This window comes from Anthonomus grandis, chromosome 22 (genome assembly GCF_022605725.1).
Source record: "Anthonomus grandis grandis chromosome 22, icAntGran1.3, whole genome shotgun sequence".
Taxonomy (NCBI): Eukaryota; Metazoa; Arthropoda; class Insecta; order Coleoptera; family Curculionidae; genus Anthonomus; species Anthonomus grandis.
In genome coordinates, this window is record NC_065567.1 from 37,387,434 (window position 1) to 37,675,791 (window position 288,358).

Below are 288,358 nucleotides of genomic sequence, written 5' to 3' on the forward strand. Positions count from 1 at the left end.
AGTGAAAACAGGTATAAGATATACTATTTCAAGTGAATAAATAGCCCCTTAACATGGTATTATACAGGGTGTTAGTTAAGTACGTGGCCAGACTTCAAGAAGTGATTCTTTGAGTGATTTTAAGATGAAAAGTTTACTAGAATATCCGGGAATGCTTCCTTTTCAAGATACAGAGTGTCAAAAGTTATTTTTGAAATATTCGTTTTTTTTAAACTTAATAATTTTTTAACCATTTTTTTTAAAACTTGGCGTGTTATTTATAGGAGAAAGGGGCTTAGTTAAAATTCACTAAATTCAATTTTAAAAAAAGTCGAGTGGCGTCCCAGAAAACACTTAAAAATATTTCTTAAAGAAACATGTGCGCTACTGACTTAAAATACGACTTGTGTTAAAAGATGCGGTAAATTCAAATATTGCAAGTACTACTTGATCTCACAGATCTACCAGTTATCAACATCAAATTTTGATTCAGCAGAAATGAACCTACAATAACAAGAACAAAAAATATACCAAGTTATATAGATAGCAATTATGAAAACAGATATATGACATGAAAACCGTGAAATCTATGAAATTTGTTTTGAGCTGGAAAACAACCAATGATAAACAAAAAAAACATCATATATCCGAACATTTTACGAGCAATGATGAAAGATAGGGATAAACTACTGGCAAAATTTCAAAAATATAAAAATTTAACAATTATAACCAATTAAGTTTAATGACTACAGTTGCAACTTGTAATGAAAAAAATGCATATTTTAATTTACGCTACAAGCGCTACTTAAATAATAAAAAAAAAACTAAAATTTCACAATCTTAACAATGTAAAGCCAAAAATTGGTCCGAATAAAAATATTTAACGATTTTATGAGAATTAAAAAAACCCTCATTACAGAACACTTTTAGATTTTTAGAAGTATCAGAGAACAAGGATTTGAGGATTATAGGTAATATTAAATCAACGGCTACGGGTTTGAATGAAATTAACATTGATTCAATTAGACTCTGTCTGGCTTTCTTATTATTTTATATTACGCACGAAATAAATTATTGTTTAACGCAGTCCAGATAATACTTCGATAACAGCGTTATTTAATATTAATAGAAAATAAATTACAACTTCATTTATAAGACGAAGTGGACATAACTAGTACTGTCGTCAGGGTGGACACGGATGTCAAATAATCAAGCACCTCTTACAAATATTGTTATATTAACAAAATAGAGGGAAATATAATCAAAGGACACCAGTCATCTAGTGTGCTAACTCGAATAATTATAATATTTTAACTGTACTTGCAAAATATCAAAATGCTAAACTACATAGTTCATAATAAATTCCAAACACCATTTTTTATAACATGCGTTAGCGTTCTTGAGCGGCATGGTATGTTTTTATGAATTACGGCAGGCATATTATGGTGACGTCCATAATACTAACATAACCCCACGCTAGCTGTCGTTATTTCCAACTGTTCTATTTTCTAATCAGGGGTCATAGGATCTACAAAAGAAACCAAAAATATTTCAATAGAATTGTCACACGTTGTGAACTTTAGGCCTCTCCCAAAAACCTCCAACCCAGAAATATTAAGCGATCTTTGCCCGATAACCATACTTCCAACTCTATCAAAAATTTTAGAGAAAGTTGTGGCAATCGAATTAGAATTATGTATAAAAGCTACAGAGTCAGGGTTCAGAGCAGGTTATAACTAGTGTACAGCACTGGTTTGTATAAGTGATGATATTTTGTCAGCTGTAGATTTAAATAAACTTAGTTTGTTGGTAATGCTTAAATACAGTACCGCCTTTGATGCTAAATACTTACAACAGCTAAATATATACAACTGAAGACGATTATCATGCTTTTTCATTATTCTTTATTATAATGAAGGAGCATGATAATCTCCGCCTTATTTATCCAATAAAATTAGATACCGTACATTCATAATATCAAAACCCGTAATAGGAAAACCCTAACACCTCCTCAACATAACACAGAAATATATACTTAAACGTTCTTATTGATACCAAATAAATAAAATTATAAACATCCTTCAAGATGAAATTAAGAACTTTAGTTCCCTAAATTCATTTAAATTGTGCATGTATAAAAAATATTACAAAGTTATTAGCTAAAATAAAGTGAGTGGCTTTCTGGTTCAAGTGAATTTTCTCTTACTTTATTACAAAATTCCATATGTTTCGTACACTAGTTTACGTTATCTGCATTTGCAATGAACTTTCTAATTCGAGATGTGAACAATAGCGTCGACTTCTGCATTAGCTTGTAGCTTTCCATTAAGGTTGAGCAGTTTTATGTTTTCGATCAGGCTCTTTGGTATTACTCCTGTTGATACAATGATTGGAACTGTCCGCACTTCTTTCATTTCCCATCGACTTCGTATCTGGAGTTCTAGATTCCTGTACTTAATATTCTTTTAATTATATTTCGCTCCTAGATTGTTGTTATTATCAATAAGGGTTGTCTTCCTAGAAATTTTATCAATTAGTTGGTCAACGTTGGTCTAAGTACAGGCGATCCCAATATAATTTGTGTTGCTCATTTTCAAGAACTGGTTCCGGCTTATAGTTATAATATGGTACCTTGGCTGCTGATAAGAGGTTTAGTTTTTCTGTGAGCTCTTGATGCAGTATCTTTGCAACTAAATCATGCCGTTCTTTATATTCCGTTGGTGCAAAAGTCTGACATCCACCGGTGACATGCTCAATGGTCTCCGTTCTCTCATATCCATACCTACATCTGTCACTTTGTACCGTCAGGTCCCCTACTACAAACTTTAAATAATTTATTGATGGTATTACTTGATCTTGGATAGCCACCACAAAACCCTTCAGTTTTGTGAAAAAGCCCGAAGTCAACTAGTAGTTCAACGCCGCTATGTCGACATACTCTTGTTGAACCTCGTGAACATGCCTTCCAGGTAGTGGTTTTCCTATCCAAGCTTGCATTTTTTCTTGCTCGGTGCTATGGTGTATGGGCAGCTCAAGCTCCTGTAGTTTAAGAGGTGTTGAATCGTCTCTTCACATACGGCACGAGGAATGTCTGATGTTTCAGCCTTTCTTAAGGAAAAAGAACGCAAGTTAATTAGTAACTTGCTGAGTCAGCTACTTATCTATGTCGGCTATTCCTCTTCCTCCTACATGTCGAGGTAGCGTAGTTCTACGACACTGCGCAAATGATGCTTATTGGTTTTCGTTAGGAGTGTTCTATAGCCTTTCTTTGCAAATTTTCGATGTCCGACCTTTATATTAATTTCATTAAGGTCAAAGAGGTCATTCCTATATCATTCAAGCATCTGATCTAGTTGATTTCATGTTGGCGCAAGAATTTTTAAGCTATCCAAATAAAGTAGATTAGTTTACTCTTGTTAGTTCTCTATTATTCGTTTTTAAGCCAAATCCGTAACAAGTTAAATTGAGTTGGCTTTGATACTATTCTGGTCACAATGTCTGTAAATATGTTCTGTAGGCATGTTATTGGCCGATATTTAGCCAGATCTCGAGTGTTTTGGCAGTCCTTGGATAAGACGTAAGTAGTGCCTTCTGTTGTAAAAATTGGGCAAATTCTGAGGACTCATGAGCACGTCGTTTAAAAGGTCGATGTGATTTTGGACGTGATCTGTGCCTGAAGCTTTCCAATTATGTAGCTTTTTTATGACGTTGGAAACTGAAAATTATAAAAATGCCATTTGATTATATGTTTGACACTTTGCTCATTCTTCATCCACCCATTCCATCGAGGTTGCGTTCACTAGGTGTTGTTAATTGATTGCCCAAAATATAGATAGCTTCTGTTTAAGGGTGTCTAGACCTTGTTCCGGAGTATAATTTTTTGGGTCCTGCTGTATATGTTGTTGGGTCTGACGCATTATTTCCTCTACTCTTTCTTGTATTTTTCTGGTTCTGATACCTCCCCTTCCTTTAGCCGGCCGATGTCTTTCTTAATATTTTCAATCATTTTTAGTAGTCTCCTTTCCCATGGCGGTGTCGGTCTTTCATTACGTGTTATACTTTGCTGGATATTTTATTATTTTTAGTCCTAAGGTTGTAATTACAGCGGGAAGAGTTAACTCTAGGGAGAGCTGGTCTTGTTGAGGGGCTTGTTCCTTTATACTCTGCGATTGCCCTTCTAAGTTCTAAGTTTAGCATACCCTTCATCAATATGATCATTGTCTTAGAACATTGAAAGGCCTTTCAATGTTCTAAGATCATTGTTCTGGTCTTCATTTTGGATTTCTTGATTGATTATCACTTCTGGTAAGGGTGCTTGGTCTGGTGGGTCTAGGTTTTCTTCCGCTTCTTTTATCTCGTGATCGGCATTGTCCTGCAATTTGTCCCTTACCGCGTAAAAGTTATTATTATTATTATTATTATTATTATTATTATTATTAATAATATTATTATTATATACAACTGAAGTATTTTTACACTATATATGCCTGCCTAATCAATTGGTTAATTATTAAAAAAGTTATGATACGAACAACAATAATATTTCTAACATTGTTTAAAAAAACAATTTGCCTATGGGGTGTAGCCAAAAACATATTTAAAAATAATAAAGGCCTAAACTAATAAAATACCCTAGAAAATTAATCAGAGCGCAAGTTTACTCTCATGTTCCCGCCTCATTATTAGTCTCCCATAAATAATATAAACAACACCGTCCAACGAGGGACGTCGGCTTATCAGTTTAATTATTCATGATAAATTTATATGAGTTTTAGTAAACAATGGCTGAGTGCAACGAATGGTGGAAACATTTATGTGAAAAATTATAATCACCTAATGTCAAACCAATTTAGTGGCAACTTAATTCTTAACTTTTAAAGGTCACTGAAATGCGTATTTTAATGCAGCTCATTCGTTTCTCCTAGTGTGCTCACTCTCATCTTATCAACGATTTTTCGTATTTTGATACCAAACCATAAATGACATAATGTGTTAGGATATCCTGAAATTTGGAAATGTCTGTATTCACAATCATGAGACATTTTTATGTATAACTTGACTATTGATCATTCTTTTCTGGTAACCAATGTATCTCCAATAACGAAATAAACAGCAATATAGTTTTTAAACTACGGAATAATATCAACATTACACGATTATTTAACAGAGGGAGATAGATGTTTTTTTACTAATTACGAACTAATCTGAAGTTTTATTGTTGTGGCGAAAATGTTTGAATCAATTGTGAATGTTGAATTGATGGCGACTGTTTATAACACAAATTCAAAAAGTCGGCATGGTTTTTATATAGATCGATCTTGCCAAACACATTCGATAGTCTTTTCAAGCTTTGTCGCCAATGCGCTAGTTAATAATGTATATGTTGATGCGAGTTATTTCGATTCAAAAAAGCTTTTAACAAGTAATTTAATTTAACCTAACGAAAAAGTGTGAAAATAGGTAAATATCAATCAAAGGAAAGAGAGGTTATTTCGCATTTGGCTCCACTCAGCACGCTTAGAACTAGCAGATGATTAGTTTAAAGGGAGATTGAATGAAGATCATGCAAGGAACTGCAAGTAGATATTTTCAGATTGCATAATTGGTGTACCGAGAAAAAAATGAATCTAAATTTTACAAAATGCAAAATGCTCACGAAGGACCAAATAGATTAAATATACATATAAATTCCACAATAGTGAAATCATAAGTGATCTTGTGTATTTGGTTTTGAATTTAGAGTTAGACAGCATATGGATCATATAATTAGACAATTTTAGGTTCATTGTCACAATATAAAGATATTCCGAAAAATTATATTTCTCCTTGGTTAGAAGTTATTTGGAGTATTGCTGCTTCGACTGGGCACCTTATTAGAAGATTTATATAGGAGCAGTAGAACGAGTTCAATATAAATTATAAAGTGAAATATAGAGTAGTTTAGTCTCAATGTTCGCCACAATAAGTTAGCTTGAAGCTTGGCCACTTCTTTTAAGCTACCACGTGCGCACTTTCTGAGCTAGCAAACTTTCGGGAGCATATCAATAACAGTAGACCAAGTTAAGTTCACGATGGAGTTGGAAACTGAGTCAGAACTGGCCTTTGAGATGTTCTTGTAAAAAATAACTGTGTCCTGGTTTGTAATATACTGATATTAGTTTCGAAGACTAAACTGACTGACTACCAAGAACTGCGTATACCAAATTCTCTGTGAATGCGGAGAGTCATACATAAGCGAGACAAAGCGACCACTGGCAGTCAGGACAAAAGAATATCGAAAGTGGACCCAAATAGGAGACGTTTCCACATAAGGAATAACAGAACACGCTTAGTCCAATGCCCACAACATACATACAATCAAGGAATCGGGAATTCTCAGGTGGCCCATTGTTGATATTCTCTTGATAACATCTGGAGACTACTGTCGGGACACTGCAAGATCTAATGCGCTTCACTTATGGCCGGATATAACATACCTCTAGTAAAGTCCTGTGCAAAGATATATTAGAATGGTCACCCCTCAAAACACCAGCATTCCACCTGCCAAACAATGTCATCCACCTTCTATTTACATTGTTTGACAAGTAAAATGCTGGTGTTTTGACGGGTGACCATTCTAATATATCGTTGCACTGGACTTTATATAAGCCTGTAGAATAGTTGTTGTTGATAGTTTATACTTGATTTTGTTGGAGTTTGGATTTGTTTGGATTTTGTTTTGTTGGAGATACTTCCCAGCCGAAACGTCGTACTAAATTTAAAATCAAGACAATGGATTTTTGCCGAGTTTTAGGCCGTTTTATTGTCATAATTTTTCCATATCGAGGCTGCAAAATTCCTTAACTGAGTTGTTGTTATACAAGAGTTAATAAAAAGTTGAATTATACTTTAAACTTTTAAACATATATTATACATAACCTGTGGAAAAAATTCTCAACCGAATAATGATTCTTTTTGATGCAATTTCGAGCTCAATTAATTGTTAACAACTTGATTCTTGATTTATTTCGATATCTGTATTCTTAGAAAAAAAGCACTGGTTTAAAAGAAACAATGCAATAACAATTTATTAGAAATAATTTATTTATAAAAATATGTTGCCTGTTATGACAAAAGAAATATGTAGAAGTTTCCATGGCACCGTGGAAACTCAAAAAGATTATTGTCAACGAGTTTATGATTTAATTTCGTTGTACATTTTTAAGTTTTTTGAAGCGTTTTTTGAGTTATTTTTGAAAGTGTGTTTCGGAGCTGTTGCGTAAGCGATATGTTTAAAATTGATGAGCCCAGAAGAAGTTGCTCTACGAGATGGTCGTCCATCCACGCAGTACGGTATCCGATGCGATATGAAGGTTCATACAAATTGGTTCTTTTTCAAGTAAACCTGGACAGGGAAGACGAAGAGTCACAAACGCAGTTGAGGATCGATTTCTACGTCTTTAAGTTCTTCGAGAGTGAACAGCCTCCACGCCAGCTTTGGTAAGAAGACTGGCACATGTTCACGGTACCTTAGTTTCATCTGATACCGTACGAAAAAGGTTAGCGGAACAGAATTTAACATCTCGTGCACCTGCTACAGGTCCTTTATTAGATGCGGGTCATCAAAGGTTGCGTCTTGAGTTTGCTCATGCAGATTGAGACACGGACGAATGGTGAAATGTTCTTTTTACATACGAGTCTTGTTTTACGAGATATTCAGCTGACGGACGTCAAAAATTATGGAGAAGGCCCGGAGAAAGACAGTTTCAATGTTGTTTCTCTCCTAGAGTGCAAATAGGCGGCGGAGGGGTGATGGTGTGGGGTGGTATTTCATTGATGGCCTTGATTGTTACAAGTGGGTATTAACAACGATAGATACATTAGGAAGTACTTAGAAGAACATGTGCTATCTTATAAGCCATTTATAGAAGAACATTTTATCTTGATCCACGACAATGCTCGACAGCACATAGCACAAATACCAAGGCTATATTTAATCGATGGTACCGGTCATGTATTCGATGGACCCCTAATAAGTCCAGACCTCAGCTCTATTGAGCACTTGTGGAATATACTGGGAAGAAGAGTTAGACAGAACTACGGCGAGTTTCAAACTTGGCATTAGAAGAAGCACTGACAAATGAGTGGCAACAAATACCTCAAGATGCGATTGCATGTTTATTTGAATCCGATAATTTGAGCCCGAAAGAATGAGAGTTGTTATTCAAGCTCGTAAGGAAAAAACCCGATTTTGGAAAAAAATATTATATTAAAATTGGTTATTATATTGCATACTTTCCTTTAAGCCAGTGGTTTTTCTCTAAGAATACAGATATTGAAATTAATCGAAAAACAACTTGGTAAAAAAAGATGGGGTTTGAAAATGCAGGAAAAAGAATCATTATTCAGTTGCTTTTTTCCACAGGTTTTTAAAATTTTACAGTAAAATTCGACCTTTCATTAACCTGTGTATATTAATAAATCCGTTAGAAATTTTTATAGCTTCAATATAAAAAAATGATGACAATAAAACGGCCTAAAATTCAGCAAAAAATTATTGAAATCTATGCAATGCCCAAAAAGATATTAAGAATTGCATTTGAACCAAATTTTCGTTATCGGATTAATTTTGCGGGCCAGTGTATACCTTTTCCTAGAATAAGAAATAATAAAACGGCTCTTAAATTTAAAAAATAACTATGAAAAAAAACTTTAAATTGACAGTTTAAAATTTGAAAGTGTATAAGATTTTAAACATTTCCCTCAGAGATACGTTCATATAGATACAACTTCCAAATAAAAACAGCTTAAAATGGAACTTCTTTATTGTTTGAATAACTGTCGCATCGCTGAAAATAATAACATATTATGGTTCTTTTTAATGAAAATAAAACAGTGATTAGTTAATTTCTTTTTCTCCAAAAAGGTTCATTATATCGATAATGAACAAGACGTACGAGAGAGTGGCTTTTCTTTAGTTTAAGGTTCAAGCTATCCATATTTATTATTTCAGAGTCTTTATCATACAGGGGTTGAAACTTTAAGCCTTATAATGTACAACCTAGTTCGCCCCTGGTAAAATTAACAAGGTAAATGTGTTTTAAGGACTCCATTTTAAGAAGTCCTCATTAGTGTTGATCACGTAAGATGTTTATTAATAATGATTAATAAAAATGATGATTTCTATTAATTTTATTATACCAAGAATTTCAAAAGTTATTCAAGAAAAACCGATTCCCATCGTATATTTAATTCTTTTGGTAGCTAAAAATGTTGGTCCAATTAAACAATTCGTTAACTCAAAAGTCATCAGATAATATTTTGCACGTTTGTCAAAAAATTATTTATTCAGTAATAATACTTGGAGGATATAAAAATAAAACACAATTATATGTTTTTATGGAAACAGATAATTAATACAAAGACAAATAATATATTATTTAATTTTTAGTTAATACAAATTAAATATTTAAGCGCATTAGATGTCTAGGTTAGATGTCGCAATCTAGGTTAATAAAATACAATGTTAACTCTTAAAATATAATAAAACTTAAAACTTCATAGAAATGTTTACATGGTAACAACAAATAGCAATATTACACTGTATCTTTTGTTTAACTAACAAAATACAAACCCATAAAGCAAAACTAAAAATATCCCGCTGCATACAGTACTAAGTAACTAGCAAGTAACTAATTTTAAACTTTGCCATTCAAATAATTATCTTAATATAAATAATCTACTAAACTAAATATTAATTATAAAATGTTGATTTTACACGTAATATTACAATTTTATAATAATATAAATATAACGGACATAAAAGTCTGCATAAAAGGAATATATGTTCTAAAAATTCCGCCGAGCGGAACATAGGAAAACCCATGTAAATTTTAAGGGGGTCAATTATTGGATTCCCTGTACATTTTATAGAAAAAATGTAAGATAACTTTTTGAAGAGACCAATCTGGTAAACCCTTGTGCAAAGTTTCAAAAAATTTTAATAAGCGAATCTTGAATTATTCAATTAAATGTAATTGCAAAATTACCAAATTTTCGGTTCAGGTAAAACCAAACGGGCACCAGTAAAATGAATATTGTCACTGACGTGAGGAAAAGTGTCAATAAATTAGTGACAGTCGATATTTCAAAACAAGTATGAATTATTCAATCGACGAAACAATAGCCATAATTAAGTGGCGTTATGCGGGAAACAGTTTTAGAGCAGTATCTGAAATGTTTTCAGTTTATTTCCCCACCAAGTCCATTGCGTCCATTTCAGCTATTAAACGTATTGTCAATAAGTTCGAGTCCAAAGGTACCGTAATAAATAATTGTAAATATTCAACTCAGGATATCGAAAATAGAGCCGAAGAAAGAGAGAACAGAGATATTCTACTGAGTGTGGAGGAAAACAAGATAGTTAGTACGAGGGTTCTTGGGCAAGAGGTAAATAAACATCATACAACGGTATTGCACACTTTAAAAAAACACAACAATATTTTTCGTAAAAATTCGAAGAATGGCATTTTGTTTTAAAATGATGGAAAGAGCAAATAATGATGGGAATTTTTTAAGAAATATTTGTTTTACCAATGAATGTACATTTACCCTCAACAATCAACCAAATGTTCAGAATTGCCGATATTGAAGCCAAGAAAATGAACATCGCTTTGTTCATACTCGGATACAGTATCCCCAAAAAACAAATGTATTCGTGGGAATTATCGGACACATATCATTGGACCCTTTTTTATGGACTATAACCCAACAGCTGAAACCTATTTGGACTTATTTCAAAATCAAACTGGACCCGCCTTAGAAGAAGTTGTTCAGGAAGATCAAATGATCTGGTACCAAATGGATGGTTGCCGGCCCATAATGCCCGTATGGTTAGCGAGTGCTTGGAAAATGCTTTTAACGGCAATATTATTGGTCCACGGTACCGGATACTTTGGCCAGCCAGATCACCGGATCTTTCACCGAATGACTTCTTTTTGTGGGGTCAATTAAAAAGTGTCATTTATAAAAGTGTAAATTTTGAGAATCTAAACCAGTTACAAAACGCTATTTCGTTAGAATGTAATAAAACTTCCCAATATCAACTTAGTAACGTTAGAAATGAATTTTATGATCGGTTATGATATTGTTTAGCTGTTAATGGGGGGTTGTTTGAACATTTGATTAATTGATGTTTTTATGTAATTCTCTATTATTTTTAAAAAAGTTATTGTATTTTATTTTATTTTATTTTATTTTTCCACACTTAGTAAAATATTAAGAGTTCTGTTCTCTCTTTTTTCGGATCTATTTTCGATCTTCTGAGTTAAACATTTACAATTATTTATTGCAATGTCTTTGGACTCGAATTTACTAACAATAGGTTTAATGGTTGAAATGGACCAGATAGGCTTGATGGGAAAATAAATTGAAAATATTTCAGATAGTGCTATTGGTTTAATTAAATTCTAAGTATGATTAATAATCGATAATAATAATTGTAATTGGTTTAACTTTATCGTTATATTAAATAAAAGTTTAGATAAAAAGTAATGTTAATGTGTCTTACTTTGATTGTATGGTTGTGAGATTGATAAAACGAAAAAAAACAAAACATTTCTTGTATTCGGCTATACGTCAGATTTCACAAAGCTTTATAACAAATTGTTTGCTTTGCACGAGGGTTTGCCAGATTGGTCTCTTCAAAAAGTTATCTTACATTTTTTCTGTAAAATCTACAGGGAAGCCAATAATTGACCCCCTTAAAATTTACATGGGATTTCCTATGTTCCGCTCGGCGACGCACCACCCCGTATAGGAATCCTATAGAGAAAATGTTTTTTTATTTATGTTACGTGTCCAAAATTCTTAAAGTTTTGTAGAATTTTCCTGACAGTAATTGGTGATATTTTTTCATATCTACGGGGTAAAATCCATGGTATTTCTTGATGAAACCAAGATTTTTACGGATTTTGGGAAATATGCTTTTGAAGAAATAACCTTTAATAGATACTTTATAAGAATCCTGCCAATTTTTAGTTGAGTTATGTTCGGTGAAAAATATATATGGCACAAAAAATTCTTAGTGGTCGGCTTAGATCAAAGAAAATGATCTTTGATAGTATACTGATGTTGGAGTAAATCGAGTATATTCTCACGGTAACCATGAGACTATAATGAAGAAAGAAGGAAAAGATACATGATCAGGATTATTATCAAAAGTTTTATTATCTTCAACTTTTGAGAGAAAATGTGATCCAAATGAAATGTGATATAGCTTTATCCCATTATATTACATTAAACATTAAACGCAGTATATAATAAGAAACGTTTTTTTTGCAAATAAGGAGGGTTAAAAAAAGTAAAGATGGTAAATTGCCGACACGTGTTTTGCTCATTGACCTTCAGGTAAAATATTAGAACAGATTTAAAATAATCATCTTGTATTCATTATTTAACCTTCAGTGAGGTAACAATAAAATAATAATGTTCACAAAGAAAACTTATAAACCGGGTGTACAGTCTTAATTGTCATTATTTTGCAGAGAAAGGTACAACATGTCTAGAAGGTTCTTATATTTAAATTCCAACGTTGCTAATAATAGTATTTACATGAAAGAGAATGTTGCGCGGTTGTGGGATTCAGTAAAAATCATTTTTAAGCGTTTTAAATGGGTACGAATCATGCCTCAAGGTTATTTTCTAAACAAAAGTGTAAACTAAACATTCACTTGCTACCTTGATATTGTAATACACATTATAAGCAAGACAAAAACGACATGGGATAATCGCGAATATTTAACAAGTTTCGGAACAAATCTGTTTTTATTTTATTAATTTCGGAGAATTCTGTTTCAAACTGGTTAAAACTAACATTTATTTAAATTAACATTTATTTAAATTAATTATTTTAATTATTATAAAACTAACGTTTATTTATATCTGTTTTATGAATTAACATCAAAATAAAGTATTACTTCTTTATTTTTCGTAACACATACATCGATATTTAACTTTTATTACATTTCGTCCCGTTGCGTTGGGGAGAAAAACAAATCGCAAACCATCTTACTTTTACGTGTCATTTGTCTTGACAGCTGTGCGAGTTATTGTCAAACTTAAAATACTTATGAAAATTTCGGTCTTTACCAAAGACCGAATGATTTACTAAACATTGAGTTTTCACCACATAGGACTTATAATAACTTTCGTTTCCCAAGTGATTTATATTCGACTGGCGCTTAACGATTGTTCAATAAGCTTGTTTAAAATAACATAGATATCTCAAAAAATTTGATATCTGACTAGTATTATGACTTCTCACTAGTCCGTACATCCACTCTCGTCTTTGACCTTTGGTTGTCTTATGCAGGGTATCACGAAAAATGTGGCAAACCTCTCGGATTTAGGTAGAAAATAAAAAAAAAATGAAACTTTCCTATAAAGACGCCGCTGGATCAATTTTTCTTGAATAACTTTTGATATACTTGGTATAATTTAATAAAAATGTTACGTGATCAACACTACTAAGGATCTCTGAAAACGGAGATTTATTTTAATTAAAAAGAACCATATGTTCCTTTTTTCAGCGATGCGACAGTTATTTAAACAACAGGGAAGTTCCATTTTAAATTGTTTAATCTGAAAAAGTATAGGTTTTTAAAAATGCTGTAGTTGAATACACCAAGGTGTTTTCAATTTTATTTTCTAATTTATTTGCTGCATGAATCCGAGAGATTTTCCACATTTTCCGGGACAGCCTGTATTTTATAACAGTAGAAACAATAAGCCATCTAAAAAGTTGTCACATAATGTTTCTGTCTTTAAATTCATTTTTTGTCTGGTGAGACAGGTAGAGAGCCCATGTATGTGTACCTTAGCCTGTCTCATGCTAGGTGCGTCCGTCCATCTCCACTTGTCCAGTATACTGTTCATAGATGCAACAGCTACATATTTGGCTACATCGATTATAGGTTTTTACGGTTATTATAGGTTTAGACGTTTCGCAGATCTTAGTCTAGCAAAAGAGTCTGCTTCCTCGTTTTCAGCATAGTTTGAGTGGCCAGGCATCCCAAGCTGAACCCTGCAGCTCACCTTTACCAATTCCTCCAGGACTTCGTGCACTCCAGTACAAGTTCCAATACAAGAGTTTGAAGTTCACCTTTTTGGCCGTACTGGCCTTAATGGCCGCTTTGCTGTCCGATCAGATTGATACGACTGTATTGCAAAGTCCACAATTAAGGATTTTCCGTCCGCATTTCAATACAGCGAAGACTTCAATCTGGAAGACAGTAGCGAATTCCCCCATTGAGTATGCCCTGCTGGTATATAGGGCCCCACTACAGAACCTTGCACAGATGTATTGTTCATTCTAGAGCGATCTGTATACTACATGGTCTCTCTGTTTAGCAATGTAGGTCCGTTAGAATCCTGATACTCCTATTTGCGTGCGATATGGGTCACAAAACTCTTAGCATCGACGGTCTCAGGTGCCATTTAGTCAATGCCCATCAGAAAGACGAGACATTCCTGTACGGCCTGTGAACAGATCTGTGAATGGCCAGTCCCACAAGCCCGTAGTTCACCAAGGATGTGTCGCCTATAAGCAGTCCTTATAGCCTCAAATTGCACCCGAAAGTCCAAAGATGGAAGGTTCAACAGAGTCTCAAGCGCTCTAGTTGGAACCGTTCGCCTAAAACATGTTATGCTTAGGTATGTAAGGCGTTGGAATCTATCCAGTTGACAATGGATCCAGTAGAGCCATTTAAGGATCTTAGGAGACAGAGTCCTACCGAATGTTAAAAGCGCGCAGGTGGCCTTCTTAATTCTGATGTCTGCGTGATTGCTCCAGGAGAGTTTGGAATCAAATTTAATTACCAGAAATTCAACTGTCCTGGAGCATTCCAATTTGCAAGTAACTTTGGTACACCTGCTATCTACGTCTCCTCGTGAATAGTAGGAGCTCTGCTTTTTTGGGGTTCATTTTTAGACTCTCCGAGAGGCACCATACATTATGGCGGCGTTCTTCCCCGTGTAAAGGGTTACTTAAGTCGTCAGCGGATTTAAATAATTAACTAAGCTTCAATTACTAGGCACCAGACTGTTGGGAACAATACTCTTCCCTATGGGCAGCATCTAGCCGCCAACGTTTTGAAAATCTCGCTACTAAGCTGGGCAGATACAAAGCTCTGTGAAAGCATGATCTCTATCCATCTCACCTGATTCTGATGATCATGACATTCGAGTGCTCGCAATCACAAATATAATTTGTCTGGAAGAGTGTTATCAGCTTATACAGCTTTATGGTTTGGTTGAAGAACAGTTTATACAAGTGTCTCCTTGTGGTGGATCAACTCAAAATTACTATTTTAACTCAAACATAATTTTGTTTTTGGCTATTTTATATTTAGAGCCGTATGTTTCTACCATTTCATCTTTTGCAAGTTGCGTCTCTTCAGGAGATTATTAAATAAATATTCTAACAATGATGGCTCGTCAGAGAAGCTCATATTTTCCTAGTTATCAGTGAAACTAAGAAATACATTACATACCAGATTTAAGCCAAAGTACATCTAATCTCAAGAAATGGGTATCTCTTAATTTTCCTAGCGAGATTCTTTCTTTTTTTTTAATGATAAGAGGGCAGGCAGATCAGTCACAGAAAATGTATTCTATCACCTCGTCATATTGATTATAGGTTCTAATACTGGGATGTTGACTTAACTTTAGGCTCAATAGATGTAATTGAAAATGACTACTTAGGATGCCAAATCAGATGCAGTATTTCTTTGGTTAAAGATTGTTTTCGTTTTACCGCAGCCTTGTAGCGTTTTTGACGAGGTCACATCCAATAGTATCGCTCCAGCATTTCTTAAGAGCTACTACAATATTACGTGCGAAGTAATTCGGATAGATACCATAAGTTTCGTGTCAAATATATTTATCTATGCCATCATGACAGCATCAATCCAGGATAGCAGGACACGAATCCATCACCAAACTGGTAGAGAAGGAAGTGACAATTCTGATGCCTCTCAATGCAAAGCCAGAGGACACTGTATGTCTATATATCTATATCACTATATGGGTTCCTTTAAAGTCGACCTAGCAAGCAGGGAAGAATGGCTTAACACAAAGGCTCGATATTGAAAGGATTTATAAATATGGTACACAGACGGTTCAGGAATTGCCCACACAGGGCTGTCAGGAGCTAAAGTGTATCGTAGCGACACCGATCGAGGATAAGCTTTTTCGCTTGCAAGATACTCTTACGGTCTTTCAAGCAGAGGTGTACACTTTTCTGGAGGTAGCTACAAGGGAGGAAGTAAAAGAAGACCCGGAAATGGAAACAATCATTTACTCCGACAGCCAGGCTACCTTAAAGGCCATTCAAGTACCCAGGACCAGTTCCAAACTGGTACGAGAATGCGGGAATGCCCTGGACACGTTGAGTAAAGGTTTCGGGACCCAACGGAGTGGAGAGAAATGAGCGAGCAAATGAATTTCGCCTTACCTTCGACTAATTAAGAAACACATTTCCCTTATTCTCGACAACTGGGAATAGGAAATGACTAGAGAAAAGTGGAGTAGGAACAGCGGTCTCTGAGAGGCTAAATAGTTGCTATTAAATCTAACTGGGGTCACAGAGTTCTAATAGGTCACTGGAGACTCAACCAACACCTGCATATCCTAGGCATGGTGCCCAGCCCGTTGTGCTCTAGTTGAAGTGGAGAAAACGGTACAACATTTTGTCGGAGAATGCGAAGGATGGGCCCTTTGTGCCACGAGAGAGACTTAAGTGGGAAGGGCTGCTCTTCTTCATTAGGAGGATGGCTCGCCTGCTTAGACAGACTAAGGAAGGTGACCAGCGGTAATAACTGGGTTTTAGAGGTTGGCGGAAAGGGAGTTTTAGGTCTACCCGCCAGACACGGTCTCTCCACCATTACTACTACTACTACTACTATGGCATTATCAAAGCAAATCTGCAATATCTTTTATGACGAGCCATTTTGAGGCTAAGGCTAAATATAAAATTGAAACTATGGTGGGTACTAAGGAAACTCAGTAGCATGTTGTGTGTACCCAAACGTGTTTAACAAACTATTAGTATAAATAAACTTCAAAATTTTTTTTAAATATTTTTTTTATTATTCATCCTAAAAATATGAATAGAAATTAACTTTCTTCTCAAATTTTCGTCGGGCATCTTATAAAAAAAATAACTAGGCGTCCTACCAGAGAAAAACAAACCACCTGGTGGTTTGTTTTTCTCTGGTCCTACATACCAAAAATATTCAAAACATGAAAATTAATCCCCAAATTATGTCATAGTGAATAAAGCAAAAACGCTTCCAATTAAAATTAAATAATAAAGAATTGTTCTTTTTGTGTAGGTACATTGTTGGTGAAATTATTTCAAAATATTGGCGTAACTTTAGATGAGTTCAGATTATATAAGCGTAGATTATATTTGGTAGAAAGTACTTCGGTGCGTTAAGGTGTAAGCTGCCGAATGAAATGTACACAAATGGTAAAAATATGGTATATTAAAATTGCAAAAACCATATTAAGAATAATTAGTGTTTATATAAATTAAGGCATCATTAGCTTGCGATAAGTGGAGCATAAAAACCAGTTAATTGATATGATTAAATTTTAAGAAGTAAACAAGGACATTTTTGTATTTGTCAGAATATGTAAATATTAACGAATACTTTATTCACATCATTTGGATTTAAGTGATAAGTCGTTCTACTTAAGAGGTAAAAATCTATGGAAAAAACTACGGTTTTTGATGCTAGGGCTTGCTTGTAGCAGGTGATGAGCAATGTTCTTTGGTTTATCACACTTGCCAGTCTTTTCAATGATCGAAATCAAGTTTTCAAAGATAATGCTACTTATTATCTTATATAGAGCCTCTATGTTCCTAAAAAGGCTGTCAATTTAAGAAGACTAAGATTTAAGGTTTTTATTAAAAGTGTTTATACCGACTCACGTATCTGAAAGAAGAAAATCACAGCTTGCTTGGACTAAGTAATCAAATCAAATCAAATCAAATTAAATCTCATTGTTCAATATGACAACTTTTAATGAAATGACAACATTTCGACACACTTGCGAATCATTACTATTATCAGGTAATGACCTGATATGATAATGATTATAGTCTTCCACTGGTATTAGTAATCTAGAATCACCTCTCAAATCACCCAATTGCTTAATATGGTGAACAAGGATGATGACATCGGCTCCATGCTGTTAATACCATTTATATTATGCCATTTAAATACTATATTCTTTGTAAGTTAGTAGATATGAAAAAAAATGTTTAGTGTCTAAATGGATAGATTTATTAACAAAATTGTCTATGTTTAAGAAAATCTCGAACTCAAAATTAACTAAAGTTTAGAAATAAATGAAAGAGGATGAGGAATTTCAAGAATCATTAAAACAGTAACAATGACTTAAGTACTAAAATGAATATGGTTGTCCAATCGATTCAATTGATCTTAGTATAATGAGCATCTAAAAGTTGTATTTTTTTGATAAAAACTACAACCCAAAATGATCTCTAGATGGTCTCTGAAGCGAGGATGAAGAACCTCTTTATACAAAGTGCCCTCGGTGAACTCCGAACGACCTAAACTGACTAGACAGGACCCTGGTTGCAGGACGTAGAAAATATTCCACCATTCAGAAAATAATGAACAAATGGCTTCTATAAATATGATACAAATCTTATAGACAGACTAAAATGATTTAAGACTTGAAAGACATGACACAAGATAATTATAAGACTAACCAAACCCTACAAAGAATTATAATGTAAGACAAACATCGTACTATGATTATATTTTCCAATCGTTTCTCGATAGATACACACGTTACTTATTCTTAACGTAAGGTATTCATTGATTTGAAATCTGATCAATGCGGTGAATGATTTAAAAAAATCGCAATACAAATATTATATGGGTGTGGCTATGTTTGTACTTTTAGCCACACCCATTATCTGGATTCCGTTTAAAGGAATATCATAGGATGTTCTCGTCGCAACAGAACCTGATAATGTCTTTAAAATTATATAGTATTCATAACCTCTATGGAAAAACTTGGAAACGGCAAAAGATAATTCATCTATTGAAGATCTATTCATCTTTTAGAATGAAAACATTATCATCTTCAAATTTTAATGAAGTAGTAATTAGGAGGCTTGGGGGCTCACAAAAATATTTTCGCAGACATGTTATCTTACGACATGTGGTTCGGAAGTGTAGTGGTCCCATCCCTTTCCGATCAGTCAATTGATCGAAACCTACACGTCCTTGGCTCGCCATAATGTTACCAGATTTGGGTACACGTCTGAGTTAAATCTCTATTAGAGACCCAAATGTATTGTCGAATTCGTCGTCTATTTCTATCTATCAAAATATCATCTAATCAGCATAAATTAGGGACAGCCTTGATGCAGAACAAGGCGAATCAAGGCAAATCTTATCGTCAAAATAGGTTGAGCTCCTCAGTTAAAGTAAATAATAAAAAATGATGTATTGATTTGATAATTATAGTTTTTTGCACTGGCATATGCTATTAATTCGTCCTTTAGTAGAGAGCTTTCTCTGTTTCTTCCGGCTTTAAGTTTTCCAATATTATATCAGTATATAATGATGCAATTTAATTGTCGAATTGAACTATAGACCTATTTCATTACTTTATACACTGTCCATAGTAGTGGAAAGTCTTGTAAATACATGCATCATTGAGTTCTTTACTAATACTGACCTGGTAAACAAAAATCAGTTTGGCAAAAATCAATGAAAGCTTTCTACCACAATGTTTTATGATCTGTCAAAAGCATTCTATTGAGTCAGAAATATTGCTGATGCAACCTCCATGGCGCCGTTAAAACTTAATAAGTGATCTCCAATAGAAGAGTTTCAATAGATTAGATCCTCTGGAATATAAATTGCTAGATCTTGATCTTTTAAAAGAGATTGCAAAAGATTAGTTTGCTATTAATTGCACAGCAGAATGGTCACATGACAATCTTGTGGATCTGCAAATCTCTGTGGAAAAAAAAAGAATAATAAATTTTTGAGAGTAAAGATTATTGTAAGAGAACGTGGTACTGATATTGGAAAGACTGCACTAATCGAATGGTCTTAAAATGTCGAACCACTTGTCTTAGTGTTCATTGTATTGGTGATTTAAAAACATTTGGACGTAATAGTAAAATATCTTAATTGAAATTAAGATTTTAGATGAGCCTACCCCCATTACTAAATAATAATTATGTCTGCTAAACAGTTTATATTAGTAATAATAAGGGAGTTTTGGATGCTAAATTTGCAGTTACTAAAGCGTCATGGGAACCTATTGTGTTGAGAAGATTAGGTCCTACAATTCAAGCGCGTCAGACATTTATCGTATATACGCGCTATGTCTTTCTGATAACAGAGAGATATTAATCTGACAAGTAGTGAGCGGAACGTTGTCATAAAAAGAGGTAAGAAAAAAAAGGAAGAAAAAGTTATTCGAGCGTGTCAGATATTCATAGGGGACGTTAAGTGAACTCAAAAAAGTGTCCTATTCAAATGTCTGACGATTTAGATGGGACCAAAAGTCATGACCAATTTTTGAAGATGTAAAAAAAATGCGACCTTGAAATACTTGAGCGTGAATTTTATAAAGACGGTTTAACTTGATGTCCTGGTCGTCCTAAACGATCATGTGACAAATATATGAATTAAAAATTGTTAATCTGGCAATTAGGAAAAAAATATTTTTTTATTACTAGATTTAATTAAATGATATACATTTATTTGTATAATTCTATCATTTATTGATAAAAACTAGATAGAAAAACATTAAAAATAAGTAATATTCATCCTCACTGGATTCCTCTACAAAGTTGGTAAATTTCTTCGTCATCTCGTGTTTCTGTAAGTAAACATGGTTATGAACTTTACACTTTCTTATTTATTTTATATTATACTATTAAAATTAAAATGTACCTGAATTTAAATCTATATCTCCTAAAATGTCAGGTGCTATGACGATATCTTCCTATGCTTCTAGATTTTCCTTTATTGTTCGTTAGTTACCAATAACTATCGACTTGTTGATAACCAAACCAAAAAACCAAACCAAGTATTTTCTCTACAAAATACACATTTCACCCTTACATCTCTACAAACAAATCGGAGGATCAAACACGTACTATTGTGATCAGCTGAAATAGCATCATGGCGGTAGAGGATGGAGTGGGTGCGAGAGAGTGAGAGAAAGTGTGAGAAGGAAAGAGAGACGCGAAGTGGCGCGAAATACAATTCTCAGTAGCTGTACGCTCCACGCAATACATATTTATGGCTTTAGCTACATCGCCCCATGAAAATCGTCAGATATAATTTTTTTCGTAATTCTAAGAATTTCCTTCAAAATACAAAAAAAATCAATCACGCTCGAGTATTTCAAGATTAGGTTTTTTTTTCTTTGTAACTCGCCTATTTCCTTACACCATGTTCAAATCGTCAGATTACTGAAATATATACTTTTCTTCATGTACAAACTTACCTTGTCTTAATCTGACGCGCTCGAGTTTTTCTGATGATCGACTTTTTTTACTAATCTGACTAGACTGATGTCATCGCACGCCTCTATAATAAGGATCCATATATGGCAGGGGTACATTATAGGGTTACAAGGTTTCTTCCTATGTGATTTTTTGACGCGCTTGAGTAACGCGCAAAATCCCAGCTTGGGCTCCCTTACTATAATATTAATAATTTAAAAAGAAAGAATTAAAATAAAAAATAAACGTCATATAGCCTTGAAAGTGTGACAATACACAATGTAATGTAGAGAGAAAATAATTGTTGCAAGATTAAACGGCAGTCACTTTAGTTAAACTGGAATTTTAAAAATGAATGTGTTTGGTGCTAATGAAAAATATTATTGCAATAACATCTCGTTCGTTAATAACTCTTTTGCATGTTGACAGAGTATGCTAATTCAGACCTGCCAAGAAAATATAATATAGTTTTCCACATTCAGTGATTCACGATTTAATCATTAAAATTAATGACAAAACAATTGAATAAAATATTTTCATGGTACGTCACGTACCATGGTCTTCACGTTCGGTGTAAAGCCTAATAAGAGTACGAAAACAGAACCATTAAAAAGGCTCATAAATGGATATTGTTATCACCCAAATTAAAAAAAAATCAATGAAAGAAAGGGAAAATATTGGAACAAAAATATGGAACAAAATAAAGTAATATACAAAATTAGCCTTGTTGCAAGTCGAATTTCATTCATGAGATCTTATGTAAACTTATAACTTCCCATTTGATAAAAACTTGGCAAGGCCGAAAGCAGCCTCTAAACACAAGGACAACAACTTGGCTTATCTAAGTTTTCTTCACAAAATTGTGGATTAAGTAGTCATGAAGCCTTTCCAGAGTCCCCATAATTTATTTTCTTTTTTTTAATCCAACTTCTTCAGCATTAAATATTCATTTATTTTCAAAGTTTCTATAGAGATGTTTGACCTGCAACCAGTCAAAAATATTTGAAACACTAGAATTAGGTAAAATTGGTCCAATGATGGTAAATACTGATTGTATCACTTTTTTGCTCAAACCATAAACTTCTTGACTGTTTCGTTTTTATTGTTACATCATTGAGGCTCATTCCAGTAAAAAAAACAAATTAATACCAAATTCTGTTTTTTTTTTTAGATATTCAGTGAATAGGAAGAGACCTTATTAAGACGAAGTTAACAAATATCTCAATAAAATATCAATATAAATATCGTGTTGTAGATCGCGGTACGCTGTTTAGAGGTCAAAAGAGATTCAAAAAATTGCCACGTCATATTAGCATCCGAAATTGCTCGGTATGAATTTGCAATCGAGAATACCAATTTAATGACTAATGTTTACCAAAAACGACAAGTGTGAAGAAGAAATATGTGTTTTCTAGCCTAATCTAAAGATTTTTATTTCTAGACATTTATTTTTGCCCTTTTGAAAAACCTAGTATTTTTTATAACAACACGAATTAAATGTTTTTGCTATGCCTTTCACTCGCGCCTGATATAAACGCAAAGTTCTAATAAAAAGCAGAACAATGACTACGTTTATTACATGCAATCCCAATGGAATATATTTCTATAGGTTTTAATGCTTCTATAAGTTTTAATATTAGATTACATTTCTTTTTCGGAACTATCAAAGCTTTTGCTTCTTTTGCCTCTTAAGCGGTTCTAAAAATTATAAATCTGCTGGTGAGATCGAAAAATTGTATTTCTCTTCTTTGTTGCGATCTTGTAAAAAGCTGGTCTAAGCAACCAATGCCATTGTTTTATTTTTTGTATTGAAAAATATTTATTCCCAACGGTCATATCCAGACTTCATGGAATTCATCATTTTCCTTGCATTACTCAATATGTAGCAAATTGAACTTTCTATATGCTTTTTATTATCACCTCTTATTGAAGATGTGTTATGCGACAATAAGAAATTGTTATTCTTGATAAGACAGGAAACTTCATACTCGGCAGAAATCATCAGTTTTCCCCCTCGTTATGTAAGATACTTTTTATGAAAATTCGATTTAGAGCTAAATCAACGACGAAATCAAAAGTTTGACATTTTTTACCTATTAAGTGGTGGTTTTAATTTTTCCATCACTTGAAAAGAACCCATACCGCGAATCAATAGTTTTTTTTGGCTTGTGGCGTAAATTGCATCCTCTTCTTCTTCGTCTTCTTCTACTTTGCGCGCTTGTAAAAAAGCTAGTTGTCTTCACTTCGCATTGACAGCTAAAGAATCCATCATTTTTGCAATTCTTAATTTCCATGCGCTTAATATCAAAATCTACTGTCAAAGGATATGATGCGATTAGTATGAATTGCTACGCTCGATTGAAGCTTTGTAAAAATAGCAAACTTCATACTCATCACAGATATTTACCTTTCGCAGTCAATAAACGAAAATAGTGGATTCTTATCCAGCGAAATAGAAATCAGTAGGTGGTGCCGAAAGTTATTTTTGTTTTTTGACCCGAAAAATAAAACGTCAACAATGTCACTTTTCCCTTACCTTTACATACCGCGTGTCCAATGTTTGACTCGTGTGAAACTTTACTCTCGTCAAATGATTACGTTTCGCACCTCGGTCTTAAATATAATATAACTTGTGCAGGCGCACTTTAAACTTTAATTTTCTATATATTGATTGATAAAAAAAGTCTTATGCGTAATACCAATCCTATGACACCACTGTAAACAAGCTATTTATACCACATTAAAAAATCATTTTAATCCTCTAAAACCAAATGCGTATATTAACCTACTCTAGTTTAAAAGTTTTTTTAGGACAATGCCCTCTGAATAATTACTCATGTTTTTAATAAAATAAAGTTTAGGCAACAGAAGATGATACTTGAGTTGAAAGCAAGCAGCAGAAGATAGAATGGATAGTGAGGAGACATTATGAATTGTTTTCATAGCGGCGGTTGACGTACTTGTACGGTACTTGATGTAATTTAAAGATAGATCAGTCTCTGAAGCTTAGATAGTACCACTCTGGTTCGTTCAGCTATCGACTACTCGATTATAAATTCAGCTCAATATGAAACAGAGATAAGATCATCTAAGTTTCGTTAACGAATTGTGCAATATAGAAACTGCGTTCGTTCTGCAAAGGAACTATTTGATTTAATGAGCAAATAATTATTGTTGCTCCTAAAGTTAATCTGATTGAGAGTAAATATTAGCAACAGTAAACAGTAACAGCACTAGACCAAGATCGGAAGAAAGAGATCCTTTTATGGTAAAGAATATTAACTAACTTGTTATGGTTCCAAGTTCATTAAAATGACATCTTATTTTAAAATATATTGACTTAATTTGTTCAAAATCATCATAAGCTAACAATAATATTCAGATTCAGCTGTAAGAAGAAATAATATTCAAGGCTATTTCTTGTAATCTTATTAAATCTTCAAGCCATAAGCATAGCCAACTTATGACAAAGAATGCAGCTCACGAGGCCGTTAATCAATTTAGATAAAGAAGAGGTCCTTGTGGTACACCTGAAGTTTAACTAAAATAATATGATGAAATAGTATATCGAAAAACCTATTACAGTTAGGCTGTGAGATAAGGGGAATAAAACAATTTAAGTCTTTATCGACCAATACTTAATTAAATTCATATGTTGTTAAGCACCAAATATGTTTCGAACATAGAGATGTTCATCATCTCCAGATTCAGGTTAGAATAAAGTGCTGTTACTAATAAGAGATCATCTAAAGAAACTAGTGACAATTGTCAATCTGATCGAAGGCTTGCTGAAATCTGTATGTAACTAATAAGATCAGTTATAAAAGATGAAAAAATTCAACAGTTTCCTTATATTCAGACATGTATCATGGAAGATTATGATAAACTGACCCGATCTAGTGATTAAAAATTAGGCAAGAAAAATAAAAGTAAATCAAATCCATAATAGTTTTAAGGTCTAAAACTATTTTTGAAATTTCTGTTACAGTGGCTAAACGAAATGAAAACCGGAGATCAGGACTAAATTTATGACTAAAGAAAATATTCGACTGTCTCTGGGCAGTTACCTGAAGAACTATAAACTAATGAAAAATAATCATTAATTTTGAAGGTTTACAGGTATAAAACGGTTAGCAGAATTTCTGAGGCTAAGGTTTTTTATTGCTTTCCATAGTTTTTTACTATTGCTGCTTTTTTGATGAAGTTCTAAATATGCTTTCTTTTCCCACCTAATCATCCCGACCACCCAATTTCGTAGTGAACAATAATGAACAAATGTAGCTGGAGACAAACTCGACTTTTTCACCCAAACCATAAATATGGTATATAGTATCCCAATTTATCTCTCCTAGATCAGTAAGAAAATCGTTCTTGTCAACAAATCTAAAATTCTGGTAAGACCTTTAGTTTATTTGTTCGTTTTCAACCCTAATTCTGACGTTACAAACTATTGCATGGTGATCGGAAATTGAATAAGCATTTAGAGTATAAAAACGTACGACATTTGTGGGTTTGTCAAAATAAGTCACATCAATCAAAGTTTGTGTGTTAGGTTAGCTGCTATACGAATTGGCTTATTAATTACCTAACTACTAGAACTATAAGAACTGTTCAAAAGGACACCCCGCTCGGATGCAAGAATCCAATTTTCTCCTCATCAACTCTCAACTCTTTCAAAAACACCAGGAACGTATCTGATTGCCTTACATCCAGCAATTCCCGATTTCTCAAATCTGCTACATAGTTCACTGAAGTAGTATAAACTAATGATTTTAGGTGTCCCCATAGGAAATAATCCAGGGGCTTTATGTCCGGGGTTCGAGCAGGCCATACGTGAGGTCCACGTCGTCCAATCCAGCGATCTCCGTATGTCACTGGTAACTGTAACTGTCGAGCGAAAATCCTAAAATGCGCTGGTGTACTATCGTGCATAAATGACATTACATTTCTTGTAGCCAATGGTACATTCTCCAAAAATGGAGGTAGCATTTGTTCCAAAAAGTTACGGCCTCCAAAAGTTATACCTCGCTGGTAAGTCTTCTTGGAAGAAATACGGCGAAAACGGAACGAAAACTAATGTTGAAAGCGATCTTGAGGCACCTCATGTGGATTTTCTTCTGCCCAAATATGGTTATTATAAAAATTTATTATTATATTTCTGGAGAAACTGGCTTTATCGGTAAAAAGAATAAAAGTCAGTAGTTGAGGGATTTGAACCAATGTAAGCAAAATCCATTGACAGAATGCAATACGTGGAAGAAAATCTGCAGGAAGAAGTACCTGAATGCGTTGTATGTGGTATGGCTACAACAAATATTGTCTAAGCATATTCCAAATTGTCCCGTTACTTAAGTATTTGCAATTTTTCGAGTAGAGGTACCTGGATCTTCTTCTACCATGGCCACCACATTCTCTTCTAGTTCTGCTATTCCTACTGTCATTGGCCTTCCTGGTCCTCCACTTCGCTTCAGTATTCCTGGTTCGCGAAGTCGTTGATGTATGCTTTGGGAGGTTTTTCTATTAGTTACATTACGATTAGGAAATTGTTTATGATACAACCGACTAGCTTCTAATACACACCCCACAAAAATTATCGCATCACTAGTATTTTAAGATATTTTTATTATTTTTTGGGACAATCTGTGTATGTATCAACTTAAAAGATATTTCTGGTTTCTTATCATGGACAAATCTTAATCTCGGATTTTCTTACATATTTTTTTGAAGCAAAAATGCTCGCGTAGATTATTCCTATGTTGTCGAATGCATTGAGATTTAAAACGTTCTAAGAAAATAGTGTTATTCTAAAGTGAAAATTTAAATTTATTGTTAATAATGGATGTGCCTGAACGTTTAACAAGACATGTGACTAATGAAGAAGCCGATAGAATCATTGCGCTCATAGAAGATGGCCACAGTCAAAGATACGTCGCTCGGATAATGGGAGTTCAACAAAGCACCATATCCAGAGTTGTTAATCGCTACCAAGAAACAGGACAACTATCCAGACGACCCGGACAAGGCCGCAGAAGGGTAACTTCGGCAGTAGATGATCGTTACTTAAGGTTAACGGCTTGGCATACCACCTCTAGAAGATTGCAAACAGATCTGTTGGCTGCTCGTAATGTCCGAATAAGCCTAAAGACAGTTCGAAATAGGCTAAGAGAAGCAGGTTTACGAGCCAGAGAGGTCCACGTCTTATCAGAGAACATCGAGTAGCAAGATTGCAATTTGCTAGAGAACACGCAAATTAGAATATTCAAGATTGGTCCAATATTTTATTCACGGATGAATCAAGATTTTGTCTATATTCATCAGATAGGCGTGTACCAGTATATAGGCGACGTGGTGAACGGCACGATCAGGTTAATTTTTGTCAAACTGAAAGCTTTGGTGGTGGCTCTATCATGGTTTGGGGAGGAATTTCTTTTTAAGGTCGCACGGAGCTAGTACCAGTGAATGATGGAAGACTAAATGCTGAGTTGTTCGGCAATAGTTAGAAGAGGTCGATATACCCACCCTAAAGTGGCCTGCACGTAGCCCGGACCTTAATCCGATAGAACATGTCTGGGACCATCTAGGATGGCAAATTCAGCAACATCCAGCACCAATAAGAACACTAGATGATCTTCAAAATGTTCTTTTTGACTTGGGCAAACGTGCCGCAAGAATACCTCCAGAACCTGTTTAGAAGCCTTCGAAGATGAATGGAAGCTGTAATTAGAGCCAGGGGCGGTAACACATGCTATTAGAAATTCATTGGCTTAAATAAAGTTCTTTTTTTTTGTATACATGTTTTGTACAATTTTTTTGATTTTTGTATGTTTTGGTAAATCAAAATGTTTGTCCTCTGTAGATTGAACTGATTTAACATAAATGTTGCACAAGTCGTATTATTTGGTGATTTAATTATCAATATCAATAAAATTTAAAAAAACAGGCAAAAACTTAAGAAAATTATATCTAAACTATTAAAATATTTAAGAAATAATAAGTGATGCGATAACTTTTGTGGGGTGTGTAAATTGCCATCAGCAAGTCCATAAATGTAATGCATGTCAGCCATCTCGGCGTTCGTATAGCCATTCATGATAGACGACTTTACTAACAAGACCTTAAACACAGAAAATACACGTCTAAATTTTTCTAAGGTTTTGATTCTGATTGACAAACTCAAGTTTTTTCGCCTATGTTAATGGGAATATTTTTCAAAGGTTCCAACGAAATTGTTAGATTTTTTATTACTTGGTAGGAATAATATAGTACGCTATACTTTTATTTTGGCTACGTTAATAATTTTAACACTACCAAAATTGGATGGTTGAAATTCTTCTTCGCCTCGTATCTTCAAAACAAAGCGCTCTATCAAAAATTATAAAAGGACAAAATATCCTTAATATCGGAATATTTCGAGGAATAATCCCTTAAATTTTTGCCGCATATTTAGTAAACATCCTGTGTAGTACAACCTTAAGTTAATAATAGATATTATTGCATTAAAACTTTTAACTTATCACTTAAAAACAAGCTACAAAATTCTGATATATACATAAAATATCAGTCAAATATCGCTATTATTCCTCATTAACATAATAAATAATCAACCAAGCGCACAAAGCATCTTTTAGAAACAGTAAAATCAAGGTTTAAAGATAAACTCTTGGCCAGCCTCCTAGTTTTTAGAACTATTATGTTTGACATTAGTTCGACTAAATGGCTGATGAAACGTCCATGAGATCTGGTATTTCCAAGTCAGACCAACAAAAAACACAAATCAGGGTCATTTACGTCGCCATCAAAAAATTTGTAGAGGTTCTTTAAATCTCTTCTTTGCCTACGGATCTGAAGAGATTTATTCATGCAAGATATCTCATCAGCCTTTTTTGAGCCTGCTCCAGCTTATGGATATGACTCCACATAGATGATGCATACTCAACAAAGCCCTGACCAATGTAATTGTACCATCCATTCTATTGACAATAGATGGATTGCTGAAAGGTTTATAGAGTCGCTTTTACATCTTTTCGCAAAACCCAACATCTTAGGCCCTGAGGTTACCTTCCAAAATATGTGATTCAATCGACAAGGTGTTGCCATATTAACCAAGGTGGTATTTGCAACAGTCAACATCGTTAGCGAATACGTATCGAGAATAAAATCAAGAGTTTCGGTTAGTGGTAAAATTGTTTTGTGATTTAAGTATCACATCAAAGGTTCCAACCATAGGTCTATTACATTAAAGGTATGTACTTTTAATATCATGCTGGTAACGGGGAACCGGACTCCCTTACTACACTGGAATCGAAATTGCCGGTAAACTCAAAACCTATAAAAGGTACATCCAAATGTGTAGCCGTCACGTTACTAAAGAATCTGCTCGACAGAAAGACACTCCCTCATATGGTCATCTACCTATCTCATCAGCCAATTCCTGCAATAAAGAGACGAAATACGGCTAATGACTTTTAACTGGGCACTGGCACTTAAGACGCCATCTCGACACCCTAGGTATTGACTGCAACACAAAACCACAAAACGACTTCACTACTAATCAATCTGATAAGCCCTTAATTCGAGCCCAAATAGTAGTGGCAATTTGCGAAGATCTACAAACTCATAAGGTTGCCTCACGCTAAGGATTTAGAGTAAGGAAAGTGGGGTCTGTGGTGTTGAAACTCCACCTCTCATTGGTTGTTACGTAGGCACAGCCATACTAACATTCAACATAAAAAACATAACATATATAACAAAGAAAACAATAAAGATATACGGCGTAGTATGGCCGGTTGTCTTATTCATAGAGACAGTAAAAAAAAGAGTATGCGAATCATATGTACTATTTGGCACACTCTTTAAATTTATGGGCAGATAATTTGAGCATGGAGCGGTAGAGTCGCCATAACTAACGACGAAGAAAGACAAGGCGCTATTTTAAAGCTGATCGAAGATTCATGATGGAGAATGGAGAAGCATAAGGCCCAATGGACAGGTATACAACAAAACGCATGTGGGCGGCCATATTGTAATTTATTTCTTTGTGTGGCGTTTTCTTCCATATGGTTTATAATTGTGTCAGTAACGATTCAAAGAAGAAAAATATAAACAGGAGTTTAAATTTTTGTATCACTAGTTTTAAGTTTTTTCTGAAGAAGCCACGTTGTTGGTAAAATAATACTCTCATTTAAATAATGTGAATATGAGCAATGGTAATATACATTTTAAACAAGCTGAAAATTATTTTATATAACCGAAACATTTAAATAGTCCGCTTGTTTTAAATCGGTAATGTCGGTATCTGGTTTATTAATTAAAACCACAGTTAATTCTCTAAGTTACCACTAAATTGCTACAATCGAACACGATTGCTCGTTATCAGTAAGTATATTCTCCTTTTATGTTAGCTGTAATTTCTTAAATTTCGTTATAAATTAGAATCATTAAGCAATTTAAATTACTGACTAATTAAAAAAAAATCTTTCAAAAAAGTTAGCAAATAAATAAAAAAACACTTTTGGACATTCTCTGCTTGCACAATGTTACGTTTAAATAGCCCAGACTGGTAGCTGATTAGATAAATAGAGTAAACTGGATAGGCGCCAGGGGCGGATAAGTCCTAAAAGCCTGTTGGGCCAAAATAAAAATTAACACTATTTTTTAAAAAAATTGTGTTAAGGCTAGCTCTGGAAAATTTCATGAATCTAGTTTATACCTCGGGGAGGCCATGTAAGGTAACATCGCGATAATACGAAATATTATATTATATTTGCCCATGTGGCGAATACTTTATTTATTAAAACCCGTTCATGATCAAGATTACATAAAAATTCAAAACAATTTATATTTCTTAAGGTCCAATACTGTCCTATTTCCTCATGAAATAGTCTTCTATTAATGCGGAACCTGTAAGGTTCCGGATTTCAGAAAAAAAAGAAATCGCTTTATGCAAATCGCTTAATTTTAATTAATCCAAAATCACAATTGAAGAAGAAGCAATTAGGTTCTTTGGTGTCCATTTTGCATGCAGGTTTGACCTAGGAGTCACATTTTATCAAACTGCTAAAGAATTAAAAAATAATGACATTTTTAAAAAGTAGCGTCTAAGAAGAATGTCTTGTCTAAAAGTGTCACTTACTTGATAGTCCAAAATCTTATAAAGTAACAGGAATATAAAACAACATATCCAAGAATATTCTCTATATAATTTTAGAATATTTTTGAAAATTTTTTCTTGTCGATAATATTATCATTAGTTTTATTGTTAAAATCTTTCTGTTTAGTTGTATTAGTATGTTGTATTGTGTAAGTAGAAATTTTTTTTTGTGAAGAGAGAAATCTGGCCATATACAAAACGCTTTCAGTACAATTTATGTAGAGGATGGGCATTTTATTACAGGCCTATACCTATTTTCAGAATCTATAGGTTTAAAAAAAATAAGTGCTAATCCTTTTAGCTTTGAAGAAGTTTAATTTTTACATTTTTGTATATACAAGGTGTTTTGTTTGTTGGTATGGATACTAACTTTGTTACTTTAAATGGCATACCCTATAGATTATGCCAGTCTTGATGTGAACATTTTACAATATATAACTTATGTTAACTTGTTTTTTTTTTAACGGAACAGTCTATATATTTTTAAGTTGTCTATTTAAGCTTTCAATTACCTTTCATTTGATATAAGTGGACAAAGGTATTAAAAGATAATTAAATGAAAAATGAAAATTTATTAGGAAAATATTGAAATTTAACACATCTGAAATCATTTTGAAAACACTACAGAACATTAATTTATCAGATTAATATTTATTAATTTACACACAAAAATTCATCCTAGTATACTGGGGGATTAATAATGTATGAGAATTTTAAAAGGAAAATATCGAATATAAGAAATAACAGAATTTCATGAAAAGTTAATAGGAAAAAAATAGTCCTTGTTAATAGAATGAATAGTTGTTAATAGAGTGAACCTTAGTTGTTAATAGCAGCTCGACATGTCGTTTTGCTCAATTTGTAGCCATTGCTCTCACATACAGTTTAGCAACTCTTCCTTTGTCTGCAACACTATTCCTTGATTTGAAAGAAGATTTTTCTACACACCCTAAACATGCTCGATAGGATTTAAGTCAGTGGATTGCGCATGCCTTGGCAATACCATAATATTGTGCTACTCCAAAAAGTTTCTAGCGTTTGTTGCAATATACAGACAACCATTCAGAAAAACAGCAAAGCCACAGGATCAGGTAAAGTACATGCAGAGATGGTTAAAATTATCACAAACGAAGAAGGCAAAGACCGATAGAGCTTATAGTGGAATTATTCAACAGCATCTATAGTGCAGGAAAAATCCCTTCCAAATGGCTTAAGCCTACCTTTGTGGCCTTTCCAAAAAACCAAACTCCTCTCAGTGTGATGACTATTGCATAGTCTGTTGTCCCACGTCCTCAAATTATTTCCAAAAATAATGCATACACGGATTTAAAAGAACTGCGAAGAACAAATAAGTAACACTCAATTCGGAGTTCAGAGTGGACTCGGCACCCGAGAAGTTTTCTTTTCCCTGAACGTGCTCACGCAGAGATGTAGGAACATAAACATAGATGTATACGCTTGTCTCATTGACTATCGTAAAGTATTTGATTGCGTCAGGCATCAGAAAATGCTAGAGATATTATTAGCAACCGGTATTGACAAGAGAGACATTGCAATCATAGCACAGGTATACTAGAACCAAACTGCGAAGATGAAAGTGGACAGGTATACTTTGAATGTCGTGTCAATAAAGAAGGGAGTACGGCAGGGATGCATTTTGTCTCCGCTCCTGTTTAACGGTTATTTGGAAGCTATTTTCAGAGAGGCTGTAGCGAAAGATATGGGAGGTATTAAAGTGAATGGAGTTCACATCACTAACATGAGTTACGCATACGACACCGTGATTCTACCATATAACAAATAAGACTTGCAAAAAATGATGGACCAGATTACAGAACACAGTGAACGATTCACAGACTACACATGGACACTTCCAACAAGAAAAAATTAATCGTTTTCTCCAAGGTACATATACTCGTATATTACTATAATTAACTCGCTTTGCGACCCGAAGCAGTTCTTGATTTAAGATTGAAGCTCAGAATGCGCATGGTCAGGTGCTATATCTTTAGTCTATTTCTGTAGATTTGTGAAGGCTGAACTCTCGATTCGATAACTGAGAGAACGATCGAGGCTTTTAAAATATATGTATATGGTCGCATGCTTAGTCTCTCAGATTCACCGAGTTACAAACGCTGAGGTATTAAGAAGAATGAAAAAGGGTAATTAATCATAGTTAAAGAGAAAAAAACAAGATCCTCAAGGCCATATCATAAGAGGTAAAAAATAAAAATTACTGAGGCTGATAATAGGAGGAAGGATTCAGGGAAGAAAATCTGTTGGAAGACGTCAATACGAACTCCTGATTGAAAGACATGAGAAGAAGGTTCGGATGCACTTTGACTGAGATTTTTAGAGCTGCTCTATCCAGGACAGTGTTAGCCATATGGATCTCCAACCTTCGTGAGAAGCGGGCGTAATAAAAAGGAGTAAATAATGTTAATTAATTATTGGATATATAATAATGTTTTTAGGTTTGGTAATTCTGGTTTTATGCTCCTTTTATTTTTATTAGGATTCTTACTGGCGTGGTGGTTAAATCTTAAATCTGCTCAAGTTTCACTTCTTTCAGTTATTTTTATTATTGATGTTTACTTTATCTATTTTTCACTAACTTGTGTTGTTTTTTTATTAAATATTGTATTAAGATGTTGCATGCTCTATTAGATATATTCTAAGAGTTTATGCAAATAAAAATATACTAAATACTGGATACTGTAATCTATTCCTTATTGTTTGAGTTGTAAGAGCACTTACTTCTTAGCTGGTTGGCAGTAATATTGGAGGTTTGTTATGCCTGAAGGCAAGTAAACCTCTCATGTATAAGGTTCTGTGGTTTTTGTTAGATCAGCATGTCTTTCTCTCACATCACCAGTCTCTATTACTGGGTTTACCCGTGACATTAATGCGAATTTGAGAAAAAGCGCTTTGTCATGTGTTTACACAACTGCCGGTAAAGCAGTTGTAACGTTGACATTAACTGTTTTTTTATTGCCAATCCAAATAATTTATTCATAAAATACTAGGGTTAAGAGATTGAGTAAGCACCTCTCCAACTATAAAGTACACCACAACAAAATCAAAGTGGAAATTTTCTCTTGTTGTGTCGGTTTTCAAATTTTCGTTACTTAGCAGCACTGAAAATTAATGCGAAATTGGATCTTTTCCCGTATACACAAAATCTTGATGCGCATTACAACGAGATCATCCACATACTTAAAACGTTTCAAAATAATGCGAATTAGGAACGCTAAAGCGGTTTACTGGTGTCTACACATGCATTTTATCTTAATTAGCAGTTCGCTAATTCGCATTAGGGGTTACGTGTATACATGGTATCTCTACAACATCCTTCCTATAGTGCTCTTGGTAGAATTGACAACTTTTGCAAAGTTGCGCATTTTCACACCATCCCCTATCATACCAAGAGCTCGTAACTGGGTTTTACGATCAAGATATTGCTTTTGCATATTGACTATATTGCACGCGCAATTAAAACGGATGCTGGTAGCAAAAATGGTACTGAATACCATTTTCAGCTTAACAAATACGCCTTGACGAATGTAAATTATTTACTTAATATTACCAAGCATGATAAATATGCAACAAATAATAAATACAACTTATTTTGAAAACAAACTTTTTTTCTTTGTCCCCTAGACCAATTTGACATATCTATAATTAAATCGCAACGAAAAGGCTTTTAGGCCAGAGGCATCGCATCGAGAAGAATTATTAAAGAACAGCACATGTCAATTTGTTCCAATTTCAACAACCTTTGAACTTGAGAATATCAAAAATTAAGAGATTTTGAACCATTTGCATTTTTTGCAACAGAAGGTCATTGACTATTGCATATTAAAGTTTTAAAACAAATTTTACGACGCTATGAAATCCCATGTATTGTGCATGCGGTCCTTTCTAAAGTGTGTCAATTTAAGTGCAATAATGTGATAATAGGAAGATTTGCTGATGGTGCTAAAGTCAAAGTTAAATAAACTTTTAGTTTCAAAAAATATAAGACCTTGTTGATACTATAATATATAATAATATAAGTATAATAAATATAATAATATAGATAATATTTTATATGCTACTTTCATATCTAGGTTTAGAATTACAGAAATAATAAAAGCAACTATTAATATAGAAATAGTGTTAATGGATCGACATAAATCATAAAAAAGTAACACACAAACAAAAAGCTTTAAAGAATAAATCTTTTACTTAGTGTCTGGCCAAACAAAATAAAGTAAATAAAAATGTAAGGTAGGGCAGTATAAATTAAAATAATTAAAATACTAAAAGAAATGGTGGTGAAGCTTTCGCAGCAGAATTTAGTGATATATGATATAATATGGCCCTGGACATGTCACAGAAGACTACCGCAGTTACCTCACCATCGTTTATACCAGTGTAAATCCTCCCCAAAAACTGAAAAGTGGCATCATTGATACTCGTACCAAAGTATATAGATTTCAAAAATTGTTAGACTGTGCTCGTACTGCGAAGTCTATGGCCATACCGGAGGCATTTTTAGTACATATTTTGAAATTGTACATTTATATAACATTTTACAAATATTTTTCATCCAATTTTATATTAAAATTGTACCAATTATCTGACTTTTTGCGAGTGATCACTTTCAAATGAGATATTCTGTTTGATTGAGATATTCTTGTTCAGGGTGTCCCAAAAAACAATGATAAGCCGGGATTCAAAAAAAATATTTAAAAAATTTCTTTCTTATTTTATACTTTAGTATTAATCTATATTAATTATCTATTTGGAGTAATTTTAAAATTATAGACATTTATAGAAAACCGAAAAAAATGACACCTCCTGTTGATTTTTTTAGTACTGTAATTATAAACTTTTGAATTTCTTAACAGTTTTTTTTAACGTAACCCTGAATAACCCTTCGATAAATTACAAAATTAAATTCAAACACAACTGTTCACAATTTTAAGAAATTATCAGATTTTTGCGCCACTTGTATTGAAAATTGTGTCTTTTGACCATCATTTCCCAACTAACAACTAACTGTCCTAGCTAATTAACTAACTGTCTTAAAAAAGAAAATTACTTCACTGTTTGGCAAGTGATTTCAAAAGTTGGCGTATCTAATCTAGATTTCAAATAGTACGATACTTGCTTCAATAGGGATGTATTTTTTTAGTACATATTTAAATGTACACCGCTTCTCTAAGCTAAGTTAATAATTGTCCAGTCAAAATTAATGAAAAAAATCAAAATAAATGAAATAAAACTTTATTAGACTCACAACAAATGCTCAAATTGCCTGACTCCATTCCTAATACACATTCTACACCTTTTTTAGAAAAGATCGCTTTATTAATCGGGCGAATCTTCCATTGTTGATCTACCTTTCCACATGTTTACTTTAACCTGGTATTGTGACCGTTCCTCTCGGTGTAGATGTGGATTTTCCACATGCCACTCATGTATGTCTTGGAGATTTATGTATCCATCCTTCTTAAAAGTCGATTCATCGGGCAATAGAATTCTTTCCAAGAATCGCGGATTTTCTCTATGTGTTTGTAAAATTATTTGGCCAAATTCAAGTCTTGCCGGGTACTCTTGAGGTAATAAACTTTACTGTACTCATTGTACGTGGTAAGGATGATGACTGTTTTTTTTCAATATTCGATGTGCCGAACTTTTAGAAACCCCTGTTCTTGTTTCTATTCCACGTACTGAGGTACTCGGATCACGTGCAACTTCTTGTAAGACTTCGGCTTTGTAGGGCAAGCGCGATCTGCCTGCACCCCCCTTTGATTCGAAAATCGGCCCTCTAGAAGCAATCGATGCACATTTAGAAATACTCTGTAATCTGGATTACGCTCTTCAATTGGGTATCTTTGACGATACAATCTAGCAGCAGCATTAGCATTGCATCGACATTCTCCATAGATGAGATTGACGGCTCTTTTTGAACCTGGTTGATTGCATTAACCATCTGCAAATTGACTACCCAAGCGCAGAAATCATCGTCATGGGTGATTTTAACGTTCACAATATCAACTGGCTGCGCTTCTGCAACAAGAACGACGATGAAGGACGAGAAGCTGAGCTATTTGCCACCATATGCGGGCTTACGCAGCTTGTGGAGGAACCTACCAGAATCCCCGATCGAGACGGCGAGTTCGCGAGTGTCCTAGATCTGGTCTTGGCTTCAGACCCTGACTCGTACACAGTATCAGTACATGCCCCCCTAGGAACATCGGACCACAAATTGATGACAGTCTCTTGCCAGTTGGAGATTAAAACGCAGTATCCTCCGAAGCCGCGGAAGGTATGGCACTATAAATCAGCAGAGTGGAACCATCTTCGAGAATTTTATCGCTCATTCCCTTGGAAAGAAGTCTGCTTTAGAACCAATAACATCTCAGAATGTGCAAACCAAATTACAGAGACGATCTTGGCAGGAATGGAAGCTTATATCCCTTTTTCTACTAAATGCGGATCAAACAACAAGCAATGGTTGAACCTGAATTGCAAAAAGGCAGTAAACACTAAAAACGCAGCATATCGCAAATGGCGTCAACGTCCTTCCATCGAAAATCGGAGGAACTTTTTAGCCTCCAGAAATAGCTGCAAGCGAATTATTGATGAATGCAAAGAGAGTCACAACAACAGGATCAAAAACAAACTGCTAAACTGCCCAAATAGAACAAGATCTTTCTGGTCGGTATCGAAAGCCGTTAGTCAAGGATTTGTTAAGTCGGCCTTGCCACCCCTAACAGCAGATGATGGTTCTATCGCGGTAACAACAAGGGAAAAAGCCAACTTACTGGGTAAACTCTTTGCGTCCAATTCTACTCTGCACTCGCAAGGCAAAACACCGCCATATTTGCCAAGAGTGAATTCATCGATGGGAGAAATTTCGTTTCCCCAACGAATTATAAATAAAATTCTTAAAAGCGTAGACACCAACAAGGCTTCTGGACCCGATGGAATTCCAGCCCTAATACTAAAACGTTGTGCACACGAATTGACTCCTCCCTTATGTAGACCGTTCACGGCATCGTATAAGCAGGGCCAATTTCCAACAAGCTGGAAAACTGCTCGAGTGCAAGCTGTACCCAAAAAGGGTAAGAAGACGATGCCCTCCAATTACCGCCCGATTGCACTAGTTCCAGTAATATCGAAGATTATGGAGAAATTAGTCAATCAACAACTGTTAAGATATCTGGAATCATCTGAACTAATCAGCGATCATCAATACGGCTTCCGAAAGCTTAGATCCACCGGCGATCTTCTGGCCTACGTCACACACTTGTGGACGGAGACCATGGAGAAGCACGGCAAGTACCGCTCAGTCGCTCTTGACATTTCCAAGGCATTTGACAGAGTGTAGCATGAGGGACTACTAACCAAGCTCTCCTCAATCGGCATACAAAACTCATTATTGAATTGGATCAAAAGTTTTCTTGAACAACGAACAATCCAAGTAGCCGTCGATGGATACCTCTCCGACAAATTTAACATTAACGCTGGAGTCCCTCAAGGATGCATTCTATCCTCCACCCTTTTCTTGGTATATATCAACGATTTGCTAGGAACCACTGTCAATCCAATCTACAGCTTTGCGGACGATAGCACACTTATTTCCACATTTAAGTCCAGCGACAGCCGCAAGTTCTCAGAATCTTAGGCAGCAACAAGTAGCTTCAAGCAACAACGATATTAGAGCAATCTTGGAGTGGGGCGATAACAATTTGGTCAATTTTAACGCTAAAAAAACGCAGGCTGCAGTATTTACGATAAAGACTAACCTTGGTGGCCCGGAGCTGGTTATGGCAGTGAAAACATTGCCAATGAAATCATCTTTACATCTTCTAGGAGTCGAGGTCACCAACAGTGTGTCCTAGCATGACCACGTTGCCGAGGTCGCCAGGCCGGCTTCCAAAAAACTCGGAGTGCTTTTCAAAACGAAAAAACTGTATACACCAGAACAGCTGCTGACTCTTTATAAGGCTCAAATACGCCCTTCCCTCGAGTATTGCTCGCATGTCTGGAGCTCTGCACCCAAGCATAGTTTAAACCTGCTGGATTCTATACAGAAGAGAGCTATTCGTCTTATCGACAAACCAGAACTGACAAAGAGTCTGGATAGTCTGGAGCACAGGAGAAAGATGGCTGATCTCTGTTTATTCTACCGTTATTATCACGGTAAGTACTCCTCTGAGCTGGCAGGCCTGATTCCACCCAGGGCTGTTCCGGCAAGAAGGACGCGTCTAGCAGTTGCGGCTCATCAACATCGAGTCCACCTGCCTACCCCAAGGACGTCGCTGTATCGGGACTCATTCATCTGGAGAACATCTTCTTTGTGGAACGGGCTTCCACCTCACATATTTCCCGACGCATAGAACCTACAGCGATTCAAGATAAATGCCCACAAATATCTTCGCGCAAGCACCACTCCAAGAGTGACATAGGACTTTCCTCTTGTGCTTGTGTTTACTATAAAAAAAAATATTACCATATTCCCGAGCAGTATAATCATCTGGCATGGTTTATTAACTAAAGAATCACATGGTTATCGATAGGCCAGAAAAGAGCCAAAATCCAAATGAAGTCCAGAAATCAATAAACCAAGCCAAATTAACCAAAAAAGTCAAAATACATAAAACACGATATCAACACGAATACAGGAAGGTGCGTAGCAAACGGAGGGTAGGAAAGTATTACAATAGCAATGGTCTTAATTAATGACCTAAATTGCGTCACTATTTGTCTTACTTACCCTGTATGGGTGTTTTTGTGACCAGGGAATATCTGTACAAGTACTGAAATCTAGATTAGATACGCCACTTTTGAAATCACTTGCCAAACAGTGAAGTAATTTTCTTTTCCAGGATAGTTAGTTAAATATGGGAAATCATGGTCAAAAAACACAATTTTCAACACAAGTCGAAAACGAAGCAAAAATCTGATAATTTCTTAAAAATGTGAATGGTTGTGTTTGAATTTAGTTTTGTAATTTATCGATAATTTAGGGTTACATTAAAGAAATTCAAAAAATTGTAACCACAGTACTAAAAAGATCAATAGAGGGTCATTTTTCTCGGTTTTCTATGAATGGCTATAATTTTAAAAGTTCTCAAGATAATTTTTTTAAAATACTTTTTTGAATCCCTGAGCACCTGGTCTTTTGCCCATTTTCGGCTTATCGTTGATTTTTGGGACACCCTGTATATTATTTTAATGAGAAAAACAATTTTTAACAAAAACAAAACAAAGCGTTTAAAAAATACCAAGTTTGGGTTTTATCTCTGGGCAAATGACTAATGTTTTCTCCCACTAAACTACGGAATTCTACATCAAAAAAATGCCTAATTATTGTAGTTTTCACTTTTTTTTTGAAAATAGTACAGGGCCTAGAATATGATCTCCCTGAAAAGTTAACATTTTTATTTATTCCTCTATGTCAGATAAAAAAGAAGGTAGCTCATAATTTGTGGCGTTAAAAGTATGATGAAAAAGTGATATAAATCGCAAAATCTTCTCTTCATTAGTAAGGGAATACTCTACAATTACAACCAAAATGGGACACAGTGTATAGTTCCAAAACAAGCCTTATCAATTTTTAAGGCTTTTCTAAAACATTGTTTAACCTTTTAACATACCTGTAGCACCTTTGCCTTAATTATAGAACTGTCTACATACAAAAACGAGTATTTGAAACCTTTTCCAAAACAAAGCTCAACCTTTAAACATTTTTTTTTTATATACCCAAAAATTTGGTCAAAGACAAAATGAGCTTTGGAAATGTACAATTTAAGTATAACTATTAATAGAGTAAGTATTACTATTATTTTTATTTATGTAAGTGATGTATTTAATTGCAGATGTTGTTCGGTGCTCTTGTTAGCGGGCATCGCGTATATAAACAGAACAGCAGTATGGTCTGTTGCCGTGTCGGTCCAAGACTACTTTCACTTCCCTACAAAGCGTGGACCTTGAAAGTTTTAAACAGGTAAATTCAGTCTCGAGGACAATCGAGCCAACACAAAACTATCAATTACTTAATACGAAACTTGCCTGTATTACGCCATTCGTTATTTATGAGATTCACATCATCAGTGCGGTTTTATTTAGTTTTTTTAACTCAATAAATTGGCACTTTTTCAACCGGTCTTTGTTTATGAAAATGAAATACTGCAAATTAGCGAAAAGAGCTGCATAGGATTTTAGTTAATTTTTGTATTAAGTATAAAGGCTTTAGCAATATAAGCGTATCGAATCGGATTTTTTATCAATTGTCTTGACAAACTAAAGATCAAATTGTTTAAAAAATTTTCAACCCCTTACCTCTAATGACATAAATATTCTCGCCTGGGTTTTGTATAACTACGTTATAAACGGACCTTTTAGGGTGATCCAGGCCTAGAAAGTGAAATGCTATAGAAAGTGAAAAAATTTACTTTTACTAATTTTTTCGTATAAAAACTAATTTAAGACCCATGAATTACGGACGTTCGCTATGAAATAAAAATCCCCATCGGTAGTTGATACCATAACGTAAAAAAATCCTTTGGGATCCAGGATCTAATTTGAGAGGAAAATACCGTTCATTCAAGTAAAAACATGCACCATATATTGGCATAAAATCCATTTTAGAACTATGAATTTATAGCCCATTGCTTTGATTGTGATTTGAAATTATGATTCTCGTCTGTAATTGGCATATTTACGTAATTAAAATAAAAAAAAACATTTTCGGGCGACTGATAATGTAACTTGAAAGTGAAATGCGGTAAAAAGTAGTAAATGGAATTGCCACCATTTTTTTCAGGCTTATCTCATCTCATCTCTGAGATCGTTTATTCTGTGTTTCAGGCCCATGAATAATGGAGGATGGCTACGAAATATCTTACAAGTCTCGTCTGTATTAGGCATATTTGCATGTATAAAAAATTGTTCCAGAAAGTAACGAGAAATGTGATTGAAAGTAAAAAAAATCGAGTTCTGGTTCATTTTTTAACCACTTAAAAAATTATTTTTCCCCTTTTTTAGCTTAAATTCCATTTCTGACCCATAAATTATTCAACCAATTATGATTTTGGTCGTTTTTGAATGTGATGGAAACTAAAAAAATTAAAACAATTAGTTTTAACTTAATATTTTTAGACCTAAGAACTATGGACATTTACTATAAAAATAATACTAGTCAGACTAGTCTCTATTTGGCAGAGTCACGTAAAGAAAAACTTTTTCGGCTGATCCAGGCTCTACCTGGAAAGTGAAATTATCATCTGTAGTTGCCATATTTATACAAACAAATGAATATTTTTGGTCCAGCATATAACTTTTAAGTAAAATGTCGTCGAAAGTGAAAAATTGACAAGTTTTGGAAAATTTGGTGCATGTGAAAAAGAACAAGAACGTGTAGATGTATAGAACAAGGGAGTTGACTAACGTGAGGGAAGGTCTCAAGGCAGTCAAAGTCCATTATAATTTTTTTTATGTAATTACTATTGCTTTGAGGAACTTGCCAATTAAAAATACATTTCGAAGGTGTTCGGCTCATCTAGCATCAGTTACCTTGGTAAAAACAACAGGGTTTTTGAAGTTTTGGCTTTGTTTTGATTGTCTTTTAATTTGCAAGATTTTGACCATTTTTTGCTACTTTAGTTATTGGATGAGTTATATGATGTTTAAAATTTTATCAATACTTAGTCTAAAGTAAATAGAGCTTTAATAATGTAACAAGTGTTCAGAAGAGCTGAAATAAATTTTATCATTTTTAACATGCAGTTTTTAAGATATAATTGAACTTGAATTGATTCTTACTTCACTTACTCACTGGCTTTCTTACTTCAGATTAGAATTAACAGAGTTTAATCATTTTTATACTCTTATACTCTTAACCTAACCACATTTCTATTCTACATTAATTGTAGGAGCGGTCATGGTTTGCTAAACCGTTTGGGAGCCTAGTTCAGTTTGGCAGAAGTGTCGTAGTAAATTGTGATGTTGTGCTGGCTAATCTTGGCAAAGATAGTGTCTGGGAAACTGGTACATCCAAACGTTTCTTGTTTAGAGGGGCTTGGGCGACGTGACACGCGGAAGTGGTTGAGGTCTGTGGAAAGTTAGATATTTCTGTAAAGTCATGTGGGGGGTGTAGGTCTCGAAGGATGACTGAGTTCCTCACGTACCAGGGGGCATTTGCAATTGTATGTAGAGCAATGTTTTCTACTGCTGGGTAACGATAAAGGTGGATATTGGCTTAGATAGAAAAGGATTAGGAAGGTATTGGCCGGAGAAATGTCTGGTACGTCCTGATTTTTGTTTTTTGGAAAAGTCCGCTACAGTAGTTAAGGAGAGGATAAAGGAGGCAGAGTTGACCTTTTGCTTTGCTGGTTTGGGTTACGGTAATGGAAGCTTAGTTGAGGAGGCGGTCAAAAATCACTCCTAGGTACTTGACTTGATTAAACCAGGCGAGGATTGAAGTTGGGCGCGGTGACTTTAATTCTGCTGTATCAAGATTTGAACAATAGTGAACAATTAATTAAATTAATGGCTCTATCAAAAATCCTTAACCGCATGTAGCAAATGTACATTTTATCATATATAAGCCAAACATATGACTAAACCAAAATACTAAATTTAATCCTTCATTATAATATCAAATCTAATAAAAATTCAATGAACGTTTTTTGACTGACCCACCAAATCAACGATGTTATTGAAGTTATTTTTAAAATTACCAGCCGACCCACCGCATGAAGCAGTTTAACATTGTTGGTAATCAATCGTAATTTGTAAAAGTAATAAATACAACTTTCCTCTTGCGTAATGATTTTAATCAAGGGCACCTTCATATGTTTCAGTGGAAAAATAACAATACTTTGTTAAGAACATTTATATTACAAGTGTCGCTAAAACAGTAAAATATTAACCTAGTTTACATTAGATCTGGTGCTTATGAAAGATGTATTATATAAGTGAGCATCTAGCCTAATAAATGAGCTCCTAGATGATTCATTAAAATATTTTAACTTAATTTGAAAAATGTTGAACAAACTCCGAATTGAAAATAGGTTAATTGTTCAAGAGCGTAAAAATTAAGGCCGAGTAAAAAACCTTACTCGCCTGGCGTAAAATTATATACATACAGGTTGTTATAAATGCGATGGCCACCATTTGGATTTTTGTAAACTGTAAGAGATATAAATTCACGTTTTTCTGCTGCATTATGGCTGGTACTCTTAGATGTATTAAATGAAGTTTCGATTTTTCAAATAGGAATTTGGAACTTAGAGGAACTGGACATTAAAGGTATTTCTTAAAATTGCAATATACGCCTATGCAGATTGCGAATGCAGTAAAGAGAAAAATGTTGCAAATCTGAAAGTACTATTATAATGCAAGGAAAAAGCAATATTGGTTTGAAATGAAGCCAGGAAATAAAATCCATTTTTTTTAAATTTCAAAATTCAACATAAGTTAAGAAATACATAAATTCTCATCTCAGCTCTTGTCTTATTGATCTTCGATAGATACTTAACATATGATTTGTAATTACATTAAAAATTTATCGGCCACCTTAAAAAAGACTTGGTGTGGAATTTCAATCTTCACAAAGTGAATCATGTCAGTCTTATTAAGTAAGCCTGATTCCTATGGTATCGCTTGATTTCTGTTCTGTTGAATCAAGATTCACTGGACAGGGAGAACTCGGAATACTCGGATAATCCCAATTAAAAATAATAATTTTAAAGAAGTAGTCCCTTATCGAGTAAAGTTAAGAGATAAAGTAAATAAAAAACTTAGTGTCTTTTTTTCTCTTATACTTAAATAATTAAATGGTCTTAATACCAAACATCTTTCAAAAATAGAGATGTTCATCATTTGGGGTTCAAAGCGAGCTTATACATATAGTTGTTGATGTTCAAGATCCACCAGATTCATTGTGTTAATTTATCAGCAGATTAATTTGGAATGGTCCTGCTAATTGTCTGCCTAAAATACCATTGCTATGCATAATTCACGACCTTTTTCCTATTTATACTTTCATCCCTCGTGTGCAAATATTCTCTCTTGCTGCATAAGAATGGTAGATAGCTTCTTCAGCCACCCCGACGTTCCGCCTCTCCCACCAAGGTACTACTTTTTTTGGAGTTTTGGACTTTGTGGAGTTTGCTCCCATTACTAACGCTCATAAGGCCTACCCCATGCCTTGCTTGAGCACTTGCAAGAGTGATGTAAAATAATTATTAATGAAACTTCTGAAGCAGATGCCATAACGAGAATTGCGAATAAACAAACTTATAAAAGTAAAGCTACTTATCGTTATAATAATATGCATTACTCATCGCATATTATTCTATAAAACTTATCGATTACTTTAAAAAAATTATGGTTTCATCGCATATAGTCAATACAGCGATATTTGGAATATCATTGACATAAACTATTATCCATCAGCTAAAGGGTTGAAAACTTTTAACTTCTCTTATACTATTAATACGGATAGCGTAATAAATTAACATGCTTTAACCGAGTTCTTATAAAAGACAGGATAGGATTTCTAATCCTGAAAAAGTTAATCTGAGAACTAACCTTAGAACTAGCATTTCCTTGCTGTAATTTTGGTAGTAAATAAAACAGCAAGGTCCTTTATTAAAGTTAACATTTTAACCTTTTACCTTTAATATGTACATTGTATTATCAATTGTACAACAAAAAGTACAGAAAAGCTGATGTAATAATAGTTAGTTGTGTTAACAAAGAGAGAATTTAGTATATCGCTTAAACAAAACTATTAAAATCCTATAGAGAAGAATTCCATCAATCCACAAGAAATAAATACCTTGACCATACCTGAGGAAAACCGGATATTACACAGATAACACATTTTCCAACTTTACCCTCTGAGTAGGTTTTATTTCAAGAAAATTTCATTAAAACCTCTAGCTCTTGATTTAAAATAGATAGCTATAGATCCCTTTTCCAAGGTGGTTAAAAGACTCATAATATTCATGTCAGAGTTGATCAGCCTGGCCAACAAAGCTGATCCTAAATCAATGTATCTTGTAATTTATAGTAGCTTGTCTTGCAACCTCCCACTAATAACATATTTTTCCCTACTTTTTCCGCCTTAATATTTAGGATATATATGTCAAAGGTTTGGAAGATCATAGGTCTGGTTAATCACACTGGGAATATGAACATTACAATTACAGACATACTTAAATTGTTTTAAAAATAAATAAATGAGTCTGCAAAAGATCGGCATTCATCGGATTATCATGCAGGACATAAAGTTTTCTGAGCTGCCTCTTTTTTAATAATGTGAATTCTGCACTAAGACATTTTGAAGAATTTTAGCACTTTTAGCGTTTTACATACAAAATCTCAGACTGGTGATGGCACTGCCTGAACAGGCAGATTAGTTATATCCCAATTGCAGCTTTCCAAAGAATAGTTAAAATTTAGGTCATATTAGAAAACGAATTCAAGTTTCACTGGGACGATTACGCAGGGGTCGCAGTGTGGCCTTTTTTTAATCTGTTTGGTAGTCAAATTAGTGTTTAGTTGGTTTGGCAGTAAATTCTGTAATCACTTAAAGATTTTCTCCTCTATTGAATCTCTTACAGATTAAGTAGAGCTCATATTATATAGAAGTAAAAAGACCCAAGGTCGAGAACACAGGAAATCTTAAGGAATAATATAAGGGAGTTTGCTGTTGGTATAGTTAGTTACAGATAGAGTTATGAAATGTGTAAATAGACTTTTAAGAGGTCAGATGATGCTTTTAATTATGCAAAACGTGTAACTGCTTTTTCCTAAGCTTATTATACTGTTTTTTACTGAGACTTCGTTAAGACTTGCAGATGTAATAATAGTGCAAGATATCTCAGCGTTTGTGAGGTATTCAATAAACAAAATGTGATTAAATGTATTATTCGTGACCGAATTTAGATTTCCTTTATTGGTTACCAGTTTGATGGTGTTCCATACGAGGTCTTGGGCAGATGTATTAGTTATATTGCTTAAGAAAATTAATTTTACTTGGAGGAATTTCATAATTATCATTATATCTGCATTTCTATCACGTACAGCGGACATTTATTGGATTTTGAAAAACCCCTATTGCCAAGGTGTTTTTCAAGAAAAAACCTTGTTATTTAATTAATAAAAAATCAGTCTTATGCATCTGTGCTTAATCCGCCGTAAAAGCAGTGAACAAGATCCATGCTGATTATACTTTAATTTAACTAACAACGTCTTTGTATTCAGAGGGTTAAAGGATTTACTACAATGAAGAAAACTTACTGCAAAAATATCTGCATTGCCTGAACCTTGTAATATATCATCCAATATGTCAGCTAAAGCTATTCTGAATACCTTTCGAAATTCGGACTGGTCTGGTATCAGATCTGATGATGTCTAACTAGAGCAAACATGTCATCTTAATTATAATTTTATATATTAATATAATAAATTAATTATAATAATTAATATCTGAAGTAAAGAAATTTTGAGTTCTTAAATTTTCCATTTCCATTTGGGAATATGGATATTTGTTTCGAATTACTTCTCAAATAAAAACATGATGTCTTACGTAAGAGGTAATATTTTATTCATTGAGATACAAAAATATATTATTTCAAAATCTGTTAAGCACTTGATCTAGATTAACATATGATGCAGTACAATCAGTATAAGAAGCAATATTGCCCAGGGAAAGTACCTATATTTTGTAAATACTTTCACTACCGCATAATGTTACCGTGCCTCGAGACTAGGTAGGCATAATATATCTGCCTCAAAATCAACTCTGTATTACACAATAGTGACTACGTTTAAGTCGACTTTTGGCGATCAGCTTAAGTAATGGATTAAATAATTCTGATATCACATTAGTCGTTTCTTATGTATCAATTATTATATATATTATTATGATTACTATCGGTTTGAATTCCTTTAGATAGAACTAAAAATTGAAAACAAAGTTATTTGAAATTTAAAAAAAAAACGCAACTGTTTTACATCTAAGGTCTTAGTTTTTTTTACGAATATAATTTTGGCTTATTAAAAATTAAAAATATAATTTTTTCCATTCTCGGTCAGTAGAGATGGCGAGAAATTTTATCTGAGGAAAGTTGTTCGCATACGAAATTAAAAAAGGTGGTTTAAATTACTTCTAATTTTGATTTTTAATGTTAACTTATTTGTTAAAATCCAGTTAAATATACCATTTAAATAAAATTTTGACGTTTAAAAATTTTGAAAACTTGAGATCAAAAGTTTTCAGAAGAAAAAATTGCGGGGAATTTAAGTAGTTCTGCAGACGGTGCCTGAAACTTAAAACTACTTAACTATTTAACTATACGTAATATAACTACTTAAATTCCTTCTCCAGTTTAAAAGAGTAGTCACATAAATTTTGAATAAAAGTGATTCCAAAACTGCCCATCCAGTGTAACATGTTGTCTGTCTTTTTTATCAACTTGAACTAAGTTTTATGACTGAGTGTATCAAACGCCCTTGTTAAGTTTTATATCTATGTTAAACCTAACATAGATTCAGATGGAGTTTAAGCATATGATTGAAACTTGTTTAAAAAACGAATAAATATCGCGGCAAGCAGGAAACCACCAAAATTAAACTTATTTTTAAATTGCTCTTCAGATAATACATAAAAAAATTATCGGCCACCATGCAGCTTTCACTCAAAAAGATTTAGTAACATTTTGTCAATTCATGCAAGAAACAATAAATAAAAAGTCATAAGCCTTTAAATAAACAGTGAAATCTTTGACAAAGTAAGACGTATAATAATAAAATATGTAATAGTAAATTATGGTAGATGTATCACATTTATATGTTTCGCACTTAACTTAATTTTGTCTAAGGTTTCGGTTTATGGACAAATTAGAAAGTATATATTTGTTACTTATAGAAGTACTTCAGGAGTAACGCAAGGTTAAAATCTCGGACAGCTCTTGCTACAATAATCAATATAATTGATAAACTTGAGAATACTAATGGTCAATGGTCTCTTATTTGCTGACGAAGTGTTTATTCAATCGACTCCATTGTAGCCTTAACCCTTAGAATGCTTTTGTTAATGTAGTCAGACGGTGTGACACAATCTGTTTCGACTCAAATTGCATCACGAATATTTCGATGTCATTAATTTTAATAAGACTTTTTTGCACATAAGTTGCAGATAAGAAGAACGGACCAACAAAAAGATTTAAGTATAATATTTATCATAAATTTTACTTTTGATGTCCATATGCTATCTCAAACTGCACATGCTTCAAAAGGTTTAGGGTTTTATTGCTAGTAATTACAAACTACTTTTAAATAGATTAATCTTAAAAGTTCCGTTTCAAGTTACTGATTTCATTGATTTGTAGAAAAGTATAAAGAAATTTTTTTAAAAGTGTCTGTTATGCTTCGCCGTCATTCATTTTTATAATAAACAGAAGAATCCTAATTACTCAAAAAGTGTTATTTTAGTTTTACCCATACCAATATTATCCGTTCATTAATATTGACTTGATAAAAATTTGACACGATATAAAAAGGTCATTTGGCAAGAAACTATTTTCCAGAAAGATAGAAGCAAGTCGATATCATTCTAATCTACTTAAGATTAAAAATCACTTCAAATTTGATAATCTACTTTGGATATTCTGTTGCATTTTTTCTGTCCTTCTAAATTGACGCAGAAAATTATAGAATATCAAATTTTTTATAACTTAAGTTCTTAATATCAGTATGACTTTCGCAAAAGTAGTAGTTTGATCACCGCACATTCAGAGCCCTTATAATAAACATACCTCTGCCTAGTTCTTTAAGATTTTAGAAAAGCTTTTAAATCACAAGATACTACTTACTACGATAATTAGAATTTCGTTAATGTATGGATGTTGTCTTTCTTCTCCTCACTTAATTTTATCATATTATTGTTAGTATTTCAAATATTATGGCCAAAAATTGGCCTACATACTAAAAATGACCGTTTTGTAATCTACAGCTTAAGAATTGTCGAGTTGTGTAAGCACTTAATAAAAAAAATATTTGATTTACTAGCAGATTACTTTATAAACTTCAGAGAAAGTGCTTTATGGGATCCTTACACATGTACACTTCGAATGGGCTCGTTTGCTTGACTTAACGCCGCTTGAATTTTTTTCTTATGGGCTCAACAAGCCAAAGGTGTACGGTACAGAACTCAAAACAATACACAATTTAAAACACCAGATAAGATGTAAATGTTTCAATATTATGTAAGAAACATTTCCAATTTAATCTGTGAGAAATGAATTTTAAAGCGGGTAATTTGTCGTTAGCATGTAAGACAAGAAGTGTTTGTATAGAGTAGTTATAATAGATGTAGGCACGTTTATAGTAATTAGTTAAGTAAAATACTTATTAACTTAAGATTATTTAGCACTTAAAAGTTCACAACTGTACAATTTATATGGCATTCATTACTTAAAGATCTTAAACTTATACATCTGTAGGTTTAATTCTGCGATACAGAAGTTCAAATCATCATTAAAAGTTTTATTCTATAAATACCTTAAGGAATCTTTGATGATTTGGATAAAATTTATATGGTGATTAGTCTTCAGTTGCCAATCTTGCCTTGCACGGAGATTACCAATTTTCTATCTATTATCAACATGCAATATTTAGACTCTTTTATGATGTCGCTTTTTAAATTATGATGTACAAAGTTGTCTGTTCACCAGTTTCTAACAAATTCATCTTAACTTCGCTATATCTTAAAATCTTTATTATATATCTTAAATACTTTTTATAGAATTAAGGTTTTTTTCAGTGGCCTTACAACCACTTGAAATAAACATGTCATGGGAATTTTGAATCTCGTTCTTTCATAACTGGGACCTTTCGTAGACTATACTTTAATCCACTGCTGCTATGTAACTTTATCGAAATCTTTGATTATGTTAATCATAGTATCAATCTTCAATAAAATCTTACAACTAATGAAAACTTGAGACCCGAGGACATTGTAGTATCTGCTAAATAATATAAAAAGTATATCCTGGATCTTACATTTAACTTTGGGGCGTACAGTTGGAAGATTCTAGAAAATTCACGCATGATAAAGCTGATAGCACAATCATGGTTTGTTACCACCAGTTTGTGCTGAATGATAGAAAACTCAATAATTTGTTAAAGTGCACTCAAAGATATACCGTTGATCTTTTGACCGCCATAAATCCCTAATTATCTGTTCATTTTCTACCTTTACGTCTATAATTACCTGCCTAGGGTCTAATATAAATAAGAAGAAATTGAGTATGACAATTTCAGTTCTAATTAAGTTCTTTACGAGTTAACTTGAATGGCTATTGTTGTAAACAAGTGATTTAAGCAAATTATTTTTTGTGGAATTATTGCGCAAAAATGTGGCCACCATGGGCGGGTTCTGATAGTGGGCCATCCTGAAACACCTTTAGAAGAAGGCATTTTAGTTCCGATACTAAAAAAATAATAAAAAATGTTTACTAATTAAAAATGTTACCAATTATAATAAGAATATATGTATGAAAAACAATCAATACCTACTATGGTTACCCTAAGAAAAAGACTAATTAAAGACGAAGCAAATATTTCTTGTAGTATATCTAATTTAAGAAACATTTTACTTAAAATGAGTTTTAAGAATAAGATGATTAATAAACGCCCAACAATAATGGAGTCTCAACGATTACGGGAATAGCGTGATAAATACTTAACGGCTATAAAACAATATAGGGATGAAGATAGACCAATAACTTACCTTGACTTTGCTCGATACTCATGATATCTTTACTTCATTTAGAATCATTTTCAAGCCGACCCTGTTCCTTTTATTACCTCCTTAAAACGTTGGACCTAGCACAATGTGGCTTAATGGTCTAACTGATTTAGGGCAGTACGATTCAACGGTATATCTTTGAATGAAGTATAGTATCAGTTTTAGGCTTTGTAACAGCATATTCTCTGGGCCATGCAGGAGGTAACTTGTAAGTATCTTATATTGTGTTGGTAAGCAAGTAATTGGGCTATATTTTGCAATCTATATGAAACATAAGAAAAGACAGTCAAAGCACAAGGTCAGTCAAAGTCAAGTTTCAGATCGTCCATAAGATTTATCCATAGTTTGTAGCTGAGTCAAAGGTCTTTTTGTAATAAATATAGGCTATAAAAAGTTTTTTGTTTGTTATTATGGAGTCAATAAGCTCTTTACATCCCATCTAATTTTTAGAAAAACTTTTCTGCTTGCATGCAATTATATTGTTCTGGTCAAGGTGTTCACATAGCCTCTGGGCAATGCAGGAGGTAAGTATCTTATATTGCGTTGGTAAGCAGGTTATTGGGCTATATTTTGCAGTCTATATGCATCACAAGAAAAGTCAAAGCAAGCATAGAAAAGTCAAATCTTTCAAAGGATGTAGAATAAAATAATCTAAATTATCTAAATTGGGATCCAAATGGGGTTCAAACAAGATGAACTAAACTAGAACATCTATAGGTGAAACTATTAATAAAACGAATAATAGGAAATAATATAAACTAAACGAAGGTAGAATACTAAATAAAAGTAACTAACCGACCTAAATTACAAAATAGTACCAAATTAAAAGAATAATTAAGATATATACAGTTTTATAACATTGCTCCTTTCTTAAATTTGATCGACCAATCAACACTTTCAGCGTCAAAGATCCACCTGCGTTATGAAAAATGCGCCTGCCGGGCGATGTTTAAAATTTTCGTCTTCGTTGTGTTATAATCTTTAAGGGTTTCAGCCTTCGGGTCGGGTCCCTCGGTGTAATATTTAAAGGTAAATGAAGTTCATCGCTGAAAGCAGCTGTTTCCATTAGAATCGTGAATACCGGGACAGAATATTCTTCGTCAACCATTCCATCAGACTTCCAGGGGTTGTACAGGTGTTATTGGTTCCCAGCAAATTGTTTTAATACTGGTGACTCAAAGTTTCTTCCTTGATCTGAATGTATCTCCCTGGGGAGAACAAATCGATACATATCCAGTTCTGACACAAAACTTCTAATACTGTGGTTGTTTCTAGATTTGAAACTGAATAAACCTTAGGTGCATATACAGAATACTCATTCTTCCTCTTGTACGGGTTCTGGTGCCCCTGGCTGATGAGCATTCTGCACATTATCGGCACCAGCTTTTCGCCATGGACAGTTTTAGGAACTTCTAAAATCCGTTTTCGAGAAAAAAACTTTCAGATATGTCTTTTCTTTTTCATCTATACTTGCACAGACTCTTTTTAACAATCCATCTTGTATAACCGACAAATTTCACTAAGCTCAGGAAGCTTTTGGTTCTAGAGATTTTTCAGAACTCTCTATTTATTTTGGCTTTGGAATTATTTGAGATTTTTTTAATAAATATCGATAGGCACTTTTCAACTATTAATAGCAATACTGTAACAAGCAAATAAATATCTCTGGTTGCTGTTTCAATACTGTTTTAAGATAATATTGGCATAGTATCAATAAAAGGATTTTTATTAAAGCATCGGCATTTCAGTAATGTTCATCTGTTCCATATTCTATTGAAACGTCGTACTCATTTCAAAGCATGGTCAGCCCTAAGAGTGAATCATTGGGCATACAAATATGTATGGTGTGTTCAATAGCTGTTGCCAACAGTTCTCGTCTGGTCACATAATAGTTTCGTTCAAGATTTGATACCATTTTACTGAAATAAACTATGACTTGCTCGCTATCTTGACATTTTTGTGATAAGACAATTCCAAAGCTCCATTACCAACATTGGCATCTGCATGTAAATTAAGCGTTTGTCCAGGAATTGGATAAGTTAAAATGGAAGATGTGCACTGTGCTCTTTTAAGTCCTTGAAATGCTTTTTCACAGTCTGCTGACCAATTGAATACCTCTGTGATCTTATGTAGAGGTTTTAGTTCGCAACATTTTTTACAAATCTTCTGTAATATGTACAAAGGCCCAGAAAGCTTCTTAACAGGTATTTGTCATTGAGTCATGGTCAATTTTCGATTGCCTCTACTTTATCTGGATCAGTCTTGACACTAATTTCTGATATTACATGCTCAAAACAAAAACTTCTTGAATGTTCTGTAAATATTCTTGAAATATTTTGTTTAGTATAATTACGTCATCCATATAAATTAGGCTTCCCAAGCCATTCCACGTAACATGGTCTCCATAAGCCTTATTGTATATAACCATGACTATAAAAGTCGTGTTCCAGCCATAAATGCAGTTTTTTCTTTTTTTCTGGATCAATTTTTACCTGACGGTATCCACTCTTCAAATCCAGCATTGAAAACCATTGTGAAACCGATACCTTGTCCAGGGTTATAATTAACGTATTTACATTTTTATAACATTATTAATAGGATAAGTTTTATTCAATTCACTGGCGGCGTGCGGGCAATGGCGACAGTTGTAAATTAGGCATGCTAAATATACTTGAGTTTGTTTAAATGTTAAGATGTTAATTTGGACGTGTAATTTTTTTTTTAATTTTATTGAGACATTGTTGGTTTAAGTAGAAAAACGAACTTAAGTTGCTTCTAAAAAAGCAAAAATATAGCTGACGTTTTCTTGCATCGGTTTGAATTAATAACTGCGGTCAAGCTAAGTATTGAACCTATATAAAATTATTTTAAGGTCAATAATCACTGAAAGCCATGCAGTTTACAGTTTTTAAAGAAGAATTACTAAATCTTTAAAACGTCCAATCTACACATTGATAAAAAATAGTAAAATTATATTTTACATTCTCTATTGAAATGTGAATTTGTATTTATTAGAAGGAATGTTACAGGTTATATACAGCGTATTTATCTAGTCTACTTCCATCTAGCATTATTGAAAAAAACGTTGTTTATTTATCCTGTCAAATGAATGTTTTTTATGTACTCTATAAAAGAACGCAAAAAATTAAAAATAAACAATTTCGAAGTTAAACTAAAATAGCTTTGCCGCCGAGCGTTTACATGACGACATAAATAAAAGAATCTATATTAGAGATTTATAGAGGATTCATATCGGTACAGTGTACTGGCCAATACTGAGGATTTCTCATGCTTGAGAGATATGGAGATGCGGAAAAGCAACAGCACCAAAATGAGCTAGAGCTTTATCGACCAGCATTGACTCTTAGTTGTATGAGTACTTCTGAGAAAATGGTTAACTGCAAATGTGGCTGCTAACAAAAAGGACAATAATGCCTCCCCAAACATTCAGCAAAATTTGTTGCTTCAGTGTGGTTCAGAGTAAGGCAACCAGAAAATCAAAGGAAAAGAAACAAAGAAAAAAAGAACACGAACAGCATTGAACACCCTATGTGCGTTTTGGACGAAGAATAAAACTGTGTGACACAACTTTAATTAACGAATATTACTTAGTCAATATAATTTTAAGAAAGAAAGTTAGCAAAGGAAGTTACATAATAGAAGGATAGTCCGGAAAGGATTATCGGGTTGTTTTCGATTTTTCGTTGTTTTATTTCGTTGTCGTTGTTTTCGAATTATCGAAACTCTGGATTTGTGTGGCAACTCCTGTTCGTAATATATTTTTCCAATTTTTTTATTTTTTTTTCGATTCCTTGTCCTGAAAAAGCCAATGCGCAGAAACAAGTGCTGGTCATTTCTTTTGATTGCCAAATTAAAATCTAACTTTTAAAAACTTCACCTTTAAACTTTTCTTAAAAACTCTTCTTTAACCAACGGCAACAAGTTGTATTATTCATATCGAACATTGAATTTATTATAAGCAGATAAGAAATTTTACCACCACCGCCGTACGTAAAAAAAAGGCTTATTTAAATAATAAATTTTAAAACTGCACTACTCGAGACAAATGGAAGGAGCTTTATAAATTGAATATAATAAATTACAAATCTAGACAAATTCCCGAACATCTAAAAAAAGTCGATGAACTTAACGACTGGTTCAGTCATTTAACTTCTAATATTACTCCTCCAACAAACGAAACCTTCAATTTCTATAAATCTAATCAGAAGTTTCCACCATTATTTTCTTTTACACCAGTGGATGAAAATTTAGTATCAAATTTAATTATTAAACTTAAATCTAAGGCGTTTGAGCCTGATAATTTAAACACAACATTAATAATTCTTTTTTGTCCATTTATTATACCATTTATTACCCATATTATAAATAGTTGTTTGTTAAACTCGTCATCATTTCAACAACTCAAATCATCAACTCAAAGTTTCCAAAATCTTGAAAGTCTGCTTTTATTTTGCCACTTCCTAAAAAAAATAATCCCTTGAATTATGGCGAACTTAGATCAATTTCAATTTTACCAGCCCTTTCAAAAATCTTGGAAAAAGTAATGGAAAAACAAATTACCGCCTATGTTACTGATAAGAATATTAAATTACAAAAACAGTCGGGATTTCGAAAGGAATTTAGCTGTATTACCGCTCTTACTGACGTCACTGATGAGGTTGTCGCCAGTTTGGACAAGGGTGATGCAATGATTTTAATACTGCTTGATTACTCTAAAGCATTTGATATGCTAAATCACGAACTTTTGATTATTATTTTACATTATTTTGGTTTTAATACTACAGCTACTAAATTAATTTTATCTTTTTTAAATGATAGAATACAACGAGTTTTAATTGGAGAAGATAAGTCTAGGGTGGCAATAGTAAGGTCTGGCGTCCCATAGGGTAGCATTCTGGGTCCTTTGTTGTATAGCATTTTTACGTCGGCTTTTATGAGTAAATTGCAATTCTGTAAATACCTCCTCTACGCCGACGGCACACAATTATATTTGTCATTTAATGCTAGTAATATTGAAAGAGCTAATTTTTGTTTGAATGCTGATGTTGCTCTAGTAAATAGAGTCTCGATAGATCATTCTCTTAAATTGAATCCAGCCAAGAGCGTGGCAATGTTATTTTATGGTGATAATAGCAGAAGGGCGGTTTTGGATAATGTCCAACTAATTCTCAATGGAGAACTTATCCCCTTTCATGTCTCAACTAAAACTCTAGACCGAATGATAGACGTCAAGCTAAAGTTCACAGATCACATTACAAGTTGTCTTAAGAAAGAATTTTCAATGCTAAAAAAACTTTACAAGCATAGATCTTATTTGTCAAAAGAAACAAAAAAAAATTATGCGACTCATTAATTCTATCCCATTTTAATTATGCAGATACAGTATATGGACCATTTTTAGACTGCGCTAACTCTGCAAGAATTCAAAAATTCCAGAACTCGTGCATAAGGTTTATTTGTGGAATTAGATGTAGGGAAAGGGTATCACATAAATTAGTTGATCTTAAATGGCTTAATATGTTAAATCGCCAAGAGTTGCACTACATATGTTTTTTTATAAAATAATGAAATTTAAAGCACCACCATATCTCTATAATAAGCTCAGATATCGTACCGACGTTCACAATATAAATATTTGCAGACATGACCTTTTGTCTATACCTTTACATAAGAAAGACATTTTTAAAAAGTCAGTTTCTTACAATATTGTGTCCAAAATTAATAAATACAAAATTTGGGATTTTTCTAAATCTACATCGGCTTTTAAAAAATCAATAAAAATGGTTCTTTCATCTAAACAAAATAATATTTAATGCATTGAAATAATTTATGTTATTTCTTGTTAATACTGACATCTCTTGTAAATCAGTCGCCCTGGTTCTGCTCTCTTTTGTGTCGGGATTCCGTATTTGGATTTGGCGCGCGTTTGGAAATATACATTTTTATATGTATATTTTTCTTTACTATAAGAGTCTACAACAGAAATATAGTCAATATACCTGTCCCCCTCGTTCCTCCTTTCCTGCCTCCTATTAGTAATTAATAAGTAAGCTAGGATAATTTAGATTTCTTTTCTTTTCGTTTAGTTATGGATGTAGGGTATGCATGCTATTCGTACAATTTATAATGCGGTTGCGACTTTTTTTTTAAATTATAAGTGTAATATTCAAGGTCCTAACAGCTCCTTCTTCTGAGGGTAGCTGAAACATGACCTTTATTTCCTCTTTACAGTTACATGCTGAATTAATACACACTGATGGATTTTTTTTCTGTGTATTTATATTGTAAACTTATTTATATCTATGAGTGAGCATATGTAATATATTATGAGGAAATATAAACTGTCTATTATTATTATTATTATATAAAGAACGTTCCCCATATCCATCCACCATCTTGACTTCCCTATTTTAATACTAACACGATTATATTTTTATAAGTCAATAGAGTCTAGCGCAAGAATTTTGAATCTTTTAGATTCTATATTTTATATTCGGTGTAAATATTTTGTTTTTGTTTGTATTGAGTGTATTGTTGGAATCAGAATAAGACTTTTTTCCTATAAACGTAAGTCCTAAAATGCTTCTTCTCAGAGCTACAGCCCGCGCAAATTGTATAAAGAAAATCGATTATTTGAAACACTGACCACAGTTATACTTAAAATCTTTTGAAAATTTGCAAGTCGTTTTTTTTTCGAATTTTTTAAGTGCTTTTGACATTTTTTATCCTAAAAATGGTGTAAACCCAGATTTAGACGGGCTTACTCTTATAAAGGCCCAATATCTTAGGTTTTCTATAAACATGTTAAAAATCTATTAACACCATATCAGCAATGAAAAAGTGTAAAATTATTATTTCTCGGATTTTTTCGATTAAATTAATTTGATTTTACAAAGATTATAGTAGTCATAGCTTACTTCGTTTTTTCTAATTTGATAGTTTAATCGGGTTTAATAATGCTCCTCTTTTGTTCGCGCGATTTTCAGCGATTTTCTTAAAAACGGTTAATTATATCGAAAAAATGCAAGAAACTTAAATTTTAGATTATCTCGTGGTTAACTAATTGGTGTTGCTAGATTTTTAAATTTCTTACCGGAAACATAATATTGGGGCCATTAAGAGGGTAAACCCCGTCGAATCTTCCGAACTCCCCGAAACATGGAAATCTGCAAATTTTCAGGAGATTTGACGCAAAACTTTAATCACGGCTCCAAATAATCGATCTTGATCAACTAATTTGCGCAGGTTATAGCTCTAAGAGAGAGCATTTTAGGACTCATGTTTATAGGAAGAAAAGTCTTATTTTAACTCCATATTATTAGAAAATATGTGATCAGAATTTTGTAACATTCCGTATTGTCAACAACATAGTTTAGTAAAAAAGTTAAACAAAGTTTCACAATACGAATGATGCACACAAATATTTTTAAAGTTTTTGGAAATTGGAGTATAAAAAAATAAAAATTCCTCCAAGCACCAATAACTGGAATTTGAATCTGAAGACTTATTTAGTGAAATTAACTTTCAGATAAAAATATAATTGTATGGCATCTGTACATGCCTGAATTTTATAGTTTTTTCATGAATCGCAAAATGGTCAACGTATAAATTAAAAGAAACAAAGACCCAAGACACTTCCGTGAGGGACTCATTCTCCTTGACTGATAGTCATTACCAGAAACATATTGGGACCTATTGTGTAGGTAGAATCTTATTATGTAAAGATGTGAGTAATGAAAACGGTAATATTTTAACTTGGACAATATCAATTGGTGGTATCAAACGCTTTCTAAAACTCCAAAAGTGTTATACAAACTACAAAAATTTAAATGCGCCGAAGTCCATAAGAGAGTTGGTGATAGAGCAATAGGATCAAACCAGCAACTAGACTATAGTTGCAATGAACATAATGCTGCTGTACTAATTGCATATCCAACTGCCGAATGAAAAAACATAATATTACTTTGATTATAGACTATATTGGTAAATATTTGTACAGACACTTAGACCACTCACTTGTTAAAAATTCTATTAATAAATACCCTCATGCTAATATATTACTTTGTACCATTCCGACAAGGAAAAATTCAACTTTAATAGGCATAATCATAATGGTATAAAAAATACTGGTTGTTCTAATATTGAGCTTTTAGATTAATTCCATTTTGGTTACTGTGAGAAACATTATCTCAGAAAATTTAAAAAAAAACGACTGAGCATTGGCTAATACAGGGGGAACTAATTTTTATAACTCATTATCGTGTAGTCAAAGCTTTAAAGGCATTGCCTTATACTCATTAACAATGATTTTACTGACACTTTGAAAAATCAATTTACTATCTATAGTTCCCTTAACTCTAATAATAATAACTTTTCTAATATTTTGCAGATGTTTGTCCATATTTTATCTCTAATTTCTTTTATAATCTATATTTGTGGCAGATGATCTCAACTTAGGCTTTATTAACGAGGCCAATGTTTAATCTTTAAAACATATTTTTACCTCATTTCGTCTTGTAATGCATGTTAAAGATTCTTTGCGTGTAACCGCACAATCACACACCACAAACGACTATGTTTCTTCTAATTTCCATTTGGGTACAATTATATGCTCTATTAAACTGTTTGATCATCATGCCATCATTTCCAATACCCCATTAAAAAGCAGAATAAATTAATTAAACCAGATGTATTCAAAGTGTAAAAAAACATTATAGCTAAAGGTGCACAAATGGAATGTACTCACTTGTCAGTTAAGCCCAGAAGTTTTTCATGGTGGGAACACATTTGATAGTATTGTTCATCACATGTTAGTGTCCTTCGTGCCCCCCTTTTTAAATACTGTTCGTCCTGTTTAGTGTTCTGTATAGTCTTAAGTGTTTTTAAATGTACTATCGTTCCTTAGAATAATTATATTACATAATAATAGAACAAGCGAGTACATTCCATTTATTCACCTTTAGCTATGTTTTTTTACGCATATAACACTCAACTCATTTTCAGTCAGCACTGATGACGGCTCATACGCCGAAAGCGCTCTGCTAAGCTTTTAAAAATAAATTGCTTTGAATACATCTGGTTTAATTCATTTGTGTTATTCTTCGATCAACACAGCCCCTTCCCTCTTCTAAAGTTAAAAGAGTTTGGGAGGCCCAACTGTGCCAAGCTCTCTCCGATTTGATCATTTGGGGAATACGAACTTGTAGTAAGAGCCTTCTGGAATCTCAAAAATACATCGTTAAGCAATCAATAAATTTATCAAATGCTTTCCAATTAGTAGTCTAAAGCGCAAACAACAACCACCTGAATTAGCCATTGAAGGTCTCGAAAGAAATATGAACCCTTCATACATTAAGAAAGTATTTTTTACATAGCACCTTTTTTATTACTTTTTATGACAAATAGAGAAACATATGCCGAAAAATCATAAAGCGGCCTAAACAATTGTATAGGGTGGTCCATATCCCAACCTACAAATTTCAACTACGTAATCTACGTCAAAAATAAGTTCTAGTTTGTTATATATTATAGTAATATTATAATAACAGTATATAATATTATAATAATACAGAGTGTCTGGAAATTATGCGTCAGGATTTCGGTAGGCGATTCTACATGGAAAAATAATGAAACAAACTTTTATACAATTTTTTCGAAAACTCAAAATTAAGGATGATACACGGAGTTAAAAAAAATTATTAATTTTTTTTTATTATTAATTTAACGCTAGTCGTCAATGACAAAAGGCCTAAGCTGTCCTTGGCCTTAAATAAATGACTTAGATTTTTTTCGTTTTAATCTTTTTATAAATTTAGATGTCACATTAGTAAAGAGCATCACAATATTTTTTAAAAAGGTGCTCTTGTTGCATCATCATAGAATTAACGGTTTCGAAGAAAAACGACTAAACATTAACCGTACCTTTAATAATTAAAAAATCGTATTTTTAAAATTAACACAGTAAGCCTTGAAAACATACATTATTAAACGGTAATTTGTTAAATAAAATAACTATTTACGATAACACACCTAATTTAATTTTAAAGTAATACTTTCATAAAAAAATTTCGAAATTTGCGCCTTTATTTCAATACATAAATTAATTCTTCTTCTTCTTTCACCGAATCCTAGAGGCTTCCTTCTGTTTAATTATTTTACAATTGTCATTAATCCGTTGTCTCACGGATATTTACAGAAACCTTGTAAACGAGAGATTTTAGGCAACCTCAAACGAAAACATCCATAGCGTTTAGATCTGGCGATCTGGGAGGCCATTACGCAAACCCACCGTTTCAATCCATCTTTCAGGGAAATTTTGATATACGATGAATAATTGAATTTTGATCACGCCTTATGTGAAAAGGAATATTATCTAGTAGATTGGGCAACTCATTTCTTAAAAAGTTTAAGTAGACCTCACCATTTAGCTTTTGCAGGAAAAAATGTGGCCCTATCAATTATTGATGGTTTATTAAACCATCATATCCAAAGCCAGCTTCATAGGGGAAGAGAATAAAACGCATGAAATTTTGATTATGATTATGAAGGTTTTTAATCGTCCTACAAAAATTAAGTCGAGCCACTTCAAGGTTTAAAGCTTAAACCTTTTGATAATGAAAGGGGTGTAGGAATAGCTCTCGTAAAATTTCATGAACTGCACTTTTCGGAATATTTTCCTGAGTTGCAATTGATCTTACGCTAAGAATAGGGTTATCCTCAATCTCATTTAAAACACGGAGTTCCGTTCTTTGAGTTCGAGTTCTTCGTGGACAGTCTCTGATGGATAGTACTAAACATGTGCGATTGTGGTATTCTTCTATTGGGAAATGCTTCTCTGTACAAACGTTATGCTCTTACCGCATTTCCCCCAGCTACACCATAATCATAATGCATGTCGCGTAGATCTGCGTTGGAATACAAATTATTATTATTATTATTACATATTCTTTTTATTTTCAATCTTAATAATTTTAAAATTATCAAAATTGCAGATAATATTGGTCAAAATTTATAATACAATGTCAGAACTCATGGAAACTAAAGCGTTTTGTTTCAGGGCATACTTTCTTAATTTTAAAACTCGAAATTTCTAATTAATTGTAAGTAAATGTTTAAAGTGTAAATGTTTTCTCGGAAACCGTTAATTCTGCGATGATGCAACCAGAGCATCTTTTTAAATGATATTTTGATGCTCTTTACTAATTTAACATCCAACTTTATAAAAAGATTAAAACAAAAAAGGTCTAAGTCATTTTTCCAAGGTGAAGGACAGCTAATAAGTCTTTTGTCATTGGTGACTGGCATCAAATTAATTATGTGTAGGTGAATACAAAAAGACACTAGTAAGATGCATGCAAAATTTGACGAAGTTTTCGAAAAAATTGTATAGAAGTTTGTTGCATTAATTTTTCATGTAAAATCGCCCACCGAAATCCTGACGGGTAATTTCCGGACACCATGACTACCTACTGTCTTACAATTTATAAGGGAAAAAGTTTTCTATTAATAACTTTTACACAGTTTCAAATATTTTTATGAAATTTAGGACAGCTTTTATGCATGAAGAAGTACTTTTTGCATATTTTCTTTTATAATTGTACCAGTGGCGTCCGTACTGCATCGCGACTGAATATTTTTAGGCAAAAAAATAATACGCCGCTGGTTTTTCTAAGAATAAAAATGACTCTTAAAATCGATCTCTGAACTTTTTTAAATATGAGGCACCTTTTCTGAGTAAAAAAATTAAACACTTTCCCGTGCATGAAAACATTTCTAAATCTGATATAGCAATAAAAAGGCTACCACAGTTTTGAAGCAATTTTCTAAGATTAGATAAATTCAAGACACACAAGACAGTTTTGGTTTATAATTTCTCCTTTCAATGTATTATTAAGTATAATCATAAAAAACTGTAATTTCTTTATCGTGTAAAGCAAAGTATGCCATGGAGAAAAAAACTGTTGTCAGCTTCGAATATTATTAATATTTGAAGATTGTCAGTAATTTGTCACAGTGACAACTGGGCACGTAGTGATTAAACTTTATTTTCAATAGTTTCTCTTTAACAACTTAATGCCTTTTATTTTACGAGTCAGAAACAAGCCGATATCCATTTCTGATGTGGGGTGGCAAATGAAAAATCGGCGGAAGCAGCTAGCCAACAAGATCCATGCAAATAAGTCAAAAACTCTCCGAGTTTAAAAAAAAAAACACCGACATGCTTACCATTTGCAACCCGTCCAGGGTTTAAGAGAAGACGATGAACAGCGAACGTTGTTTTTTTCCAAATGGATTGTTATTCAATTGAGCAGAATAAAGAGTTTTTAAATATCATATCATGGGCTGATTAATCGTGTTTTACTCGTCGGAGTGTGATAAACTTTCATAACCAGCATGTATGGACCCATGAATATCCACATGCCATTTGGCCACAAAAAAACTCCAAGTAGAATTTAGTGTTAATGTTAAGGCTTGGAACTTCTTCTTCTTCTTCTTCTTCAATTACAATGGACTTGCGTCGTATTTCGACGACCGCCCAGGCTTGTAACTTAATAATAATAATTACCTATTTGGATCCTATTTCTTATCAGAACGATCATGCCAATATGTGAGAAAATATTGGTTTCAACTTGATGAATGTCGACCCCACTTTCATCGAAATATTAGGAACTGGTTGGATAACAATTTTGCAGAAAGATGGATAAGACGTAATGGGTCAGATATTACCCCTTTGAAAGAAATCGTATATGCGACTCCTATGAACGCAAGGGAAGAACTTATTGGCCGCATTGAAAATGCTCGCAAGGAATTAAGAGATTAAAATTTAGCTGTTGCTATCGGATCTATTAGACGTCGATGTGAATTATGTGTTCTGCAAAATAGTTTGTACTTCGAACATCTTATTTAAATTCATATTTGAGTGTGGCTGTTACCGCTTAGTTTAAGTACTCGTTTCGTTTACAGAGATAGTCTTAATATTATGTACCATATTAAATTTTAGCGATTTCTCTATGCATGAGAATCACCAAAAAAATGAGAGAAATGAGAAAAACCAGTGATATTATTTTTTATGTATAGTATGGACCCCACAGGTAAGATTAAAAAAATATGCAAAAGTGCTTCTTTCTGCTTAAAATTATGCCCCAAATTTCATAGAAATATTTCAAGCAGTGTAAAAGTTATATATGAAAATTTTTTTTCTAATAATTATAACAAACTAGGGCTTATTTTTGACGTAGAATACGTGGTTAAGATTTCTTGGTTAAGATCTGGACCACGCTGTATTATGATTAAGACATAATAAAGGATCAAATAAGTAACAAAAAAACTTGTCAAGATATGAATGTTACTTAGACTTACTCGAAAAAAATAAACTCCTTTCTACCTCTTAGATATAGGTTTTTAAAGTTCAAGGAATACTGATGATGGAATTTTCCATTTTTCATCATCTAGAGCTGGCTTACGGCTTTGAGCCTGAAAATTTAAAAAAATCTTTAGTAGACTTTTGTTTTCAGGGGGACATCTAAATTTCATCAATATAACTTTAACCCCTTAGCGGGGCATTCACTCGTATTTATTTAAATTTAATGTTGTGATACATTAATATATTTTGAAAATTATTAAATTTTATTTAAAATCCTTCTTTTCTTTTAATTTGAGTTTACAGGCAGCTCAAGTTTTAAAAAAATCCAGAATTCTCTAAAAATTAAGCATATAAATTCCAAAACAAGTCAAGATGCTAGAGTCAGTATACTTCGTTGACTCGTTGAATTAAAATGTAGTCTACATGAAGCATTAGAAGCCAAACCACAAAGGCGGGAGGTCTTTGTGGTTATGGCTATTTTCTGTAGAATGAAAAGCTACTGAAATAACCACCCGGTGCAGCAACCCCAATGGGAAATATATTTTCATTAAAAAAAACTTACTTGACAATGAAAACTTTGTTTTTGAGATACTTTATATATTTACCAATGCTGTTAACAAAATTAGTATTTCCAAACAAACACTTTTTATTTCAACTTTTTTTTCATCATATACAGAGGCAAAAAAAAATCGTGTGTAAATAGAGTTGAGACACCCCGTATAAAGAACTATTTATAAGAACATTTGACAGTGTACTAATATCAAAAGAAGTAAATCTTGACATTTTATTTCTCTTAGTTAGTTAATAACATTTTAAGAATTGTTAATTCGTCTACAGACGGGAAGTACCATTTTATATCGATCGCCTATGATTCCTGGATCTCAGAAGGGTATTTATGCCAATATAGAGGTCAAAAGACCACTTTTTGTTAAATAACTTTAAGAGATCACTTCTGGTTATGCAGGGAGTTTTTTTTAAATATGTTTAACTTTATATTTGGATATAGGACATTATACCAAAATAAATATACAAAATGATTCACTTTAAATAAGGAAGCTCTTATGATATTAGTAAACGGTCAAATTTTCATGATTTTTCTGCAAATCCACCATTTGAATAGAACAAGAATACATACACGTACCAAACTACTAGTAAGTAGGAAACCATGATATCCTTAAACAACAAAAAGTGTACTAAATTCATATAAGTGGTCACAATTCCATCGATAAAATGCTTCTTATCTATTGTAGTTTTATTCTATATATAAAATAAAAAAGAATTAATATGTTGACAAAACAGATGTATGTAAGTGTATGAGAGCAAATGTAACAGTGTTCTTCAATAAGGAACACTGTGGGTCTCTATGGGTAGGACATTTTGTAGTCTATACAATGTTGCAGATCTGTGCTTGTGCTCCCCATGAAACATATATACAATTTTTAAAAGGTTATGTGTTTTATATTCGTGATATCCTCGTTACAAAATTTGGTCACCTGGTTATTGGATTCGTTAGTCCCAATTAACTCATATAAAGCAGATATGTTACCCAAATCTACCTCAAAGTTGATTGTACTCGTCTTGCTGTTGGTAAATGTTAATCTATTGTTATAGCATCAGTTTCTTAGACTCTCTTTACAAATTTTTGAAGGAATCAGGGGAATGTAGTATCTTCCGCGAAGTGGATGCTACTTTTAGAAATAATCACAGGAAGACCATTGAGTTATATGAGAAAATAGGGACCAAGACAAATCCTTAAGGAACCCCAGCAGACAAATAACCTAATGCTGATTGCTGATTCTGAAACTCAACTGTTTTCTATATGTATATTTTTTATGAATGATATATTGAAGTTTGGTTCGAATATTGCACTGATCATATGTTTCTTCTTCTGGGTATATCTATGAATTTATTAAGATTTATGATAATAAACATTTTCATGATTTGATATGATATATCGCATTATTACCCTTATCATATCAGTGTTGCACTCCAATGTGTAAAATGCAAGAAAAATATGGATATATAAAAAAAATAGGTATATTGCGGATATATATGGGAGGCTATAATAAAGAGAAAAAAGACCGCGGAGAATAATATGTACATAATAAAATAATTAAGTCCCAAGCGCGAGCATATTGCAGGATTGTTATTTCAGTATTATACAACAGTACCCCCTCTTCGGTCCGGCGCGTTGTGAAAGTACGACCGATTTGCGCTCAGCGTTGATTGCCGAGACGAGTCTCCTTGGCTAAGTTGTCGGTGAAAGCAAAAGCAAAAGCTTGCTTTGAACGGGCAACTGCCAATGCAAAATACGAATGCCACCACAATCTATTCTGTTGTTGCTTGTAAGACGCGTTTTACCATTACCAAAATAGATCGCGTTCGGGCCGTATACTGTAATAGTCCAGCAGCGTACAGCGGTCTCACCTCACTCGACACGAAATGGGTAAAATACGACATCATCAACAGTCACAGTCAGCCACTGCTTAACCTTGAAATTTGCAAAGAAAGAACGAGTTAGAGGAAATTAAATAGTAGTGGGAGGAAGAAAAGAGGGGAAAGTAAAGGGAGAAATTCAGGCTTGCCTTTAAACCTGACTTATTTTAAGTTACTGCAAATTTTAGTCGGCTAGGGCGTGCTTATTCGAGTTCATCCAACAGGACTTCGGTCGGTTGTAGTAACTTACAAGACCAGAAAAAAAACCGTCGCGCGTTTTGAAGGCTCATTCATTCGTTCACTTTTACTTTCATTTGTTGGGCAACTGAGCGCACTGCAAAGCAAACCCGTGCCCCAAAAATATCGCTTCGCTCGACGCGAACCCACCAACGGATTGTGTTGTAGTGTTTGTGGAGCCATGGCTCGGTGTTTAGGTGGTATTCCTGGTGATCACCCTTACTTTGGCTACCCTTTGGATAATTTTGTTCCGGGTGCCCTCATTTAGGAATATATTTTTTTCTTTCTCCGGTAAGTACCAGATCGATTTTAGTCATTTCCAATTAACAACCACTTGTTCATTTACTCCTCCTCCTCTGTCTTGGATTGCGCATTGCTCTGGCGCGCCTCGTGCACCTTGTAATAACAGACTGCTTTCGATTCGACTTCATTACGTAATTTTGCATTTCTATTTCTTACATCACAGTTTACTTTAAATAGAAAAGTTGCTTAACGCTCGATTATGTTACTGCTTTGCCATATTGTAAAAGATTTTTTATGTCAAGGGGGTAAGACAGTTTACCTACTTGTGATGCGAAACATTGAAAAATACTTGTACCACTTTTTTTTAATTATAAGACACGATATGACATTCAATTAGCAAATTGGATCTTTTAAAAAGTTTGATATAATAATGGACTGAATTAAATGAAAATTTTTCCAATTAACATTTACCTACCGGGAGTACAAAAAAGCCAATCTTGTTTTACCTTCAGTTGCAGTTTAATCCTATTAAATGCGTTGCCTTTGTTCTGAAGAAGTCAAGGGAAACAATGCAAAAAAGTTAAAATACCATATTTGTGTGCTGATTGAGTTCAAACGTAGTTGAAGAGTGCATGCAAAAAAGGCCTAAAGAAATAATTTTAATACAGAAAATAAACTCTCCCACGAATGGCTCCTAAAAGTCTGTTAAAATCCAAAGGACTCTTCTAGAATTTTAAAAAATCCCATAAAATCTGGAAAATCCTATCAAATTATTTCAAATCACCAATTTTGCTAACCTAAATAAAGCAAATAATATTGTTGATCAAAAATTACCTGAAACTGTACTTATTTCAATTAATTACTTTGCTTACTTTTTAACGAAATAGATAGTTGCGATAATAGCGATGTTCAAACAATTAATGGACTGTGGGAGAGGTAATTATTTCTAAAAACGCGTCTAAAGAAATTCCATAAAATCATCCTTAGAGTATCCAAAAAAATACAAAATCTCATAAAATCTCGCACTTTTTTAAATTAGCAATTATGATAATAAATAAAGAAAATCAACATGTTTTTCAAAAAATGAAGATTACTGGCTTGTTTAACATTTCTTTACTGCAATTGCACAAAAAAAAAAAAGAAAATCTGGTTTTACCTTCAGTTGTATTTTGATTTCAATATTTACGTTGTTCGGTTCATGGGAAACGAAGTACAAATGTTAAAATACAACATTTTTAAGATAACAGCGGATTTACTAAAAGAAAATAAAAGTACACACATTTTTGAAGGATTCAGCAAGACCAATGTTAGCATTCTAAGATATATTTTTAGGAAAAAAATTTGTTAACTTCTGAAAATCTATTAAAATCCAAAGAAACTTGATAAATTCTTTTAGAATTTACCTAATCTGACACAAATCCTTTTAAAAAGTCCCACTAAAAATCGTTCAGGCAATAATAGGCTATGCAAGAAGTGATTAATATAGGTAGGAATACATATATGTATAGTATTATAAAATCTTTATTCACTGTGATTGCATAAATTAAAAATAAGCAAATCTTGTTTTATTCTGGTTGTGTTACATTGTTTTGGTTTTTAAATAAGAGCTGATTTGCTAAACAAAAATAAGAGAACGCGGTTGAACAGTTGAAAGTATTAAGGGTCAGAGAGGATTTCTAAAGGGTCATAAAAATCTAAACAATGCCCAAAAAATAATTTCCAAAACCTCCTAGAATCAATACAAGAATGTCATATAAATCCTCGGTAAATCTTTTTAGATTTCGGATCTCATAAACAGAAAATAACATTATTTACATCAGGAAAAAATTTGACGTAAGACAAAAAAATCACATAAAATGTACGGACTGTGCGAGGGATGTGTAATAAAATTAAAACTGTATGTATATTTAAAGTATTACTTTAATATCTCAACATATTTTTTAGAGTCGCATTGATTCGGAAGATTCTACTTATGGTAAATAGTGTTAAACAATGTAAAACTTTCACGGGCGAATTGGATCGAACTATAAATTATGTTTAATTTCCTCTTAGATGGTTTTTTGGTAACATTTTTAAAACTGAACATACAAAAATATGTCAGGGCTGATAAAAAAGAAGACTCAATTCTTACATGTTAATGATCAATTGTACATTTGTAGTCCAAGCAAGTTTGGCTGTTGGTAAAAAATTAAATGAATTTAGAATTATTTAGTTTAATTTAATTGAAAATGCTTAAATTAAGGTTATCTTTATCCGCAACTCGCATTGGAGAGGTTGTATAATAAGTGTTCTCTTTTTAATAATAAATCTTTTTATCAAAAAAACAAAGTTTTGAGACCTTCTAAAATCTAAAAATAACGTAACAGAAGTATTAACTTGGGTAATGTCAAAAAATTATATGTAGTTCTTTAAATAAAATAAGTACCCTGATTTACAATAGGAGCATAGTTGCCGCCGTTCTTAAAATAGTTTATTATTTGGTTGCCAGCAATAGAAATCCTTAAATAAAGACATTATTTTTCCTTGGCTGAACTCTGTGTACAAGTCCACATAAAAACAAAATTTGTTATAAATATATTTGTTTGTGCTTGCCGTTATTTTATTTTTTAATTATCATCTGAAGTATCTCAAAATACCCATAAATTTGAACTCACCCCATATTATATTGGGCGCAAAAATATCTAAGCATATATATATATATATATATGTATATATATATATATATATATATATATATATATATATATATATATATACATATATATGTATATATACAGGGTGTTTTCAAAGTTAAGTAATTTATGTTAACACCTTGTAGAACTCATGAAATAAGTTAATAAACCCAAAATCACTTTTATAGTAAGATTTGCATACTCGTATTAAGAGTTCTTCATTTACTATATTATTGAATTTTTTCTTTAAATCTGTATTAAATCAAATGGTTACCGTTTTTACAAAAATTGTTCAAAGTTATCCCCATTTATTCGATTAACACACAATCTTGCTTGGCAAATCCACGACTCTTTCCAAGTTTCGAAAATAAAATCCTGGTGTCCACGAATTAAATCACAAGAATTTTCAATGCACTTTTGAAGTTCCGGAGTATTTAGCCCCACGGAAAATATGGCAAGGCGTTAAATCTGGGAAGCAAGGAGGCTAAGAAATGGGTCTATTGGGTTCTATGTATCTATTCGGAAACTCATTATTTAGATGTTCTTCATGAATTTCTCGTCTAAAATGTGGTGAAACCCCATCATATAGGAACCACATATGCTGTCTTAAAATAAATTTCAATCATCAGACGAGGTGGAAAAAAGTAGGGTTCAATAAGCATGCCATTTACCTCGCCAGCAAAAATATTTAATAAAAATTTATGTTGAACATTTGATATTTTTACAGCATGCGGATTTTCTACTGCCTAAACCTGATTGCTGTGGATATTTTTTACTCTATATCGTGTAAATGTGATCTTGTCTGTATCCAAAATTAATTTCGTAAAATCTTTCGTAAAATTGTAAAATCATTTCTGCCTAACTGTTCTAAAAGCCACTAGCAAAATACAACTCTTTTAGGATGATATTTAAGTTGTATCCGCTTGTACTCGTTGATAATGATAAGGATAATACTGTTCCTGTTATATTTTGTTCCACACTTTATTATGAGAAAATTCAACTTAAGCTCATTTTTCTTTTGTCTGTTTGTTTTTCATTTTTATTTTGTTTCATTTGGTTCTCATTGTCAAGACGACTCCTTCGACCATTTCTAAAATGTCTGTCTTAATTTGTAACACTTCAGGTTGAGCAGCTCTTCTAACGTTGCCTCCTTGTTATTATTTTAAATACGAACGAAGTCTAATAACTAAGTTTACAAACACACGTCAGGCCGAATAATTTTTTAAAGGAAACCTTTCCGCATACAATCTGTATGCTCCGGTTTCATTTTGTTGGCTCTCTCTATAGCTAAGTATTAATTCCACTAGTTCATTGCGTTCGTAAATATGGACCATTTTTTTAAATAAAACAATCAAACAAATGTTTTCGCACTATTAAAAAACTAGTACAACTGATCGAACTAAAGATTCGTACTGAAAACCATACAATAACACACATTTTGATAAACGATAAGAGCAGTAAATAAAAAACAGTAAGAATGTACAAGGCCTTCGCCAAAAATATCAAAGAAATTGTTTATTAACATTTTCTCAAATTTCTAATCTTTTACTGTTTTATTATTATAGGTGATTTTTGGTATATCAACTTTTTAAGTGCTACAAGTGTCCCACAAGCAGTTAAAATAAATGAATAAACTTTGAAAACACCCTGTATATATATATATATATCTGCTTAGACATTTTTGCACCCGATTTTTATCCGCCCGAGCCCAAATTTATGGGTATTTCAAGATACTTCAGATGATAATTAAAAAATAAAATAACGGCAAGCTCCCAAAAAAATGCATAATCTTTTTTCACTCGAATTAACTTTTCCTATTAAATAAAATACAAAGAAGACAAATGGTCGTTTTATCCATTTTAAAACATGACCGCGCACCCAAACCTAACTATCATTTACGATTGCAATAAAATAAAGCCTCTCGTCTGCGGTCAGCATAAATTTGGGTATTTTGATAAAACTCAGATGATATTTGAGAAATAAAATGCGACAAACTCTTAAAAAATTGCAAAAACCCGTTTTATTAAATTCTCCAATAAGATAACACTAAAATAAGTATCACTGATTCTCGGATTAAAATGAGGTCTTCCTTCTGCACATCTAATAAATGTTTTTTATATTTAGTTAAGATTGCGACTTAGTACCGTGAAAATCTAGCTAAAACTGGAATTAGTTAAATTTCTATTTAAACATATGTTACATTTTAGTCCCAAAGTGAGGCGACATTTATAGTTTTTTTTTACCCAAATGAACAATGCTAAATTATATATATACTCCAAAAAACGGATCCAGACTCAAGTATACATACTCAGAGCTAAGTTCTGCAATAAAAATAAAGCCTCTCGTTTGCGCAGCATATACTTTAAGTATTTTGAGAGAATTTACATTATTATTGAAATATTAAATACAGCAAACAATTCAAAAATCACAAAATCCCGACTAGCCTGTTAAATTTTCTGAATGATAACATTGAACTTAATATTATTGGTTGGCACAATGAAATGGTGTCTCTTCTGTAGTCTGTAGATGACATATAACACCTTATTGAACCTCTTGATTACTCGTGCCCATTAGAATATTGTTAGTCGTATTAACGGCAACGGACGGACTTGGCAAATGCAGTCTTCACAGTAGATATAACTTGATGTTGATAAATTATATTCCAGGTGCTTCGAATACCGGGTAGTGCGTCGCCGAGCGGAACATAGGAAAACCCATGTAAATTTTAAGGGGGTCAATTATTGGCTTCCCTGTACATTTTATAGGAAAAATGTAAGATAACTTTTTGAAGAGACCAATCTGGCAAACTTTAATAAGCGAATCTTGAATTACACAATTAAATGTAATCGCAAAATTAGCAAATTTTCGGTTCAGGTAAAACCAAACGGGCAGCAGTAAAATGAATATTGTCACTGACGTGAGGAAAAGTGTCAATAAATCAGTGACAGTCGATATTTGAAAACAAGTATGAATTATTCAATCGACGAAAAAATAGCCATAATTAAGTGGCATTATGCGGGAAACAGTTTTAGAGCAGTATCTGAAATGTTTTCAGTTTATTTCCCCACCAAGTCCATTCCGTCCATTTCAACTATTAAACGTATTGTCAATAAGTTCGAGTCCAAAGGTACCGTAATAAATAATTGTAAATGTTCAACTCAGGATATCGAAAATAGAGGCGAAGAAAGAGAGAACAGATATCTTAATATTCTACTGAGTGTGGAGGAAAACAAGATGGTTAGTACGAGGGTTCTTGAGCAAGAGGTAAATAAACATCATACAACGGTATTGTGCACTTTAAAAAAACACAACAATATTTTTCGTATAAATTCGAAAAACATTAAGAGCTGCTGAGTAAGGAGATGAAGAGCGAGGAATGGCATTTTGTTTTGAAATTATGGAAAGAGCAAATAATGATAGGAATTTTTTAAGAAATATTTGTTTTACCGATGAATGTACGTTTACCCTCAACAATGAACCAAATGTTCAGAATTGCCAGTATTGGAGCCCAGAAAATGAACATCACTTTGTTCATACTCGGACACAATATCCCCAAAAAACAAATGTATTCGTAATAATTATCGGACACCATATCATTGGACCCTTTTTTATGGACTATAACCTAACAGCTGAGACCTATTCGAACTTATTTCAAAATCAAATTGGACTGGCCTTGGAAGAAGTTGTTCAGGAAGATCAAATGATCTGGTACCTTGGATGGTTGCCCGGCCCATAATGCCCGTATGGTTAGAGAGTGCTAGGAAAATGCTTTTAACGGCAATATTATTGGTCCACGGTACCGGATACTTTGGCCAGCCAGGTCACCTGATCTTTCACTGAATGACTTCTTTTTGTGGGGTCATTTAAAAAGTGTCATTTATAAAAGTGTAAAATTTGAGAATCTAAATCAGTTACAAAACGCTTTTTCGTTAGAATGTAATAAAATTTCCCAATATCAACTTAGTAATGTTAGGAATGAATTTTATGATCGGTTAGGATATTGTTCAGCTGTTAATGGGGGATTGTTTGAAAATTTGATTAATTAATGTTTTTTATGTAATTCCCTATTATTTTTAAAAAGTTTCTACATTTTATTTTATTTTTCCACACTTAGTAAAATATTAAAGTTCTCTCTTTTTTCGGATCTATTTTCGATCTTCTAATTTAAACATTTACAATTATTTATTGCAATGTCTTTGAACTCGAATTTACTAACAATAGGTTTAATGGTTAAAATGGACCAGATAGGCTTGATGGGAAAATAAATTGAAAATATGTCAGATACTGCTATTGGTTTAATTAAATTCTAAGTATGATAAAATAATTTTTTTAATAATCGATAATAATAATTGTTATTGGTTTAACTTCATCGTTATATTAAATAAAAGTTTAGATAAAAAAGTAATGGTAACGTGTCTTATTTTGAATGTATGGTTGTGAGATTGATAAAACGAAAAAAAAAAACGTTTCTTGTATTCGGCTGTACGTCAGATTTGACAAAGCCTTATAACAAATTGTTTGCTGGTGGCTGGTTTTACCTGAACTGAAATTTTGATAATTTTGCAATTACATTTATTTGAATAATTCAAGATTCGCTTTTTAAAATTTTTTGAAACTTTGCACGAGGGTTTGCCAGATTGGTCTCTTCAAAAAGTTATCTTACATTTTTCTGTAAAATGTACAGGGAAGCCAATAATTGACCCCCTTAAAATTTACATGGAATTTCCTATGTTCGGCGACGCACTACCCGGTATATTCTCATAATGGTGGTAAATGCTTAGATTTTTAGTGAATGTCTCTACTCATTTAGAAATCATATTTGCCATACTTATAGGACTAAGCGTAAACTAGTAAATTTATGGTGGTGTATTTATACTTAGTTTATTAGGGATTGCAACCCTAATTGAGCTCTACTGATCTATGCTATTTTCAGGTATAATTTGATTTTTTTACCTGCAAGATGTAGGGTTGTTTTCAATATTGTGGCAAAATACAGATTATTGGCTCTTCAACAAACCCATAATGTTTATAATCTACGGAAAGTATCCTAAAAGTTTATTGCTAAGATTCTTACCCAGATAAAGGGGAGTCATTACATATCTCGAGGTATTTGTGGCCGTAATTATTAAGAGTTATAGTTTATTTTCTAAAAATCCCAGCTTTTTTAAGATGACGAAGTTCGATCTGATATGCAAAAACGTTGTGAAAATGTTGAACACTTTGTGATATTTTTCACTGATATAATTTACATTTCATTTTAAGGCCAAATGTTATTCCCACAGGAACAGTTGCTGATTGAATACGAGGAATATGAGATGGCTGATGTGAAGATTGAGTATGTGTTTTCAGTTGCCTTTCCAAGCATACCTCTCAACTTTTACAAAAAAAAAATTTAAAGGGTTTGTTATACTTTTTCGGAATCCACAAGCTCCGGCTTTAATTTTTGCCCTTGCGGACTACTTATTTAAAAGAGCCACTTAAAAAAACAGTGTTAAAAATAAGAATATTATAGGTTATATACCACTTTAAAAAATTAAAAAAAGGTCTTTTTTTAAATTTTTTAAAGTGGTATATAGATTTCCAGTTTCCTGATCAATTTAATTTGTATTGCCCTGATGATGCAAACTAAGCATCGAAGCCTTGCTTCAATAGGTTGCTAAATAGATGGCTCGATATATCATATTATTAATTAGATTAAAAATAGAAAAATTATCCAAAAAACACTCTGTTTTCTTAGTTTTCCATTATAAATGCAATATAAATGCTTAGGTATGCAATTTCTATATAAAAAGACATATGTTAATATAGACTTCATTGACAGGTGATAATTACATGCATAAGACACATGATACTGACAGCTTATAAAAAAAATCCAATATGTTAAAACTCATTTGAGTTTGTTTTCAAAACAAACTAAAAACTTTGGCATTTTTTTTAATTGATTATATTTCCGTGAAAATAGGGATTGTTTTATTTTAAATCTTCTATTATAGGGATAAACTTCAGTTGTGCTTGTCGTAGAAAACTTGGCTCCTTCTTAACATATTTTTAGATGATATAGTTAATAGGCTAGAACAAGTTTAATAAAAATATATTCAATAGCGATTTTTGTTTGTATCACCTTCACCTCGAGGTTATAGTTGTTCTTACTGAACAATTTAAGAATTCTTCTAGATTTACAGTTTTCTAAGTTAAAGTAAACTCTTAAAACCAACAAGTTTACAGACTGCCTAAAAAATAATCTTTCAATTGAACGCAGCTAAAATAACTTATGCAAATAAATACATCTCATAACTAATAAATTAAGATTGCAGTGAATTGTTATCCAACCATTCAATTTTAAAGATATTTCGGTTTAGTCGCAAGTAGGGCATTAAAATACTCTTAATTTAAATTAAATGTATCTAGTTCTCAGCGCAAATCTAATATATATATTTATTAGATGCAGCTCCTTTATTTAGCCATTGGCCCCAAAAATTATGGCGTGGAAAATATGAAAATTCGTTGGTATTTATATCAAAATGCCTAAAGTTGGGCGGTCCAGGTTCAACCACCGAGCAATTCCATTATTAAACTAACTATGAACCGCCACTGTAGAGCGTGAAATATTTAATAAGCATCTGTCTCATTTATAATTTTTTTAAGTTTTGGCCCTGAATATATTTTAGCGATTTTACCATTCTCTTAGTTTCCTTTCTTCTGTTGCTTGACAATGAACTTTTAAATTAACTCTTACGGGCATTTCACTTTTTCTTAGCGCGTGTACCTCTATAGTTATCTCATTTCGAAAGTTATAAGAAAACTGTGTGGAAGAATTATTTTTAACGGAAAGACGCAATAAAATTTGTTTGTTTTATTTAAGGTTCTCTGTTTATAGATATTCTGCCCTAGTCGATAGGTTTAAATCAGTGGCGTCTGGATAGGATGTGTGCTACATTTTTTTTGGAAAATATTATTTACGCCAGCGCCTTTTTTATGATAAAAATTATTTTTACAATCTTCATGAATTTTAGTTTTAAATTTGATTTTTATTGGACGATATGCGATTATATATATATATGGTTAAATTATTAGGAAATATCATATATTTTACATAACGACAAATTTAGAAATGTGACTTAGATTTTAGATGACCAGTGGCGTCCACATACATAGGTATTTAAATTAATATAAATGGTTTAGTAAAGATAATTCTCTTGACTTTTTTCCATCTGAAAAACGATTACCGATAAACAAAGTGCGCTATAACTTCTGGGCGTGGCCGCCACTGGTGAAAGTAAAAAAAATAATTTTTAATAAAGAAACAAATTGTCTAAAGCAGTCTCAATGAAAATAAAATAAATTGCATAAAAGTATATTTTTTACGTGAAAATCATGTGTCGTGCGTCGTGCTAACAAAAAAATTAAATTGTCTATAAATAAATGGATAAAATAATATAGTAAAATATAAAACGAGAAATATATAGAAAAACGAGTGGTAGCACATAATATTCAATGTCTAATTTTCAATGTTTTCTTACGTATTTTTAGTCATTTTAAGTTTTGTCTAGGTAATAAAGTCATTTTTGTTCCAACGTTTAAAAACATTTCTGATTTTGTTTCAGACAGTTAATATTTTTCAATTATTAAAAATACTGAAAATTTTTTTTCGGATTTCAGGCTTTTGAGAGTAATTTCTGAAATCTTCTAGGCGCAATCCTTTCAACATTATTGACGCATTTGCAAATTTTGCACCAAAACATAGAAGTACCATCAGTCCTTAAAACTTATTTATGGTTACTTAAACACTATAAGGTCACTTCTCTATTAAGCCAAAAAAATCAATTTGTTGTTAATTAATGAAACCATTGAGAGAAATGCGTAAGCATACATTTTCTCATAAATCTGGATCTTCCTAATGTCACGTTTGGCACGAGTCCACAATTAATTTCTATTACATGTCCGGAACACTTAGTCGTTCTCCCATTTGACTTTAGTATAAATAACTGATAAGAATATGTTATATCGACGGTACATGTATCAATGATATTCAGTTACTTTCAGTTACGTTACTGTTCATACAAGGCTTCTTTTCAGAGAATACACATATACATAGTATGTAGCTGGTCTTAAATATGATTTGATAATTTAAAGAAACATTACCCACATGGTTAAAAGTGGCCAAGGCTTTCGTTTGGTGGATAGAATAATCTGGACCTGGCAATTTTAATCATTTACTTATCTGCTAAATCGTCTCAGTAGACAATCTTCAGCTATTTTCCGATATCCCAGCACGCTGAGAAAGGAAATATATTTTTACGCTGTGATGGTGCATTTCTCCCAATCTTTTTTTACCTGTTGGCCTTCTTTACATAGGCGAAACTTTCAAAAATCAAGTTAATACATTGGCCTCCTCACCCGAAACCTGAGTTTGACAAAAAACTTGCTCAAACTCTCTGGATTGAGAGTTACTTGCCTGAAAGAAGTCTACATTAATTACTCTGGTTCTTTTCTAATGTTATTTTCATCAAGAGTGGCCCAAGATTCACTAATTATATAGAAATGAATGTGATAAAGTGCAAGGTTTATGAGATTTAGGAGGTTTGCTGAGCTCAAAACTTCACATATTAACTTAATATTGTTAATCCAATTTTTCCTGTAAATAAAAAACTCATAAAAATAGCTTACAAACCAATTTTTTATTTATGAGATCTAACATCTTGCGTATGAGATAATCAAAAATCAATATTTTTGATAATAGCACTGTCATGGTAAATAAATGCTTATTTAATTAGTTTATTTTAATAATGAAATACGGGAATGTCTAACGTTAACCCAATTAATATAATTTAATTACTTGTCTCATTAATTTTTTTGTTTAAACTAAATTAAATGATCACTTTTAATACCTAAAAATTTTCTAATTAATTTAGGCATTTAAGCTTTAATTACTACTTAATTATTTTTGAATGAATTTGTATCCAAAATTGATGATTACGGATTAAAAAAAATATTTGAATAAACAAACTACAGCATATTTTTAAAAATGTATCAGCGTACTTTTTTTAAAATATCTTATAAAGACCACAAGATAAAACTTAAAAACTAACCGGTGTTTATTTGCAAATCTAATTACCTCTTTTTCTACCATTTTGAAAACTGTATTGTATATTTATACGCATACATGTTTTTAAAGTATAAAATAATGTCACCCATCAAATACCTACTAATGCACTGCTATCTCATGCAATATAGAGTTGTTTATTATTATACAGTGAGTTCTTCCAATTAAAAAGGTACTTAGGCAACTGAAAATAGAGTAACTCAGAGTTTACACCTTTGCCAGTAAAAGATTGTGATTGACTTTATCCTGGTACGCTGCAATCAAGTTGAAAATGCTTAATTTTTTCATCTTAAAAGCCATGCTGCTCAATGATTATATTTTTTCATTAAAAAAAATAAGAAGAAAAGTAAAGGACCTAAAAGTAATTTATCAGATGAGACTAGTTGGATAAGGTACAGTGGACAACATCCATATCATTTTACACAAGCCAAATGTAAGACAGAATTCTGAAAAGATTGCTGAGTAATTTCAAATAAAATGTGGAAGTAAATGTTCGTAAACAAACAATTCAAATTATTAAATGGCTTATAATGAAATCGAATGAAATAACAGTCCGATTACAGAATATAAATAATTGCATTGTGAATGATATAAATTATTCTTTAATAATTCGAAGAAACTCCTTAATAGCCTTCCAAATATTCGAAATTAAATATACTTACGAGAATAGTAGGTGAAATCTGATACGTGAATTGATAAAAGAGCAGCATTATCGTGTTATTCGCTTATGCAGGCATGTAATATAAGTTGGCTACATGCCCACTCATTGCGTGTTTATGTTATAAATTGGCTTAAATAAGAAGTAAAAGGGCGTACCAAAAATGTTACGAAATCCATCAAAAAGAAAAAGGACTAAACAAGTTTCTTCAATAAGTTGATCATAAATTGATTAAATATTTGTAAGTTCTTCGTTCAATCGTAGCTTCTCTATTTTCCCTTAAAACAGAAATCTATCCCTCTTGCCAGAAGGCTTTCATTATCATTACCTAATCCGCATTTCTTTCTATTATCAAACAAATCGTTGTTTGCTCAATATCTATCATCACTAAGCGGTTTAAATGAATGAAGTTGCATGCATTTTTCTATGCAATTCTTGGTTTTCTATCAACTTCATCATGAATCCAGCAACTTATGTATATAACCAATACATAATTATAGATGACCAACTATTGATAGTAAGGTGCATAATTTGTAAAATAACATAAATAGGTTCCAATTTTTTGTGATTTTCCAACCGCAGAATTCAGGCTCTAAGAAAATTACAGCCTTTTCCCCAACCATGGCGACAAAGGTGAAAACATACTTTTCCCTGCAAAAACCTTTCTATTCTAGAATTCCATTCCAAAAAGTTAGAAGTAAAGAGATCGTATCTTAAGAAAACGAAGACAGAAAGTTTGAGGTCTGCTGTTAAATAAAAATGATCATAAATATTGACTTATTACTTACAAAAATCAGATTAATATTTTAAAAAGAGAGAAATATGATTTAAAGAAATATTCTAAAACCACCAATAGTAAAATTGTTAATAGTTCCTGCTCCGTGCGCCCAGTCCAACTCAAGCATCATTATCGAGTTAAAGGCAAATGGCGAAGTGCAGTAAATTTTAAGTAGGAGGAATTTTATATTTTAGGAATTTATGAACAAAATTAACGTAGGAAAAAATCTTCTCTCTATAGTTTTACTGTTAAAGGGAGAACAAAGGGAAATAGGTAGGAATTTCTAGGAAATAGAAGCGTATCATCCATTTTTTCTCTAAGAGACCAAACGAAAACAAAACAAAGGTAAAAACACAAAGTCACGGTCCCATCAAATCCATATATTTTTTTTTTAAAGTAAAAATGTAAAATGTCACCAGTGGGGAACGATCCAGCAACCTTTACATTCACAGTTTACATTTTATAATGAAAAATAAAGCTAAAAATTTGTGTTTTTCTAAAAAAATTTCCTCATACAAGCTCATCCAGTTGTACTAATTTTAGTCCAAGGTGGATATTAAGGCATATTCTTTCTCCGTTGACAAGATATCTATAATATCTTAGCGTAAAATAATTATTAATAATAAAAAATAATAATTTCCTTAATTTTCAGAAGTCCAGACATTCAAAATGTCAAAGTCTTTTTAATCAACTGTATATTTTCTTTAATCATATTTATATTCAAGCATAATATTACAGATTTAACTAGCTAACGCTTGCGTTAGCTAGTTATATCTGTGATAATATGTTCATAGTAACAATGGATTTTAAGGATTTTGTGATCCGCATACAGAGAGAAGTGGCGGGACTCCATCTAGTATGCAGTATGCAGATGGCTCCAGAATGAATAACAGTGCTGGTGCAAGGTTCTGTAGTGGGGCTTCATATACCAGCAGGGCATACTTGCTGGAGAAGCATTTTACTATCTTCCAAACTAAAATCTTCGCTGTATTGAAATGCGGACAGAAAATTGTAAATTGCGGACATCGCAATACTGTCGTATCAATCTGCTCGGGCAACAGGGCTCCTATGCGGCCGAAGAGGTGAGCTCCAAGCTCGTACTAGAGTGCATGAAGGTCCTAAAGAAACTGGTAAAGGTGAACTGCAGGGTTTAGCTTATCTGGGTGCCTGGCCATTCAGTCTATGCTGGAAACGAGAAAGCAGACTCCCTTGCTAAACTGGGATTTGTAAAACGACCGGTAGACCCCGAATCTATAATCGGTATAGCCAAATGAATACCGATTATTTATTATTATTAAGATGAATACTGTCGCATTAATGAAGAGTCTGCTGGAGAAGTGGATCCTCTGAATATGGACGGAAGCACCAGGCATGAAACAGACTAAAGCACATATAGATGAGCCCTCTGTTTGTCTCACTAAATAACTGCTGCACCTAAAAAGATGCAAAATTCGGCTTGGGCATGCCTACAAATAACCTTAATACTCTAATTCAAAAGTCCACTCCTTTTAAGCTCACTTATCAACTATTAGAAATAAAAGTATCTCAAGAGAAGCCTTCTTCATTTCTTTCAGAAAAATACTTTTAATAAATTTATTAATATATCCTAAAAACTGGGAGTTGAAATTACTGAAAACAGTACCGATCCACAGAGTAAAACAAATGCATAATGTTCACAAAGATACATAGCGTATCTTCTTACTATTAATCTTACATATTTCTCAAAACAGCAAACCTCAGATGATGCTGCAAATAAGACTCTATTTTATTGAATTTTGAAATCATTGAAATAGCCCTAGAAAATAATTATGTGAACCAGGTAATATCTCACACAGGTAAAATTGGAAGTTATTATATTGGATTAATAAGCAAAATAATTGGTAAATCATTTTCTGATGGTTTCTAATACATTTACAAGAATCCAAAATTATTCTTATCTTTAATAATAAGGGTAGCCCAGAGATATAGCCAACTATTGACCAATCTCAGTTCAAAATCAGTTCGCTAAGATAGTTGATTCTGCTTTTCATAAAAGACTTCCATAATAGCTTTCTTGAACGTAACAATATCTTTATTGTCAATCAATATAGGGTGTTTCAGAACTATGGGATCAAACTTCTGGGGGTTGTTCAGTGCAACAGAAGAATCCATTTAAGTATAGGAACCCGTATGTCCGGAAATGCGTCACTACGCCACTACGGCCCTAAGACGCGTTAAAATTTAATAAAAAACATTAATTTCCTAAATAGAATCTGCTGCATTTATTTTTACCTTTTGTACATGATACCATAACAACAATTGTTTAAAATCAACGCTTATCAATGTCAATTCTCAATGTAATGTTTAAAAATTGTATAGCTTAAAATTTTTAAACATTTATTGCTAATGGAAAACTTTACCAATCAAGAATTGGCGGATATGCATTTGGCATACGGAGCAACAAACTGCAATGCACGAGCAGCATCGCGGTTGTGTCATGAAAGTTATCCCGAACGACAGCATCCTGGATACAAAAAGTTTATTGCGGTTCATCGGCAGCTCGCTGAGACAGGCATGTTTAAGACCAAGATGCATGATACTGGTGTTGCTCGAACCGTAAGAACGAACGAATTTGAAGAAGAGGTGCTTCAGCGAGTTACCTATGAACCATCAAATAGCACACGTGACGTCGCTAAGAATATGAATACGAGTAACGCTTCTGTTTGGCGGGTACTACACGAGCAACAACTCCATCCTTACCACTTCCAGAAAGTTTAAGGTATGACTGCAGCCGATTATCATCCTAGAGTTCAATTTTGTCGATGGCTTTTGGATCACATCATTGCACAACCAAATTTTTTACGATATGTTTTGTGGACCGATGAAGCCTCTTTCACAAGAGACGGTATTTTTAATAGTAGGAATAGCCATGTTTGGGACGAAGAAAATCCTTATGCAATTTTTCCAAGAAAACATCAGAATCGTTGGTCTGTCAACGTATGGGCAGGCATTGTTGATGATTATTTAATTGGGCCATACCTTCTACCGGAACGGTTAACAGGACCTATTTATCTGCGTTTCTTGTAGGAAGGTGTCCCAGAACTCCTTGAAAATGTTCCACTAAACGTCAGACAGCAAATGTGGTTTCAGCATGATGGAGCACCGGCTCACTTTGCTGTACAAGTACGCGAGTATTTGGCCAGAGGTTTCGGCACCGTTGGATTGCCAGAGGTGGAGTAGTTTCTTGGCCTCCTAGGTCACCCGATTTAACGTCGCTCGATTTTTTCTTGTGGGGACATGTAAGGTCTTTAGTCTACGAAACTCCAGTAGAATCAGAGCTAGACTTATTGGACGAATAATAGCAGCATTTGAAATCATTCAAAACGAGGATCAAATTTTTAGTGTAGTCCGCCGAAATCATGTGCGGCGTTTAAATCGGTGTATTGAGGTTGGAGGAAGACATTTTGAATAATTGTTGTAATGGTATCATATACAAAAGGTAAAAATAAATGCATCAGATCCCATTTAGGTAATTAATATTTTTTCTAAATTTAAACACGTCTTAGGGCCGTAGTGGCGTAGTGACACATTTCCGGACATGGGTTCCTATACTCAAATGGATTCTACTGTTGCACTGAACAACCCCTAGAAATTTGATCCCATAGTTCTGCAACACCCTGTATACATTTCGAAAGCAAAACTCTACTATATCTGTAGATCTATGCTATATATATTTTACTTTATGAATAATACAATAAGAGTGATTGAGGTCAGCGCAGGTAAGGAGTAGATACAATCATTTCTTAATCAAAGGAAACAAATATTGGAAAAAAATTGTTCAATTTTCATATATTAAAATACTGACTTTCTACGCTATTTGTGTTTTTTTTTCTCTCGTTTGACTTATTGTTATTATTAATTTATTTATTAAAATCTATTTATAATAATTCTGTTAAATTATATTACATAATGCTCACAAACAACCGCTACTAACTCATACTACCGCTGGTATTGTTAAAATCATGATCAACTTATCCATTTATGTTATGCATATGCATAACATAAATGGATATCGTGATTACTAATGAAGTCAAAAACTAAAAAAAATATGTGTTTTACGGAAGTTTTCTGGTTCATTTATTGCTGAACCAATATAATACATTTTACTATTATTGTACTCTGAATAACATTTAAATAAAAAATCACGTAAATTATCATTTTACTAGTTAAAACCAGTAATTATTTTATATCATTTATTATATACTCAGTGAAAATACCGCCATTAAATTCAGAACAAACATAAAGAAAATAATCATTTCATTGACATAATGTTCCGAATAGGCTTCAGACTAAACTTAAGTAATGATAATTAGTGTGTCCATAAAATATCGGTTTACGCAAGGCATTACTCGCAAGTAACATTCGCCGCTCTAAAAACGACCTTTAAAGTACTTTTACTTTCCTAAAACGCAAACCGTACATTCGGTTTTTAAAAGAGGCCAAATTGTGATTTTGATATGGCTGCATTATGGTATTAGGATTATAAAGAGTATAATATGTAATATATATTGGTAAATCTTAATCGGTATAAATGATTTATATATGCAGTTATATTTGATATATTCGTGGAATTTCATACGTAAATATACATATAGATTCTTAATCTTTGATTTCTAGGATATTGTAAAATTTTTAAGATTCTGAAGTAGTTTTATTTATTTTCCTTAAAGCAACTTAAGTAGTTCTTAGAAGATTTTAAAACATTTAGAAAAAGGAATTGAAAAAACGTATGCAGCATACCTTTGGATGATAAAAATAGCAAATTAAACACTGTTCGTAAAGTTAAGGTGATACAAGGAATAACAAATATATGCAGCGTGACTTATAAGTCAAATTTCGAATAAGAATAATTGCAAAATAGACTGAACGCAGATAGGAAATACTATGCTAGTTATGAATACGATCTTTAGTAAAATATATCTTTCTTATGTACAGCGTATTACACAATTCCGTGCAAATATTTTCAGAGCGTAGTATTGCAGTCAAAATAAAACTTTTTTTCCTATAAGCATGTGTCCTAAAATGCTCTTCCTCAGATCTATAGCCCGCGCAAATTGCTTGAAGAAAATCGATTATTTGGAACACTATACGTAGAATCTTTTGAAACCTTGTCTTTTTTAAGTAGTCTTTTTTTTTAGATTTCTTGATATTTTCCGTCCCAAAAATGGTGTAAGGAGACTTTCCCTTAAATAAGCCCACATCTTAGGTTTCCGATAAAAACTTTAAAAATCTAGAACACCATCTAGTTAGCTTTAAAAAAAATTAAAATTATCGTTTCTTGCAGCTTTTCGATACAATTAATTTGATTTGACGAAAGTTAAAGAAGCCCACTTCGTATTTTTTAATTTGATATTTTCGTTTACCAGCGATGTTTTTAAAAACGGTTTACTGTATCGAAAAAATGCAAGATACAAAAATTTTCCATTTTTCACGGATAATTAGATGGTGTTACTAAATTTTTAATTTGCTTATCAGAAACATATGATAGAGGCTATCAGAAGGGTAAGCGCATCTGAATCCTTCCCTAAAATTGGATTTACACCATGTTTAGGACGAAAAATGAAAAGAGCACCTAAAAAACCGGGACTTGCAAATTTTCAGGAGATTTGACGCATAACTGTAGCCACGGTTCTTCCAAAACAAATGCATTCCAAACAAATGCATGTAAAAGGATACTGGCAAATTTTTAGGGCAGGGCTAATTGTATTAGATTGCTATTCCTTTTTTTATAATTTATTTTTTAAATACAACGATATGAGCAAAATATGATGTCTGATATGAATGCTAGAATGGGTAATTATTTCGTCTAAATGAAATTAAAGTAAACTTTATGTCAATAATAGTAGGTAATTATAAGCTTTATCTTATGCACTATTGCGTGACTAGTTTACACTGTGCATTAAAAAGGTAAACTTTATATAAACCCTGTAAGAGTAAAGTTACGTATGAAAAAGCGTTATGTTATTATTTTTTCTTTTTTTTATGACCTATCAAAATTAATGGCGTTTAACCTGGATCATCATTTTCGATCATTTCGGCCACAGTTGAGCTTGATGATTAGGATCTCGGAAACCGTATCAGATCCAAGGTCGGTTAAATTATGGCGTAATTTAATGCTTATTAGAATTCCTTTTAAATAATTGCGAAATGAAGTTTTTATATTTAATATCCGACGTTCCGTCTTTTAAAAGCCATCATCAACTTTATTTTGTTAAATACGGTTTTTCGCCACATATCGACCTCCATTATACAATATTAAAACATTAAAATGGTTTATGCCGTAAATTATATTTTTAATAAAAAAAATAGAAGGTCCTGTACTTTGGAAACAGAATTATTTCTGAAATATTATAATTTTGTTATATTATTATGTTTTAATATTTGGAATTTTAATAAACCCCCCGATGACAGACGTAGAGAAGCTGAGGAGGAACAAACTTTTTAAATGCTGTGAGACTAACTTTGCCTATTACCGGCCTACATACAATAGAATAATACACAAATAAAGTAACCGTCCTTATAATTTCATCTTTTACTAGTTTGGGTAAATGACTATAAAAAACAAATTTCTTTAGTCTTTAATTTTTTTTCACATAGAGGATGTTTAGGTTATAAAATGGTCCATGTTTATGCACATATATGTTCTGTACGTAATATTTTATTATTAAATTTTTGAAATATTTGACTAAAGGTTACGTAAACATCTAAAGGCTCACCTCTTCAATTTGCGGCAGAAATGGAAATGTCAAGAATTGGGATTCAAAGGATTCTTAAAAAGAACAAATATAAGCCGTATAAGATTCATATTAGTCAAGAGCTTCGATATAAGATTAAGTTTTTATCATTGGCTCAATGGAAAAGTTCAAGAAGACTAGGTTTTTTTAATAAAATCTAAATAAAATCTACTAATGAATATTATTATGCAGTTGAAAATCCACGTCAAACCAATTAAGTCCAAAGACAGGAAAGATCTCTCTATCGAAATAAAATACTGAGGCCAATTTGTTACGAAGAAAATTTAAATGCTAAAAGCTACCTCCAGCTATTAATCAACGCTATATTAAAAGAGCTTGAAGATGAGCTGCTAAATATGTTGCGACATTTACATTTGTGGTGGCAACAAGATGCGGCACCATGCCATAACGGAAGGGTGGCAACTCAGTTTTTAAACGATAACTTTCCCAATCAGTGGATTGGCATCCTGGGTGCCAATACACATGTTGTGCGTTGACCTGCCAGAAGCCCAGCTTTGTGCCCGCTGGATTATTTTTTAAGAGGATATTTAAAAAAATATTTATTCAAAAATATTCCACATTTTGCAGCAAAACTTTATTACTGAAATAGCGCTTATAACTCTACGAGCAAGAGGGAGAATTAGCCAGAGGGCAATATGCGCCTGGTATAGAGGGTAAATTCAAAATTGCATAGAAAACGAAGGAGAGTTATTTGAGCATTTACATTACAGTTTTATTATTATTTTCCTAAGCTTAGTTGAGTTGCTAAAGTTTAGTTTATTAGTTGCTAAATTTTAAATTTAAAGTTTTTAAATATTGTTATCTATGTTTTATTTAAAATTAAAAAATATTATTCGATATTGGGATTGAGTATGGTTAATTAATATGGTTAAAGGTTATTAAATATAAAATATCTTCATTTAAATTTTGTACGATTTAGGTTTTTCCCGGATTTTCCAAACGTATGCGGATTTTTTCTTTTATTAATTTTTAAACCAAATTTTAAGAAGCATTAAATTATACAACTTTGCAATAATTTAACCGAACTTGTATCTCTTACGGCTTCCAATGATGAGGCTTGTATTTGGACCACCCTGTACATATTTATTTACTTGAGTTCCACCCATACAAGCTTTTAAATAGGCTTACAATATGTCTAATGTTTATTTTATGATACAAATAAAAAATACAGATTGTACAAAATTTTATAGCATTTAACTTGGTCTGCATTGCTCAGACTCCTCTCGCGTTTATATCATTATCAACTCTTTCTATTTAACTGAGTTTAGGTCTAGCAATTTTCGCTTTCCCTGTTTGAAATTCTTCTGTTTTATTCTTCTGTATTCTGTGTATATTGTTTATGTAGATGTCGTATGGATCTAGTATCTGAAAACTCATTTTAGATTAATCCCGCTTCACATCAATAAACATATTTAACTCGTTAATTTGAATAAATCAATGTTAGATTTAAAAATTTAGACTCATTTAGAACCATAATTTATTATTCTCGAAATCAGATAACAAGCTTTTTATATATCTGATTAATTTGTATCAGCGGTCATTACATCTATCTAATTATTTATTTAATCGTTGGTAAAATGCTAAATTATGTTAAAACATTAAGTCGGAACGACCAAAGTTTAACGACCGGTGGCCATCGGTGTATGTCTTAAATTAGGAGTAACGTTTACATTTTAAACTATGTAATCAATATCATACGGTTAAGAAGAAAATATTTAATTGTAGCATTACTGCAATTTAAATTTTCGAAATAAAAACGCGGAGAAAATGGGATTATGCATTATAGCATAGTGTCAATTTTTACGTAGACGCAGATTTTCTGACAAAAATCTAAATGCCACAAGGAATGAACCTTTTATTGCTCATGAGTCGAATTAAAAAGCTCTACTGTTACGTATGCGTGTTAAGTAGAATTTAGAAGTCCCTCTACTGAGCAAGAGATATATTCTCTTGTAGGCGTACTAGGACAAACAAAAAGAATATGAAATTTAGGGGAGACCGACGACTATCTGTCGTGAAAAAACAACATTATTAACAGTGCCTGAAAGATGCTGGATTTGATTTTTCTTAGGCTAATTTATTGTTATCGTATTTGCTGATCTTAGTTTTTTAATGCATTGGTAAGGTCATGAATCATATTTTTTATACCTGTATTTATTTCTTAAACTTTAAGCCTTTAACTTAAGATATCAGAATCTAAAAACTTTAAAACAGTTTATCGTAGATACAAATTATGGTACGGTAAACTGGCGGCATTATATAAATGGTCTGAAAATAATTCGATCCAAAGTTTTGTATCCATTGTATCAAAATTTTTAGTTCTAATAAAGGTAAATTTTGAGTTTTCACTTTAAAAACTTAATGGTTGTTTGGGGTAACCTAAATTAAATTCATGAGTGGAAACTTTTGTTGGAGTTTTGTGTTAGTCTATTACTTAAGTTATAATTAAATTTTCAAACTTTCTTTTCATTTTATCCTATTCACCCTGTTTTTTTTTGGAAGATGTTGGTTCTTATCAGAGATCGAATATTTTATATAAAATTAAATAATTTAATAAAATGGCGCCTTAACGTTTAAAAAAATTCCAATATTTTCAAAAAAGCTCAAAAAAATATTTTGTCTTCCAAAATTATTTGTATTTTAACATAATTAGGTATATTGTTGCCTTTACAAAATATCATTTTTAAATTTAATATGCGATGTGTCATCTTAAGTCCCAGATTAGATTTATTGATCGGAGTTTGTAGAAAAATATTTTTTATAGCTCCTCCAAACTATTTAGAGTTGTTAGTGTAAGTCTCTTCTTCTAATTAAAATTCAGAGGTATGACACTTGCATATATCTATTTGGTTCTGGATTTGCCTCCTCTAGGTTGTAGAAGCTGCATAGTGCTTCATAATTGACGTACACTTGACGTAGCTGACAGAGATTGTTATCTTGCTAGCTTGCTTAGCTTGCCGTGTCTGTTGATGAGAACTGATACTATTATTCTTATAATTTTCCTGTCGTGGCTCAGAAGGTTTAAGATAAATTTAGATTTTAAATAACTTTTATACTTTGTTTCTGTTCTGGTATCGGCAGCTCTCAATTATGAAATTGTCTTCTAAGCCAGTTTTTTACATGCTTAAAAAGTTCTTCTTCTCGACCATAGGCTGTGGATATCTCTTTAATTCTCCGATGCCTTTCATATGCTGGTGCCCAGGCTGCAGTTAGCTTGTTTGGCAGAGCTACAGTCTCTATATTTATAGTCTCTGACTAATCTGGAATTGGCTTTGTAGAAACTAATTGCCTTTATTGCCCGTTCTGGTTAAATTGTTTCTCGTGGTCACCATTTACTAACTAAACTTTGACCCAAATTGGGATGTCCGATCACCTCTCAGTGGCAACTGCAAGCGCAAGTAGGGAATCATTGTTGTCTCAATTTAACTTTAGGCTTTGCCTATTATTTGTTGTATGTAAGGCATTCTAGAAAAAAATGACTAGCCCTGTATTGCTCCGGCTGCCATTTCTAAGTATGCTGAAGTGGGAATCGTAGCTATGGATGGTTTTTATAATGGAATTATGGGGTCTATGAGGATTCTTAAATCTTTTTTCTCTATTTTTCCAAAACTCCAAAATTTTAAGCAAACAATTAGAAACACCTGAATAACTTTTCAAAGACGGAGGAACAAGCTTATAAAGATTATCTCAATATATTTATATAAAATAGTTAGCATACAAACGCAGTGATGAAAAAAAAATTGTCTCATCATTTCGTTTGTTTACTGACTAATTTATATAACATTTAACCTACAAAAGTATCAAAACACGAACTTTTGTAGCAAAACGAGAACGACGAAAAAATAAGTCAATGCGATAACTAGTTTTACTGCCGAAAGCTGCTGCGCCTAAAAATAAATAACAGCTTAAACACAGATGGTGAAGTATAGCAGGGTAACATTTCACACGGTGATGCAGGTCAAGATATAGAATTGATATCGTTTTTTTCTTTTTTAGTTCTGCTGCTTATGATTTTTGCTAAATTTAATTAGTGATCATTTCCAAAGTAATTAATTTTTATAAATATTATTTTTATATCATTGTTACATTTATATAAAGATATTTCTTAATGAAACTAACACGTGACCACACACAGGCCATATTTTACGGTTCAAAGGAAAAATTCAATTGATCCCCAAAGTAGCTCCTTTAGCTAGTGTTCCTGTCTTCATAGGTATTATCAGGCTTACTATGGGCTTTTCTCTTAATGAATTGAATATAAAGTACCATTCTTCAGTTATTCTTCATTTCACCCGTTGGGGTTTGATAATTTTCCATATTAAATTTACAACCTTATTGATTTAACTTCTATTAGTTATGTTAGTTATATTATCAAATTTTTTATTCTTTAGCTCACATCGTTTCTACTTTTATTCAGTTCACATTTATTTCTACTTATCGAATGCCACGCTTTTTAGATGTGATGCATTTATTCATTTTACCAATTCAAGGGAATTTTCCATTGATTACGTTAACTTGACTCGGAGATTTTATCTAAATGATTAGTTTAAATATCCTATTTCCAAATCCAAAATGTAATTCCTACTAAGTTTTATATGTCAGGAAAAACAATATTTGGAAAAATCTACTACAACGTTGATAGATAATCAATATCACTAACTGAAAAGGAGTTATTGATAAAGATGAACTTACTGTGTAGGTAACCCTTACGATTTATCCAGTTACTCAGTGGTAGTTTTTAGCTTCCCAATATAGACATAGTTGAAGAGGGCAGAGCAAACATATAATAAATATTTTAGATTGAGATTCACTGTTAAATAAAAAATTAGTCCTTTCACCTTCTGCCATTCACCAGCTATACTACACTAGGTATATCAGATTAGATTCTTATGAGGATCTACAGGTAACCATAAAATACACATATTACAATGCCTGAAACTCTTAGGAAAATGGTGGATTCAATAGGGCTGATACTGTCCGCCTAGGTAATATAGGTTTAGTTTCAATCTAGTGTCTATCTGATTTTAATTGTGGAGCACTACGCTACAATATAGTATGAATTTTGTGTGCTAAAATAAGTTGAGTATTTGATATTTACATAGATAATAATTTGCTTCGCATAGAGGCTGCTTAAAACTTAGATGACATTGCAGCTTACTTACATACTTAAGTTTTGTGCTTCAGTTTTGATAAAATATTTCAATCTAATATAACATTTCGATAATAGGATATCTTGTTATCTTTAGGGCTGAAATTTAAAGGAACGTCTTAGCACTACGATTGTGTTAAGAAAATATGTCAAAAATAAATTATTCGTTATTTTTTCATCATATGATGATTTACTTTATGAAGTCAAATAAACATAGAAGACATAGAAACAGAAAAAAAAAACATAATTTGTGGATAATACGAAAAAGAAACAGGATTCTTAGATAACAGTTACGTCCCCAATTTCACAATGTTAAATTAATTTATCAAAATTCCAAAATATATATTTATGATTTAAAAGCGTAATGTGAATTTAATGTAATGGTGCTTTGGAAATTAAGGATATATCAAATATTAAATGAACTTTTTTTTTATAATAAGAGTAATTATGATATCCTGCTATTAAAAAGTAATAGTTATCGACGTTGTCATGTCTTGATATTCCATTTAGCTAGTCAAAACTTTAAATTGGTTCGTAAAGTTAAACATTTACGACATTTGTACTTAATTAATGCTTTTGAACAAAGGAAAATGTTATTAAAAATGTTATCTTCTTTATTCATCTATAGCAGCGTTGATCCCTTTCTTATTATTAAAATTAAGTCTTAAGTCTTGACCAGAGGGCACATGAGCTCTTCTGTTATTTTCACTCAATATCTCTTATTCATAAAGACTCTTATGCGATAGAAGAGAGTGGATGATTTTTTCCCTGTATTCCCTATTACACATAAGAACATAAGAGTTGGATTTATCCTAGATAGTATATGGTGTCACCATTTATAATTGACAATAAAAAAATTCCACACTGATTTGTATGACGATGATCAACATGATCCTTTCATCTCCAAGTAAGATAAAGAAAATTTCAAAGATACTTTTATATCTGTTAAATGAACTTATTGGTTTAACTTAACTCTTTTATTTTTCATAATTTCACTATAGTATCTAGTATTCTCTCATAAACTGGTATGATCAGATCAGAAGCGTAAGCTTGGACCTTTAGTAACTGCAATTGGATTTTGACTAAAAGGTGGTTTATCTAAAGAGGATATATGAGGGATAATAAAATCATCGAATAATACTCTTTGAATGCCAAGATCCATAAATATTTATTTGACTAGGTGCAAAGATTGTTTGCTACTGCCAGTAAAACTTAGTAGAAGTAAGTGAAGTAATAATATGTAGCTTATGCAACAAGTAATAAATGCATGGATGATAAACAATTATTACAAGCTGGTAGGCAGGAGCGATGTTAGGCATGAAAGTTACTTTACGAAAGTAACGAAGGTTGACTAAACGAATCTTAATAAAAATGATTACTTTCTAACTACTACAATGATACTTCCTTCATAACTACTACAACGTTTACTGCCGTTACATTTTAGATGTTACTTAGAATATTTATGTTATCCCAGGTTTTTGATTCACAAATTATGATATTATGACTTTGACCAAGTAACATTAGTCCTGAACACATCTTTGACATGGTCATAAAACATAATAGTTCAAGGAATTGAATTAAAGAAATAACTCTCAACATCATTCTTTCAATTGCTTTGAGATTTTTGGCCTATTAAACATCGGATCCATCTGATTACTAGCATGCAGGCAGAAATGCGTCATCGAAGTATTTGTGTTGCATCGCTCTGCGGAGAAATGTAAGAGAAAAATCTTTAACCACTTAGCAGCAGTGTTGGCAGTAAGCAGAATTTTGTAATGGAGGATATTAACTTATTGGAAGTAAGACGGTTAGTATCTGGTTAAATATAAATAGTTAAATCAGATAATTAAAAGAAAAATTAAAGAGGCCAAAAAAAAACTCCGCAGGAAATCTGACGAAATCGAAAAACTTGAATGGAAATACGACAGCCTTAACTTATATGAGAAAATTAAGTAGATGGCAGGAATGAGACAACACATTCAGCCTACAATAATTAATCATAAAAATGAAAATCTGATTGCGGATATAAAGCCACAGCTGATTTGATAGTCCGAGAAATCTTATAATAGACAACAGAGCGAGTGAAGAAATACAAATATTTGAGAAGCTAAGGATAACTGATTATCTAGACCAATTACCAGAAACTAAAGCACGAATAGAAATAGTGAGAACAGCTTTTTATTAAGATCCAAAAGGTTGTATTTAATAGGAATATTAATCTAAAACACAGAGTTAGAATGCTAGGATACTATGTATTTTCAACATTCCTTATGGTGTGGAGGCCTGGAAGCTAAAAAAGGTCGAATTGGATAAGCTTGAGGCACTTGAAAGATGTTGATATATACACATATTAACGACGAATCGATAATATCTCCAACATTGAGTAACATCTGAGAATACAAAAAAAGGAAAATATAAACTCTGTAAAAAAAGAAAAACTTTAGTGCTACTCCAAAACATATAATAAAGGGCAAACTAAAGGAAGAAGAAGAGGAGAAAGAAGAAAAAGAAGAAGTGTGTTTCTAAATGTAAAAAAAAATTATTATCAAAGTCTAAATATAAAAATGTCTCAGTTGTAATTTACACAAGTCAATTATGAAGTAATCAACGCTATTTTTCATATAGGTGCATCGAAAATTCAACTTGATCTATGAAATTTTTCTTCGTAGTAATTTTAATCTACCCTAATATCTTGACCTTCAAATTCAATACATTAAGACATATCACTATATTAAACTATACTATTTCTGCCTAAAAAATTAAAGACAGAAGTGGCATTATTATAAAAAATAAAAGTGACATTGTTAACGTTTTATTTTTCTTTACTAGAAGAAAATTATTTGCTTGCTGATTTCTGTTCAACTGAGTTTATAATTTTCGTATTGCTTCATGAAAACAAACTTAGAAATAACTAAAGGCAAACTAATTCTCCTCTTGCACAACATTATTATTGCAATAGATTTAGAATGAAAAAAAGTATGAAAAAAGATGTTTCTTATATTACGAGATTTAACAAAATATTTAAAATAATATATATACTAATTTTTTTTTTGAGTATCAGGAAAAGTTTTTTAAGCACATCTTAAAAAAATATTCTTTCTCTTTCTCACAAAAGTCTTCCTAATGTTCTTGATTAACCGGAAATACTTTTAAATACGCAAGTTTAAGCGCGGCTGTGACGCAAATAACTTTTCATATAGCATGCAGTGACATAATTTCAACTGGCGGCAAAAAATTGCCTTTTCAAGAAGTAAAAGTATGTATACAATATTAACGTAACATGTAATATATTAGTTTTGCAATTTCATATAGTATAACGTGGGAGATTGGTGAAATTCAGTTTATTTTATTCAGGAAAGGCTTATACATTTTTAATATGAATATAGTTCATGGCAATTTAATGTGGTAGATGATATATTCACCCTGTATGAGATGATAATGATAATACTGATGTAATTTTTTTTTTTAAATTTATGTTAGCATTTTAGAATCTAAAGCCAATATCTCGTCATTTACTGTGTCTTAATTTTGGAGAACACAAATAGAGCGTTTTTAACTTTTAATTTTGCAAACACAAATACAGACACCAAGGTTTACCTTGGGAAAATATAGCTCAATTGAATCTACATCCATAGATAAGTCATGTCAATACAGTAAAATAGTTGTTAGCTACTAACACTTTTATCTTCAAACAATTTACCTCATTTATAAATGTCAATTTGGCGAAATATATGAGGGATAGATTCGTGTGATGATTGGTGATGGATTTTATTATAACTAAAGTCGTTGTGACATGGATTTTGAAATGACTCTTTCTCATCTGTAGGTGGATGCACTATTCTCCTGAAAGATCGAATCTAACAGAAGATTAATGCGATGGACTATACCTCTTGCCTCCTATAAAATAAAAAAAAAATAGGCTAAAAACTAAAACAAGGTATCAAAAGTTTTTCATCACATCTCTTTCTACCATGATAAGGAAAGACGATTAAAGTTTCATCTTTCTCCTGAAAAAAAATTGTTAAATGTGGGAAATAGTCTCGAGTATAAGTAGCTTGTTAATGTGATATGGCTTGATGTTTACAGGCTCTACATTCAGGCGTTCAATTTACGAAAAAAATTCTTTGGACATATTCTACATACCAACCCATTGTAATGGGGATAAAAAAGTGACTCAAAAAAAGTAGCTTGCAGGAAAATTTCAAGGTTATAGTAACAAGTAGCATAGTGAGTAGATGTTTTTATCGAGAGATACACTACTGATTTGCCAAAATACTAAAGCTCAGCAGAAAATAAATTGAATAGTCTATTATTACGTCGGGTACAGCATACTGAAGAAATATCTCCATAAGACGGAAATGGGAGAATCATTATGTAGAATCTGGTAGAAGATAACAAATCAGCCCGTCAAAAAATATTTGTGCTCAAATGTTAGTGCCCTTGAAAAACAAATAAAAGGACGATATTACCTAAATAAAAAAATGGCAGAAAAAAGTACTGAAGGTGCTATTGCATCAAGCCAAAATCACAATATTCTCAATTAGAATCAGTTCACACATTATTACAACTTACAAATCAACTTAATGTTGTCAGGTAATGAAAACGAAGCAAACCGTCTACTTCTTTTAAAAAATCGAAGTTCAAACGATTTTCCTTGCTACCAATTTTCTTGCGAATATTATTCGTTATTATGATGATGGAAATTATGGAAGTTTCAAAACTTCACGTAAACATTTTAAGGAAAACAATAAAACTGTTTTAATAAATTAAATTGAGATTCGAGGAAATCATTCAATATGTCGCTGTCACCATATTTTATTTTTTAAGTAGTTAAGTTTAACGTTTTAATTGTATATGAAAAAACTACAGAAGTTATTTATGACTGAAAGTCAATTATTAGCTAAAGATAGCTAACAGAACTGATTTGCAATATAACACCTAATACTAATTAAAACTTACATAGGTACCAAGGGAATCCCCAAAATTAGTAAATTAACCCTACAGAATTATAAAATTAAGTTTTATGAACAATACTCAGGCAGATTCATCAAACTTTTATATACAAAATAGTCCAGTGGAAATCTCATTGACGCGATTAATTGCTGTGCGATACCAGTACTGACATATAGGTTTAGAATAGTAGAAAGGTCAAATACTGACTTGGACAGCTTGACAGGTTAACTCTTAAGTGCAACTTTGGCACCCTTTTTTTTAACGAGACGGCGGCAGATGTATAGACATGCTTTAGTATCGAAATCTCTATGAAATAATGTTTTGACACCTAATGACAGAACTTTAAATTTTAGTCAGTCAAATTGGAGCTTTGGAAATTAGAAGTTTGCACAAGGACATATTACAGGTTGGGTTGAAAAAAAACTCAATTTTAAGTTGTCGATAAAGGGTCTACACTGCGAGGGGTGATCGATTGAAGATTTTATCCGAAGATGAATGGATATTTGTTGCCTATCCAGGACAGAGTTATTCAAATAAAAAATAGTGAGAGAAACTCATTAAGGAAGGATATCTTTAGAAAGTGTATACTATGCTTAGCGACGGAAAAAACTAAATAACGTGCTTTGAGGGGCTGAGCTATACTATCGAATAATGAGTTTTTGGGCAGATATATCAAAAAGCAAAACCAAAACCATTTGGGATAAAATATCAGCTTTTAAGTCAAATACCTTAGCATACTGCAAGCACTCTTCAGCAAAAGTGCTATACTGAGATCGACCAATCTCTAATGACCGCTCAATCAAGAGTTACATCTTATTTGAGTAAAAACATAATACATGTTAATGAAATCTCACAAAACAAAATAAATGGAAACTTTCTAAAAATACATATTTGAATTCAGACCTTTAAGGATCTTTCTTATAATTTTCAATGTTCTTGAAGACATAGTTTCAAACAGTTTTTAAAATTAAAAAATATATATTCGTACTTTCTACCATTAAATCAAAGACAAGCCTAATAATAACACTTCAACTAATCTAATACACGATACTGATGATATTCGTTAAGTTTAGGATTGAGGTCAGTCTAGTTGTATTTTCATTTACTGGCTTTATGTACTTAGAACTTGACTCTAATGTACGATTAATTTAATTACTTCAGGTCTCATGGACCTACTTCAAGAATCATGTTTTTGGTCAGATAAGGAAAAGCCTTAGTTACCCTATGAATAAATGAAAATTGCTGGGCTCAAGAGTAAAAGTCTGTCAATCGTGTCTTTTTGCTCACTCAAAAGGCTATAGCACCACTTTATGGATAATAACGTAAGCACGTTATTATCCATAAAGTGGTGTTAGACGCTCCAGCAAAGTTCTGCTTTTGTGACTCTCAGGTTCTTCTCCTTTACCCTATGATATATGAAGTCAACACTACAAAGAGATAGAAACACTCCAGGAAAAATTCAGATTTCATACTTAAAGTTAGCTTATATTATAATTACCGTTTCTAAAATAGTCAAACTAGCTTAACTTAAATGAGAGGTACACTTCACACCTGAAAAATTAAAAATATTTATGGTTATGATAATGAGTCATACATTTATCTTTCATTTTTATTCAAGGAAATTTTAGAAGCTAACAATAAGATTAACGACAATATCAAACTTTTAATTAGTGCTTCTGAAAAACATTGTTTGGAGCTTAATCCCAAGAAATGTCAAGTTCTCATTCAACGTCTATATTCGGGTGTACTTCTTTTAGGCAACAGTATTCAAATCAGCTTATCTTTCTGGTGGGTACAGAAAAAGTTGAACATACCAATAGTACGAGGAACCTGGGGTTAGATATTAATGTTGGTTTCAGATTCTCATCACATGTAAGTAACAGTGCATAAGAAAGTTTTTCCACCAATCCTAATATTAAATGTCAAACTAAAAACTATTATGTAAACCAGGGTATCCCATATTCTTTCGCGATTTGCATTTTATGATGTAGTATACAGTTTTTATGTCTTAAAACAAGATGAGATGCAGATTCAACTCATACAAAACCACTGGCGTTGAATTAATTATTCTGCTATTCGTTTAATCGGTGGTGTAAGAAAATATGATAGAGGTGTAATTGCAAGATGAAAGAAATCGGATAGCTTCGATGAAAGAGAGAAGACTACTTTACAGTCTAGCGTTATGTAATAAAATAATTTTTAATGCACCGCCAAGGTATTGTATAAAAAATGAAATTTAGATAGATTTAAGGCAATTTTTTTTAAAAGGTAATGTCATCACCTCAAAATAAAACAACATTATATACAAGATCGTTTAGTTACCAGGTAATCACAATCTCCTCAAGTCGCTAAACATTTATTTTATTATTAAACTGGTAAGATTTTGTGATCTTCATGATAAAGAGACTCATAATGGAAATTGTCCACTTATTATTTTTCTTTCGATCCGAGTACTTGTATGAGATCTTTTAGTTGGTACGGGGTTATAGTTTTCTGCTAGATATGTGACTGTTAACCATAATATGGTAATAAATAACTACCTTAAAGACTTTTTTTGCAACAAATTCGAGATTTACTTCATTGATATACCAACCAAGTAATGATTTTCTTAACCATATCTGTAGTTTCTTTTGATACCAAGAGTGATGCCTTTAAAATTGTTGATCATTTAAATGCCATTATGTCTGTCAGTTTTCTTCCCTATTATCTTAGTAATGTTGTTCTTTTAGTCGCAGTACGAGAGTGATGTTTATTTGCTTTAGTTACATTAGAGAGTCCAGGATTTTCGTTGAAGTTTTTTGACATGTGTCTTACTCCTTGGTAACGAAGCTGTGCATTATTAAACAAGTTTTTACTATCAAAGTTCATTGTCAGTATTCTACCTATGAATTTGTTATATTCATTATCCATTGTTCGATCTTGCATTTACTTGATTTCTAAGTATTTAGAGGAATCTTCTGCTTTCACTTCCTGGATGATTCTGCAATTTAAACTCATTGGTTCTAATTTCTTTTTTCGTTATATTTAGAAACATGATACTTAGCAGGTCCAACTGCATTTCTATATTAATGCAGAGTTTTGCGATTGTCTTAGGCATTTTTTATCATTGATATTGTTTGGCTCCCAATTGTGTGATGCCATCTATGTATAAATTAGTTAACTTTTGCTACTGCGATGTTCTTAAAATCAAAGCGATATCTCATAGATTTTAATCTACAGTACTTATTTAACCAGATAAGATGTTTGTTTTCGCTGTACTTGGTGGATTAAGATTCAAATATTTAATAAGGTACTATTAAAAAAATAAAAAAAATACGTGACGTGCCTTATAGAAAACTAAATATTAAACAATAGATAGCAAATTTGTGTGACAATTATAGGAAAATAAGCTTGTCCCATTTTTCAATAACGTGATGGACGAAACTCCAATCAAGTATTTAAAGATAAATGCACTATAATTTAAATTACTAATTTATTTTTGCTATGATTCACGTTTTGTATTGCAAACTATAAATCCTGTAATATTTTTTACAATGCCGGCCGCAGCCAGCCATCCACTCAGTGTAAATAATAATAATTATAAAATCACACGATTTTGTTGGTGTCCAATTGCGACCTTGACGCTGTGCAAATAAAATTAGTTATTTCACGAATACGGTCATGCAAAAAAAACATGACATATAGTTGAATAAGTTTAATAGTTACAGATCCTCTACTTTCTTTGCATCGAGATTTAAAAATAAAATACTAAAACGTCACTCTTTTCTCTTTTAACTAGACTAATTTAAGGTATAAAGAGAATTACGACAGCTCTATACATTTAAAATCTACAGGGTGTCCGGGAGGCAGGTGCAATCCGTTAAGGAGATAATAGCTGAACTAATTTCGAACATTTTAAGCCGAACATGTATAATAAATATCCAAGTTTTACACTTAATCTGGCTGGTCAATTCTCAGAATTAGTGCCTGTATTGTGAGTAGTTTTAAGTTTTAATTGTAAATACAATATAATTTTGTTTAAACTATTTATTATTTTTCATGGTCAAAATATGATCCGCCATTTTCAATACCAGCACGGGCCCTATTTCTTACTTTGGTGGTGGTCACCCTTATCGTCATCTCTTATTTCATTCTGTCAAATGTTTGATTGATTCTGACAACCAACTCTTCCCTTTTTCTTATCTCTGTTGTGTATAAAAGCTCCTTTGTTCGGTTTTAGACGAAAAAATCCAGGGGAGTTAAGTCAGTCGATCGAGGAGGTCCAGGCAAGGTTCCGTCTCCGCTGATCGAACCTTCCGGAAAACAGTCGTCTAAGTAATTTCTGACATCCAAGGTCCAATGCTCTGGACAGCCATCTTGTTGAAATATTATTGATTATTGATTCTCGTTCCAACAAGAGTTCAGCTTCCGCTAGATGATCGGTGATAAAATTTTGCAGGAACTGTAAATAGTTAATTCCATCTAAATACTGTGGTAGATTATGTCGCCTAATAAGAGTTCTGCCTAGTAGTCTGGCTCACACAATGACAGAAAATCTGCTCTGAAATTAATTTTGTTTTTTCTATTGCAGATTTGCATCCTTCGGAGCACATTCGTGGAGGTTGGTAATCTCTTCCTTCGAAAATCTGAACTTGTCTGTCCACAAAATACTTTTTAAACAATGGGTATTCGATATCTATGTTCAAATAAAGGGGCAAAACTGGATTCTTCTTCCAGGGTACTCTGCTTATAAGTCCTGCACCCCCGTACCATGAAAGGGATACTTTCCATTTTTGTGCATAGTCGCCCACACATTCCATCTAGAAAGGAAGACTCATCGAGGTCTCTAGCTACTTTTTTGATACTTGCCGTAGCATCCACAGTACATATTTCCAGTATTTGCTCGTCAATCTCTACATTATGAACCAGAGTTGACACGATGTGCCGGGTTGTTGCCAATGTCAATTTCGCTGAGCCTACAAAAGCAGTTTTGAAACACCGTCAAGTTTGACAATCTTCGATCTGGATAATGCTCCTGGTATAAGCGCCACGCCGAAGCTCCATTACCGTCAGCTCGTCCATACCTGAAGACAATATCGGCGTACTCTTCATTGGTAAATGACATTTTATAATAGTGTCGAATAAACTGTGAAGAAACTTTATTTAAAGAACAGTAGGTGCACTCAACCCGTTCGTGATAACCATTAGTCATGAGAGCAGATGCTAAGCCATTAGAGACTAAAAACACACTTTTTCATTTATTAACAAAATATTCCAAACATAGGTACACTTTAGTTTACCTGAACTGTCCCACAATAGCGGCTCTAATTCTGAAAATTGACGAGACATCGGAATAAAAGATAACTTAAAATAAAAGGGAGTAACTATGCGTTTTTTTAAAAACGTTTGAACAATGAAAGCAATTTTATTTTTATTCGGTCTATATAAAATGCTAAAGCTTAATAATAGTACAAAAAAGAAAACTTAAAGAAAAATAATATAAAATCAAGAATAGGTAATGGAGATCTGAAAGGTAGCCTTTCTTTAAATAACTAATAAATTTGTAACAAAATAAATAAATCGAATTATACCAATAAAAAAAAAGGTTTATTTTAAAGATTTTTGAAAGTTATAAAGTATTGTAAGAACTCATTGAAATGCATAACTCTTGACGAAAGATTGGCATTTTCATTTGTGGAGAAAAGTCTTCCCAGCCCACTCTATTATAGCCACTCCACTTCAAGAATGGACTTCTACTCACAAACATTTCTAATATATTTAACATATTCGGAGTAATTTTCCATTTTATTCCACCCTTTTGAAGTTAAATTTCATTTCTTCTTGGTATTTGATATGGTCATTACTACATAGCAATTGAAATCATAGTTTATTTCTTTGACTATTTAAAGTAATTCTTTTTTATTTCATTTCAAGACATTTAAAAGCAACTTTTTGGTATAAATTTCTACTTTATTCCAGGAAATTGAAGTTCCTTCCTGCTTCAATCCAAATTTTATGTAATTTTCTGTTATTAAGATAAATTATATTTAATACAAGTTTTCTTACTTGGATCCTCCTCTGATCATTTCAGTCTCTCTCTTAGATTCTTAGGCCTTTAAACTTATATAGCCAGAATTCATCTAATGCTGCTATGTTGTCTTTGGGTTTCGAGGCCTTTTGAGGTAATTTTTCATATTTTTCGGATATCTAATGTAATTACTTGTATGTTTCGAAATATTCTAAAGTAATTCTCATGCAACTAAACTCATTTTAAGTTTCTTCCTGGTATTTATATCCATTATAATATATTCATTTTTCAATAATAATTTCTGATAACATTCCAGAGCCCTTATGAAATTAAGGGATCATCCATACAGTATGCGATGCTAATGTTTATGAAAACATTATGTGTGATATTGGGAGACTTTTCCTCAAGTCTCACGTGACGTTTATTTTTTACCCTTTCTTCCCATCCCACTCCTTTTTTAATGATGCAGCAGCTAAACAATATGATTTGTGAAATAGGACTAAAAATAATATTTTTTGAATTGGAACTACTTCTTTACTTTTTTCTAAAGACCTTCCTCCTTCTTCCATTGCAACATATCCTAGATCTCCTTTCCGCTTTGAAGTATCACCTGATTTATGGATGGTCCCTAAATTTAAATTATCTTCCATTTTATCTTCCTTTTGGATTGTTGGGGTCATTTCGTAGATTCCAATGTCATTGAAGTTATGTCTCCAGAGTTTTACGCAAATTGTGGGCATTTTTAAGTAACTGTACATTTGCCATAAATATAAAATAATTTCTTATGTTTTTTAAATTTTTGGAGTAATTTTTAATTTCATTCTAATCAGTGGAAGTCATTTTTTGCCTTTTTTTAATTTCTTACTGGTATTGGAATCAAATTTTGATTTCTTGTGGATTGTTGGGACACAGTCAATCAAGGAGAGTCCATAGACTTTTTAATTTCTTATACAGGGTGTCCCAAAAGTAGACATCCAAACCAAAGGAGGCGATAGAGGAGGTCAGTAGCAATCAAAAAAACCCCATATACTATTATTCGATTGTTGATGGTTTAAAAGTTATTACCGTTTTTCTGTTTTTTATAAAAAAAGTGTCATGAATTCTGTAAAGAACTCATAGAAAGAATATCCTCACGTATTTGCGTGGTATTTTTTATGAATGTTGCCTTAAATAGTGTACTTTTTCATAAGTAATAATTGCATGCAAAACAATTGCTTTTGTCTACAGTATTCTGTATACTTAGACTGTTTGCTGTTTCTATTTTCGGAGTTTTTCGTGTTTTAACTCCTTTGCTACTATTACAAGTAAACCTTCACAAATGGCTTATAGTTCCCACGAATATGTAGAAATGCACTATGTTTATGGGCTTTGTGATGGAAATGCTCGAGCTGCTGCCCGAGAATATGAAAGACGCTTTCCCGGTCGAAATCGCTAGCCTGACCATAGAGTTTTCATAAATGTGCATCAGAGTTACTTGGAAGGCATCATTCCTGGTCAGCCACGGAGAGTAGAAAGACCTAGAAATAATAACGATTAAGATGATATTGTGGAATTTGCAACAGAGAATCCAACAACAAGTGTTCGTCGCATAGCAAGACGTTCGGGACTTCCCAAACCCACAGTTCATCGAGTCTTACAAAGAAATCTGTTATATCCTTATCATGTGCAACGTGTTCAAGCACTTCTGCCCACTGATCATGAAAAAAGGATTCAGTTTTGTCAGGAAATGATGCAGCGTAATAGAGAAGACTCTAATTTTTTTTAAAACATTTTGTGGATTGACGAAAGCAGTTTTAAAAGAACAGGGATATTTAATATACACAATTTGCATTATTGGGACTATGTTAATCCTAATATAGTGAGAAATGATCGTTTTCAGCATCAGTTTTCAGTCAATCTATAGGCAGGGATCATTGAAGGCAAATTAATTGGACCATTCCAGCTACCAGGAAGACTTACCGGCGAAAATTATTTACATTTCTTGCAATATAACTTAAACGATTTACTTGAAGACGTATCTGTAGCAACACGCCGAGACATGTGGCTGCAACACGACGGAGCTCCTGCTCACTCTGCCCGAATCGTAAAGCAACATCTTGATACTACTTTTAATGATCGATGGGTTGGAAGGGGAGGAACCATCCAATGGCCGCCGCGTTCGCCTGACCTGAACCCCTTAGACTTTTTTATTTGGGGATATTTCAAAGAACTTGTTTTTATCAATGAAAGCCAGACTGAAGTAGAACTGCGAAGAAAAACAAGACAAGCGGCCAACGTTATTACCAACAATGACAGAGCCTTTCGGCGCATAAAAAGTAACTTCATCCGCCGTTGCCGAATGTGTATTAGGGCAGGTGGTTCGCATTTTGAACATTTATTGTGATGTTTAATAGCGATAGATTCTTTTTTTTTTTCATTATTTAGAATTAGATTATTCAGTATTACAATATTTTGATTTTGTCCAAAAACGATTAGTTTAATAAAAATGTCAATCAAAAAAGACTGGTACCACTTATCTGAAAGTATTTTACCATATGAGAATCTTCATTAAATAAGTAACATTTCCTGATAATTTTTAACTTTTTGTAGTAAATTTGTTTCTGCCAGGTTCACTTAAAGGGCAAATAATTTTTAAATAAAAATTAAACATATTGAGAAATTATTTTTTTCTTACTAGTGAAAGAAACAATTATGCATCCAAATCATATTTATGAAAGGGTGCACTCCTTAGGGTCACACTCGCACTAAAAACTAATTAAATAAATTATGATATTTTTGTAATAAATTTTGTGCATGATGCATGAAGCGACTTTTACAAAAATGAGAAAAATGGAAATAACTTTTAAACCATCAACAATCGGATAATAGTATATAAGGTTTTTTTGATTGCAAATGATCTCCTCTATCACCTCCTCTCGTTTGGACGTCTACTTTTGGGACACCCTGTATATTCCAAACATTTGGAGTCATTTACCATTTTATTTGTGGATTTTGGGGAAGGGATTCTAAATTTATTCCTGATTTTAAGTAAATCCGTTCCTTTTAGTCTCTTGAAATCAGAATGTATCTTAATTATCATTAATATCTTCAAGATATTTGAAGTAATTTTTTATACTTTTCATAAGTCGTTTGAAGCTTCTTCCTCGTTTTTTTTTGGGAACTTTTACTGTAAACCTAGAAAGATTTTGCTTTAATCCGGCACGGATTTCATCGGAAATCATAGATTTTATAGAATTCTAATCTCTAATAGAGAATCCTTAGTTATTACCTTCTTCTTATATCGATGAACTGTCAAGGATTCATCAATGGCCACTACAACTCAGAGTTATGACTCTCCATAGGTCTGCCCTAATTCTTTTTTCTTCATTATACGTATATACTCATTTAGATGAATGTAAATTGGGACACTAACACTTTCTATCTCTTCGTGGAGCTCTTCAAGTCTAGTGTCCATATATGAGTTTTTTTCCTACTGGTGGTTAGCACTCTATATGCATTACATTATTCTAAGCTCTTGGTTACCACAATTATCCAATCTTTATCAATAGTCTTCAAACTGGGAGAACCTTTCAATGGCCAAGATAACTGAGAACGTGATGATGAGGATTATTAGAAGATCTTATTGATATTACATGTATAACTCAAAATACTCTACAGTTGTCTTTGCAGATGACTGTACGTACAAAATTAAATATTGGTGATGGGATTAATTTTTTCTTTGAAGAGCTGAGGAATAAATAAGTATCGGAATTCTGCAAAATTTCTGAAGTTCACCTGGATTATAAACTACAATGTAAGTGACGTAAAGACTTGTTCTTCGCAGTCTGGCAAGAAGTCTATTTGATCAAACACTTAAAATGCATAATTTTCTGTGCTTTCTGATATATGTCTTGAACGTTGTTGAGGCAAACTATTGTTATAAACTACTCGTTGCAAAGAATAAAAGATGGAAGAAAATGATAGAAGAGGGAAAAATACGTTAAGACAACCTTAAAGATTCTCAAAAAGAATCCAAGTAGGTTGAACTAAAATGGCTTTAATGAGATTTTTTTATAAGTAGAGGAAAATTAAGAAGTTAATAAGGTAATTAATTAAGTTTGTTATTTTAACTAAAAACCAAATATAAATAAAGCTGTGCTCGAAATTTGAGAAGTTAACAAAACGCTCTTTCGGATTTAAAATCCATCTGAAATCATATGCTTCTGTATTAGTGAAATAATGAAATAATTCAATAAAATTGTCGAACCAAATCCAAAAATCCTCATTTAATATTAAAAAGATCTCACAGTAAATGAATTTCCAGAAGAAGCGCATTTTACTAGAACATATAAGATTGCAAAGAATCTTTTAATGCAATACAAAAATGCTAATTTAATTGCATCATACTTAGTTAACCACAAAAGCTAATTATATAATATATACTTTTTTTCTTTTACACCTTTGTTTTAAATATTCAAATGCTATTTACATTTATATTCATTTCAACCGCATGTGGCCGATAGTATGTGCTAACCTGCTCAGGAATGAAGTGAAAGGTTTACACTCTAATCGTATATACAGTGCGAGTCTGTAACTTTGGATAAGTTTAGTAAATTAAATAACTTATAAATTAAAGTTATTACTGCACCAATTATCCCTGAGTTTATTCCTGAAGTTATACTGAGACTATATTTCCAGGACGAGGAATGGGTACTTTCAATTAAATCTATCATCCAGATATCTATTTTAGACTCTTTGCAGAATTAATAATATTCAAAGCAATTTAGTTTCAATTGGGCTTTAGATATTTTTTATTGAAACTTTCTACCCATAATAATCTGACCTGTTGCTATTAGTTATTGCAATTTTCAAGTATACTCCATTTAAGCCAAAAGCATAGAAAAGATATGATTCGACTGCTATAATTCTCATTTATTGGTTGAAATCAAATAAGTTACCAGCAGACACTTCCATGTGAAATGCTATTTGATTGATCCTAAATTGTCTTTCATTTAACTTTTCAGAATGTCCTGTGTTTAGGGTTGGCCGTTTCTGGATAATTAAAATTATTCTATAATTAGTGAAACTGAAAGAATATTTCATCCTCTTTGTTCAAAACATTCAGTTTTAAAAGAGCCTTGCAAAATGAATCCTAAAATGGTCTTAGCCCTAGGTAGCTAAGACTCTTGCATACTCTCTGATCTAACAGGTAGTGGGAATATCAACTCGAAAATTCAACCGTTTATAAAAATCCTTAATCCGTCGGGAAATGTGAATCAAAGAAAAACATGAGAACTACTAGAATCTAAAATAAGCATATATTAATACGTTTCTTCACATCACTGACCTCAGCAGGAAACAAATAGTGAGGGTACGTCACACACTGAATAAAAAGCTAAACAAAATGGATTTTTACCACGAAGGTCATAATTTTCTAGGGCACTCAAAAGAAACTAATCTTGTATTTTTTCAGATGCCTAAATCTGATAGGTACTGGTTTTTGTATAAGTTTCTACTGAATTTCTTCCAGCTAAAGTTGATTCATGGTATTACTATTATATACTAATATAAAAATCTAAAATAGGCTTTTCAACAACAAAATTTGTTAAATTTTTTTATTAACGCATAAATCCCTTGAAAAATTTAACTTTGGATCATAATTCAATTTGTTTACGAACCTCTGTTCTTCGTCTATTGAAGGTATATTCTAATATCTTCAGTGGAGATAATAATATACTTCCTGTTCTTCGCTTTCTAAACTTTTACCCTTTTAAATACCTAATAAAATCGCAGTGCAACTTAACGGCTTCTTAAATACTTGAAAGTATTTACTAGAAATTCTAAATAAGCCGATAAACGAAAACTTTCTATTATCACACCATTTAGAAGTTTGACAACAGTATGTCAAAATGTTTTTGAAGAGGATAATGAGGATGTAACATGTCATAAAATTTAAATAGCCATAAATGTAAAAGAAAAAGAGAAATCGTAGTTTAGGATATCGCTTTGTATGATTATAAACCCTTAGGTAAAGAATAAAATACTTGACGTAAATGTTGTGTTTTTATTTATTGGTTATATTATCTAGAAAAATTGTATTTGATCGTAAACCTCAGGTTTAAGAAAAGGATTCTTTAAATGTAAACTTTTTTCTTCAAGCAGTGTTACTGGTGTGTTTTTTAAAATTTATATTAGTGCTTAGCTTCCTGTTTGAATCTTAGGTGAACGGAGTAAGAACGATCCTTAAGTAAGTTCATACTTCGGTATTTCTTTTATAGTCCTCAAGTTAGTCTTACTGATATACACTCTAGTATATAAATAGAAGGAAAAATTATTAGTTTTAGACTTCTTAGGACCTCTTTATAGTAATCTCAAAGACCAGGGCCTTATAGTACCTTACGTTCTAGTCCAAATGCTCTGACTGCTAGCAATGCAGTATTTGACATTATTATTCCATAAAAGATAATTGAATTAGAACTCTATAACACATACATATTACTATAAAGTTGAGTTTCATATCTAGAAAAAAAACATAACTAGACAAAAAATTACTTGCAAGGGTCTTAGGAGATCAGTACCTCCCATTTTGAAGAAATATAATTAAAGTCGTATAATACCCAGTTAGCCATATTATTTTGTCTTAATTTAAATAAATTTCGTCTTAATTCTCTGCTGGGTTGGCAAAACAATTTATCTTATTTTGTTTCCTATTTACCTTGAAGTCACCTGAAGTGGAGGCCGAATACAGTTATTGCAACCTCTCAATCATCATTGAGGATCAAATATGATCTATGAACAATCTATATGTCAATAATCTTATAGTCTCAATTCGTCGCTGTAGACTGATCTATGCTGATCTTATGCCATAGCAAACTAAGATTATATGTATACTAAGATAGCTTTAATTAATATCAAGATATGGTCCAAAAAACAAAGGGGTTCACAGAAGTCCAGAATCTTCGAATTAAGTCCTTGATGTAGATAATGATACACTATAAAGAAAAACGTTGTTTTTAAGACTTTAGCATTGTATTAGATATGTTGCATTAGCCTATTCTTTTTTAGTTTTCAAGATTATGCGTATTAGAGGGGATATTCAAGATGTGAACTTTAATTTGATGTACTGCATTTGGCCATAAGAAGAGGCATTGGAGTTGATCGTCCCAGAATGTATATCACGTATAAGGATTCTATGGACTTATATTTGAATGCTTGACACAAGTTTTATTTTCATCATTGATGCATTAAACACTTGTTTAGCTCTTGGTTGCTTTGGTAATGGAGATGTTAAGTTATGTTACCTGTAATTGGACGTTAGCCTTTTAAAAATAAAATAAAAATGCAATTATGAAGTAGAATTATAAATCTTAAGTAGTCGCTGTATTTAAATTAATTCTCGATATTTAATTCTTATCATGGTATTTCATTCGTGCAATATACGAGGTAAAATATTAACACGTTAACTGCCATGTGTACCATATATGGACACAGTCAATTTTTATTCAGCGCCATGTGTACCACCAGTGGACACAGAACTTCTTACCTTCCAAGCCATGTGTACATGGGGCGGACACATTAAACGTTGATTGAAATGTATGTATGGATTGGTCTGGCGTAGGAAATAGTTTGTTTGAGAATGGCTCGGGAATATTTTTGTTTTTCGAAATAATATGACACAAAATATTGACGTTTTTAAATGATACGTTTATTTTTTCAATGGGCAGTAATTTAACATGTAAAATTGTTATTTATAATTATAAAATAAACAAACTAATTTTAAAAACCAAATACTTCAAAATGAAAAGATTATTTTATATTTTTAAAAACATGTTTTTGGAAAAAACAGTCCATGCAAATAAAAATATTTTCGTCACAACCTAGACATACGTAGGAAACTCTTTTGGTATTTTTTACAGCATAATTACGCCCCTATTCTTGTGAGTTTTTTTTGTAGCAATATCTGCACCTGCCTCTTTTTAGCTTTTTCTCGTTATCTGTCTTTTTGGAAACTTTGTGCTCTTTTGAGCGATTCATTGGGATTGGCGGTACTGCCGTTTCTAAAAGTTGCATGGCAAGATTTTCTTTAAAAGTCGTTATTGAAATTTTTTTCTCGTTAATTTTATTGTACCGATTTAAGGCATTTACGACTGATGTACCTGTGATAAATTCAAATGCCAATTTTCTGTACTATTTAATTGACTTTCTAAGAGAATTTGAATAAGCTGACATTTGGTCTGACATATAGACAAATGATTTGGCCTTATTATAGGCGATTATTGCAGAAGGTTTGAGCCTAGGACCCTCTCTATGGTGTACTTCCTTTAGTTCATCTGTATGTTTTGTGGATAAGAAGAGCACGTCTTTCTTGTCATGCCACTTCATAACAACAAATTAATTTTAATTTTGTTTTGCAACAATTTCCACTTTTTTTAATTTTGCATCAACAACAGACTTTAGTAGGTGTCTTCTGTTTTTACGAATCGTTCCAACTAGATGAGTTGATCTATTTTGCAAGTTTTCCGCAAGAGGAATAGAGGTGTACCAATTGTCTGCAAAAAGGGTTCGGCCACTATAAAGCAATGGTTGCAACATTTCCATAACAATAGATGTCCGCAACCGATTGTCGATTTATTTTCTCTTTACCACAATATACTTTCAGGCTGTAAGTAAATCCTACATCTAGACATACTTTATAAACTTTAATGCCGAACTTATGTCGTTTTCCTTTTATATACTGTCGAAAGGATAATTTACCTCGGAAAAGTATCATGGTTTCATCGATGCAAAGAGATTCTTCTGGAATAATGCAGAGAGAAGCATTCTTGTTCAGCATATCAACCAGGCATTGAATTTTATGAAGCCGGTCATTGGGAGGACAATCTTCATTATTTGCCAAATGAAACATACGTAAAAGCAGCTCAAATCTATTCCGCGGCAAATATTTTGATATTTGGTTTTTATATAATGGATGTTTGCGCCAATAATCTTTTAGTGATGGTTTTTTATCCAATCCCATCCAAATTAAAATAGCAATAAATGTTCGTATGTCGGTAAAATTAGTATCCACCCATGTATTAAGGCGAGAATATTGGCCAATATTTTTATTCGTTATGGCAAGAATAATTTGCTGTTGCGCGTATCTATTTGTTTCGATAACGATCTTATTAATAACATCGTCGGATACAAGTACTTCAAAAAAATGAAGTTCATCCTTACCGCGTATTTGGGTCTGCAAGGCTAGTGAAACTCATTGGTAGAGTGAATGTCGAAAAATTTCCTGAAGCTGGTCTCCACTTCGGTCTTTCATCATTGCCTTGAGTTAGTATATTGAAACTTTTTACAACACTGTTTTTTTCTAATAACATTTTAGAAAATAAACTATGTATAAAAAATGCCAAACCTCCTACGTACCTAACTGACGTACATACTTCATCTTTTTCTTTTTAGGGCGGTCTTCTTCAGCTGCAAATCAGAATCTGAGATATTTAAAAACTCGTTACTCATGTCGAGGTCTCTATAAATCTCTATTTTTTCTGCTGCAGCCTCCACTGCTTGTTGCATCTCAGTATCAGAAATAATTCTTTTCTTTGCCGCCATTGCTCCTCCAAATTATAGCCCACAAAACAACATGTTTTTACACCGATTTTTATAGAAAGAATGACTGAAGAAGGCAACAAACATAAAATGCACGTGGTATTTGCGCTTCTAGTGAAAACCGTACAACTGCTGCCATCTCTCCAGGCGAATCAACATTGACCTTGTACGTGTCCAGATAAGGTACACATGGCACACGACATCAAAAAATAAAACCTGTACAATCAGGTGCCATGTGTACCATATTTGGACACAGCTTTTTTAAACTAAAAAAAGCAAAAATTACATAAATTTTTACACATGCGTTCGTTTTGATGCACACAGACACTGTTTTTAATAAAAAAGTTACGTGGCTCGTAGGACCCGGTAATTTTTTTTTTAATTGGGACTGGCAGTTAACGTGTTAATATACCTCATATAATTTATATGAGTTTCACCTAGATAGCACTTCAACTGCTCTACTACATATCACTGATCTTCGTCTAGCTTGGGATAGAGGTCAGTCTCGTTATCATGTGCTTCTGGATTATAGTAAAACTTTTGATACAATAAATTATGGTAAATCTTAAGAACGAAACTTAAATATTTTAATTTAAACCAACCCGTATTATCGTTAATTATTTAAGTATTATATACAATGATAATCATTTGGACAATGAAATGACAGAAACTGGTAATTAAGTTAGATATATAAAATATAAAGAAAGAAAAACACAGGTAAGGTTAAGAATTGACATAGTATATGTAAGTTGGGATAATATAGGTACGATTTCCTATGTCAGAAATCAAAAATGTTGGGGTATATTATCAGCGTAAGGAGAATTTCACCATTTTTATTTTAATCTCTCTTTAATTTTTCTTAAAATTTTTTCTTTTTCATTTTCAAACTTTAAGGGCAGTAAAAGTTGCTATCTTCTTTAAGCCATCCGAGAAAAAAAAAAACAAGTAAGATGAATATTGAAATTTGCCTTTCTTAAAATAAGGGGGCAGCACCTCTACTCTTCTTCCTCTTTTCTATTCTCTCTTTTTTTTTAGTTCTTTTTCCATGTGCATGGGATGTCTCAGCTTTTCAGCATATCAATCAGTAAAAAATCAGTACATTTATTATCTTCTTTAAGCATATTAAAATATTTGGCATAAAATCGTAAAAATTAATAAATTGGATATAAAATTATTGAATGATCGAAAAATGTAATAAAAAATTGTAGGTAGTTCCCACCTCCAGAAGAAGATATGAAGACATAAAAAAATTGAATTTATTTTAGTTAAAAATTTGTCCGTTATACTAAATGGACCACACTATATGTAGTCATCTCCATAAGATTAGTATGCTATATGCAGAAATGTATGACGCGTACAATTGTTTATTCAAAGATTATTCATGAATTTGTTTAGCGAAAAACTACATTGCATGCGGTAACCCAGCTTTATTATATTTGAATAACAATAGAAAAAGTGCCGAAAATGTCACACAAGTGCATGTTAAGTCAATAGATAGTGCAACTATAAGAAAATTTTGAACAAAACGCCATTAGTTTCCTATTTCGTCAAGTAGCAACGCAAGTATTTGGAAATAATTGCGCAAGAAATTTGAGAAATGGCTCGGGAAAAGTTATGGAACGAAGTCTGGCAGCCTTAATACATGTATTATTTTAGCATATCTTTGATTATTTATTGTTTCATGCAGGTAATTATTATTACTACGTAGAATTTCTTTATAACTGGTTAATTTCCTATATCAAATAATTTTTCATTTTATTTTTTTTAGATTTGCTTATCTTTCAATGTGGTAAGATAATATAATTTATTTAAAAAAGTAAGCAAAAATTCCGCATATTTTTTATTTCGCTTTTTTTAATTTTCATTGTTTTTATTATAACTTATATATTTGTATAAGTTAAAATACTTATATTTTTTGTCCTTTTTGCTAAGCCTTTCAAGTATGCAAATTTTCCCATTTTTGTTTCACCAATTTTCTGAAAATAGGATCGCCATACATTATTGTGGGCGAAACCAGAACTAGGCGGAGTCAGGTGTGTGGTGTATTACAATTGTATAATATTTGCATAAGATAATTGATGCTTCGAAGTACCAAAAGCACTTGATGCCGTTTTATTAGTTTTGCATTATTGATAAGGCAATGGTTATTATTGACGTTCTTGTATTATTTTAAAGCATATTTATTGCAAAGTAATATTTACAAATACACAAATGCATAACTTTTATGGGCACAACAGTTATATATCTTGTTTTTTTAAGTGAATGCTAGTAAATTATATTCATTTGATCCAGTTTCCCTACTTCACATAATTTATTATAAATTAAACTAATTTCGACCTGTTATATGATTTTTTTGAAGAGTTTAAGTAGCAAAAAATGCCTAATTATTTTATTATTAATAGTTGATAATAGAAAACTTTTAATAATTAATTTTTTTATTTTATCTAAAACTCGCTCCAAAGAGTCGCTCCAAAAGCTCGATTGTTTTAACATTACCAGTTTACAAAGCTGCAAAATAAAATGTGTATTAGCCTTATTAGCCTACATAGCCTACGTTCATGAAGATTCGCGGAATATTAATGTAGAACTAGAAATAATATAGAACGTATAATAAAACTCAAGTAAATTGCGGTGATATTCAGGAATTTTATATAAAAATTATATGATTTAGATTTTAGCAGGTAGGTGAGCAAAGTAGTGTGCAATACCTAAAGACCAATGTGTTTTCTTCTTTCATTTTTCTGAAACATGTCCTGAAGATACAGTCATTAACCCTAGATCAATTTTGAAAATCCATTGCAAACATATCAAGATATATCTCAATATACTTTTCTCAAGAATAAAGAGTCTTGCGAAAATGGCAGTTGCCACGTCGCAGTCGCACTCAATTAGTGAAAGCTAGAACTGAGATTTTCTCAAATGCCTTAGCACCTATCCTTAAAGCAAATTAATCGGATGCAACCCTACCTCTAAAATTAGGTACCATGTTCAAACTAATCTATTGTCTTTGTGAAACCAAGAAATTTATTGTTTATGCTGTAATGGCGTAGTTTTGTGAATTTTATTGCTAAGTAAACTTGGTGAATTTGACATTTAAAGTGATCTTGGTATTGCAAATAATAAATAGTTATTTAACATATGTCTATTTCCGTAACATTAGTAAATAATTTGTTATGGTGTTCTCTAATTGACATTAAAATACAGTGTGAAAGGTGCTAAAACTAGAATATGATCAACATCATTATTAATATAGATGAGAACGAGTGGCGACCAACTATGATTTTTACAGAACCCCACACTTTATCACAAAATTTTAGGACTAACAAAAAAGACGAAATTCCACCATCTGAAGACAGACAAGCCGTGAAAGTGTTATGTTTATCCTTTGGAATAAAAAATCCCTATTTCATATCAATCATAACAACTGAAAAGGAATATCTAAGAATATTGCATTTGCAATAGTTTTTCTAGCATGCTCTCGAAATTCTACATTAAATGGTGGGTTATTATTTTTTACAGTTTCGTATATTTAATGTGTCCAAAACTAATGATGCATGTATCTCGAGAAATCAGACAGAGAGAAACGGTTAAATGGGAAGAGTGTTAGGCAACTCTCAACAGCTTCTGAGATTACAAGAAATGACAGCAAAAAATCACTTAAGATGTTGATGAATTCTAAAACTGAATAAAGAATATAAGAGAGCTGGCTCAGTTAAGGAATATATGAGTAGGTAAGAGTAGCGATGAGCCAAAAAGAGCTAAATATTTATATCTACTAACAGTTATGGCAAAATAGGGGTAATTATAAACAATAATCAATGTGAATGGAAGTTGAGCAATGTAATGTGATGTATTTTTTTGCTAATTTGACGTGGTAAACAGAAAAGGAAAATTGAGTATAATTACAGCTGAGTTTTAACTAATTTACTTCTTGGAGCATCTAAAAATTTCGTGTACTATGTGTGATGTTGTGTACTAGTAAGTTGGTTCAAGAATTTGCCTAAGAGTGGGTTTTACTACTTTTTTTATATTTTGTAAGATTTTCTCAGGATTTTTATATCTCTGAGTTAGACAAAACCTCATGTATGATTGGAATTCAGTTCTCTTTTTCGTATTACATTCATCAGATTTTTCATTTTCTTGTAATCTGGATCAGACTCTTAAACTTCAGTATCATCATTTTCGTTATGGTATGAACGAGTCTTTTGAATATTTTGGTATTTGCCATATATTATGGCGGTCATCAGCAATGGTATCTAAAATATATTTGTAGACGGTTGCTATACCCTTAAAATTATATTAATAGAAGTTGATGCAGTTGCTTTTCGAGTTAAATTTAACTACAAGCCCTATAGATAAACAAAACTATAATGGCCTTAAACTGTCCCCCGGAAATACCGCCTTTGACAAATGTAAATAAAATCAGTCCCAATGCCATCATGTCATCCGGAGATTCAGACATTTTTAATTTTATGCTCCTCCTTCGTCGGATTTCTTGGAAGAAACACAAATGTCAGTCGACTTTCTGTATTTTAAGAATGTTCACAAGAATTTAACCCCAGGGAGGCATTTTATAGCCTTAGCACATCTATAAAATACTTCTTCATAATACGTACCCTTGTCTTAAATATGGGGACAGAAAAATGGGTTTGTAGTAGAAAAAAATGTTTTTTAGTATTTTGTTATTATATATCTCAATTTGTCATGATGAAAGAAACCGAAATAAATTAAAAAAAAAAGTTTTTGTCACAACCTCTAAACATATTATCAACCAGTAAAAAAACTCAAATAAAGCATGAAGTAAACTTGCTATATAAATAGATACATCAAATGAAAGCTCATGCAGCTTCTCGTTCATCTATCATACATTTTCTGAAAAACATATGTAGCTAGTATTTTTTTAAAATCATAATATAACAAATTTTGGTATTTTAGTTAAACTGGCAGATATTTTTGCAACCCATCAGGAACTATATACACCGTTTTGCATAGACTAATAAAGATATTATAACAATCTCCTAAAGTGGTGGAAGAATATAAACAGAATCTTGGTATGGAACTAAGACTAGATATTCTCTTCAATTTTTATTAAATTTCATAATCACAGCTATTATGATTTTTTTTAACAAAAACTGCAAAACTTTCTTCGGTTCCTTTTTCAGACGGGTTTAGTTAAATACTTTAAAGGATTGGGGTTTATGACCTAATAATATTTCTTTCAAATATTTGGCTCAAAAATGCCGTTTCGTCAGGACCTTTAGAGAAGCTTTGCGCAAAAGTTACAAAACGGCAAACTAAAATTCACACTTCTGTATAATTTACAACCCCCGCATCATTTATGGATTCGACTCAACCCATTACTTTTATGAATTTGGGTAGCATTTTACTTTCTAAATTATAAACTTTTTGTGGTTCGACCTTCATATATAAATTGAAACAAATTGTAATATTATGTTTTATACTAAACAGTTTTTACTTACAATCTCTTTTAAACAATATCGATTAGTTACTAGAATAACTTAAATACTAATAATAAAATACTAAACCTTGCCAATTCCTGCAAACAAAGAATCGTGTTCATTTAAGTTATGCTTCATTTTTGTACAATTAGGCATATTTCTGCAGTTAAAGTAAGACTATTTTTTACTTATAACTATGCATCCTAAAATTTACATCCTTTATCGTTATTTTGAATTATAGATACATTTATGCCGCTAATTTAAAAAAGAAATTAAGGGCTTGTACTTTTTTGGACGGTCTATACATTTTTTTACTTTAGATATACGTTTAAGGGGGTGAATAATGTTCAAATAGGTAAATAATGCTTACAGTTTTTATGGCCAAAATTTTCTATTTTTTCTAGATATGACTTTGATGTTTTTTTAGATATGACTTTGATGTTTATTTAAACTAAGATAAAAGTTGCATTTTAGTCTTGGCATATTTGTTATCCATATAAACGCATTAAATTGAAAGAAGATTTAAAGAAATCTAAAATTTTAATAAGAATTTAAAACCGGTGAATACTTTAAGCAAATCGAAAATATTTAATTGTTTTTTTTTCTAGGAATGCGTTAGATTAATTTAAAATTTGTAGTATATTACAGAAATACTTAGACTTTCTACCTGATGTGGACTTCGAATAAGGAATTTCTATTATCATTTAAATTAGGTATTTCATTATGTTAATCGAAAATTAATAATTATTATACCTTTGATAAAGGTTGGTCTACCGAAAACGTACCACATCTGTAACAAGAATTGTTTTTTTTTAATTAACATTTTTGATCCGACAACAACAGAAACAAAACTATCGGACAAAAGTACAGAAACTTTTAAAACTTAGGGTGTATTTAAATATACAGAGAGTATGCAGTTCTACACATAACGAAAATCAACAATATTTTTAAAGATTTTATTCGGGTAAAGTAATAAACTATATAACGAAAGCCAAAGATTTTATTTAAATAAACAAAATACTCTAGGGAAAAAACTAAAAACTAAACTAAACCAAATTTTTTTACTAAATACCTATTTCAACATAATACTTATTTCTAAACTAATAAAACTAATAGTGGGTAGCGCATCCCGTATTGGCAATAACCTCGCAAAATCGGTTAGACATGGATTCCAAATAATTCATACCTAATGCTTTCTTCTCCAATACAGTTCCAGGATTCTTGCAAAACTTTTATTAGATCATTTTTATTGCTGATTTCATGTTGTGTTATACGGCGGTCTAGTTCCTCTCAGAGGTTTTCAATAGGATGTTGTGCAGTGTAGGGACTTTGTGCAGGAAAGTACATAACGCTAATCTTTTCTCATAAAAACCATTCTTGAATTACCTTTGATTTATGTTTAGGGTCGTTATCGTGCTAATATATATCCAGGTCGTCAATGGTAAATAATCCTCAGCAAATGGTAGCAATACATTTCTCTGAGTATCTAAATATACAAATCGATCCATAATACCTTCAATTACACGTTGGACCAATATAATCCAATGGCGTACCCAAAAGAATAACACCATATCATGCAGAATTGACCACTATGCTTTACAGTAGGCTTTGTATACTTTAGATCAAATCTTTTGCTTTTTGGGCTATGTACCCGCGATATTCCAGCAGACTCAAATTAACTAAATTTACTTTCATCAGTAAAAAGAACTTTTCTAGTTGTTTGTTGTCTAATGCAAATATTTTTTCGCAAAATTGAGTCGGGCCTTCTGGTTCTTCCGGCTCATTAGTGGCTCTACCACTAAATAATCCTGCTTCCCTTAGACTTCTTTGTATGGTCTTAGAACTAACATTAACACCAGACAATTCATTTAAAATTTTATTTGCCGATTTGCGGGGATCAGACTGGGCATTTTTTTATGATCATTTCAATTTTTTTGGTTGTTTTTCTTAGATTGCCACTTTTTTAAAAGTCCTTTAACGATTTTCGTGTTTTAAAATTATAAATTGTCTTGCTTACAACAAATTTATGCAAAATAAGCATTTTGCTTATGTTCACTTGTCGTACACCACTCTTCACGTGCATCAACTACGAAGATCTTCCGACAAATATCTTCCCCGAGATAAATTCACTAAAAAACTATTAACAGATCTCACGTAAAGCGAAATAGATACTAAATTTGGGTAATTCTTATGTTAGTTTCTCTATTTATGTCCAACCTAAAATATTTACATTCATACTATAAATAAACAATTGCTGAAAGGAATATGAAACGTGATGAAAAAAAATGCCGTTCTTAAGAGCTTTTTTAGGAAATAGTAATTTAAATACTGAAGGTTTTTACAATGTAAGAAATTTTAAGAAGTTTCTCTACTTTTGTCCGATAGTGTATACGATGAAATAATTTCCAAAAACCAGTATTATACAGGATGTCAATTTAAAAACTTTCCACCCTTAATATCTTTTTTGCAGTTAAAAATGTGACACGTAAATTTCATTTGTAAGGGGGTTACTTTAAATGAATATTTCGATATTTTGATAAGCAGATGTCATTCTTAGAATCTTAATGAGAAATGGGGTCAAGTGGCACATCGTTTTAAAGGGCGTTCAATTCTCTTTTTTTGTGTTATCCTAATTTGTTTCTTTTTTAGAGGTTTTCGAATAATCGCGTTTCAAAGTTGCAGAATTAAACTTGCCTACATTAAGATTTTAGTTTACAGGTTAGTGTTTACGAGTACAGTAGTTTTAAGAGTACGTACATCATTAAAATCGTTGAATAATAGGAAGAAAATCTAGTTTAAAGAATTGACTATTTATTGATTATTTTACATCGGCAAAATTTTTATTTGCAGAAGAGAAATTTATTCTATAAAACGCATGGGATCACTTAACGCACTATCTTATTAATTGTTGAAAATGTTGTCCATTTTCCTGTAAGTAATAATAAAGTCTGCTTTCCAATTCCTCCCTAAGACTTCGGAAAACTTCGTGAGGAATTGACTAGTATTCTGCTGTAATTCGCCTTTTAAGATTAGCAATATCAGGAGATTGTGTTTTATAAACATTGGACTTAAGATGTCCCCACAGAAAGAAGTTTAAGGGTATTAAATCCAGCGAGCTTGGAGGCCATTCAATTGATTCCCTTCTGCCAATCCATTTATTTGGGAATCTCTCGTTCAACCACTGTCGGACCGCAAGAAAATAATGAGGTGGAGCATCGTCCTACTGGAATATTAACAAATCTTCATGTAAAACTGATTTATTCTCGGTACCAATTTGAGTTTCTAGCTCATGGGTAAGGATCAATGGTTTTTTCAAGCATATTAAGGAACATATTACCAAGTTTATTTCAATATTATCACATATTGTCAAGTTTAGTTCAATAAATAAATGACCAATATTTGGGCTGGCATGTCCAGGAATACCAGCCCAAACATTATTTTTTTAGGAATATTGTATATTTTCTACTCCAAAAACATGTGGTGTTTCGTCACTCCATTATCAACAATTTTGTTTGTTAACATTTCAATTAAAAAAAAAGAACATACATCGCTGAAACAGATATATTTGCCAGAATATTAGGGCTGGCGTTGACTTTATGAATTCTCAAAACTTTTCTCTTCTATCAAAATCATCGTCATAGAGTTCTTGAAATATTTGAATTTTTATCTAAATGGAATTTATGGCATTTTCAGTGCGTTGCTACTATGTCATATGATATGCCTATCTGCTACTGTCCGTAAGGAGCTAATATGCTCTGCAATAAATAAACCCAAGACCTTAATTTGAGACCCTTTATTCTTCACTTATGGTTTTTTTTCTATTACTCGCCGAACCAGCTTCGAAGAACTTCGTGACCAAATTCAGTCCATATCTGTGACTTACTTAACGGTTTCGATTTCTTTCATTGAAAACCAATGCCGTCCTTCGTGCGTACTTCGCAACCTCTCCATGAATAAAAATAATTTCAGTTCTTTATCACTGAACAGCCCAACAAGCAAATAAAAATAATATTACTATTTTGGCTACATCTTTTAAATTTCTTCCTTAAAGTTGCTGACACCGCTGAAGAGAAAATTCAACGTCGTTTAAAAGGATGTACTACTTGACCCCTATTCCCATTTATGATTCTAAGAATGACCTCTACCCATCCTAGAGAGTTGAAACAAGAAGGCTAAAAATATTCTTTTACAGTGTCCCTATATTAAATTTGACGGATAAATAGATTTGCTATATTTTTACGATTTTTCATATTCTTAACTTCAAGAAAGATATTAAGGGTAGAAAGTTTTGAAATGCCACACAGGTTCTATCTTATGATGAACCTGTGTAAACGGTTCTCTATAATCGAGGCATGGTCCTATTTATCATGTATTTGGTAGGTTGTACAACATATGTATATTATTATGCTACAATATTGTATATGATTATTTATTTACCTTCATGATAAATAAATTTGTTTTGAATTTGAATTTGAATTTTGAATTTGAAATAGACACGTTATATAGAATTAGCATCGACAAAAAGCGAAACGCTTCGGGATGCTCTGTAAATAGAGAAGCAGGAAAAAGGTAGCATCTGCCTTGACGAAGCCAATAAGAGAAACATGTATTACCACACTTGTCTTTTCTGCTTCCCTATTTGTGAAGTATCCCAAAGATCCTAACTATTGAGTTATACTCAAATATAGGTAAATTATACTCATTAATTGAGACTGGTATATAAATAGAACAGGTACATATTATATTGTTCTAATAAGTATTGACCTATATCATAAACTTTATGCAATTTGGTTCGTAATGAGTAAGCCGAGCAGAATAAGACTGCTTTTATATCCCCATTGTATATTTTTATAGTTTCTTACAATAGAACCAAAATATATTTTACGAAAAAAACTTGCAATATAAAAGCATAAGTTTTTGATGGATTATCTATCTTTCTTTTCTTATATATAATATAGAATGTATAATATAGTTATCATGTTATATTATCATATGATTAATAAGTATATCGAAAACTTGAACTAATTTTTCATTTGGAGAGTTAAATGGTGAAAAAAAGGCCTTTTCTTTGATATGGCGCTGATTTTTTTTACATCGAACCCTTTCTTTTGCATCCTTTTCAAGACGGCTTATTCAAATACTGTAAAAAGATTAAGGTTTATAACCTAATAATACTTCTTCCAAATATTTAGCTTAACGTACAATAAATGTATACATAATCTTTAGAAAGTCGCCATTTTATAGGGGTGTTAAGATCCTTTGGAAATTGTTTCCGCTAAAAATTACAATAGAGTAAACTGAAGTTCACACTTCTGTATAATTTACAACCCTCGTATTATTTTTTCCCATTACTTTTAAGAACTTACCTGACATTTCGAAATTGAAATATATAGACTGAGTGCAATATGCTTATGCACTATGAACACTTTGTTCTTTTTTTGGTGCTTACGTATATATATAGTGGAGATATGAGAGGTCTCACTAATGTGATTTTAGTACTACCTAAATTAGGTAAGGTTTTGAATCTAGTGTTATTGGGAGAAGTAATTTAGTTAATTTGGGTTACCTCGTCTAAAATTGTTTGTACTTTAAAATCATTAAGCACACTAAGTATAAGTTGGTATTTTTGTAAAAAACAATAATATTAAATAAATTTATTGCCCTTACTTTTGAAATTCAATTAATTAATTCCAGTTTTTTATTTGTTGTTGATATTTACAAACAATACGGCTTTTAGTTTTCTTTTCAATACATTTAGGTCTTGGAAAAATAAATTCCTCATGCTAATCCATCTGGTGCCATATCCCTAGACAGGATGTTCGATTATTTTAATCATTAAGATCAAGGATGATCATTTCCAAGTTGCTTGGCATTAGTGACTTCAATATAAATTAACATCGTTTTGAAAATATTTACTGTAGACATTTAAAAAAAATCTTTGACATTTTAAATCCACGCAAAATAGTTTTTAAAATATTTTATAATATTTAATTTAATTAAGAAAAATGCAGTTTTAAAAATGATAAAAAGTTAATATTTTTTAAAATCTGTTAGTGAGCAGTTATTTTCTTTTTTATTTATTGCCATGTAACTACGGACATTCAGCTTGTGTCCTTCGAAGGATAAAGGGAGTTAGGTTTATTTAAGGTCTGATAAATATAATATTGTTTTTTTTTAATATTAGTTTTCAATTAGTTATTTCGTTCATTTCTATAGAGTGTTTCAATAAGGGTGGCGAAGTACCATATCTCAGTAATATATAATGTAAGATCTATGGGGAAAAATCGACACACTGGCCAAGAGCAATTACTTAAAATGTCTTTTAAGTTCCTAACTCTACCTCTACGCTTCTAGCCCCTAGAATGGTCAAGAAAAAGAGGCAGTTTCTCGAAAAATATCCCATAAAAATTATAAAATTATATTACGTTGATAAGTTCATTACAATTGTATATACATCTTTTGAGTCAAATACTTTTTGTTATAAAATATCAAATTAGGAGAGGAGACGAGCAAAAAAGTCTATTGATAAAATTGTCCTTAATTTCAATTTACCCCATTTACTGAATTTGATAAACTTAGTCTTATTTAAGCATAATGATAATTTCTACTTTTTTGCTTTGAAGACTCATGTACTGCAGCAGTAAAACATTACTACCTTATTCGGAGTCGGGAAGATATTCACGATTGGCCAGTTCTTTCCTGGATGCAAAAATACTCATACTTTCACATGAACAAAAGCACAGCTATTAATCACGGGCAAAGTCTTAAGTTAAAGGGAGAACGACAATGCTATACCGATTTCCTAATTAGCTGGAAGGGAAAATGTATTTTACTTATTAAACTTTTTAACTTGTAACTTAGATTGGTTATTGCAAGTTAGTACATTGGCACCTATGATTTCTCCACCTATATTAGAGAATTTATTTTCTTTGAATGTACGATATGATTACAATCATGTTCTGCAACCAATGGTCAACGTAGGAAAAGTACCTCCGGCCATACTCGGAGCTTAAGTATACACTCTCCTGATAATCTTATGTAGACCTAAAAAAGGTCGTATTCCATATATATTTTCTGTTAATATATGAGTCGGATTTATTAAAGCTCGATTGATTTTCAGTCAGAAATGTTACCTCCAGATTTGTCGTAATTTTCATTAAGGATTAATACTTTTCTATTGGTCTTGCCTCTCTCCCTATCTAAGTTTAGAGTATTATTTTATTTCGAAAGTGGCTTAAAACCTATATTATTCTGTATATTACCAGATAGGATTTCATATTTTAGGTAATAGATTGCTTATGCATGTAGCACATTAACTAGTGCGCTTTATCGATTTTTTTTACTCTCACTTTTTCCACTATTATTTTATATTGTTATTATCTGAACAGTTTATCGATTGTATTGAACTTTTTTTTGCGTGAATTAATTTTAACAATTTTAAGACGTTGAATTTCAGTCTTGTTATTAAGACTAACAGTGGAAGTGAGTTTTCCATAAATGTGGACTAATGTCCCAGTGACCTAGTAATTATTTTTCTATTTCTTATCAATTTTTTTATTAAAAATCTGTTTTAATTTTGTTTCAGGTAGCTTTTCTCATAATCAAATTCGCCATGTACTCAAGTGAACAAGATTCTCATGGCCTGCTTACACTCCACTACGGCAAACATCATGCTACGATCGTCGATGAGGTAAAGACCTGTTTTGCATCAGAAAACTACGCTGACCTCACTTTCATCTGTGATGACAAAAGCACCCTTAGTGCCCATAAGCTTGTTATGGCCACCGCCAGCCCGTTAGTGCGTCAAATCCTTGGAGAGAGCGTGCACGCATATGGACCAAGCGTGGTGCTATTGCCAGGGATTAAGAGTTGCCATCTAAGACACCTCCTAGACTTCTTATATAATGGGCAAGCATGTATTAAGGTATGATTATTATAAGTTATATGACAATATTGCATGTTTCTTAATTGGTTAATTTAAATCTTGCATAGATTCATACGTATAAATTTGTTAGAGTAAAAACTTAAAGGCGGAATTTGTCTGTGCTTATTAGATTTGTTAGCCTAACACAACCGAAAAGCCAGTAAAAAAGAAATGAGAATCATTAGGTAGTTCAAATAAACATTTGTGTCCTCAGGTCTATAAGCTCCAAATGTGGAAGAATCTTGAGAAAACTACTTGCTTGATACATTTTGAAAATACATGTTTTTATCGGTGGTAGGCAATGTTGCAAACAGTCGCTAATTGTCGTATTGCATTGTCTTAACATAAGTGATGGCCTTTCAAAAAATCTTAATAATACTATCATTCGAAAGAGGCTACGGTTAGGAAAAAAGACAACACCGGACAAAACTGCAGAATTTCTCATAATTTATGTACGGGTCAACTCAGGTCTTGAGTGTGCAAATTAATGAATTACCCTGGAATAAAAAATCTAAGTCACAACTTAAAGATCGAACGATAGTGTTTTTTCTACTCCTCTGCAAAATAGAGTTCAAGCCAAATTGAACGTAGCGAGGCGAGAAAGCACTGGCAGTAATATCTCTCTTTAACTTAGGGCTTTGCTTTACCAGGCGTATTGCACAAAAAACCACATGGCGGCATTCAAATTAGAAAAACATCATCAAAGGCGTAGAGTATCCAAAACCAAATCTGATCTATCCCATACCCTATGAGTGTGGTCTGCGAGATCCGTCAAAAGAAATTGTAAGAGGGTAATGAGCATCGGAAAAAGACATTAAAAAAGGAGAAGCCTGCGTAAATCGAGAATAGCAAGACACGCTTGGACCATATCTATGGGACTGCCATGAAGCAATACGGGAGAAAATGGAAGTTTAGCATTTGGTAGAATTCAGAAGTTTTTAACTAATCAAGTGTGTAGATCGATATGACGATTACTGCTAGAAGGTTGCTGTAAAATATACCGGAGAACAGTAACGGTTGACTTAAATTATACATTATTACACATCGAGAGTACATCAGCATGGAGAATGGAGTTGGTCTTTATAATATATCGGTTGAAGATACTTGTTGTCTCTTATACGTTTTTCTTTGACTATAAACATGGCTGATTCCTGTATCATGTGCGTTTATTCAGTGTTTAATTAAAGGCATAACTGAAATTGTTTTGTTAGAAAACTTCGTTATTTTAGTCAGAGATACTCTTATTCTTAAGTTACATTAAATATAAATAGAACTGTAGCTGCACAGATGTGTTTGACCAGAAATGGTATTACAAGAAGAAATATTTTAATACTACTCGCTTCTTATTGTTTTTTTTTTTAAACGATGACGTCAGAATACTGGACTACTGTGATTTTTAATACAAAAAAAGTGTTATTAAGCTGAATTTGGCTGCCTCATTTGATATGTCCTGTCAGCAGAAGAATTTTTTTTCTAATACAGTTTCCTCATCTTATTTTATAGTCTAAATGCGATTCTAAAATTTTTTCCACCAATTTACATTAAATTACACATTTAGTCTATTATTGCAAGCAACACACGTGTGGATGAAAATTAATCATTTGATTTTAGCACAGACGTTATATTAATCACACATAGATGCAGATACCAAATCTCTGGTTTCTGCTATCTTTATTATGACGCCTATCACTCCAGCAAACACCGTTAGGAAGGAAATAGTTGAAGAGCATCTTTCCTCTTCACATTTTGGCTGAACATAAATCAGGATTTCTAAAAAAAAATTTAAATGAGTTTTTGCACGAAAATTCCAATTGTTCAATCAAATTGTCACCTTATATGAAACTTAAATCTGCGATCTGCTTAAATATAAGATGCTAAAGTTTCATTAATATCGTTTTAAAGCCGTCGGTCGAAATCATCATAGCACCTATTTTTACACTTTTTCACGATTGTTTTTATTTCCTCAGATGAAAATTTGAAAAAATAAACCTACTCATATTATATCGTAAAATTAAGAGTTATCTATATAATTTAAAGTGTAATTTACATGTCTAGCCAACCAGTGTCGAGGAGCAAATTTAGGTTTGTCAACAATTGTATGATAGCAAATATTTTCTGATTACTTAACCATTACTCCGGTTGTAATCGGTGTATGCATTTAAATGTTTGCACAGACATTACGTAGGAATACACAGCACCACTTTCTAAAGCTAACAACGATGATTGTTTCTAAGATTAGAAATTGGATGTTGAATTGGGATTGGCAAAATTCATAAATACTTGAGACTACTACTATTGAGATGTATGTTTTTGCTTATTGAAAAAAAATGTATTCTTACATTCCTTAAGTGAAACCCTGAAGGGATTTTCATTAAATGGGAGATTTTTTGTTCCAATTTTTTCAACCGCCTGTAAACTATATACTAAAAGTTCCATGATGAGTCCATGTGAATTTTCAACATTTTTAATGTTATGTTCCTACATGCAAACTCTTCTGTTTTCTTTCGTTTAATTACTAGGGTATCTCTAATTTCATTTTGGTTTACTCCGTTTCCGTCAGCTTCTGTTTGAGCAGTTAGACCATTTTTTTTGCTAAAAAATTAATAAGTAAGGCAAATTTGGCTTTTATGTTAAAGCCCCAAATGTAACTCCAAAGAATCATATCTTCCAAGTCATCATATATCTCCTCATTGCCAGTTGTTTTTCGGTGGGGGAAGAATATCTGCTCCTGTGAGAATATTCTCAACTTTGTACTTCTCGGTTTCTCTGGATTAATCATTTAAGAATTTTTTGAAATATTCTTTATCTTTTCGAAGGCTATATCCTCTGAATACATAATTTTTTATTTCTAAAATATACTTTTCTTTCCATTACTTTACTAGAGCGGAGAACTGCTTCATACTTTTATTAAATAATAGCCATTACATTTCGGTTCTTTTTTGGGTGTCATAATATAATACGCTCGTAACATAAGCTATTTATATATTCAATAATATTTTTTTTATAGTCGAACGAACTCGAGAACATCCAAGAGCTATTCGAGTTGCTTCAAATCAGATCGGACGTATGGCGGCAGTCTTCAAGCTCTGAAGAGGCCAAAAGTCAATCCGACGATGGTGGAAGTAGCTGGGAACGCGATAACGATCCATCTGATACCATCCATATTAAACGTGAAACTGATGATGATAATGACGATGAAAAAGAAGAGGGGGAAATTAAGGATGACGAAGATGACCAAATTGGTGAATCCTCTTCTCAAGACCAAAACTCTGAATCACCGAACCCTGTCAACCTGTCCATTGGTACAAAAGATTCTAAACAGGACGATAATTTGCCACCTAAAGATAAATTTTCAGAGGTAATGGTTTTTATGTATAAAAATAAACTGTGAGTGAATGAAATAATTGTTACTTCTATTGCTTAAAAGCTATAAGCTTGACTTCATATTTGACGTTGATGACATATTTTAAAGTAATTATAATTTTTCTGCAAAACTATTAGCAAATCCTTGCTTAATGACATTTTTTAGTCACTTTATTTTTCGAAGGTAAAGCACTTTTACTTCAACTCAATTTTATTTAAATTTCAGGATTGTGAACCAAAAATTCCCGAAACATTGAAGATTGGACACACCTCAACGAAAATAGCACCTAAAGTGCATGAGCTGGCACATTTTCACCACCAACGCCTAAAACGTAAAAGTATCTATGCAGAACCACTTGATCTCAAACACCCAGAAGAGTATTCTCACATTAAGCCGCCTATAGCCGACCCGAAGCTTATATCTTTAGTTCAAAGCCCGGATAACTACGTCGTAACGCCCCATCGAAAAAGACGTCCTGGATTTCATAATTCTCCCGCACAGAATCCCCCATTTGTTCCGTTTTCAGGATCTTATATTGAAGATTCGGGGCATCACGCATCGCATAGATTTAAAACGCTGCCGCCATTATTGGCAGCTCATCACCCGCTTTCCCTATCGGCTCCTCCTTTTTTAGTGGATCGAACTCCTACCCCAGGAACTCATCCTGATCCGTCTTCAGCTTCCGAGAATGTAATGGTTAAATACCGACCACCAAGCGCTGATCAAGGGTTAGTATCTGAAGCATATCAATCATTTGAACACACATGGGGAGCATGGAGCCTATGTCAAACTCAAGTAAATCCACCGCCCAGTAGTGACGAACCTCGTGAACCCCCACCCGGATATTCCCATCCAGGAAATGAAGATAATGCGGAGACATCACAGCAGGCAACCGGAAGCAAACAAGCTCTACCCACAGTTCAAGTGCGCGAATATAGGTGTGAATATTGTGGTAAACAGTTTGGAATGTCGTGGAATTTAAAGACTCATTTGCGAGTTCATACCGGAGAAAAACCTTTTGCTTGTAGACTTTGTGTCGCGATGTTCAAACAAAAAGCGCATCTATTGAAACATTTGTGTTCTGTGCATAGGAACGTTATTTCTTCGAACGACGGGAGCTCCGGACGATATAATTGCTGTTTTTGTCCTTTATCTTTTGAATCATTACCTGAACTTATCCGACATTTATCAGGACCACATAACAACTTATTGTTAAGTAAAAATATGCACGAACTGAAATAAGTTACACATTCCATGTTAAGATGAAGTCGTACAATGAGTACCTAGAACGACTTACATCAGAATTTGTGATATGCTGGAAAGCAAATCGTTTATGTAGGTGAAGTTGGTTGGGGACCAAATTTTTGCCCTTAATCGACAGCAAGTTTTTTTTTTTAATTTGAACTTTTAGGTTAGCGATTGAACTGTGAAAACCTAATAATTTTAAGATTTCAAAAATTTTAAATTTTCTAAATTCTGTTTTTTTTTATTTGTTGAGACTATGAAATAGCCATAAATTTTGAAGAAATCCGAAAACACACTTATAACTTTTATATAGGGTAATGGTAAGAAAGATCTTTCCACAAGGACGGATTAGAGTTTAGTACAACATTTCGAGATTACCTTGCTATGCAGGTTTTATATTGATATATGCAATATCTGCTTTAGAGTAATATATTTTACAACAAGTGTGAAGTAAGCAAAATTTTACTATAATTTTGAATTCCACATATGTTATCATTAATACTTTTTAATTCATTTTTTTCCATTCATATTTGTTTAAGTAGTTTACCTTTTCTATATATCTCCATATCTCCTCATTTCTCTATATCTCCAGATAACTTAATTCATGTTTTAGAGCATGCCTGTGAGCTGGCGCCACGGTATAAAAGTGAAAACAGGACACATATTTGTTTAAATGGTTTACCTTATTTACTTCCAGTGACGTAACTGCATGTTTTCAATATGACATTTCTCAAGTGCGAAAATGAATTTTTTCGCACTGATTATGGAATGTAGCTATTCCTTTTTCAGAAAGTATACCAGAGTGCATATATTTCATAATATTCGTGTTTCAATACACAACAGTTGTTGTGTGTACACTCTTGAGATCTCGTCTGTCGTTTAATATCCAATCTATATACAGGCTGTTTTGCAACTTATCTGTAAAATTTTAACCACTCATCGATCCTTCATAAATAAATAAATAAAGGTCCAACAGAAAATGAAATACGAACAATACAATTTATAAAACCTATACTTACTAATGGGGCTATAAAATATAACTCTAAAGGCTGTTTGAAATTATCTCTATTGACTTGAATGCAAACTTAGATCACTAAAATCTAATGTTAGCCCACTAATTTAAATACTCCTAGTTCTGGTTATTTTAAGATGCCCGATGGCCACCATCATTATGATTCAGTAACGCAATTCTTTTATACTAAGTTTGCGATATTTTTGCCACATTTTTAAATATACCTATAAAAATAGATCCAGTAAATTTAGATCTAAAGACCATAAAAGCCAACCTGTTGGTTCATTTCTTTCTATTAAGGCTATCAGATAAAAGTGTCGCCATCACAGCGAAACTATTTAGCATAAGATCTTCAAGAAGGATCGCAAATAATGCCAAAAAAAATCCTTAATACTGGTGACTATCCATTTAGTTTGGCAATATGGTTAAGCGAATTAGACCATCATTAACAATTTCTTTTCGCCCACATGTTTAAAGGAAAACAATGGAAGGATTCGCAAAGAGCCCAACGTATATACAAGAGGATAACCAAACAAAATCGACTCGATATTGTTCTTGATTGACAGTCAGAACACGAGAATCACACTTGGCAGTAATTATTATTAGTTCCAAATCTGCCGTTAATACTAGTTAAAAGGAGCACTAAGAACCTACTATTCTCTGACAGTTGTCAATTGACGATCTGTGAACACAATTTACTCCCGCATATTTTTCTTTTCTTGTTAAGCAGCTTCGTATCCAACAAGCAGTTTTGCATCTATGTCCAAAATAGATGCAAAACTGCTTCGTAAGTATTGTTCTATCTTTAGGTTCCTAAATACCCATTTAAGTTTACCAAATCGTCCACAATCTAATCGTATTCTTCTGATTACTTTAGGTGTATGATTTTTTTTAGCGGACTTAAATATGGGTCCGATGGATATGTATTCTTCCAACCTCTCCATATTAATGTCATTTACATCCACAATTCTTGTTTCGGGGGTGTTAGTTTTTTATACACGGCAATTTTCTTTAAAGGGGTCAGAAAATACCTAGCCCAACTTTAGTTAGTAGAGAAGAAAAGCTATTGTTCTTTCATTAACTTGTGACTCAAGACTTAAAATTTAGACTTGTTATTGCAACTTACTGCATTGATTTCCGCAGCTAACATTACATACGAAGACTTACATTAACCTAAGTTGGCATAGCGTGTATATATCAGGTATTAACTGCCTATAACTAGAATCTATTCTACAATTATTTTTGGCCGTCTCTACTATCCACAGTATCAAATGCTGTCTAATAGTGGATAATTGCCAAAACAGACTTAGATTAATTGACAGACTGAGGAAAAGGTCTGATGTATATCCTTTCTAAATTCTATCTTGCTTGATATGCACTCATTTTAACACTTAGGGTTAATCCTCATAAACAGCTTGTAGAAGAGAGAACTATGGGGCAATAATTGTAGATGCCACTCTTGTTTTTTGTCTATGTACTGCTACAGTATCCCACATTTGCTGTTTTAAATCCATTGTAGTTGAACTCTAATTTCCATTTGATGTTTACTATAAGAAGGTGTTTGCTTTATATCACATGTTCTCTTGGGCACATTATATTTTTATGTGACAAATCAACATATCATATAATATTATATATATGTGGTTAAAATTTGTCGGGAAAGTTGTGAAACATTATGTATTCTTAAAATTCGATTGATAGGTGTAATAAATACAATATCTCCGTAAACTGACCTACTTAGAGATTCCATTACCATATCTTTTACGAATACCATTATCTTTTATGGCTACACCCTTTACACCTTAACTTATTAGTAGATAAAGAATATTTTTAAAATAATTTTCTTTAATTTGATCTAGAATCTTTTCGATTTGGCAATTTTCGTCTGTTTACGTAAAAATTGATTGCTTTATAATCTTTTCGTCCAGTCTCCTAATGATATTTTATTTATCGAAGTTGATTAAAGAAAACCCATTAGATATTAAATATTAAATCGCCCATTAAAGGAGTGATCAGTTCAACTGTTAACTGCGATGGTTTTTACTTTTATATACTAATTAAACGTAATTCCAACCAATGTGTTCAATTTGACTTTACGTACCTAAACTATGCGTGGTGTGTATAACAGATGATTCAATTGTTCGGCTGGTCCGATTCCTTGTAAAAAAAAACGTATGTAATCTGTAAAAATAACTTAGCACTTCAACGTTATATACATCACAAGTAGATAATTTATTATACAGTAACTAAAATTGCTTCAGATTGAGTTAATCCGATAGAAGTTTCGAGACATCTTGGCGCTGTGGCACCTTTTCCAGAAATAATTTAAAACTGGTTATTTTGATTTATCGAAAATTTTCACATAAAAGCGTTAGCGTTTTTAGTTATTGTATGTGAAATTTGTAAATAACCAACTTATAGTTTTTACTAGAAAACTGGATATAAAAGCGTATATTTTTTTAATATACACACCAAAGACATAAATTGTAAGAATTACAATAACTCTTTCTGTACTTTATTAACTTATCTTAATTGTTTCCAGCTTTAACTGTTTTTTTGATTAATTTTTTTTGTGCAACATGAATTTAATAAATAAAAGCTTTGGTAATTTAAATATAAATATAATAACTAATGCACTTAACTTTATTTTATTGTTAAAAATTGGGATGAAGTTAAAATGGCAATGCATTCTAGCCTTAATTGACTTCTAATTTTATTTTATACCTTTCTAAATTGCAAAATTCCAACCCATTAAAACGCCATTTTTTAATAATATTTGTTATGAACTATCTTTGAAGTTTAATTTACTTTTATCTAGTAATTAAGGAACGTTTTGGGATAACTTATTTTTGACACTTTGGAAATTGTAACAAAACTATTTCTGGAACTAGGCTTCATTATAAATACTGTGGTAAGTAAAAATAAGCTTTTGCCTAGAAGCCAATATGGTACAAATGTGGTAACTTATAATTCTTTTTATTTCGCTTTGTGAATAGATTAAAACATTTTGTAAATAGTGTAATTATAAGAAAAATAAATTTTAGTTTCTTCCGTTATTTTATTAAATACCTTAATATTTCCTATAATTCTTTTTCGTTATGAATATTTATTCTTTGGAAAAATTCCCACAAGCCAATATTAGCAATAATAGAAGAAACACCCTAAAAATCGTTGATTGGAAATTTTTTTATTATGCTTGTTAAAAGCATATGAGGCATAAAGGCACAGCAACCAGAGGCTGTCCGCAGGCAAATTTGTTATCACCTCTCATATGGAATGTGGTTCTGGATGGAAGGCTTAATGCCACTACACAATAGCTTATGCAGATGACATAGTTATTCTACAAACAAGTAAATTCGAACACTCGCTATGCGAATGTATCCTAGCGACTCTTCAAATTAATAGAAAAATGATGATCAGAATGCTTTCTATTTATTAATCCCAAAAAGACTGAGATTATAAAATACTATTCATTAGAAAGATCAAACTAAAATAAAAATAACATCTCTACCGGCACCCCAACTATCAAAATCTAAATTTTGCTTCGGAAATCAAGTGGTGTCACTTTGGTATGACATTCGATAGCAAACTAAATTGAAACTCTTGTTTCAGAAAGAGTACAGAAACGGTAATACATCTCATATGAATAGTGTAGACTTACAATTATTAGGACTTAGGGCTTCTCTTCCATGCTAATTATGAGGATCTATATAGCTATCATATGGCTTTTGTTACGGAACTTTTGTCTGGGGCCACAAAGAGATCAGGTCACAACGGCATGGCTCCACATAACGGGAGCCATAAGAGTCACACCAAGTAGAGCTTTGGAGGTTATGACTATATGTGGATATTTATGTGAAGGAGATTGTCTTGCTCCTAATAAGATCATCCGCTTTATTGAAATTAATATGAATGTAGGGTTTGGCCTGCTGGATATTAAGATGGACTCTACTACACAATCAACCTTGTTATCGAATGGCAGGTATTACTACCATCTACTTGGAGATAATTAAATGTAATTCAAGCTTTAGGGAATGCCAAGTCTTCACCAATAGAAAAATTGGCCATAACCCTGGCAACACATGAATAAATCAGCAGTAATGAAATATATAATCAGCAATAATAAAACTGTATAAATTCACACAGATTGCAGACAGAATTTTTTGCTGTCTATATCACGCCTCACGTCAGAATCTGTGCAACAAAGCCACCACACCCTTCTGGAAGCTTCCACCAAAAACAGGCTAGGAGTTAGCTGGGCACAACCACAGCAAAGATAATCGATCTGCCAATTTCATAGTCAAGAGGGCTGCCTAAACCTAGCACAGGACGTCCAATGAACATCCAAAATTAGTCCAATGGTTATCCATAGTACAAAAATTGGATATCAAATAGATAGCCAATTTTGGACATTCATTGGAATAATAGTTTAGGACATGCATGTATATTCCTATTACTGTCCTACGTTGGAAATACGATTTCTAAAAGAAGTAATAAAATAAATACTTTCGCGAAAATTGATATATGATAATGTGGGACCATACGCTTTTATAATAGACAAATATCGGATCACACTTTTATGTCGTATGTCAATGTTAAATATCATTTGAAAACTTCATTTACTTGCCGTTATATTATTGATTATGCATTGGACTTTGGCAATTTGCATTTATGCTCTCCTGTACATTTAAAGTCATTTAACTTGACTCCCCTGTACATTTTATAGAAAAAATGTAAGATAACTTTTTGAAGAGACCAATCTGGCAAACCCTTGTGCAAAGTTTCAAAAAATGTTAATAAGCGAATCTTGAATTATTCAATTAAATGTAATTGCAAAATTAGCAAATTTTCGGTTTCTTCACCAGTAAAATTAATATTATCACTGACGTGAGGAAACGTGTCAATAAATCAGTGACAGTCGATATTTGAAAACAAGTATGAATTATTCTATCGACAAAAAAGTAGCCATAATTAAGTGGCATTATGCGGGAAACAGTTTTAGAGCATTTCGTCCATTTCAACTATTAAATGTATTGTCAATAAGTTCGAGTCCAAAGGTACCGTAATAAATAATTGTAAATCTTCAACTTAGGATATCGAAAATAGAGCCGAAGAAAGAGAAAACCGAGATCTTAATATTGAGTGTGGAGGAAAACAAGATGGTTAGTACGAGGGTTCTTGGGCAAGAGGTAAATAAACATCATACAACGGTATTGCGCACTTTAAAAAAACAGAAATATTCGTATAAATTCGAAAAACATCAAGAGCTGCAGGAAGGAGATGAAGAGCGAAGAATGGCATTTTGTTTTGAAATGATGGAAAGAGCAAATAATGATAGGATTTTTTTAAGAAATATTTGTTTTACCGATGAATGTACATTTACCCTCAACAATGAACCACATGTTTAGAATTGCCGGTATTGGATCCAAGAAAATGAACATCGCTTTGTTCATACTCGGACACAATATCCCCAAAAAACAAATGTATTCGTGGGAATTATCGGAAACCATATCATTGGACCCTTTTTTATGGACTATAACCCAACAGCTGAAACCTATTTGGACTTATTTCAAAATCAAATTGCACCCGCCTTGGAAGAAGTTGTTCAGGAAGATCAAATGAACTGGTACCAAATGGATGGTTGCCCGGCCCATAATGCCCATATGGTTAGAGAGTGCTTGGAAAATGCTTTTAACGGCAATATTATTGGTCCACGGTACCGGATACTTTGGCCAGCCAGGTCACCTGATCTTTCACCGGATGACTTCTTTTTGTGGGGTCATTTAAAAAGTGTCATTTATAAAAGTGTAAAATTTGAGAATCTAAACCAGTTACAAAACGCTATTTCACACTAACACTACTTCAGATTATTACTAACACTATTTCAGATACTGCTATTGGTTTAATTAAATTCTAAGTATGATAAAATTATTTTTTTAATAATCGATCATAATAATTGTTATTGGTTTAACTTCATCGTTATATTAAATAAAAGTTTAGATAAAAAAGTAATGTTAACGTGTCCTACTTTGAATGTATGGTTGTGAGATTGATAAAATGAAAAAAAAAAACATTTCTTGTATTCGGCTGTACGTCAGATTTGACAAATTGTTTGCTGGTGGCTGATGTCTGGTTTTACCTGAACCAAAAATTTGCCAATTCTGTAATTACATTTAGTTGAATAATTCAAGATTCGCTTATTAACATTTTTTAAAACTTTCCACGAGGGTTTGCCAGATTGGTCTCATCAAAAAGTTATCTTACATTTTTTCTGTAAAATGTACAGGGAAGCCAATAATTGACCCCCTTAAAATTTACATGGGATTTCCTATGTTCCGCTCGGCGACGCATCACCTGGTATAGAAAGAAAGAAAGAAAATGTGCTATATTACGTAAGACAACAAAATCTTGTGTATAAGCATCCTAAAAACTAAAAAATTCCAAATTCACTTTAAATTTCAAATTTCAAACAAACATAACATCTAAAACACTTTACCATAAAATTTACACACATTACCAAAATTATCATAATAAAACAGATTGAGAAAAAAAAGATCTTTTTGATAAATTTCATTAAAAAATAAGTAAAGCTCAAATAAAACAGAATTTAGAGGAAGTAAATTAAATTATTTAATAGGAAACAAAACTAAAACACTAAAATGATGTCAGAGCACAGGTTAAAAGGTATCTTTTTTTTGGCCATAACCCTGGCAACACATGAATAAATCAGCAGTAATGAAATATATAATCAGCAATAATAAAACTGTATAAATTCACACAGATTGCAGACAGAATTTTTTGCTGTCTATATCACGCCTCACGTCAGAATCTGTGCAACAAAGCCACCACACCCTTCTGGAAGCTTCCACCAAAAACAGGCTAGGAGTTAGCTGGGCACAACCACAGCAAAGATAATCGATCTGCCAATTTCATAGTCAAGAGGGCTGCCTAAACCTAGCACAGGACGTCCAATGAACATCCAAAATTAGTCCAATGGTTATCCATAGTACAAAAATTGGATATCAAATAGATAGCCAATTTTGGACATTCATTGGAATAATAGTTTAGGACATGCATGTATATTCCTATTACTGTCCTACGTTGGAAATACGATTTCTAAAAGAAGTAATAAAATAAATACTTTCGCGAAAATTGATATATGATAATGTGGGACCATACGCTTTTATAATAGACAAATATCGGATCACACTTTTATGTCGTATGTCAATGTTAAATATCATTTGATCATGTATCATTTATCATGATAAAATTATTTTTTTAATAATCGATCATAATAATTGTTATTGGTTTAACTTCATCGTTATATTAAATAAAAGTTTAGATAAAAAAGTAATGTTAACGTGTCTTACTTTGAATGTATGGTTGTGAGATTGATAAAATGAAAAAAAAAAACATTTCTTGTATTCGGCTGTACGTCAGATTTGACAAATTGTTTGCTGGTGGCTGATGTCTGGTTTTACCTGAACCAAAAATTTGCTAATTCTGTAATTACATTTAGTTGAATAATTCAAGATTCGCTTATTAACATTTTTTAAAACTTTCCACGAGGGTTTGCCAGATTGGTCTCATCAAAAAGTTATCTTACATTTTTTCTGTAAAATGTACAGGGAAGCCAATAATTGACCCCCTTAAAATTTACATGGGATTTCCTATGTTCCGCTCGGCGACGCATCACCTGGTATAGAAAGAAAGAAAGAAAGAAAGAAAGAAAATGTGCTATATTACGTAAGACAACAAAATCTTGTGTATAAGCATCCTAAAAACTAAAAAATTCCAAATTCACTTTAAATTTCAAATTTCAAACAAACATAACATCTAAAACACTTTACCATAAAATTTACACACATTACCAAAATTATCATAATAAAACAGATTGAGAAAAAAAAGATCTTTTTGATAAATTTCATTAAAAAATAAGTAAAGCTCAAATAAAACAGAATTTAGAGGAAGTAAATTAAATTATTTAATAGGAAACAAAACTAAAACACTAAAATGATGTCAGAGCACAGGTTAAAAGGTATCATTAAAAAAATCGTCAAGGTTATAATATGCCCTGGATAATAAAAGTGATTTTAATTCCTTTTTGAATTTCTTAACTTCTAAAATTTGTCTAATACATAGAGGAACATGGTTGTAAATATTTTTGCTAAGGTATATAAGTGAGTTCTTGGTGAGGGAGGATGTAGGGATTGGTAAGGGCAAATCGTTAACCTGGCGAGTCATATGACCAGTGTTAGAGGGAGGTTTAGGACATTTATGAATAAGAGTAGCTGTTTCTAAGATAAAAAGAGAAAAAAGAGTTAGGATTTTTTGAGATATAAAGAGAGGTTTACAAGAATCTCTTAACCCAGCGGAACATAGGTATCTAACTGCCGTTTTTTGAATCACAACAATTATGTTTAATAATCCCTTGTTGCTTAAACCCCAAAAAGGCAAGCCATGACGAAGATGGGACTCAATAAGAGAAAAGTACACTGAACGTGCAACTACCCCTCCCAGCTCATGCCGCGCTATTCTTACTGCAAAGCATCCAGAGGATAATTTTGATGCAAGATTTAGGATATGATCTTCGAAGTGAAGGCGACCATCAATGGTAATACCAAGGAACTTATAGCTTTCTTTGTTTTGCAAGGGGGAGTTTTCACTAAACATAAGGCCCTGAACGTCACACTTAAATCCCATAATAAAGGTTTTGCCCACATTAAATACAAGCCTGTTTGCAGCACACCACTCCGATAAAATCTTAAGATCTTTAAAAACCTGGGCTCTAACATTATCAGAATCTCTATGATTCCATAAAATGGTGGTATCATCAGCAAACTGAACCACTTTGCCCTGCAGTTTTAATGAACCCAAATCATTTACATAGAGCAACAATAATAGTGGTCCTAACACTGAACCCTGAGGTACTCCAGTTTTAAGGGATCTGGAATCGGATAAACATCCAGATACTGTAACTCTTTGGGTACGATTAGACAGATAGGATTCCAGCCATTGCAATGCCACACCTCTGAAGCCATAATTATTGAGCTTAGACAGCAGTATTCCATGATCTACACAATCAAATGCCTTGGATAAATCGCAAAACACTCCCGCCGCGGACTCTCCAGAATTTAAGGACACATAGACACTCTCCAAAAAGCCGAAAACAGCGTCATGAGTCCCTTTTCCCGTTTGAAATCCAAACTGATTTGCAGATAAAATGCAATTATGTGGCAAAAAAGATAAAATTCTGATTTTTGCAAGTTTTTCAACTATCTTGGAGAGGGTAGATAATATAGAAATTGGACGGAAATTACAAGGCTCACTCAAATCTCCACCCTTATAAGGAGGGATAACCACTGCCTCCTTCAAACATGCTGGAAAGATGCCATTATGAAAGGAATTGGTTATGGCAGAAGCTAAGGCATTCAATGCTGAGTCAGGCAAAAGGAGTAGTAATTTTGATGATATTCCATCAGCTCCAGCTGATTTATGGTTTTTTAAGCTTTTAATTGCATCTTTAACGTTAGTAAGGCTAACAGGATAAAAGAAAAAAGAATTTTGGACTGACACTTGTTGAATATAATGCAAAGGATCAATATTAGTATTCACATCCTTGAGCAATAAATGAGGAATATTACAGTAATAATCATTTAAACTATTTGGTCTTACTTCTGGTTCTGAAACTTTCTTGTGAGAATGCCTGAAGTCATTTATAATTGACCAACATTCTCTCTGCCTATTTGAGGACATATTCAAGCGGTCACTATAATATTTAACCCTTGCTGCTTTTATCGTCTTTTTGTATAGCCTACGATATTTCTGAGGATAAATAATAATGTTTGCATTAGTTGTAAACTTGCACAACTTAGCCAAAAAACAGAGGTTTTTAGCTGAAGTTCTGAAGCCTGCTGTGACCCATGGTTTTCTATTTTTCATTTTAAGCCTCTTTTTAGGAAAACACTGATTGATCTTGTCACATAGCACATGAAATAACAAAGTAAACGGGTCATAAAAGACAACGGGGGTATAAAAGAATTCGTTTCGAATTACACTGGCCATTTTTCACGAGCCCGGCTTTAACGTGACTGTCACATCACCTTTACATCAAAAGCGATATCAGAGCAAGCAATAGAAAGATATATAAAGGTATTGTCTGCGTATTGGCTAATAAAACCATCTATAAATCCGGTAATGGTCAGATACTAGCAATATTAGAGGTCTTATGGTAGGCTTAAGGTGTCTCTGTGGCTCTACCAGGAATGATGCTTCCTCCACTGATGGGCTAATACAAACACTTTGATCTAAATAAGATGCAATCAGTTTGAAACAAACTGCTGTAGGATTAATAAAAATAGTTATTTTTATTAATCCTACAGCAGAGTTTTATGGAGGTCTTTTGATTAATCAAAGAAAGGCACCGCTCTTTGATTTTTGTCATTAATTACAATAACAAAGAATCTAGTAAAATAACTGGAACTGAATCCACATCAGACGACTCTAACTGACTCTCAAAAATAATTATTTCTATAATAATAAATTTGGTCATGTGTGTATAGTAACATGACCAATTTTATTTTTGGGTACCAAAATACTCATGCGTTAACATGCAATATCAAAGGCAAAATATAGCAAATTTAGTAAAAATGAAGTAAAGGGAAACTACAATGCTTTCCCGATTTTCCACTCCGACTAGTGAATGCCCCACATGCGGCACAACTCGACCTGGATACATTCAATTTGGATAAAATTTTAATTAGTAGAGGGGAAAGTAGGAAAAATGTTATCATTTTCTTTTTAACTTGTGATTACATGTTATTGCAAGTTAATATATTGACTTCCGCACCCAAGATCCGAGTTGGCCAAAGGTGTCAATTGAGAAAGCACGAGAAATATCAGTAGTACATAGACCTCAGGTAAAACATTACGGTACTACATACAAGGTATCCCATAAATAATAGTAAATAGTTTAATAGCAGATTCTTTAAAAAAAAATGAGGTTAAGTTATTAAATTATCATAGTTCGAAAGTCAAAGACAACCAAGATACAGGGTGATAAACCTAATGTATTTTTTTTATTTTACCCACAAACGTAATGTTTTTTTTATATGGCAAATCTTAAAAATAATGTCATAGAGGGCAGCAACATCCTGATTTTCTTTTAACTCCGTAACTTTTTTAGGCTTGTCATAATTAATTTTTTTATTTAACATATGCAGTGTGCAAACAGTTTTGCTTAACACAAAGGTTAACAATATTAAAGTTTTCAATGCGCTTAAAATAAAATTTTTTAGTAGGCTGTGCTTGACAAGATGAATTATTTTAAATGTCATTGTCACTGTCAGGGTTTATGTTCTTGTCAGTTACTTTGATGAGTAATTACAAAAACTCAAACTCACTTATTTAGTAACCTTATTTATTACTTTTGATTGCATTCTTATTGTTATTTAGTTCTGTTAGTTATTTTTACCTATTGCGTATGACGTGGAAGTCAAAGACCTTGGCCCGCACGAAGTCCAGACTTTAACCCATTAGATTTTTGCATATAGAAATACATTAAATTAATTGTAAAAAAGTGCTGCTAAGTCATTTTGAAAAAAGGCATTATTTTTTAAGATTTGGCAATCTTTTAATAAAAGCATTTTAAATGTATTGAGACAAATTGAGGTCCTGCCGATAGTTAACTGGCAAATATTCAGAATTTAAATTTTTTATTTATCTTTCATATTTTATTAATCATTCGAAGTGTACTTAATAAAGCAATTCAAATGGTTTATGAATGCCATTTTTTTTTTACGGCATTGAAAACTTTAATTGTAAATATCTCGAAAAGAGTTAATTGGAGCGAGATTTTTGAAGTATACCTTTTTTAAGTAAAACTTATATGATATATTATAATAAATGATGCCTAAAAAAGCCAAAAAAGAGACGGAGCTTAAAAAAAATCAAAATGTTGCTGTTGGCGCCCTTTATGACATAATTTAGGGGAATGAAAGTAGAGTGTAACATTCCCACGGTCATTATTGCACCAAGAAGTCAAACGACTTGTCATAATCGATATAAATTACATCTAACTGAACTTTATTTATTTTATCGCAGTTACAAATAGATGCTAACATTTTCCAAGCGTTCCAGTTGATCTGGACTTGGCACGTACAACTTGCCAGATTCTGCAACGTATGTTTTAGAGAACCATTGAATATTTTACGATATTAGTATAAGAACTTGTGCTGCTGTGCTTAATAAAAAACTAATTTTTAATATATTTTATTTTAATATTCATATCTTTATCATTCACACATTAATTTGCTTTATTAGGAGTTATTTACTATCTACACCTATTGGCGTTTTATTTTAACTCTAATACATACAATATTATTATTTACATTTAGTTAGTAAATACCTAGACTTTATTTTTTAAACTATACATTCAATATATTAAAATCGATATTTAAAAAATAAATATTACTTTAGTAAATTAGGAATTCTTAATCTACATACATACATACATATGTGCATATGCATTTACAGAATATAAATAACCTTATCTCAGAAATATGTCTAATTAATACAAAAATAAGATTTTCATCAGTACTGACAAAATTTTTAGGGCATTTTTTTACATTACATCTACTGGTATAAAAATAGAAAATATGACTTTCTAGTGAAATTATGATACAATGTGTTAAAAAATTATTATTTATTACCAAGGATCTATCTGTAATAGGTATTCTATATTTGTATTCAAAAAGTATTAAATTTTGTGAATAATCTGAATGGAAAGCTTAGCCAAGATAAATTAATTAAAAATTGTTTAGAATAATTTATAATTTTTTAGATTAAAAAGGATATAAGGAATGTGCACTTATCGTAAAAAAAGCCTCTACTGAAAAAATTTGTTTAAAGTTTCATGTTCTAGACTTTTTCATCCGTTTTTGTTAAAATTTTATTTTTCAGACCATTTATTGTAATTTCAAATGTATTCCCCAATATTTCTTTTTTTAAATATTCCTTTTAAATTATTTTGTATATCGACTTAGGTCTGGAGTGCGGAACTTAATGTAAACTATCAATAACAAATCTCAAGTTAAAAATAAAGATGGAAAGCGCTTTTCCTAGAGTCGTGTATAAGCTGCTTTTGAACAGTTCAAAACAAATGTTCAGAATGGACTTTCTCCTTAAATTGTTCAATTGGTTTAAGATCTTGGCTATCCGCGGGCCATTCCATTATTGGTACCTATGCCAATATCATCCAGATATTCTCTCAGTGCCTGAACTTTAAGACAGCATTATTCTGCATTAATGGAACCATGGCTTAAAGCTTACTTTTCCATAAGAATTATGTTCTTCTAAGATCTTGTTAAGATCTTTCATTCCCTCTATTCGCTCATGACCATCCAGCGACCTTAAGTCAAATGTGTATAGAAAATTTTTACACTGTTCGATATTTGTTCAATGAAAACGACTAAGGAAATATTTGCATATTAAGAGACACAGCAGTAGAACTTCGATCTCTTTAAGACTTAACAATAACGAAGCGATTAACATGCATTAATAAATTTTCCAATAGGAATGATTTTCATGAATAACTTCTCTAATTATCAGGGCAACTATTTATAAAATAAACATTACGTTACTGCTTGATATTTGTATTAAATACAATTTGATAATTTTACTATACATAGTCGTTCAACTGTACTAATAATTCATTGATTGATTCATATATTGATAAATAAGTTAGCAATTTATTTACCTACATAATGAAAAACCACCTATCATCAACTGAAGCTATTGGAGCCTCATAAGAAAAGTCGTCTATTTGGCAATTCGACTTAAAAAGCAACTTGAAAATGCTCCTGACTTTTTTTTAATTGTCATTTTAAGCTTTTAATCGGGTGGTTAACTTGGGAGCAAAACTGAGTAGAGAATTTATATTATATTTATGGATTTATTCCTTATTGAAAGTTGTTAACTTTTAACCAGAACTTTGTATAGCCTATCCCAAGATGTTTGAAGTTTCGATGACAGATCCTTTCGGCTCTTAGGGTATTAAAGCTAAACCATGTTATTGTTGTTGTACCTCTGGTCTTTAAAATTTACATCATCCGCGTCCTTCATTCGATCGCTGGCATCTTAAATGGAAATGCGGACTTGACCACAAATAAAGTCAATTCTTTTCCGCAGCTCACTGGCGTACACCAAATCGGCAGGTCAATTTCTTTAATAAAGCGTTGGCGACAGTAGAGGCTTCTTGGTATTATAAAGGGTATCCTTCAACTCATTTGCCTAGTCTATCACGACCACGATTTATTTATTCCCTGCTTCTGATTCAGAAAACGGTCAAGTTTCAATGGGACTTGTATGAGACTCCACGTTGTATTGCCGTATCAAAAGCCTTCTATTTTCTCTACGGCCTCTATTTCTTGTACCAGTCCCTTACGTCTGCCTTGCTATTGATCCAGTTTTCCCATCTATCTTTCTTACTTGGCATGGATTTCCTCTGGCAACTCCTAAATCCGATATTTAAATCAAATAATTTGCCTTTTTTCCCCTCTGCCATCGTGATCAATTATTTGCTGCCAGAAGAGCCCATCTTCCAAAATTAGGGAATACCATTGTGTTCAATATGACTTGACATTGGAACAATATTTTGGAACTTCTTCCCGTCTTTTTCCCTTTCTTTATCCAGCTTAGAACTGTCTGGATATCGGGATCACCCTTTTGGTCTTTTATCAGATCCCCATTTTGCCAAGTATCGTCGACGATGGTGGTTCTTAACAAATGAGTATCTTTTTAATCTGCCCACTGACAATGCTTGCTGCCCTCTGGATAGGGTCTTCTTGATAGGGTATCTGCATTTCTATAGATTCTGCCTGCTCGCTATTCAGTGTCAAAGTCAAACTCCTACAGACTCCCAAAGAAGTCTTTTTAAATTTGCATGGTCAGTTCGCAGCAGGAACTTTCTCCTATAGAAGTACTTGTAGAAGTGCTCCATCGCTTTGACAACCTTAAGCATTTTTTGTCGCGTAACGCGATACTTAAAATATCCATTGACGGCTCTACGCTCACATTGCTAGCGTTGGTGTCCAATACAAATTTTCCTTTAGGTAGGAAATAGCTCAGGATAAGTGCGCTTATCAGAGCTCTCTTTTATAGGGCACGCAAGCTTTCTGACAGTCTTAGGACTATTTAAATTTTTGTTCTCCTCCTGTTAGACTGGTGAACAGTTTTGCGATGTTGACAAGTTCTTCCACATAGCGGCGCTAGTCACTGCACAACCCTAAAAAACTGCATAGCTCATGCTTGTCTTTGGGAACTGGTCAATATTTGCTACTATAATATTAATTATTGCTTTGTTAGTTATAGAAGAAATCCAAAAAGTTGTAGTATACAATCTGATAAAAAATATCTTTAAAAAAATAAGAATAGTGATAAAACATTAAACGTAACAAGAATTTAAGTTATAGTTTTACAAATCCAAACTATTACTCAACTTATACCTGGTAATTGTATAATTTCTAAACACATTGTATACTAAGTAGAATTATATATCATTATACAAATTATTTATCGCATTTAAATAGTCTATTCTGAGGTTCTAGAAATGGTAAAAGATACTTTTTAGAAAAGCTTGTGCGTTAGTTGCCTAACGACTATTTCCCACGTTTATTAACAATAATATTAAAATATTGTTAATAAACATTGCGTAGAAAATCCTACAAAAACTACTAAACTTAATACTAGAAGAAAATGGAAATATAATCAGGGAAGATTTTTGGAGGTAATGGAATGTTTGTTTTCTTTGGTAAGATCATAATCATCCGAATTTGATGTTGCATGTGTTCAGGAGGTGTTTTGTCGGACTTGCATAGTAGTCTTCATATATACGAGGTTTTGATAGGCATGTATTCCCAATTATTATCATCTATAAACTAAGAGCTAAGGAACCTTAAAAGGGATAGCACCAAACTTCTAGCAGATATGCTCATTGCAAATACTATAGCAATGCACTGAGAAATCTACAAGACTAATATTGAAGAACTTCTTAATAGAAGAAAATATCGACATTTATCAAAAAATTCAACAACTACCGTAGAAATAATCTTTCGATTTGCAGATGCGATAAGTACGACCTCCCTAATATAGCATCCTTCTCTACCTTCCTATTCCTTTTAAAACTAAAGAATTCACGAAATTTCTTTCCAAGTTAATGTTTGAGGTTCCAAAGACAAGCTAGGATGCTTCGATGTAGCGTCTACACCAATATGTCAATAGGAAAATTTCGTAGCATTATCCGTGACAGATTCAAAGAGCCAGCGCTAGTACTAATAGGGATGATGAACTTCTTAGAGGTGTGTCTTCGTAACCCTCGTTCCAATTAATACACTTCTGGTTCCAGTAGTAGGACGCATCTACATTAAACGGTTTGAAGAATATGCGAATAACACCGCGCCATGTAAAGCTCATACTAAGTTTTGATTTTGATTTGGGGACGATACTTTAATCATCTGAGACACAAACATAATTTATTAATGTAAATCGTTTGATGATACAAAATTATTTAGTTAACTTTACATTTAAATGCAATAAAAGTCTAATCAAAGTAACGAATAAAATAGTAAACAGTATGGGAATAAATTGAAATATAAGAGCGCGGTCTATGGTAACGTTAATAGAATAATGATAATCTTCGTATTTCACACAAGATCGCGTGCTAAAATATGGCATGCTGTGGCACCTTTTAAACTTTGGTTATTTTTAAGATAAGCTGGATGTAAACTCGAATCACGCATTTATGTGGTTATCAATGAAATGAGAGCCGTTCGCCTCGGGCAATCGGCTGGTCACTCGGCACCGGAGCGACTAATAGCTTCATATATCGAAATCACGTATTGACCACGCAACCAGTATTGCTTTATTTTAGTATATCTTAGTGATCAATAAACTAATTGAAGTATGGACACGACGGATTTAGAGTATCTTGTCAGTTTATATAGATTAGTAGTATATTATACAACCAACCCATGACTATCTGCACTAAAAACGAGGACTTAAATTCTGAATATGACTAAATATCTACAGGCAAATTCCTATCCCAGGATATCCCCCATAGTAAAACTGTTGAAAGAAATTAATGGCAAATCAAATAGAAAGTAATACTGTTCAACAACCTGATGAGTCAATAGGTTCCATGAAGTTCAGCATCAAAGCTACTCTTAAATCTAGCATTTAATTTTGAATTTATCTGGTAGAGGAAATATTTATTTCCATCTGTCTATGTGAATGTGGTGACTCATAAAACAGATCTTTGCAGTAAAAGCAAAAATAAAAGCTGAGCCATATCAATATTAGCACCCTAAAACTATAAATCCATTATACGGCGTCCCTATGAACAAATGAATGATGGTTCTGAAAAATGTAAAATAAAGAAACCGACAACCGCAGTGCAGTTTTTCAATTAGTTTCTCTAACAGCTTCGCAGATTGTACATATGCTTCACCAAATTCGGACACCCTATATACTTGGAGGACCTCTAAGAACTACATATGAATCAATTAAGGGAAAAGTTTAAAAGCTTAAGAAGGTCTGCGACATACCATTAAAATATTTCTGACCTTTCCATTTGACTTGAAGTTTACATTCCTTATTATTTTAAATTTTCTCGTGATACCAGCAACTGTATTCCATTTAAGTATGAGACAAAAATATAATTGTGCATAACTTATTAGGAAATAAGATTTTAAAGCGTCAAAAGATTCGTCACGAACATTCTGTCACTCTTCGACAGCCAATAACTAGAAAACACTAAAAGTAAATCGTTTTTCATCAAAAGATGTCGAGAAGTTTATAATATTTTTTTTAAAATAAAAGAGCATAGAAAATTACAATACCTAACTTCAGCATATCTGAAAGTCCTGATTCTGCTTAATGCAGTTTCTAAAGATCCTCATATATTCTCATGCTATTTACGTTAATTTCATTGCACAGAAAAAGGTGTATCTAAATAAATAGTTTTGGATCTAAAATATAGATGTAGAGATAAGAATAATGAAAAGACCTGCAAAATTATAAATATTTCCTTCTTATGGTATATTTCATACTCGCCTAACACATCGTAACTAAAACTAAAAAAAATATGTCAAATTGAAACATATCGACCTATGTTTTATAAATCAGCCTTAAGAGAAAGTATAATTAGAAAAATGTTCAGAAATATGAAGTATTTGGCGCATATTTATTAAAGAAAAAAAACCAGTTACTTTTGTCTTTTACGCCAACCTATTTTTTAAAAATAAATTTCACATATGCATTTTACACTAAAAACTCATTATTGCAATTTGTTTAATTTTATTTTTATTTATAAAATGTATATAAAATTTAAAAATAAATGTAACCTCTCAGCCTCTTGAGCAAGTAAATATTTTATAATCATAATGTATTTATCTAATTTAAAATCTCATATGCGCGCAGTTAATCAGATTTTTCAAAAAGCACAGTTTATAAAACCTATTGTATTTTCAAATTATTAGATATTATAATGCTTATAAGAGTGGCTTGTAATTATAATTTATCAATAAGCAGAACAAGCATAACATAATAGAACATGATAAACGTTCCTTATTTGTTTGTGCTAATGTACCATATAAAAGGTTTATGTATGTACATACATTTAAGGATAATAATCAGTTTTAAAAAGTACGGTTTTATTGTAATAGGTTTGCTGAGATTTACTTGTTATTCATTTGGTAGCAGACAAAGCAAGGCGGAGGCCAACGGTATTTCATATTAAGCACACTTAGCAGCAACCCAATAGTGCATAGCAACATGAAGTAACTTATTACATTGATCATCACAAGCATAGAATGCTTAAAGAATGCATTCTACGCATTCTATGCCTAGAACGCATAGAATGGTGCGACGACAGAGTAAAGTAACTTTTTCTTTCGGAACTCTCCATTAATATCGTATCGGATCTAAGCATTATGGAAACGCACAGATCTAAGAAAAAATTTTAGTCTACAGTTCTTAAAAATTATTGAAATTTTAAAAACATGTATCCGTTTGTTCTTTGGTGGTCAATAGCAATTTCAGAAAATAATGGCAAGTTGGGAGGAAACTTAATTTACTCTATTTTTTGTTTGGACACTCAATAAAGATTTAATTGCACCAAAGACTTAAATATAATCATTTTTAAAGCAACAGAAAACTTTGTCAAACGTTAAAGTAATTTTTTACGGGTTGAAGCCAAATAATATTACTAGTTTAAGTGTTTGATGCAATAGGATTACGTAAAAAATATGTAGATTATTCATTTAAACACTGTTAGCATTTTTCCTCAACCACGTATAAATATCTTCTTTACTTTTGCTTAGCCAGTTAATATTAAGTTGTATAATTTCAAGGCTTTGCTCTAAGGTTCTTGATGCTGATCCAATATTCATTCCATTAAAGTATGTTGTAACCTGAAATAGAAATATTATTATGGAATATGCTTGAAATGCTTATTGAATATGATTAAGAGTTTCACAAAAAAGCAAATAATGTTTGGTAAACTTTTAAATTTTGTTATGAATGTGATCTATATATGTATTTTTATATGAAAGCTGGTTTCTTTACCACAGAGATCCTTGCAATTTTTCTAGTAAATAGAACCGTTTTGAAGTAAATTGTGCTAGAATATCTTAATTAAGTCACAGACTTCATAGAAATCTAAATATTTTTTAAGCTCTTAATGATTTTACGATAGTTTCATTCGAGATCTGATGAGTTTCTTTACTAAAAGATTATTTAAAGGTCTCCAGGCTGATCTACTTGACGCCTTAAAGATATCACGCAGGTTATTTGTATACTGACTTTTCCAAGGCTCTTGACAGAGTTAACCTTAAGATTTTTATTTCCAAGCTGCCCTTTGTTTTAGTGAACATCTACTTTAGAGGGATCAAAAGTTTTGAGATCAGTTGACAACCTCTCACGTATTTGGACTTATATTAGGAGTACAACAAAAATCTCAATCAGGCTCTCTTTTATTTATGCTTTTTTTGAATGATAATATAATGATAGTGTAAACACCGAGAAACCAGCTAATTCTCTATCATTCTGAAATGACACACGTGGTGCACCGCACGATATCTCGTAGGTTAAGCGGGAATCTTCCGGACCAGCATTCTGCCGAGTATATAAAAAGCCGCATCTGATAATAGAACTGACTACTATCAGCGATATGAGGTAAAGTTCGAAGTATTGACGATTATTGGCGGAGATTTAAATAGTTGTATTTAAATACGGTAAAAGCAAATATCTCTCGCAGTCGTGAGTGATCGTGTTTTTGTAGTGATGTTCGTAAATAAACTAGTTGATTATTTTCCATTCATATTTCCCACCTAAGGAATGAGAAAAACGCTACAATATCATCATATCAGAAATATTATTGATAAAAAGTATGTCATATAAGACAAAAGGCGACTCGACATGCGTAATGTTTGATGATAGGATTACTGTTAGTTAGTCTTCTGGACTCGATTATCTTTGTTCAAACCTACATACAGTTGTAGATTGTAAAGTAGTTAGTGCGGGTCTCTCAGATCACGAGGCAATTGTTGCGTCTGCAGCCTTAGATTCTTGTATTCCCTCTAAAAGGGATAAATGTAGATACTGCAAATTGTTTTCTCGCAGAAACTATTTCAAATTTGAACTATTATGCACACAGTTTAACTGGAACAATATCTTAGGCTATCCTGATCCAATGGAAGGCTTCCACTCGGTACTTTTAAACATTTTTAATTGAGCCTTTTATAAGAACTGAGCTTTGAGCTTCAGATCTTATAAAAATGAAGAAAAAGAAATCTTGGTACACAAAGGGAATAAAAGTTGCAGCAAGCATACAAGATTTTTATTACATAAGAAAATTTTCATTACAGAATTTTTACTTTATTAATTACTACAATAATTACAGGAAAATTTACAGATCTACTCTGAAAGGGACTAAATCTCTTTATTACTCGGGAAGAATTGAAAATGCCTTTAATAAACTAAAAAAAACATGGAGGATTGTCAATTCTCTGCTCTCAGCTTGAGCTTTTTCTAACTTATATTAATGTACCAGAAACTTTTTTCTTTTTACCCACTGATGCGGGGGAAATTAAATTCATATTCAAAGAGATAAAGGACAGAACCTCGTCGGGATGAGACAGATTGCCATTAAGTGCCATTAAAACTCTACCTACACCGGCTTTAGTTTGTTTAGCTCATGTTTTTTATAAATGGCCTATTTTCTCCCTGTCTTAAGAGGGCTAACATTGTTACAATTCACAAGAAAGGTGATCTGAATGAAACTTGCAATTTTCGTCCTATAGCATTGCTTCCTGTGCTGGGAAAGATAGTGGCTAGTTAAGGTGAGAGTCGTTAAATTTCTTAACAGGCATAAACTGCTTGAACCGCATCAGTTTGGATTTCCTGGGGAGCTGTATCTCGTAGGCTCAATACGAGTGACATTGTAGCTTCGGCATTCTGTGATATGTCGAAAGCTTTTGATTGCGTGCACCATTCAACCATGTTACGTAAGTTGGAAATTTATGGCTTCCCAGGAGTCGCCCTGAAGTGGTTTTGCTTTTACCTCACATCGTAAGCAGAAAGTTTCTTTAAATAATTAATAATGTTCTTCTGAATTGCCTATTTCTTTTGGTGCCCCACAGGGATCAGGATGGTGCAATTGTGCGCGATATGCAGTGTCTGGAGGAATGGTGTAATTCCAATAGTATCGTGCTCAATATTTCTAAAACTAATATTCTGAACTTTAAGTGCGACTTAGGTGACATATCTTTGAACAATAAAACATTTTTCCATTTATGTACTACAAAGTTCCTCGGCCTGTACATTGGTGATTCCTTAAAATTTGACCCACATAATTCAGTTAAATAGAAAACTCTCTTCTGATAGGTATGCGCTTCGAATTATATCATTCAGCCTGTAATTGGCAGTGGCCCGTATGGCATATTTCTCTCTAATCGAGTCACATTTTCGTTATGATATTCCATTCTGGAGGTCTTGTTCAGAATACTTGTTTCACTCAGTATTCTTATTACAAAAACGTGCAATGCGGGCGATGTATTGTGCTAAAATTCGACAGTCGTGAAGACCATTGTTCCTTAATCACTCTGTCCTAACATTGGATTTTAATTCTGGAGACTATGTGCCTTGTTCACAAAAAGTTCAGAGAGGATCTGTATTTTACTTAGCCATATAATACAAGACTGATTGTTTTGTTATCTTTATCTATACCGATGTCTGAGCAAGTGAAAAAGTCCATAATTTATAATGGAAAAAAACTATTTAATCATCTTTCTTTCTCATTAAGAAAACAACATTGTAGGAACGAGGAAATCTCGGAAAACATTAAAGAAACTATTATTAATAAAATTATATTATTCCTTGCAGGAATATTTTAACGACTCTCTCAATTAGTTAATAGGTTTGAATGCATGTATGATGCTTTTTTTGTAGTTTTCTTCAAATGTTTTTTATGTTATTTGATTAAATCTTTCTATGTCCCATATTGGTTTAAATTAAGTTTACCCTCTATTATTTTATATGCAACTTAAAAGTAAAGGAATAATAAATGTGCTTTGCGTATTGACTAACTTAGAAATTAAGATAGATTAGAAATTAAGGATTAAGAGATAAGGCTTTTTACACAACATTATTTTGTTAGTTACAAATAAAGCTATTTTTTGACTTTGATAACCTGAAAATGTTTAATGTAATTTTTGTGAGAATAATGTTCACAATCTTCAAACTGACCTTAATTTCTTGTAAACATCAGTAAGCACTCTATTCCTTAATAAAAAATGTGGTGTTTTATGTGATGTCTTCTCGGATGTTATTACTCAAATTAGTGTCTCCCTCTACAAACACATAATTGGGGAATTTTTGTCAAGTATTGTCATTCTCGCTGTAACCCCATGCTTTATCTATGAATTTCTATCGCATGCTATTTCGGCACCCAATAAAGAAACTGGCTGAACAGGTGTTAGAGATATTGGTTAGTTTCATTTTGTTTTAAAGTCATTCTAACAGACGCCTAGTCGCGCAGTGTCTATTTGAGAAGCCTAGGGATAATTGATCGAGTATCACAAACATATCATTATAAATCGATCAGTATTACAGTAGATTCGTAGCCGAGTCGTCGGCGATTGCGCGTCACGTCACGTCCCCGGGAAAGGGTTTTGTTTTGAGGTTATTTTTTGTTATGAGCTGTTTTAACCGAGAAGTTTATCTCCCTTTTGTTCGAGATTATTTTTAAACTGTTATTTAGTGTATAAAGTCCGAATTAACATCGAGTAATGTTAAAAATATTAAAAAGGGTAACAGTAAGGCCAACAACACGGGTAGTTTATTTTGTGCACGACAACATGTATACCAATAAATGAATATCACACGGAGAATATTAGGAATATATTTGATATGTATATCCTTGATAGAAAGAAATATTTATTTTGTATTTTAATTAATTAATGTTATTACAAATTTGTCGAGACTATTGGAAAAAATTAAACTAAATATTCATGTTAGGATGCTTTGATACAATAAATCTTATTTTCTGTATCTTTTTAATTTAGCAATCTATGGTCTGCACTATCTAATTAAATGATATGGTATTGCAGGATGTTATTATTTATTATATCTTTTTGTTTGTATTTATTATTTCATAAAACTTATAACGAATTTTGTTTATCAGCTTTTATAACTTACTTCATAGTAATCATAAGGAGTTGACAGATGTGCTGTAACAGCTGATATAAGGCTGCCCATCATATTGCTAGAATTTCCAAACATTGAATGCATTGTAGGCCAGTAAGCTTTTAGATGTCTCCAGGCTAAAAGTTTTCCTTCGGGGTTTGCTGCCACAACAGCCAAGACTATTTTAACATCTTCAGACCTTATTGAGTTCTTGTCTAGAGTTTCTATCAAATATCTAAAATTAAGATGTAAAATATGTTTGTCAACTGATTTATTAATTAATCTACTTACCTTTGTAATAACCATGGATCGCCTCTAGGTTGACCTAGCGCTTTCAGAAGTAGTTTCTTTTCAGTTTCTGATGGCGTACTATTATAAGTATTCCAACAAAACTGCCATTCGGCCATACCACCGAATTTAATTCCCGCGGAAAAGACGACTTCTTTTAAATTCGGATCAATAGTTTCATTACTAATCATCCACTTTTGGAATAACGTCTTTGCTTCTGCAATTGTTTCATTTAATTCGCATAGAACAGCCGCAGAAAGAACTTTCCTTCTTAGAAGTCTGAAATTAAATTATTACGATAAATTTATGAGATATGTAGTATTAATAAATTTACCGTTTTACATTGTCATTGGAATCTTTCCATCCGACGTATTTTGTAATTGGACGTAGCAAATTCCTCATATAGCTAAGGAAAAGTTTATATGGCAGTGATTCGGACATTCTTCTGGCCCAATTTTTAAAATGTTTAATAGCAACCCCCCAAGGAAGGTAGTCAGTTTCTTTCACTAAATAAGCAGATAATTCAAGAGGGATAGTTGCGTTTAGAATTCCAGCTCTAAAAACATCAATTAATTATTGAATACAGGTGGTAAAGATGGTCACTTGCTAATTTGAATTTGGCACCAAGTCCTTTGCTTAGGGGCGAAAATTATCGCCTTGGAGGAAAAATTTCTTTGACAATAAATTTTTGTGTTCGACGATAGATAAAAGTTACTTTCTATTAAGTAATGCGAGTATTATTTTAAGTATGAAGTATAAAAAATTTTGTATTAAAATAAATAACATAATTTTCAATTCATACAATATAAAAAAAAGAAATTTTTGCTCATACCTGCATAAAGTAAATGCATCGTCTATAAGGTTTGCTCTGTCGGCAGCACTAAACATTGTGTGATTGTTTTTTAAAAGAGTAATTAAAGATTGCCACATATCTGCTTCATACATTACTCGGTAAAATCCTGATTGATTTACGTTTGCTTTGATCCATTTTAAATCTCCTGGTGCCTCAAATCTGACTAAAATATAAAAGCGTTTTTTTAAAAATATTTAATTTGTCCACTAATCTGAGGATATTTTTTTATTAAATTTTACAATAAAAATTTCTTATATTTCAAGAAGTTTTTACAGTCTTACCTTGGGTCAAGTTCATCCAAATCATATTTATTTCACTATCATTATTTGTTATATACGTCAATGGAACGTACCACTTATAATCGTATTTTGTTTTCACTAAAGATGTTTCATTTTCACTTTTTATTGATAATAAGAACCTCTTTTGTGTGGCGACTATTTCTCGTCCTTCGAGAGTTAGTGTTATTAATGGAAATCCCATTTGCTCAGTCCAAGTTTCCATGATGGTCTGAAAATGTATTTATTTCAAAGTTTTTAATTGAGAGTAAATATTTAGCACCAATTCAAGATTACCAAGATTACCAGCATTCATTGATAACTCAGAAATAAATAATAAACTATCTAGCTTAACAAACAAGAAAAACAACCAAAACTTTGATTCATTTTTCTACCTGAAACTATATCAAAAACTTCCATTATGAAACTGGAACTAGAATTGTTTACTAAATTTTGACTATAACTTGAGTTATAGTCAATTCGTTATACCATGTCTCCTATAAGAAGCATGCAACATTTACAGTCTAAAATGTTTATATTTCTTCTTTCTTTTTTTTCAAATAGATCAAGAGACGTGTATGCCGGAGTAATTAACTGATCAAAATTTAAGCACAACGGAACATCCTTCACTTGTCAAAGTATGGACGAGTTCCAGTCCTAATTCTCAAAAAGTTCCCTCAGGTCTTCCAGCCCTGATTTTTATAAATCAATTTGAGCTCATAAGTGAAATTAAATTGAGATGCAGTTAGCCTAATGCACACACAGGTAAAATGTAGCGTTTTATTTTTCTACTCCTTATGTTCACTAACGCTCCATTGATATTTCATTAATTTCAATAATTACATTAATAATTTCAGTCAACTTCTTTTATTCATATTTCTTTAAATTCACACTGTGAATGACACATTACTACTGTAACGCATCACTCTGCTGGTTTAATTATCCATGCTTTCTGTTGACGGTCCGTCACTTTTCTGATTGGTCTTAATTAAGGTTTTCTCTGATTGGCTGATATTGACAGCTCAGGCGAGAGGAGGGGTCGTTACTGATTTAGTCGGTACTGCATCCATTTTTCGACGACTTGGTCCCGTGTTGCAGGTAGGAGCGCACGTAAAAGGCCATTTTTTTATTTCCGAAGTTTGTGAAGCAGGAAGTGGCCAATAGTCCTTAATCTTGTTTCTTTAGGGAACCGTTTAATTCATAATTCTGGTGCAGGATGCCCAAGATTTTGATGGATAGAGAATGAAACTTAGCAAGGGTTTTACTTTTCCGTTTTCCTCTTTATTCTTCTTCAATTGTTGATGGCTGCAGGCTTTTGATTTCGCCAGAAAATTTCTGAAAGCGGTGGAGCTGGAGCCAGAGTTAGAGCTAGTATTAGAGATTCCCAGTCCGGATAGCTGAGCTACAAATGGCATACATTCACAGCCTCGGTTTTGAAGGCTAGCCGTTCATTTCTTGGATTAATATACAGGCCAGTTTATTCCATTTATTTAATTATTACTAACCATAGATTAGTCTCACTTATTTAAATTTTTATTAATATACCTTTAATTTCAATTTATTGCTACAAATATTTAATCAATATCATAATTTAATACGTCAATTTCTTATCTATAATATTAGTTATTTTTTGTTTAGTGTTTTTCAGTACTCTTTTTGGTAATTAAGTAGATATAACACCGTTAAGGCTGATATGCCTTAGGTAAAAAGGTTCATGAACTTTCCCCTGCGTAATACAAATATATACTAAAAATTTTAATAATTGCAATTTATTTTTGAAGTGCTGAAATCTACCTAGTAGTGAAATCATAATTTAAATGTTACTTTTGTCAAATTTATTTCAATCACATCAACATTATTCATATTTTAATTTATAGCAAATTATTAACATTTATCAGATTAGAACATGAGGTGTGTACATATCTTTGATGTAAATATAATTTGGTTGTATTGTTAAGATTTTTTTTTACCTCTTTAAATCTATTTTATCCAGGGTCATTTAATTGTTAATTGAAACCTATATACCAAGTCTTTTTCTTAGTTTTCTTTCATTTATAAAAAAAATTAAGTGGCGCCCTCTTATTTAATAGTTATATTCGAGTTTATATTCTCTAATAGCCAGTCATATAGTGAACCTTCGAACAATCTTAAGTTTCCAATAATTCTGAGCTACCGTCTGCAAACTCTTGGCAAAATAGTAACACTGTAAAGTTAACGCCATCTCCGTCCTGCAGCATTAAGGATTTTCATTGTAATAACATTGGAAAAGTGTCAATGAGACGTTTAAACCGAAGCAGTTTAACGGTGCTGGGCAATTTTTAGAGAGATGTATTAGGCAAGTTACAGGCGCTCCCCTGTAACTTGGTCTGCGGTTCCTTTCTTCTCTCAACACGAGCAGATCTATGCAACAGCATACACATTATGCTAAACCGAAGAGAAGAGAGTTCTCTTCGTTACCAGCGTTACCTGAATGGCCAGGTGCTCCGAACATTTGGATGTCATCGTATAGACTATACAATTTTGAAGAGCTGAAGAATTTGGTAAGAATGTTGGCAGAAATTTCTCAAATAAATGGGATTGCCTCTAGTGGTATTCATTATGATCGAATGTAGCTAAACTGCATAAGTGAGTTTAGAAATAGTTATCGTAATTTGCTTTCACAGCATAGACGGTATTACACCTAATGGCTAAACCGTAATGAAGTGTTTTTGAAGAAGAAAGCTTTTGAATGTGATAGATTTCAGTTTTTAAATGAGTTAAGCTTAACTTGTCTCAGTACATGCCTTTAAAATCTGCTTATCTTATCTGAATCTAGTATATTACTATTGAGCTCTGCGAAATTTGCAAAAGTTATTGATAATTTTCTTCTCGATCTCTTTTCTTCTTCTTTTCTCTTATACATTTTTAAACAGCCAACTAAACTATCAGAAAGTTTATATACACATTTGTATTTTGGAGTAAATATCTATAAAATTCCCTTTTCACTGACAAATTGGTTAAGTGTTATTGATTTCATTAAAATACTAGAAATATATTAATTACTGTTTATACCAGGATATTTTAAGATGTTATATTTTTTAATTAATTGCCTCCGTTATTGGAGAAAAGTACTGTATTTTTGCAGATAATCTGCTCTTGCAAATATTTTTTTAATCATCTTAATTCTCTTACTACGATAATTTGACATTTTATTTTTATTTATTTATTTCTAATGAACATTCTTTGATAAATTTATATATCACAATATTTTTTCTGTTGAACTAAGTATCTTAAACATTCTTTTCTTGAAGACTTTTGCCATTACTCATGGATCGGTCGTACATTCCCGCCAGACCTCTTGACTCTCTAATTAATTCCAGTTAGTAGAGGGACAGTAGGAGAACGTTTTCTTTCATTGTTTCCTTTTTTTACTTGGATTTATTTTTTTATTGCATGCTATTGCAGGTATATTGATTATCACACCTAAGAGTTGAATTGACCAGAGGTCTACATGATCGCGTGCAATAGAACATATTGGAGGTTTACAATTATCAGTAGTTTATAATAAATTATAGAAAATTTTGTAGAAAATAATACATACAGTAAGAGCAATAATACGATATCATTTTACAAATTGTAAATGATTTATTTTCGTCAGGTAATTCTGTTTGAAGTGATGAAAAATCAGTAAACACAAAAGAAGTGTGTTATATAAGTTACTGTCCTGATCTATGCGTAAAATACATAATAAATGAAAAATTTAGCAAATTATTATTGATCTTAGTGGTATTCTATATCACTAAAATTGATATACTCGATTCTGACATGTGTCGCGTGCAGTGTTCACTATTCAAGAATATAAAGAGTTTTGCAATAAGAGCGCAAAATTAGAATTGTGTACCATGTTTGACAATTACAATCTCACATGATTATGACGTCACAGATCGAAAGTTGACAGATAGGAGTTAGTAAACATGGAGCATTACATGGTAGACAATATATAGCAACGCGCCATGATTGTCAAAAATTATTATCAAAATGGTAAAAGTTTAATTGCCACTATTCGTAAAGCGCATAGAATGTTCGCTTGAAATAATGTTACTACTACATTTACTGTGAAAAGAATAATAAAAAAAATCGAAAGAACTGATTTGGTTAGTGACGTAAAACATGGTACGAGCTCGTAGAGGTCATTCAGAACCAAACATCACGGCAGTTTTTGACAGTGTGCCAGAGACTTTAACTTGTTATCGGGTAAAAGAGTTGGACATTTCAACAGGTATTCTTCAGCGAATTCTCACTAAATATTTGCAGCTGCATGCCTACAAAATCCACCCGACTCAATAACTTCTACCAGCAGACCATGAACAGCGAAGATAATTCATCAATTGGATCCTCGAACAACCTGCTGATTTTGCAAACAAAATCATCATTTTCATCTCGATGGCTTCATAATTAATAGGCCTGGTTAATAGGCACAACTGTCGCATTTAAGGTTTAAAACATCCACGACTAATTCATCAGACGGCCATTCATCCACAACGTATCACTGTATGGTGTACATTGCAGTCTGAGGAAAAATAATTGGACCGTTTTTCTTCGAAAACGAACTAAACCAGTAACGTTGAATAGCGAACATTACCGTGCTATGATAAGACAATTTCTTGTACCTCATTTGGAAGCTATTGATCTTGACGATATGTAGTTTTAGCAGGACAGTGCCACATGTCATATCGCCCGTGAAACATTGAAGATATTGCACGAGTTTGCTCCCGGTCGTGCCACTTTCCAAGTTGGTGACCAGCATAACGCCTTTAACCTTCTGGCTGTGGGGTTATTTGAAGTCACAAATTTATTTTAATAAGCCTGCAACTATCGAGGAATATTGCAACAATAATTGAAAGCTGAAATTAGATGCTGTATCAATGAAATACCCCCACATTTATCCAATATCGTTATTCAAAATTTCGTCAAAAGGATACGTATATGCCAGCAACGCCGTGGAGGCTATTTACAAGATATTTTATTTTATACATAAGTCCCAAATATATATTTTCTAAATCAATACATATTTACAATAAAGTTTTCTGTAGCAAAAATTGAATACTTTGCTACAGAAAACCATGTTTTATTGAAGACTGAAATCTTGCGCACTTATTGAAACACCCTTTATTTTTCCTCTCAGCGGCCAGAGCCGGTGGTGAATCGGCGAATTGATAAAAGAACGATGATTCCTATCTTTAAAGCTTTTACTGTAGTATGGTAATGCATGAGTATTTGGGCACGCGAGAAAGAAATTGGCATGTCTTGTATACCTAAGATGAGGGCAGCTTAGACAATAACCAACTTTCTAATATAAAACTCAAGAGATACGAATAAAGAGAGAGAAAGAGAGAAAGAGAGAAAGCTTCTGAACATTCTAACCATTTAACGGAGAAAAGTAAACAAGTTCAGAAGGTCAGAAGTACTTAAGAACAAAAGTGATTTTTAAACTTTTTAGTAATTAATTAAATAATATAAATACTTGAAGAGACGATATGAATATTTTTTTCTAAATTTAAATTTTCTGTGAATTCGAATATCAAAGCTCAGAATTAAAAAAAAGAATCTCATAGTCTTGTTAATGCCATAGAAAATAATAATTTAATTAGAAGAGATAATTTCAACTTATTCTTTAACCGTAATCGCAAGCCTCATATGTACAAATTATACTTACTTTAACATCTAATGTATGATTCGTACTTTCGGTTAAAATATTCCATAAATCCTTTGTTTCGGCTACATTATACTTGTATGTAGAAAGATAACTATTGAGGCCATTTTGTAAAGTATATTCTGGTAAAAAGTTACTTAGCATATGTATAATGGCAGCTCCCTAAAATAAATCCATTATAAGTACTAATATTCCCAACTGCAGCATAATAACATCAAATTTTCTAAAATTTTATAGTTCATTTATAGGTATTATTTACAAAAACAAATTTTATATTTGAATCCTATTTAATCTCCTATAAAATTTAGATAAATGTTACCTTGCTATAAGAAATAGTATCAAAAATATCTTCAATTTCATAAGGATCTCGAACAGCAATATTTATCGGATGACTACTAACTAGAGCATCTAAATCCATTGCCACTTGGATTTTATCAATCATGAACTGATCCATCATCTTCCAAGCTGAAAAATAATTGTTTACTCCTAAATATTCAAGGTATGTTGTCAACCCTTCATAAAGCCATAAGTCTGTCCACCATTTCATTGTGACCAAGTTGCCAAGCCACTAAAATTCACAAATTCGTAAGGATTAGGTTTAAATAGCAATTTAAAATTTACCTGATGTATAATTTGATGAGTGATGGTTGTTGTTATCCATTGTTCAGCAGATGTGTATCTCTCCTGTAAACTAGTTGAAGATGTCTCTCTATATGTTATTAATCCCCAATTTTCCATAGCAATTTCCGAAAATGCTGGGATGGATACCAGGTCTACAAGATTAGAGCAACCAAATTACGCTTTATATTAATATAAAAGGCTTATTGTATCAAGCATAAAGTTTTATCTGGACAATGATTTTTCTTAATTAGTATGGATAGTATTCTCGCTTGTATAGGTACCCGGTTTATTTAATTGCACTTTCATGATCAAAGGGGCATGTTTTCATTGGACTATATTTTATTTATTTATACCATGTAAAATGTAATTTACTTTTATAATACTGAAAAGACCAACAACATGAAATTAAATTAGTGAAATATTCTAAAGCTTAATTCAACTTCGATTTTTAAACTATAGGTATTTAAAAAACCGGAGTTATTGGAAAAATTATTATTTGCTCATTGAGGGTAGTTACAATTATGTATGAAAGATGGTTAGGTAAATGACTGCGGGTATTGTAATGACTTAGACTTATGGCCCTTTATTAATTTAATAAAACTTACCTAATTTTGGTAAAGAATAGGGAATACCAAAGAAATCTTCAAAAAATTCCAAAGAACGTACAGCAGAATTTAATGCTAGTTTAGCATTTTCTTTAGAAGGCAAAGTGCTGTATACTGACACTGAGACGCCTCTCTCAGTTTGGTTTCTTATATTTGTATAATCACATATAACAAAGGCTATTAAGTAGGTACTTATTTCCACGGTTTCTTGAAAATCATCCCTTAGCTAAAATTACAAAAAAAGATAATTATTTATGTTTATATAAATCCTTCTTAAATTGGTGCCATGGCTTGATTATTAATATTTTTAAATGTAATAATCAGCTTAAAGAAAGATATATATTTGCAGTTTTTTTTAAACTTCATCCAAAATTGTTTATCTAAAAAATCTACCGAAATGCTAAGGTTTTATTATTTTATGGACAATCTGTGCTTTAATATTTCAGAGCCGCGCTAATCCGAACTCTCTCTAAAGTAGATAAATTATTACTAGACATAGGAGCGCATGGACGGAAGAAGAAGAAGAAAAAGAAAACCAATCGCTCTTTAATTCCTATACACTCTAAGAACAAAAACATGGAAAATTGTTTGCACCGACTTGGCAGCTTTGAAGGAACTCAGGAAGACACGAAACTACAGTACTACTCTCTATTCTCTAATCAGTATCTTTTCAGTAAATCTCATTGCAGCATCAGTGTTCGTCATTAATTTACCCAGTTTAGTTAGTTGAAAATATCTTTCTACTATTGAGTGACGTTAATGGTGTGATGGTGGAAGGTCAATATCTACTTTGAACAACCTTGACCAGATTTAACCTAGAACCTCATCAATGCAATGAGAGATAGCTGACCCGCTGCTCTAAATATTCACACTTTCAGATAATACAAATTCTTAATGCGTGGTTCACCTTTATTAGTATTCCTCTACAAGGTGTTTCAGAACTATGGGATCAAACTTGTAGGGGTTATTCAGTGCAATAGTAGAAAACATTTGAGTATAGGGACATATGTCCGGGAAATGGTCCCTACAGCCCTAAGACACTATAAAATTTAAAAGAGCATTAAATTGCCTAAATAGCATTTAATTTTTCCTTTTGGAAAGGTATTATCATAATAATTATCTGAATGTCTCGAATCAAAATGTCTTTCTCCAACCTGAATACACCGATTTAGACGTCGCACATGATTTCCACGGACTTTAGTAAAAATTTGGTATTTGTTTTAAGTGATTCTTTGTTGTTATAATTCGTCTAATTAAGTAATTATTCTATTTCTACTGGAGTTTTATAGACCAAAGGCTTTACATTTCCCCACAGGAAAAAAATCTAGCGACGTTAAATCGGGTGATCTAGGAGGCCAAGAAATAGCTCTACTCTTATCGTTTTTAAAGATAACAACACACAAGCATCGGTAATTTTTTTTAAATCATCAGCTATAAAATTTTTAAACATTGACATTGATTTTGACATTTTGAACAATTGTTCTGATGATATCATGTACAAAAGGCAAAAATTAAATGGACTAAATTCTATTTAGGCAATTCATCGTCTTTCTAAATCTTAACGCGTCTTAGGGCCGTAGTTCCATAGTGACACCTTTCCGGATATGGGTGTCTATACTCAAATGTTTTCTACTGTTGCACTGAATAACTCCTACAGGTTTGATCCCATACTTCTGAAACACCCTGTATACTATCATCGCCTACTTAATTCATGATACATCAGGTATTATATCAGCTGACCATCGGCTATGGGCAGCAAAGGATTCGCCGAAGGGTTTTAAAGGGAATGAAACAACAACCAGATATTGGCTGTATGAAAGGTGACGCAGAAGCCCTCCCTCAGTTATCCGATTTTGAAATATATAGCAGTTGCATATACACAAACTACTCTAAGTACGCGAACGCCAAGTATTTATTTTTCAGAAATTTTAATTTTCTAAATTCGTTATCTAAGTCAGCCTTTTTACTGGCTCAAACTTAATTTAAGAACTTTTTGACTGAAATATGTATAATTTAAATAATAGATATTTTATTATACTTACTAAACCAGTACCCATATAAAATCCGAGATCATCTGTATTGACGACTGGTGTATTAAAAAGCGCAATATGAAATCTGTCTCTAAAAATAGTTAATTTAAATTTAGCCTTAAAATGGGGTTCATCAAAACATGGGAAGGCAGTTCTGGCAAATGTGGGCTGAAAGTGCGTGGCAGCCAAATATCTAAAAATATATAATTAGTTATTAAAATATGATTTAAATAAAAATGTAATTAAGTAACAATTAATTATTGTTCAGCGACAGACCATAAATTTAATTTACCTCTTTTCACCATCAGCACCCGTATAACCTGTGATATAAAATCCTTCCTGTCCGTGATGTAACTTAGTGTTAAATCTTATTTTTAAGGTATAATTATGTTTCTTCTTAAACTTCTCTTTAATCTCGATATAGATTTGCTGCCCTCTGATATATTCTAATAATTTAACAATAGTCAAATTATGCCCTCTTCTATCTTGAATTATTTTATCCAAAATTGTCAAGTTATGACCATGTAATACTATAAAGTTTGTTTCCTTGTCGCAGTGAAATTCTATAGAAATTTGACCTAAAAAGTATATAAATATTAGACACTAGTTAGCACCGAGAGATCAAGAATAACAGCAATATGAATATAAAAAAATATACACAACAACTTTGAGTTTATTTTTCTTATTCTATTTCGTCGAATTGTAGAACCAAAAATTACTCAACTCAAATGTAAAGGTTCTACCCAATATATATGTGATAGAATAGCGACAATTAATTATAGTCTTTTTGATTTCAATAAATCACCAATTACTTCAAAAACATTTTTTTATTACATCAAAACAACGTAGCGGCTTATAATTCAATCTTGAACTGAACTTACTTATGTAAAAAATTCGAAAAAATAAACGAGAGTACCGCGACGGTCCAAGAGATAAGGCGATTCGGAATGACTCTAACATATGTACAATACAATTATAGCTAACATATGTATATTTATTCTTCGTTGCGGCCATACTTTAACTGGGTACCAGAGCATCCCATATTGTAACACGCGATCTTATATTAAGTACGAGAGTTATCATTATTCTGTCTACGTTTGCCTACACCACGTGGTTTTCATGCTATTTACTCGTATGCCATTTAATGTTTTATTCGTTACTTTTAATTCAGATTAATTGCATTTAATTCAAATAATTTTGTACTATCGTATGAAGTACAATAATGTAGGCAATGCTTATCTTCTATTATACAGGTTCAACAAGGCTTATAGTAGTGCCCACATTACTTATTTCCAAATGACTGTGCGATTCAGCTCGTCATAACTTACTGGAAAAAAACTATATAAGTTAGAGGTTACTTCTGCATTTCCTTAAACTTTAAATAACAGAGGGACAGCTGCTGCTGAGTCTCTTAGATCTCTTGTGTTCTTAGTGCGTTTCTCTGATGTTGATAATTTTTTACTAGCTATAGCTTCTAGGACATCAATGTTGATGGATACCACAACATTGCTATTCTCGTATACGATATGATTTTCCTAGCAGATATTAAAATCGAGATGTAACTAATCGTTGGCTGAAGAGTTGAAGAGAACCTTTTTTCATTTAACTCTTTAGTTAACAAAACAAATACTCTTGCTCCTAGAAACTTAGGCAAAGATGAAACAATTAGCTTAGCAAGCGATTTACTCTGTAATAGCAGATAGCTTCAGGTGCTAAAGCAATATAAATAGAATATTAAAACTACAATCTAGGTATGACTTTTACAAGTTCATTATTCAATATATCGGAAATACCTACAGCTGAAGCGGCCGTAAGGGCTAGGCAGACTAGTCAGTACGTCTTTTCATACCGAATGCATTTTTTCAACCCACATGTACAAGTAAAACACATAATTTCTAAGTACATAGTGATACTAACATGATTTGCACTTGAACATTCAGAAAATAATTGGAAGAAGAAACTTACCTCTTACTTCTAAAGTAGTTAAATTGGGATGAATAGTTAAATTATATCTGGAAGGTTTTAAGGTGGTCGGAAGACGTATGCTGTTCCAAGGGAAGATTTGACCATTTGTAGCTTTAGGAATAAACGCGCGTGTCAAGTTTGATTCTTCGCCCACATAATTTGGCGGCTTTTCTCCGGCACATGTGCATTCTGAAACATCAAAATAGAGTTAACTTGATGATGAAACGATTTTTTAAAAAATCGTTCGAGTTTTCTAGTTTTAAGTACTATGGTGCGTTTTTAAAATTACTATTAATAATTAATTATTTTATTTTAAAGTTTCTAAATTCATAAAATGTATGCCAAAACACGCCGCTCGCATAGAGATCGGGACGTGACGTCACTTGTTAGTTGTTGACCTTATTTTTACGGCAAGCATCAAGAGTAATCGCTCAGTAATAGTAGTGAGAACCACGTGTTTTAATAAAACAAACATTTAAATTAATTGTTGTTTAAGATTGGACATGGATACACAATTAAAAAAAAATATAATAAAAGTGTCAGACCATATAACAAGTTAAAAAAAGACATAATATGATATATTATGGCGGTGCAACTCGGGGACATACACCTAAATTTTTTTGTCAGTTTTAGCATTTCCGGTTAGAATACTACTGATGTAATGTCACTGTCAAAAAATCTCTGACATAGTTTCCTCTCTATTAAGAGTTAGACTGGAGATGATTGGAACTTTTTTTCTCTATCATAAGAGAAATATAGAGTTTTGGCTCTATAATCTCTATAAGGTGACAACAGCTTGTTGCTTAAATAGCACGTATTTCAGTTGTTTGTAACTTAAAACTATAAAACTCTATATAAAACTTAATAATATACAACAGCATGTCTTATTTAAATTAACAAAGGTGATATCTACTCTCGGTATAGCTGAAAATGCCATAACTGCCAAAGTATGCTCACTGGTTCTGCTGAGTCGCTAATACTAAGATTGTCTTATATCCATTTTTTTAAATTTTCTATCAATGTCATTCCTAGAGGAACAATCTTTATTCTAATAACTCTAAATTATTGCACTATATTTGTTTTATGCATGAAATAACACAAATGTTAAAATTAAAAATGTTAAAACGTTCCTTTAGTTCGAGTTTTGTTCCATCCGATACCTAGATAAATCTCTAAATGTCGTTTATCTTTGCAATCATTACAGAATCTACATTCGGTAGATTATTTGATTGCGCTTTTATATAGCCCTTATAAGTCATGTTAACATTTAAAGTAAATCAAATAAATCAGAAGAAAATAAAAATAACACACAACGCAACAACTCAAAAGCGACTAAGACAAACGCCAGCTATAAACGTATATAGTTTCCGTGCATTAAGGCGGAAACAGACTATCATCACGTCATGTGCACAGTATGTGCAAGTCCACTTACGCGTAGAATTTTGTGTATCAGAATCATACTGTTGTCACCTCACGTATTCACGGCGCGTTCGTCTGCTCTCACATGATAGCACGCCTCTGTTATCCCGCCAATTTACATTTTGTAGTGGAACGTGACATTACGCTTAGTGTTTTGATACAGGTTTTGGTGTAAAAAAATCATATAAGTATATGAAAAATGGACAAGAAGTTAATTGAACTTGTAAGAAATCATGAAGTGCTATACAATCACTCATCAGCCGAGTACAGCTGGTCCCGATCCCTACGATTCGGCAAGAAGCTTGGGAAGAAATTGGTAGACACTTACAAATAACAGGTAAATTCAGTGATTTTGTTCTTTTATTATTAATATGTATAAACGCATTAGCAGACGACATACACAGTTTATACGGTGGAACTTTCTAATGAAATGAATGAATTTTGACCACGTATTAGTCCTTAATTTTTTACCAATTTATTCTATTAGAAAGTTCCATGCTGTAGATATAGCATTTTTCCAATATCGGACTTCTAATATGCCGCCATCGCTATTCCTGCCGTAGGAGCCAACGTCAATGGCAATAAACTTGTAGTCTGCATCAACCAGCGCCAACAGAACTATCAAATAACTTCCCTTATAGTTGTAGTATGTGGATCCTGCATTAATAGGGCACTGAATATTAACGTGTTTGTCGTCTATGGCAGCAACGCAATTCAGAAAATTCCACAGTTGGTTAAATCTAGCTGACGACTTCTTCCATAACTCTTTCGTTGGTTTTGGCAGTACAATAGGCCCTAAATTTTTCCATATGGCATCACACACTTCGATTACTATTTCACGAACTGTACTAAATTCCATTCTATAATTAAATCCCATACTCCTAAACGAATTTCCAGTTGCCAGAAATCTGAAACAAAGTGTAATATGTATTTCGTTGGTTTTACTTCTAGCGGACAACGCCAAGACAAAATGGGATAAACTTAGACGATGTTTCTGTAATGCAAGAAATAGACGCCTGTCTACACAAAGTGGCCAGGCTCTCAAAAAAATTACGCCGTGGAAATTTGAACAGTAGATGATATTTTTGCTGCCGTATTTAGAAGGTCGAAGGTAAATAACTTTTGAGTTTTAATTACAATTCTATGTAAGTGTTGTTAGGACGCGCGGCAATTTGCAGAAGTCTCAAAGTGAACATATAATTCGCGTTCCCGACGAAAGAGAAATTAACGACGATGACGTTGACGCAGACGAATAGCAAATACAAGAACGCAGTACAGACGCTGAAGATATAGCTGATGAAGGGGATTAAGAACATATTGCAGTTATACAACAACAAACACCTTCGTAAGACGATATATTGCTCGCCGAAAATACTAAAACATTAGAGCACATGAAGAAAAACGTGTTCACAAAAAAAATACTGCAGCCGAGAAAATGGTGGCATTAATAGAACAAAATGCTGCTCTCAGAAAAAGAAAATTCGAAGAGAAATTAACAGCGCAAAATAAATATACATGTTTTGAAGATATGGACGAAACTGACATATTTTTCCTAAGTTTGATGAGAATGACGAAACAATTACCAAAAGCCGAACAAGCTGCAGTTAAAATAACAGTGAGCACTGCAATCCTTCAAGCTGAATTGAGAAGCGCACAAGCACAAAGTGCTCCAATACCTGCACCATCTTCGTCATATGCTTTGCAACCATTATTTTCACCTCACGACAATTCTAGACAGTCTACGTTATCATCGTCATATTCTGTGCAACCCTTGCCGTCACCTCATGAATATTCTAGACCATCATCAGAATCCTCTACATCCTCTAACATGCAATCGGCTCTCCCGCCGCAAGAGTATGATAAAGCTGGACATGTGCAATTTACAAATGATTCACAAACAAGCAACTACCCTACAGCAGAGACAACTCGCGAGGAATGGAGACCGACGTTACTAGATATGAACTCTGTATCTCTGGTCGACTTAGCTAAATATCATTAAACTTTTCTATTGTTATTTAACGTGTGTAGCGATACTTTTTGCAAAATAAAATATTTATTTCAATTATTGGTAAGTGCTTACCTTAAAGACACCGCCAATCTTTCTTCGGTACTAATCGCTCTTCTAAGCTGATTATTTTGCTTCTGAATGTCATTTTTAATAAGTCCATGCAAATAATTAAATTCTTCTTTGGTCATTCTAAAATACATGTGAAATCGGTCTGGATGTTCATTAAATAATTCGTGGAATAATGGATGAAATTCCTCCACTTCTTCTCTACGCTGATTTATTTGGTGAATTCAATCACTTCGCTGTATACCATCATTAGCTACTATAAAAGCAGCTGCGTTTTCTCTATCTTCTTCCCAGTCTGATGAACTTGACGAAGAAGAATCTCTATTTCGCTTCATCACTACGCTAAGTACAAACATGAACTACAACGTGTCCAACGTGAGCGTACCCAAGTGTGTCTCCTAGCGTAATATCACGCGACGGTTACCTTATCATGATAGCACGTGAGCTCACGTGGCGTGACTATAATGTGTTTCGGCCTTTACTCTAGAAGCCAAAAGTCTCGAACTAACTTTTGACGTCACGCCAATCAGAGGACGTTATCGGCTGCGCGTACATATTTAAATTTCCAAAGCAATTTATATTATATTATTATGTGTTAAGATGTTTATTTGTCTATTTTAGGTAGATAAAATTTTAAACATAAAATCTCTTCAATAAGCCTATAAAGCAAGTGAAAAATTACCCATTGCTGGTCAACAGGAAATAAATTAGCTTTAACTAATTTACGCCTAATCGTCCTCGAACTCACGGATTAAACGCCTATTTCCTCAATTTTACTCTAGTTTCGTTTGATGACAAAATGGAATTTTAAAGTTAATTGGCCTGATTGGAAAGATTTCCTTACTAGCACAACCATTTGTTACACAGAGAATAATGCCTAATAAGTAAAAACAATACTAATTATTAATAAATTCACCATGACAGTATAAATAAAAGAAAAAAGTCATAAGGTATAATTTAGAAATGATTTAAAATTTTCTTAACTGATCTTGAAGACTAACTAACCAATTAGCCTTTTGATAAAAACCGTAGCATAATGTGTTCTTAGGTACGCAGATCACAGATGAAATCGCTGTAGAAGATGATCAAAAAAATTACTCAAAAAATAAAAATATGGAGAATATTCAAGGCTTTTGAAGGAAGAAGTTAAAAATAAAAAGATGGGACAAGGGCTATACACATTGAACGTTAAGAGCTCCAATCGGCCCGTATTCCAAAGAAACCCCAATATATTATAAGGTACTACGAACTAAGGTAAGATAATATTATCTTGCGCATCGTGGGGTAACAGAGTTGAGCATTAATGTAGATCTTTGAAAACAAGTATTACTATAAAATAAGAGCCCACTGCCCTGCCCTGCATGCCTAAGTATCAGGGTATGCGAATGGCCCCAACTAGAGCCCTCGAGATTATCTTGAATGTTTCACCCCTGGACTTGTGGGGCAGTATCCTTGGTGACAGGCTATACAGGAACGTACGTTAATCGCTTTACTTACGTGTATGTTGGCAGAAAATCTCGATTAGAGATCAAAAAAACTTAATTTGATGGGACACCAAAGATTATCATCTATATGTGAAATAAATTCCAGATCTTTTAATGGTGGATAGCTCTACTCTAAACGATAGCAGCAACTAAAACTGATACTAGAAAACCTATATCTAAAACACTCCAAGAAAACAGACAAAATAAAGATAGCTGAATAGAGAGAAAAAACTAATATTAATAAAACGAATCTATAAATTTTCTAAATGAAGAAATCTGTAATCGTCCAAAAGATATTAGAGAAATTACTAAGAATGTATTGCAATTTATATTGAATATTTTTGATATGTATCGTGTGGCAGCGAATTTTCCTCTAGAATTGCTAAATTTCACCCATAAGAACGGCCCCATGAGCATCGTTTCAATATCATAACTTAACAACTGCGTAAAATATGATATTAAAATAAAAACCCAGTTATTTTAATACAAAGTCACAGATTTACAGAATATTATGTAAATTCTGTATTATGAGTATTCTGTAAATATGTGACAAAGTCATAAGATCCAATACCTAGAAAAGCACTGCAAGTACGCAAGTACTGCAATGTGAAAGTTTTGCACTGTTTTTTTTCGATTAAAATACGGGAGTTCTGCATAATTATATTTCCGTGCAGCACGTATTTATCGGACTTTTTGCCGTTCCCCATTTATTTAAAATATCCATGAAACGACGAGGCAATAAAGACCGCATCGCTGGATGCGCCCAAGGCTACACTAAAAAGCGGTGCTTCAGACGCTTCGAGGATTGGAAAAAGTACTGACACAAGTGTATTATATCGGAGGGTGGTTGTTGAAGGGGATAAAATAGATTAATAAATAGATATTTTTTTGGGAAAAATAAAAATTACATTATACTTACTCGGACTGATTTTGTGTGAAGTGATAAAAATAATGAGAGAAATAGAAAAATAAAATTGACAGATGTCAAAAGAAAGAAGCAGTGTATTATGTGCACTTGGAATAAGACGTAATAGGTATAATACATCATACAGTATCATCATTTTTGAAGAATATCGTAAGAATATCGTAAATCCTTCCTATTTTTTTAACTTAGATGAACTACTTCTAAGAAGCTTAAGAAAAAAAAAGCGATGATCTGGTATTCCTAATTAATATTTTCGAGGCTATTCATGGTGCTATGCCAGACATTTGTACTATAATACGCCAATTAATTAAACAGGGTTTTTCAAAGTTGGTTCTTAGGGATTGGGCAGATGTGCAAAATAAAATCATGTTTTCGTCTCCAGCCTCTCTTACTCAATCCTTATCATCACCTCCATGAAGCGTGACTTCATTCAATGGCAATAGGAAGATCTACAGCGGTAACAACAATGAAAAACCCGAAATTATATTAGATTTTAAGCCAATAAATGGAAAACTATATATACATATATATACATGAGACTCAGTAAACAATGGTATATTTTTTACATCTTAGCGCATGCACCAACGGAGAAGAAAGATTAAGAATCAGTCATGCTCAGAATATCAAGACACAAGCAAAGACAAGCAAAAGAAAGCAAACAATAGAACATGTGAACATCTCATCATGAATCCTGAATCAAAATGCAATGACATAGAATGGCTATGGGAGAAAACTACAGAAGCAAAAAACAGCTGATGAGATGTTTGGACAAAAAAAAAGCGAAAAAGATGATATGACGCAGAGTGTCAAAAACAGTTAGAAAAAAAAAAGCACTAAGGAGAAGATGAATATAATTTTAAACAAACGAAAGAATAAAGAAACACGTTGAATATCGGAAAGAAATCAATGAAAAGATGTTATGAACAAAAAAGATAAAAAAAAATATATATATTATAGGTTTTCAACAATCATATGAAAGCAACAAAAAAAAACAAGGATGGAATGCCATAGCTGTGTTCTCGACACTCAGGAAACTCCTTCGGATAACCCGAGTATGTATTTATAATAAATTTTTTATATGACTATTACAAAATAGATGCATTTCGATATAGTTTCTGAGAAAATCAATCAAGCTTCGTAATGTAAAATTGATGCTAGTATTAGAGAGCTTGTGAGATTAGCCGGAATAAAAACTAGGTCTACTAGCAACCCAACGCCTGATACTGCTTTTAGCATATATTGAGCTCCTAAGAAAATCCTTAATATGCATAAAAGACACGAAGAAAAACGAAGTACATATGCATATGCAAGTCTCTGGCAGGAAAAAGATCTTCTTAATACACTAAAATATTTAACATTATATGGGATTTCTAGAGACCATAGACTAATCAAGGTCCGAACCCAATAAAAATGAGTTGTATATGCAGCCGCAGAATATGATTTGTATGCGGAAAGGCTTTCTGTAAGACATTATTAAACCCTGAAGGATAGTTATTAGACTTTGTGATAGAGGATAATTAAAAGAACAACGAAAAAATTATATTGGAGGACTTGCGAAATCCAAGTGCAATCCAAAATCTTCAAAATGACATTTTAGAAAGGGTCGTAAATTACCCAATATTGAGTACTAGAGGTGTAGTAACTCAAGTAAAATCTTCTCGTAGTGAAGTATATAAGACAGTACCATGAGAATATTAGAGTACAAGCATTACAATTAGCCCCCAGTAGTGTTACATTTCACCAGGAGCGTTTAAAAATGAAGAATATTACTGAATAAATTTAATCTATAGACGAGGTGTCAAACCGTAACGATATTGGCGCCAATACCATCTGTTCGCAGTCATTTTGGAATGACACAAGCGAGCGGGTATACCGCACGACGTCTTTGGAGGCACGTGGAAAATCAGCGATCTGCGATCAGCCTGAACCATGGTCAGCCGAGTATATTAGGAGCCGCGTCACCGCTGTGGGGGGGAGATATTTACATCGGACATAAATAGTAGTAAATAAATACGGTGTAAATAAATATTTCTAGTAGTGTAAGTGATCGTGTTTAGTAGCGTAAGTGTGTAAATAAATTAGTTGACGATTTTTGTACATCGAGTGTTTTAATTTACACTTTAACGAACGGATAAAAACCCTACAATACATTTCCATTAAACATTTTGGGCTGGCTCGGTAAATGGCTATTAATTTCTTCCACTTTGCCTGACTAATGAAATTTATTTACATTTTCGTGGACACAATCCTACATAATTATTAAAAGATTTTTTTTTAGACGAGAAATGATTACTTCTTTAATTCTTGACCCTCACACTCGACTTATTTAAAACTGTTGGTGTTTTATAATGTACGAGTATAAATAAATATTGAGTAAAAACTTGAACCAACAGTGAGGAGCAGCCGTGGATACTCCCAGCCAGACATTGTAATTAAATAAATTGAGAAAATTTTGAACGTTTCTTGTAACGATAGAATCAATATTTTTGATTAAATGTGGCTTGAATTTTATTGTGTATCTAACTTGTTTGATGAGTTCTACAATTGTTATAATTCAATCCTCTTTGTATAATGTTAATCCTTTATTGAAATCAATTAAGTAATGCATCCGTACCTGTACTATAGAAAAATCACCTGCCACATTTTGAATTTGAAGGAGCAAAAGGGAATGAAAAAAAGGGAACATTAAAAGTAACGATGCCGAGAATAAATATGCAAATGAAAGACGGTCTTGCTCGAGCGCGACCTTTTTCTGTACACAAAGGGGTAAATGATTCAAGGACTCGTCCCACATTCATGTAAAAAAGGGAATAAATCCCGACAACTAATATGCCACTGAGTTAAAAATCAGCTTTCGTGTTAAGGGTTACTTTTTAAGAAATAAATTTTTACCACTCGACAACCCCCTCCCTGTCTAAAGCCGTTTACGTAAGTGAAGGGGAATCGTTTTTTAAAGAAGTGTGCTTTGGTGGCAAATTGCATAATTATTATTGTTTGCACATGCTTTGTACACGGATGCACGTGTGTATTTTATATTATACTAGATACTTTTACAAATCGATGCCATACAATGGCCAATAAATTTTCGATCAAAGTAAATGGATAAAATGCAACAAGTCTGCTCCAATTTTTAGGATAGAATTCCGTAAATATTATTATAAGTTATATTTTACCATTCGATAATTAAGCTGGAAAAGAGTTCTAATATAAATTATCTCGATTATTAATAAAGTTTATCAAACTTCATCGAAATAATAATCATACGATCAAAATGATTGCAAAAAAGAAACCAAAAACAGTGGCCATGCTGATGGAATTATTTTGATTCTTTTAATTTTTGAAGTATGGTATACCTGATTAAAAATTCAATTCAGGAAAGTTCTAAGTGATAGTTTTAACTCGATACCAGATGTTTACGTTTTTAATCAGAAGAAGTAAATTATACAAAAGTTCCATTCACTGCCTCTTAAGAGATAGTCTTGAAAAAAACTTATTTTTATGCCATAAGGCTAAAATTCAATACTAAAATCAAAATTGCCAAGTCTTATCTTTCAATTACAGCAAAGCCGCTAATTTGAAGTATGGAACAAATCTCATTTATAGATGGCAAGCAAATCTGCTCTCTTTCGCAAATCAATTGAGGTACAAAATAGATAAAAGAGATATCAACGAAAAAAATCCTTTGACAATTAGAGCAGAAGCGCTCATTGTGGCCTTACGTTCATTAGCTAGTACGAAAGTACTAGTAACTGATCAATTTCCTTTAGAAGTGGTGTGATTAATTTTTTTTTTGCGAAGTATTCGTATGTAAAAAAACGTTAAGAGTACTTACAAGCCAGGAAACCTGCTGTGTAGAAGGCGAAATTTTCCTGTAATATTATGTTAATCTTGATTTTTTTACCAATAAGCTGTAAAGAATGCATTATAGTATGTACTGAGAAGAGATCTTTTCGAGAGTATAAATTCCTTTAAAATCCATAACATCTTAGACTATCTTCTTATTTGCACCGGGCTATTATTTAATATTTGAATATAAACAGCTGGGTAGAATACTGGTGAAACCAAATAATAATCTACTGTTCTAACTCCAACAACTAGTAACAACTTCACCTGTAAGAATAAAGAGCAGATAAGGGTTTACTCTGTCTTCACGTTTAGAAGCTATTGAAAGCATAGTAACTGACCAATTTCAAGTTATAAAAGCAAAGGTCATAAAATAGATAGCAGAGATGCCATTAACCTATGGAAATTTTTGTTAAGATTATGTTGTCAAAGAGTGTCTGAGTAAAATCTGTATTGTTGTGACGAATTCATAATGAGTTACTTATTATATTGGGTATTACGTCACTTATAGCAAAAATCAATTTAGAAATTTTGTATTTATATTTTTATTTTTTTTTGTCTATTTTCTTCTTCTTTTCAATTTTTGAGCGTGTGAGATAAAAATTTCTAAATTGATTTTTGCTATAAGTGACGTAATACCCAATATAATAAGTAACTCAAAAAGTGTCTGTTCAAAGTTATTAGCCAATAGCAAGAAAAGTGGGAATTAAAAAGAATTAAGACACAAAAAAGTAAAAAATTGGTCTATATAAGAATAGAAGTAAAAAGGCTATCTCTGGCCTTCAGCCTAAGTTCTGCATGCCAAAGATAGTAGTGATAGTCCATTTCCATCAACTTTATACGTCACTATTGTAAAGCAGTCTAATGCCCTCAAAAAGAGATTCTTTAGGTCAGAAAGTCTTATCAAAGATCTTCCATCTAAGATATTTATACTGAATAGTTTGCCGTTCAAGCTTCAATCATATTACACTGATTAGAAGAGATCAGGTTCTAACTGAGAATCTTGTTACAATTTATCCAAAATTTTAATAAAAGCAAAGTAATTTAGAATATGTAAGTGACAAGAACAATTTAAACAGCATTTACGAGACAGGAAAACTTGCTAAATGCTATGTTTAGGCAACATTCAGAAAATTTAAATACAAGTTATAATAAGTCATGAAATACTGTACTGACCCTTATTTGATTGTTAAAGGTGAAGTCAGACTTTGAGTACAGCAGATGATATATGGTCACAGTCATGAAATAACAGCTATCTCGATTTGATAGGACATCAAAGAATCTCGATGTGAAGATAACACATTAGAAATGATGTCGTATCACATAATTCCTAATTGTCACTTTTATCAATCCTTCAAAATTGCGTTTTCAAGCAAATTCGGGTAGAATGACAGTGACCTTAGGATTCGTAGGTATCTGATCATGTAGGTAGATGGATCTAAACCCGACAAAATGCGGGAGCTGAAATTTTTTGGCAAACATTCAAGACAAGAGATATTTCATCCATTAGGGGATTCTTGCATCAAGAATCTTAAATCATTGCAATACGTGAATGTGCCATAGAAAATAATAAAAAAGTCTACAATCACAAGCAAATCCTAATAAATTGAGACAGGTAACTGGCAACTGGCAAACAAACGACCACTAACTATCATATCGAGGCTCCTCTTTAGTGAAGGGACAGACTGTGATAGTTGAACAGGGGCCACGGGCTTATGAACATTTCTATAAAAAAAATTGCTAAAGACGTTATAACGTTCAGAAGGGGCAAACTGAGAATAAGTATAGAGCTTCGAACGGGACACATAACCTGTCGTTTTTGAAAAGAAACCAGATACTGTTTGATACATAACCGGTGCTTGGGAAGGTTTATGTCGCCAAAGGCAACAATATATTTGCGATGGACATACTACACTCAGAAGAACTAAATACCACAGCAGCAAAAGACCTGTGCTAGCTAATACGGGACAGGGAAGTGTTAATCGATACATAATCAGGTGAGCACAATAAGTCTGTTACAGGCTGAAGTGCATTCGAGAGTGAAAGAGAAAGCCCCAGAAAGGAAAACAAAAAGATAATCTTCTCTTTGTTATTAAACAACTGAATACAAGATGAGTAAAAAACTGGAGGGAATAAAAAATTATGGCCTACCTTGACTTCGTGCTATCTTGATTTAAAGATAACAAATCAACAGGAAAATTAAAGGATAACAAATTCGGGCGGAAGATCTTACTTAGACTATACTAATTTAAGGCAAAATTTAAAAGATCGTTGTATAATATTAATTACGAGTTATAAAAAGTTATAAAATGTATTTTTTTAGGTAAATCGAAAGATGTCACAAAATCAATCAAGCTACAAACTAGATGGAAGATATGCCAGTAGTCCAAGGATACATAAGAAGTATTCTCAAAAAAAGAGCCAGCAAAAGGCAAAATCAAGAAATATGTAAGAGTACAGAAAACTTTATACGGGATGGAAAATCTTGGATACGTATTATACAAAGCCTTAGATGTCAACAAAATGTCGTTAGTAAAAAGCCAAGATCAGACTAAGTTATGAAAATGTTTCTACTGTAGTTGGACTAAATTCTAGAAAATTTTATTGAATGAGCTAAGGCTAAAATAGTTAGATAATTTGCCGCTAGCCAAATAGATACTTAATCAATTTTCCCAAAAATTGAAGCATTGAGCGATTTTCGGAAATTGCTTTCGTGAAGTCTGTGCAAAAGACTATTTTACATTTGGAATAATGTAAGAATATATATACAGAATAAGAATATTTTCAAAAATATTTAACATATCGATAAATCGATTCATACTACAGTAGCAGAGGCAGATTATTTGCAATTAGCAGAATTAACCGTTAGAAAGGAGCTTTAATTCACGTAATCTATAGGTCTTTTCTTCCATCTAATTCTAAAGGAATTTATTTTAATGCATAGCTTCAAAAAAATGCTATTTATGATTAAAACTATGTTAAAAATATATTCAAGTTTCTTATTATTGAATTAGTTTTATACTGATTTTTTGGAATTTTGAAGTGAATAAGACTTAATATTATGAAGATACCACAACAATAAGTAAAGTTAATGGTTTAAAACCTATTCTACCGTGCAATAAACTGATGAGTACTTAACCTATGTTTAGGAATATAAACAAAAATACATCATAGATGTACTTTTTAAATAATATTTCTGTAAAAAAAGTACTTACCGCTTTGTGGTCCAGTAAATGCGATGATAATGGCAATAGTAAAAAGAAGAGCAAAGACGATAGTTGCAATACAGAGAGCTCTGTTATGGCTGCAAGTAGCCACGCCATTATTTTCGTAGAGCGTCTTCTTTTGAGGTTGACCAGTCGGACTATCATTTCCTGCAACACCACCTGTGTCACAGGAGTTATGAATAAGGGGAGATGATTGACAAATGGAGTGTGTGATTTGTGCATGACTTGTACCTGTAAGAAACGCAACATCATCAACATCTTGATCACTCATCACTCTGTGCTGTCGCCGCCAGACTACAGCTTCAACGTGTTCCAGTCCCGTGACGACTGAAACCTTTACAAAAAGATCGCGGTTTGTGTTATGACCCTCCACACTAAACGTTTAACTAAACTCACACGTCTCAATGCAGGCGGTCACAGAACTAAACTCTGTCATGGATTTTACTTTCTACACTTGCCTGCCTAACTAATTTTTTACATTCTAACTCTAAGTGTTATTGAAAATTGAACACGCCAATATTGGTCAGTAAATTATTTTGATATTTAAGATTGTACTATACGTAATATTTTGTCACTAGTAAAGCAACGTTAACTAATGTTCGGATGGGATCGAAGGAAAACTGTAGTCATTTTCACCGCGGCATCGAGATCCTGCGCCCCTTTTCCAAGCATTGCGCACGCCTATATTTCCTCTGCCAGAAAAAACTTCCCTGCTCTATGATTACTTTACATAGACCACGCTTATGCTGTGCAATTTTATTGCGATCGACCCTCGTCAAAGTTGTAACAAGGACGTTTTAAAATGAGAAGTGACCCTGCTTATTAACTATTGATTTCAACATATACTAGTTTGATGATTATTTTCGTCTGAAATTTTAGTAAATATCTTGGCAAATGATGTTGCAAATTCATTAACAGTATTATATGCACATGGATATTTAAAAAACAATTATTTTATTTCTTAATAATATTTCAGTAAGATGGCACTTTTTCAGATGATTTTAAAATACTTCAATTTAGTTACCAACAACTTTGGATTCAAATTGTCCAAGACAGTTGATTAAGATCAGGAAAAATTAAAGCAGAAGAACTTCTATTATCTGAGGATTTATCATCCAATATATTAAGTGAATTCTTTTCGAAATCCTGTTTGGCCCGGGCTATTAATTTTTACTTAACAGTTTTAATCCTACGGTTGAAACCTTTGGTGTGACCCTCAAATCACAAAACAATTTTACCAATAACCAAAATTCTTTATTTTATTTATTAAAATTTCATTTATGGCATTCTATGGATTCTCTTGGAAAAGTAATACCAAAGTACCAACTGCGTTTAATTAAACACTACATTTTAATTAAGATATGTAATGCGAACTTAATAACGGCATTAAGATATCTGTAATTTCTTTTTTTCTTTCCTTACAATTTTTTTAATGTTAAGGTTTCTAGTATCTGGTAAGTAGAACATGTGGTGCCTGCCTGCTCATGATTTTGAAAACATTTGCTTCCTACGTCTGCATGGACGTATTAATATATACTCGCCGGCACAAAATTCCGCCACCCTGAAATATTGGCCAAGTTTGATGTTTTATAATTTTTTAATTTTTTATCAGATTCTCACGATTATGCCATCAGTTTTTAGATACATTTGTTGTGATTTTTTAAAATCATTTTATAAAGTAGCATTTTTTGATTAGGCTATATTATACAGGAGTAAAACAAACTGTTGTTTTTTCTCGTAATTTTAAAAGACCCTGTAGGAAAATTAAGGTAGATAATTCTGTTTACATACTGTTCCTTGTAATCTTTGATGTATTCTATATATTCCAATTTTTGATTCATTCCATTATCTCATTTCTGCTGCGAGCTGCAAATTTTTTTATTAAAACGCTGATTTGAAGCTTATTTTTAGATAATTAATGTCAAGTTTTCGGTTAAAAATTATCGACGTTGGCTAAGGACGCAATTAATGTGACATAAAGTTTGACAGTGTCACTATTATAATTTGTTGTGTGTTAATATGGTATTAACTCCAGCAGACGTGGGTAGAATTGTTGCGTTAATAGAGGACGGCCGTAGCAAAAGTTATGCCGCCCGTACTCTGAGATTTCCGCGGTCTACAGTTCGAGATGCCTGGAATAGGTATTTACAGACGAGAATTTTTACTAGACGACAAGGCTCTGGCAGAAGGAAAATGACCACTGCAGCTGATGATCACTTTGTCTGTCACCATTAGTTCTTTAAGAGATCGAAGATCTACTGCTGTGTATCTAAAAAATGACTTGCGAATACTTCATGGAGTAAGTGTAAGTGATAGAATGATACGTAGAAGATTAGCAGAAGCTGGACTTTATTCACGAAGGCCAGCAAGATGTCCACAATTACTTCCTCGGCATCGACAACACCGACTGAGGTTTGCAAGATCGCATTTTGAGTGGACTCTAGAACAGTGGGCAAACGTACTATTCACAGATGAATCCAGGGTTTGTTTAAGGACGCCGGATGGTCGTGAGCGGGTATACAGACGTAGAAATGAAAGATATGCTAACTGCACCATTTCAGAACAAATCTCATATCGTGGCGGTTCAGTCATGATTTGGGCGGGTATTTCTACCGAAGCACGCACCAATCTTGTATTTATTGAAAATGGAGCTCTAACCGCCCACCGTTACATTGAGGAAATCCTTCAAGAAGTTGTTGTCCCATTTGCTCCATTCATTGGGAACCAATCCAATAGAACATCTTTGGGATCAACTTAAAAGGGCCGTTCGTCGTCGTCCTGTACAACCACAAACCTTGCAAGACTTACGACTAGCGCTGATCGAAGAATATGAGGCTATTCCTCAAGAAAGAATAAGGAACCTTATTCATTCGATGCCGCGAAGACTGCAAGCTGTTATTGCTGCGAGACGAGGAAATACACGCTATTAAAAATTTTTTTTTTAATTAACTTTATGATATACCTAGTGTTTGTTTCTCCTAATAAAAATACGCTTTAAATCAGCGTTTTAATAAAAAATTTGCAGCTCGCAGCAAAAATGAGATAATGGAATGAATCAAAAATCGAAATGTTTAGAATACATCAAAGATTACAAGGAACAGTATGTAAACAGAATTATTATTAAATATTAAACACCTTAATTTTCCTACAGGGTCTTTTGAAATTACGAGAAAAAACAACAGTTTGTTTTACTCCTGTATAATCTGGCCTAATCGAAAAATGCTACTTTACAAAATGATTTTAAAAAATCACAACAAATGTATCTAAAAACTGATGGCAAAATCGTGAGAATCTGATAAAAAATAAAAAATTTATAAAACATCAAACTTGGCCAATATTTCAGGGTGGCGGAATTTTGTGCCGGCGAGTGTAAATTAGTGTATATGGTTATCCAGTGAAAGAAGCGGTTAAAAGCAAGATTTATCAAGTAAGCAATATTTTTATTTAGGTTAGGGCTAAAACAGTATTATGTGAAAGCAAATAAATGGCTGCAATTCTATATGGCCCATTGTACAGCAAAGAAAATACTATGCTAATTTATATAAATATTGTAACTAATTTATTTAGTGAAACAATGAATAAATAAAAAAAATAATGGTTTTAGCCCGATGAAAATATATTCGAAAATTGTTTGTATAATCAGCTATATAATGATCTTGATGTTAAAAATAATGATGATAAAAGTTAGCTTGTGGCTATAAACTCTTAGTGCAAAAATGTGTATAATAAAGTAGACCATTTAATACTCTTGAATTAATTGATTAAATATGACATTTCTAAAGAAGCATATTAACTATATATGTATATTATAGGCAAGTTTACATTTATGTCGGAAAGTAATTGGTCATTGCTATTCTGTAAGTATATCAGCAATTCCTCAAGGTGCTAACTTAAGTCGGTTACTGTTTACTACATTCGCCAAGTTTGTAGATGACTTTAAGGTAAATAAAATAATATACTACTCGGGTTTAATTAACTATGGATGTAGCAAGGGTTGTTGCGTGTTTCATATGCTAAAAAATGTTAAAAAAGTGTTATAAAAACTCACAAAGAAAGTGCAATAATTGAAAAATTTTATATTAGAAAAGAAACATCAGTAATAAAAAGTCATATAGATTTGTGACTAGAAAAATCAAACATTTTAAGAGTAAAACCAACCGAATACCAGCTTTAAAATAGGCAACAGATGCCATAAAGTCCCGTGAGAGTTTGAGCAGGTAACTATTTAAATTGTTAATTGAAAAAAACAGAAGCTGTGAATAACAGAATTCAAAAGCACTAAAATAAGTATTAGTTCGCTGAAAAACATACAAGTGGTAACAGCTTAGGTGTAATCACATATACAATAATAAAAAGTAAAATAATAAATAATAAAAAGGAACTGTGTTCTCTATTTTTGCTTATATTAACTTTTTACTTAATACTTTAGGTAGGCTATTGACATTTTCGCCCTATTACGCAGTGTTATCATCGAAAATGATTTACAGTACAAGTTTCCTTAAATACGATCATCTTATTGATTCTTGAAATCTTACACAAAAACTATACGCCAGTACTTAGTACTAGTACTAGCCAGTACTAGTAGGTTTTGAAAGTGTTTAAACTATTTGGAACACGACTAACGGAGTATTTTACTTGCATATCACTTTATGAACTTACTTACGGAATATCTTACCCTAAATGCTAGAATAGGAAACTCAAGACTGCAAGCTGACTGAAACAGATTTGAATCATTTATTATTTTCTGTGATAGTCACAACAGGAAACTGGATATTTGATCAAATTGATATGGTAGCAAACAAAAACAACAAATTACCAATCGTTTTTATCCACTTTTATTATACCGGATGGTGCGCCAAGCTAGTTATCGGAAATCCCATATAAATTATGATACTTCCAAATATTAGCCCCCGTGTATATTTTACAGAAAAACTGTATTAGACATTTCTAAAAATGTGAGTAAGATAAACCATCATACCAAATTTCATTACTTTTTATTAAGTAATTTTATAAATAAATATAACTACTTAGAAACAACAAACAAACAAAAAAGTATTGACAAAATAATTTTTTAAACTAATACATTATTTTTTCTTAATAAAATGCTCAAACATTTTATTAAGAAAAAACTCTTTCTTTATTTACCGCTAAACAATATCCTAATCGGTTGTAAAATTAGATTCTTACATCACTGAGCTGATATGCAGGTATTTGATTACATGCCGTTCAAGATGCCATCTTTAGCTCTTCTAAATTTTGAAAACGCACATCTTTTCTTTTGCACATCAACACTTTTAATGTGACCCCACATTATAACAAAATTTCATTACTTTTTATAAAGTAATTTTATAAATAAATACAACTACTTAGAAACAACAAACAAACAAAAAAGTATTGACAAAATAATTTTTTAATCTAATACATTATTTTTTCTTAATAAAATGCTCAAACAGTTCTCCATTTACCGCTAAGCAATATCCTAATCGGTTGTAAAATTAGATTCTTACATCACTGAACTGATATGCAGTTATTTGATTACATGCCGTTCAAGTTACCATCTTTAGCTCTTCTAAATTTTGAAAACGCACATCTTTTCTTTTGCACATCAACACTTTTAATGTGACCCCACAGGAAAAAGTCCTTTGGTGAAAGGCTCGGAGATCTGGCTGGCCAATTAATAATGTAATTTAGCCCAATTACGCATTCATTTAATACGTTTTCAAGATATTCCATGACTTGTTGTGAGTTGTGCGCAGGACAGCCATCCATTTGAAACCAAATCTCATTTTCAGATGCAACTTCTTCTAATGCTGGTCCAATTTGATTTTGTAGAAGTTCCAAAAATGCATCTTCTCCCAAATATTTTTCCAAAAAAAAAAAGGTTCAATTATTTTATGACCAAAAATACCCGCGTAAACATTCACCTTTTGAGGGTACTGGGTCCTTGTAAGAACATATAAAATTTTGAACATTTGGCTCATTACGAGTATTTAAAGTAAAGGTGCATTCGTCTGTAAAATAAACATTTCGTAAAAAATCCCTGTGGGTATTCGCCCTTTCTATAACTTCAAAACTGAAATCTGCCCTTCGGATTTCATCGCCCTCCCTTAGTTCCTGATGTTTTTGATATTTAAAGGAATGGTATTTTTATTTTTTTAGTGTGCGTAATACTGTACTATGATCTTTCCTACAACTTCTCCAAGAGTTCTGCTAATTCCTTAATTTTCTTTAACATGAAGTAGCATTTCAAAATCTGAATTATTTTCTCCAGTTTTGCCATTATCTTTGTTTTACTCTGAGCAATGCATTTACTAATTACTGTACCCTTAGTCGCAAAGTTAATAACAATATTCTGCACTATTGTTTTACTTAGAAAATGCCGATCAAATTCACATAAAACATTTCGAAGACTTTCGAAAACTATTCCCATTAGTAGCACTTAATCATAGTTATTTTCTCTTGATGTAATATTTATTCATACTGACCACTAAATAAAAAGATAACAACACTTTGACATAATGTTTTGATAATTTGGCTGGTGATTTCATATTTTAGTTTTTTCAAATAAATTCTAAATTGCTTATTAGAAAGTAATAAAACTTAGTATGATCGCTTATCTTACTCGTCGCTTATACATGGAAGCCATATCATAATTTATATGGGATTTCCTATGGCCAGCTTGGCGATAAACCACTCGGTATATACGGCAATAAAATATAGAAGTAATTAATGTTTTACTCTGTTTTGCTTTTGTCACTGTCTGTACGACGTGACGGCGAAAAAAACTTTTACTGCATTATTCGCAAGCATAAAGCCGCTTGCAGCTCTAGAATGAGCCAATAAAGTGATAATAGTTTTAAAAATAATGCAACATTACCTATTTTCCCATAAGCATTTGATAACGCTATCAGTCTTAAAAACATTACAGTTTTTAGAATTATAAGCTATAAAAGTGCTCGAGTGAAAAGAATATTATTCTATCGTCATTACTGCTGTGAGTTCCAATGAGAAAACATCATCTTCCAGGCTTTAAAAAATTCGTATACTGATGAAACAGAATAAGAGACAAAAAGAATCGGCCGAAGACTAGTGCACTTTTAACATTAGGGTACTCCCGAACGAAATCATAAAGGATACAGAGGCGTTGAAGAAAAAGTAGCAAAACTCGAAAACAAAGATGAGAGCTTATCATTACTTTTTCCACACAAAATATTGACGGTTTGAAACTTTTCCTACATGATCCAAATCGGTATCATCTCTTTTCTTTCCATAGTTAAGCTCTTTTCTCGTAAAGATCCACCAGTTCTATCCCAGAATGCCATTATGTACTCATTTCTAAGAATTATCGCTATCGGAAATGTCCAGCAGCCTTGTAGAAAGCGAATAGAAGACGAATTCTGCCAATGAATGTAGCTAAAGCACTAATGGTTTTAAGATCAACCTCAATCGTCCCGTAAATATCACGGAGTATAAAGCTAATTCTTTCTCCCAAAGAAAAAGCGGCTACATATCGTTTGTGGGGTGCTTAGATCTGATCTCGCTCTTGATCACAGTGACCCCTGTCTGATTACCTTCACTCCTCGTTATAATGCTTCTGGCTGCCTTCTTCCAAATCTTGTTTATAGAGAAGAAAATGGATAGAAAAACCCGTAAGGTTTTAATTTAATAAATAGCCATAAAACCAGAAAAAACAAAAATTATTAGACTGCGCTTTGAAGAAGCTGACAGGAGGGAAACGTTATGGATTTTCAGAGTTACAGAAACATATTTTTTTTAAATAAATTATTATCAAAATATTGTTGATGAGATATTATCGCACTATTTTAATATCAAAAGATGCTGAGCGTAGAGAGTCCTTTCTACCCGAATGGCTTAAACCTCTACTGATATAAATATGAATACTTAAAGTGAAATTAAACTCTGACAATGCAATTTTATTGTTAAAACGGCAGAACATATAATTTTTTAAGTAACATTTTATTGAGCTACTCGACTTCTCTAATTAATGGCCACTTAATATACACACAAGCCAAAAAGTGACTTCAATTTTACAAAAGGCTTACATTTCACTAAGTGCCTTAAACAAGACCACGACCACAAATTAATCCTTGCTTAAGTACCTTTAAACTGCTGTTTAAATAAACCCCTTGGTATCGAGGGTTTCAAAGACATGAAATAAATAGACCAAATTGTTTGCATGTTTCAATAGTAAAATATCGTTTTGTCTTTCTCAAATTGGGGCTTTTGTCGGGCTTCCCTCATCAGGAATTTAAGTTTATTTTAACACATAAATAAAAAATATAATGATAAAAACAAATTTTATCATAGCCCGTTTGACTTTTGTATTTGGTCAAATATTAATGAACAGATTTCTGTCATGGTTTCACTTTGATCATATGAATGACATTGCCGACTTAACAGAAAAAGAAATTGGCTTTTCAGATTAGCGTATTTATTTGTGGACAAAATAGCGTTATTACAATAGAACAATAAAACGTGTTTGCATTAATTATTTGAATCCAGACTGATTTTATTTAACTCGTAGAAGAGCATCTATAAAACTTCATTATTATCACCGAAATGTTACCTCTTGTAGAATACCAGCATGATATTGACATCAAATCTTGTTCAATATCCAGGATCCAATCACGTACCTTTTTTTATTATGGATACACATGTGCAAGAAGTGCTGATATATCGAAAGAGCGGTTAAGATCAAACTATCGTTGTAAACCCGAGATGTCAATGATATCCCTGTTGTGAAAACAAGAACATTGAATATCGATTGTCAATTATGCTTAAGAACATAGCTAATTCAGCTCTTTCAGAGAATCTTACTGATATAAAATTCTATTAGTGGTCAGTACTAATCAATAATCTGTTCCCCTTCATTTAATTATATGGAAAGTAAAAATCCCAGTATATGCTGACGATCTGGTGATCTTATACAAGAAAAATAATGAAGATAAAATCTCTTCAATTATCCAAGATAAAGAGTTCAAACAAAATAACCAATACCTCGCAAAACATTTTAATACATTCAACAAAAGTAGTAATCATTTGCTTAATATCTTGGGGTCACAATAGCATAAAATGCTAAATTAGAAATGGGGTCTTAAGCAAACCATAAAGAGAGAAAAAAACGACACTCTGGGATAAAGCACTGGACCTAGGCAATGAACATAAAACAGCTGTTCAGGGTTTGTACAGAAGTTATAAAACCTATAACAGCCCAGGGCTCTGGCACCGCAATACCTTAATTTAAAATTCTACGTATGCCAGTTTCGGCTACTAGTAGTACTAGCCGTTGAGAAAGCATGCGATGTTATTATTTATAATACATTCTAGAATGGAGGCAATTGAATTCAATGTATTCTGTTAAATTGCATTCCAAATTTTTTATCGACCTTTAGTCGCAAACTTTTTTTGTTTTGTTTATCTGATTACGGAAAGAAGTTAGAATAATCTATAATAATCTTTAACCAGTAGCATTTATATTTTCTGATCCCTTCCAAAGCTCCTAAATCTATAACTAACCTTACAATATTTATACTACGAATTGGTTTAAAATTAGCTATAAACTAGTACGCAGTGCTATACCACCAAAAACAAACCACTAGAAAACAAATGTAAAGGAATGTTACTTTGATGAAATTCTAGGCACATTGGCAACGTCGCTTTACATCGTATAAATCAAATAGTTATGAAAGAAGTTTTATCAGTATTTGACAACCATTAAAATATGGACGATGAAATCAAGCAAAATGTCGTAATTATTAAACAAAAATATGCAACGTTGCCAAGGACCAAATTTACATTTGTCATGGTCTCTCATCCTATAATTTTGAAACAATAACAAACTATATTTAAACAATAATAAATGTTCATAAGAAGTGTTTTTAAAAAGGGTTTATTACAAGGTGTCTCAGCAAAAATGAAATAGACGTTTTAAGTAGGTTGCTGTCTAACCTGCAAGCTTCGATGACGAGGTGACCTAAAATCTTAAATGGAAAGAAAACTCGAGTAATTTTTTTAATTTAAAAAATTATTCTTTTGAAGGTCTTTTGATTCTGAATATACCTATCAAGTAAAGTTACTGATGGAAGAAACCAATACTATCGAATTTCGCACTTCATCTCTTCCTCGAAAAAAATTACGTTGTTCCTCTAACTAGTTATCCTATAATTTGCTAAGTAGTGTAAAGTGAATACTAATCTTAGAAAATCACGTCATAACCAGAAAACAAAAAATGAAAATAACTAATAAACTTCAATCAATATCATCTATAATTAGATTAAAAAGGAATGGCACACAATGGCCATCTTCAGGTACACCAGAAATTACGTGCATAAAGCTAGATAAAAAAATTCGTTATTAACCTTTTGAATACGACCAACACCTATACTGCTCAACGCGATGATTCACCGTATCGAATGCGTAGAAGCAGTCCATATAGATTGCCTCTGCCTAACAGCCTTTCTGCAATACGTCGATACGTCGACAATTAGTAGACTTTCTTCCAGATTAGTAGATTATTTAGGTCAATTGAAGAACTTTCTTTGATTGAGATGCTGAGATGTTTAGAAACATTTCGCATCATATAAAATATCTTGTAATAACAACTAACTTAATAATACAATTGGCATATATGATAATTTGGTATTTTTGCATGGTACCTAGATCGGTCATTAAATAGAAAGGTTATGGAAGAACTCTTTAGAATTTTTTTTTTCTGTCTATGTCTCACAATTAGCAGCCAATTAGGTCGATTATATTGGGTCCCAGAGCACGCAATGGAGAAGAAAGACGAAACGGGAGCGTTTGTAAGACTCGGATTAAGATTTTATTTCGGCATAGAGGAATTTTAGAAAATCCTAATTTAGGTCAGATCTGCTTTATATATCCCAGTTACAGGGCACTGTAGACTTAACCGGCGCCTGCACTTATTGGGAGTGGTGGAAAATCCGCTGAACCCCAATTGTAGAGCGGGGAAGAACACACCTACTACGTAAAAGTGCCAGAGAAGGGCTAGGCTAACCGGAAACATTTTAAAATCTCCATTCCTACCAAAAAAAGGAATTAGGTAATCTTAGCTGGGAGGGTCTGCTCTCTTTTATTAGAAAAACAGGTGGCCTAAAAAGAGTGAATTAATACCTAAAAAAGTGGTCAGGGGTAGCGATCGAAGTTGACGGAAAAATTCTTGGAAGGCGTACTTGCTGGCCACTGGTGTCCTTACCATTAATAATACTACTATGCTAATCCAGACGAAGGCCTACTTGCTGTTCTCCAAATTCACTCGACATTGGAACTAATACAGAGCCCAGAACCAATACGTTACACAGAATTAGAAATAGGGTGCCAGCTAATGTTAATAAACATCTAAAAGAACTTTTAATATTGTATGAAAGTAGACGAGTCTCAATTTAAATATTTAATAAACTAGAATTTAGTCTAACCTTATGAGTAATTTCACTAGTTTTAGTTAGTAAGTTACTTAGATATAAGTATTCCTTGTATATTGTCTCTTTATCAAGTTTGAAACAGTTACTTATTGTGAAATAAGTAACTGTTTCACGCATTTTCCATAATTTTATCCGGTTATCAAAACACAGTTGACGTCAATTTTGTCCTAGATTTAAAAAAAAATGTTGCTTCATACTGAACATGCCTCTCTTCGTTTCCGCTGGGATACCCTGTATGTACTTTACAGAATATTCTCCATATCGTACCATATACAATGTTATCATCTTCTAACCAACGAAAATGTCTTAATGTGATACTAAATAGTAATGTAAATAATATAAAAATTAATACTAAAAACCTACCTTGATATTTAATATTGCCATTCTGATTTTGTCTAAATTTCCCCAAAGGTTCTAGGCGAATAACGTCTTTAGGCGTTGTTGATTGCATATTTCTACCAAAATACTGTCTGATAGTTAACTAGCCATGAGATAACATCTACAGTTAACTAATAGGGTTCTAAGTAAATAGCTATGCTTTCGGTATTTAATGCAGAATGAATATTTTATTAGCCTACATCGAATGTAACTACAAGTCCAGAAAGATAACTTTTAGAAAAAACATGCTATAGGCTCTACCTGTTGGTAATTTTTGTATATGAGCACTTAACACAGTTTTCACACTTTATTATAAATTTTTGCTCACGACTAGAAAATTTAAAACACTTGCTTTCACCCAAACACTGTAACTAAAAATTGCGAGTAGTAAAATGGGGGTTGAATCGTAATAACCTATTGATTTTTCAAAGACGACAAGCGGTCTACCATTAGATTTTATCCCCTTTCAGATAGGCTTGCCTTTGCCATGCCGGCTCCCCACATTTTTCATTTACTAGTTCAGTCTGGTTGGAAAACGTGCTGACTATCGATTCCGCAATTACTGCACATGTGCGCTATGCGCTACAGCAAATATTTATTTTTTATATATAGTATTATATTTTAATTTTCAATTAAAATCTATAAGGATTGTGAAACAATGTTCAGAAAGTCAGCATCCGGAAAATACGGGGATAACTTTAAAAGAGGATATTTTAACAAACATATATAATGAGTTATATATTTTATTGGATATTATGTCAATAATTAAATAAATATCAATTTAGAAAATACTCAAACTCTATTAAGAGCGTAACCGATTCAAAAACAAACTAGCGATATATGCGATTACTTCTGACTATTTTCTCGATCTTTGGTGGCATGGATTAATTCTCTAGTGATTCCTATTACTATCCTTTCTCTATTGTCATGTGCGACGACATCCTCTTTCTGCCTAAATCCCTTTTTCCTTTTACTTTTCCTTCTATAAATAGTTGGAGCAAATGGTACGTTTCGTTGCGTGACACATGTCCCAGGTACGCTGTTTTCCTGCGTTTTTTCGTGCCCAGCAATTCACGTTCTCTTTCTATCATCCTCAAAATTTCCTCCTTGGTTTGTTTTGTGATCCATAGAACTTTCAAGGTTCTTCGATCGATCCACAATTCAAAAGCTTCCAGCCTATTTATTCATTCAATGTCCAGCTTTTCATACGATAGAACAGCAAGGATCATACGTAACATTTTACGAATCTTTTCTAAGATTGAGTTCAAGGTCAGAGTTCGTAAGGATGTTTTGAATTACATAAATGAGATCCTTCACATAAACAAGTCCTCAGGTAATTAAGACTTTTTTACTCGTTCAATGTCTTCACTAACGTATAAGAGTTTCGAATTCTAGAACCCATATAATTTGCGGGAAATTACTAGTAATGTTGTCTTTTTTATGCTGATGTTAAATTGGTCGTGCATTCTAACTATGTCCAGGAGCCTTTGCCCATATTATCTGCCATCAGGACTGTGTCATCTGCACATTCAATATTTGTAAGTAGAAGTCCATTCTTGAATTGGAGTGGCTATAATATAGCGGATTGGGAAGGGCGGGAAGACTTTTCTCCACAAATGAAAATGCCAATCTTTTTGTTAAGAGTTATGCATTTCAATGAGTTCACTCATCATCATCAGACTCCTTCTTTCTTACACTACATAGCTGTAATGTTTATTTAGTAAACATCGAATATTGTTAATTCATGTGCCATTTACTTTGATACCTAATTATTGTCCTGCGAGAGTTCCTTGAAAGATATTTTCAGAGTAAATGTTAAACAGAAGTAGAGATAGGACCCATTCCTATCATATACCTCTAAGGATATTCTGCGCTTTCGTTGTCAAATCTAACTGTAGCTGATTATTTAGACTATTTAGAGTATAAGTTTTCTATACAGTGTAGGCTTTTTTTATCGTTGTCAAGTCGCCTCAGCATTTGAACGAGTTTATGATGTTGCGCTCTAAAAAAGGCTTGTTTGTAATCTATAAAATACATCAATACTTATTTTCTCTGAGAGTAAAAACACTTGGGTTTCGACCAATGCCACTCTCGTACCGAGGATACATCAAATCAGCGAATCGCGAGATTCCAAAAGCGATTTCGCAAAAAAATCACTTTTTTATGGAAATTCTGTAGTGAATGATACACCAATGCCAGAAATTTACATTTATCTCAGGAATATACTCATATAATTTTCAACGTCAGATTACAAAACTTTCACGTCGCGTGCCTTCAGACTAGCGTTGTCTACCTTTAATTGTTTCCAAGATAATCAACAAAAACTGATAAAATTTCAAGAAAAAAATTAAAAACGCATACGAAAATTTGATGGAAAATTTTTTCAACACAAAGTCTCGGTCTCGAAAATTTTATTTTATGAGTCAAAGTGGTGACACATGTTTCGCTCCTAAGAGCATCATCAGACATTAAAAAGGTTAAAACACGACCGACTAGGTCACATTATACACACACACTCTTTGTGTTGTTGTCTTTTGATTTATTTATGTCACAGTCTCTTTGAGAATATTGTCAACCTCTTTCAATTTGAATTTATTTCTCTAGAACGAGAAAGTCAGAAAAGTAAGGTTTCGTACTTATTATGTGGTCTGTACAACCAGAATTAACAAAAAAGTCAATTTATCACGATTATCCTCTCTTCGTTCACTTTCGTGTCTATTCTTAACACTTTTGACACACAGTTTTGACCTCCTTATTTACATGTTCTCAATGCTGAGTGTAGTTGGTCTGCGATCCATGGAATCGGCCTCGAAAAAATCCTTATTATTCTCTCCAACCTCTTAGCTCACCCCAACTTGCTCCTATCTCTAACATTGCCTCTGCTCTTTGGAAAGTTGTCGTCTAGCATCTGTAGTAACCTCTACCTCTTGTTTCTCCTTTAGAGCATTTCCACTTAAAATATTCAGAACGTCCACGTTTAAAATAATTTCCTTCTTCCATAAATGTTGTAGTCACTTGTTATGTTACTTGCCGAGCCATTTGGCCGCCTCTTTTCAGGTTGTGCAATGATCTGGGCTCATAACTTTTCGTACACATGCAGTACCTACTAAAGGTCAATATTTCATGGCAAAAATGTATTTGTTTCAGTAGGGTAAAATGATTCGAAGTATTATACTTCAACAGAACCAGCAGATAAGCAGATCCTCATCATTTTTAGTAGCTTCTTTACTTTTATTTTTATTTCCCGTATTTTCCTGTTTTCTTATGCCAATTCTTCTTCAACTGTTACTTCGAAGTGGACCATCTCTTTGTATGTTGTAAATCTGGTTCCTCTTGTTCTTTTCTTATCGCATTTTTCTTGCACGTTTTTAGGATCTGATTTTAGGTTTACTATGTCTTTTATCATGGCATTCACAATGCTTTATTGTTTTCTATCTCGCTCTTTTTTTTCTTCAGCCTCATCGCCTTCATGTTTCTTGTTCCGTTGCTCTTGTTTTTCTCCATGCTCGTTATCTCGATCTTCTTTTTTGCAATCTTGTTCTTATTGTATTATTATTATATTGTATAATTGTCATTATTAATATTGTATTATATTTATTTGCTTTTTCTAAAACACTCAATCAAAGACTTAGAAAGTAACAAAGAAAATGCAAAAATTACTTTCTTTAAAATAGATTTAGGGATGTAATTTTAATATAATTCAATAATAGGAAATATATACATACAGTAAAACTACTATTTCCTACGGCTCTTAATGGTCCCCCTATTTTCTTTTGAATGCGTTTATATAAAAGTTTAACATTTGGCACACATCATTAGCAACCTAAATGCTGCTTTTTGATCCATTGCTTATTTTGCAAAACTTTTTAATGCATTTTCGAACATGTTTGATTAAAGATCAACTGTCAAATTGTGGTGGGTTAAAATAAAAATAAATAAAAATGCGAAGAATAAACTTTCAAAGGTTGCCATTTTGCTGTGGGTAAAAGAAATTACTTAATATTCTAGGACCATAAAGCATTCAGTGGGAGCTTTCAAACATGACCCCCTTTTCTGTTTAATTTTATTTTTCAAAATGGCGTCCCACCGCTATTTTAAAGTTTTGCAAAATAAGCTAGGGACCAAAAAGTAGTATTTAGGTTGCTAATGATGTGTGTCAGATTTCAAATTTTTATATAAACGCATTCAAAGGATAAGAGAGGGGAGGGGACATTTAAGAGCCGCACTATATATACAATATATTCTTATTATAATTTATTTTACGAAGCAGGGCCATTCTTAAGGTATTTGCAGCTTCCAAAATCCAACTCAAAACAATCATTTTCCTCCCGAGGTTGATAATAAAAAAATTTTAATAACTTAGCGTTCAAAAACGATTCAATTATATTATATAAAACAAAAAAACAAAGAGTACATACAGGAGAGAATGAGAATAACAGGTATAACAATGTAAATGAAAAACTAAAGGATTCAATTTAGTACCAACATATACCTTGAGTAATTGCTTTCTTAAGGATCACAATAAAAGGAATGTCATTTATTTTTATTTGGCATTTCATTTATTTTTTTTTAGATTAAAATTAGTCATTTATACATCATAAATTTACTGAATCCCGTTTATTGCGGTAAGTTACGTGGACCGTGCTTCTATTGAATTTATAGCGCTGCCTCTTATCGATATAAAACATTTAATTTAAATAATATTTTAGGGTCCGCTGGAGACTTCATTTTTATATATCAATCCAAAAACAATCATTATTTTCTTTTTCCATTGCAAGCTCTATATTTATTTCTGCTTCTTCAGCCATATCTTTAGTTGCCTTTGCTAATTTTTACTTAAATTCCTTGTGTGTCTTGGTAGATTTTTCTTTGATCCATTCCTTAAATAAAAAAATCAAATAAAAATAGAAAATTATATTTATGGCAGCTATAGGATGTCGGAAATTTGTAAAAAAATTTTCTTCAAGAAAAATTACATTCGTCATTGCTAGTGGGTCTTGCTTATTTTATTTAATTAGTAAATGGTAATCCACCAATGATACATAAGTTAAAAGTAAGTATACTCGTCACCAGACATAATTTATTTTGTCCGCCTGTCAAAGAACCTGTCAAAGAGCCTAACAAACAATGTAAATAGTAGATATCAACATGGCTTTGACAGATAAAGCAGGAGTTTTGACAGGTGTCCAAAATAAATTATATCTGGCTGCGGCTATAAGTTGTAGTGCGTACTTACTAAGCAAGATTTTATAAAATACATGGCAGATAGTAACATCCTGCAGACTCTGTTAGGAGGAGGGACAAACCTCTAAACGTGTATGGTGTCACAGTGAAGAATTATACAGGCTTAGGTATAATATTTTCATAGAGTACAAGCCATAATCAAGCAGATACAAGCAGTAACCCGTGTCATGCACTTGGAATCAATCAACATGACGGGCCTAGATAAAGGGTTCTAATACAAGTTTGGAGTTGAGTACTCTAGTCAATAAATCTCTACAGGTTTTAACAAATAGAATAGTCTACCCAACTCAATTCAACTAGGTGCGGTTTTGCCCTAAAAATATTGACCTAATAATAGAGAATTAACAAGAGTAAACCATCTACTTTATATAGATGATTTCAAAATTCTTGCGCCAACACGAAATCAACGAGAACAGATGCTTAAGATAGTGGAAAAATTCTCTGATGATATACGAATGACTTTTGGACTGGATAAGTTCCTAACTGTGAACATTATTAAGTGTAAACTACAACCAGGTGACGTTCAGATAGAGAACGGTCAGATGATTAATGCTATGGATGAAGAAGAATCGTACAAATATCTAGGAATGAAGCAGGCGCAAATAGAACTATAAAGAATGAGCGAACTACGAAGTACAGTACAATAATGCGACTCCTTAAAAGAACTCTTAATAGTAGAAAATTTGTTAAAGCTATTAATTCATATAAGCAGTTATTTTATGTAAGCAATAGAATAAAGCAACTTATTTTTTTGGTAATATAGGTTGGACTAAAACGGACATCGATAACAGGCACTCTTAACGAAAGAAAATCAGAATTATCCGTGTAGTGCCGTAGAACGAACTACGCTACCTGGACATATGGGAGGAAGAGGAATGGCCGACATAGGGAAGCAACTGACTCAGCAAATTAGCAACTTGCGATCATTTTTCTTAAGAAAAACTGAAAAATCAGACATTCATGGTGCCTTACGTCAAGCAGAAAACTCAACACCACTTAAACTCCAGGAGGTTGAGCTACCCATACACCATAGCACTGAGCAAGAAAAAATGCAAACTTGGGTAGGAAAACCACTACATGGAAAGCATGTTCACGAGGTTCAACAAGAATATGTCGACATAGCCGCCTCGAACTACTGGTTGACTTTAGGACAACTTTTACCCGAAACGGTTTCTTGTGGCTGTTCAAGATCAAGTAATACCAACAAGAAATTATTTAAAGTTTGTCGTAGGTGACCCCACGGTACAAAGTGGCAGATGTAGGTGTGGATGGGAGACAACGCAGTCACCGGTGGATGTCAAGCTTTTGCATCAACCAAATATGAAGAACGGCATGATCTAATTGCAAACATAAAGAGCGCGAAGAAAAACTACAACTCTTATCAGCAGTTAAGGTACCATATTACAACTATAAACCGAAACCAGTTCTTGAAAATGAACAACACAAATTGTATTGAGATCGTACTGTACTGTAAGCACCAACGAGTAAGTAACAATAGGCCTGGCCTAATACCCATCGATAAGATTTCTACGAAGACAACCGTTATTGATGTAGCTATTCCTAATAGTAACAGCCTAAGAACGAAACAATGAAAAGATTGTTAAGTACAGGGATCTAGAATATAAGATAAGAAGACAATGGGAAATGAGAGAAGCGCAGACAACTCCAATTATTGTTTTAACAACAAGAGTAGGAGCAAGGAGCCTGATCGAAAACATAATACTGCTTAACCCTAAGGAACGCATCAAGTCGACGCTATTACCTACAATCGTCAGAAAGTTAATTGAAAATGCAGATAACGTCTAGTTTAAGAAATATATCATGTAATTTTAGTGTTTTATTTATAAATAAAGGTAAAAAACAGAGTCCAATAACATGCAAAGGATCATCAGCGCTTCATCTTTCTGATATCTGATAATCTGCTCATATTCGCAACGATTAAGTATGGCACTGTTTTTTTTCAAATTCACGTTCAATCAACCCAAAAACCTTATCGGGAGGGATGAATGAATGGCCAAATATTGGCCATTCATTCATAATAGATGTAAACTCGTAAACTCGTAAACTCGATAGTTTCAATCGTTTTTTTTTAATTTTTTTTAATCAATCAATCAATGCTTTATTGTCAAGAAATTGTTACAATTTGTAGATAAAGCTGTAAAACAAAAAAGACACAAAAATATAAACAAAACACAATTAAAGAAAAGAAAAACAAAACAAAATTTTAAAAAAAAATAAATAAATAAATAGAATAGAATATCTACAATATATACAGATTAATACAATTTCAAAATTGTAAGTAGTCAAAAATATTATTATAAAATATACAATTTAATGTATACAATGTCAAAAAAAAAAATCATTAAAAAATCTCTCTATGTTAAAAAAAAATGTAAAAAATGTTTAAAAAAGTAAAAAATTATAAAAAATCCTAAAATAGCTACACAAAGCAATATACCTAAACATGTACAGATAGTAAAAATACATAATCAGCTAGTGCAAAATTTCAAATCAATGATTACAAAAAAAAATCGTTAACTGTGTAAAAAGCTCTCTCCAGTAAGAATGCTTTTAATGCTTTACGAAATGCAAAAAAAGATGTGATAGATTTAATTTCCAATGGCAGATAATTGTGCATTTTTTTTGCATTATATAATATGGAACTTTTGACCAACTCTGAATGTGGGGTAGGCAGGTATAGATCATGTTTACTGTCATTTTGGTGCTTCAACAGAGCCCATTTTGTCCCCCACATCCATCAGCAAAAAGTAAAACGTTCTTAGTAGTTTCTCTGAAATCGAAATTTTTCAGCGTAGTATAGATATATAGCTGAAGCAATAGCATTGGCATTTTTACAATATTCAGTTTCTGGCCAGACATGGGATAACACTGTAAAATTATAAAAGTTAATTTATTGCGAAAAGCATACACTTTGTTTTGGCAATTGAGGTAAAGCCAAATTTTTTTGGCAATCAAAAGAGAAAAGTTGTACATCTTCTTTGTGCAATTTAAAACGTTCATAAAATGCTTTATTTTTTAGCTCATGGATACGTTGCTCGCAAATTATCTGAGCATTGTCATTAGTACTCGCTTTCAACTTCTCTTCAAACTGAATACAGCTGAAAGAACTTAAAACTACAGTTTTAATCTTCTCCTGAAGATGCTAACATCGTTAGCGAAACACGAGAGTCGAGAGTAAAAATAAAGAGTTTTGGTTAGTGGTAAAACTGTCTCGTAATTTGAGCATCACACCGAAGGTTCCAACCATAGGACTATGAATATAGGTGGAACACTAATTAGTCTTGGGGGTACCAAAGCTTAAATTATAATTTTTATTTACGTATCTTATAAAATAACATAATTTTATTGCCAAATTCCGATTTTGCTCACAAAATATTTTATATCATTTAAAAAAATTCAATTCACAAGGCAAAAACAGACGAGTAGTTCCATTTCTTCAAATAAATGGACAACACTATCAATAGTGACTTACTTTACATTCGAGATATTCAATGAATTGCTTAATTAAATTTTGTTTTTTACCCTATTATCACCACGTCGCTCTTTTGGCAGCTCATTAGAAAGCAAATGATTTCTTATTCAGCTCATCAATCATCTCGAAATCATCAGCTCATTAGAAAGCAGATGATTTCTCTTTCTTCCAACCTATCTTCACTAAGACGCGTTATTCCGAGAAAAGCTTTATTGCAAAGTCTTAATTTTACCTTAGTTGTTAGCACAAAATATTTTATGCAAAAACCATTAACTTAAACTTACTTACTTAAACTTAGTGATCTTTTAGGTTTTGAACCCTCACAAAATTGTAGCACAAAAATGTCTTGTTTTACCTTGTCAGCATTTGAATATAGAGACATACGTAGAAGCTTTGAATGTCTTTTATGCTAAGTCTCAAATGACAAGAATACTGGTTTTTTAATTTGAACACAATTAGGGTATTGAGGTAAATCATGTGGCTTATGTCTGAAATAAAAAAAAAATTGAAAAAATAAATTGTTCTTGTATATTTATTGTTTTAAAAGTTTAAATTTATTGTTTACATATTATTATGTATATTTATTTATAATTCTTTGAAAAATCAAATGGTGCATCTTTCTTCTCATCCAGTTTTTCTTATTGATTTCACGTTTTCTCAGTTTTCTTTTGGCGCATGGTTTTACCTTATCCATTCTCACTATTGTAGCAACTTTTTTTTAAGACTAATGGCAAATTAAAAATTTAACGGCTTAGAACTGCAAAATAATGTTTATACTATCAATTACAGCAACAAATTGAAAATAAAAACAACATGTGATGTTTGACCAATACAGGTGTTTCATGCGCTCCCTTTGGTTGATTGCAGCTACCTAGTTTTGCATATGAGCGGCAATTGCAAATACAGAGTTTTGCCTTTATTATTTAAAAGTAAACGTCTTTTTTATACATAAATAGCCACTTTTGCAGTTAATTTTGTAGTATATCATTTAGATATCAGTGTGGTCTGTCGAAATGTCAAATAAAATATTTTTTGTCAAATACTAAGTTTTGCATTTAGTGTACTCAAATGATGTATGTATATAAGTGTATTTAATTATTGTTTTTTTTAGGGTTTTTTTTTAAAATATACACCGTTTAAAAAAAAGCATTTTATTTAAAGCCATAAATTAAATAGAAAAAAAATATATATGGGCTGGGTTTAATATTAAATGAATATAATAATAATTAATTTTTTGACCTGGCCACACTGGGTTTGATCCTGATTCTAAAGTTGACAGTAGGATAACTCTAACTTATTTTTATGTTGTGTTTCCTGCCTTTTAAGTCAATTCAAGCATAAACATCGAAGGGTACTAAAGTCTTCCCTTTTGTAAATCTTGTACGTCCTTCTACATTTAGTAAAGTGTTATTTGTAATCTTAAATGTTTTTATTTATATACTTTATATTACCCACAACATGGAACTTCTGTGCGTAACTGACAAGTGAGGACATTTTATGCCTCTATCATTAATTTTAAATTCATTTTTAAGGTATAAAAAAAATCACATTCAACTAAGCTTTATTAAGTCTCGTTTTCATGGTGATAGTACTCTCGTGTAAATGCTTTCATGATAGTAACCTCGATAGCCCTATCATGAAATTGAGGTGTCTACACGTATACAAAAATATTACGATAGTAACCGATAACAAGACAACCGACACAGAGTTAATTGCTGCAGTACCTGCTATTTTTGTTGAAATAATTTAAAAAAAAAACGCAGAAAAAATAAAAAAGCTAAAAAGATATGGGTGAAAATATGGATATGCAGGAGAAGTACGCTTGGTGCTTCTGCAACACTTTTAAATGGACTTAAAAAAACTGTAGAAGATCCCAAAAGCTTTTTTAACTTTTTACGCATGAATGATAAAATGTTTATTACGTTAGCAAATAAGGTAATTAATTTTAAATTGGTATAATACTTGTAAATTCTATTTAATTTTTTTTTTAGATGAGCATTAAGATACAAAAGAATAGTACGTTATGAGAATGCCTCTAGCAGCAAAGCTAAAATTTCAAATAGCTTGTCGATATCTTGCTACTTGTAAAGATCCCAGGGCGAGGGTCTTTGCAGTTCCTTTCCCGAGTGCCACGATAAGCCAGTTTCTACCACATGTCTTTGACGCCATATACGAAGTACTGAAATATTATATTATGGTATGTAATTATTATTAAAGCGCAATAATTTTGAATATCTTTAATTACACAAAATATAAAAAAAATATGATATTTAATGAAAGCAACAGAATATTCTTAGAAAATTTAACTAAGTATCTATATTATTATTAACATTCCCAATCATCATTATCATCTCCCGCTTAATTCGAAAAATAATTTTCGAGGCGTCGCTCTGGTTTCTGCACGGTCTGTAAGCTATAATATATCTTTCCCTCTGAAGAAGTTAACGGTTGTGTATTGTGTTGTCGATCTGTTTCGCAACCAGAGGTGACATGTGTTTCATTTCCAGATACAGTATTGTTTAAATTCAGTTCTTGCAAACGACGTAGTCGAGCAGTGGTTATTAATTTCGGGATTAATCACCCTGTAATTTTATTGCATCTTTTAAAGGAAAAAGCTTGAGTTGAGAAGAAACATGTTGTCCAAATACATCAAATTCATTGGAGGGGACAGACAATTTTTGGGATGACACTTTTTTTAAAACTTTTACAACCCCATTTACAGATTCATACTTCTTCTTTATTCCTTTAATCACAAACCTTTTACGATTTGTCTTTATTCTTTTTTCTGAGCTGACGGAAGGGGTTTCTTAATTTTCCCTAGGCTGTTGCGTCAATTCTTCATCTGATGTTGCGATTTTGACTCTGCATTTTTCTCATTTTCTTTTGAAAATTGATCTTGCAACATCTGCAATAAAAATATAGATAAAATAATATTTTAATTAGTTAGAATTGCTTCACTGCCGTCGTAAAAGAGAGTGCCGTATCTGCAAAATTTCTGTTTTGAGAAAACGGTTAAAACGCGTATTCCTCTATTATGGCGTGAATTATGTCCTAATGATTTCTAAAATATATTTTATTTATTAATTTTGTGATAAAAAAAATGAATAGAAATAATTTTAACATTCCTGAATTTTAACAATAGGCTTAAAATGCACTTACGGCTTTTAAAGTTAATAAAGCAATATTTTTTAAGCCGCTCATTGTAACCAAAAAAGCTTAGCTGCAAAACAACTTAGTTATGGTATTTAAAGGTACTATATTCTATAAAATTTAGAAATTATTTTAGCTTTAAATCTTTACTTGTAGTAAATATATATTTTTTTTGCACCAATGAAATAAAATAATTTGTCCTTTTTAAAGAAATGTATTTATGTTATGCTATAACGCCTATAACATAGAAAAAACACAGAGTCATTGTATAAACTTAACTCTTACAAATTTGCCAAACAAAATAATAATCGTTTCTGAATACAAAAAATAAACACTCGCATACAAAAAACAAATACAAAAAACACAAGAACAAACACATTCATTCTAAGTTTTAATATGGATATTAACAATCAGCTTTATTCAAAAGTTTCAATGAGGTCATTGGACGAATCAGAAATTGGAATATTCTCCCAAAATTTCAGTCTTTGGGCATAACAGAAGACATATTTTTTAATATATTATCACGTTTTAACGTAAGAATCCCCCGATTTTTTGTGTATTTTTCAGGTTCTGGCATTTGCTACCTATTTTTAGCCAAAGAAACTTTTAAAAAATTTAGCTCTTTAAATTCCTCGTTCATAAAATGATCTTTGTATTTCAAGTGAAGACAGCCGCGTTTTGCAACTACTTCTACAAGATCTGCTATATACACTCTGGGCCTCAATTTATTCAAAACTGCCTTTGAGGAATGATCTTTCCACATAAAAAAATCAGAATCCATTGATTGAAAAAAAAATCCATTGATTTTGTAATAACTTTTTCAGAGTTCGCTTTTGATACTGCAATTTTAAAATCTCGAAAGTCGTATGTTTTTTTTTGCTTTTTTAAGAAATTTTCAACCTGGTGGTGAAAATGGTCCGCAGACATGAAAGTGTGTCCAGGTTCAAAATATTTTAAGATTATTCTTTCAGTTCTAACATGGTCTGAATTTATTAGGTACACTAGAAACGAAAACTTCATGCCATATTACTGCAAAAGGTTTTTGTCTAGAATTTTTTCCGATTGGCACAAAACTTTCATTAAAAGCAACGTTGAGTGAAAAGAACACTTTAGAGCATGTCCAGCCTAGGTAACATTATCACTTTCTGTAAGTCTGCGGAAAAATATAATGTTGTAGACTCGATGGAATTTTGAACATCATTTCTATACATCTGACGGGCAATATTGGATTTTTTAATATGCTTGTCCCATTGTTGACAATTTTCGCAATCCAAACACAAATTTTCTTTTGAATGTGTTTCATTATGCAACTTAAAGCATTCACATATATCACATTCCTCGTGGCCGAGATGTGCAAATGAAATATTTTTTTCTTTAACCACAACATTTCTATAAAGTTCATATGAACATTCAATAGTGGGATTATTTTCAACAAAGTCAGAGTGCATTTGTTTAACTGTTATATCAGAGGGTAAGTATAATTTATTTGGGGCGTGTTCTCGCCTGTAGTGTGACACGCTTGGATGATATTTTTGAATATGATCATATATGGCTTGTCGATCAACTTTTTTGTGTTTTGGATGTAAGCCTCGTTTGTCTCTTTCTACTAACATAGCCGTGGAATTACATACTAGCTTTATAATTGTGTCATTATGACTGTTATACCCTAATGTTGACAAATAAAATGTCTTACATACTTGCAAAGAATCTCCTTTATCATCTTTCAGATAAAAGTTTATTGTTTTATTTCCCCTTGAGTCTTTTTTTAAGGTATTTGCCGTCCTTCTTTTTACTCTATTTTTTTAGTAGTGTGAAGAATAAATAACTTTCTTGCTATCCATTCTTGATTCCAAAATTCTTCGTTAATAACCTCTCGTCTAGCCGTAGTTATTTTTGTGGGACATTTTCTTTTGCAAGTATCTTTGCAGGGTGGTCTAACTTTATGCTTCTCTTTATTTTTTTGCTTTTTTTTTGCACATATTACATCTTTTGTTTCCCTTGCTTGCTTCATTTTCCATTTTCGTGGTTTTCCTTTTTTTGCAACTTCCATATTTTCTAAGTTGTTTTCATCTGTAATGTTTGCGTCTATTTGCAGTTCTTCTTCATTTGTAGTTACATCTTCAGCTGTTTCAGTAACTTCCATATTTTCTACGTTGTTTCCATCACCGTTGTTTGCGTCTAATTGCAGTTCTTCTCCATTTGTAGCTAGATCTTCAGTTGTTTCAGTAAATACGTCATTCGGTTCAGTTATTGCTTGAGTTTCTTGGTTTTTATAGTTGGCTTCGGAACTTTTATCAGAAATAGAGTCAAGGTCAAACAACATAATTATTTGCTGATTCAACTTCCGAGTTTGAAAATAATTTAATAGCTCCCAATAGGCTTGCATCGGTTAAGTCACATTTATCTTCTTTAACTATCTCATTAATAATTGGTATAACTTTCTTATTATGAAAATTTGATGACTTAATTGGTGAGAGCCCGGGTGAGAGTAGGGCCGTAGCTTCCGGGTCACAGGTACTTAGAAACAGCGAAAAAAACACAATTGGCAAGTTTGGCGGTACCGGTAATAATGTTTGAAATATCTGTGGCAGGCTCAATAGCGGATGATGCATCTTGAATTTGATTAATTTTTCCTGGCTCAATGTTAGGTCTATGCTTGACAATTGTCGTATTTAAAAATTTAATATTAGAATTACCAGAAAGTTCCACTTGGTTTTCATTTGCGAGGCGCAGGATCTTTTTAGTTCTCTGCATCTTTAAACGTCGCTGTTGTTGGTAACTGAAAAAAAACAACAGCATTAACTAATAGCTACTTACTTTTCTAGCATCACAATATATTGTAGGGTGGTTCGTAATAAATGCGATTTAGAGTATTATATACGTGCAATAATAGATATAGCGAATAATTTACAAATGAAAAAATTGCAGCAAAAAACAGGGATAAGTGATGAATTCATTTCTAAGCAGTAAATAATTCATATCTAAGCAGTCCTAATTAAAATTGATTAAAATTATCCTAAATAAAAACTAATCCCCTTTTTGTTGCAATTTTTTCATTTGTAAATTATCTACTATATCTATGGCGCGTATAATAACTGGCGATTGTTTAAGTGAAAAAAAATGAGATTTGGCTAAATTTATATAATCCGAAAGTGACGATAGAAATATGTACTTACCGAGATACAGGGCGTCGAAACTTTTTAAAATTTTAAATATAAATAGTTAATATTTTTATTAAATAATTTTTTTTTAATATCTGATATCTAAAAAGTTTAATATCTTATAAATGCACTCAAACCAAAAATTTTAATAAGTTGCATCGATGCCGAAATTTGAAAATATCTCGAAAACGATCATACATATGATGGTTTAAAATTGGGTTGGGTTGGTACCTTTAAAAAAGATGTAGGAACGATAACAACTCATTAAAAATATCAAAAGATTACTGCCAAAAAAGTTAGAGCCAATTAAAAAGAAGAATATAGCGTACGTAACGCCCTCTAAGTCTTACATGAAAATTTAGTCCAAATTATGATTTCTCACCTCAGAAAACCCCCAATAATTGTCAAATTTTGGGTAAAAATTGAATTTTGTGTTAATTTTATATTAAAAATTCGAAAATAGAATTTCATTTTCAACTCCCTGTATCTCGGTTAAGTATCGACTTTTGGATTATAAACTTAGCCAAGCCAAATCCATTTTTTTTTAACTAGAAGAATCTCCCGAAACTCTATATTTCGCATTCATTACAAACCATCCTGTATACATAAACAGTTACTTACCAGCTAACTTTTGGTATTTATTATTGTTTTTAAAACAAACTGGCACAAAAACTTTGAATTTTTTTCCAAATAACACAAAAAAAAATACAGATATATGTATGTAGGTAACATATATCGAAAGCTGATTGCTGCACGTGGTTTTTCTATTATTATTATGATTGGAGACAACGTATGCATATCTGCACAGCTCGGTGGTCAAATTAATACTAAATTATCCAAATTATCCTATCACTGGTAAATTTAAATATGGAACTGTAGCATAAAAAGCCGTAACTGTTTTGCGCCAATGCAGTTGCGGTTTTTAGTAATCCGCGTTACGTCTTTGTAAGCTACAAACGTCTAATATATATTTGCGTTAACTGTAAAGTAAAAAGGTAAAAGTTTTAGATACGGGAATGTAAGCAACATTTGCTAGTTAGGGTTGTTTAAGTCATGAAATCGGAAAATTACGTCATTTTGTAGTAATCGTATGTACATTTAAGCAAATTTGCGATGCAGATACGCGTCGATACATCAATCGATTCCTCATGCCTCAAATACCCATATTATAGTTTTAACCAAATTTTTAAAAGAATGCAGATACGGCTCTCTTTCTTACGACGGCAGTTCAGTAAACGTGTTATTTTTCAGGTACCCCAAAGTAAAAATGAGTGGAATGAAGTGAAAAATGGATTTGAGACTCGCTGAAATTTTCCTAATTGTATTGGAGCAATCGACGGAAAGCATGTATTGGTTCAGTGCCATCCGAATTCCGGTTCTCAATACTTCAACTACAAAGGAACATTTAGCATTGTACTGCTGGCAATGGTGGATCATACGTATAATTTTACCTATAAATTGATATTGGTGGGTATGGCAGCAGTTCAGATGGTGAAATATTTGCCAAGTCGTCTCTTCGAAAAGCGATTGAGAGAAATTTATTAAACCCCTATCCCAGACGAAATCGTTTAACTGTTGTCCAGGAAGTATTCAATTATAGATACTGTAGGGCGAGACGTATAGTAGAAATTACGTTTGGAATCATTTCAACCCGTTTTCGTGTATTAAGATCCCCAATATCACTTGCTCCTCACACAGTAGTAAAATTAATAAAAGCTGCATGTGTTTTGCACAATTGGATACAAAAAGTGGGAAATGATATGACAGTTAAAGCAGATATTGAGGATCATAAAACAGGACGAATAATTCCTGGAAATTAGCGCAGTGGGAAGTCAAATGGTTTGGTTGATTGAAGTGCAACATTGCAGCGTAACGCGTAACTATTTGCCTGAAGCTCGGCAAAAAAGGGAAGACTTTGTTAACTATTTTATAGAGACAGAGGCAGTCGATTGGCAATACAGAATGACAGAATAGAGAAAAGACTCCAAAATACATCATCTTTTTTTTTTGGGATCGCTATTTGTATTGCAATCACCTCCTCACCTCCAGCTAACCTCACTTCAATCTGTCAAATGGGAACCCCCATCATTTTAAAATTCTTACATTTTTTATAATAGATCATCAAAAAAAAGTACAAGCAATTTAGCAGTTAAAATGTGTGGTAACAAACAGTACATTTAGTTCAAGCAAATTATTTATTTTTTTTTTAAGTAAAGAATGTGTACCGTTATTTGCGAGAAAAAACAGTGTCTTCAATTTTTTTGCAAACATCTTTGCAGTCTTATAACTTTGTATGTGTATTTATTTTACTTATATTTTTTGCGAAACCTACCAAATAGGTACAAAAAAACACTGCAATACCTTACATTTTTAAGGCGTTTAAAAAGCAGGCGATTTATTATTGTTAAAACTGTCAGTTTGACGCGTGCAATTTATTTAAACCTTTTAGAAAATGCAATATACCCTTCCATCATCCAATCTATGGAAAATCAAGTAGATCAACATGGTGCTATATTATTGAATGAAAATAATATACATTTTCAGCAGGATGGAGCTCCCGCGCACTACACTTTGGTAGTTCGAGAGTGCTTGATGAAAATTTTCGAGAAAAGTGGATTGGCAGACGTGGTACCTACTACCCCACTAGACTTTTTTCTTTGGGGCTACTTAAAAAGCAAACTTTATAAAACCCCACCTAAGAGTATTGAGAATTTAAAAAATAGAATATTTCAAGAATGCAGAGAAATTAGCGGGCAGACCGTTGCCAATGTTCGTAAGGAGTTTGAAAATAGGCTTTTTTATTGTCTTGCTAATAACGGCGTGCATTTTGAATATTTAATAAAGTAAATTTGTTAAACTAATTAAATTTGTTTTTCTATCCTACAGAATTACACTTTAATTGCTTCTTGGCCAATCAATTTTATTTTTTTTACAACCATTGATAGCATAATGAATGCCCTTTAAAATAATGTATCACACCATGGGGTAGCCATTTGACATACCAAAGTTTGGCGTAAATAAAATATTCATTATTTCTAGACATTTTCGCTAACTATTTGCTTACACATTTACCGATTTCATTTTTTTTGGTACCGTTGAATAGAGAATTTTACGCTCCTTACTATGATGAATCACACGATGGGGGTTCCCATTTGACATATTAAAGTGAGGTTAGCTGGAGGTGAAGAGGTGATTGACAGAACTTCAGTAAATGCATAATTAAACGTCCCCCTGCATATCTAATTTGACGTGGTTTTTTTTTTTTGTTTTTTTTTTTTTTTAAGTAAGTTATTAAGGGTGGATCGTTTTGAAATGAAAGCACTGTATGTATATCTTATGCTCGTAATTTTCTGCCTTAGTTCTTTTACTGACTGACTTGAGGAATAAATTGTAAAATTAATTACTCGTAATATATGAATTTGAATGTAGAAAGTCCTGATAAGGGCAGCAGAATTTCTTCAGCATGGTCCTTCATCGCTCTGTTTTTTAAATCGGGAGAGCTTTTTTTCCATAAATAGGGTAAGCTTTTATATTCTTCCAAAAATGTATTATGTCAAATTGCCTACAGCTCATTCTAACTTTTTTTGAAGTTCTTACAATTATTTTTAATATTTATTGAAAAAATCACGTGTCACGTGCAATTTTTAACCAAACAACAAATTATTATGAAAGTTATGCCGAACTGTCTAGGCAAGCGAAAGAATACGAAAGTACTATCGCGACAGCATGATAGCTACTATCGGGTTATGTACATGTTCATGTGACAGTCACTATCATGATAGCAACTATCGCGAAAACTACCACCGTCAAAATTACGCTTTAGTTAGCACGGATGATACTACGCCGAAAGCGCTCTGCTAAGCAAATTGTAATAAACATTTTGCTACGAATATATCTTGTTTCATTATTTCATACAACTCTTTACCTTGACAGTTTGACCCCTCTATCAAATTAATTATGCGCCGCCACTGCATTTTGACATTTATTTACTTATAGTTACGTCATCATTCCTATCGCACACTGCGAACGCGCGAACCGCGAAGCCCCACAGTATCGATAGTTTGAATTCTCTGTGTTTATGCGCATGCTTGACGCATGACGCAAGCGGCTTAGCGTAGCGTAGCGGTTCAGCGGATAGCGGTGTCGGGTGTTGTGTTGTGTGCGTGAATATTGTGCTCGCTCGTACTTTTTGGCCCTAGTAGAGTAATTTTCATAAAATTTTTCAAAAGAAATCCATTTAGAGGGTTATTATGAGTACCCCAGTGAAAAAAGTTCCCATCCATTTACAGGTAAGAGTCGTTTTCTTTTATATTAAGTGAGAATAATCCGATATTGCATAAGTGCCGGGCTATAAAATAGGATATCCTAAATTATACTATAAATTAAGATTGCTGGCTCTTATATTATGATGTACTGTTTGTTTTTTCCTTTGTGATTTCTATATTCCCTCTGTAATTCTAAGCAATTAATTGATGTATTTTATATCAGAATTTCAGTATAATTTTTATGAGAAGGAACACATATTTAAGTACATATATTAACTGCATGTAGTTCATTATTTTATTAAATCTATATTTTCATAATAATAGACATCCAATATTTAAATCCCTAAAGATCTATAATCTAGCATATTTAATTATACATTCCATTGGACACTCCTAATCACTCATGTAATAAACAAAATAATTTGACTATAAAGCAAAAGGGTTTGGAAATTTCTTCTTTTTGTTGCTACTTGAAAGTTAATTTCCAAAATACATTGAAATTTTGTTATATTAATAATATCCCATAGGTAGTCAAATTTATAAAAATCTTCCTCAAGTTTTCATTGAGAGTTTTTAATTTCATTGCAATAATGTTTTATTAACATTTGTTAAATTTTCCTAGAATTGAATGTGTTAAGAACATATTAAATTAAAGAAAATAAACCTCTCGTAAATCATATTTTATCTAGAATATAACATTAACTTAAATGATGGTGTTGACAAAGTACAATCAATATGCAAAAAATCAAATACAATGTGCCTTATTTTAATCATTATTTAACTGCAACAGTAACAGCTTCTAAACAGGAAATAGCATAACTTTATACTTATAGCATATAAATCCAAAATGATATAGTTGCCTCCACTGATAATTTATTTTGCAGTTTATTTGCCTCTGAAAGAGGGACCTTCCATGATAAAAGAAACCTCAAAATAGATTATTGGTGGAGGGAACTATATTTTATATTAGGACTCTGGGCCTTTATATTATTATATACTGCTTGGTGTTCATGGGATCACCATGTTTATTGACTCTAATTTATTCTTTTATTAAATCTACATTACAATACTGGTAATGACTGATAGTAATAAGGAAAACATCTTTTAAATAATTTGAAAAATACAGAGTAATTTGCATAGAATCTTTCAAAAGACATCTATTCAGAAGATTATTATGAAGACTTCAGTAAAAAAAGTTCCTTTACAGGTAAGATTTTATAAGAAAAAGATTAATAATTTATTGTTTACAGTAAAAACACCAGAAATGGTAATTACATGTAATGATTCAAAACAGCAATAACTGCACTAAACATTTAAACTAAATCAACCATAGCCTAAATTGGTAACTGTTAACAATAATATAAGTTTTATAAATTTGTGACCCAAATTGCAGCATTATTTTTTTTTTTTTTTTGGAGGTTATAGGTATTGAAAATATATTTTTTTATATTGCATACTGACAATATTCTATTTATTGTTGATAGGCTGAATAGATTTATTATTGTATTTAACTTTAAAAATCTTATGATAACTTTAGGGACATTAACATATATATTTATATTTTAAGTTATATATATTTTACATTATAAGTAAATCAGGGTCTTTAAATCTGAATCTTTATAATGATTCTATCCAACAAACCACTTAACACAAAAATCTTGAGCATGCTTTAAAATGAAATGTAAGAGAAGATATTTTTTTTTCTGATATAGAGACCTCTTAGAAAACTTTTTTGTCCCTTTTCAATGATGTCTATATGTGAGTTAGCTCATGGCATTAAAATCTGTGCAACACATTCTAGATGTGGGCGGAGGTATGTTAGAGCTTGTTTTCAGCTCAACGGACATGCTGTTTCTCACAATAAACCAAAAGAATTGCTGTGAGTTGTATTGACAATTTTAATAAAATGCTGACTGAACCTCAAATCACTCTGAAATACAACTGCCAGGTCCTTGATTTCACTTAAATGTTTTATGTCTAACCTGTTGATGCTATAAATTTATTTATTTATTTATTTGTTTGTTACATGTATCAACAGCTAGAAGCCACTTATTAGCCACTAACTTAAGATACCATAAAATGTACTTATGAAATAAATAGTAAAAGAAATGCAAAAAAAATACACAATACAGATGCAGAAAATACCTACACCAATAAAATACCTAACCTAGTTCAGTTCTGTTTCAATTTAATTAGTATTATTGTTCTAAACTGATTCAAACTAGCTGAATCAATGTCATTGTCGGAAGCATACAGGTTACAATATTCAGAAAGTTTAGAAATACGAGAGCTTTTTTAAAGATTGGTTTGTAAATTAGCCATATAAAATATCTTGGATGGACCGAGTTCATCCTGTTTAAAATAAAGGTAAGTCACTAAGAATCCCAGGGCAGTCTACTTTGTTTTTCAGTATTAGAAAAAAAAGTTACAAAAATATTTTAATTCTTCTTTTACTCAGACAGTCTATCAAAAATACCTAACAGAGGATCATTACCCCAGGCTCTCGGGGGATATATACCAAATTTCTTGAAATACAATCATGCACTTCAAAAACCTTCTTTTAATCGCTTCCATGAGGTCCATCCATCACCGAAGGTGACCATTTATATATTATAATATGTAGTTTCCCTTTAGTCACATACAATTTGGGGTTTGCCTCTGGTTTGTCTGGGTAGCAAAGACCGCCTTGGACAAATTGCAGGCTTGGAAGAAACATCTGAAATTGTTGGCAAGTAATAATCCTTTTTCATTTTTAATATTGCAAACCAAACCATTGGTAGCAGCCAAAAAGAAGAGTGGTCCAAGATTGGAGCCCTGTGGAACACCAGCAGTACTTTTAAAGGCACATGGCTTGAAACCTTCAATTTTGACATACTGGAACCTACAACTGAGATATGACTGAATTAGGCTAGTAATATATGAAGATACATCTAAGTCTGATAAAGATTCTAAATTGTACATTGTCTCAGTCTATTAAATGCTTTCTCAATATCTGTATAGATAACATCAACCTGGGATTTTCCATTGAGAGCTTCAATGAATAAATAAACTAAAATAATGTTATTTTTCATTAAGATAGTCTATAATCAAAAATGTTTTAGGCATTTACAAAAATCTTGTTCTCAATAAAGCAAGAGTAAACACACTCTATGACATGTTGTAACAGATAACAATGTTGAGGAGTTTTTGTTGTTTTAAAAAAGTTCAAACAAAAAATAATCAAATTTTCAAAGACAGTCGGGGTAAGAGTTGAACAAAATAAAAAGGAGTGGACATAAGATACTGCACCCTGAGGAACTTGAGGTACTTTCCCAATCTTTACCATTAATACCTATCCAATTATGATCTCAGAAATTTAAAGGTGATATTTCCAATGCAACTAGCTAATGTAGAAGCCAGTCAAGTCCCTAGTCAATCTTATGGCTTTTTCACAGTCTAGGTATATAACATGCATTTGTGCTTTATTACATTTAATTTTCTGGCTAAAAATGTATGGAGCAAAAAATTAAGATAATTAAATTCTCTATAATTTATGTTATACTGGGACCACAGTTATACAACCAACAAGGGGCAAACATAAAAAGTCAAAAAAATGAGATGGCAAAAAAATTATCTTACAACAAATTCACAAATATTGTGAAACTCTAAAACTACAAAGGAAAAATACTAAGAAGCAAATTATTGTGGCTAGTTTATTCCTGTTGATTTTAAAGCTTCTGTCCTGAATGGGAGAATTTAATGTTCTTAAATTTTGTTTTACAAATCTTTCTGTATGACTTATGGTTTAGCCAAAAAAATTAAATTCTGAATCAGCAAAGGCAAGAGATATACATTTTTGTAGACATTCAATATTTAAATCAATCAAGATCCAAACCAAAACTGGTTTGGAATTGGATCCCTTTTAGGTGGGGTTTGTTTGTTATTACTAATTTTCTAAGCAAATTTTCACTATTTTTATGAAACAATAAAAATATCATAAAAAAAAGTTTTATGATTTTAAAGTTGAAAAGTAATATATCCTTAGATGATGAGATGATTGGAAACAAATAAAAAACATAAATAGCATTTTGATACAAATCTTAAAAAAAGAATACAAAATTAATTTTTTTTACTTCTTGGACACTCTGTATTAAGTTTTGCATTTTTGGATTGATATCCACTATACATTATTCTATATTACCTATTGTATATTCTGTCCCTTATACAATAATTCATTTACTAATACATTTCAATTTTTTTAATAAATAAATCAATATGAACTAATATATTTTAGGATAACAGATTAATTTTTAACTCTGTTAATTTGAAAACTAAAAGAGACAATCTTAGGAGGAAAAATGACATACTTAGGAATTTAAATAGGAGTTGGCATTTTTGATAATATATTAAATGTTGTACCTGACATGTTGAATCTTCTCTAGGTAGAGCCAGTAAGCAATATAAACAAATTTTCGCAATTTACTTGCTTTTTATACTACCCTATGTATTTTTTTTTAAATCTCATAAATACATTGTAAAATATGGTAAAATAAATAAAATTATATAGATGGAGGAAAAAGTGAGGTATCTTTACTCTAGGAATGTGTGTAACAGATTTAATACTTGTGTGCAGCTAGGTATACACGATAATATTTTAATGTATGAGTATTTACATTCATTAAAATGTATTTTTTTTATTTTGTTAAGTGACAGTGGAAGACCAGACTCTGCCTTTGGGTGGAAATCTGAATCTGTTAATTTTTTATCTGCTAGCATATTTTGTATCTTTTTTTATCTACCTATTTTTTTGACAAATAAACAACATTTATTATTATTCATTGTTGAAAAATTATTTTAAATTCACATAAATATTTCACATCTTGATTAATAAGGTCCTATTTTCTTAATATAGATGTTACTTGTTAATAAATGGACTATAAATATAAGATGTTTCATCTCTAAAATATTTGTAGTGGTTGTATTTGTAGAAATGTTGCATTCATTATTGATTCTGATGTGAATAAAATGGTGTTAAGTGCCTCTAAGTGTAAAAGGATATTGATTCAATTAAAAGTGTTTATTGATTATAATCTGATTGAATAAATCAATCTAAAAGATATTTTATAAACAAATAGAGACGTTAGACTTTTAACACTAAACATAATTCAATCTTGCCTATCATCATAAGTTAACAAATATTTAAAGATGCATTTGAGCCTGATTATGCTCATAATACTGGATTTTTATATTACTTTTCAAATGTTTACACATATTTATCTTATGGTAGTGTTATTTTGACCCTGGTTTTTTAATATTCACAAATCAAAATATTTGATTATAGGTTCTTCAGCCTACACTTTATGTAACAAAATGCATTAACTTTCCGATACGTTGTTTATGTATTATGTAACTAATAAATATTGATTAAAGAATAAATATGTTGAATTATTTCTGAGATAATTTGAGAGCCCCTGATTACCACACCAGAACTGACTGAAAGGACATTACATTTGGGTATAAGCAGGTGTTGTAGGTATGGCAGATGTCTATATACATGTTTGGTTCTTCCATAATTACATAATACATAATTTATTTCATAAATTATAGAAACATTTGACTTTTATATTTTTTACACCCATAAAAGAATAAAAGTGCTTAACCTAATTGGTTGTTACCATACTTGGTATATTAATGGTTTTTTTTATAGACTTTTGGTACTTATCTTTAGTTTTGTATTCAAATATATTTTTTACCAATAACTTCTTTTTACTTTTAACCAGTGTACCTGGATTTAAGCATATAGGTTTATTTATACTTTTAAAGGTGATAGTGTTCATTGTAAATTATATTAAAGTATGAAAAAAATGGATATAGTTAAGTTTAATATTGATTACTTAAGGCATATAGGCATTAAAAACAAAGTCGTCATATATGGCAATATCTTCATAAACATTACACAAGCTCATCACAGATTCTAAGCATGTAAAGAAAGCTGGTGGCCAATATTCCAGAACTGGAAAAATGAAATTCAACCAGCCTCTATTTTAAATTCTCTGGAAGAGGATATTAAATGAGGAGTGTCTTTTCAATATGCCTACCTTTCTTATACCTCTTGACTAATTCTAATATATTTTCTCAAAACAATATGTTAAAGATTAAATTGATTTTTCTATTTTATATTGATAGGCCAGCAAGCTAAAAATAGCCACTTTTAAACATTCTTCTGACCTCTATCACATTTACCGTTCCTAAAATAGCAATTGAATCCCTAAAAATAGTTTGAACCCTAATCTAAAATGCATGGCGTGTTTATTGATAATACTACTATGCTGTTAATAATAGCCAGTAATACTATATTCCATTCTAGTTCATGTTGTGTCCCTTTCTTTCAGTAAAATAAAAATAGATGAAACTGTTTTCACTGAAATGAATGTTGATGGTTAATAATTTTTAATTGATTTTTTTTTGCGAGATGTGGGGGGCAACAGGTTTCCTAGATTTCAGTTGGATCTAGAAAACTAGTTTAATATTCGATTGCATTTTGGTTCTTCCTAGCAAATAAATGTATTCTATTTTTAACTAACTACCAGGCAAACATGCTTGCATAATTTTTTTAATAAGGAAATACTATTTGGACACTGACTTGTATATAATGTTTAATGCATAGTCCGTTCTTCATAGAATATGTATGATTATACTCTAAACAATTATATTCTTAAAAACGCAATAGGATATCCGCAATATAATTCTTTAAGCGCAATCAAAATAGGCTTTAGGATATTGCATTTCAATCACCTACTTTATATGCATATATTGTTCGATGCGCAGTTTTAAATTGGGTTTCCTCCTGTTTATAACCTTTAAAAATACTGCAAACTTGGGAGTAAATTATTCGAATTCGTATTTTTTCTGTAGTCATATCGAAAGACTTGAAAATTATCGTCCAGTTTCCCTACATTTTGAATCTTATAAATTCTTGAAAAGATAGTTTTTGAGCAGAATTTTTGTCGTCATGTGGAATACTAACACATGTCAACACGGTTTCTCTAAGGAAATAAGCATTGGCCTTTCCATCATGCAAATTTTACAAAAGCTGTATACAAATTTAGAGCATTCACTTTTAAAATGCAACCATATGGTCTTAGAGGCTTGGTTGACCTTTCATTAGAGTTAAAATTTAATAATAGATCTCACGTTGTTGAACAGCAACCTTGTTTATTTATAAAGTTGTTTCTTAAAAGCAACTGCGTTTAAATAAAACAGAAAGCTGTATACATTAATTTCACACCACAAACATCACAGATTTATAGAAATGTCTTGATAAGAATCTATGAAGAAAGGAAACTTGCTCAAGTGAGTAAGTAAAGTAAAGTAAGTAAAGAGTCAATTGAATAAGTTATTAGCTTATTCAATTGACTCTTAAGATTAAAGTAAAAGTATAAAGGCTAACTTGAATATTAGAATAATCCAGAGTTCGGTACTGGGACCACTACAATAACTTACGACACTACATATACTAACGATATGTGACAAATTTAAAACATGCGGGTCCAAAATCAAAATACTTTAATTTGATATGATGATGATACAGCATTTTTTTTATTTGCTAGTGACTCTGAAGAACTTGAAGGTTTGGTTAATCAGGACTTAATCATATACTACAACTGGTTTTGTAGTAATAGATTTTCAATAAACTTAACTAAAACTATATGTATATGGTAATAATGCAACAAAATAAACCAAATTGTGAACTGAATGTATACCTGAATCAGAAAAAATTAAAAGAAGTGACCGAATATAAATATGTATATGGGACTGGCATTACAAAATAATCAAGGTTGAAACTGGCATGTTCATAATATTAAGAAAACTGCTCCTCTTATTGGTACCAGGAAAAGGTGTATCCCGTACATTTTAAATTTATTCAAATAAAAATGCGAAAGACTTAATAAATAATTTAACAACTTTTTAAGATGCACTTCATGTAAATAACACATTTCTTTAACGATTTCTCCCAAACGGTAAATTTTCGACAAAATCGTAAGAGACACTTTTTTTAAATTGGTTAATAACAAAGGCAACAAGGTTTTGTTTGTAGAAAAGCCCAGTAATTTTCGAAGTTATTCTTTGCGTAGAATCAATTTTGGGTTCAAAGTTCCTCATCACGCCATGATTCGTGGATATTTGAGGTTATGTATGCACTGGAAAATTGGGGTTTGTAAGTACATTTGAGGTTAAGTATAGGAAGTCTTGATTTCCTTTAAGTTTTCTTGGTTTTTCATGGGTTGGAGTTAATTTTTTTGGAATGATTTAATATCTTTTAAGTTTTCTTGATTGTACTTGAATGTTTGAGGATTTCAAACAGTTTTTTCAATTTTAATTATAGTTGATGGTTCCTTTTTTTTTAATAATACACGAAGTAAATTTTTTAAAAAATACCTCGATCTGAAAAAAAATTAGCATTTCTTTGGATTCTTTGTTTTATTTGAATTTGCTTGATCGTCTTGGTGTTTTTTGGATTTTCTTTGGTTTTAAGAATATTCGATATTAGGAACCTAAAAGAAACAAGAAAATCCAAGACTCTAATTCAATTTCTTTTTCTTCGTTTTCTTTAAATATTCTTGGATTTTTTTACAATTATTTGAGAACGGATCTAATCTGAAATGAAAAAGTTCCCAAAAATCCAGAAAATCGCCAGAAACCCTAAAGAAACCAGTGAAAAACTCAAGTAAACTCCAAATTTTTTTTTCATTTGTATCATTTAGTACCTCGTTTCCTGTTCAAAAAAAGTTATTAAGAGGTATGTGTTCAATTTATGTTATTATGAAATCTAAACCCCGCATACTGTAACATGAGCACCCACATTGAATCTGTAACCTCTGTAAGCGAGTTTGTCGCTTATTTTTCTTAAAATAATTTAATTTCAAACTACGGGTGAGATAACTTTCTATCCCCTAATCCACCCCTACCCACTTTACCCCTGGAAATCACCCCTATCAAACCACAAGCGGGCTCACCTACGCATCTAATCCCCTTGAAAGAGCAAGATGGGTTAGGTGTAGGTGGTTAGGTGGGTTAGCCCGATAGTGGCTTGGATTTCCGTTATTTTATAACAAATAAGTTATTTATTCGGTATTCGCAGGGTTGATGACTACCTGGGTTTGGGTAAGGTTGTCTAGGGGCTACATGTTTAGATGAGTTAGCTTGCTGTTTGAAATTGAGTTATTTCGAAAAAATAAATGACAAGCTTATCTACGGATGCAATGTGGATGCTCATGCTATGAATAACGTATCCAGTGTTCAGATTCCACTTAATCACAATAATAATGACAATCAATAAAAACATAAAGAGCAAAAAAAGGTCTCTTTTTATTAGCTTATTTTAAAAAGTAAGACGAGTACTAATTGATACAATGTGCGAAAAAGGCCAAAAAAATGTTTTGCATGCAAGACATAATCTCAAATATCCCTAAATCCTGATGTTATGGGCCAGTTTAGACGCTGGATTTGGATTCTACCCAAAAAATTACTGCTAACAATTATGAGCCCAATATTTGAAGATTATTTATACAAAATCATAATTAGTCATAGGTACACCACTGGTGTCTAAAAAATTCTGAATATCCTGTACCAAAACTCAATTCAATGTTCAAATCGTCTCTAAAAATGTTTTAAAAACTAAAAATCAATAACACCCTGTATCTTTAAACCAAACATTTTAGTGCTCAGGTATTATGAATTTTTCTATTTAAACTTAGTCCAGGAATACCCCATTCAATTTATTCAAATCACCAGCTAGTAAAACCATGCAAAACGAAACTTGTGATCATAATAAGATCATAAGAGATGCAGTCAATAAAAGATCCCTTTTATTTTATTTTAATTTATGTCTCTTTAACTCACACTTTTTTTAATGTCTCCAAAGGTTTGTAAGTGTTAAAATGCCTATAAGTAAATTATTTGATTACACATTTTGCTTTATTTCTCATGGATTCAACACAATTTATTTCGATTAGTCTCAAGCACTAACACATTTTTCCTGTTTTTAGAAAATGTTTATTGTAGTTTGTATTGTAGGCCGAGTATACGCAAGTGCAAATAAACATCCACTTTATGCTGCTTATTGAGGTTAACGTTGTGGCTAACGGATTCTATATTTGTTATTGGTGAAGATCAATTGTTTTTGGTCGATTAATTTCAAGCTTGTTTTAAAACCTTTTACTTTACCGCTGTATTTTTTAGAAAAACAGTTTTATTTTATGAATATCTTGATTTTATCAATTTTTAGTTTTTTTAAGCCATCTAATCGATTGCCAAATTGCTTAAGACTAACTCCTGTTCCTAACGATTTAAATAGGGTGCTGTGGAATGAATGAACATTCCTTCAAAAATTATTAATTCATCATCACTGTAACTCATGTGTGCAACAACGCTTACTGCTCTCTCTGAAGGGCAAATATAGAGTGAACTAATACCTCCTGGAAGTGTGGCGTAAGTGGATATGGAAAACAAAGAATGATTATCAATAATATCTGAAATGAAAAGATTTTAATCAGGTTGTGTAATACATTTTTTGAGTCCAACAGAGGTCAGATTTCAGATTAGATGTATTCCCAAAAGCCTGACCTTTCCGGGATTGTCTTTAAGGAGATTCGTTAAGTTAAATATAACTCTCATTAATTTTTATTTCGGTATAGCCAGAAATCATTACAAAACATTACAAGTTTTTCCTCTAAACCCACTTTATGCAAGGTTACAGCAGTATCATCAGCAAAATGACAAAGTTAAATATCTTGTGCTATCAAAAATATAAAATAACATATTTCGTAATTATTGAATAATATACTATAATTATTTAATAATTCTTAATTATCATTATACAATAGCTCTGTGTGGTATCTGTTTTTTTTAATTCAAGGTGTCTGCAAAGAAATTTTATAAAAATCGATAATTATCGTTTATCGAAGAAGTGTTTATTAATTATTAAAATACGCTCTTTGAGTATTTATTTCTTAAAAATAATGTCGTCCAAATGTTTACCCTCGCGTTCATAACGTACATTTAATCTAACGATAAAATTTCTAATGAAGGCATGCTCCGTGACGGCTCCCATTCCGTGGCGAATATTTTGTTTCAACTGTGCCAGGAAAGTTGATTTATTAATGTAGACTTTATATTTAAGGAAACCCCACAGGAAAAAGGACATAAGTCACGACTGCATAGGGGTCAATTTATATCACCTCTTCTCGAATTTACCTGGAAACATTTCACGAACCTGGGGCGGAGAGGCATTAGATGTGTGTGACGTTGCTCCATCCTGCTGGAACTGTGTTCTTTGGTTATAGTCAGGAAATCAATCCTGTAATTGAGACAACAAAAACTTATCTAACATCATCACATCGCACGCTCTGAATTTACCGTAAGAGCTCTTTTTATTTTAAAAAAAGTGTGGATCAATAATTCCTCGAGTTGACCATAGAGTAACTTTTGGCAAATGAAGGGGTTTCTGATGCTTAATTCGGGATTGGTCGCACTCCAGTAGCTACAGTTCTAATTGTTTACATATCGATTAAGATAGAAATAATCTTTATCCGAGAATAAGATCGTAGTAAACGTTTATACGTAGTACGTAACTTAGTAAACGCTCAATTACTTGGTTTACGAACTAGCTTCTGAACGGCATCCTGGCGTTTTAATTCTTGCACTAGTTGAATTTTATAGGAGTGCAGCTTTAGGTCTTTGTGCAAAATGAAGAGGTCGGGATCATCACGAACAAACTGATTAATCCGTTCCACGTTCTCGTCCATTCTCAATAATGGTCGTCCGATTTTTGGTTTATCTACTTGCTTCTTCAATCGGTCTCTTCAAACTTGTTCACCCAGTTCCGAATGAGAGAAATTCTTAGTAGCAGCATTAGTGTGACGTATCGTCAACAGTGCAGAAATTTCTTCGCGCAATAGTGGCAAAATTACCATTTTGGTAAAATTAGTTCACACACTACGTGTGGTTCGAAACGCTCTATAGCACCTAACTTCCCAGGCTACCCATTGACATATCGTTGTGCCCCTCGATGCGTTGCGCTCACACAGTAAACTAAACAAATATAAAATTTCTTTTGAGACACCTTGTATATTATATGGTTCTAAACTACATACAAGGGCTACAAGGTGCTTTTGTACGAGGGTGAATCAAATATGAACCGGACTTTGGTTTTAGTAATTTTATTGGTACAGTAAATAAAAGTTTGAACACATGTTATTTTTCTACATAATCTCCTCTCTTATTTACGCATTTTTCCCACCGGATCGGAAGTTTTTTAATTCCTTCATCAAAGAATGAAGCTGGTCGTGTCAGTAACCAATTGCGCACAAACGTTTCCACACCTTCGTCGTCGTCAAAGTGATAACCTCCCAATTCTTCTTTTAGTGGCCCAAACATGTGGTAGTCACATGGTGACAAATCGGGACTGTAAGGCGGGTGTTCAAATCGTGCCAAAAGCCTTTCACACACGGCAAGACGGTTTGCTTTCTGATCTTCCGTCAAAAGGCGAGGAACCCATCTTGCACACACTTTGCGGTAACCCAAATTTTCTGAAATGATTGATTGAGCACTTCCGTATGATATTTCGACGTGTGCAGCAATTTCCCACAATGTAAGGCGGCGGTCACCTTCAATCAGCTCACGGATCGCACGAATGTTCGCCTCATTGATGCTTGTCCTGGGTCGGCGTGCATGGCTCTCGTTTTCCACTACCTCTCGGCCATCGGAAAATTTTTTGTGCCAGTCGTAGACTTGAGTCCTTGATAAGGTTTCATTACCGAACTGTGCAGTTAGTCGACGCAAAATTTCGGAAGGTTTTACGCCCTCACGCGACAAAAATTTTATAATAACGCGTTGCGCAACAGACGTGTGTACCTCTTGTTCAGACATGATGCTACTAACAGCTCATCTACTCCGGTGCGCCAAACCGACTGACTCCCCTCCTCTTGACATCCCTATCTAGCATATATCAGGACGTCGCGCCACTCGCTTCACCTATGGCGCGCTAAACAGAAAAGTCCGGTTCATATTTGATTCACCCTCGTAACTCCCATTAGTAAAAATAAGTAATTAAATAAAGATTTAATCAATAATTTATAAATAAGAATCAATATGATTAACCCGTTTTGGATTTTGGTCTATTATAATTCCCAAGTACTTAGTTTTTCTTACTTAACAGATTTCCTCCTTTCTCACATAATATAGAACAATTTTATCTAAAAGTGGTCAATTTGTTTTTCTTAACGAAAAGGCCTTTGTTTGCTTTTTCAATATTTATGGTGATTTTGAGTATATATCCATTATATAATCCTAAGTTTATATATGCCTTCTTTATGCCATGTTTTACAATAAAAAATAAGTGCAGTCCCATCAGCAAATAACTGACTATATGACCTGGCAATGGAAGCTTAAGAAGGGTCAAGGTAAAATTTAAAGAGAATAGGTTAGGTCCTAATAATATTCCTTGACGTATTTCTATTGACACAAATGAGGGATCAGAGTGAGATAGAGGCTTGCTTATTTTAATTACCTGTTCTATGATATCAAAATAACTCCAAAAAGGTTTAATACCACTGATACCACTTCTGATGCCATTATTTTCATGAGGTACAGTATCAAATGCCGGTGCCAGGTCAATAAAGAATTTTGTATTTTTTTTCCATCTCTTTTGGTTTTATAGATGCCTCGCACTGAAGAAGCCAATAAGTAGAAACACGAGTGGGCCACTTTTTTTTTCCGCTTTCCGTCTTACGGAGTACCCCAACAAATCTACCCTCTAATCATTTTACTCTCTGTGCTGATTTTCTTTATTTTTTGGCGTTGAGATAACTATGCATAATGATTTCATTTAAGTTAACGACAATTAGAAACACTGGCTTTTTGAACCATTTGTAAAATTTTGACTTCTGTCTAGAGTGATGGTATTTTTAATGTTTTTTGCGGGATTTAAAGTAAGCTTAAAACTTGTCGATAAATTAGTTTCATGCTACTTCTACATTTTCTGCTTTTAAAATGTCTGTATATATTACTGATATAAATAAAAAATAGAAGAGATCCTAGAATGAAATCTTGGCTGGGATTCTAAAATCACGACTCGATCTCGATACTATCACGACTTCGAATTCGATCGCGACTCAGTCGTGACGAGAAGGGTGATTCTAAATTTCACTCGTTGGCTAAACTCGTTTTATTCGATTTGATTTAGGTCTCTTGGTATAAATTTGTTATTTTCCCTTATATTTGACAGATGGAAACGTCATTTGTGTTTTCTATTGATAAGTATATTTTTTATGTATATTCCTATTGATAACACTAAGAATTTTCGTTTATTTTGTTAATTTTTTCGCCTCCGAGTTTTTTTATTTAAATATATGCCTATATTATTTCTTTATTAATTAAAAAATCTCGTTTAAAACCACCAGTACCCATTGGGAAATAATAATTGAATTCATGGAAAATCACAAAAACTTATTGTGTTCATCCACTTTTGGTTTTAATATGGCAACATGGGTACAATCAATAGGACCTGTAACACCAGGGAAATTGGGTCTCTCCATAAATGTTAATTTATTAATTTGTCTCTAATCTCTTTTCTAATATTTGGAAAATTAATGAATCGGTCAACAGGGTGATTGTGAATAATTTCAGTAATTTTATGGATCCAACGACTTGCAGTAGTTTCGCAAATTCCAAATTTAAAATCTTGTCCAATGCTTCTTTGGTAACAATTTGTGGCATAAAATCTTAACATACTAAAACTGCCCATTCAATGGTAATTCTACTTCTTCTGCCTCTATTATTAACAGAAGGTTGTGGAAAATAGGGTCGAATTAGATCTATTAGTTGTTGTGTTTAAGAAAGCTTCTTGATTTACTAATGAAAACCTAGTATGACTATTGGTAAACAATCAATGAAACAAATACGTTTAAAAAAGGATGCTTACACATTATGCACGTATTAAATAAGGAAGAAGCTATATCGTCTGGTGCATACGATATACCCAAGTGTGTCGTCGATAAATCGTTAAAAATTAGGCAATCCGCAAGCCACTCACGATTACAAATTTTATTTAGAATCAGTCATATCGAGTAATCGTGTCGAATCGTAATTTTAGAATCCCAGTACTTGTTGCTGTCCGTGATTCAGCCCAGTCTGACAAGTGACTATAGGCTCTTTCCTAAAAGGATGCAAAAACTTTGTTTATTCAAGAAAATCCCATGTGACACTTAAGAATTTCAGACAAGTCGATTTTTTCCTATTTTTATTAATTTAGTAAAATTGGATTTCTTAGAACATTAAAAGGCCTTTCAATGTTGCTTTTCTTGATATGGTATATGTAGCAATTTTTACTTGGACTTGGCTAACCTTTCTAAATATAAAATTCGATTCAACTTCTAAATCAGAAAGAAAATCTAATAGCTGGGATGACTATGTAGGGCCATCTTGTGTGAAGGAGAGTTACGTTTAGGATTACGCAGAAGATTTTATATTCATGAATATATGATTACCCCGTTTTTTAATGGCATCATGCTTTGATGTAAAAATAGCTTGGTTTTTGAGACTGCGCTGTTAAAGTTCAAGAAGTATGGCCTCCGAAGTTCTGTCAGTTCAGGGTTTAGGTCCTATCTTGAAAATCAATCAGTGGTGCATTGTGGTAGATCGTCTACATTGATAATATAGTGTGTAACTGTGGTGGTCCTCTGGGGTCCGTTTTGTATCATATTCTATTTCTTTTGTATATTAATGACCTTGTTCATCTTAAAATTTCTGGGTAGTTCACTTTTGCAGATGCTACTTCATTATTCTGGTAAGACAGAAATGTTGTGGAAGTAAAACATTTTTTAATGGAAGACGTAAAGGTCATTACGGAAAGGTTTGATGATAATCGGCTTTCTTTGAACCTAAGCAAAACTCATGTTTGTTGGTGTCACGTATGATTTAACAGGTTTACATTTAGCCTGGCATAAAAATGACTAAGTTCCTTTTTTGGGATTAGTTTTTGATGGACAGTTACGTTTTGAAAATCATATTAGCATGGATGAGTTGTATCAGGTTGCTCTTGGCTAACGTCAGCTGTTATGCAGTTCTTTATGCATATTTTTTAATTTGTACAAAATTGTATTTAATGAATTTCTTCACGTTTATCAATATTTTTTTTTACGTTTCTGCGATTTGAACTTTCATTTTTTGGTAGAGCATGAATAAGATTAATTTTTATATTAAGAGTTTGCTGTCTTTTTGTAAATTATTTTAACTTTACTGTGTTTATTATTTATTTTGTCTATTGCTTTGTTATGATTAATATCACTGCAGGCCAAGAAGGTGTAATCTGCAAAGAGAGTTTAAAGATAGAAGAGGTGACAAGATATTGCTCTGTGGTAGTCCCATACTATTACTTACTTCAGTAGATAGCTCACTATTTGTTTTCTGATTTTTAAATAGCAAGACACTATTCACAGATACTAATACTACCATAATATTTTCATCTTTGCAGTAAAATTTCTTGATCTAAAGGCTTCTATAGAGATCATCATAATTAAATAGTGTAAATAGTGTTATTATTCATCCTTCGTTAGGTCCGTTATGGGTGTTGGTTACTCGTTGAAATGCCACTTTTTTACAATTGTGAAAGGCTGGTGTTACCACAAATTAAAAAAATTGCACCTAATGGAGTTTGAATGAAAAACAAAACAACAATGAGTGTATTTAGTTAGTGAGTTGATTGACTTTAGATTATTCAATCAACTAATTAGCTTGACTGAATTTCCTGTGCCTTTTTTTAAATTGTAATCACCATTGTTAATATTTTAAGTATCTGGAACCACGGTAAGGTAAAGTTAGGTAATATTGTTCATATTTTTAAATATTTTTTCTTAATCATTTTTGATTAAAAAGAAGGACAAACTTAGAAAGTCATGAAACTGTTGGCAAGTTAATAAAAAATATCAAAATGATGCCCGATTCTCGTTTTCCCTTATTTATAGTATTATGCCTCATGTAAAGGTTTTTTTTTACTTTCTTACTATTGCTGAAATAATGGATAGAAAACCACTATAGCAGCTTATCTCGTTCACTGCTCGACATAAGCATCTCTTAACTGAAACCATTAACTTGGGTATCTTAAATCCAGTTTGAAGATCACTTCAAATTGTCCGTTCACCGACCGGCGGTCGTTTCCTGTGTCCGTGTGCATTTTTTTCTGTGGCTCAATGCCACTTACACTAACATAGACCACTAAATGATTCGTTGTGTTATTCTCATTTTATTGATAGTTTTTTATGTTAATGTAAGAATTTCCGAGTCGGTATTGACCGAGAAAACGCGCTGGTCAAACACCTTTCGTTTAAGACACATCGGTATATCAGATCTGAACACATGTCTCAGGTTGCCAAAGGTAACTTAAGTCAGTCCTATTCTTTCGATAAGTTTGAATTGATGAATTTCGCAAATCTTATTTATCTCTTCCTATTCGGATAAAACACGAAATATCTTAATAACGGTTAATTTTAGCGAGTTCTAACAAGAGTACATTTTTTACCTGAAAATTGTTTCCTTTACAAAAAAATGAATAAAAACCACAGTAAAAAGATGCCCATTTTCGAGTTTCTCATACCAAAAAAAACCCTACGTACCAATTTCCTCCTAAAGAGCTAAAATCAGCTGTTGTCATACCTCTTCATAAAAAGGGGGGACACAGCAGAAGTGAGTAACTATAGGCCTGTTGCTCTCCTCTCTGTATTCTCAAAGATCTTTGAAAAATCTTTTAAAAGAAGACTTATTGCGTTTTTAGATTGCTTTGCTATACAGTCATGTCATCAGTTTGGATTCAGGTCTGGACTCTCTACTTCAGATGCTATAATATCTCTTTATATAAATATATTGAATAATTTTGAATTGAAATTAAAATCTGTTGGTATCTTTTTTGATCTTACTAAAGCATTTGATACCATTAATCATGCTTTACTATTAACTAAAATCTTTCATTATGGTATAAGAGATCCGGTTTATAAATGGCTTGAATCATATTTGACAGGTAGAACCCAGGCTGTTAGATTAAAAGTTAGTGGTCAGGTGACTATATCTGATTGGGCAACTGTCGTCACTGGGGTTCCACAGGTTAGTATTGTTGGGCCCATTTTGTTTTTACTTTTTATTAATGGCTTGCCTCTCCTAATTAATGACAGCTACATAACACTTTTTGCCGACGATACATTAGCAGTTGTCTCGGGTACTGACTATCAGTCTATCCACTAAAAAGCCACCAAGTGTATAGCTGATATTGCAGGGTGGTGCTAGAAAAATGGTTTTTGTTTGAATAGTTTCAAAACTTATTTCATTGTTTTCACTCCGATTTGAGCTCTTCAGGACCGGAGCTTACTCCTTAGAGAGCAGTCATCAAGTAGCCTCATCCAACAACACTACGCCAAGTTCTTGGGAATTGTAATTGATAGACATCTACCGTGGGATCCTCAGGTGGAATCTGTGTGCAATAGATTGTCCCGCAGCAATTATGCCATCTTCCAACTTCGAGGCTATGTGGATGCATATACACTTAAAAGCTTTTATTATGCCTCAGTGTATTCCACTCTATCCTATGCCTTATTAGGTTGAGGTAATTCCTCCAGTATTGGGAGAGTGTTAATAAATCAAAAGCGTATTGTACGTACGATGTTTAGACTTTCCTTCAGAGAAACTTGCCATGGTACTTTTAAAAAAGAAAAAATCCTAACTATAATTAACATCTATATCTTGGAGTGCGCATGTCAAGTACATACAAATCTTTCAAACCACATCACGTCATTTCTTAATTTTTATAAAACTCGAAATGCAGATAAAGAAAGCTCTTAGGACCATGTTAGCTGACTGTCCTTTTTACTCGTTGACAGAGTTCTTTAACTGTAGATTTATTGACTAAATTGAGTTAAATTTGTTTCCTTTCATATCTTTGTAATTGTATACAATTTTTATTAGCATTGTAGTTTTTATTTACAATTCCTATACATTGTTATGTCGATGAATAAATGATTTGATTTGATTTGAATTTTCAAAGTGGTCTGTCGCAAAATGTTAAAAAAATGCAGTAAAATCGATTTTTATTTTTTTATATTTAACAACCTATAAGTATAAAACGAAGCAACTTTGGACTAAGGTAAGTTGCTTTAAATCGGCTTATTTTGACCTCAGGAATGTCCTAGGATTTTGTACAGATCTTTTACAGTATATTCCATCAGAGTTGTGAAAGGTTTGGGAGAAATTGTGACTGCCTTTTTGATTTTGAACCAATCTGTTTCGGGATGTATTTTTTACCTTTGCTGTTGCCTGATGTATCTCCTAACATGGAAATGTATCGATGGTCTATAGAGAGTTTGCAAGAGACTTAAACAACTCATAGTGATTTATGGAGTCGAATGACTTTTCAAACTAGTAAAAATAAGTATGCGTAATAAAGGGCTTGTTGTATTCTATACTTTTTTCTATTAGTGATTGGTTTATCACCTGGAGATAAAATCACTAATTTACACAATAATCACCTGGTCTTCTGGAACCGGAGTTGTTTTATATTCGGTTAGGAAGCCTGTATGTTTTCTTTGATTTCTTGACCTGTAGTAGGATCAAGTTTATTAGTAAGCCGTGCGGCAACGATTTTCCTAAATAATTTCTGTAGATATGTCAACAGACTTATCGATCTGTAGTTGTGTATGTCTGTGATCCTGTCTTTCCTGTGCCTAACAACCGTAACCTTATTCCATATTTGTGAGGTTTTTCCTTCATTTAGGTATTTATTATTGCAAGAGTTTGGTTTTTGCCTTGAGTCACTCACCTGCTCTTAGTTTGATGGCTTCTACAATACCTCTTCGCTTGTATTTCTGAATTTCTGACGACTTTGGGACCTCTTCTTTTGTTATCGCTGACATTTCCTCCAATCCTTGCTTTAGTATGTGAGGTATATTTTCTGATGCTTCTACTTGACTCTGGTTTCTGTATAGTTTGGTCCTCTACAGTCCTCTACAACGTTGAATATTTATCCTCTGTTGCTTGTTATTTGTTTAGTTTCTATTAGTTAATCTGTTGTGTAGTACTCTCATGCTTTTATTCTCTTCTATAACTCTATTTATTACTGTAGTTTCGGATGTCAATCCTTACGGCTTTTACTATATCTTTATTCAGATATCTTAGTGATAGCAAAATTATTTCTTATTCATGTTTATAATTTTTCAGATATTCATACCAATTTTAATTTTTTTAAATACGAACGTATACTTTTTTCATTTTTGAAAAGAAATGTTTATTACCTTTAAAATGATTTACGACTCAATACGTTTCGTACAAAAATATTTATCATATATATATATATATACTTTTTATTTATCATTATCAGGATTTTTAAGTAGGGACACACATTTCAAATAACAAGTTTGGATATTTTACATTTACTTCTGCCATATTATTGGCGGTAATTTGAACTGCCAAATTAAAAATCTAAAAAGCTCAAAATTTGGTAAAATTACGTATTCAATTTTTTAGAGAAAAAAAATGTAATTAAAGGAATTATCATTGTTTTTAAGTTATTAATACATTTTTATATTTTCCTACATTTTCCCCTGTATATCGAAAACAAATAAAAATTTGGCAACTCTGTTAAAGCAACTTGTTGACTACAAAAATATGCAACTTTTTTCTAGTGTAGGCAACATTGTGTCTCATATTTTTTCTCAGGTAGCCATAATGGTATCTCTTAAATGGACATTTTGTATGCAGTAAAAAATACAATTTTATCATTTCTTTTGGGCAGGACTTGGATGTTGTGGGACTAGCATTTTCTAGTAGTTATGTTACTCCAATTAATGCCTTCTTATTTCAATTCATAATAACCTGTATAAAACAGTTTCTGTAATAAATTAAATAAAACTTTAACGGTAACATCATTAACGTTCACGGTTTATTTATACGCATTATTATTATTAATTTTTTTTTTGGATTCTGGGGAAAATGACTTTGGGGATGAATTTTAATTTAACATAATGCTTTTAGGTTAATGGACCATACATTTTCCGTTACAACAGGGGGATCTGCTTACTATTAATTAAGTCTTATTTGGATGCTCTTTGGCAGTACATAAGGGGGGAGGAAGATAATAAAAGGTGTTTTTTTTAGAGGCAGAGAACTTTCATTTGGCAACACTGTTTTTTATGACAGCCGACCTGACAGTTCTGGGTTATTTTTAGATTAGTTTGGTTTGGCAATTCATCATGAACAGACTCACGCCGGAGCAACGTTTCCAAATTGTTCAAATTTATTTTGAAAGACATAGTTCTATTCGAGAAACACATCGGGCATTACGTGAGTTTTATGGTGCTCATAATCGTCCTTCAGAGAGATTAATTCGAGAAACTGTTGATCGTTTTCGCAGTACTTTTACTCTAGTCGACAATACGCATCCCGTAAGACGCCGTATAGTGCGCACGCAACAAGCGATAGCTGCTGTGCAGCATAGTGTTGATAATGATCCAAATGTGTCAATTCGTCGTCGTTCTCAACAAGTGAACTTATGTCCATCCACTTTATGGCAAATTTTGCGCAAAGATCTCGGATTGCGAGCATATAAAATTCAACTTGTCCAGGAGTTGAAACCCCAGGATCATCTTTTGCGCCGTAAATTACCTGAATGGGCGGAAGGAAAGATTGCTGTTGATCCACGATTTCATATGAAAATTTTGTTCAGTGATGAAGCACACTTTTGGTTAAATGGCTATGTAAACAAGCAGAATTGCCGAATTTGGGGGGGATGAGAATCCACGAGCTATTGGCGAAAAACCATTACATCCAGAAAAACTAACCATTTGGTGCGCTTTATGGGCCGATGGAATCATTGGTCTTTATGTCTTCAGAAATGTTGATGGTCAGAACGTTACAGTAAACGCTGAGCGATACAGAAACATGATAACCAACTTTTTTGTGCCTCAATTGGAAGTCGTTGCAGGCGTTGCAGAAATGTGGTTTCAGCAGAACGGTGCCACGTGCCATACAGTGCGCCAAACAATTAATTTACTGCAAGAGACATTCGAGCAACGAATAATTTCAAGGAATGGACCTGTAAACTGGCCAGCTCGTTCGTGCGACTTGACGCCATTAGATTATTTTCTTTGGGGCTATGTTAAGTCGCATGTCTACGCTGATAAACCCGAAACACTTGAGCACTTGGATGCCAACATACGACGCGTGATTGCCGAAATACAGCCTGCAGTACTGGAAAGAGTGTGTGAAAATTGGACCTCAAGATTACGCCACGTACGCGCCAGCCGTGGGGGTCACATGCTCGAAATCATTTTTAAATATTAATGCCAAAAAAAATTCTTTTAATATAAAAGCAAATTCGTTCATATCAATAAAATATTTTGTGTTTAATTTCAATTTAAAGTTCTCCGCCTCTAAAAAAAACACTTTTTACTATTATAAATTCCAATTTTAAGTTAGTTTGTTGCGACCAAGAATCACGGGTTTTTAGTCTTATCATTATTCAATATTCTATGGTTCAATTTTCTTATGACGCATAAATTGTTGCATCTCACATGAATGAGGCCTCTGGAATTTTCAAAACTACGCCGGTCACTTCATATTAATGACGAAAGTTTACTGGCACAAATAAATATCTGGCTGACTTCAGCGAGTTCACAAGTCCGTAATTCTGAAAAACCAAGGCTAGAATTAGCATTGCCGTGGAACTATGGGCAGTTTGTTTGCTGGCAACATCTCTGATGCATTGATGCCAAATGCTTATGTAGAAATGGCAAAAAAAAATTATAATAACATAAAAATATCTCACTTATTTTGACAGGCACAAAACAATACTACTGTTCCTCTTTAATCAAATATGATAAGATACTTATAAAGAAGTCAATATTCAAAGTTAAATGAATGCAGATAACGTATATTAAAGAAAAAGGCAACAACATCGCAACGCCGCTCGATTGCATTATTGATTTCACCGACACAAGATATCATTACCAGTGACGTCGTCAAAAAATATGTATATGATAAATATTTATTACTAATAGATTATGCTTTAAGTTATACGCAATATTACTATTTATGATACTTATGTTTTTTAACGTACTTCATTAGAGTAAAGGTACCTAACTAATAAAAAGCATTTTTATGGAAATTAAGTATTTTATAATTATTATAGATTTCTTATCCTCTATTCTACATTTATGATGACGGTTCTCCTTTGATGTTATGACAGTATCAGTACTTACTTGTGAAAAGATCGGCTTGAATCGCCTTTTTCCACGATGTGGCACAAGTTTTTACCATCGTTCAACAGTTCACAAAAACACTCAAATGAGACCTTTTTTTTCAACCAAAAACTAGAGAAAAAACACAGAACTTCACATTTATGCCGAATGTAAACACAAAACCTTTAGACAAGATTAAGATTGAGATTAAGAAGATGTTATTTTTGCACTTAGAATAAGAAATATTTCATTATCATTATCAGAACACCAATAAGTTAAATTGATATTATTATATGTGTTTAATATATAGCGGAAAATTTCCTCTTTTGAAAATGTGTGTAAAGTTGACAACAGAGAATGGAGGTGACTTGATAACAGAGGTGAATATGTTTGTAAACAAGACATCCACCTTATTCCTGAGCACATGTTGAACTCAAACAAAGTTGTTGTTTACTAATTCTAGTGTTTCAATATTCTAAGATACAAAGACTCTATTGCGGCTTCGGGTAAAGGCAAATTCATACCTGGCAATTCATAATGATTAATCACTGCAGTGCCTCTTAAACAAATCATTCGATTGTTTTATTGCGGTTCAAGAGTAGCCAGTTTATAGCATTCATACAGCACCATTCTTCAGCACGAGTATGGCACTACCATTCAATTCTTTGTAACGTTTCGACAGACAGCTTCCAAATTTATTACTAACAATGTTAAACCCCTCTTTTTTAATTTTAAAGGGTAAACATGGAAGCTATGTCTTTAGTGGGGTGCGCTTAATCCCTAAAGTCTTAAATCGTATGCAGTAGCATGAGCGATAAATCCTATTTAAAATGCAATGGTTTTTATTACACTGCTGGTATATAATACATAGATTGATGATGAATAAAAAGGCGATCAGTACTAGTAATTTGTTAATATTAAATTTACTACTATAATATATACTTTTTAAGAGCCCTGTAATTATTTCCTCTACTGTTGGTGTGGGATTTTTAGCTAGTAGTTTGTATTCAACTTTATTCAAAACTTCTTCAAACTTGTAGTTTTCTACATCCTTTATAATTGTTGCGTTACCCTTGTCCGCTGATAGCAGCCTGATGTTGGTGTCCCTTTTTTAGATCCTTGAGTGCAGTCTGTTCCTGCCTAGAGGTATTCGTTTTTGGTATTTTCCAGAGTCCTTTTTTTCATAGCGAAATCCGTCCGCTTCTGCCTAAGGTAAGCGATAATATCTAGGACCAATGGCTTCAATGAGCAAAATTAAGCCCTTTGCCTAATACCTTTTACTCGTTTTTTTCGTTCAGGAAGATTGGCTGGTGTTTGAGTTTCAAAAGTCGCCTCATCTTTTGACAAGTTTAGTCAATCTTGGTAAAGATTGGTTCATAGTCTTCATCTAAAATAAGTTCTTTGATTTCCTGGCACCGTTGTTCACAGTCATCTGCCAACTGTGCCTACACACACCTTTAGTATATAAGCCTGTAGAGTAGTTATTGTTGTTAGCTTATACTTGATAACGGGTGAAGATACTTCCTAACCGAAACGCCGTGCTTTTAAATGAAGACAATGGAAGTTCGAAAATTAGATTTTAGTACTTTACCAATGTCTACCACTTTCAAAAACACAATTCATAATGCTGAACATTCTTTTAAAACAACTTGACCACATGACGTCACTACCTGAAGGTATTTGTATCCATGTGTGCCCTGATTTAAATTTTGATTGTAAATTATTAACTTAAGCTATGGCATCTTTAAAGCACATAGCAGAGATTGACCAAAATTTAATACTTACAATGTACATTTCTGCGAGTGTTTTAAAAAAGCGTAAACCTAATTAGCTATACTTTCACTAAAATAGGCCGCTGTTCTACTCCGTTAACTAACAATTAACTTATTCAACGAGATCATAAGAATAATGAACGTGGGATAATTTTCAGTTATTTTTTAAATAATTTAAGGAGTAAAAACTTTGTGATTTGCGGTTGTCTGTTACTTATGATTTTAGTAATAATAAGTGAGGATTCATTAAATTAATTTTTAAAAATAATATTGAAAATTTGGTGTTAAAACGAGTGAACAATAGTATCAAATCAATCAAAAGTCTTGGAGTAATAAATAATAATACATAAACGAATACTCGGCGATCCAGAGTCTTGAGCTTTTAGAATATCAATACTGATCATAGCAAGTGTTGATCCTGTAGAAAAATTCTGTAAAACTACTCTGCTCCTTTAGTAAAACGAGTTTTGTTTTCATTAAGATATTTACTTTGTAGGGCATTTTGGGTAAATCTCTCAGACAATTAAAACAATAAATTTTCGTCAGAATGGTTTATTTAAAATTAAATGAGAGATATATATATAAAGCGGATGACAAATTAAAGTAGGTATAACAACTTGCGGACCGAATAGACGGTTTTAAAATTATTTCAACTACCAACTATAGCGAAATACAAAGAACAACTAAACTCAATATTTCCAATTAAAACGGTCGAGACGGTCTTCTTTCAAAGCTCAGCGGGGATGTTGACGCCTTGGCATTTTCCGCGAACACCGATAAGCACATAACCATAACAACTCTAAGAAAAACATTCGGACTTCATAATTTAAATCGTTGTTGCCAAATTGCCTACAAATCGGCCAAACTGACAATAAGCCGTCCCGGCTTACTCAAAATTAAAAAAAACTAAATCTACTCAAAAAAAATATAACTAAAATAACTTTACTAGAATCTAAGAATGTAAGCTTCTCAATTATTATGGAATAATTATTAACAGATATATGGTTTCATGTTATCGGGTGCAACCACCCCGTTATAAGGAAGTTGAGTAACTTGAAAGCCTTCAACATCTTCAATCACATATCTGTCACAATCCAATATTTTCTTAACTATATAAGGCCCTTTAAATTTTGGAATAAATTTTTTATTGACCCCCGCAGTAGTATCAACATTCTTAATCATTACGTAATCCCCCACATCATATACTGAAGCTTCTTTACGCTTTTTGTTATAACTAGTCTCGTTACACTTTTGCACTTTCACTATGTTTTGATATGCTTCTTCCCGAATTTGCTCTAAATTCCGCACTTTCTCACAGTTATCCTCTAAAATTAATTTAATACAATCATTTGTTTTACCTAATTGATCGATTCCAAATAACAATCGACTTGGTGTATTATTTGTCGCTCGAGATACCGTGTTGTTACAGGCAAACTCAACCTTGTCTAAGACACGGTCCCAATTTTCTGGCAATTCACATAATTTCGCGATCATTGGGATTATGGTTTTATTGAACCTCTCAACCTGGCCGTTCGCGCGCGGCGTACCTACAGCTATCAAAACATGATCAACTTTTTCTGAGTTTAAAAAGTCTGTAAACAGAACAGAGGTAAAAGCTGTACCACGGTCAAATATAATACGGCGAGGTTTACTATAAGCCCTAAAATAATCCGTCAAATGCTTCACACATTCTTCTGATTTAGTCGATTTGCATGGATATAGTTTTAAGAATTTTGTAAACGCGTCCACTATAACAAATAAATGCTTATAACCCTTTGATGTTTTTTCTAACGGACCAAGATGATCGATATGCAAAGTCTGAAAAGGTAACTTTTCCTTATCGATACTATGCAAAAGTCCTTCGGGCTTTCCGCTAACAGGAGAAAATTCAATACAACGTAAACAATTGGCAATATACTCTTTTATTTTCTCGCGCAGCTTCGGAAACCAATATACTTTTAAAATACTATCTACCACTTTTTTATATCCAACATGCCCTAGATCGTCATGACAGGTTCTAATTACATTGTTTTCCATGGACTGAGGAACATAGAAAAGCAATTCTTTATTTTTATTTTTTCTATATACAAGACCATCTCTTAACTCAAAGAATTTAGATTCCGCGTTCTCTAATTCATTACGGATTTTCCCTATCTCTAAATCACGATTCTGACAAATTGAAAGAGTTTGCTCAAAAGTGTTAGCTTCAATAACTAAAACGCTATGACATCGACTCAACGCATCAACATGACTCATGCGTTTTCCCGGACGATGACATATTTCATAATCGTAATCTTGCAAAAACATAGCCCAACGTGATATTCGCGGATTGACCTGTTGTTTACTAAGAGTTAATCGAAAACTATCACAATCGGTAATAATTTTAAATTTTATTCCTCCTAAATAGATATGGAATCGTTTTATTGCATTTACAACGGCAAGACATTCAAGTTCAAAACTGTGATACTTTGCCTCTGCTGGAGTGGTGCGTTGGCTAAAATAGAAAATTGGCTTAAAAAGACCATCTTCTTGTCTTTGCAATAATATTGCCCCAAATCCAGAGGCACTAGCATCACAATGCAATTCTGTTTCAGCAGTGGGAGAATAAATTGACAAAAGAGGTTTACTCGCGAGATGTTTTTTCAAAATTTTAAAAACCTCATGCTGTTTACTACCAAATTCAAATTTAGCATTTTTCTTAACAAGGTCATATAAGGGTTTCGCCACCGTAGAAAATGATGGAATAAAACGGCGAAAATAACTTGCTAAAGAGACAAACCGTAATACTTCCTTAGCGTTTCGGGGAACCGGATAATTTAATACTGCCGCAATATTTTCGTCAGTAGGTCGAATACCTGCGTAACTAACACGGTACCCCAAGTAATCAATTTCAGTCTGGATAAAGAAACATTTATCTAATCTAAATGTTAACTTTGCTTGGCCTGCCAATCGAAATACCTTTTCCAATATTTCAAAGTGATTTTCCAAGGTCGTTGTTGCTATCAAAAAATCATCAAAAAATTGCATCATTTCACCACTCTGTAAAAGTTCAGAAAAAACTTTTTTAATAAATCTCCCAAACACTTTAGGCGCATTTGTTAAACCAAAAGGGCAGAAAAGAAATTCATATTGACCCATGGGAGTCACAAAGGATGTAAATTTGACAGATTCTTCGGCTATTCTCACATTATAATAACCGTCTTTCAAATCAAGAGAGGTGAAATATCTTTTATTCCTTAATAAATCAATATTATCGTCAATCAACGGGCTTGGAAAATTATCTTTAATTGTGATTTTATTCAATTCACGATAATCAATACATAATTTAGTTTCACCATTCTTTTTCCCCACTAAAACTATAGGGCTGGCATACGGTGATTCACTCGGTCTTATGATACCGCGATTTAAAAGGTCATTCAAAATTAACTGTAATTTTTCTTTATCAGAATACGATAAACGTCTAGGTCTAAAACTTATGGGCTGATCGTGTTTCAACACAATTTTCATTTCAAAATCAACTTTACTCAGCCCACTATCTTTAATCTTTAAATAGTCAAAATACATGCACCTAAGCTGTTCAACAAACTTTCTATCAATGCTGGAATTAATTTGTAATTCCTCCGACACTTTCAGTGAATCCGAATCAACTTCAATATTCATAATCTGATGAATTTCCGAATTTAAATCATTGGTTGAATAGCTTTCAGTGTTTTCTTTAGTTATTATTATACGATCTCCCAGTGTGACTGTGATGAAGGGTAATGTAGAAAAATCACGCCCAAGTAAAGCCATAAAAGCCATTGTATGATCAGGTACCACATAAAATTTTAGTTCAACAGCAACATTTTCAACTTTTACTTTAGTGTAAAAAATATTTATAATTTCTAATGGTGACCCATTTATACCACAAAACCCTTTATCATCCGAACAAATCGGGGATCTCGCCTCTAACGGTACAAAACTTTCCTTAATTAAACTAATCGGTGATCCGGAATCTAATATAGCACTTAATGTGTACTTACAGTGTTGTCCAGTCTTACAAAATACCTCATAACTTACGGAAACCATATACGGCCTGGTATGAGCCGTCTGAAGCAAATTGGCTGACGTTGAGGCACTCAACTGGTTGATGAGAAACACGGCGAGGACACTCGTTCAACTTATGTGATGTTGACCCGCACTCGAAACACGCACCAAAAGATCTCTTAGGCTTTACACATTTTGTCGAAATATGTCCCGTTTCTCGGCAATTAACACCTTAGTTGTTTAACGCCCGGATTTGAATATTGGACAGTTTTATTGCCAACCGCACTATTCACTTTACGTTCCCGTTCATTTGGTTTCTTGTAATCCAATGTGATTTTTTCAAAAGCTTCTAACAAATCTGCTCCTGAACGAAAACGTTGAATACGAGCCTGATCTCGTAATTGTCGATCCGAAATCCCATCAATTATATAGTCTATCAATTCTTCCTCTTCAATTGGCACCTGATTTCCCAAAATTACCTTGTCATGGTAATAATCCGTAAATCGTTCACCTGTTCTCCAATGTCTATTTTCAAAATCTTTCCTCATTAACAATTTACTGGGACGGTGCATAAACATGTGTTGCATGTTATCTAACAAAGTGGTGATATCCATTGTTAGGTGAGCTGGCTTTGAATGGAACCAAGACAAAGCCCGACCTTTTAGTTTAGAGCTAATTAAAACTCTTACAGCGTTATCATCCAATTGATAAGATGCTCGCAGAAGTTGTACCTGCTGCTCCCATTTTCCAAAATCATTGGAGCCATCAAAATCACTCAATAAATCGCCCATTGCTCGAATACTGATTGTACTGCTAGCTGCGGAGCTGCTTCTGCTATCAGACCTCTCTGGCGTCGTACGAGAATTTAACAACTCTTGTTCTCGTCGTAGAAGTTCAATTTCCCTTCTTGCCAATTCTTGCTCACGTTTCAACATTTCTAGTTCATGTTGAGCCAATCTAGACGCAGCAACATCGACCTGTCTTTGATGTCTTTCGCTGACCAAATCTTCCCAAATGCTTTCGGACACTTTGTCCAGCCTGTCTATAAGTTCAGCCTTACTGCCGGTTACTGGTAAATTACGGAGCTTCAAAAACTCCTTCAACTCATTTACCGTAAAATCTTGCGCCGACATTTTTTTCAACTCCACTTGAGGTGACGACTTAGGAAAACAAACGCAACCAATACGCACCAATGCTTGTTTTGTTTATTTTCCCAACACAACTGACGTCACTACTTCACCGAATAAAAAAAATGCCAATCGCCAACACAAACAAAACTTGTCACATAACCGCCGCGAACCGCGTACACTACTAAAATTGCCACCTTTCTTTTTTTTTTACATCTCACTTCTGAAGTTTGTAGGGCATTTTGGGTAAATCTCTCAGACAATTAAAACAATAAATTTTCGTCAGAATGGTTTATTTAAAATTAAATGAGAGATATATATATAAAGCGGATGACAAATTAAAGTAGGTATAACAACTTGCGGACCGAATAGACGGTTTTAAAATTATTTCAACTACCAACTATAGCGAAATACAAAGAACAACTAAACTCAATATTTCCAATTAAAACGGTCGAGACGGTCTTCTTTCAAAGCTCAGCGGGGATGTTGACGCCTTGGCATTTTCCGCGAACACCGATAAGCACATAACCATAACAACTCTAAGAAAAACATTCGGACTTCATAATTTAAATCGTTGTTGCCAAATTGCCTACAACTTAAATATAGGTTTTTTCTTTTGATCTATAAATACTGAAATAATTGATCATGTGTACTAAAATCTTAGCAACTCCTAAAGCATCACTGTCACGAAATCAAAAACCCATAAGATAAAATTTTCAGTTTTCAGTCAATTTTAAAAAAGGTTTTAAAACAGACAAATTTAGATTACTCTGAGTACTAACCTCAGTAACATAACACAGTGATGGCTTGAAAAAAGAATTGTCAATGAATTTTGCAGTTGTACTTGTCAGTCTAGTAACTTCACCCTTCAGCTGTATGCGATCATAAGACTTTAAAAAGTTTTCGTCGTTGTATCCTTTTAGGTATCCATGAATTCCACTTAAAGAGTAATTATTTGGCCCAATTTTTAATATACCTGCCTAGTAACTTATTGGACCATCTACAGTTGTGGCCAAAAAAATAAGAGTGCTTATTAAATTTCAAATCAAGCTGAATTAGCTTCCCTATATGTTGGAATTTGCAAATAAAATACTACGCATTTTCTTCCATCATTTAATCTGCTTACTTGGTAAAATTTATCAATAAACCAAGAATGCCTTATCTTTTGAAAGCAATTTTTTTCATTATTGTTTAAAAATCTTGGGGACAAAAAAATAAGAGTATTTCTTTATAGTAACTATTAGGTCTTTGTTTATTCAGATAAAAGATGTGTTTGTGATATTTTCTATAAATACAAGTCTCCATAAATTCAAGTTTCAACAAGATCGTTGCATCGCGTTGATAAATATGGATGGCGCAAAGCATTGTAGCCCCGAAGAAAGGCGTCTAATTTTGCAATTGAGAAGTCAATAAGTTTAAGAGAAAATAAATCCTATGCATTACAAATGTGCTTAAATGATCACCTTGTAAACTCTCCAGTTTTAAAAACACAACATAAAACGGAAAATGTTCCTGAAAATCGAGGCCGTCCAAGAAAAACCACATGGAAGACTGATAAGCTTATTGTACGCGAAGTCAGAAAACAACCTTTTTCCACATCTACCACTATAAAACGAAACTTAAGCCTAAGTATTAGAACTAGGACGATAAGAAGACGTTTGCAAGACCAAAAATTATATGGTCGAGTGGCCAGAAAAGTCCCATTTCTAAGCAAAAAGAATATAAAATAAAGACTGGTATTTAATAAGAATAATTTTAATTAAAATTGTCAAAGAAATTGATGCAACATTGTTTTTAGTGATGAGATGAAGATCAATTTATTCAGATCAGATGGAAGATGATTCGTTAGAAGGAGGAAGAATGAAGAATATAATCCTAGAAACACACTAGGCACACTTAAACATGGAAGTGGAAATATCAAAGCCTGTGGGGCTGTTTTTCCTATAATGGAGTAGGTCCCATATTTTGGATTAAAGAGACCATGACCAAAGAAATTTATTTGGATATCTTGGATAGAGTCAAGGCTACCATATGCCGAAAAAAATATGCCTATAAGGTGGGTGTATCAACAAGATAACGACCCTAAACATACGGGCACGGATTGTTAAACAATGGTTTAATGGTTTACACAAAGTAGGGTTTTAGTTCTGGAATGGCCATCACAATCGCCTGTATACTATTGAACAGGCCAATATTGAACCAACCTTAATACTATTGAAAACCATTTGAAGAAGCTGAAAAACCGAGTAGCCTGTAAAAAAACAACAAATAAGCAAGATTTATGGAAGGAAGTTCAGGAAGCTTGGTATTCCATCCCAGTTGAAACATGTCAAAAGTTGATCGATTCGATGCCACGAAGATGCGCAGCCGTTGTCAAAAATAATGGTTATTCTACCAAGTACTGACTCGCTTATCTAATGCTGTCGTTTGTTTTGCGGTATATTGTAATTATAATTTTTTATGGCCATTTTTGAAAAATACTCTTATTTTTTTGTCCACCATAAAACGTGTGAGAAATAAATTATTTATTTATAATTACAAATTAAACTGGCAAAGAATAATGTGTATTTATTTTTTTATCACTGATGGCATATGTTGTACAAATATGAAATCGTTATTGTTTTTTTCGCTATATAGCGCAATATAATATTAGGAATATTCAATAAAACCAGGCACTGTGAATTCTTTCGAATTATCCATTTTGATCTATCGATGATTTTTTCTTATAACACTGCAACTAATTATGATCACATTGTTTAGCCTCCTGACAAAGACTGATGTTTTAATCGGGCTGTTCAGGGCATTTATTGATGCTTGGGTGTTGGTGCTGATTCGGATGACCCGGTATGGGCCGTGTAGTCACTTTGTTAAGATCGACAGGTTCCACAGCCTGTGCCCTTCTCCGTTTTGGATTCTTATTTTTCCTGTCTGTCTGAATGGGTCAAACGTTTCTTGAAGAATTTCTGGTAAACCTATCCTGAGATACATTAAGCAGCGACCTTCTTGGGAGTAGATCTTGGATAATTGCATTCCTAATCCCAATTCCGATCCACTCGTTGCTGCAAATCAACATATATGCTGTCTTGGCGGCACACCGCTTGATATAGTCTCTGATATAGCCTTGGTATAGGTCTCTGAATGTCTTGCATCTTCCGAACTGCAGCTGTGTGTGTCCTTTTTCTGATTCCAAAGATTCTCCTCAGCTGTCTATATGTGATCCATGACCTTTATTCAGGATTCGTTGTTAGTACATGCCAATGAATGCAGTGTAGAAGAACTTCGGTCTTCGCATAGCTTCATATATACATAACCATGTTGAATGTTTAATCTCCCAACCGTATCCATTCAGGTTTTTTTTTAATCTCGGTACACCCTTAGATATTTTACTGTGTGGAATTTTTAGCCCATATAAGGAAATCTGCTCCAACTTTTATTTCCTTATGAATACTACAATCTCTTTCTTGTGATTTGATTCTTAGGAATAAGGTGAATAAAATCTTTCTTAAACTCTCTTCTCTTTCTCATCTGCATTTGCTTTTGTGTTGTAAGGTTTGGATACGATTCTTTTAGCTCATCCAGAAGACCTTAATAATATGATGAATGCTCCAAGCCTGGTAATTTACCATTTAAAAGTTTCAAGATATAATCATTTGTAGGGTTATTTAGATCAAGTTATTTCATTCAAACCATTTATAATCCACTTAACATTTAGCTGATTTGCACCGATTGATTTTACCTTACTTCAACGAGGTCATCATTACCACTAAACCAACCTAATCTCATTTTAGAGAGTTACGTAGCTCTATAAATTAAAAAAAAACGCCTGATCTATTCTATCATATTAATGCAGTATAATTATTATTTGAATTACTTCCTAAATATTTGTTACAGAGCTCCCAAAACCGACTTGTAATCAAAAATGGTAAAATAGTAAATGAAGACGGCATTACGGAGGAAGATGTTTACATCGAAGATGGTATTATCAAGGAAATCGGGAAGAACCTCATTATTCCAGGCGGAACAAGAACGATTGATGCTAGAGGAAAATACATAATACCCGGAGGCATTGACCCTCATACACACTTCGAGTTCGAGTTCATGGGTGCCAAATCGGTTGACGACTTTTATCAGGGTACTAAAGCAGCAATTGCTGGTGGAACGACAATGATAAGTAAGTAAATAAATGTAAGGCGTTAAAGGAAATATATGTTATTCTTATCAGGAACTTGTGCGATAATGACAGGTTTATTGTTCGATAGCGTAACTATCTTTTAGGATGTAAGCGAAACCTGAATTAGACCCTTTTACTTTACAGTTTGTTGATATAAGTAATAAATATATAACTACTGGTTGCTGTTTTTTTGGATTGGTTTAGTTACCAATAAACGGAATTTGCTTATTATGGATAACAAAACTAATAAAGTGTTTCCATATGTCAATATCAACAATGGTGATTCCGATTTTAGAGAAACGTACGAACGGTTTGTCAGTAAAGAATATGTTGCTTCAAAATGCTCCTAAGAGTAATCAAGTGATACCAATATTCCTAGACAGTACGATGATAATTTCGTAAAAAATATCTTAACCAGAATTGATGATCAAGTTGACAATATTAAAACTATTCGAATTGATGCGGACACATTGCAAAAAAACGACGTGGCACCTTTGATGATAAAAGAATATTACGCCAACTATACCATGTGGACCATGTTATAACGCATAAGTCTATCTCATAGTGGCGATCTCCGCATGCTTTAACAGCTTTTATAGTTGATTAGGCAAAGCCTAAACATTGAAAGCTTGTCATAAATCACCTTGTACATTGTTTTTTCTTACATTAGAGTTTATGATTTATCTCATTATCTTATTAAGCTTTGACACAAATAGGAATTATGTTAAATGAAAGTACACATAAACATTATTACCAAGATAATATTATTTGTTTTTTTGATCCTGTTTGTTGAAATTGAAGATTATCGATCAAGGTAAACAGCTAGAATTATATTTTTTGTTTTACGATGGACACACCTTGGTATTTATCTTTTTAGGTAAGATTAATTGATTAAAATCACAGTTTTTTTTTTTGTATAAGATTGATAGATATTTGGTACTGGAAAAATATCATATGTTGGGCAAATACTAATACTTTGCCCCAAATATAAATAGCTTCCATATTTATTTCCAAACAGATATACCCTATCCAAGAAAAAACATACACAATATTTCCTAATTTTCAAGCACAATATTATGTGTCTGTGTGTGGCGTTTCAGCATTTTAGCAGTATTTAAAAGACTCCTGCCAAACATATTATTAATAAATACGAACGCTACTAAAACATTAAATAAAGTTTTTCACTAATTTTGATAATACCTTTAATGAAAATCACCTACTGACCCCATTTTTATATATAATCCATTTTATATATATCCCAATATTCGAATCTTGGGCTTCTGCTAATTAGAACTAATAAATAAACCTGAAAGTTTTTCATTAAGTCATTGCTTCAAAACTACGAATGTTTGATTTTTCCGTGAAACATCATTAAACGTTTAGATCCGGTTAATTTATACAATGTAGCGAGGTAATTTGCGTGAATAAAATCACAAAATGCGCCACAAATGTTTGTTGTTTCGTCGCTAATTGGTTGTAACATATGACGATTTAAACTTTCTCATATTAGTAAAATAAACAGCATAATGTTCCATGTATCGTTCTCACAAATGGTTAAAAGTAAACTGTTAGTAAGACTTGTTTGAATTAATTTTAAAGTAATTTAACGCTAAACTATTTACTAGTGATTTTCTAAATTCTTTAAAAAATTCTAGGTCTATTAGTGCATGATTTTCAAATTTGATGGATTGGAAGAAGAGGCCCTATTGAATGGCCTCTACACTGCTTGTCACCCTTAGATTTTTTTTAAGGAAACATTTAAAAAGCATATATTTCGCTACCCAAGTAAATTCATTAGAAAATTTGCAGAAATGCTGTTAAATCAATTCTAAGATATTGCAGAACATGCTGTAACGATTTAAGCAAAATTGTTATTGCAATAAGAGTTACGGTTTTCAATATTTAAACGATTAGTGTTTAGGCTACTTAGATAATTTCATTAAACTTCTATTTGATTTCTGCAGTTTTATAGGTTATTCAGTAATTTAATTGTAGATTATTTTGCATAGTGCCAAAAGGGTTCACCCCTATTTGTGACTCTTGGTATATTTTGGGAAAAACGCTTGAACACGTCAATTTTGATTTCTAGGGGGACGTCTTTTTATCTAGAACTGTACAATACAGTGTTATCCAATATAAGATATTGCGTTTTAGATTTTTAATGAAGTTACGTGTATACTAATGTTTATACAGTGACCGCCTAAAGTTCCACATAAATTCGATAAAAATTAGAGACATCATTTTTTGAGAAAACGCTCGGACCCGTCGATTTTTATTTTAAGTTGCGCATTATTTCACATAAATTTTTGTATACAGGGTGGAACAAAAAAAAAGTTATGCGTTATCGGTCATTTTTTTAAATAAAATACTATATTTTTTATTGCATTTATGAAATATAGGCGAAATTCCAAGCAAGTTTTGTAGAACACACCTTATCTCAAAACTCAACTGTTTCAGAAATATTTACATTTAACCAACAAGAAAGCAAGTAAGTACGTCTATTTATAAATCAAGATAAAATGGAGGATAAAATGTTATAAACTGTGACAACTCTTATTATATGTATCAAGTGTTCGTTCAAACTGATCCCCATTTACTTCTTGGCAGAAAGCAAGACGGTTTACACACTCATGTAACACACTATCAATTATTTCGGGTGATTTCATATCTAATTCTATTTTTCAAATCTTCTACGTTGTTTGGCTTCCTAATATAAACTTTACTTTTCAGGTACCCCCATAGAAAATACTCGCAGGGATTTAGGTCTGGTGACCTGGCCGGCCACTCTATTGGCCCTCTTCGTCCTATCCTTCTTCCTGGGAACACTGTATCCAACTAGCCTTGCTGAAACCACAACTTATCTGTCGGGACAGCAGGGTCTTGTTCGTCTGGGTATAGGGCAGCCAAAGCAGGGATAAGATCTTCTTGAAGAAAATTCAAATAGCGTTGTCCTGTTAAGTTTTCTTCGAAAAAGCATGTCCCTATTACTTTATTTTCGACGATACCAGCCCAAACATTAATAGATTTATGGTACTATGTATGATGTCCTCATTTAATTCGTGTATTAGTCCAATTTTATAAGGGTGGTATTCATTTGCTTTTATGATGCGTCTTACTGACGTTCTGGCTATATTATTATCAACTGAAATTTGTGAAGTTCCATTGTTTGGATTTTCTTCGACGGAGAGCAGAACGTTTAATTTTGTTTCTTCAGAAATTTTTGGACGACCTAATCTTCGCAAATCCCTAACATGACCTGAAATTATGACTTTGTGCTCTATTCTACTAACTGTTGACTGAGAAATAGGATGGTTTGGGTATTTGGCATTAAACAGTTCACTTCTTTTTGCGTGCGCACTCTATCTCCGTACCCTAGCATCATCAAAATTTCAATTCGTTGGGTTTCCGCTAAATTAGCCATAATTTATTCTGATAAAAACTATTAATTTTCGAACTGATAGTGACATTCGAAAATTGAGATTCTTTACAAGTGCAACCATGGAAATAGAAACAATTGGCAGTTTTTATAACATTATTTTTATCCTCGATTTTACCTTAATTTGTAAATAGACGTACTTATTTGTTTTCTTGTTACTTAAATGTAAATATTTCGGAAACAGTTGAGTTTTGAGATAAGGTGTGTTATACGAAACTTGCTTGGAATTTTGCCTATATTTCATAAATGCAATAAAAAATATAGCATTCCATTTAAAAAAATGACCGATGACGTCATATCTTTTTTTTTGTTCCACCCTGTATACAAACATTTATGTGAAATAATGCGCAACTTAAAATAAAAATCGACGGGTCCGAGTGTTTTCTCAAAAAATCATGTCTCTAATTTTTATCGAATTTATGCGGAACTTTAGGCGGTCACTGTATATCTTCCATCGTTGTGGAGCTATTTGATTTAATAGTGAAATTCTATAAATATGATAATATGAAAATACATCCTAAAAATAATATTAAATATAGTACCCATAGTAAAACTTTACTTTAAAATTAAGCTATGTAAAATATAAAAAAAAACTAAAAACAACTTGGAATTTACATGTACAATAAAGTTAAAGTAACAATTAATTGCTATGAAGAGGTATAGGTCAATGTAGTAATAAGTGCTGCAAGTCATGTCTCTTTACCTCCATTTAATAATAACGATTTTATTCAAATTTATTGCTCACATTTTCAAGCATGTTTTGACATATTTATCTACATTCAGCCGTAATCCGCTCCCGAAGACCTTAAATTGGATCTGGCTTCGTACTAATAACTTTATTTTTCAAATGCTCGCAAAGAAAGTATAGTCTAAAGGACTTACGGTTGGAGATGTCGGCGGCTAGTCAATGGGGTCTAGTCTGCCAATCCACTTTTAATTTCATTATAATTATCGTAATTTTCTATTATTTGAATCATTCGTGGCTCTATCATATTTTCCAACATGACCAAGTACTTCTCGCCCGTCAAGTTGAGCTCCTACAATATGATTTCTGAAAATGCCGGGCCACACATTTATTTTTTCGGGACATTGCGAATATATCAACAGTTATGTCTATTTTCAGCAGTAAATAGAAGAACAAAGATGACAATTTTAAAATTATATGCAGAGAAAAAGGAGCTCTGTAATCCTCTCCTACCTCAGTCATGTCACTATGCTTACTGCCTTCCTTTACATTGCAAACAATCTACTAGATGCAGCTGAATGCCCCCAAACTAAAATAGCATATGACAACTTGGCATGAACAAGTGGAAAATATGCAGCTCTAAAAAAATCCAGTGACACACGGATTGATAGTCCCCTTAGGCAATAGATGTTCTTAGATAATCCTTCAGCATCTATTTTGATATGAGATTTCCATCGTAGTTTAGTGTCTAGAGTTACTCCTTGCTTCAGTTACACCCAGAATAGAGTGAACGGTACATTACTAGTGCTGACAGGTAGATCATTGACATGAATTAAAAATAATATTGGTCCCAATACTGAACCTTGTGGAACTCCTGCATTTACTACCCAGACCTGCAACTCTCACTACCTGTTATTTTACTCACTCATCTGAGAAACAAATATTTAATAACAGATTTGGGCTGTTAATGATCCGTTCGGACATTAGATCGCAAAACACCAACCTTTTGTCAAGATCGTGTTCATGAAGCTCATGGACAAGTTTCATCTTATACCGGTGAAATTTATTCCACAAGTGCTTTGGGTTCATTTTTACTGGTCGATTTTCTCGATGGTGACTACGGCGAATATTAGACACAGAGCCATTTTCTTCAAGTTAGTCGAATTTTATTAACCCAAATATATCACAACGATTAAAGATAGGATTACACTTTAATAAAAAAAGTTACTAAAAACTTCATCGAGAATCTAAAAATTAAAAAAGGGGGTTCTAATGTAATATCTTATTTTTGGACAACCTTTATTTTTTCTGAAAAAAATACCAGGAGGGTCACACATAAGGGTGCTACCTTTTCGTTGGGCCACCCCGTATATGTATGTGCTTTCTGCCGATTTAGTTATTACTTTTATTATTAATAAATGGAATAAAAAAATCTATTATTAATTATTTACTTTCAAGAATAATTGTATGCTACATAGTTAAATTTATGCGCTAATAAACTTTAAATCATCTTGTAATTTTCTTTAATGGGTTTTTACATTTTAAACGCTTATAATTTTAAATCAATAACTTAACATGCCTTATGCTAAATATTGTTGTAAAGGTAATTTATAGACCTCTAAAACGCACAACTATTTTATTTGACTTGAAGTTTTAATCAAATAAAATAATAAAACCTTATCTTCTATCAAGTGTCCTGGATCCAATCCAACAATGGTTTGGATGGAATTTAGGTGGTGACGAGTGCATTAAGGGAAAATATGTAGTATGTCCGATACAGACCCCGGTGGGACGGGTGTAACGGGGTTGTTATAACTATCCCAACTACATCATATTGTCGATTAAAAAATATATATAAAGGACTATAAAAAACAATACAGAATATGTCAGACAGGCAATTTCTTGATGTAAGTGTATATCGGACGGGGTTTAATTTAGTGACTTATAGGACCCTACGGGAAGGGCTTTCTATTTTAATTGCCCCTTTATTTTTCCTCTTCAATGATCAATCGCGAATTGTGCAAGTTATTTGAAATACGCAGAATTGTGGTTTTTTCTTAGTGAATTATGGGGAGAAAACTTGGTTTTGCTAATCGGAATACAATTCTGTTCACTAGGGACAAATGTAAAATGGACTCCATTACTGTAATTTGCATTAATAAAGCCTTGTGTTATAAACGAAAGACAGACTACCTCCTTTATATTCTCGCAGGGCTTATAAAATTCAATGTCCATCGGTGTACGTTGGTCAGTCTAGTAGAAGGGTCTGAATGAACATAAATCAATTTATTAAATTTAAAGACACTTATATCACAGTGACTATATCAGCTTTCGCAAATCATCTCCTAGAGGCTAATCATGATTTTCCACAAGATAATAATATAAAAATTTCACATCATAAAAAATTAGACTTTATGGAGATTGGCAAAGCTGTTAGATGTCTTCATATGTCCGGTATTAACGAGTTTGAGTTAATTTCTAATTTGTAACTATTTACACTGGTTTTACGCTTCACTTGTTAGGCCGGTTCCTTCTAACTGAGGTTTAACACATTAACGACTTCTATTAACAATTGATAGGTGTCGCTACTTTAATAGTTTACACATTTACATTTATGTATGATGTATTTTGGTTTATTAATTTTATGCGGCAAAACTATGTTTATTTATAGGTCTGATGATGCCCTAGTAATTTATGTTTTACGTATTATACTGCATACTCTACGTATAGTATACTGTACAGGGTGTCCAAATTTGGACACTTTTGTAGGTTATATCGGTTGCTATAAGATATAGAGCCTTGCGGTTTTCGCATTACTGTGCTACTTTCTTATGAAACGGAATATGCCATTGTCAAAAATTTGACAGCTGTCATAGGTTTAAATGTAAAGAGTGCTTTTGAAAATTATGGATTTTGAGACCCCCTTGTATGTCCGTTATTATTTAATATATTGACAAAGTAAAAAAGATTTTGATATGGGTTTTTCCGTAGAATACGATTATACAGGGTTCTGCAACAGTGCCTCGGTCTTTCATTAAACCAAAAAAAAAAGGGTTAACATTTTCTTAACAACTTCTTAAAAATTTGTTGGGACGTGATAGCGCATGTCTAAAAAATATTTGAAATATACAGGGTGCTTCAAAAAAGTGTGGCTATATAAGCGGTGTTTTTTTAAGTGGAGGGCCATTTGTTTTATTTAATTTTTGGCACCACCTTAGGTTACTTAGTATATGCGCTAAATATGGCTACTTTGTCATGCGCAGTTTGACTGCAATAATTTTTTTTACAAGAAAAATTAAAAAAATCACATCTAATTCCATAAATCCATAAAATAATCTAATTTCATCTTGACATCAGAAATGTTAATTTAATGAGGTTTTGTTTAAAAGATTTCTAAATGAAAATTATATATAAAATGCATTTGAGTAAGGATGAACGTTTACATGATATTTGTGTTGGGTGAATGTGAAAAGAATTGCCTTTAAGCCTCTCGAATGTATGGGGCGCATTATTCTGATGGCCAGAATAGTGCTGTAAATATTTGTTACCCAAAGGTAGAAGAATGAGGCTACTAATCAGCAGCAAGAGTTAGATGTGTTATTAACGGTAACCGAAGATCCTCACCTAAGTCAAACAAATATCGGAACAGAAGTTGGAATAAGTGAGATATCCTATTTATAGATGAGGCAACATTTCATAAAAATGGATCAGTAAATAGACATAACTTTTACTATTATTACTCATCAGAAAACTCCATTCATGCGGCAGGTCGACTACTAGCATAGGTGGTCATTAAATGTGTGGGGTGGAATTGTTAGAAGCACTATTATCGATCCCTATTTTTTTAATGGTCATCTCAATGGAGAAATGTACTTTCAATTCATACAAAATTAACTGCCTAGATTACTTGCGAATGTTCCATTAATTACTAGAAACCGAATGTGGTTTTAACAGGACAGAACTGCTGCACATTTTTCTCGAAATGTCACTGGACATTTGAATGTGACATTTGAAGGAAAATGGATTGGAAGGAATGGACCTATTAATTGGCGAGCCAGATTGCCTGATTAACAAACTTAGATTTTTTTTATGGGGTTTTATAAAAGAAATTGTTTATAGAAATCCACCTACAACGGGAGTAGGCATGGAGCAGAGAATACGAGAAGCGTTTGCTCAAGTAACTCCACAAAGGTTACATGAAGTAGCAAGAAGTTTTTAGGAACGTATTAATTTATGTTTTCAACAAAACGGAGGACATATTGAACACTTGATGTAATAATAATAAAGTGATAATATTTTTAATATGCTTATTTAATTATTATCGTGAATATTTTAAAAATGACCAAAGATAGCTAATATGTTTGCTTAATAGAAAATATTAGTTTATTAATTATTCATTAATTGCATAAAAAATATACAGGGTATTCTATTTGAAAAACGCGAGAAATGAAGCTTTGAAATTCCTAAAATTTGAGAGATCACGTATATGACAAAAAGAAGCCATTTAAGTCAAAGTAATCCTCCATTTTTCTAGAATCCGAATTTAACCTAATATTGACAATTAATTAACATTTCTGTTGTCAAGATGAAATTAAATGATAGTAGTGATTTTTTAATTTATTTTCTTGTTTGTTAATTATTGCAGTCAAACTATGCATAACAAAGTCCCAAAAATTAACCTTTTTTTTAGGCTTTGTGGAAGACCGACGCACTGTTGCAGGACCCTGTGTAATGTGTTTAAATGTAACAATTTAGGATTTTGAGATAAAATAAAAACTTGATTGAGAACTTTTTTAATTCAACATCCTGTATATTTTTAATTGGAAAAATCCACTTTATTTTTTCCATTTTAAAAATATATTACACTATAATGAGTTACTTATTTTATTGCGTATTACGTCACTTATAGGTTTATTAATAGTTTGACAAACTATTATTGATAAACCGTGAAATCATATAAAAAAAGTATTTTCTAATTAGGAAGGAGTTTTGATGGTATTATATAGCTAAAGATTTCCAAGATGAGATATTTCAAGATTCCATATTTTGTTTATATTTTTAATTTAATTTAATTACATTGATAACGTTAATAGATATGAGGGGGTCAGTGGAAAAGTGGTATAAGTAAAATTTTTCCATAATTGGAGATAAGTGCACTACTGTATACTTAAAGGGTATATCTGTTTAGGAGAAAAATGGTACAAGTTCTATTTCGACTTTCAAATAATAATCTTGGTATTTTCTACTAAAATGGAGAATGGTAAGTTTGTTTTATTAACTAATTTGTAACCATCACATGTTCGCATGTATGTAAAAATTTAAATTGCCGAAATTTATTTCTTACCTTACTCTTAGAGTTTTCGATTTTTAACGAGCCTGGAAACAAATTTTCCTGATAGAAAATCTAACAATGGGAATACTCAAGACAGTGACGATTTGCCATTATCAGTATTAAGAAACTAAGGTCCAAGTGTTGAAGGTAAAGTTCGAAGTTGTAAATTTTAAGGAAGTGTCTGCCCTTACAGCAGCATGTATACGGTTTAAAAACTTTGTTTGCCTGCAACCTCGTTTGAAGTGAAACGGTGTTTTGGGTAAAATGTTAGACTTGCATTCTAAAAATTCGATGGGTTCGAATCCCAGGGATTTATCCGTAACAGTGACAGATCCAAATTTAAAATCGTAAAATAAAACTATTAATTTCTAACTTTACTTTCAGATTTTTCAGAGTTTGACGATTCTGATGCTGACAAAACATATTTTCCTGGTAATGATTCAAGCGATGGAGGTTTTGAGGACAGTGACGATTTGCCATTGACAGCACTGAGCCACACAAACAGTCCAACTATTGAAGGTATAAAAAATAAAGGAAAGAAGAGAGTTAGAAGGCCATAAGAAGCAAGTGCGAAAAAAGTTGCGGAATAGCGGCAAAGCATACGTGGGACATCGGAATCAGCCCAAAGGTGCTACAAATTTTACTTACTTTGTCCACGATTGTCGATACAAGTGTAATAACATCTCTGAAGTAGACGCACGGCGAATTTTTGACGGTTTTTGGGAACTGGGTAATTGGGATTTACAGACTGCATTTATCTCGTCTTACATTAAAATTGAAACTCCCCTGAGAAAGAAAACTAATGCAATATCCCATAAGTTGAAATCTGTTAGTGTGACCTTGAAGAATCAAAGGATTTGCAAGGATTTCTTTTTAAAAACGTTAAAAATAAGAAACGGAAGATACTCACGAGTTGTTAACAAAAAGACAGATGTCGGGTTTGTCATACTTGATGGAAGAGGCAAGGCGCCAAATCCTAGTAGAATTTTAGACGAAGACCGCGATCTGGTCAAAGATCATATTAACCGATTTCCAAGATATACAAGTCACTATTGTAGAAAGGATAACCCCAATAAAAAATATCTGCCTTCTTACCTAAATGTCAAAAAAATGTACAAATGCTATTTGCAGTTTTGTGAAGAACAAGAGAAACGCCCTGTTAAAGAGTGGCTTTATCGTGAGATTTTTAACACGGAATTTAATCTCTCATTTCATCAACCGCACACTGATACATGAAATAAATGCGACAGTTTTGATATTTTACTGAAATCTGGAGATGAGGAACAGAGAAGGAAGGTAAAAATAGAAAAAGACGTTCATCAACGGAAAGCAGAGAATGCACAGGAAGAAAGAAGACGGGCGAAGAAGCTTGCTCAAGAGTTTGCAGGTAAAACTGTGACCATTCGCTTCGACCTTCAAAAAACACTACCAACTACTCGTTTAACGACGAATAATGTATATTACCTAAGAACTCTATGGACTTACAATTTTGCTGTCCACGACCTTGGCAGTAATAAGGCTTTTATGTATACATGGGACGAAAGCATCGCTTGTAGAGGATCTTCCGAGGTTGCGTCTTGTTTATTGAAGTTTGTTAAGCAACTGCCAAAGACGGCAAAAAATATTATAGCCTTCAGTGACTCCTGCGGAGGCCAAAATAAGAATAAGAATGTATTAAAATTTTGGATGTACGTTGTTCAAAATTTTGATATACAATCTGTGGACCATAAATTCTTAGAGCCGGGGCACACTTATATGGAGTGCGATGAAGACTTTGCATTAATTAAGAAGCACAAGCGCCACGTTCAGTACGTATATGTACCTACTGAATGGAATAAAGCCATTAAAGAGAGTTGCAAGAAATTCTCTGTAACACAAATGACATCGGCTGACTTTCTCTGCTTTTCAGAGCCTGAAGGTATAACTACCATCGTTCGCAATGACAAAGAAAAAAGGAAGATTGCCTGGAGACAAATTACACTTGAAAAAGATCAACCATTTACAATGAAATTTAAAGACACTCTAAGTGCAATAATTGAATTTTATGAAGCAGATTGGGCCCTAAGAAGCAAAGGAAGACCATCGGCACAAAAACTTTGCCCCTTGTATAATGAGGCACCAAAAATAAAATTTCTTAAATGGCAAAATCTTCAAGAGCTGTTGCAGTTTGTAGCTCCGGTATACCACAATTTTTACAAGAATTTGGCACATGAAGATTCAAAAAGTCAAAAACGGAGCAGGCAAGAAACGGTACCTAAAAAGAAAACCAAAGCAGGTGCTGGCAGTACAGAAGAGCGACGTGACAGCGACGAAGATATAGTAGATGAAAGTGACAGAATTATTTTAGAATCTGATGAAGATTAGATAAGACAAACTGTATTCATTATACTTTTTTTTTCACTTCTTTGTTTCAGAATGTTTAAATAAAGTATCTTCTATGTCACTTATACTTCTTTTACCCCAAATCATCATGTATGGCAAAATGGTACAAGTGAGAAAAACTAAGTTTTTTAGAAAAATACAATATTTTTAAAACCCGGATATATAAGTCCAGAAAACATTAGAATTTTTTAAATAGATATACGTAACCATTCTTGGATTTACTTTTACTAGGATTTTACTATTAGCCATTAACTTTGACCTTAGATTACTCAAAATTATGTCAATGTTACTTATATTTACGTATTTCTTTATTGGTATATTGCTCAGACACAATTGAACGTTAACTTTTGCCGATTTGTAGAATGAAGCGGTGAAGCCTATTTTTCATCAGATGGAATCTTTAATAGGCATAATAGCATGCAAAGAAAATCCTCATATTACTCTTGAACGTTAACGACAAGGAAGGTGCGTGTTGAGCGTTATAATAACAATATATATTTTCAACAAGATGGCGCACCAGGATATAATGCTAATATTACTCGCCACTTGGGGTTATTTTTTAAAACAAGTGCATAGTGTTATATATTTTTAAAAAGGAAAAATTTTTTAAAATATAAAGGCTGTTCCATTTAAAAAACCATAAGTTTATTTTTTATCTGAAATTTCTAAATCATTACAATAAAACAGATAACATAATCGTATTCTACTGAAAAACCCCTATCAAACTCCCTATCAATTTTTACTTTTTTAATATTTAAATAACAACGGAGATAAAAGGGGTTCCCAGAATCCAAAATTTTAAAAATCGCTTTGTAGATTAAAAACTACGACAGCTGTCAAATTTTTGACAATGGCATATTTCTTTTAACTATTAAATTATAATTTGATTTTTTTTTCAGTCGACTTCGCGTTTCCCAAACCAGGAGAGTCAATATTAGACTGTTTTTATAGCTATCGTCAAAAGGCTGATGACAAAGTTTGCTGTGACTACGCTCTGCACATGTGTTTACCTCATTGGTCTGATCAAGTTAAAAGAGAAATGGAGATACTATGTAAAGAACATGGTAAGGATTTTTTTTTAATATTTACAAAATAAATTATTGTAATTGGATGGATGTTGTAATAACGTTAGCTGAGTTGAAATCTTGTCTACACGAATATGACAGTTGCTGAGATGATGCTATATTTAAATATACATAATATTTTATCTGTCTTCGTCACCACTGTTTTAGAAGAAAAAAAATCAACTGCACGAATTTGAAATCGAAAGGCAAAATATGTATTTCAGCTCATGACGGCTACGCAGTATTAAAGCGTGAAATTAAATATCAAACTTAACTTGAATTCAAACATTTCAAAGTCATTCAACTTAATTATAAAAGAATTATTTCTGGTTATTTGTGAGTGGAAAAATGAACAGTTATAGTCTGCCAAAGGAAATGTTCTTTATTAATAAAATATTACGACGTGATCACGGGGATATCGCTACCTGATGCCTTTGCTGAATATTTTTATTCGATATTTGAACTGAATTCATTAATTTTCTAGCCATCACAGTAATAGCACAATATTTAAACTACCACAAGACTTTATTCTTCTCTTGTAACATGCCATCTAGAATATCATTCACAAAGTTGAGTAATAAAGTCGGAAAGATATAAAACAGTTTCGTGAGCCATATATCTAAGTATTAAATTTATGATTTCTTACCAATCAATATAATAAATTTATCATATGTGCTAGAAGAAGGCAGATATTTCTTTCTTCTTTCCCTGTAACTTTTTTATTTTATTTTTATACAGAGTGTCGTCTTAAGGCGTTAATTTAAAGCAAGATGAACTGTCTACTACATGGCGCCTGCGCTAATTTGGAGTATTTTGTATCCAAGAGAAAAGGGCATTATTATGTGCAAAATCAAATATAAAACATTAATTTGAATAGAACCAGAATAAGCATAATATGGCATATTCTGTTTAATAGAATGAACATAACACAAACTAGCAGCTTTTTTATTCATATAATATTTTTCAATAAAAAAAAAGATTGTATCTGTTTCTAACACAGGGGGTTTTTAGTAAATACAGGGTGTTTCAGAACTATAGGATCAAACTTCTGGGGTTTGTTGAGTGCAACAAAAGAATTCATTTGAGTATAGGAACCCATGTCCGGAAATGCGTCACTACGCCACTACGGCCCTAAGACGCGTTAAAATTTATAAAAAACATTAATTACCTAAATATATAGGATCTGCTGCATTTATTTTTACCTTTTGTACATGATACCATAACAACAATTGGTTAAAATCAACGCTTATCTATGTCAATTCTCAATGTCATGTTTAAAAATTTTATAGCTTACAATTTTTAAACATTTATTGCTAATGGAAAACTTTACCAATCAAGAATTGGCGGATATGCATTTGGCATACGGAGCAACAACTGCAATGCACGAGCAGCATCGCGAACGACATCCCGCGTTATCCCGAACGACAGCATCCTGGATACAAAAAGTTTATTGCGGTTCATCGGCGGCTCGCTGAGACAGGCATGTTTAAGACCAAGATGCATGATACTGGTGTTGCTCGAGCCGTAAGAACGGTCGAATTTGAAGAAGAGGTGCTTTAGCGAGTTGCCGATGAACCATCAAATAGCACACGTGACGTCGCTAAGAATGTGAATACGAGTAACGCTTCTGTCTGGCGGATACTACACGAGCAACAACTTCATCCTTACCACTTCCAGAAAGTTCAAGGTATGACTGCAGTCGATTATCATCCTAGAGTTCAATTTTGTCGATGGCTTCTGGATCACATCATTGCACAACCAAATTTTTTACGATATGTTTTGTGGACCGATGAAGCCTCTTTCACAAGAGACGGTATTTTTAATAGTAAGAATAGCCATCTTTGGGACGAAGAAAATCCTTATGCAATTTTACCAAGAAAACATCAGAATCGTTGTTCTGTCAACGTATGGGCAGGCATTGTTGCTGATTATTTAATTGGGCCATACCTTCTACCGGAACGGTTAACAGGACCTATTTATCTACGTTTCTTTGAGGAAGTTCTCCCACAACTCCTTGAAAATGTTCCACTAAACGTTAGACAGCAAATGTGGTTTCAGCATGATGGAGCGCCGGCTCACTTTGCTGTATACAAGTAACGCGAGTATTTGGCTCAGCGATTTGGGCACCGTTGGATTGCCAGAGGTGGAGCAGTTTCTTGGCCTCCTAGGTCACCCGATTTAACGTCGCTCAATTATTTCTTGGGGGGACATGTAAAGTCTTTAGTCTACGAAACTCCAGTAGAATCAGAGCTAGACTTAATTGGACGAATAACAGCAGCATTTGAAATAATTCAAAACGAGGATCAAATTTTTAGTGTAGTCCGCCGAAATCATGTGCGGCGTTTAAATCGGTGTATTGAGGTTGGAGGAAGACATTTTGAACAATTGTTGTGATGGTATCATATACAAAAGGCATCAGATCCTATTTAGGAAATTAATATTTTTTTCTAAATTTAAACGCGTTTTAGGGCCGTAGTGTCGTAGTGACACATTTCCGGACATGGGTTCCTATACTCAAATGGATTCTACTGTTGTACCTAGGAGTTTGATCCCATAGTTCTGAAACACCCTGTATGTAAGTGTGAGAAACATCAAGGAGTGATTAAAAAATAACAGTTTGCCCGGCCCGCAAATGCTTCGTTGTATTGATGTATGTGATTTTATGTGTTTTAAGAGATAGTAATTGCGCATTTTTTGACATCCAATAAAGAATCTTATGTTATGTATCATTGTTGCGTAAACGGGTATTGGTCTTCATTTTCTGAAAGAAAAAAATGGTTACGTAAAAAAATTAAAAGACTTCCCCTACTAACTTTTCAGGAAAATACAACATATTAACGTGTATTTGTCAATTCTTCAAATACATTGTCTAGTCAACATTTATTTAATCTTAAAAACAAAATGTCAAATTCATGTTCCTTCATTATTAACCTTTTTTTCTAAAACATTATTGTTAGTAAGTTATTACATTTTCTTTTATCGAAAAAGTGGAAAGCTACACATGCGGAATTGTCAGATTGAAGTAATGGAAATGCTTGGCAATTGTATGCTGAGTTTGTTTATTTTGATAGAAAATAGCATTTATGGCTTCCACTGGACTTGGACCCGACGAATTACTGTCTTAGTTGCCGATACGATATATGCCGAAGGTTTCTTATATAGGATATTGCCTTATTTTTTAAATTTTAATCAGGATATCCCATATGTTTTTACAAATTGTAATTTTTGAAAACGTCGAACTAAAAAAAAATGAAATAGGGTGTAATAAATAAGTTATGTGCTCTGCACGAATTTAAAAAAAGGGTAAACATGTATTTTTGCCATTTAATCAGTTTATCTAATGGCACCGTAATAGGAAAAACCACCGTAGATTTTTGTAATACTTATTTAGAAAATATTTTTTTACTTACTTTGCTCAAACGCTGTCAAAAAGTGTTTTGAGAATATAATTTTTTATGGAAATATGTAAAAATATACCGGGTATTCTATTTAAAATTGGAAAATTTTTGGTAAAAAAATCAAGAATATTTGGGAAAGGCATTTTACAGAAAATAAATGAATGATGTAAAAAAATACATCCCGTAAAAGATGACGTTCCTATAAATTAGAACTTTAATCATTTACAGTGGTGGCCATAATTATAGCAACAAGTACATTTTTCCTTCAAATTATACTCGTATGATGTGGTAGATTAGAAAAAAAACTGGTATATATTATGATATATTTTTTACAAAGCTTTTTATTTATGTTTATTTTTTTGTTACTTTATAAAAGAAATAAAAAATGGGAATTTTTTTTAGGAAACGGGTTGGACAAAATTATAGCAACACATTTTAGAGAAATCAATTTATTTATTCTCCAAAGTCAAAATAAGATTACAATACAATAATATTCTTCAGTATTTAGTATAGTACCCTTTAACCCTTATAACAGCAATGCATCTTTTTGGCATGGATAAAATAAGTTTGTTTATAACATCATGATCGATTGACAACCAAGTATCCTAAAGAGCTTCGAAAAGTTCTCCAGCATTTCAATATTTGCAATTACAAATATTTATTGTCGGCAAAAAAACAGGTAGGCTTTTTTTTATTTGAATGAGAAATTTTGTTTAAATATTAAGAGGCCATCTAAACCAGTGGCGTACTTTTACGATTAAAACATACATATAATAGTTATTATTAAATATTAGTAAAATTCAGATTTGTTGCTATAATTTTGGCCACTACTGTAAGTGTCAGTCTGCTCATAAGTCTATCTTCAAAAAAAAAATCAATTTGAGCAAGAAAATAATAAACAGTTCAAGAAAAGTAAATCCTAAAAATAAAATGTCTTATCAAGAAAAAAACATAATATTAAAAGATTTAAATTTGCATGAGAAATTTCATTAAAAAACCATTTTCGTCCTGTCTAAGGCGCCTAATTACCCATTATTGCGGGCTCCTATCACAGAAAATAGATTATCGTTGACGGCAATTATAATAAGATATTTTCGTAGTCAAATATAGACTTATGTTAAGGCTACTTGGCGACATCATGCAAACACATCCTCCAGACTTCCAAAGATACCAAACTTAAGATGGCAACAGCAGTATTAATAACATTTCCTGGTAACTAATCCAGAAACACAGCTACAAGTGCTACACTAATACAGAGCTGTAGGCTTATCTCGTACAATTAGAAAAAGGTAATTCACTACTTCAAATAAGGTGAAAATTCAAAAAGTACAATACAGTGATGCTTCTATACCAGAGGGTAAAAAACGGGTTGCTTATGTGTTGCAAATTCATTTTTGCTGATGGTAGAGGAACTTAGTAGTAAAAGTTTTGAAACATGTGAAATTGCCATAATACAAAAACAAACAATGCTCAAAATGCCACATAAACGAACCACCAAGTTTGTAACAGCATCATCACAATAAAATCAGCACTCACTAGAAATGGCTAGGTCACACAGTTATCCCACACAAAAATAGCTCTAAAAATTAAAAAAAAAAACGCAGTGCTAAACCTCTGCATTCAAAAGGATCCAAATTTCTCCCCACAGCTCCCACAACCCTCAATTAGACAACAATGGATAGACTAATAGTACATTTAAATCGAAGCAAAACAATCTACACTCGAAGCTTAGAAACCAAATTAAGGTAAAAAAAACTGTGAAACGCTGTGAAAGAACTGCACAACTGGAACTACTTATTGATTCACTACTCAGTCCACTGACAAAATTAAACATTGAATGAACATAACCTGTCTTGAATAAAACACTGAATAAGCAATTTTGACCTGTAACAACTTCCTAAAATATAAACATATAAACATTATTTCATTTCATCTTATTGTGATTGCTTCCCATTAAATTTTGGTTCTTGCTATCTTTTTATTTTATTCAATATTTTAAGTCATGTTAGTCCTGTGTATATATGTAATTGAAAAAGAACAAATAAATAAAATTAGGTTATTTCATAATAATAATGTATATCTGATAAATTGTTTTTTTCACATGAAACTTACGTTTATTGATAATAGGATAAGGTTAATTTTGATCCAATTAGATCCAAAAGAGATGTCCCAAGTCAGTTTTACAACAGATGTCATTGAACTCAATTCCTATCTGCAAAAAACGATTATGCGGAATACTCATCGTCTCACCCAACGTGGCGTCTCTTGGACTTTTTATTATCTCCTTAAACGGCAATTCCTCTTTAATTTGCAATTTACCCATGCAATAGAAGTCTCCCGCATAGATTCTCCCTCAGATTCTCCCTATAGAACGATAACCTGTCTTTAGTGCTGCTTAGAGTTTAGCATCATTTATAATCTCGGCTAATAACACCAAATGCGTAAAAAATGCTTTAAAATGTCGCTATTTTCTTAATTTAATTAGTAATAGTAGTAATTGGTATCAGAAAATGTATTTATTGCGATTGTGCGTTTTTTTGAAAATGTCGTTTTTTCAAGTACCTGTCGACAACTCGCTTTATCGATAATCCACAAGACTGCAGATCTCAGTCTGGTGATAATTTCTGTCATTCTTGGTAGTTCTGTATTTATTAATAATATTTTATCTTAAGAAAGGCTGTTAAAAGTTCTTTTAAACAACTAAATTGTTTATTTATCGTCTATGTCCACCTCTATTTTATACGCTATATAATAAATTATAACCATTTTTTCAACATTCATTTATTATATTTTTTAGGTTTAAACTCTTTTAAAATGTTCATGGCCTACAACTTTATGCTAAATGACGCAGAACTCTATAGTGCTTTCGATCAATGCCAAAAATTAGGTGCTGTAGCTCAAGTACACGCTGAAAACGGCTCAATTATAGCTAAGAATGTGGAAAAACTTTTAGCTAAGGGTATTTTGGGACCAGAAGGGCATGAACTGTCTAGACCAGAAGAAGTAGAAGCTGAGGCTGTTAATAGAGCTTGTGTTATCGCAAAACAGGTATGTTTTATTATCGGTTGTTGGGTCATTTTTTGTATATTAATAGTTACATTTTCTGTTACTTATACCTGTTTTAAAGAACTTAAAGATTGACATAAATTTTTCAGAAAATGCATTTTTAAATAAATAAGAGAAATATGTTTTTTTTTTAACAAATTAAAGCCAATTAGGATACATTTAAAATATCGTGTGTTCATTTAAAAACTTTCCGAATCTAATTTTTACTCGCTTTAGAAATTTTTTAATTTCAGATTTTGGAATATTCGAGGTGGATAGTTTTTGAAATTGAATTGAACATCATACTCAGTTAAATAGAACTAGTACAGCACAATTGACATAACACTATTATTTTTCGTCTAATTTATACGGCCAATTAACACTCCAAATACCATGCAATACTTTTGCATTTAATGTATCAGATTTAAAAATGTTTTTTTGTAATTTCATTTTTTATAGGTAGATTGCCCACTGTATGTAGTGCATGTTATGAGTAAGCAAGCAGCACAGGCTTTGGCCGCTGCACGTGATAGTGGCACACTAGTATACGGCGAAACTTTAGTAGCCAGTATTTGCAAAGACGGTAGCCAGTGTAAGCACCAGTGTTTTCAGCATGCCGCTGGTCATATTCTTAGTCCGCCTCTTAGATCTGATCCCACCACCCCTCTTGCATTATTGAATTCTTTAGCACAGTAAGTCCTATAATATTAGATAAATCGTCAGCACAACACTTGCTTTCTATATATTTTTGACCATATTAATAGAGTAATGTAACTTTTTTCATATTTATTTATATATTGTTCTCATAAAAAACACCAAAGGTATGCAGTAAGTACATCGAATACATAGAGAAAACAACATAAAAAAAGAAATACTAATCGTAAAATGTTATAGTTGAGAGATAAGACAAATATTTTTTAAAAAATGAGCTGAATCTATCCTAAGCCATAATACGACTACAAATAGTTCATTTCTACATTTGCTAATAAAGTTGGACCCACATGAAAAGTATCGAAATTTAGGATTCTTAGATTTGTTGGGGAATTGAAGATTACTCATTGTACAAAATAATAATTAAACAAGGCAACACCGGCTTTCTCTCGAGAATGAACTCGTGTAACTCTTGAATTTTAAAGCGCTATTATTTTTTTCTCAACTTATTAGAGCTGTTTATACTCCTTCCAAAAAAGTTCACATTATTAAACGGTTTTATGCATGCAATTCGGCAGTACAATATAGGGATTTGTTTTCAATTACATGTGAAAATAGACCGATTCCTTGAGAAAAAACAATGTTGAATGCGGTTTCGAAATTTAAGGCACCCTTTTGTCCAAGATTGTCATAAATGCCATACTAAAGTGCAAGAGCCTCCTATCGAAAGAGTTCGGGACTGGACGAAATGATTTGTAGTGCCCTAGAAGTGGATTCAACACGATCAAGTAGAAGTTTTTGAGAGGAACTGGGTATGGCTAAAACTGTTAACCAGTATTTGGAAAAAAGCATAGGTATAAATGTTTCAAATATTCCAAAACTCAGGAGGTATCAGGTCCCGAAGACCATTGGCGAAGAATGGAATTTTGTGAAAAAGGAAATGAAAAAGAAATTTTTTTACGAAATATTCTATGTTCAGATGAATCTTCTTTTTCATTACATCGGAAGCACGATCCTTCCGTTGTTCAATGTTGCTTTCGGGCAAATAAGCACAGAAGTTTTCAATTCCGTACTTAGTTCTCAAAAATTGAATGTTTGAGCTGGTATTTTGGGCGACTATATTATAGGATAATTTTGTATTGATGATACTTTAAACGCCTGAAAATACCTTGAGTTGCTGCAAAACCAAGTTCTTCCTGCCATTTAAATCCCCCCTGATTTGGAACTGGCATTAGTCTATTTTCAATAAGGCGGCTGTCCTGCTCATAATGCGGTTATGGTAAAATAACTTTTAACAAATACTTTTCCTGACCGTCTTATTTGAGGAACTGGCAATCTTAAATAACCTAGATCTCAAGATTTATCTACAAATAACTTTGGGGTTATCTTAAGAAGACCATTTACAAACGCCAATCTAGTAGCCCAACAAATTTAGAGGAGTTGCAAGAGAAAATCTTTAAATGTGCCAATTCCAGAAACTCTTTTTTTTGATCGGTTAACTTATTGTTTAGGTCCGCCAAAGCCATTTATTTAAAAAAATTATTTTTTTCAAGTTTATTTTTGAGTTTGTGTTTAGTGTTTAACTGTTTCTGCTTTTATCAGGGTTTTCTATTTTATTTTTATTAAAATAACGCTTTAATTTTCATTAATCATTACACAGCCTAATAAACATTTTTGAGATTACGATTCTATGCGGGATGTACACTGATATATGTAAAACTTGCATGAAACATATTTTAGAAATGCCTGAAATGCATGAAAAACTCCCCGATCAAAGTCAAAGGCTTACCAACTTCGTACTGAAAAACAACAACGTAGCAGACAAGTTAGCGGACCGCACGAAATGCATGCGTGCGCGTTGTCATATTTTGCCTTTAAGCACCTCGCTATGTTTAATGATCGATTCCCCAACAAAGTCACAGTCTTTATATTTTATATAGTTTAGGGATTTGGTGAATAAATAACTCGGGCTGTTGGTTTTTCGGTCTAATAAAGTCTTAATACTACAATTATCCAACATACTTCTGTATGAGACCATAAATGTGTAAATATTATTTTGTCTAAAGAAAAGGTATCTTGGAAACTTATGAAAAGTTTCGCGAAGCCATAAGGTTAATCATTGACTTCACTAACACAATTTAGTGCAGTGCCCTCAATACTTCAATTAAATTCTCTTCTCTACTCGTCTTTTCGTAAAAATGTTATAATGCTTCACTGATTTACATTTATTTATTTATTATTTATATATTCAATTACAAACACCTTAACAGGTAACATGTAATTTGTGTGTTTTTTTTAACATGTAAATGTTAAAAAAGAAACACAAATAATATGCAATAAGCTTATAAATCAACATACAAAAATGAAACAAAAAAGAAAGAAAATAAAGTAACTACATATATTATCTAACTTATCCCCCTGTTCCTCTTATATAAGACTCTCCCGTAAATAGATCATACGAACTATAGTGCGTATTATACAATTTTATTAGTTGGTCTGTTATTAATAATTATTAGTACCCCTCTAAATCCATAATTGGTACGGTGAGATCGTTCATAGAAAAGGATCCTTTGACGTGTAACCCTATTGGGACTTTTAATAATATCCTATTTAAAAGAGAAGAACTATCTATTTTACCGTTAAATAATTTAAACAAAAAATAGATTCTGGCATTATTTCTTGTAATTTCCAAAGTTTGCAGCCCAACTAGCTGACATCTAATGTTATAACAAATAGTTTCTTAAGGGAACCTATGCTTATAAAGTAAAAAATTTGCAGCATTTATATACTTTTAATCTTTTGAAACCTATCACAAATATTGCTTCGTAATTAAAGTCACTTTGTAATTAAATACAATTTTTTTATTCTAAAACTACCTTAAAAATTTAGTCATCCACAATAAGAAGTCCTAATGATTTGAAGAGGCAATTGGAGTGAATAAATATTCTAAATAAATGTGGCCCTAAGTTGCAGTTTTGAGGCACTTCTGAGGTGGGTTATTATATTTATTTAAAGTAGATGTTTTCCAACTTTTATCATCAGTGTCCAATCAGACAAATGGAGAAAAAGATAGATCGAGAGAGATATTCCAATAGCAGCAAGGTGATTTAAAAGTAACCTACGATAACTTTATCGAAAGCGTTTTCGCAGTCTCTATAATATAACACCCAACTGTGACATAAAACATGAAATTTTTTAAAACTTGTGAAATATATTTCACTTATTGTATGGTAAAAATATAGAGAAACCAAGAAACATGTATGTGTTCTCATTCATAATATACAGCCTTTACATTCGATTGTGTATGTCAGTGTGTTGAATTTGTAACAGCATCTCCCTAACCGATTTCGCTTGAAGCTTATGTAGAGGATTGATGGTTTTAAGTACGTATTTTTGTTATTATGTGCCGAGTAATAATAGTCTCCATATGCTTTGCTTATATACTATAATATGTCTTGACTTTGGGTGATTACGAATTTTGTATATAAACTAGTCCTAAATTTTCAAAGGCGTGATATAATCCTAAATAGGAAGAAATGAAGTGCATGTTTCATTATCTAACAAAATCGTTATAAACTAAACATGATCTTTGTTAACTACATACATATATCTTATACACACAATATTGAATTCACTAGGATCGTCAGATAAGCATTTTTGAATTATGAATTAAATAAATAATTTAAAAAAAAGTAAATAAGTTTTTTTTAAGTTAAACCAAAGTAGTCTAACGAAACTACCTGTAAAATCGTTAGACAATAGAGGCATTTTCTAAACATGATCGAACATAAGAATATAACTTCTAAAGACATGTGAGAAGTTCTTACTGTGGCGAGAAATCAGATCGCGTATATGTCTTACCACCAATTAAAACAAAGTGTTCATTAGGCAATAAATGATAAAAAAGAAACTTTGACTGAAATGTTCCAATAAACAGATGTAACTGTTCTACAAGAAGAAGATATTCATGGTTAATAATACAACTGATATCATTGGTAAATTAGTAGGAACCTGTAAATCCTATAAGTTTTCAATTATTAATTAGGAGTTTGATTGACTTTGCAATTGGAATTGTTAAAAGCTTTAAAATAGTAGATCGAATTAAAAAATTCTAAAGGTTTAGTGGAAATCGATTTACTCAAACAAAAATCATGTTGTTTATCACATAGAACTTTAAGGCAAATTACTTAGTTTACAAATGATTAAAAATCGTAGCTATATCTGGCGGGATATAAATACTTCTGTAATTATTATATGTTGGCCCATAGTATGAATTAGCTGAGTCAATAATATATTAGTAATACGACATACTTTATGAATAGGATAAGAAAGAATTAGAAAAAATACAGTGCATCCGTAAAGTAGCGGATAAATTCAATAAAAATGAAATGGCCGTTTCTGAAAAAAATGCCTGAACCCGTCGATTTTAATATTGAGTTTAGGGTTTTTCTAAGTGGAAATTAACTATATAGGGTGACTCAAAAAAAAAAGATATGACGAAAAATTATTATAACATGTAAAATTTAAAAAATACCTATCAAAATTAAATGCTCGAATTGAGCACCGTTAACAATCTGACAATAACCAAGGCGATTTAAAAGAAAAATTCAAACGTTGTCAATGACATCTGGAGTAATATATCTAATTTCCTGGCGTATTTGACCTCCAACCGCCATTATGTGGTTCAAGTGCATTTTTAGTTACATTTTTATAGAAAATCAGGTTTTTATCAAAGATCATTTCTTAATATGTAGTGTGTAAAGTATAGGTATATTGGTCGTGGAAAAATAGAATTGTAAAAGTGATCACACATCAGTATTTCAACAAATTCTAAAGCAAAATGTATGTTTTTACAGAAAGCTTAGGAAATTATTTGAAGGGTATTTAGGCAAAAATTATGAATGCCCAATATTTGTATTCAGCAGATGATGAATAAAACGATGTTACGCGTTTATAATAAATGAAGCGAATAAAATAGTCATCGTTTAAATATCGGATTTTTTGGACAATCACCTTTTTGCTTCTCTACTCTTCATTTAAGGTGGCTGCTTGCATTTGTCATTTGGCTTTGATAATGGGTTTTTTTATGTCGCTTAGGTTAACATCCCCATCTATTTTGTACGAGTAACTTCGGACTTATCAGGAAACATAATAAGTAATAAACAGTCCGAAGGGCAAAGGCTCTTTGGGGAAGTCGAGGCATCATCCATTGGGGCTAATAATACTGCGCGTGACGTAAAATTGGTTACGTCACCACCCATAAGATCTAACTCTAAGTCTACTGAGCTTTTGCAGTTTTTGTCTTCGTAAGTTTGCTTACTAACATCTGAAAGGGGCTTGTAAAAGTAGCAAATTATAAAGGTATATTTTTTTTTTCTATTTACTATAGTTTTTCTATACCTACAACAAAATTTGACGAGATTATTCTAATTTTCACTAATTTCTTATAGAACATGTTCGATATTATTGGAAAATCTAAAAGCTGTACCATTGTTAAATAAACTTCGCATGCTGATGTTTTTTAGTATTTTATCGGCTACTAAAACCTTAACGATATTGTCATAATGAAATAAACTAAGATGCATAAAAAGACTATTTATATGATATAACTTTAATAATTTGTTGCTTTTTATTCTGCTCACTTAACAACTATTAACGTGCACTAATATAATTGTTTGTTTTCTTTTCTTTCAACAATAAATCTAAGAAAAACATTGCTTTAAAATTGTAGAGACGTTCTTCAAGTGGTAGGTAGCGATAATTGCACTTTTAACAAAGCACAAAAGGAACTGGGAAAAGATAATTTCACCAAAATCCCCAATGGAGTTAACGGCGTTGAAGACCGATTGTCAGTTGTATGGGAGAAGGGAGTACATGCTGGAATTATAGATCCTTGTCGGTTTGTAGCTATAACCAGTACAAATGCTGCTAAGATATTTAACTTATATCCGAGAAAAGGCTGCATTGATGTAGGGTCTGATGCTGATATTGTTATTTGGAATCCAAATGCCACAAGAACCATATCAGCCAAAACACATCACCAAGCTGTGGACTTTAATATTTTTGAGGTTGGTTTAAAATAAAGCTACCATAAATTGGTTAAAAAAACTCCTAATGAGCAGTTTCTAAGTGAAAAGGGCTTCAAACAGTTGTAATAGTTATTTTTATTGCTTTAAGGGCATGGTTTGCCATGGTGTACCAGAATACGTAATCGTTAATGGGCGAGTTATCGTAGATGAAGGCCAACTGAGAGCTGTGCAAGGATTTGGAAGATTTATCGAAACGCCAGTGTTTCCACCATTTGTCTACGATCCGGAAAAACTCGACTTAATACGCATAAAGAATATCAATGTTGACGAGGAAATTAAAGATATAAGAGAGCTTGAAAAGGTAGGCTTTATTTATGTCAATTGCTCGGAAACTTGTAAGAGTGTAATATTATATTTTATATAGATCCAGTTAGAAGAAAAAACCTGTTTAACACCTACTCTGCCAGAGTCTACAGTAAGCTCTCCTGGAGGAAAAGGACCTAGGCCTGAAGGGCAAAGAAATATACAAGACTCAACATTTTCCATTAGTGGTAAATAAAAAGTTTTCTTCCCTTTTTTATTTGAATTTTGAAAACAACACGTGCATAAATTTTTTTTTTAACCATTTTATTTATTGCCTCAAATTTGAATCTTATTTAATATCTTGTATATATATGTGCAGATAACGTTTCACCCTTTTTGATGTGAAAATGACTTGCTGATTGATCACACTTTCTTCTTACGTTGTGGTTGTTAATTACTTTAAGACTATTTTAGAAGTCATGTGACAACGAATCTTTGTATGTTCAATGTGATTCCACAATTCAACCTCACCTGTTAAGCTTTTAATGCCATAAAACTTCATAAAATTTTTAGAAAGATCTATAAGGTCTTGAATCTCCATTTTCAACATGTAAGCTGGATGTAAGTGAGATCAAGAATTTTCTGGCAAATTCTTTTCGGCGAAACCTTATTTCTCGGGAAGCTATGGTGGAACCTAAATAAGGGATTAGAACCGACCTGTTCCAAACTTGGACGTCATCATATGTATAATTATTCGAGCGATGTTCTTGCAATCCTAACTATTCTGCAAGTACCTTAGAATCGGTCAAAAATTCTTCACTTCGATTTATTCTTTTGTCAATTTAATCATTTTATGAATTTGTTTTGTGCAACCAAGAAAGTCTATCTTCTTTGATTGTAAAATAGAGGAATATTTTGATATTATAGAAAGAGAATAATGTTAAAGGTACGGAGTTACTGCTGAATGCAGCTGGAAGGCGGTCGTTTTTGTGGCACTGTGCCCTTCTGTAGATAGTACCTTCAATCCATCGATAATACCGACAAAATGATCTTTAAAAATTGCAATACTCTTGTACTTTTCCGTCCATCTTGTTTCACGGAAAGCAGGAATGTTAGGAACATATTTTCTTCGTTCGAAGAAACGTCGATAACAATTGATGACCTCTTTGAATGTCACTACAGTATTGCGAATTTGCGGAACTTTATTCAAATCGTTAACAACTAAATTCAACTTGCACACTGAAAGTACGTAGCTTGATATTAATCGTTGTCCTTGATCTAGCATACCTTTGCATCCATCATACCTTTTCCCCTTGAATTCCAAGGAATCCAGTTCTGCTTCTATTATATAACTATTAATTGCAGAGGTTTTTGTGTTACAAAACCTACAAATTATACTCATGTAACATTTTTTTCTTGATCGTAAAATCGAATATCCATTGATAGTTGTTTCTTGTGCGCTGTCTCGACTTTCGCCTCCGAGACTACATAGTTGCTTTTTCGTAAACTTTAATAATATCTTCTCTGATAACTTGTCCACACACACTTTTTCTATTTGTGGCGAAGTATAGGTAGCATTTTTCTGTTCTTTTTTAAAATGGTTTCTAAGATCTTCATTGCCAGCTTTGATTTTGAGGTGTAAAAGATTATGAAATATATCTACAAGCAAAAAAGTATTACAGTAGTCTCAGATAATAAAAATCTACTACTATGGATTAAAAGATATAAATTCTAACATATTTCGATTTCTTTCACTTTTTTTGTATCCACTCTGTAGGAACAGGTTAGTTGGTTGCATGACTTGCAAGCAGTTACAGTTTCTTCGAATATTAAAGACAAAATCAGAGAATATAATTATTCTAACCATTCAAATCTAAATTTTCTTGCCGAATCTTTGTTATCCTTAAGAAAATCGTAACTTTTCGGCGAAAGTCTTTTCAGAAATTAACATTGTTGTTGTACGTCTAAGAGAATTCCATAAATCATAACAACGATTTATGGACTTCACAACGCAATTTACTCAAACATGGAGATGCTGCAGTTGAGAAAAAGTTTGTTATACACTATCTACAGAATTTCCAGGTTAATTATTTGTGGAAGTTGGCTTTCGTTTTTTAACAGCTGCGAATAAATTAATGTTAACTGCTACTACAAGTCAGATTTAAATTTTCAATGCATAGTATAAGTTGCATTAATTGGGCAGTCACCATTATATGTTATAATCATACCAATCAATTATCATATAAGAATATCCAAATTATGCGTTACTTTAGCTTTTTGCTTGCCACGAATAAGCGTTACGTTTTACAAATATGAATTATGTATTATTCACAACGTGACAGGTGCGCCAAGTGGCAGGAGCAATCAAGTTCAGGATTTTACCATGCATGCCCTTTTCTGGTTTCTATTTTTTTAGATTTTGCAACATATAATACTTTTTGCAATATATAATAATCATGGAACTGAATTCAGTTTTGACCAGTAATGCAATTTGTAATAATGTAAATATTGGCAGTTCAAGTAATTTTAAAATACATTTACGCCCAAAGAATTTCCATATATGCATCGCTGGGGCTTACGAATAATATAACAATATTTTTCTCGAACACTTGCGATAATGACAGTCTTTCGTCAGCTGAACAATACTCATGAGCCGTAGGATAGATTTCCATGTAAGTTCTTTCAGTTGGACACAGAATTGTAAAAACTTAATTTGGAGTTTATGAATACTCAATTTCGTGATTTTTGGTGTTTCAATAAACATTAAAGAAAACTTTAAATGCTATTGGGGCAGCTTATTTCCACATGATTGCTCCCGCTGAACTGCTGATGATCAGTTGCAATGCAAATGGAATTTTTCATCTAAGGAGGGGGAGAGACAAGTGCTTCCCTGCCTACGCCCTTGAGCGCAGTCTCAACCTATTGAAGTTGGAACTATTTAACGATACGTTTAAGGTTTAAACTTAACATTGTTTGATATAAATTGCATTTCGACTCATTTCTTACTGTAGAACTTTCAAACAGTGCATCGACCTCCTCGACGTATATAAGCCGGCTATTGTAAAATACATATTATTTACAAACACATTATTATTAAAACAACAAATATTTAAACACACCGCATGAATCGCTCTTTTTCAGAAAGTGAGAACTAATCCATTTTTTCTGTAATCTGAAGAATTTTATGCTAAATAGTAACTTGTATCTTAAAAGTTTCTAATTAATTGTTTTTAATAGTATAACTTAACGCTTAATAATAGGGGCTAGATTTTATTTATACATGTCATAATAGAGCAAAAAAAATATTTAATTAAATCAACAAATTAGATAACATATCTATAGACGATAACTAAGCGATTGTATATTCTACACTAGTAGAGTTCATATAGATTTAAAAAATGAATAAAAATATTATTCCATTAAAATCTTAATAGTTTTTAACTAACTTTTGTGTCTACATCCGTTTTGTCTAGTAATATTTCAGAGTGATATCGAAAATATATCTATAAACTTTATTTTAAACACTTTCATTAAATTGTAAACCGAATCTACACCATCCAAAAAAAATATTTTATGCATATGTACTAAATATTATTATTACCTATATAACTCCATGTAAATATTTATTTTACAGAAGAACTAGACCTCGAAAGGAAATCTTGTATCAGAGTAAAAAATCCTCCAGGTGGCAAATCGTCTGGTTTTTGGTAAGATGAGGAACAAAGGCTTATGATATTTGAATATCATGTCACACCAAATATTTCGTTCTTTTTTCTATTTTTTTTATTTTATAACAATTATAGTTAGTTATGTTTGTTGCGTGTGAGCATATATTTTGACACTGACGAACAAATTAGGATTATATTCTGTTGTTGTTAAATATTTTGTTGCTACCTACTTTAAATCAATTTGTGACAAACCCTAGGTATGTTTTTACTTTAATGCCAAAGCAATTACTTACTTTAGTTTATTTATAATTAGATTTGTAACATTACATACAGTTATGGCAACAAAGAGAATATCTTCATAGTAGGCAAGTATAATAAATTGTGTAAATAATGTAAACATATGCTTACATTTCTTATAGATAAAATATTGGAAAAATTATCATACATACGGGATCAATTAATTAATTGTGTGTACGGAAGGTATTACTTTAATTGCCATTACTGTACAGGAAGACTTTTTCAAGATATAGGCCTCGAGTACTGTTACATTTCGTATATAACAAAGGTCTCAAAGGGGAAGAATTTTACAATTATCAGATATTTCCAAACCAAATAAAAGTATGAAACCTTGCATCCTGATTTCACAATACACCCTTATAATACCTATATAATTTGTCAAAATAATCTACCTATGTTTAGTTGATTATAAGAGTTATTTATTTATTTATTGTCATTTTATTTATTTCTTTAGCATTTTGTAATACGTTTTAATTATTAAATATATATGTTATGTTGAATGAACATCAATTTTTAAGTTGTATATTTTTCAATATCTCTATTATCAGCTTTTGTTACCCATGGTTTTAATCTAATAGTACACCTTTACTAGTCATTTACCTATAGCAGCTAAAACAAAATGATTAACACTGCCTTAGGTATTTAGCATAATAGTACATTTTAAGTAATGTATATATCAAATAATGATTTGAAAATAGTTATAAAGAAATATTTTTACTGTGTTGGCTAATGTAACTTTCGCTTTAAATGTTTTTATGTCGTGGCCTGTCACGAAAAGGAAATTGAGGATACATATGGGTAATATTATATTACAAAACTTGCAATTCATCGAAGATACCTGAACAAATAACACTTTAATGCAATTTTCTTGTAAGTAATTTGGTACATGTGCCGGCTTTTCGGACACCTAATAGTGCCCATATTTCCCTTTCGTTACATATGTTTTGTCTATTTTATAATGTGTGTGTTTAAATATTATAGCTTTATTGTTGTTGCATAATGCTTTAATATCTACATACATTTTCACAATAATGCCAATCTAATTATTCAATTTTATCATAGATATGTGCAGTTCTTTTCACGCCTTTTGGTGACTTGGTAGGAATATAAATATGTTTACTACAAACTACAACATAGGATGATCCGTGATTGACATATATTGAATATTTTAAGATAATAAAAAAATACGAAAATATCCCTAATGGCGTTATACCTAGGGATTATTCTTGAAGTTTTCCAGTATTTTTAAATAATTAAATAAAAGTACCATTTTTTGTTATGCGTTGTTTTTTTAATTATAGAGAATATATGTGTATGACGTGATTGTATGTTTAAATTTAATTTAATTACAGTAAACTTCTTTTAATTTGGTATATTCTATTGCAGGCATTACGGCATGATCTTTGTAAAGTTACTTATTCCACTTTAACCGAAAGCAGAAACCAAGATAACATCTTTAAAGGTTTTCATGTCTTAAGACTGTAGGATTCTTTGACTTTCACAAAAGATGTTAGTTTTGGTTACCAGATGAACAAAAATTCGGTATTAATAAATGCATAGACAATACCTCGTCCGTCTGTACATTCTCAGACAATATAGTTTAACTAACTAGTTTAACCGACTTTTCACCATCTTTAACATAATATCATAAGGTCTGATTTTAGTTTACCCTCTGATCTTTTTGCTGAAAAGTATATTCAAAATAAATCCTTTAATTTAAAAAAGTAGCGATTTTTGTTGAAGAACTTCTTTTCAGACTGAAGGGTTCTCTTTCCTCTGTATAAACACTACTTTAACTTAAAACTCTTCCTATATAAAATTATTAAAAAACCAAAGAATACTTTTATTGAAACAATTAAGTATATTTAATTTATTAAAAATTAAAGCATTTAATAACGCAGTTCCCAAATCTGTACCATATGGTAACAATAGCATCACATAACAATTGGTCTTGATGATACGATGTGTAGAGTTGCCGCCATGCAAGATTAAATGAAGTTTACTGTATTAGAAAATATATTTTACCGCAGCGCTTATAATCTTATCCAATAACTATATTGCAAACGAATAATAATGAGTTTTGTTGAGAGGATATTAAAAGGTGCATAGCAGCTTTGATTGATATTTATTTATTTAATCCACGTTTTATAAGGTGACTTTAACCTACCCAATAACTACCAATTAAAAGCTTAAAGCTTTAAAAACTGGTTTTAAGCATTAAAAAAGCACCATTAAGACTTAAAGTCGTATTTACCAAAGACTAAATAGCCTTACTTATTTTCATTGTGGACACAATGCAATATTAATATAATCTAGACATCAGTTTAACCTTCATGTATTTCATTATGTATATGCATGAAATCTTAGAAAAAATTTCTTCATTTATAAAGCGTTGCGTTTTATATTTTTTTAATTAATGGTTTTATATAATACATCACCAGTTTCCGAAAACTAAAAATTTACGCTAGCGTTAATATAGTTTTAATGATATTTTTGACTTAAGTTATTATGGGAGATTGTTTTTGTTTTGTTAATTACTAGCTAACAGTAGGATGAAATGCTTAATGCTATTGTTATTGGAGAGTAATATGCTAGTTTTTAAATTTTATTCGATGTGAAAATATTTAGGAACAAGTATTTATCTTATTTAGCACAAATATATATATTAATATAATTTAGGATGATTTCAGCGAATTGAAATTTAGCGGTTTTTTTTGGGTTTTTTTTTTAATAAATTTCAGTTCTCTTTTACGCTGCGTTTCATTTCCGGGTAATATTTATTAGCCTTACCATGAATAATGTATGTAAAATATTTAAGTAATCCACATTTAAATAATCCTTATAAATCATATATCATAATTAAAGTGACTTGCAAAAAAAAGCCAAAATAAAGTAATATGTAAAATAGTTGGCACAATCTGCATTGCAATAGGACATATAGAAGGAAAAAGTCCAAATTTAACTCTGAGTATTAAATTTTATCATAAAACCAATAATTGTGACAGTATATTTCCAAATAAAATGGACATGACGTTGCTTTAACTGCAAAATTTTGACAGTGGTGATATTTGAAATGACTCCTCAATTCATTAATTAGAGTAACTTGCTTATTCTTAAAGAAATAAATAGTGTTGTTCTGTTTTGGAACAGTTATTACTTTAATCTTGGAAGATCTCTGCCACAAACGTGCGTGCTTTGAAATATTATAATAATATACCAATAATGTCCTGATAAGGAGACCAAACCACAGCGGCGGCATGTTCAATGGCCGATCTTATCCCGTACCGATGGGGTACAATATAGACAAGCTTAATATGTATGTTCCACAAAGTTAACCTGTTTATCAAAAATTACTCCCAAATATTTGACCGCATGCACTAATTGAACTGCATAGGATGACTTAATTTTTATTGATCATTGAAAATATTAAGACTCAGAACATTAATCCGCAACAATACTGTGAATTTTTTAATTCTTTCTGGAGGTACTACATGTCTATTAGTTTCACAATAACCTTATAGATTTTTACTAGATCAGCAAACCTAAAAATTTAAATCAGTTGAAATCCTACCGCGCCGCCAGTCTGACTGGTGACTAGCTCGGTCTTTGGAAATTCAGTCGCAACAGAGCGTTTCTCCAGTGAGCAGCACGCATTCTGTGTAAAGCATTATTAGAAAAAATGGCGACTCGTGTACTATTGTATGGCGTATATTTCTTTCCGAGTACGCATTGCATAACTTAAATCAGTGCCCAAGTCAAAGCTTGATAAGGTTGTGGATCAGAAAGTTTGAAGGTACTGGTTCCAAACTCAATCAGAAGCCTGCGGGATGCCCAAGATCAATACGCACAGAGGAAACAGTTAAAGAAGCTAGGACTTCGTACGACGGGATCCCGGATTATCAACCCGAAAGAGGTCTGCTGAGCTGGCCAGATCAACAACATTCCTGCGCCGAATTTTGGTAAAAGAGCTAGAACTGCATCCATGCAAAATTCAGTTCTTTCAGCAGCTGAACCCCAATGACCTACGCCGTATTTTTGCCCAATCAATGTTGGAGCGCTTTCCAACTTTGAAAAATATTCTGTTTTCGAACGAAGCTCATTTTCACTTAAATGGGCATGTCAACAAACAACTGTCGCTATTGGGCAGCAGAAAATCCTAATTCGCCCAAAGCTACAGTTTGGGCTATTTCGGCACAAGGAATCATAGGACCCTATTTCTTTGTGGATGAGCGAAGCCCAACAGTAACAGTAAATTCTGACGGTTACACAACAATGTTTCGGGAACTTTTCTTCCCGCGACTCCATCAATTTCAACCATTTAATATGCAAACATGGTTTCAACAAGATGGCGCGACATGCCATACGTCTAACGAGTCAATTGGGGTCGTTTGAACGTTTGATCCCTTGTGATTTCTTTCTCTGGGGATACTTGAAGAGTTGTGTTTTCACCAATAGGCCACGCAGCATAAATGAGTTAAAGGAGACTGACTATTCGTGAGAAAAAAAATGCTATTCCACGCGAAACGCGTGAGCAAGTTTTCTCAAATTTGAGGCTCTGATTCGAAGAATGCTTACGTCAAAATGACGCACATCTGGATGATGTCATTATTAAAAAGTAGTTTTTCATCTGTGTACTTTAATTTAAATATACAGTCGTAGTGATATTACTTTTTTTTTAATTTTCACGATTTTTTCAAATTGTAGATGCAGATGTGATTTACAAATAAATTGAAGAGCAGAGGAACCCTGTGGAAAACCCGAGGTTACCCTTAACTCTTCAAGTATAAAATTTGGAATTTTTTCCTCTCGTACAACGAGCATCCAAGTAGGTAGCTTCTAGGCCACTGTCCCTGAATATGTAACTATCAGCTTTACCAAAAGCAATCTGTGGTCCACTCTATCAAGAGCCTAGGAGAGGTCCGTGTAAATAGAATCTACCTCAAAACTCCTCTCCAAGACACTCAACAGATCCGACTGGTACGCCAAAAAAATTAGTCTTGTAGAGCTTCCTCTGTTGAAACTAACCGTAGTAGCAAAAAGTAGAGCAACTTTTGAAATATTAAAATATATTTTCTATTTATGATTGATTTGAAGTAAATGGTATCTTATTATGCTTAAGAGTAGGTCGCCATTTAAAAAAATATTAAAATAAGTTTTTCTTTGATTTTTATTTTTTGGTACAATTAAAAATTAGTTTTATGGGTAGAAAAAAGTAGAGCATCGTTAAAAATTTATTTTAACATCCAATTAATATAGCTTAAATCTAATATTTTGTAAAATACTTATTATTTTTTATAACTACTCTGCACCGATTCGGCATTGACTTGATTACCTTCGTTATAATGCTTTCATCCAGGATAAACCAGGCTTGGTTAAGTTAAGGGCATTGAATAATCCATGCTTATTACCTACTGTATGTTTCGGCCCTAATTTTCTTGTCTACAATCTCCCAAAGGTTTTCAATAGAGTTCAAGTCAGATGATTGTGATGGCCCCTCTAGAACATTAATCATTTCCTTTCTTAACCAAGCTTTTGTGCTTTGTGTCGTTATCCCGTTGAAAAAAATGCCGTAACGACATTTCTCCTCAGCATACGACACCATAGATTCCTCCAATATTTACATATACTGGAACCGGTCCATAATAGCAAAGTCTATATATATTTCAACTAAATTGAAATAAGGTAGGTGAATACAATTTGCCCATGTTGGCAATATGCCCACCATGTAATGCTGGCAATATGCACATGGGCAGTTTGCCAGCTATTTGTCAGTAAGTTACTTATTGGTATAAATTATTACAGATATCACTGGGTAAGACAAGAAACTAAGATATTTGGAGTAAATGGAGCAGGGAGGACTTAAAAATGCAGTTGAAGCTGTGCAGGAAGGTAGAATGTCTCGTCAATGCCATTTCCAATACAGGATTTTTTTTTTTCAAATTAGGAAAGTGAACTGTCTGAAAGAACTATCTGTTTGGCGGATGTTGGCTATCCACTAACATCTAGGACACTCCGACGGTATTTTTAATTTTTGTACCGTAAATGGTATACAAAATAAATTTTCCACCATGTATCGAATGGCTGGTCGGCATTGGCTTGATTTTTAAAAAGAAATCCTGAAATAAGGCACAGAAACTAAACAGTTTTATCGTTAATGACCATTTTGAAAAATCCTTTTGGAACTGAATCTTATGGAAAGCCATGAAAAAATCGTTAAAAAGGCTGTCGATAGAATGTCGATGAAAAAAGCTGTAGGCTAGGCTTACACCATCAGCAAAGTGTGCTGGCAAAAAAAGGAGCGAAACGTGTACACCTCGTAGCTCCAGAGCACGGAGAAAACGTTACAATTGTTTCTTGTGGTAATACTTCTGGTAATTCCATTCCGGCGAAAATTCTGTTTAAGGGGAAGAGAATGAAACCTGAATAGAAGGACACCTTACCACCAGGATCACTAGTCCTTATAACGCCGAAAGGTAGTATGAACATTAGCACGTTTTGCACCTGGATTAAGCATTTGGCCAAGTATAAACTAACGGGAAAATGTCTTTTAATTTTTGATGGTGCTAAATGTCACCTGGACCATACAATCGTAGATGTAGCAGAAGAACATGACATTGAACTTTATTGCCTACGATGTAACACTACACACGAGCTACAACCTATGGACAAATTGGTCTTTCGTTCTTTTGAATACCACTGGGATGATCAAGTACTCCAGTACTGGACAAAATATAAAGATCGAAACATCACAAAACGGCGATTTGGTGAAATTTTTAGTGTTGTGTGGGATAAAAGCGTCGCACCAGTAAATATAAAAGCAGGCTTTGCTGCAACCGGTATTTTTCCATTTAATCCGGAAGCAATATCGGAATTGGCATATGCTCCTAGTGAAGTCATCCGAATAAGTGATGAACCAGGAGAGCCCATCGTCGAACTGATAAAAGCGTTATCCTCTACGCCCGGGCAATCAAAGATCCGAAAGAGACAGAGAAGTACGATTCAGATACAGATTTATGTTCAACAGAAACTCTTCTGAATACATCAATATAAGAAATGTTGGAGACCCCCGACAAAATTGTCAAAACAGTAAAAATATGAGACAAGAGGCCATAAACAGTCGAACACTTGTAGGGAAAAAAGACATTAAAAAAAAACTATACAGCAACGACTCTTTCCAATGTTCCAACATCTAGAACAATGTCAAATTTTACAGAATATAAACGATCCTTGGCACCTATATATAGCTTCAACATCTAAAGCAAAGAATAAAAAAACTACCAAATAAATGTAAATTTTTATTAATTTTCATATATAGTCTATTAAAAATGAATTCGAACGGCGCTAAAATTGAGGAACGGTCAAAAATCCACAACAAGGTACTAAAAAAAAATAAACAAAATATATGCGAGCCGTCCTGGTATACTTTAGGCTGTCTGGCCACGGAATCACCAGGCTCAACTTCAACGATCAATTTTTTGGCAGAGAGATTGGGTGGCGCGTGGCGGAAAATTTAAACCTGATCTATTGTGCGATATTTGAAGTTATTCGCAGAATTACAGATGTTTTACAATTGATGCGTTAGCTGAAGACTGATAAGAGATATATTTAAATAGAATTTAATTTTATTTTAAAATTAATAATATACCAATTCAAATGTTATTTCCTCAGCGTCTTGATCATCAAAATTCTCTTCATCGGACCCACTTCCACTACCTTCATTAATTTCGGTAATATCAAAAAAACTATGTTGCATATCAGTATTAAGCATACCAGGTAGTGTAACTCCAAATTCTTAACAAAATTTGACCCGTTATCGGTGACAGTTGCAACGATTTTATTTGTGTCTAATCCGTATCTCATATGTAATATCTTCTAAAATACTAGCGATTCGATCGTATGAATGAGTACCTTTAAATCTCTGACAGGCCAGGGTCACTGATTGACGGCTAAAGTCTTCATTTTTCCAATGGCAGGTAACCCCAATAAAACTTTCTTTTTTTTTCCTGACCATATGTCAGCAGTTGTACAAATATATTGAATATTCAATAATTCGGATTTTAATTTTGCTTGCCTTGAATTGAATTGTCGAAACAGTGGGCTGCCAAGGCAGTTATGCATATAGGTCTCCTAATGGACCCGTCATGCCCCACCGGGGGTTACCAGAGCCCAACGGCCTTAGAGAAACCAATAAGGCTCTCTGGTCTGAAGGACTTAAAGTCATTCGGTACACTGAAAGTGTTACCCAAGTATTTGAACCTGGCGCGCATGAGTGCTGGGCACTCCCCGACTATATGGTCAACGGTTTCATCCTCCTCACAGCACCATCGGCATTCCGGGTTGTCCGCAATACCGATAGTATGGAGATGGCTTCTTAAGTGCCAGTGACCGGTTAAAAGACCTGTCACTAGCCGAATTTCGCGTCTTTTTAGGCGCAGTAGATTTTTGGTGAGACAGGCAGAGGGCCCACCTATGTGCGCTTTGGCCTGTCTTATACCAGGGGACTCAGTCCATCTTTGGTGGGTCCACTTGTCCAGCAGACCCTTCATTGACGCGACCGCAACGCATTTGGCGATACTAACTATGGGCTCCGGCCCCATCGGCACATTCGCGGATCCCAGTCTGGCAAGAGAGTCCGCTTCCTCATTACTTGCATGGCCTGCGTGGCCAGGTATCCAAACGAGCTGGACCCTGCAGCCAACCTGCACTAGTTTTTTCAGGACTTTTATGCACTCTAGTACAAGCTTGGAGCTTACCTTTGCGGCCGTGATAGCCTTAATGGCAGCTTTGCTGTCCAAGCATATTGATACGACTGTATTGCGGTGTCCGCAGCTTAGGATTTTCTGTCCGCATTTTAATACAGCGAATATTTCGGCCTGGAAGACAGTGGCGTGCTCCCCCAGCGAGTATGCCCTACTGGTATGTGGGATCCCACCACAAAGCCCTGATTTTGCTTGCCTTTCTTTGAATAGTTCTGAGATACGTCGAGTCAAATTGTTTCTGCTAACCAATTCAAGATTAAATCCATCAAATAACTGTCTAAAACTTGGATTTTATACTATTGATAATGGACTCATGGTGGTAATTACAAATCTAATCAGTCTATTTTCGAATTCTGTTTTATTTATTGTTTTTGGCCCTTATTGTCTTGCAAAGTAGTTTGCTGCTCAGCTGCAGAACTAGTTATTGCATTTTTTAATTTATTTTCCTTTTTAGCAGTTTCTGTTTTTTTCATTTTTATATTTAATATACTCTGTATAGGCGTTCTGATGAGTTGTTCTTAAGTGTTTGACGAAGTTGGTTGTGGTTATTACGGAACCCTTTATTTCTTTAATTTTTTGTTGGCAACTTTTACAAATCGTCAGAATATGGTTAATCTATAATTTGTTTCACCTAGAGAATAATTTTTATTTAAAATCATAAAGCTCAAAAATAAAAGTAGTTCTTTCCTCAAAAAATTTCCCGTCCAGAATGGCATTTTTTGCAATTCTTTTTCGGATGTTTTGCAGATTCTCATCATCGTCACCATCGGAGATATTGGGAGTTTCAGTAATATTCTCAGCCTCAGTCATATTTTCACAATTATTACGCTTGCGTTTTTTGTCGATGTACTAGGTGTTACGCGGGTTACAATTACGCTGTCAGAGCTACTGTGGTCGGCATTACTTCCACTTTCTATTTTTGTACTTAAACCTAATCTAATATAATACCTAAAAAGGTAAGTACCTTTTATTTAAATTTTTTTCAACATAAAAACTAAAACAACCAACCTTCTTCGTTACAAGTGCAGTGCTAAGTATGATACGAATTTTATGATAATAGCTAGCCCCAACACAATATCCTATGCCACCAGGTACAAAGCCAATATTATGTACTGTATGTTAATAATCAGTGGCGAAGCGTACGAGTAGACAAGGTAGACACTGTCTACCCAAAATTATCCAGTTATTTGTCATTAATTTATCACGTAATTATTTCATGTAATTGAGTAATTGTTGAATTAAAATTTTAAAAAAATAACACAGAACGTAGTCGC

The 288,358-nt window shown here is 32.5% G+C and overlaps 3 protein-coding genes across 9 annotated transcripts; 2 read left to right on the plus strand and 1 right to left on the minus strand.

Moving 5' to 3' along the window:
- The first annotated feature begins 68,140 nt into the window (after window positions 1–68,140).
- On the plus strand, window positions 68,141–136,542 carry LOC126748429 (transcription factor Ken 1). Its single transcript, XM_050457673.1, has 4 exons — window positions 68,141–68,848; window positions 127,532–127,870; window positions 130,878–131,228; window positions 131,460–136,542. Exons 2-4 carry the CDS (start codon window positions 127,559–127,561, stop codon window positions 132,474–132,476), a joined length of 1,680 nt encoding a protein of 559 aa, XP_050313630.1. The 5' UTR covers window positions 68,141–68,848; window positions 127,532–127,558; the 3' UTR covers window positions 132,477–136,542.
- Window positions 136,543–146,113: 9,571 nt separating this feature from the next.
- Window positions 146,114–194,721, minus strand: LOC126748736 (endoplasmic reticulum aminopeptidase 1-like). Of its 6 annotated transcripts, none has more exons than XM_050458151.1 (16): window positions 182,928–183,127; window positions 182,763–182,865; window positions 182,520–182,678; window positions 169,560–169,748; window positions 167,887–168,172; window positions 167,607–167,787; window positions 165,565–165,790; window positions 164,960–165,111; window positions 164,658–164,906; window positions 164,342–164,500; window positions 158,653–158,878; window positions 158,351–158,534; window positions 157,853–158,074; window positions 157,522–157,797; window positions 157,243–157,465; window positions 146,114–152,957 (listed from the first exon to the last, which is right to left on the minus strand). In XM_050458151.1, exons 2-16 carry the CDS (start codon window positions 182,800–182,802, stop codon window positions 152,808–152,810), a joined length of 2,922 nt encoding a protein of 973 aa, XP_050314108.1. In that variant the 5' UTR covers window positions 182,803–182,865; window positions 182,928–183,127; the 3' UTR covers window positions 146,114–152,807. The 6 variants fall into 6 exon arrangements, with proteins under 6 accessions (XP_050314108.1, XP_050314106.1, XP_050314103.1 ...); XM_050458149.1 differs by having other exon boundaries at window positions 182,520–182,690; XM_050458146.1 differs by lacking the exons at window positions 182,763–182,865; window positions 182,928–183,127 and adding an exon at window positions 194,357–194,721 and having other exon boundaries at window positions 182,520–182,762.
- An 18,817-nt stretch (window positions 194,722–213,538) lies between these two features.
- Window positions 213,539–281,076, plus strand: LOC126748208 (dihydropyrimidinase). Of its 2 annotated transcripts, none has more exons than XM_050457284.1 (9): window positions 213,539–213,708; window positions 247,756–248,035; window positions 260,770–260,934; window positions 267,130–267,380; window positions 273,126–273,334; window positions 273,760–274,096; window positions 274,206–274,418; window positions 274,482–274,608; window positions 277,995–281,076. In XM_050457284.1, the coding sequence occupies exons 1-9, from the start codon at window positions 213,670–213,672 to the stop codon at window positions 278,069–278,071; spliced, it is 1,698 nt and encodes a 565-aa protein (XP_050313241.1). In that variant the 5' UTR covers window positions 213,539–213,669; the 3' UTR covers window positions 278,072–281,076. The 2 variants fall into 2 exon arrangements, with proteins under 2 accessions (XP_050313241.1, XP_050313240.1); XM_050457283.1 differs by lacking the exon at window positions 273,126–273,334 and adding an exon at window positions 267,837–268,069 and having other exon boundaries at window positions 213,541–213,708.
- The last annotated feature ends 7,282 nt before the right edge of the window (window positions 281,077–288,358 follow it).

Excerpts from the sequence above, each read along its gene's own strand:
- LOC126748429 (XM_050457673.1), top strand. The coding sequence starts at position 127,559 with ATGTACTCAAGTGAACAAGATTCTCATGGCCTGCTTACACTCCACTAC. Across the intron at positions 127,871-130,877 it reads ATGGGCAAGCATGTATTAAG|TCGAACGAACTCGAGAACAT; the intron begins GTATGATTATTA and ends TTTTTTTTATAG. Across the intron at positions 131,229-131,459 it reads CTAAAGATAAATTTTCAGAG|GATTGTGAACCAAAAATTCC; the intron begins GTAATGGTTTTT and ends TTTAAATTTCAG.
- LOC126748736 (XM_050458146.1), bottom strand. The coding sequence starts at position 194,444 with ATGCAATCAACAACGCCTAAAGACGTTATTCGCCTAGAACCTTTGGGG. Across the intron at positions 165,112-165,564 it reads CTATTCTTTACCAAAATTAG|ACCTGGTATCCATCCCAGCA; the intron begins GTAAGTTTTATT and ends CTAATCTTGTAG. Across the intron at positions 164,501-164,657 it reads ATACTATTTCTTATAGCAAG|GGAGCTGCCATTATACATAT; the intron begins GTAACATTTATC and ends GATTTATTTTAG.
- LOC126748208 (XM_050457283.1), top strand. The coding sequence starts at position 213,670 with ATGAGTACCCCAGTGAAAAAAGTTCCCATCCATTTACAG. Across the intron at positions 248,036-260,769 it reads TGGTGGAACGACAATGATAA|TCGACTTCGCGTTTCCCAAA; the intron begins GTAAGTAAATAA and ends TTTTTTTTTCAG. Across the intron at positions 268,070-273,759 it reads TTATTGAATTCTTTAGCACA|AGACGTTCTTCAAGTGGTAG; the intron begins GTAAGTCCTATA and ends TTAAAATTGTAG.